Below are 288,358 nucleotides of genomic sequence, written 5' to 3'. Positions count from 1 at the left end.
TCATCTTAGCAAATTGATATGATGATAGCAAATCATCTTAGTTGATTGTTACATCTTGGCCAATCAAGTTTTTTGTCTCAAATAATAATCGATTTAAAGGCCTCATATTTTTTTTTTCTTTGATTCCAAGAGAAATGGAAACAGGTATTGGAGTTGTTGGCAATGTGTTACTGCATGTGTCTGAGCTGCTGGTTTTTCTCACTTATTTAAGTAATTCTCTAATTAAAATATTTCATGTAACTGTTCACTGGGTATGAAAATATTTGGTTTTGACTGAAAATATGCAGAAATCAAAGTGTAAGACCTTATTGAAGGAAAAGCCATAAATGGCTCACATGAGCCATAACTGGTTTTTTGAGAAGTGTGACAACAAAGTTTATGGAAGCAACTTCTTGCTTCCTTTAACTTTAAAACCAGAAGATGCTGATTAATACTGCTGGTTTTCATAATGATGACCACAATAAGAACCATGTTTTCATATGGCAGGGAGCATTTCAAAACAGGCAGCTTGTTGCAGTCATTTCCAATTCCTCTCTAATGCCACTGGTACTGCAGTAAACAAGGCACGGTGCAGATTTGCCGCTAATACCTTTAATGCCTCTAAAATAGTACACCTATTGTTCTCTCTGAAGCAAAGCTCCGGGCCACTAATACCAGCTAAACAGTTCCTGGCCACTTGAAAAGGCCAGTGTATGCCTCAGCAGGACGGCTGTGTCACCAATGCAGACAGAGATTTTGGGAGCCCTGCTGCTGTCATAGGAAGCAGCATTGCACAGCTGTGGAACATCCTACATTTCTATCAGATTCTGCATTCAAAGTCTTGGACATTTCTCTCTCCTTGGCCATAAATTTAATTTAATTCTGCTTAGAATTAAATGAACATCATTTAATGATTAACCAGGGAAAATCATCTCCCTGGTTAGATTTGCAGCCCATCCAGCTTTGACTTTGGATCTGAGCCAGACTTTGTTGGTTTTCTCTTTAAGCAATGTGCCAAACTTGCATTTACACAAATTGAACTGAAGAGTTTGTTCACAATTTATGTGTTTCTCTGAAGGAACTTTTGTTCTGACTTAAGAAATCAAGGACCCTATTAGTACTAGTTTTAGATCTTGCATGCATTTCACTGGTTATTCACCAATCCTGAAACTTTATGTTCCCACCTAAGCTTTGTGGTTTAGTTCCTTTTTGTGACCATCAGTCTTTTTCCTGGGCTAATCTTTGTTAGTCTCAGCCTTGGCACCTGTAAGATAACTGTGAAAAAATGAGCACTAAAATACTGTCTGGTTACTCTGCTGCTGCTTTTTCCCTTCAAGTGAAAGAGCAGAGATTTCTAAAACACAGTCCTGATTTTGGTTGGATCTGTGCCAGACATTTAACAGAGGCAGGGAGCCTGCTGAATGGACATGGCCTTGGAAAGTCAGAATGTTTCTCATTGAAAATGTACCTTGTTATCTGCAGAAGCTTTGGTTCTGTTGTGTGCACTTGTAACATTGCTGCGTGGGGCCATGTCTTCACTGTAACAGTTTTGGCTGAATAATGACTGTGGATGTTTTAGGTTTTGTGTGGATAATTCAGGTTTTGCCTAAAAATTAGTTATGAGTGTAACTGGAGCTGTTCTGAACATATGTTTATCAGTTGTTTGTGATCTAATCTTTATGATGTGGTGCATTAATGTGCTGTTCCAGTGTGCTCAGCTGTCAGGCAGGCAGATGCCACACAGGTATCTTAACCTGATCTTTGGCACCCTGTGAGTGTGTGGAGGTTCCAATCTCCTGGCCAGCGAGGTCACTCTGTACTCTGGGATTTCTGTGCACTGATGCTGCAGCTTTCTAAATAGCAACAAAAAGTATCAGGAACAAACAGAACATTTCAGCTGGCTGGGAACTGCTTTCTTGCAAAACTGGCTGAAGAAGACTGTCAGTGTTTATTTAATGAACTTCTTGTAGCATAAATTAAACCAAGAGAGCGTTGAGCTGGAGCTAAAGTGACAATCCCAGAATGTCAGCTTAGATCTTACAGTGATGTCTGCAGCAACTCACACTACCTGAGAAACAACTCTGCAAGTAATACCAGAATACACACCTCTTCATTGAAAACTTAAAGAGGGTTGCTAGTGTCTCATTTAATATGCAAAACAACAAATTTGAATGATTGCAGATATGGTTGTAAGAACCCCCAGGATATATTGGCATGTAGAATGGGTATTGCAGTCAATGCTGTGAGTATTTGTTCTTGCAAAAATACAAAGTGAATTTTACTGGAGTTTTTAGGTGCTTTTAAAAAGACAGCTGTTTTAGGAGCATGGATTCATGTATAAAATGCCTCTGTGAAGATCCTGCTTTCAGGGGGACTGAAGCAGCTGTAGACAAATACTTTTCAGCTGAGGTAATCACGAACTCTAAATTTTGCCCAAAGAAAGTAGCATGCCTTGACTAGAAGTGTTTTCCACTCAGACAAGCAATATGATGGCCAGAGTTAAATTTTCAAATAATATTTTTGATACAAGGAAGAATGGAAATTCACACATTTTATCCTTACAATGGCTTCCCTCTAAAAAACACTGGGTCCCAGAACTGAATTAAGTGCAAAGTGTATGGCAAATCATCAGGATTGGGAATTCCTCATCACAAACTGTTATGTGGTACTTTCTTAAACCAAAACTGCTGTACAGTGCATGGCAATGGGCAGTTTTCATGCAGAAAAAAAAAGCTGTAATGTGGGAAAGAATGTGATACCAAATGAGGGTACAGGAGACATCCACTTCTGTATCAAAAGCAAATAATTTGATGAGGTTTATCTAAAAGTTCCCACATCAGAAGATTAAAATTAGTCTGAAAAGACTATTGACTGAAAAAATGGATGAGGTTTGTAGTTACTGGGTCAGGAAACAAGATGTCAGATGAGCTCTGACTGTTTTAAGGAAGGAATACATTTTGCCTGGTAGAGGCTTAAGGACATACAAAGGAAAGCTCGTATTGCTTTGTATGCAAACTACCTGAATAATGAAAAGACAGAGTCTCTGAAGCACTCATGCATCTTTGAGAGTAATAGAAACTGGAATTTATGACAGCCAGGTAATTCCTGATTAACCTGCCTGCATGTATGTACATTAAAAGGGTGATGCACACACATTCTTCCTCATATGAAACATGGCTGCAGGAGCTGGGTTGTCTTCATCCTCAGTACAAGAGTGCTATTATCAGTCTAGGAGAGTGGAAACAAATTCTGTATCCAAATTATTAACATTTGCAATTATTACTTATTTCATTATATATTAAGGACTGTCAATTTTAAGGCAGGACAGATCCATGATTTACATGGCAGAGAATAGCCACTAAAATATAACCATGATTGAAAATGTAACAATGGTTACAATTCTAATGCATCCATTGTCAGGAATGAACAGATATATCCATTTGCTCAGACCTTTAACTGAGAATCACTTTGACTTCTTGGCCACCAGGATCAGTTGCATTTTGCACCTCTGTATGTGACAACACACATTGTTTGTAGCCTCCACAAGGATCATCAAGTCCAACTCAGAAAAATACCCCCAAACCCAAAAACCAACTAACCAACAAACAAACTTGGCCCATTAAGAGAGTACATGGGAAAAGTGATATCCAAGAGGGAAGAATGGTTTGCTTACAGGTAAAAGTGGAGGGAAGGTCCTGAAAGTCTTGGTCAGCTTTTGTGTAATCAAAGCTTGTGTTATGTTGAGATCAAGATTTCCTGCAAGGTAGCCTTTGGTGCCTTTTGGCCATTGGTACAGTTTCCCAAATCACCAGAATGATGACATTGATGGCTCTGTTCCAAAGAGTTCAGGCTGCTTGAGAGTCACAATTTTCTTTTGCCTTCAGAGGTGGAATCCTGCACAGCTGGAGTAGGTCTTGAGGCTGAGAAACTTCTAGCAACATTATTGAGGTCATACAGATGAGTGTGTAATTACTTAGATAAACAGAGTTTCAATTAACATGATTGCAATCTAGTAGCACTTAAATAGTGCTCCTTAAGAAAAGGATTTCACCCTGTACACAGCCTATACATGAAGAATGAGACTCTGTGTGATTAAACCACAGCACATAGTTAAACATTACCAGAACCTATACATAGCCTTAGGTTCAACTTTTGACCCCACAAGAGTTATTGCCTGAATGAAAATCCCAGGAGACAAGGCAGGAATTTGCATCAGATTAATTGCCAATGACAATGTTTTTGTGGTTTTATGCAAAATGCAAGAAGATTAAAATAATGCACAGAGCCTTGCAACACGCCAGGTCAGCCTTCTTCTGGCACCTCAGCCAGCTGGAGCTGGGGCCTCTGGAGGCATTGTGGATAATTAGCTGAGCTGCTTCTCAGCTGAAGCAGCATCTTTCAGATTACACACAGAAAACTAAGGTGAAATAGTGATTCTCTCTTCAGACTCCTCTCTTGGCAAAATTGAAGGTGGACATTCAGGCAAGCCTTGCTCCAGCAATGAATGACTCCTCCTTCTCCTCCTTCTTCTAACACTGCTCTGTGTCAAACCCCTCTGCTGAGCCAATTTTCTACACTGGTGCTAAATAGGTAGGGGCTAATGAGCAATCTGTTACTCTTGGAAATCTCCCATGGTAGGCATGCCACAGATACACTTGGCAGGTTGAGGAAACTGTTTAATTCTGAGTGAAATGCTACCTGCTCATATATGTGACCTCTCTGTAAAACAGAGCAAGTGCTCTTCCTCTTCAGTGCAGTCTCACAAGCATCTTTGCTTCCTGGTATGAACAAATTCTCCTTTTAAAACAGTTTTGTGGTCATGGAGGGCCTCAGCCAAGCCTTGCTTGCAGAGCATGGCTCTCTCTGCTGGCTGAGATTTAGCATTTTCAATAGACAACTTTCTGATCAAATTTGGGTTGTGGCCAGTTTTCAGTACAACTTCAACAAGTCTCTTTGTAGCAGGTGAGCATCAAGCCCTCTGTATTCCCTGTGGCTTATTAAAGAGGTCAAGTATAATAATTTAAGAAGGAAATAAACAATAGTATAAAGAAACCAAAGTTTAAATAAAAATATTTTTTTGAAAAGCAGCAACAACAACAAAAAGAATTTGATGTACTTTCAGATGAATATTCAGAAATTAAGGAATTAAGATTGGGTTAGAAAAGGGTATTTCTGCAGTTCTGGGACAGGAAGAAATTCTTTCCCTTCACCGTGTGTCCTATAGTGAAGGCAAGCTGCTGCAGTATACAGAAGGATTGAATTCTTGTCTGCTTCTCAAATTCTAGCTTATATTATGGATAAGCTTATATTATGGATAAGCTTATATTATGGATATATATATATATATTCCAATTTTTTTTTTGACATTTAAATGGCAAATACATGTCATTAAATGGTATTTGGGATATTCTTTATGTATTTTCATGAGAATTAAGTTCCATGAGTTGAAAGTCTTAGAGACCTCTATAGTAGGAATGGTATAAAATAATGGAAAGGCATTGAGATAATTTCAATCAAGTGTAAGGGTAATAATATCTTTGCAAAGTCAATCTTTTGTGAACAGGATCCCTCTGTTGTTTTCTTTATTCTAGATTTCAGTTAATCAAATGCCATAATGCCGTGGCAATAGAATCTTAGCAGACATCCCATGATAAAATATTCATTCTAGCTTCAGGAGACTCTTTTGAGACAGGTGGCTTTACATATTTGTCACCAATTACAACGGAGACAATTCTGTTTTCAGAGGGAGTGTCTGTTCAGGAGGTGCAGACCCTGCAGCCACCTCTGCTGCCCACACTGAGGGAGAGTGGGACAGTCAGGGATTGCTGGCCCAGCAAAAGCTGCTCCTGTGCCTGGGTGAGAGAACTGAGCCTGCATGGAGCCACTGCTGCCATGCCTGTGCTCCCACCCTGCTGCCACCCTGCTTTTGGCTTGTGTCTGCAACTGGAGCAAGTAAAATTAGTCTGAATTTTGAAATTAACTCTCCTGCATCACCATTTTATTTTATTTTATTTTTAAATTTTATTTAATTTTATTATTATATTTCATTCCATTTCATTTCATTTTGGAACAGCTGGCTGATTTATTTGAGAAGATATGTAAATGCTACCTTATTTCAATTTTGATTACCTTTGGAAGAATCAAGCTACTCGATCACTTTTCACTCATTTATAAAAAGAACTAGTTTTCTGATCCACAATAGAACATTTAATAATCCTGCAGGTAATGCTATGTGGCTCCTGAATGAACATGGAAATTAAAATTAAAACTTGTAAAATTCCCTTTATAAGTTTATAGCAAAGCTGGCCATTCTCGGCTGCTATAACAATATGCACACAATAATGTGTGTAAATATGTAATTACATAATGTATACACTCTTACATTGCTGTAATCAACCACTGCATCCAAACTTAGTTAAAAGTACAAATCCTGTCTGTCCATAGGAAAGCCAGAGCAGGGGCCTTGCAGTCTCACCCTGGCAGCTGTTGATGATGAGCAGCCATGGCCTTGCTGCACTCCACAGGCTGGGATTTTGTTTCTGGTTTACTGCCAGTAAACAGAGCTGATAACACCGTGTTAGAGGAATCAACCAGATGCCCGAAAATTTTGTGCCTCTCCCTCTTCTTCTTCGATTGTCCTCTCTGAGAGACAACTGCTCACTTTGAAAATTTAAAGAGGTTTATTAAACCTTAACAAAAATACATCAAAGGACTACATAAGGAAAAGGCTGCAGTGCTGGGAACTGCCCCTCATGCCCACCACATGGCCAGTGCCCTTCAACATGGATGCTCAGTGTTTTATGCCCCCGGGGTTGCATCAGCCAGCCCTGGCCCCTCCCAGAGTCTGTCACTCAGCTCTTCTTTGCCATTTATCAGTGCAAACTGCTTTCTTGTAACTGCATTGGAGCTCAGGTGTTGCCATGCCCACCCCCTGAGCACCCCCAAGCTTTTCCATTCCCACCTGCCCCATGCCAGGGACACCTGTGCAGCTTCTTTGTACCTGTCCTGGACAGCCCAGACTGTCTGATGGCAACAATACAGGGGGAAAGGGAACTGTGGGGAGAACAGAGGACATCTAAACTGCAATAACATAACTGTACATCACTAAAGCTTTTCTTAATATTCACACAATAGTTATCTTGTAATTGTGAGAGCCAATCATCTCATTATCCACCTATAACACCCTCCAAATGCAACAGCTAATGGAGAAGAGCCCCATGCAGAAATCAGATGATTTGCTTCTTCAGCTCTTTTTTATCTCACTGGGGAGAGCTCAGTGCTGCTGGCTGCATTCTGCCAGCTCGGCAGGTTCAGCTGGAGCCGGCGGGCTCGGGGCTGTGCCTGTGCTTTGTTCAGCTCCATCCCACTGATGCCAGGGGGTGTCTCTGTGCTGGGACATCAGCCTCTGCATCTTCCTTCTCCTGGCTCTGAGGAGCAAACTCCTGGAACATGTGCTGTACACAGCTCTGGAAGGAGGAAAAGAAGCCAGTCAGCTTGTGCTCCTAGAAGCCTTACTTGATGTGAAGAAATCATTTAAGGCTGTTGCTAAAATCCAGGGCCTGCCCTGCACCTGGCCTCTCCCTGGTAATGCATCACGCAGCAGGCGGTAAGAGCAGGGGCCCTCACCCCTGTGTTTGGAATGCTCTTTCCTTCCTGCCCTTGCTGGGTTGATACTTTCAGCTGCCCATCATTCAGGCACCATAAGGTAATATAGCAGGTCTCTGCTAGAAAGGCTGAAAGAACTGTAATAGTTGTTGTTTGCAGTGTCTTAAACTTTTTCTAATTAATTTCTATTTTTTGTCCGTTTGTTCTTGAACCCCTGTGGCATTTGTTTCTCAGCAGGACTTCTGAAATAGGCCAAATTTTACCTTGCTTACTGTTTATTTATCCAAATCATGATGAAGGCTTTTGTGAAAGCAATTTGTATCTGATCTTGGTGTATCATTCATAGCTTTCCTAAGGCTGAGTTTCCATGACAACTAATTAATAAAGATTAGCTTTTCTTATGGAGCGTAAGACTCAAGTACATCTTGTTTTGTGATGTAGATAATCTCTCTATCTTGTTTTGGAGACTGAGTCTTGTCACAGAGATGCCACGGGCAATCTGTTCTGATTTACAGCCAGACTTGGATGACCATTAGGGGTGAAATCTTTCAGACCGTTTTTATTTTCCCAGTTCTTGCATTTGTCCACTTGCTCATTTGTTTACCTGTCCTGGGTATGTGAGAGTTCCACAGCCTCTTTTGGTTTGAAGGACAGAGAAGGAAAACACACTTTTAAACTTTTGCTAATTTTAAATTAGCTGAAGAACATTCTAGATCTACAGGCAAATTATGTTATAACAAAGGTATTTAGTTGAAATACATGCAGCTATATTGCTAATAATATAAAAAGGTGTCATAATGCAGTGTAACATAATCCATATATTTCCTTAAAATAATTCTTAATCTATGACATACTTGCTATATCATCAAAATGTATTATTGGAACTTCAAAAACAGGCAGGATTCTGAATTGCTTTCAGTACTAAGAAGCAAATTTCATACTTAAACTTTTCTCAACTGTGAAGTTGCTGACAAGGCTGTTATTTTAGTTTCATGGGAAAAGGGAAGACAGGGATCAAAGCTTCCTTATTCTTAAGGACTTTTATGATCAACTGTGCTTGGGCAACATCTGCTGTGTGTTTCAAACACTCTTGAGTGACATTTTCCTGAATGGGAACCCATTTGTTTTTTTGTAAGGGTGAGCCAGGGACAATCTGATGCTTTACAATTGATTTTACTCAGATATTTGACCAAACTAAAACTCATTTTGTTTGCTAAACAAAGAGTTTTAGCAGAGGAAGGCTTTAGATGAAACCAAAGATGGTGTGCTTCTATCACACAAGAATATAACCTTTTTGTCCACACATTTCTTGTCTTTCTGGATCAAAACTCAACCAAACAAATAAGAATATCTTAAGCTTTGGGTTTGACCTCCCTTTCCCTTTCTGTCTGTGCCTTACCTTTTTGAATCAGTGAAGTACTTCTTGGCAGCTCTTGAGGTTATGTCAATCCCATGTTAAGCCATGAGAAAATTCTCCCAGTGAAAACAGTGCAGGGCTATGTAGGAGTGGAGCAGCTCTCCAGTGACTACTCAAGAATTACCTTCAGCAAAAGGCTTTGCTTCATCTTGACTTGTGTACCTCCTTATTGGGCAAAGCATTTTCACAAGTGAAATCCTTTTAACTGCTGACACTGAGTTCTAGACCTGTTGGTTTGGCTGCACCTTTCAGCAAGCCAGCAGGTACCTGGTGATGTGCTCACAATAGACTGAGTTGCATTTTATCTATCATAAACCCTTTGGCAAAAAGCCAGTCTTAAGAAGATCTGAAAAAAATCTCTCCTGAATAGATTTATTTTATCCTTCCTTTGAAAGAGCAAGCTTTCTCACTAGGCTTGCAAGCAATAAGCAAGGTCTGACTGATAAAACACTTTTCCACATGGCCTCCCTGCAGCCATTCAGTGCTGCATCCTATTTGCATGAACAGTGCCAAGTACTTTGGTGCCCTACAAATGAGGAGCAGGCCCTTCAAAGCTGAGACATGAGCCAAGACCACCCACATTTAGGAGGAAACCTGCATTTGCAAGCTGGAAATGAGCTGATGCAGCATATGTCATCATGGGGCAGTGCATTGGGCAGAATGGTGACGATGTGGAAGCTGGCCTGAAAGGCAGTAGGGAATGGGACTGTGAGAAATCCATGGAGAATCATGTCATGAACTTTAGCAAACTTGCCAAATTCTCTGCATCTGTTTGCTAATACATTAAATTCAGTCTCTTCTTCTTTGTATCAGTATTTAGGCACTACCAATAAGCAACTGAGTAGTAGCCAGGGTTGCCTTTATGCAGATGAGCACAGCTGGATTGTGTCCTGCAGGGGCAGGTGAAGCTCCACTCCAGAGCCTGTTCTAGCCCTGGGTTTTGGGAGGGGAGTGATGCCAGGGGATGCCATGGTGGCTGCAGGGAGGATGCCATGGAAAACAGCTGCAATACTAGAGAGAGAGCAGGGCTAATCAGCACCCAGACCTGGACCCAGCCCAGGGCAGGGCAGCAACAAATCTGCTTTTACTTCCAGCTGCACCCTGGATGGACTGTGCTCCAGCCTGTCTCATTCCCTGCTGTGCTCCCATTGCCTAAGCAATACCTCTAAAATCCCTCACTGGCCTGCTGAATATTTGCATGTCTTGCCAGGAGAATTAGATGTCACTGTAGAACCCAATTATCCTACAGGGAATTTAACCCCTCATTTATCTTAAACCTCACTTGTGGAACTGCAATGCAAATAGTGGCATATGGTCTGTCAGTCAGTTGTGTTTGGTCTGGGTTTGTGACACTGGGTCTGTGACACTGGGTCTGGGCTGATGCTCTGTGAGCTGTCACTTGAAAATACATGAATTCTACCTTTGCTTCACAGTGTCAGTCATCCCCCTGTTCCCCTCCCTCATACTTTCTGTTTCTCTTTTGATACATCTCTGCTGTTTTAAGGGCAAATTTCCACAAGTTTTTGACTCAAGGAATTTGCTGTTTCAAAGGAATTGATTCCAGTGCTTTGTGCAAAGAACTACTAGATCTGAGATTGCTGTGCAAGGCCAGAGATTGCTTTCTGAGTAAGAAATATGCAGGAAATGTTTGTTGTTGACAAGATGATATTCACTACTGTTCTGGAGAGCTCATTCCCAATATTTTGCACTGGAAATTTTACAGAGTTAGAAGTTCTGCATCAGATTGGTTAGAAGAGAGGCTTTTCCTCATTTTGTAGATGAGTGTACTTATTCTGCCTTTTCTTATGATGAGAGATACATAACTCCTCCAGCTTTAATCATTTTAGACTTTTGGAATGTGTCCTGCTTCTTTATACAGGGACCTTTTTTCAATCTGACCAGTTTCTTGAACAAAAGTAAATACACAGTTTTGGGCATGAGGAACTAATGCTAAGTTGAAGTAAAGAAAACATCTGTAGGCACAAGTATCTTGCTGGTATGAAATTTGACCCAAAGTTTGTTAAGAAAGAACAATTTCTCCTGCTGAACTATTTAGACAATTTACATATGATTTTCAAAAGAGACTATTTTCAGCAGTGGGGGACTAACAGGCCTCATTTCTATGCTTCGTTCATTCTCAGTGTGAATTTATGAACAGCCTAAATTATTTAAACATAAAAAGCTTTGACATTAATCACAACAAACAGCAAATATAAAAATTGCCAAGTGTTCAGTATCAACACCAATAATTGTTTCCTGCAGGTCTGCCACCTCACGTATTATCTCACCCTTCAGAATACCCTGTGCTTGCAACCAGGTCCTCAGATACCCTGAATCCTCAGGACATCCTCCTCCCCTGAGGACAGGGAGGAGCTGGATGAGGCCCTTGGCAGTGGGTGCTGCTCCTGGGTACTGGGACCACATGAATAGGTGAACACAGAATATGGGCATGTGGAGCAGGGGCCATTGGGCAAAAGGTCTTTGAAGGAAAACATCTTTTTCTTATGCATTCTTGTACAGCACTACTAAATCTAAGCGATGTTATTATCAACATTTAAAAATGTATTTATCATCTTTAAAATTGCAGCATATTTGCAGGTTTTCACAGGTAATATTTATGGAAAAGTTTGACATTGACAACGGAATTTCTCTATCCCACTGTTTTTTTCTGAAGGAGACTTTTAATCATGGAAGTAGAATAACCTTTGCTCTCTGAGAACAGTATTCATCCTATTCCAGTCGTTCTCATAAATGAAGCTTTCAAGAAAGAAGAAATAAGACTTTTAATTCTGAATCAATAGGGACCTTTTTTGCCCCAAAAGTAAGGGGAACAAAACACAAGGCTGTATTCTTGCAAGTGGGATACTATTAAACCCCACTGAAGCAAGAATTCAGCCTTGGAAACAACTGAACCTTTTCAGATCTTGCTCTTGGTCACTTTCAGTCTTTGATACAGAGGTATAACATTATTTTTAAATTATTTGTAAATATTTAGGGCTTGTTGTACAACATACACATTATACAATATGTACATTGTATATTTAAGCTGATTTCAGGAGAGTTATTTTTACCATGCTCTTGGAGGACAAGTCCCCAGACTCTGTAAAAGAAAACTTCAAAACTGTAATAATCTAAAGGAAGAAAGGGAAGAATTTGAAAACTACATTTAACTGCTTAAAATTACCAGAACTGTGTGTTTCCCTGTGCTGGCTTGTGTGTATGTTGTACTGGTGTGTTACCAGTTTCTTGGTGTCTATCCCTAGGGCAGAAGTTGCTCTGATGAAGTGTGATGTTGGTGCTCTGCCCCTTTGGGAGTTCCAATTTATGCTTGCCAACATGAACTCAATGAGTTCACCCTCCTTGAAAAGCTTTGTCTCCTTGGCAGCACCAAATGGGGAAAAGGTGTTGGGAATGCCTTTACAAGCAGAGAGCTGCTCTGCTTCTGCACATTCTGCTGCAGCCAAAGTTTGGGGTGACTGTGCCCTCTCTGTTCTTGCTGAATCATGGCACAGGCCTGGATACTCCAGCCAGCCTTTTCCTGCATGCACAGAAACCACTGGGCCAGCTCTGACTCTGGTGATCACTGAGATGATTACAAATAGGGTAAATGTAAAATAGGCTCTCATGTTTTGAGCAGCAGAGGACACCAAATCTACTTGTTGCTTTTGAATAATATGAAGGAGACTCTGACTAGATATTTCATGGGTGTTTCAATAGCAGATCATGCTCTTCAGGTACCTGGCTTTTAGGCCATCTCTCTCTTCTTGCTGTATAGACAAACAGCTTTATCAAAGATGACTTTTGCATGCTGCTTGTTATCAAGCATATCCCTGCAGGAGATGCCTGTAAAGGTTTTCACCTATATGAAGTCCTGTGGCTTAAAACATAACAGGGTTGGTAAAAGGGTTCTACTTGAAAAGCAATGGCTGCATTTGTTTTATGTCTACATCATTGCTCAAAGTGAGAAGTTCCAATATGCTCAGTGCCTTTTATTCTGTTGCAAAAAAAGTTCTGTGTTCCTCCTCTGACTTTAAGATCCTCAATTACTTTTGCCAAGAACAGTGTATTAAACTGCTCCTAATCCAGATAGCTTAAAGACAGGTCCTTAGAGGACACAGTGCACATGTGCTGGAGTTTGATGTACCAATTTGTGTCTCTTGGTCATGTTTTCAGTCCCACAGACAACCTGGCCTCAGTTTTGCAGCTCTGTGAGCTGGAAGTGTGTGACATATTTCTGTCAGAGAATCTCCAGAGAGGTGCTGCCATAAAGCTGAATCTGAACTGGTGTGTCCTGACTGGAACCCAGACAAGTGATGCACAGCTATTGGCACAGACAACACATGGAGATGAACGTGAAGTTCATCCTATGAAGTTTGGACAGAAATGTAAGGTTACTAATAGAAAGCACTGACAGGACTTGTATCTGAAATCCTTCTTCCCTCCACTTTGAAACTGAAGAAACAGTGGAATAATGTGATGTTTGGATTTTCATTTTTAGATTACTCCTTGAACTGTTTGGATTTTACAGTCAAAACCAAGGCAGTGGCAGCCCAGCTGCCAGAGGGAAACCTTCAGTGGGAGGTGGTATCCTCTTTAGGAATGTATCAGCTGCCTGTGTCCTTTGGGTACAATTCTTAATTTTATCCTTTTGCAGTCAAATTCCTTGCTCTGTTCCTGTTGTCAGGGGTGTTGTGGAGGTCTTTTAGGACAGCAAGGTGTTCTTAGTGTGGCCCCTTCAGTTACAGACAGCTCCCTGTGTCTGCTCTGGGTGGTTTGTGAAGTGGGATGGTGAGAGGATGGATAAGTGGACTCATTCTGAGTATAATGAAGTTTTAGCTGTTGGGGAATTGATGGGTTACAAATGTTAGTGATTTCAGTATGAAATAGTAGTAAATATTGGATAGGAGGTGATTCTTGGTGTTGCTCTGAGGAGCTGCTGTGGTGACCCTGATTGATAGAAGCTGCAGGGGCATATTGGTACATTAAACTAGCAGAGGCTACTTGGAGTAATCTACAAAATGCAACAGCTGAGACTTAATGGCTTCTGCTTGGAACAGGAGAAACTTCCACTGGAACAGCATCATTGATGGATCACTGCAGGAAAACAGAACTGTTTATGGGGTTGTGGAAGTGTCAGACTTTTTGAGGAAGGATAGACTAGAGACCAAATATAACCCTATGGCTGTTTTTGTTTAGCCTAATCTTTTAAAAACCCAATAGAGAAAACAGGCAGATGCTTCCTTTCTGGTTTGGTAAATATGGTAAAACCAGGTGATGTGTTGGCATAGCTGCACTTCTGGAACTCATTTCTGCATAGCAAAGCCACCCTACCTGCAGAAAAACTAGAGGGACAGCCCATTTCTGCCAGTCAAGGCAATAGATAGGAATCTGGTCTTAAATCCTGATGGAAGAGCGTCCCACATGGCAGCTGTCCAGACACAGTTAATCAAATAGCTAATTAGCACCATCATGGTGATCAAGCAGCTGATTTGACACAGAGCAATAGGCTGAAACTTTGAGTTTTGTTTTGGAGCTTAGAGAAGCTGTGAAAAAGCAAAAAAAAAAAAAAAAAATAGAATAGTTTGGAGGAGATCCAGGGGAACAGTGAGAGACAGGAAGTATCAGCTTTAGCTGCTCTGGGTTGAAGCCAGAGGAAGAGGTACTGTTCCAGTGCCTCCCTTGTGACAGAGAGCAGGGGTTTGGATGTGTGTGTCAGCCCATTCCTGAGAAAAGCACTGCAGAGCTGTGTGGGAACTGCTCAGTACCTGTGCAAGAGCAGTGATGACTGACAAAAATGTTGCAGTGGTAAAAATGGTGCTGAGTTGGCTTTGGCTGCAGAGCTGTCCCTCGGGTTGTGATGGAGCCCTGCAATCCCAGCCACTGGGCATGTGGTTTGCCTTGGGGCTCCTAACTCCCTCAGGATGCCTGAGGAAAAGCTTCTGTTACTTTCTGACTTCCTGCTGCCAGTCACAGCTGGTACAACGGGCACAGTGCAAGAAAAGAACAAGGCTGGGTCTGCCCATGAGAATGTTTTCTGTTTGGATTTTTGTCTAGTAATAGAAAAGAATATTCCTGCTGCTGATAAATTACTGGAAACCAAAGACTACATAGACTCTTACTTGGAAGACCCACAAAAGAAGTGAATCTGTCAGAGAAGTTGAGGAAGTGTTTTCTGGAGTACTGTTGCATAATCTTGCATGTTTTTACATGCTGTATTTTGACATACACTGTGCTTTAGATGATTATTACCGTGTTGAATTTCAACTTTATGCCCAATACAATTGACCTGGAGTTGAATGTTTGAGCACATGAAATTCTGCCAAATCACTTGTGACTTGCAGAGATCCAGTCCAAAGCTGTTTCCCTTCTGCCAAGCCCCATCCTTCAGTATGTCAGAAAACTTCATGTTTTTTACTCTTTTGGAGGGAAAGTTATTATCTCAGTAAAAAACAGCTGGGGGATTTGGGGAGAAAAACAGATACCCAGTCCCTTTGTCAGCTGTGACTGGGGAAGTCTGGCTGCACCTTCCTTTGCCTTACATCTATTCCCCAAGTAGCAATAATACCCATCAGGATTTGAGGGCAGTGGGATTCTGAGGATGAGCTCTGCCCTGAAAGCAAAGCTGTGCAGCAGCTGTTTCTGGCCCAGCTGGCTTTGGAAGCTGTGTGTGCTCACCTCTGCTGGGAGGCAGCTCCAGTGTGGTGCAGCCTGGAGCTAATGAACTTCTTGGGGACTGAGTGAGCATTGGGCTGTGTGGGAGCAGTCCCTGCTCAGCTTTCTAACCTGATGTCCCCATATGGGTCACAGTTCCCTGTGAAAACCCAACGAGGGCTCTTTGTTGACTTTTCCTTTCTAGGACCAGGGATATTACAGTCCTGTTTCATAAAGTCTGGAAATTTGTCTGTGAAGTTTTATGAGATGACTGACTTCCTTCTCAGCTGTGAGGGTGGTGAGGCCCCAGCACAGGGTGCCAGAGAAGCTGTGCATGTCCTCTTCCAAAAAGTGTTCAAGGCCAGGTTGGATGGGGCCAGGAGCAATCTGGTCCAGTGGGTGACATCCCTGCCCATGGCAGGGGAACTGGAACTAGATGATCTTTAAGGTCTGACCCAAACCTTTCAATGATTCTGTAGTTCCTCTATCTACTTTCCTTGGCCTCCTGAAGGGAGAAAATTTGTGAATTTGGGACAACAGCTCCCTTTCCCTAATGGGCTGGTCTCATTCCACACATAAAGTGTGAGCCTTTATGTGTGTGCAGGAAGGTTCTGCCTGCCTCTGTAGTGGGGGAACCATGCTGCTGTCTTTGCCCTCTGGAATCTACTCTGGGGTTCTCAAAAACAACTTGCTATGGCCAGGGCTTGCATTAATTTGTTCCTGTTTGTGTATGGATATGTGTTGTACTACTGATTGGTACTATTCTAATAGTGACAAAACCTGAGTCTAACCAGAAAAAGCCAAATATAGAACAAAGTACCAAATATAGAACAAAGTACCTAAGTTCTGGCAGGCCAAGAGCCCTAATGTCTCTGTAAGAGCCTCCCAGGACTTCCAGGGGTGATGAAAAGCTGCCACTTCTCCTCAGCATGAAGAAGGCTGGGAGAACACTAGCCTGGCAGCTGAACAGGGACTGAAGAGTTGCCTGATTCACTGCAGGAGGGGAGCAAAGAAGCCTGAGGTGGCCTGCTATGAGACAGACTAGGGATAAAGAAAATAGAGACATAGAGGGAAGAACAGGTGAGGTGAGATCCAGAGAGCCTAGAGCAGCTCCTCCCTAGCTGGGAGGGGAAGGAGGATAACGAAAGGATTGAGTGCCTGGTGTGACAGAAGGTGCCTTTTTCCTTCTGTGTGTCTTCTCATACCCTGGAGAGCAGCTCTGTCTCTGTGGGGGGATGGCTGGTTGTAGAAAGCTTGTGCTTTCCCCTGGGAAGGGCAAAAAGAGCAGGTTGAACTGTGCTTAATAGCTTCAATAAACAGGTTTTCCACTCTGGAGATTCCATCTGGAGCAAGCCAAGATAGGCTAAGATAGGATTGACTCTTGGCTTTTCCATGCATCATCAGGTTGTCATGTGGGAGAACCATCCAGTCCTGGAGGGACCCCAGCATGGGAACACAGCTGAGCACAAATGTGAGAGGGACAAGGGCTTTTCACAGTCAGTGCTGGCTTCCTTTTACTCTTTGGTCTAGAGCTCAGGTAGGGAAGTCTTTCAGGAGTGTTGTAGATGGATAATGAGATGATTGGCTCTCACAATTACAAGATAACTATTGTGTGAATATTAAGAAAAGCTTTAGTGATGTACAGTTATGTTATTGTAGTTTAGATGTCCTCTGTTCTCCCCACAGTTCCCTTTCCCCTGTATTGTTGCCATCAGACAGCCTGGGCTGTCCAGGACAGGTACAAAGAAGCTGCACAGGTGTCCCTGGCATGGGGCAGGTGGGAATGGAAAAGCTTGGGGGTGCTCAGGGGGTGGGCATGGCAACACCTGAGCTCCAATGCAGGTACAAGAAAGCAGTTTGCAGTGATAAATGGCAAAGAAGAGCTGAGTGACAGCCTTTGGGAGGGGCCAGGGCTGGCTGATGCAACCCCGGGGGTATAAAACACTGAGCATCCATGTTGAAGATGAACTGGCCACGTGGTGTGCATGAGGGGCAGCTCCCAGCACTGCAGCTTTTTCCTTATGTAGTCCTTTGTTGTATTTTTGTTAAGGTTTAATAAACCTTTTTAAATTTTCAAAGTGAGCAGTTGTCTCTCACAGGAGGGAAATACAGCATGCATGATATTAGGTCTGAAATGTTCTCCAGAGGTTCTGGTCCTATAAATTTCAAATGTGTATGCAGGTAAATTCTTATCTAAGTATCCTGAATCTCTTTTATGTCTGAATTGTTGGCTGTAGTCCTTGCATAGCTGTTGAACTTGGGAGTGAGATTTCTGGCATGTCTGAGGCTGGCTACAGGATTTTTCCTTCTCGGTACCACACAGTTCTAGGACAAGTTGTGAAAAACTCCAATCACTTGTTTTTAAAATTTTAAAAGTTTAATAGTAATAAAATTGTTATAAAAATATAATACAATTAGAGTAATAATAATTTGGACAATTTGAATTAGGACAATATGAGACAATAGACACAAAGAGTTAGAGATGTCTGGGTACCTTTTTCTGGGCAACATAAGCCTGAAAAGGACCCACGTTAACAGAGGATTAACCCTTAAAAGCAACAGCCTGTTTCATATTCATACACCTCATACATGATGCATAAATTCCATTCAAACACAGGATTCTGTCTGAGCAGTGTCAGCTTCTTCCTCTGAATCCTGACAGCGTCTTCAGGACTGAGCAAGGCAGGAAGAAGTTCATTTCTTCTGATAAGAGAGCAATAAATTCTCTTTCTCTGAAAGATTGAGATGTCCTGTGGCTGCTATCTTGCTGTGAATCCTTTCTTTAGGAAAAAAAAAAGTATCCTACATAGCATAGTTTCTATTTTAACCTTATGCTATAACCTAAATCTATATTTAAGACACTACTTAGGAGAATTAATACAGCATTACTTTCTAACACAACACATATAATATTCATCTTAATATTTGAGAAAAGCCAATCATAAAATACTCATTTTTCACAAAGTGAACACAGTTTTACTGTGTCAGAATAATCCAGTTCTCCACTTCTGCCTGTCAGAATCTGTAAGAGGGAGTGTAGAGGGAAGAGCATCATTTCCCTGATCATTTCCCCGGCGGGAGCTGCGGCCGGGCTCCACCTGCTGCTGGCCGGGGCTCCCTGCGCGGCGCCGCTCCCGCGCCCGCTCTCCGGGTAAAAACCACGCTCACCGAGTAAAAACCACGGCAGAAGGGAAAACTGAGCCCTTCCTGCCCTCAACTGGCTTTAGGGTTCTCCCTTGCGTGGGTGATGCGAATGTGTCGTGGTTTCTGCACATCAGTTGTCACCTGTATGTGTTAGGAAGATTTGTACCAGGTCAAGTGCCTGCTCCTGAAAACTGAGCTTTGGTTGTGAGCAGTCAGTCATCAGAGTTAAATTTTTGGGGTTTCTGCTACTGGGTGTGGAAAGATAAAGCTGAGTTCAGTATATTTTGAAGCATCAGTCAGTGGTTTTAATTAGTGTTGTTAAATAATATTGGTCTTAATACTGCTGTAGTTCACTGCAAGTATTCTTCAGAAGTGCTCATAAAACACTTGGTGCTGAGCAAAGGACACTCTAAAGAGTAAAACAGGTAAAATGAATCATTCTTTTGCTAGCATGATTTTGCCAAGAAGGAAAAATGTCCTTAAATGTTAACTATTAGTCCTTAGGGAACTCAATGAAGCTTGCATTACAGTTCAGGCTTTGTGCCCACTCACATGAGATGGGCTTTCCATTTTGATTTCTTATCAACTCTTTCTGCTGTCTCTGCATGGAGTATCAGGACTCTGGATTATGAGAGTCTGGAAGCTGTGTAAACTAGATTGATGCATTGAGCAATAAATGCCATTTCAGACCACAAAGTGGCAGCATAAGCAATTTTATTCTCTCCCTCCCTTGTTCAGGTTTGTTTTTTTTTTTTTTATTATGCTACATTGTGCTTTTAATCATAAGCAGAATACTTAATGGTAGCAGACTGGGCTGTATACACCACATCAGGTGCTGGCTGGACTGCTCACACATAGCTCAGGACTGAAATATTTTCAAAGCACTCACACTTGTTCTTCCAGTTCTGGGACTTGTTGGGGCAGAAATTTCTGCTTCAGTGCAGTTCTGGGTTCCTTTTGTGAGGGCTATGAGTGAACAGGATAAAATACTCACATTTAGTTTTCTTTGAGATGGACTTGGGCTTTGAATCCAGCTTTTAAGAAAGGAAAATCTGGTGCATTAAACTCTGAAGTACACAACATCCTCCAATATTGTTTTTGAAGAGGAACATCCCCTCTCTTCAACCCCACTCCCAAAACAGAGTATATGTGGAGTGGGAAAGGCTGAATATGCCTATCAATGGAGTTGACTTATGTTCCTTAAGAAAAGTTCCCTTTGCCTCATGCATTTTGTACCAACCAAATAACACATTCCAAAGCTGAGAATTAGGATATGACAGGTAGAATAGCAAACCATAAACATTCTTATTTTCTTACTGCTGTCTGCTCCCAGTCCCTTTCTTATTTTTCTGCTTTCTGAAGTATGAGCCACTTGTCCCTGGTTAAAGGACTTTTCCTCTGTCCCCTGTGCTGTCACAGTGCATTCCAGTCTCTGCTGTGACCAAGTGCTCCAGCTGTCCCTGGAGCTGAGGAGAGCCTGGGAGGAATGAGTGCTTCTGGTTGTGAACTGCATCACTCCCACCCCTAAGCTTTAGTCCTTATTTTGGAATTTATTTGAGAATTTTACTTTCTCTCTTTTATCTCTTGGTGCTTCAGCATATCCCCTTTAGACCTTCTCATTATCTCCTGAAATTGCAGAATTCAGACAGATAATCTTATCCCTTGTCCACGTCTCCAAGAGGAAAGGGGGCTCTGGGGCAGCCTGAACACTGTGGCACCCTCTTGGGAATGGTGGAGCAGCTGATCAAACACTACCACAGAAGGAATTTGGTTTTCTTTCCTGCTGCACTCATCTTACATTTCCATTTCTCAGCTGAACCTCTACCATTTATTTTATACTCTCCAGTCTAAACAAATATTTCAATTCAAGTGGTTTTAAAATTTGGTTTTGTTCCCTGAATAAATGAATATGGACAATTAATTATTATCATTTTAAAATAAACCACAGTTGAGGCTAGGATTGCTTTTTGTCCTTGACCAGCAAAGCTGAGTTTCTATTAATTTTGAGCCCTTGCCAGTGTAATTCTGTCACCTAAGAAAACCTAACTTTCAGAAACCTGGCTTTGCATAAAGAAGTTATGCAAAGAGCACCTTTGCAAAAACCCAAATTGGGAGTTTATTAACCACAGGAATTATGAGTTATTGTTGCATTTTCATGTAATCTCAAACTTGTGAGGTTTCCAAGGAACTGGGCAAGTGTCTTTGGGTACATACCTTTAGCTCAGCTCAAAAGTAAAATCACAGCTGCAGTTGTGGAGGATGAGAGCTGAAGGATGGCTTCCAGAGACCAGGCAGCTGCACTTTGCTTTTGTTCAGTTCCCAGTTAGGAACACACAGGTGGCCAAGAGCAAAGAGCAACAAAGAGAGCAGTCCATAAAGGTGGAGAGGACAGTGTCCTTCTCACCAGCCTTGAGAAGTTGCAAAAGCCCCATTTGGAGACAAACTTTCCATGGAAACTGCTGCTGGGAATGGAGCAGATGACTCTTCTGTTTCTTGAGGATGTGTATCTGTACTAAGCAGGGGTAAATCAAACTGCAGGGGTGCTGGCCTTACTTGTTCAGTTGGATTAATGTAGATCTGGTCTGTGGGTATGGTTCCCCAGAGCCAAAAATAGTTCCTGGCAGGCCTCATTCCAGAGGGATGGGAGCAGGAAGATGCCATGAGCCTCCTCCAGGGGTGCCAGCTCACTGACAGCCCAGTGGGGCAAAGCAGGCCTGAGTTCAGAGCATGTCACCTCTTGTACCATGCCAAGTGATGAGTCTGTGTCTAAGCAGTTTCCTCTGACTCATCACTGCTTTTTGTTGTAGGCTAAAGATAGTCCTTCATATAGAAGCTCAATTTGAAGATAAAAAGTTGTTTGCCTTTCTCTCTGGTTGCTTTTTAGCTTCTGCTGTTCATCTCCTAGCAGTTGTCACCAGCTGCTAGTTTCTCTCCTCTCCCATCCTTATCACTTTCCTCCTTGCCTTCTGAAGGGTTCACCTGGGAGGAACTCCCTCCATTTCCCAGTGCTGATTACACAGTGCTACTCACTGCCAAACACACCACATGAAACCTACTTGAAAATTACCATGGAGCACCCCCTCTGCATGTAAACATGAGGTACAAATGTGGGATTTTCTCTTTTAGCATTAAATCTTCCATTAATCATAGGTCTTCCTATGAAGAATCCCTGGTTCAGAGGCTCTGTTGTTTGACTGGAAATTGCATGATGAAACTCCTGAAGGGCAGTTCCTGTGATTCAGGGCTCTGTGCAGGAGTGATTGAGAGGCAGAGGCTTTGGGGACAGCATTTTTGGGCTCCATGCATTTGTGTGGTGTTTGTAAGGAATGGGTGGCTGTGCATATGGAATGTGGATAAAGCTGCTTAAAGGCCATGGACAGGACACAGCTTTAGATGTTCAGGTTTCAGAGAAGCCACAGAAATCTGTAGTAGCAAAAAATATGGTTTAGTGTGCCTTTATTTAAAGCAGTGGCAGCAAGAATGTAGAGGCACTTTAAAAAGTAATGTTTGCCAGAAAGCTGCACTCCAAACCTTCCACATTTGTGTTCAGGATTGAATTATATATCTGAGGTTTCTTAAAACTATTTCTGTCTGACAACAACCATTGTGTCTGAAGATCCTTTAAAAAATCTGTCTTATGCAGTAAGGGTAAGTCACTATTCTGGTAGAAGAGAAACTAAGTTGTAATAAATGCACTCAAACTCATTTTTCAATGATGCTATCAAAATTAGAAGCTGCATTTTGCATTGCAGACTTCAACCTTAAAAGTCTAAAATACAAGGACTTTACACAAAAAAAAACCAACTAAGGAGAGCTAACAAAGACTCATCAAGAATCTTTTGAAGAGGAGAAGTTATTTCCATTTCTTTTTTTTTTGACAGGGATTCAAATGTTAGCATCCACATTGGGATAAAATGCTTTTGAAGAGATTGAGAAGTAGCTGTAGTGCCAAAAAATTAATATTTCTGTAAAAAATGCTTAAGTAAATATATACTTAATATTGATTTAAGTATATACTGATTTAAGTAAATTTCTGTAAGTGAATATGTCTAAAAGTATGCTGTGGCATGATTTATAAAGTTCATGCTGTGTTTGGTTAGCATTGTGGATTCATTGTGGTAATTCACCTTGGATTACTATACAAGGGCTATAAATAAGATGTGCTTCCCTCAATGAGCTGTCCTGATTAATTATTAGTAGGGCAGTAATTGATTTGGCAATGTTTCCTGTTATTGCTGACTACTATCCAGTTTTCCTTGTGTTTGCATTGTTGAGGCTTAAAATTTGTATGACACAACTAGATGCCAAGTCAGCACATGCTTTCAGTCTGCCTTTATAAAGTTGTGCCAGGCTTCCCTTGCTTTTATAGGAAAGAAAAGAAATAATAGTTACATGGTTACTCACTGGGCTGGGAAGGTTCTCACACTCCTGTTTCTCAAGGGCTTTTTTCCCAAGGAGACACAACTTAAAGCACAGTCCTGTCTTGCAATACTGAATTTGGTGGAGTTTTTAAGGCTGCTTGAGAAAGGTAATTTTGTTCAGCTCTCAGTCTGTGAGGGTCCAATTGTCTCCTCTTCCTGTGCCATGCCCTCCCCAGCAGCAGGAAACATTTCAGCACTTACCAATGGATCCACTAAGTTTTCTGCAAAACACAATCCTGACTTTTATCTTCTCAATACTCTGGAAGCAGAGATGTTCTTGAAGCCTTTCTAACCTTTGCCCCAGCCAGAGAAGTCAACCAGGTCCTCAAGAGTGGTGATTGAAGGAGTGAGCCTTAATCCCTGGGCTTCTCTTGCACAATGGCATTGTTAGCCATGAAGAGGGAAAAGAAAGGTATCGGTCTCTGATCACTTAGGAGACACAAATCCCATGTACACATCAGTCATTGGCCTTTTCCTGAAAACTGCCCCTGGCCTCTGACTTCTCCTGGTTTGGGAATAAAAGGAATGTACTTGGATCTGGTGCTCTACAGGAAATGTGTTTCATCTCTCCAACTGTTGGCTTGGGGCACAGCTAAGATTTTTTTTTCCCTCAAATGAAAATAATGACCCCATACATTTCAGATATGTGAAACTTCTGATACCAGAATTTTGAGAAGAAATGTTGCAGGGTACATGTCATATCTTCTTATCTTCTGTGAGTTCTAGCAAGAACTTTACAGCCAAGGACTCGTTCAAAAATCCAACATCTGTGGAAATGAACTCTTTCAAGTTTCAGTTTTATCTTAATTCCTCATGCTTGTTTTACACCATATTAGATAAAGCTGACAGCACAAATTCTGCAGTTATATCTTAGATAAGGTGAGAGTCCAATGTACACTTGACCACACTGTTCTCAGAATCAGCCCTGCACTAGGGACCAGCTGGGTTCAAGTGGCTGCTGATCTTGCCATCAATCTGGTTAATTTTTATATTAATTTCTATATTAATATAATTCTATTTTTGGGTTTAACTTTTGTCTTGCACACTACAACCTAGAGAATATCTCCTAGCTATATACCTTACCCTCTTCCTCTTTTTTAATTTTTCTCATTCTCTTTTTCTTTCTCTCTCTTTTGACAATGCGAGATTTTTTTTTCCTGGGGAAACATTTAATAAAATTTTTGGCCTGTAGAGAGTGAAAGCAATACATTTTTTTCTGTTTTCTATAATGGGACACCCAATAAGGCTGAAGAGTGAAGCTCTTTTGTCTTTACCTAATGAAAAAAACCAAACAGGAAGATCTTCAGGTTTGCCCTCAAACCATTACCATTCATCAAAATACCAGTACAAGCACATCTAAAATATTCCCCTTCTATGAGCAGCTTTTGGCACTTGAATGTTAAAATCTTATCCCTTAATATTCCAATATTGCAGCCTTACTACAGCTGCTATGAGGACAGCTACCATTCCTTCATGGTTTTTTCCAGCTTCTTGACACCTAAAGTAATATAGGAGAAATATGTACAATGGAGGAAAGAGACAAGGATATTCAGGAGATCCTCAGAGCACACCCAGTAATGGTTATGTCTTTAAAAAAGTAATTCTACTTCTGTTATCCTCTTATTTCAAAGGGCAGTGAATACCAATGGATTTGCACTTGCCCTGTGTTTGTGTTACAGATAGAGGCATTATGGCATAACATGTAGCAAGCCAAGGTAATGCTGGAAATCTGGCCAAGTCCAGCTGAATTTGTGTTCTTTAAATTGCCTTGGGTCCCAGAGGAGAGGTTAAATCAGAACATTGTTTATCTCAGCTTGGTACAGAGAGTGGAGCAGTGAAGCAGACAGAGCATTCTGCTTTGGAAATAAGCCATATATTCCAGTGACTAATGAAAACCAAAGAGGGCAGGGGTAAAAGTAGCAATTAGGACATGAGAAAATGTGTGGTTTGTTTCAGAGTGTGAGGCTTCACTTGCACCTAGTTCAGTGCTGCAAGCTTGGTGCAAATGTCACTGTATAGTAACAAACCTGAACATTTGCTTTACCTGAATTTGTGATCATATTTCTAGCACCATACACATTTCAATTGAACACCTCCTTAAAATTGTGCAAGGATGCTTGGTAAAAGCAGGCCTCAAGCAATTTCCTCACAGTTCTTTTTTGGTTTTGTACAAGTAAAAGAAGGGTCTTCTCCTAGCCCAGGAGGTGTTTCAGCAGTGCCCAGCACTGCAGACTCACACTTTTAAGGTGTGCTCACTTCAGAAACTGAGGAGCTCCTGATGAGTAATGAGCAGGATTTTCTGAAAGCTTCTAGGCAGGACTGTTGGAGCCACAATCTGCCTGCCTCATCAAAGAGCCTTTCTAGTGAGCAGCATGCTCCTGGTGATAGCTCAGTGAAACCCAGCTGGTGGCTGAGGAGTGCTTCTCTGGGGCACTCATTTGCATCCAGTTTGCCATGCTGTCTGTCTCTCTGAGGTGTCTAACGAGCACTTAGCACACTGGGCCCAGCAGCCACTGAAGAACTGGGACAATAATCTTCTTTATCAAGGAGGTAGGTAGAAATAGAATTAATAAACTCCTCCTCAGCAGTAATTAGTGTTATCAGCTCTCATGCTGCCTGGGCCTGATCCATGATTTGCTTGCTGTCAGCAAGGGGCAGGAGGAAGGTGCATTGCATGGGAAGGGTGGCTCCTGTCCCCTTTGTCTGATGCAGTGCCACCAGACTGAATTACTGCATTAGGTTAACAAGTCATTTAACAGATACAGATCTTCATGGGAATGTAACATTCCTGGGAGCCAGCTCCATGTATTTACAGCCTTAAAACTGAAGGAATTCTTGCATTTACAAAATAGGTGAGGCAGGTTTCCAGTGCAGACTGTTGAATTGCTATAGTGCTGTAGCAGCTCCTGCATTTATAGCAAGGTAGGCATTTCTGAACTGTAACCAACAGAACTGATCTCCTCTTGTGCTGTGCTTGGTTGCCAGCTGGGGTGAAACCATGACAGCTGTGAATGTGGGAATTGTTCTTTCCAGGAGGTTTAGATCATAAATATTAAATGCTTTGATATCTTACAAGAAAATCTTTATGGGACTGCAATAACAGTCATGTTCTTAGCGTTACTGCTCCTCTAGTGAATATCACAATCACTTTGTGATGAAAATAATTTTGTGATAAAAAATTAATATTGCAAAAAAAATTAACAAGAGCACATTTGGAGAAGGCTGCCATTGTACCTGGATCTAAATAAACACTGGGATGTGGAATAAACAAACACCTGTCAGGCTCACAGAGACCAACTCTATAGTTTGCATTTTGCCAATTCCTTGTATTGGTGACTTCAGCTCACTAGGGACAAAGTTCAGCTCCTCCTGAAAACAGTGGGTTTAAAAAGGGAGGTCCTGACAAGATCTAGAGTGATATATGAGTACTTATAGAGAGTTCTATGTATATTTCTAATTTAAAAACATAAATTGTGCATCTCAGCAAAGCAGGACTTGTTCTTCAAGAATGCTGTGCATTGGAAACAATCTACAATTGCTTTGAGTTTGTCTGTTTTTTGGGCTGATTTGGCTAATCTGAGCTTTCTTGGCTTTAAGTCATTGGGTTTTCTGGTTTATATTCCAATACCACTGAGGTTTCACAGTTTTCACCTGATTGAGGGCATGTCTGAAGGAAACCTGCTGGTAGATGTGTGTCATGGCTAGCTCAGGTAACCCAACTCCTCTGTACCTGATTAAACCTGAAAGGACTGGATAAATGTTGCATTCTCAAAGTCTGGCAAGTACTTCACTCCTTGACTGTTGAATTCAGAAAGGCAATAAATGGGAAAAGCAGACAGTGAAAAATTAGTCTGTGCCATGAGCAGAGGAGTTACATACCTCAGAGATATTTCTTTATACTATTTAAAATGAAGAAAACCTTGATATTAGTCTGTAGATACTGTGTCATCCTGTCACCATAGAGACTGCAGTGATTCTCAGAGAATGAAGTACTTTGGAAGGAGAGGTCTGCTTACTGAGAACCTTGGAATGAGCATCTCTGAAAATCAACAGCTCTATTTCTGAAGGCTTAAATCTGTCACAGGGGAATATTTGTAATAATTTTGGTATGGAATCCAAGAGAAGCCTTATGCATTTTTCCACATCCCACAAATACAAGGGAGCTTTTGTCAAGCTGTGAAAGCAGCCAATACAGAAGCAAACTTTGGGCTGGGCAGAGCTTTTTTTGGTGCTCTCAAAGTACTTGGCCTTGAAGTTGCACTGATAGAAAAAGTTTATCTAATTGTAGATCCTGGTATAAGTTGATACAACAGGCTGCCCAGCTCTCTGCCATCTGGAATGTTACTGGGAGCCACAATAAACTGCAGGGTAGTAATTCTTTCAGCTAATGTCCAATGAAGAGGGGATTTGGCCTCATGGCAAATCAGACTCTTAATTTTAGTCTGAGACTTCTTGACTGAGAAAGCTCTGTTGCTATTACAAGTCACATGGAATCCTAACACTATTTACAGCAATGATCTTTTTCATTCCTGAGCAGGAATACATAATATCAACAGGGTTGGTTGGGAATGGACCATAAGGGCAATGATCTTGCAAATACTACTCATGTGCTGTGTCTTGGGACAAAAACCCGGGAGAGCAGCATCCCTTTCTCCATTGCTCTGAAATGTGCATGTACTGGCTGGATGTGATGGCATTTGGTACCAAATCTGTCTTCCCTGAGGCTACCCAACACTGGGAGCAGAGGCACAGAGACATTTCTTAAAATAATAGGCTTAGCTGATGTGAAACCCATATTCTGGCTTCTCTAATTATTGACTAGCTAATGCAGCAAGCTAAGATGGGAAATGGCTCAGAGCCTGTCCTGCAGAAGACAAAAAGCCAGGGGAATGTGGTCAGGATGGTTTCAGTGGTGCATTGCTAAGCCATTGAGATCCAAATGTCCTTTGGTTGTTGGCAAAGGGAAGAGCATTCTCCAGAGCCAAACTGCTTGAAGGACAGGCATCTGCAGTGCATGAAATACCTGGGGTTACTTGGCCAAAACTGGAGAAATGCTGCTAATACTACTACCAGCCTGTGGAAATGTGCAATTTATAACCAAGGGGACTGCACATACATCCTGTGACAACTCCAAATGAAATGGCATTTCAATCCACCTCCCAAAAGTAATTGGGTGAAATGGGGAAAGCAGATGAAATAAAGAGGATGATGAAAGAGGATAAAATGAAATCAATTAAAAAATAAGTGCAGATTTTTTAGTGAAATGTGCTGTGATAAAAAAATCCATGTGGAAATTTTCATGCCCAGCAGGTCCTGTGATGTACAAGCTAGTGCAGGATTTTCAGCCATTGTGACAGCCAGTCTGTATGACTTGCCCTTGCCTGATCATGTTATAGTCATGAGCCTTGTTTAGTATGGTCAGACCCCATAGAGCTGGAAATCTTTAAAAGGAAAAGTGTTGTTCTTCAATTTTCTTTCACAAACCTATAAAATCCTAGCACCTTATTTCCAGGGAGGGCAAAAAAAGAGCTGTGTCCTTGGTTGTAATCAGTGTCAGCAGATCTGAGTGTTTCTGGTTCCTCTAGTCCAAGAGTGATGTCTCCTGGTGGGTGAGCAAGTGTGGAGTCACTCTTGGAAAAGGAACAGAACTGGGTCAGCAATGACAGAGAAAATACCTCTTTATGCAGGGCAGCTGTAATTAGTGTTGAAAACTTCATGTTCAGTCACACCAGTGCAGGGCAAAGTAATGGTTACAGAAAGAAACTTGATAAAATACCATGTTTGTCATTCAAGATAGGCTTTTTCCTTCTTTGTAATGTGTTTGTTTATATTGCCACGTCAACAGAGGTCAGGGTATGATGGAAAGCAGGAACATCTCATCTGCTTGCTTGGGTTTGTCATGTGGCATCCTGGTTTGTAGATGAGAAGTATGAGAGAGGCAGCAGTGCAGTGTTTCTAACCTTACCCAAAGCTTTTTGCATGTGTCTGTCCCATCAGGATTGTTACCCTGCAGAGGCATGAGGTGGTTTAGCCATGTTTTAACAGTGAGGTCAGAGTAACTGAGGCTGAGGATGAACCCAGCCCTTTGTACTTGGTCAGTGCTGGACTGTCCATGAGCCCCAGTGTCCCAATGTCAGTGCCATCCCTCCTGGCTCCCAGAGCTGCTCCTGACCCTGGGAGTATTGGCAGTGACAGCCTCTGGGAACTGGGGGCACTGCTAGCCCTTCTTTCACTGGGTGATCACATCACCAGGATGTCCTGGGATTTGGAGTCAGACCCAGGTCAGATGGCACATGACCCACTACAGTGCAGAGGGGGAGAGCTCTTGGTTTGAGGAGCTCATGTAGTTCACACAAGGTCACTCTGCAATGTCTTTATTTCCTCTTAACCCCTGTTACTTTACTTGACTTTCCATAGTTCACAGTAAAAAGTTTTGCATATTCATTTTTATAGGCAAGTTTTCCAAAAGAGGCACCAAGATTCAGGTCTCCATGATTAAAAATCTGTCCTTAAATTTTATAAAGAAAGTTGCTTTTTGACATCATCCTATTTGAACTTGTTTTCTCCTTTGTGAAGTTAGAAAAAAGCAGCTGCAGTGGACAGGTGGATCTGTAGTGTGTTCCAGTTAGTTCAATATCCTGTCCAGGAACAGGTATAAAATTATGGCAAACATATTGTGAAGCTTCTCCTGAGCATTCTGTCTGCTCCTCTTCAGTCAGAGAGGCCTTTTAAGGAGGGTTGTTATTAAATGCAGGGCTGGCTGTCAGGAGCTGGCAATAGCTTTGGATTGCTTTGGACTGGAATGTTTGTTTTCAGAAGCAGAGCTGGGGGAAGGCAGTTGGGTTGGTGAGCTGCTGAAGAAAGAGGCAGGGGATGCTGAATCCCTAATTTCCTATCCTGGCTTTGTCAAAAGCAGATTCCATGGTGTCTCTGAGCTCCTTTGCTCTGTGTGAAAAGGGGAGTACTGATCTAGGGTGGAAAGAAGCATGGTGTGAAGATGCTTGATATGTTAAAGATTGTCTTGTTCAGTTCAGAAATAGATCTGTAACAGTAGGATTCAGAGTCCATCCCCTCTGCCTCCCCTCTACAGGATTATTCTTCTAGGTAATCTCATTTTTTAGGAAAGGAACCTTGTCTTCATATTCCTCCAATGGGCATGAACAGCAGTTTCCACTGAAAGAAAATCCTTAAAATGTTGTTGAAACTTCACAATACTATTATTAATAGTATATTATTACTATTAATGTACTATTAATAATATATCTAATACTGATATTAATATACCATTAATATTATTGTTATTATTATATAATATTAGTATTATCTAATCATATCAGTGTATTTCACTGATAGTTTTCTCCAGCTCTAATAAAGAGCTGTTATTAGGAGTTCTACTTCACAGCATTTCAGACAAAAGTCTTGTGAATACAACACAACTGTACACTGGAGTGCTCTGAGCAAAGCCATTAAGGCACTCTGGTATTTTCCATTTTTAGCTTTTTGGGATGTTTACCTTCATCTCCTTTTTTCATTTAGCTTCCTACTTTCAAGTCAGCTGGCCCCATAAAAACAGAGGACACTGAAAATTCTGAGTGGCAGAAAGTTATGCCCATGGGGTAATGTTTGGAGTTCTCTTATGAAAATAACCAAAATCTGTGTAACTACAGAATCACAAAACAAGCTGTGTTTAAAGGGACCCTCAAGGGTCATTGGGTCCAACTTGTGGCCCTGCATAGCACCATCCCCCAGCCACAATTAATCTCTGTACAGTAAATCTTATTGCTAAAAACGGGTCTGAGACTCTCCAGATTAATTTGAACTTAAATCCTCCTTTAATAAATTGCTGGGACTATACTTTTTAAACCTCTTAAAGTTCAAGTCTTTGAAAAATGCAAAAGGTTTTAAGTATTTCAGCATTCCACCTCCACCTAAGCTTGTTGTGTGACCTAGAGTTTACTGGAAAAGCTAGTATGTTCCTGCTAAGGGGCATGGTGAGGCAGTGGGCAGGTGTAAGTATATTTGTGAGCTTCTCCAGTGTTGCTCAGGAATAATTTTTTGGCCAAATAATTTCTTTTATGTTGCCATTATTACAAAATTGATCACTGCTCCTGACTCAACTAATGGAGTTGGCTGGTTCATTGAGAAAGGATATCTTAAAAATGTGATCAGCTTGGTCTGTGTAGGGATTTGCTGCAGAAAACCATTTATTCTCCCTGATTGCAGGATGGGGTGCACAGACCCCTCAGGTCTCTGGCTGGGATACACCAGACACCCACAAAAATATGAAAAAAGCCTAAAGGAATTTCTTAGTACCACACATATTCACAAACATGCAGAGCATCAAAGCCATCTTCTTTCTCATCATCTTTTCTGTAACACATACTTACAAGCTGCAGTGTTTCCTGTTGTACCTCCTGTGTGATTTCTGAAAAAAGCTGCAAAATTTCGGCAGCTGCAGACTCCATCCTGAGAAAGAATTGGTCATACAAAGGTGCTCCTAGGGTTGTGCTGCTCTTCCACACTGTGGGTCTGCTGTCTGTCATTGCTGCTCTGGTCCTGCACACTCCCCACACATGTCCTGGTGACATGAGGGATTGTTTTGCTGTGGACACTGTGCTGTTAATTATTGCAAGTAATGTGTGTAAAACCATTATATATAAACCATTTATATATTATATAAACCAATACTGGGGTATGTGTTTGATTTCCAGTAAATATTTGACGAGCTTTAGTTTTAGGGCATTCAGCAAACATTCCTAGCAGGGGAGACAGACTTTCCATATCATCCTCTTATTTCCTTCCCATTTAATTTTCTCTTTTACTCACCTGCCCCTACCCTTGTTGCCTGCATGGGAGGAGCACTGTATTTCCTGCCCTGCCAGACAGCCTGGGCTGGAAGGCAGGAGCCTTTTGGGTGGCAAGTTCAGAGGCAGTGGGAACACCATTGGAACTTACACAGCTGTGGCATTGAAGACTGGGGACTCCCATTGCATCTTGCTGGCAGTTTTCAGTCCTGGAGCTGTGAGATCTCTCAGGTTCCCCATGCCAGTGGCTGATGGTGAGATTTGGCTGATGCAGATGACTGAATCCTGAAGGTTCTCCAAGAACTGTTCTTTCACTTTGGATGTGAAAGCTCAGAGGATTTTTTACACCTTGATTTCAGCTACCTCCTTTGAAAAAAAAATGAAGAAGATTTCAGGGCACTTTAAGCCCACACAGAGTGTGGTTTCACAGAGGTTCCAGTTCAGGCAGAGGGAACAAATGCCAGGTGAAACTCTCACAACCTTTGCTTCAGCACTGCAAGAATTGGCATCAGCCTGTGCTTTTGGCTGCTGGCAGGAAGAGCAGATCCTGCATCAGCTGATTGACAAAGCAGCAGACCAGAGAATTCAGGAGCAGCTCTTGATGGAACTTGATACCTTGACTCTGGCCCAGGCAGTGGAGATGGGATCACAGATGGAGAGAGTGTTGCAGAAAAATTGCCCTGGGTTTATTGCAGTTCTGACAAAGCAGTGGGAGAACTTCAGCAGTACTAGTAAAATTTGGAAGATAAGAAACTTTAATTGCTGTAATCAGTGGTACTGCTGGAGACAGAGAAAACCTCTTGCCCTTACAACAAAATATGATCAAGAGAAGCAAAATCACTTCATCCCATTTTGTCACAGCCCAATGCCATCTGCAGCAGTTGTGAGGAGACAGCACCTGGGCTGGCAAGTGAGATGTCCTGCCACTACAAAAACAGCCCCCAGGAGAGTCAGGAACATGCAGGTAGGCTGCTGGTTGCAAAGGGCTGGGACAGAGGGACAGAAAACTCTACAGGGGCACCTGGGAGCTGGCCATTCAAACTGTGGGTCTGCTGTTTGTGCAGATCCCAACTCTCAGCTAAGTTGCAGTCCTCCAGGTGGTACTGCAGTACTTGAACACTTTTACATGCTTGACTTCTGCTTTTTCTCTTTTGCAAGACTTACATCTTGCATGAAGGCTTTTGGTGATGTGTTGACAATTGGAAGAGCAGTGTCTGCACTGGCTTTGGTGTATTGATGTGATAGCTGGAGGCTTCTGCTAAAGGACCTGGCAGAGAAGTGATGTTATAAATGAAGTTTTTAGATTGGTACTAAAGGAGGCTCTCCACTGCCTGAAGAAAATCTTCTTAACTCTTTATAACACGTAGGAATAGAGCTCACTTCTGTAAGAGCTTAGATTTGTAGAAATCTCCATGCTCCATAGTCACTGTGCTTTGAACTGGTTGTGTAATGGAGCATCAGATTTATACAGATATCTTTAAGTAAAGACCATAAAGACTGATATATAAGAAGGGGACGGGCCAGTGGGCATCATAGAGTTGTATCTGTATCTGAGGTACCTGTCAAATAAGATTGAGTCCAAAGAAGTTCTGCTGTAACATCTCTCTCTCTATGGTATTCTGCTCTATTCTAGCCTAAACTTCCTACTTCTATATAGTGGCAGAAGAAAGCAAGATCAGTTCCTATTTCTCTTTTTTCCTTTTAAAAGTTATTTTATTTTTTTATGTGTGTGTGCTTGGCTTGGTTGGTTGGTTTTCTTTCTTTTTCATTAAAGAAATGATTTCATCATCTTTGGTTCTGATAATCACCCTCTATTTGATCTCTCTTTGGTAGATCAGTGGAACTAACCATTTGTGTAAGATAATGTAACAGGGTTAGGAAGAAAGGAAACAATGATAAGGAAACTTGATAGAGCCAGATCCAATAAAAGGACAAAGGTGAGCAGAAATGATAGTAAAATAAGAGAATAAAAAGCACATTTGATGTAGAATTAGGCTCTTTTCAAACGAGGTGATCATCTCTGGGCTGCACAGGAGCAAGCTGAAGTAGCTCCTCTCTAAAAGACTAAGAGGAAATATTTGTGAATGGTTTGAAGACATTTCTCCCAGTGCTTCTTATTTTGTCCTTGCTGAAATCTTCCAGGAGCTGAACAGACAAACTGCATCCCCTCACAGCTGCCCTGCCTTCCCTAAGGCAATTATTTGTGATTAGCTACCATAATGTAATTAAATGTTTAGATTGTCCTAAACAATTGAATATTGTACCTATAATGCCTGTTATTAGTGCTATTCCTGACAGGTAATGAAAACATTATTGAGGCTAAAAATGTCTGATACTCTTTGTGTATTCAGCATTGAAGCAGTGAAAAGGCTGACTGAAGGGAAATGAGCTGTAGTGAGAAGTACTCCGACCTGAGGCAGTGCCAGCAGGATCTTCAAAGACTTGAAAATGTATGATTTGCATCTTTTTGTTTCCTTTTAAATGTCACTTGATCTGTGTGGTTAAGAGCAAAACTGAGCTCTGTTTTGTTAACCAAAGTTTGCAGCTTTTTGGATGTTCATGCAGGTCTGTGTGCCATTTTTCTTGAACTGACCTTAAGAGAGTATGAAATGAGACACAACTCCTGCAAGATTTTTTTTCTGATCTTGTGATGGGTGTTAAGCCAGTGCTGTGCCAAGCAAAATCATTAGGTAGGAGGCTATAGTTACTGTAGTCCTGATTCTATGGTGCTGAAAGCTGGGTTTTGGCTTAGAGGCATATTTCTCTGATCTGATAAGCTTTCAGATCTTTCTGTGCATTCAAGTTGGCCCTGGCTAGGGGAAGAATTGTGGTGTGGATTAAGTGACTGGATCTTTCTCCCATCTCACTCTGCATTCCTTGCCATGTGAAGTAATTTGCTGATTCCTGGGGAGATACACAGGGCAGTCTGGGGGCCTGGGAACAGCCAAGGAATGAACAACTTGATATAACCATACCCACTCTGCTCATTCTTGCTGCCCTGGATTTTCTTCTGCAAGAGCTTTTTCTCCTTTCTAAATGTTACCAAGTTGGAGTAATTCTGTGTCACAATTTATTAGAGCTTCTCTCACATCCTCCAGCTGTCTCTCTAACCTTACAATGTGGGAGGCCAGGTCCTCCCCACTGAACCAAGGAATGACATGCTCCTGTAGTTAACCTTTCCAGGGCAGCAGTTTCTGCTCCTTGCATTTCAAAAAATAAATTACTGCTTCATTGGTAAAGTCTAGGGAAGCCAAAATGAACACTTGCTGCAATCCTAGAATCTCCCTTGGTGGTAAATAGGCCAAGGAGCAGTTCCTCCCTCCTGAGGAACTAAATGGACATAATTTGTGTTTCTGAGGGATATGAAATGCTTTCTGCCAGTGGAAGAATCTCCACCACAATATACATTTTCTGTGACCCAGAGGCACAATTCACAGTGTAGGGCAGATGTGCCTAGGTGCACTGTGCCAAAGGATTTAGGAGGTGGACAATTTCTGTGCCTTTGGAGACCTTTTTTTATCATACTGCAGTTTCAAGCCTTGAATAAACAGCTTCAGTTATGAGGACTGGGTGGGATGTGCCATGTTGCACTGTGAGGTTTTCTCTTGGCTTAGCAACAGGGGTTCAGTTTTTTCTCATGTCACCTTTTCTAGACCTCTCCTCTCTGTGGACATTCTTGGGCCCTTTCTGAGCTCAGCACCTGATACATGGGTTGCCTGTAAATCTGGATTGCTGCAGGAGTTCCTTGCTCAGGCCTGTTGTTCCATGTCTTGTCTGTTACAACAGTGCATCCCTCCCTGGCCTGTGTATCATGGTAAAATAGATTAATAAGCACATACAAGACACTAATTACTGGATTAGAAGGAGCCAAAAAAGATCTTCTCACCTGTCCTACCACTGGAGATCAGCTCTCCCTGAGTCACTCCTGTCAGGTGTGTCTAATCTGTGCTTAAACACTGAAAGTGATGGTTCCATGCTATCCTCTAGGCAACCTGTCCCAGTTTTTCATTATCCATATTGTTGGTGGTTTATTGATTTTGTTTAACTTCAGTCTTGTCTGCTTCAATTTAAATCCATTAAATCTTGTTTTATTTGTCATACACTCAGAGAGAAGATTGCTTCCTTGTATCAGCAGTTAAAGACTGTTTTCATAGTGTACTCTCTCTCTCTGGGATGCACACTGTACTTTCAGTCTTTCCCCATGATTCATCCTACATAATCCTTGCTCTTATTTTGACTATTGCCACTTGCTCCACCTCTCCTGATGTAGGATACACATTAAGCTGTCTTGAAGGTTCCAGCTGAGACCTCACCTGTGTCAAGGTGAGGTTCCCTGTGGCCTGTAAGTGCTGTAGCTATTGCTTTAGCCACCTGCTAGAAAACCCCTGGAAACTGTTTACATGAGTGAGACAGGAGCCTTGTGGCAAAAGCACAGCTGGTAGATACACTGGAGTCACTATATCCAATCTAAATTAAACCAGGGGACATCACATGAAGTCAGCACTGGGGTAAAAGGTTCTTGAGAAAAGGCAGGAGCTTGGAGAGAGAAGGGGGCATTTTGGTCACAGATTCATCCAACTCCTGTGGATTTTGAGAAATAAGGTTGAGCTTATGTGACCTCAGTTCATCTCATGAGTCAGGAGATTTCATTCCCCTGTGCCTTGTCACTTAATCTGGCATTACAGTGCAGCTCAGGGTCTGCAGGTGTTGCCACTGTTACACAGAGAAGGAACAGAGGTGAAATCAGGTACCCAAGATCAAAGGAGAAGCAAGGCATCAGGCTGGATACTGAGCAGCTGCACCAGAACAAGGCACAGGAGCCACTCCCTGAGCCCCAGCATCTGAAGGGCTTGGGGTGCACAGGGTGCAGCACCCTGCAGCCTCAGTGTGTCAGGGCTGCCACCCGGGCACCAAAGGCTTGCTCTGCCCACTTGGGCATTGAAAGGACTTAACCCTGCACAGGACCAGGGCACCCTGACCCCTCAAACATCAGCTGCAGATCAGGCCTGGCGCTGATGCAGTTCTTGTGCCTCATTAAAATCCCTGTAAACAGCGCTTTTACTTCCTGTCGTGAGAGAAGTGGAAACAGTGGGCAGAAAATGTCTTTGCAAATGGCACAGCTTCAGGCAGCTGAATCTATGCTGTGCAACAGTGTTGCTAGCTAAGTTTTCCTTGAAAGTTGTTATTTTATATAAGCTGGCATGTTATTTGATCTCCTCTGCTTTGAAAAGCTCATTGAGCAGATTTTTCTACCACTCTGGAGACAGGAGGAAGGGAGTGAGCAGACTGTTGGCTCTGGAATATCCCGTGTCACCCAGCTAGGCTAAACTCAAATAAGGTGGGAGAATGCAAAGTTGTGCTGGATTCAATTCACTTCCTGAGCTCATGAGCAGGACCTAACCTGTCCTTGTCCCATGTGTGAAAGTCACCCTTCTTCCCACGTTCCTCATTTTTCTGCTGGCTCCAGATCTCATGTTGTCAGGTTTTAGGAGCTGCCTTTGGCTGCTCAGCCTGTCCTCTGAGTTTCTGTTTGTGTAACACTTGCAGGAGTCCAGAGCCAAATGCAGGGCAAATGTGTAAGAAACAACCACTGAAGGTCAGGAGGGGCAGCTGAGGAGGGGAAGCCTCGTGTTTTATGCACAGACCAGGAATCAACCTGAAGATGAAGCACATGACACAATAAGGAGGAAAAAACCTTATCTGACTATCAAAACCTAGGCTGACTTTGTTAGCAAAGCTTTTACTTAGAGCTATCAAGACCATGCAGTAATGGCATATGTCTTAGACTGACATATGAAAAAATAATGCTCCTGTTACTGCTGGCTCATGGTATGAGTGCATGTTTCACTGAGTGTCAGTGCTGAGGGCTAACTTAGAGCCCTGCTAAAATCACCTCAACAATGCAAAATATGGTACTATACTTTTCTTCCCTATTTGTTCTTTCTTTCTACTTAATTTTTCCCATTCTCTGCTGCCTCCACTTTGACATCATGCCTCCCTAAAATGCCATAGGAAAGAGTCTACAGTTGTGTTAGGGGCATTTCTGTGCTGGCAACCCAGAGAAGCTCCAGCTGATGTGTATATGCACAGCTTTTAGCCACATCTCTTTCCTTACTGTCCTGAGGTTTTCTCCCCTGTTTACACAGTATTCTGGGTGGGGAGCTCTCAAACCTTCATAGAGTGATTAGACCCAACAGAGAAATTAAAAGATACAATTAATGAGCAGGGACTGAGGTGGTTGAATGTCTGGCTCTGCTGCAGGTGCTCTGGTATGACTAGAGCAAATAATTTCCCCTGAACCAGTTAATGAACATAGCACTTCCTCCCTCTCCCCATTTCCCTCCCTCTGTCTTACATAATTAAACACCATGGGGCAGACACTCTCACCATGTTTATCCAGCACTATTGCTCATGGGCCTTGCAGCATCTAGGAACTCAGCAGGATGTGCCAGAGGAAGGGTGTTTGGAGTAATCATATCAGCAGGGCTGATAAAAAGGACAAGCATGACCACAGAAACATTAGTTCAAAAGCAAACAACATAATGAAGAGGGAGCTGCAGTGGCTGAGTGTATTGGGCAATTTGTGGTGATGTGTCCAGTGATGGCAGGAAGAAGTCAAGAAAGTCAGGATTTTGTATCAATCACTGCCTTGCATTTCCTGGGCTTCATGTAGGCCCTTTCCTTCAGAGTCCTCTTTAATTAACACTCTGATTTATAATTCTGCTGATTGAAATCTTGACTAAACAAAAAACAACTGGTTCTAAAAGTGGACTGAGTAGTTGGAGTGGTTATAAGATAAACAAGCCATATATCTCATGACCTTCAGCTTCCAATTTCACTGCAGTTCCAGTACTGAACACTGAATTGATGACAACTGAGGGAATATCAGTGGATGTCTTGTGGCTACATCTATATGCACAAATACACTTGGGATTTCTTGAACCATTGTCTTCGGTGGGGTCTTTTTTCTTTAGAGGAGTTTGCCCTGTCTATAAAATATTTCCTGCCTTTATACTCCTGTAAGTCAGTAATCCTTCTATAATTTCTCAACAGCACTCTGAAAAAAAACCAAACTAATTGAGTTTGAAAAAGGTAAATATGTCTGTTCTAAAGTGTAGTGACAAAAATGTAGTTGCAGCAGAGTTGCCATGGAAGGACACACCATCACAGCACTTGCTGCCTGGTCTTCTGGAGCAGAAGTCTCCATTTCTTTCACCAGGAGTCCTTAGGATTCCCACTCAGCTAAGGGGTCAAGCCTTTAAACACTGTGAGGGGAAGCTAACTGTGGATGTTGAGTTCATTCAGTGCAGAGTAGCAGGTCAGAATGACCTTTTAAAGAGTATACAAACTTCCACTGCTTGATGGATGTCAGTACTTGAGGCTCCTGAGCTGCAGAGCACCAAGTTCAGCACGGTGAAGACAGTCCTCCTGTCTTTGGAGGACTCACACAGTTTCTAGGTAGGACTTTTGGGCTGTGCACAGCTGAGTGGGGCCTCTGCCAGACAGCTTCAACCTCCTGTAAGAGCAGAAAGGTTCATGGTAAAATTCACACAGAGACAGATGGACTTTTGCTTCATGATTCTGAGGCAGGACCTTCCCTTTGGCCAAATGTGTTAGATTTCCTTTTGGTACAAAAAGTGAGGCTTAGTCTCCCATTTCATGAGAGCAGCCATACTCATATCTTTACACTCTATCTTCTACATAAACTTGTGATTATCTTTTGCTGGGACAGAACTGAGTTTTTCCCTATTAAAATAAAAATAGAGAAAGGGTGTGAGTGAGGAGGAATGTTACCCTGGTTTTATAAGGCAAGCAAAACATATCCCAATTGTCATGAAAAGATAACCAGCCATCTAACAATATAAGCTTTCCATGTGTTGAAGGCAGAAGCACAATGAGGCAACAAGCAATATCTTCCCTTGAGATTTGCCAGCAGAGGGAGTGTTGCAGTGCAATGGTCACAGATTGTATCCTAGAGCAGGGAAAATGCTGGAATCTGAATTTTAGCTGTGTTCCAAATTTTATTTTTTATATTATATTGCCATATTGACCAAAAAAGGATCTTTTTATATTTCAGAACAGTAAAATATTAATTATTATACAGTCGATACTTTACATTTCAAGAGTGAAATGCCACTACATAGCTAGTACTGTGGCTAAAATGTAAGATTTCATTTGGTACAGATCAGCTGTCATTTTGTGAGAATAAATCTACAAATATTTTCATAATAGTTACGTCTCATATTGCTGCACTGATGAAAAAAATGTATTTCTGATGCAAACTGCAGCTTGTAAAACTGAATGGAAGAAATAAACCAGAAACATGAGACACAGAAGCCATGAACTTTTCAGTGTTGTGCAATAATTTTGTACAAATAACCTATCTTGCACACTTATCTTCTGCTTAACACAGGAAACCTTTATGCCTCCTCACTGCCTCACCTTTTATCTGCTGGGCAGTCCTACGTGTCTGGAGCTAGAGCTGAGGGGTTTGGTGATGAGGCACTGGAATGCAGCCTGTGTTTATCAGGGCACTGAGTATCTCTGTGCAAAGCGCTCTGCCCAGGCGCCTCTGCTCCTCTAGATGGCTCCCAGATCCCACACTCTGCAATCCCCCACACCTTGGCCAACATTTCTGCTGAGCTCTGTGTGGCAGCAGGAGTGGCAGTGTCAAAGGGGAGATGCTGCTTTTGGCTTTGGGTTATAAAAGTGGTTTTTTTTATAAAAACACTACAAAAATGGTTTTATAGTTTTCTCAACTTTGTTATCAATGGATAATGAGATGATTGGCTCTCACAATTAAAAGATAACTATTGTGTGAATATTAAGAAAAGCTTTAGTGATGTACAGTTATGTTATTGCAGTTTAGATGTCCTCTGTTCTCCCCACAGTTCCCTTTCCCCTGTATTGTTGCCATCAGACAGCCTGGGCTGTCTGGGACAGGTACAAAGAAGCTGCACAGGTGTCCCTGGCATGGGGCAGGTGGGAATGGAAAAGCTTGGGGGTGCTCAGGGGGTGGGCATGGCAACACCTGAGCTCCAATGCAGTTACAAGAAAGCAGTTTGCACTGATAAATGGCAAAGAAGAGCTGAGTGACAGCCTTTGGGAGGGGCCAGGGCTGGCTGATGCCACCCCCAGGGGTATAAAACACTGAGCATCCATGTTGAAGGGCACTGGCCATGTGGTGTGCATGAGGGGCAGCTTCCAGCACTGCAGCCTTTTCCTTATCTAGTCCTTTGCTGTATTTTTGTTAAGGTTTAATAAACCTCTTTAAATTTTCAAAGTGAGCAGTTGTTTCTCACAACTTTAGGTTGGGATTGGTTTGTTGATAGAACTGGAGAAGCTGTGGGGTGCAGCAGACCCACTGCTGGGGTGTTTGCCTGCTCTTGCAGTCCTGCACTGAACAAGTGTGATATGACAGCACCGTGGTGGAGGCCCAGGTCCCCTCTGGGGCCAGGTTAATCAGGGCTCTGAGCAGAAACAGAGCACTCCAGCTGGTGGTGGGTGGGAAGAACACACTCAAGTTTGGGATTCGTGGTGCTGTTATGATGTTCAGATATTTCACTGATTCTGTGCCTTGTTTTGCCATTGGATCCAAACCCTCCCTCCTGCCCTCTCCTGGCACCACCACCCCGAGGGATGGCAGCTGCCAGAGCCTTGCTCACCTAGTCCTGCTGATTTTGGACTTGTTTAACCATTTGGAGGCTTCCCAGAGAAGGCACTAAAAACAACAAGAGCAGGACATGCAGTGGATGTCCACGTGTTGTTTCCTCGTGCCAGGAGTCATTAGCATCATGCAACTTCTCACAAATCTACACAACTGGCTTTGAGAGATTTTTTAACTGCACCTCTTGGGAACAATGAAAAATCCATCTTTTGTTCAAAAGGGGGATATATTGTTTAATTGATTTCATATATAAATGGTTCTGTATATAAAATTTTGCCACTTTAGATTGAGAGCCCTGCAAACAGTGCTATTGCTGTGCAAAGATGATTAAAAAAACATCTGTGTCACCCAACTGCTTAGTGCCAAAATTACTTTTGGATGCCTATACATATCTGCACTGGAGCAAGAACCTCCTGGGAAGTTGCTTTTCTCATCCATCTGTGAATTTTGTTTCCTCTTGTGCAGTTAAGATGCAAATGTTCGTGTCCTGCATCAAAAACTGAATATGTTTTGCAAGGAAAATGCCATCATTCAGTGGTTATAGAGCACTTTCCCCAGTACCTGCAGAGGCTTTCATTCCTAGTGCCTTTCAGAGTGCCTGTCAAATTGCCTTTTATGCACAGAGCAGAATCAGTGTGAAGGTTCAGAACCTCTGCTGACAACAGCATCCCTGCTCAGCAGTCCTCATCAAGGCACAGTGCTGCATCTGCTCTTCTTCATGCTGCTTTACTCTTTATAAACATCTGTAGCACCTGTAATATCCACCAAAACGACAGGCAATTCAAAAAAGGGGTTTTCTGCTGACTAAGAAACAAAAGTTCTGTTTGAAGTTAATGTCTTTCAATCTACTTCTTTCACATTAAGTGAAACAAGGTTTGTTTTCACAAGGCAGCAGTAAATAAAGGCAATTTAACAAAAGAGCTTGCGTATCTGGATTTGATCAGGAAGATAATTTGAAGCCTTGGGGACCTTCTGTGGCTATTTGACATGATGTTTTCTATGTGGTTTCTAATTTGAATCTCTGCTAGGTAATTTTTTCAGCCACAGTTGATCAGTGCAGAGGGATTTGGGTGGGTTGCAGCTACTGCACTGTACCCTGCACTGTCATCTTGTGTCTGAAGTCCTTTCCCAGAGGCAGCTTTTTGAGGGGTGGTTGTGTCATCATTAATTTAAGAGCCTTTCTCAAGTTCTGTGCTTCTGTGTTACGTGAACCCTGAAAATCACAACTCTGGGCATGAGGGAGGGCTCTCCCAAAGAATTTTATTTACTCTTCACAGAATAAATCTTTACATGCCAATTCATTTGCCACACAGAGTTCCCCTGAGGTGGGCCTGTGTCTCTTTACACCATGAATAACCCAACCCCTGACTGGCATCCAGTTTGCTTTAAGGATTTCTGGACAGGCTTTGCATTAACTTAACTCTGAAAAAGTGCAGGTAAGTTGAGGCCATTAATTCTCAGTCTGTATGTCCTCCCCAGATATGTGTGAAGGGCTTTTTTGTTATAGCTCTGTGGTGACTGAGGTAGTGTGGCTGGTTCCTTGGGATGGCAGTTCCATCACTGCCAGGAACCACTTCTGACCTCTGTAACAACACTTGGTGTGAAGGGAACACTTTTTGTGCCATGTTTGCTTTAAATCCAAGAACATCATTTAGTTCATGAAAAGCCATTTCTGTGGCTGTTCTTCTGGAAAGGCTTGGTGGTCTTAGATCTTTTGAGGCATTTCCAACCCGGTGAACATCCAGGTTGGAAATGGAACATCCAAGGAACATCCTAGAAGTAACATTATCTTGGGCAACCTTTTCCAGCCCAGCTGGAGATACCCTGAGGCCAGGCTCCTCCCTCTCTCTCCAAGACTGTCCCTTTCAGAACAGAGGCGTATCAAAGTCACAAAAAGGAGAAACTGGGTATTTCAAATGCTGTTTGTGTCCTGGTACTGAACACACCTTTGTTTTTTTCCTCTTTGCCCTCAGCTCAGAATATCCATAATGACAATAGCAGTTCCATGACCAGCACTTTTCAAACCCCAAGGCCACCTAAGTCCCTACATGGCTGTAGAAAAATCTCAGCTTTTTACAGCTCTCATTACACAGAGGCTGGATGAGTTTCATGCCAATGTATTAGAATATTAATTGTTTAGAATATTAACTGTTTAGCTATCATGGAAAGTTAAGAATTTAACTGAGTCAGGATCCCTGGGAACAAGGAGGAGTTCCAGAGACTCAGTCACTTCAGTAATTCCGTTATTTTTCAAACATACCTGACACAAGTCAAACTAATACAAGTGACCCTAGACAACATTACAGCTGAAACCTGAGGCAGCTGTATCACCAATCTTACAGCACTGAAGGGAACGCTTTCATTCACTAGTTTTGTCTATCTTTCTTTCCTTTCCCGCTTTTTAAGTGGCAGAGTTCAGAGCACACAGCACTCTGCAGGATGAGACCTCCTGTAAATGATTCCCTCCTCCCTGCCCTGGGAATTGCACATTTCCTTTCCCTGATGTGCAAGCACTGAGCACAGAGCACTGGCTTGCTCTCATCTGTTAATGGGAACTGCATTTTAGTCTTATCCCATTGCAAATCAAAGACATTGGGCTGTGCCTTTCAGTCAAACAAGGTGTAAATGGAGATTTATGAAATGTATATTGATAGCAACTCGAGAGTTGTTACCATCACCTGTGGAGAAAACAATTGTCTGGATCCTGTGAAATACCAACTGAAATGCTTTCATGTTGTCTTGGCTTCAGGGAAAAACTGTTCTGATGTTCCTTGAGCTGGAAATGAGGTGATAACTAGGGTCAGGTCCAAGTTAGTGGGAAAGCAAGTCAGCCTTGCTTAGGGAACTTGCATCCAAAGTAAAAGACATCTAAATGGTCAGATTCCTTTTGTGGTTGTGAAAATTAAGGATAAAATCCTTCATTGAAAGACTAGTTGAAGTAAAACAATTTTCTGTTTAACCTCTCCTGCCAAGTGTTAGGCAGAGAAAATTAGGGAGACACAATATCAGAGAAACTCACTATTGTTGCGATATCATATTATGTGAAAAAATTATTCAAATATCAAATATGGAGAAAAAATTATACCTGACTTTCCCACCAAATGAAAAATGTTCAGAAGACAAGAGTGACTTGGCCCATGGGAGCAAATGTCACATGTGAGGACAACCTGGATGGGAGGTATCTTCTTTTATGGAGATAAAGGTCTTCACCTCACACATCAAAGTCACAAGGTTTCCTTTTTCTGGTGACTTTAGTTTGACATGATTATATATGGCTGCATGTAATAACAGCAAGACAGATCTGTAACTTCAATTTCATCCTATTTTCTTGGCACATTTCAGAGATGGTAAGAGACATGCAAGAGAAAAGCAGCCAGGGGAGCTTTGCTGTGTTTTGTGTATTGTTTGTGAAGTGTGAAAGCCTTATTTCAGTGCTCATTTTTCACATTTATTCCAGGCCCTTGTCTTCCAAATATTTATCTGCTCTGAGATTGAAGAGATGTATAAACAAGCAACCCTGTCCATGGGTGCTGAGGGTTTTCTCAAGCTTTCTTCCCAAGAAAGCCCATAATTTGTCTTTTGAAATTCTCAGTGTAATCTCATGGAAATTAAAGGCACAAGGGCTGTTGTCTAATGGGCAGCCTGGCTCAGAATCACTGCTGCACAAATACTCAGTTCCCAAGCCTGTGATTGTGTTGGGAGCACAGGGCTAAGTCAGAGCCCATTGTAAACCTCTCCTTCTGCTCTGACTGAGTCCTTTAAACTCAATTTCTGCAGAAAAATCCCAGTAAAACACCATGAGAAGTAGTCCCAGAAACCCTAACAAAATCCACACAGTACAGGTTGGGAGGAAATGAAACCACGTGTGACAGAGCACCTGGTCAGAGCACAGTCTGGGCTCCCACAGACACAGGGAGACCTGCAGAGGGCACAAAATGCAGGTTGCTGGCCCTGTAGGCATTTCTTCCTGGGCATTAGGGAAGTTCAGCGAGCTCACAAATGTCAGATTTACCAAAGGTGAGCTCTAGGCCTCTCCTTTGGCAGAGGACTTGGCTAGACTTGGTGGAAACTGAACCTTCCACATCCTCTCACTCCTCAGGGCAGCTCCATCCCAGGCTCCATCTGGCAGCCTTGGCCCTGCCAGGCTCATCCTGGCACTGGCTCTCATCCTCAGCAGCACTGGGGCTTGTGTTCAGTCCTGGGCTCACTGCAAGGCTGCTGGTTGGCATTACTTGGGGCCCTTCATACCTAGATGTTTGTTCCTTATTTCCCACAACTTCCCCCAGTTGTGGAGGCAATTGTGGGGCCTCTGTTTCTGCTTTAAATGCATAATTTTGTATTATACCCATTAAAAATAATGAATTTGGGAGGGGTCACAGCATGGATATCCTGACATAGCTATGTTTAGAATTATAGATGGAGCATAAGAGATTTCTGCCCTAATTTTTTTTGCAATTTAATTCATAATTATCCTTTAGCACAGTTGGGCATCTTCATGACTTTGCTTCTACTTGCCTGAATAGTTTTTATCTGAGTTTCTTGCCATCTGTAAGTTTGTGTTCAGAGCAGTGTTGAGGAGGCAGAGCTGGTGCTGCTGAGCAGCTGCTGCTGCACTCTCTGCTGTGAGAGCCAACTGCTCACACAGTGAAATGCTGCTCTGAGCTGCTGCTGCTGCTCACTCCTGTCCTGGGGACACTGGCATTTGCCATTACTGCAGGACCTCAATTACATTTGTCACTGATTGCACACAGGAAAGGACACATTGCTCTGCTGGTTATGGGACTTGTGTTGCCACTGCAGTGCAATTTGATCAGGTTCAGAAGTGATTTTTGGACTTGAAGTACTGAATTCTCCTCCTTGCCTCCTCCATTCAATTTCTATTCTCCTTCTTCTGCCAAGAGAAAATTCTTCTTATTGACAAATTCTCATTTGGAAATAACTTTTGTGTCTTTCTTTTTCCAATTCACATGCTATGTTTTGGAGTCTAAAATCAGAAACTCTATGACACTCAAATCACAACTCTTTGATGTGATTTGCAATTTGTCCTCCCATATGAGGATTCACATTCCTCTGTGACCCTGGTGAATGTGATGTGCAACTCAGGCTAAAGGACCTTGTGTTCTAGTTTGGTGGATGCCATTCACTTGTGGTGTTTTTTGGGTTTTTGTTTGGTTTGCTTTGCTTTGTGTTGTGTTATTTTTTTTTACTTTTAGGGAAGTCTTTCATTGTTCAGTATCTCAGTTTTCAGATTTTAAAATATGCCAATCATTGTTGTGAGGACTGTCCCCAAAACCTGGGTAAAGAGGCACCCAGCATTAGGGTTAAAGGCTGCCATTTATATTTATGGGGCATCTCATTCTAGATGTGAAGGGACTGAAGCTGAAATCAGCCAAGTATCTCAGCTGGGTGCATTTGTAGAACTTCTGACAATAGCTCAACCTGAAGCTGACAGACAGCAAGTACTATTTTTACCTCAGGAAACTTTGAAGACACTTTGCTGTGACTTCATTTTCCGCTTCAAAGTTGAGAAATGTCCAGACTTCTGTTGAAGAAGACTGAGGCTCTGCCAGGGTCAGCTGTCAGTGACAAAAATATTTCCCAATACTGACAGTGTGGTTCTAATCCCTCTGCTCAGAGATAATGATTTGGGTGTACTCTGATAACTGATCCTGGTATAAGCCTTCTGGAGAATGAGATTTAAGACCTTTTTCACCTTTGGTTCAAGTTTTGGTATGGGTAATACCTGATTACTCAAGTGCAGTTATTCTGTATATATTTATGCCTCTTATTTATATATATGTATGAAGTTATTCTGTATATATTTCTGTAATGCAGACACTAATATTTACTTCCCAGGTTTTTCATATAAATCTCCTCCCCAGGTTTGAAAATGTGTTCATTGGAGTTTCTACATCTACTGGCAAGGGATGATTTCCATTTGATGTAATTGAATGTGAAAAGTGTTTTGGTAATGGGCTATGAAAGATATGTCCAAAAGTAAAATTTTGGCCTCTGCAAAATTACATGTGAAAATGAAAAAGGGGTTAATTAAGAAACACTAAGAAAAAAAAAAGAAGCAAGAAACAGAAAGACCTCAGGACCATCAAGAAGTAAGACACAGAGTATAACTTGCAAAGACATCAGTATGTATTGAATTAATTGTGTTCTGAAGTCCCTTTTCTAATAATAGTTCATGTCACCCTGCTGCTGTGGGACATCATTGCTAAATCATTCTTTTTTCTTTATTCACAGACCCCACAGCCAGTTGAAAACTACATCAGTGAAGGAGAGTTTGAAGACGATCTGAGTTCTTCTACCCCGAGCACAACGGAGCTGGAGGTCCGTGGATCCAGCCAAGAAACAGATGAAGATTATTTTGAAACTGTGTCACATCAGAGTGGATCTTTGTCAGATGTAAAAACTGAGCCTTATGAGAGTGCATCAGACACAGAATCCCTTTCCAGTGACATAACTGGGAATGCTTGCTCGGATTCAAACTGCCTGTTTACTGAAAAACCCCTCCTGTGCTGTAATCTTCCCAAAGAAAAGGCAGAAACCTTCCAGGAACAGAAGAGCTCCAGGCAACCAGAGTTCGCCCAGCCTGTACAGTTAGAATTGTCCTCCAAAAGAAAAGAAGCACCCAGCAAAACTGAATTTTGCATCCAGTTTGCAGAGTTAGAAGGTGAAGAATTAGGTGATGAAGAGCTAACATTATCCAGTGATATTTCCACCACAGAGAGCCAAGTCTATGAAGAGAGCATTTTATCACAGGCAAAGAGAGAGTCTGTAACAGCACTGCAGAGTAAGGCAGAGTTAGAAAGCAGGGAAGTGCAGTCCTCTACCAACTCAGTACTTACAAAAAATGACATTGCAAGACTGAAGGAACACCCTGCAGTATTTAGCATTGCTTGTTTCAAAGCAAACTCAGAAAGTTGTTTGATTTTTCCTGAGGTACAGCAGTTTTCCTTCCGGTCAGATGCAGTACCAAGCTGCAGTTTGCCTAATCTTCATTTTGAAACAAATGGGCCTAACTGTAAAAGTGACACTGAGACACCTGACTGTAAGTGTGAATTAGAGTCTATGTCCAGTATAAAATGCAGCAGGAGGAATTCAGCTGACAGTGAGGACACTACAGGTAAAAGGATAAAATATGGAAGTACAGAAACCATGTTGACATCAGATTCACTCTCCTACCAGAGTTGCTTCAACCCAAAATCCTGGCTACCACAAAAAAGTTCAGAGATTACAGAAAGTAAAACATGGCACAGTGTACCTGAAAATATCAGTGCTCAAAGGGAGACAGAATGTGTGGTGAGCTGTATTCACCCAACAGACAAATTTAGATGGTCGTGTTCCAGAATACATCTTCAAGAGCTGGATTTTGAATACACTTGGAAAAACTTAGGAAGGGTAACTGTAAGCCCTGAAAAGGCTATAGAAATAGAGGGCCAATTTGGGATGAAAAGATCTCTTCTTGATACTGACACAGACTCAAAGGTGTGTCAGGTTTCTCAACCAGCAGCCTCTCCCCAGTGCATCGATTATTATTTGCACTCTAAATCAGAGACGTGTGGCCTTAGCCCAGAGCCAGCTGGTACTTGTGCTGACAGCTTAACATGGAGTGATGCTTGTGAGGACAATCCAAACCAAGAGGAGACATCCTCTTCCCTGGATTGTGATCCAGGGATCATAGATACTGAGGAACTTACACAAAACAATGAGTACACAGCTGAACAAGATCTGGAAGAGAGCAGATTGCCATGTGATATTGATACTGAACTTACACAAAACAATGAGTGCACAGCTGAACGAGATCTGGAAGAGAGCAGATTGCCATGTGATATTGATACTGAACTTACACAAAACAATGAGTGCACAGCTGAAAGAGATCTGGAAGAGAGCAGATTGCCATGTGATATTGATACTGAACTTACACAAAACAATGAGTGCACAGCTGAACAAGATCTGGAAGAGAGCAGATTCCCATGTGATATTGATATTGAACTTACACAAAACAATGAGTGCACAGCTGAAAGAGATCTGGAAGAGAGCAGATTCCCATGTGATATTGATATTGAACTTACACAAAACAATGAGTGCACAGCTGAAAGAGATCTGGAAGAGAGCAGATTGCCATGTGATATTGATACTGAACTTACACAAAACAATGAGTGCACAGCTGAAAGAGATCTGGAAGAGAGCAGATTGCCATGTGATATTGATACTGAACTTACACAAAACAATGAGTGCACAGCTGAACAAGATCTGGAAGAGAGCAGATTCCCATGTGATATTGATATTGAACTTACACAAAACAATGAGTGCACAGCTGAAAGAGATCTGGAAGAGAGCAGATTCCCATGTGATATTGATACTGAACTTACACAAAACAATGAGTGCACAGCTGAACAAGATCTGGAAGAGAGCAGATTCCCATGTGATATTGATGTTGAATCAGTCACTGGTGACACTGAGTGCCCTGCAGCTTCTCCTGCAGGTGTTTCTGCTGGGGTGGAAAGCAGAGACTGGGACTGTTCTGTAAACTGTGTTTCCAGTAGTGAAATACAGCACACACATTTGAAGGAGAATGGCCTTGAATCTGAGCTGTCAGATACAGAGATTGTGGCAGGAGAAAGATGGGCAGATGATTCTGATTCTTCTGATCTTGGCTTTGATTGGAAAGTCCTGGAAGCTGCAACACGACCAGATGGCAGTGACAGAGGGGCAGAGCATGGAGAGTCAGTGCAGCAAAATACAAGTTGCAAAACTGGTGCCTTGAGGAGCCACTCAGAGCTAGGAACACATGAACATCCTACTCATAAAGGAAAGGATGAAGAGAGTGTCTTGGCTGTTGAAAGGACTCTCAGATCAGATGATATAAGGCAGGGAAGGGATTTAATGACTACTCCAGAATTAAAGCCTGCCCTAATTATAGTCTCTGTGGAAGAGAAAGGATTACAGTCCCAAACACTGAATGATAACCTTCCTACTGAAGTGGGAGCTGAAACATTGGGAAATGTAGTGAGCAAGGATTTGATGTCCCCTTATACTGTCAGTAAAGCTCATGGTGAGCCAGCGAGAGTTCTGAGTGAATGCTGTAACTGTGAAGAACTAATTCTGGCCACCCACCCCATTCCTGGCAGTGCAGAGGTACTTTCTGGTAGGGATACAACTGAAGTAAAACCAGAAATTTCAGAAGAGAAAAGAGAGAAAACAGAAGTAGTTTCATCCTTAGGGCTCACCTGTAGTAATTCTGCAGTAGCAAGTGCAGAATTGGAATTCAGGGATGATGCTGTAGCACTAGGCAGTGATACACTTCCTGAAGAAATTCAGACAGATCCATTTGAAAAAACACTTGTAAAATCCCCCAGTGGAAGCAGTGTGGAGCTCTCTGAGGATGAGCACTGCAGAGCAAGGCCACTGGTGACTGGAGCAGTGCCACTGGAAACCAGCAGCAGTGTAAGCAGTGTGTGCCAGGAAGGTGGTGCTGGTGTCAGCCCTGAAGGGCCCAGCACTGTAAAATCACAGGGTAGAGGTGGTGTGATGGCCTTTGAGGAAGAGCCCTGCAGAACAGAGAAGGGTTCTGAATTTGGGAGAGAACAGTTAGGAAGGTCAGGCTTTAGAAACCTTGGAAGAAGCAATGACCAGGTGTCTAAGGAAGAGGAATTCAAAGCACATGGAAGCACAGAGGAAGGTTTGACTATTACCAGGGCAGTGACAGTGGAAACGAGCAGCAGTGTAAGCAGTTTGTGGCAGGGAGATGGTGCTGGTGTCAGCCTTCATTGGCCCAGCATGGTCTCTGAACAAGCAGTAGGCAGGAGAGCAAAGGAAAGCTCAAAGGGCTTTTTTTTTAAGGGCTCAAAGGAAGAAACAGGTGTTTGTGAAGAACCCTCTCCTAGAGAAGGAAAGGAGACCTCTCCTGCAGAAGACATCTCTAGCCCCAGCAAAGACAGTGCACTCAGTCTGGATGTGTCTGATGTCTTTGATGAGTCTCTGAACAGGGAGACCCACAGCACTTTCATGCTGGGCCTGGACAATGTGAGCACCTGCAGCACTAACAGCGAGGAACTGGATGAGAACTCATCCCACATCCTGGGGAGTAACAGCAGTCTTCATAAAGCTGTACAAAAGCCAACAAAGAATGAGTATAGTGGGAAATCTTCCAGGTTTTTAGTATTCCCAAAAATGACATCTTTCAGGAAAACTAAGCCTGTCTCATGGGAAAATCAGGGAAGCAGCAGTATCTTTGGCAGCAAGGTAAAGATGGAAGAACTGGATGTTGGGAAAGATGATGACGACACTGCAAGTTTACTGTCTTTCAAAAGTTGTTCATCTGGTTTAGTCTTCCACAGGAAGGAAAGCTACACCTCTGAGTACTCTGATGATGATGATTTATTTTATGAGAGACCTGCAGGATTTTTCAGGTTGAGCCTGAGGAAGGCCTCTGGCTCTGGTCGGATACTGATGGAAGATGCAGATCGACAAGTTTCAGGTTCATCTGAAAACAATGACAGTGAACCTGTGGAGCATTCAGGGATTAGAAAATTATTCCCTGAAAATGAACACAAAAGAAACAAAACCCCTGAGGGTAAGAAGTTCAGGACAAGGTTGGCCTTGGCCCACAAATCCCTCTCAAGCTTATTTGAGTCCAAATGTCCAGAAAAGGAAAACACTGAGCAAAGCTCAAAAGCGTCAGTGAAAAATGAAAAGGAGAAAGTCAAACTTCGCCAGAGTGCCTGGAAAGCTTTTCTAAAGAGCAAGGAGGCAGATGGACTAAAAAGGCCTGTCCTAGTAAGTTTGTCATCCACACAGGAGGGTCTCAATGCAACCAGTGGCCATGTGTTAACACCACTAGAGCAACAGTATAGTTCCAACAGACACACTTTTTTAAAAACAGAAACAGATAATGGCTCTTCAACAGACTCCAACTACTTTGACAGCTCTGTGGAGCCTCTTGATGTCTCTTTACCTGCACGTATGTGGAGAAGACGAATCCAGTCCCATGACTTGGGTATCAGATACTCACAGAGTTCAGACTGTGATGAACAGCAGGAGGTTCTGAGCAACAGTTTAAATACTTCTCTAGAGGAATACTGGATTAAAACTCCATTTAGCCCCCCTGACTTCCAGCTGGCATTTAGTCAGTCAAGTCCATCATGTCCCCAGCTCTCCAATTCTGATGGTAAAGACATGCCTTGTAGGCCCATGAGTCCCAAACCTCAGAGCTCACGATCCACTTCTCAGCACAAGAACCTTCGCTACCCCGGGCGCGTTTGCGCCGCTTCTATGATCTCTCTTGGGAACAGCTCTGAAGTGGAAAGCAGTCTGGAGGCTCCTGAGAGGCCAAAGACACTGAAACCCAGAGGGAGTCTCTTACACTCGCTGGACGACTTCCAGAGGGATGACAGTGGCATAAGCAGTCAATCCCAGATCAGCTTAAATACAGCTTCTTCCATTACTGACATGCTCCGAGACGAGGTGAGCTGTTGTCAGGGAATGACCAGGGAGTGGTTGGGTTTGCTCTACTATGGTTTAGGAATTCAGTGAAACTCTTCAATGGCTCAATGGCTCATTGGTTAGATGAGTGCAAAAATATTCCTCTTGGTTTAAGACAGGTAGCACTCATTCTTTCTGTTTCTGTTCAAGACTGTATGAATTGATGTGCTCTTAAAGGGAGGATTTGCTACAAAAACCCAAAGGAATGGAGCAATCACAACACCATTAAAGATTGTACAGACATCACCCTGTGTTATCTCAGTTTTAAGCTGGGTTTTACCCCTCTTAAGGCAGAATTCAGCCTTGTAACTGGTGTATAGTAAGTAAGTTTCTCATTGTGAAAGGCAACAAAGATATCAAGTCCTATGGCTAGCAGTCACTTTTTAAGAAGTAAAATCACTTTAGACAATGAGTAGCTGTCTTTAGAAGTACCATATGTCTTCTGCAGTCACCATAAGTACCTTTTGGTTGCTACTAGAAGTCCTCTTTTGCCTTTTCTACAACAAACAGAAAAAACCTCCCAAACTGCAGGCTCACGGTCTCCTTTTCATGTTGTATTTTGTTCTAACCCAGGTAACACATTAAGTCCTTTGCACAGGCTGAATCTCAGGGAACAGATTGGATCTTCATGAGGAATTTTGTGATTGGCTAAGATTTGTATAAGCAGAGACTTCCTCTGTCAGTAGGCTTTTAATCCCAGAGAGGATTTCCCAAGTTGTAAGTGGCTGGGAGCTTAGGAATCTCTTTCAGTGGCTAAGCACAACCCCCAGAGTGACTGAGACTGAGCTGTAACTGAGATCCCAGAACATGCCTTGACCATGCTACTTTTTCACTATTATTGCTGATGAGTTTTGACATTAAAAAATGGGAGAATAATTTTTTTGAGCAGATTGTCAGAGGTGGTACTTGAGAGAGTGCATTAACTTTTGCATACCCCAAGCAGACAATTTTCAGAGGGTTCATTCATCTGAAGCAGCCTGATCAATTCATAACAGCTGAGTGCTGCTTGTGTTCAACTCAAATGAGCCTCACACAGCTTTTGCTGCTGTTGCCTTTTGCCTCTCATACCTCAGCTTACATTAAGCCTTTAACATACCATCCAAGATGATCTTATCCTGCCTTTTCTCCATACTTTTTTACAGAAAGTCCCTATTTTTTGTATAGAAACAAAGATAGGCAGAACCATCTCTTTATCTAGCCAATTTTTGAAAACCTCCATTGCTGAAGGATTCACTGCCTCTCTGGGAAACACATTCCTTGAGATTTTTTTTTTCCTAATGCCCAACAAGAACTTTCCAAGCTGCAGTTTTTGGCCACTGTCTTGTGGCCCTGTCTGGCACTACTGAGAAGAGCTGGGTCCCATCATCCATGTAAATACAAAATTGTTGGTGACTGCTCTTACACTGCCTTTAGTGCTCTCTTATCAGCTTGAATAAACCCAGCTCTCTCAACCTCTCCTCGTATTCCCAAATGAAAGTGTTTTGCTTGATTGGCTTGGGGTTTTTCTCTAAAGCTGTCTGGAATCCAAAGAAGTGTTTGGGTGGCAGTATGAGAGGTAAGAGCTGTAGTATCAGAATTGCAGGGGGGAAAAGGGGAAGAGAATTAGCTTTATTCCCTTCTGTGCTCAGCTTTATTTTAAAATATTTTGTTTCATGGGCACCAGGTTAACCTACAAACTTAATACTGCACACTGCATTCCAAACAAGAGACTGCAGCCTAGGAAAAAGCAAGAGACTTGGACTATACACACTGTCAACAGATGAAGCCTCTCAGAGGATGAATAAAATCATTGACCTGTAAATTACAGCTCAAACGAACATCTAGAAAAGAGTGTAGAGATGAGGCATGTGTAAAGCCTTAAAAAGGCAAGACTAGATGCTATAATGTAAGCATTAGGAGCAAATAAATAATTACTTAAATTGATTGCTAGATTAAATTATTCAAAGAAAACCATAAAAAATTTAAATGGTATCTAAGACATATAAAAACAGTTTCATTTTCCTGATTCTTCTGGAGGCTGCAGAATATGATATCTGAAATTGGACAATGCAGCTGGAACCTAGAAATTAATGCAAATGTCCCAGATTTCAAAACACAACATCTAATCTATTAAAATAGATAGGGCTTTATTTACTTCCCTTTTCATGACATTGTGAAATGAAGTAGAATTGCACCCTGGATTTTTTAAGCAAAGCTGTATTTTCAGGAATCTCTGAAATTACAACAGACACTGGGCAAAGTGTACTTGCAGTGTTAAATCTTTCCAAAATAATTATCATCTATATGCTAAGGATGGCCTTCCTTATGTATGCTGCTTCCTAAGGAGACCATAAAATTCAGTTTATTGGTGAATTTGAAGAAAAGTCCTTTTCTGTTCCACATGAGTAAAGACATTAGTGCAAAACATATCTGTAATAGTGAAGCTCTTGAGCTCACTTCCCACTGTGCCCTCCAGGGTGGGGATTTGTATTTACTCCCCAGCCCCAGCCAGGTATTTTTATAGCTGTGTCAGCATTATCTGTGTTAGTGCTGTGCCAAACTGCACTGGATCAGCTCACCCTGGACACCTCTGGCTACCACTCAGGTAAGTCACTCCCCTGAGCCTGGTGGAGCACACACCAGCCCCTCTCTCATTTCCTGCTATTTGTTAACATTGCCCAGGTTTCATGTAGGACAAAGATTTTATGCTGCAAACAGCAAGACAGAACCATTACCAGTTTGCCCATCTGCCAGGCCCTTCCCTACATGTTTAATTAATCTGTTCATGGCATGATTTTTTTTTTTGCATAAATTGTGTTACTCATCAGGCAAGAGCAAACTGTCCTAAAATGTCCCATGTTTGGAATTCACATGTTCTTCTCCTTGCTCCTGTCCAGTGAGGTGGGGCTAGGCACAAAACACCTTTTTCACAGAATCTATTCTTTCTAGACTGGCATGTCTTATGAGGGGAGAAGAAGAATTGACCTGGAATTGTTGGTTAGTTGAAAATAGAAAGGAAGTGGCTGCAGTGGTTTTAGGGTTGTTTTATTTGGGTTCTTCAAGTGATCTGTGAGAAACTGGACAGATAGTATTGTCAGGATTTTTTTTTTGTCATGAGACTCCTGAGTTCACTCATTCCCCAGGGTTGTTATTGCCTACCTTAAATATTATTGATTCTCACACTGATGCTACCTGGAGTAGTAGCTGGTTGCCTAAGGGCACACTTGATTTCAAGTTGTTTGAGTATAAAAACTGTAATTTTGTGCAACCACTCAAAGGGGAGTGAAGGGCAAAGCTCTGCAATTCCTTGCTCTTGGCTCAGCATCAAGCAAATAAAATGGATAGTGTAAAGAGCACATTAGGAACCACAGGGCTTAATATATCAGACCTGCAGGCATCTACAAAGCCTTTTCACATCATATAATGAAGTGCAGTTGGAAAACCAGAAACAGACAAGAGGTCCTTTTTCTGTTTTCAGAGACATAGTCTGTCTTTGTAAACAATATTATAGAGACAGAGGGACCTAAATCCTGATGGAATGTCAGTGGGATATGCCATCTGAAATGAGGGTGAACAGGGCACTGTCCTGGGCACAGGGAGTGTATATTGTACCCTCAAAGGACAGCAGAGCTGCTGCTTCTGGGTGGAGTGCTCCTAAGTGTTTTCTTCTGAGTAGTTCTGTGGCTGAGTAACAGAACTTTGCCATCTTCTGTTCAAACTGACTTGAAGCGAACAAAATTTCCATCCAACAAACCCTGTGTTTTCACCTGCAGTTTGTAAAACAGGAGTCTAAACAGCCATGTCAAACAGCAGCTGGAAAGAGGCCAAATAAGAAATGGGTTCCCCATCGCAAAAGGAGGCCCCCCCGGGTCCCAGCGTGCCCCATGGCCACCCTGGAGAGCAGAGCCCGCACGCCCTCCTTCCCTGCTCCCGAGGAAAAAGCCAAGGAGATGCCAGAGAGGAGGAGGAAGAGACCCAAACCCCTCTATAAGTGCTTCAGCTTCGATGATGTTTGGATGGAGAGGAGTCAAAAAAGGAAGCTAGAGAAGGAGACACAGCCAGAGGGAGGGGTTCAGTTGCAACATCTCCCACAGGACCCCTCAAAAGTAAGAAGCTGCACGCCGACCTCCTCGTTCTCTGGCATTGTCTTCCTCTCTGCTCAGGCTCTTTCTCTCTGCTGTCATCATGTTCCTGTCCTTACACTTTGTCTGGTACCACTTCTGTCAGCATTTCTGTGGGCCTGGTACTCTGTGGAGACTGCAGAAACACCAAACTGGCCCTTAAGTGATAACATCTGAAGGTGGTGGGTTCCTTAGCTTCTGAAATCGAACAGATCATGCCCTGTGAGATGGTGGGAATAGAATGCAAGAGAATCAGGTTGCTTTGTGAGCTGAGTGATGGGGAGGGCAAGGAGCAAATCAAAGTTTCCTTAAATCAATATAAATTAAACTGATGAAATCTCATTCTGTGCCCTGTGGTGTTGCTGTATAACTTTAATAACAGACTTTAAATTAGACTTCCCTTGTATCTGATGCCAACTCCACAATTCCTACTGAAACAAATTCCTGCTGTGAAACACTCAAGAGAACATTGCCATTGGATTTTTAGCTATTAATATTCTCCTCTCCACTGAGGGAGACTTTTAGTTCAGCATTATGATTGCTTGTGAAAAACTTTGTGGCTGTTGTGACTCACACTGATGGCATCTGTTACTTTTGGATCCAGAGCTAAGGTCTGTTCCCTTCAGGGAGAGTCACAAATCTCTATCCAAGAGCCAAAATTAGCCTTAACACATACAAAAGGACTTCTGGGGAAAAAAGACATGAGATCAAGGGATGCTCTATGAAGCCTCTCACGATGATATTGAGAAAGTTTCTGATCAAGCTTGAAATCACATAGCAGATACTCAAACAAAAGCTTTCCTCAGGGGTTTTCCTTTTTGGTCTGTTCTCTGTGTTTGTTTCCCTTTCTCTCTGTTGTCCTGGTTGACTGACTCTTGTTGTTATTACATTAAAATGACAATTTTGGAGAGGAGATGAGGCCTCAGTAGTCCTATCACCACTTCAGAATGTGCTTGAGCTTATGTGCACAGATAGTTCTGTGAATGGTGAAGGTGAAACATTGGCTTGCCCAGAGAAAACCTGATCACTGGGAGAGCTCCCATCAACCTGACAGACACCTGGGACAGCAACCCCAGAAACAGGGGCTCTGAAAAACTGCTCCCTGTTCTCCCCTTCTCAAGGAAAGAGACTAAAAATCTGGGCTATTTTATATGTGTTGGGCTCTTCAACACAAAGTGTGGCCAGTTGCTGCCTGGATGAGTGCTGGATATGATTCTCTGATGTGTTTCCCACTCTCAGTTCAGTGAGGATGCTTCCCTGGCTCAGCTCCATACTACCTATGTGATGGAGACAATGAGTATTGCTCTTGAGGTTTGTGTATGTTAGGATAAAATAATTTAGAAATAAATGACTCGGGTCACTTCTCTTCCTTGGCTGAAGTTCTGAGTGCTTAGTGCTGTGCAGGGATGAGGCAGGCTAGTGAAAGTGACTGCCTGGCTTACACAGGGTCAGGGATTAGCAGAAATCAGTGAAATGTACTAAAAATATTTCTCACAATTCCTGGACAAGCATGGGTAGTGATGGAAATCCAGCCCGTGCTGCAGGGCATGTGGGCCAGCACTGAGCCCATTAAGGCTGCTAAGAGCAGTGACCAGCTCCCTCAATAGCTTCCCCTGGAGCCATCAGATCACACAGCTTGAATGCTGTCTGCTTTGCTGATTGACTGCACATTTGGAGGCTGCCAGAAAACAGCTTCTCCTTTAAGCATTTCCACCCTTATTTTCTGGTGCAAACTCACCTCTAAATTGCAATCAGCTGCACCATGATTTGCAGCTGCCCCTGTGCCCACGAGGCCTCTCTGAACATCACCTGCCTGGGGGCTCTTGGACCTCAGTCAGTTTTTTGGTTCATTCTTCTCTGGCAGCAGGGTGTAGGTAGGTTTGGGGTTTACTGTTTCTGTCCATTTGTGTTTTGTAAGTTATTGACACTTTAATCTTTGTAGGCAGACCAAGAAAGCAAAATGCTGATTTAATGAGAGGACTGTGGGGATTCAAAGTCTCCTTTTTTATGCCCATATAACTGAATTTCTTGGCCTGTGCTTTTTATTTATAATAGTAATCACACAGTTTATTTTTCATATTATTTTATTCTGTCTTTGCAACGCTCTAGTCCTGTAATAGTGCTGGTTTATTCATACTCCTAAGTGTCTTGGGAGTGCTGTCACAAGCTGCACTGTTTGAGGGCAGTTTTAGAATGATGCTGAATCCCTTTTAATAAGAAGGAACAAATTATCCCAAAAGAAGCTCTCTAAGATGTTCATTGTCTGTTGTGGTTCTGTGACTGCAACAAGGGGACTGTATGGAGCTTTGGAGAGCTGAAATTACAAGTCTGATGTTTTCTGACACAGCTGCCTTGGGATGTGTGGCTTCTGTTGTGACAAGTCACATTGTGTTAAGTCAAGATCAGGTCAGCCCTCAAGGAGATGTAATGCTGCAATATTGGGGAAACAACTCAATGGGGCAGAGCAGAGAGGAATCCTTGCTTATTCAAGTGCTGATTTCTGATACCACTCTATCATTCAGATGAATGTACAGAGAAGAGCATAATGGAAATATAAGGCTACTCTGAGGGCTGGCAATTGGGACAGGGAAAATGGACAAACAATCAAGAAACTATCTATAAGCTAAAAAAAACCAAAAAAACAAAACAAACCCAAAACCCAAAAACACTTAAAATGCCAGTTCCAAACAATTCTATATATTGTGGATATTTTTTTGCTTAGGCCCAGTAAACTTCTCCACTTCCTTAAATGGGTACAGCTTGTGTAAATTCCCAGTCAAACTCAAAGCCTGACCCAGCTGTCCCTTATAATGAGATGCTGCCAGTAACAGCCTGAGCAGCTTCTGATCTCAGGCCTTAAAGTCTTAATACAGTGCCCACCCCAAGGGGAAGAAGACAAACATAGCTGTGGATGAATCTGTGTTCTTTTGCTTGTCCATAGGCTGTGCCCTTCAGATGATGGTGGGCTTCAGGCTGTAGCCTGGGGTCCTCTTGCTTCTTTTTAATGCAGGAGAAGTTCCCTCACTGGAGCAGAGACAATGCCCCAAACCACTGCCATATGGAGTGCTGTAATGGCAATGGGCTCTGGTTTGGGAATTATTCTTGCTCTGAACTGCCTGTCTATTACCTTCCAATGCTTTCCTGTTTTGACAAAAATTTAAACCCTGGTTCTTAAACTTGATGCCTCTTGAGTGCACAGCAATAGAAGCACAGACATGGCTTCTACTTGCATTTGTTTGAGGACAGTTTGTGCACTGCCAAATTAGAGAGATTCCTAAAAGGCCCATCAGGGGTTTATACCCAGACAGGGTATTGTGCAAAAAAAGCTCTTTTATTTTGAAAGAGAAATGAGAAGCAGTGAAAAACAGATCTTTAGCTCATTGCTCTGAATATGACTTCTGCAAATCTGATTTTACCCCATCCAAAATAAGAGAAAATGAAGTTTTGTTGTGTAGTACCATGGTTTGAGCACTGTGGATAACTCAGATAGATTTTAAGATGGAAATGAATACACTTTGAGGAGGGAATTTCATGAAAATGTCTCCCCCTGATGTGCACCTGACAAGGCATGGATACACAACAGAGCCCCTGCCAGGGACTGAACTGCTGTGCACAAAAGCATAGAAATAACCTCTGGAACCTCTGGCAGAAAATACAGGAGAGAGGACCTTTACTATGGTCTGCTCCCTCATTCCTCATCCTCTCCCTTGTAGGTTGTACAATCCCTGCCCCATGTAGCTAACACTGCTGAAAATGCTTCTTCTCATGAGTTAGGGTTGTACAGGCCTGCCTTCCATGCCATAGGAATCAAATGATGCCTGTACCAAAACTTGCTCTGATGTCCCAGGAATTAATAATAATAAAGCTTGCAGTTGTAACAGCCCTAGGCCAGGGTTCTGCTTTCTAGTCTTAAACAGAACAATAAGGTAGGGCTTTCTACCACCTTTCATGTAAATAACTTAGACTTTACCCTTGACATTTTCAGAGCTGTGGCCCAGTAAGCTTGATTTTCACTGTCACCAGAAGAGTGTGTGCTCCCACTGGATCTTTGCTGTGACTTTTCTAGAGAAACAGGCACTGCTGAGTTTAATTTGAACAGGATTCATGCTATCCCTCAAGAGATAGTGATTTGTGTTCTCTTTGTTTTAGGAAAGTTAAGTCCAGGAATAGAAAACCAAACCAGGCATGGAGCAGCAGCACTCTCAGCTGTGTGAGCACTGTGTGCTGGTTAGTTTGGGAAGGAAGGTTTGGCTAATGGCCTTTACCAGGAGAGGTTTCAGCATCAAGGCTGGTCAGCAGACTTTCTGCTGATAGGACATGCTGTGTGCTGGTAGAGAGAGGGAAAGACCCTAGCGATCTCCTTATTTCAAGTTCCTGGCTCAGTGAAGGATGGATATATTGTAACTCAATGTCAGTGGCAAAAGGAAGGGGCAATCGTGATAGAGGTGAAAAACTGGCCCATGGGAGCAGTGCTTACTGACCAGCTGATCTCCCAGGCACTGATGTTTTCTGCATGTGGCAGCCACGGGAGAGAAAAGAGAGAAAAGGAAAAAAGGATAAAAGCATACCTGCAGCATGCATTAATTAACATTCTGTATTAGAGGCCATGAGCTATGTGTATGTATCTCTATGTCTTCTCCTTTAAACCAGCAAAGTTAGTAACTCAATGAGATCTGGCATTGGTATAGAGCTTTCAAAGTTCTTTTAAGTTCTATAAGTTTTATAAAATCAATCAGCCAGGTAGAGGAGAGTGTGAGAATTCTTACTTGTACCTTTAGCTGACGAGAAAAATATTGTTATCCACACTCTGTATGGCTGGTACCAATAAATCTCTGAAGGGAAAAGCTTTAATTTCATGTTAAATACCAGAAGAGGACCTATTAGTCACAAAGCTTCAGGAACAGTTCTGCAGCTGAGGGGATGACTCTTTGTAGTAAAATGAAACCCCACAGAAACACTACATAGAGAGGAGTGAAACTCTCTGTGAATGGAGGTGTGTGTGGCTGTATGTGAAGTATGAATCTGTTCTCATCACCTTGCAGTTTTCCTTGCCTTCTCACTGTTTTCTAACATTTCTAGCCACAGTCATCCATGTGTGTCCACTAACATGCTGCTTACTTACACGGGCAGGTATCAGAGGTGGGAAGAGGTGCTCTGGGATGAATGCTGGGCATTTAACCAAATGTTTGTTGCCTTTGTTTTCCCTGTCCTGTTGCAGACTGGAATAAGTCCATCCATCACATCTCCTGTTGCCTTTGACATCCTGCCCCTGAAGCTGCATTCCTTTTCCAAGAGCACCCCGACAGGCCTGGACTGTGTGGGCTGCAAACGGCGCATCTCCGCTCCCAGTGCGTACCCTGGGCTGGGCTGGGCTGGGTGGGGGGCAGGAGAGAGTGAGGCTCTGCTTTACTGAGAGTGATGAGCATTGTAACCTGATCACGATGATTGCTGCATCCACGTCTGAGCAGAAATCTGCTTCAGAGTGGAATCTTTCATATGCTTTCTCTGCTTTAGAGTGGGATCTTTCATGTGCTTTTCATATTCGGGTTTGTTTTCTCCCTGAGTGGATGAACAGGGTGCTGTTTAAAGGCATGGCCAGCTTTTTAGTGAAGAACAGATCACTCCTTGCAGTGATAGTGTGCTGTAAGGATCCGTGCCTGGCGGGCTGTTCGGCTGCTATCCAGCAGCTATGGACCCCAGCCCACACGATCTTGCATGGATGAAGGTGAAAGATGAGAAGCACTCTTCTCCACATGGGGACTAAGTCCTAAATCTATTTCCTTGATAGGAGACATCAGATCATCCAGCTGACCCCCAAGATGGAAAAGTGGGCGTCACCTTCTCCCAGGGGGATTTTGAGCTGAGGGGAAGGGGGACGGAGGAAGGGCGCAACAGCCGATGGGATCCAAGTGAGGAGGGGTGAGGGAAAGGGTAACGCAGGCAGAGAGCACCAGCACTGATGGGGGAAAAGGGGGAAGACCCTGTGGTGACAGGATACAAATCATGTGAACAGTGCAAACTACCAAACACCCAGTGCAAATAACTAAATAACTATTTAGTGCAATACAACAGTGTGCCTGATGTAGAAACAGTGTGTTGTCTCGTGAGAACTGTCCCACCTATGATGATGTCACCTCTATCACACTCTTGAATTAGATTTCTGCAGATGAAATAGACTCTGCCTTGTGTTTGCTGGAGAGCACTACAGTGGGTATGGTGAGATTCCTCTCAGGTTGCTAATTAGGTACTAAAGCAACTAAATGAGCCTCTAGAGACAGAAATTTCCTGTACTTTAAATCCCCCTAAAGAACAAGTATGCTGTGTTTTCATGAGGAATGCACATGAAGTATCATGTCTGCTTCATTTCCGATGACTGACACTTTCTCAGAATTAAAATGTAACTTGCACAGATTATTAAACTGTGAGATGTATCTTTGCCAGGTTTTTAAATTCTCCATCTGACAGCGCCTGCCCAAACACTGCTGATATCTCTATCACAGCACTTTGGGCTGGAATAAGGGAAACAGAATGCAGAGGAGTTGTTTGGTGGTTAGGAACCTAGCCAGGAAAAGCCAGCCACAGTTGGGTGCCAAACTGCCATTTCTGCCTCAGAAGGTCTCTGTACCATCGATTAAACCCTGCTGGAGTTACCTAATTAAGGGACAATAACATTGTACTAATTACATCAGAGTTGAATGGTCATAGTATTTTGTCAAGCAAAACTGGTTTGTTTGTGCAGCTCTTGCACAGAGTCATGAGGCTTGATCTGGAAATAAGAAAACTATTTATTATTGTGGTGTTGAGAGCCTTGCCTTTGCTCTCTCAGCACTGAGGGCTTTGATCACTTGCTGTCACAGGCATCTGGTGCTGCCCCAATGCTTAGGACCAGCTCCCTGGCTGAATTAAAAAAGCTGTAGCTTTACTCCTTGGAAATCCCACATGGAAACCCATCACTGTCAAGTTGTCTGTGTATCTCTGACATCAGCTGAAATCCCTGAGCACTGCTGTCATAGAAGTACATTCTGAGTCACAGCTGAGACAAATTTCATGGTAGTTCCCAACTGGGACATGAGGGAGTTAAAAAATATGTATGAATTTCTGAGGGTGAATAGGGGAAATAAATGTATGCAGACTGACCAGCTGGCAGTGCTTTAGGTGTTTATATGCTGTCTAGAAATGGGGCCTGCAACCTGAATCATCTGTGATTCACACAATATTCCTGAGATAGGTACAAGTGAGTTTCTTATTGTGACCTAAGAATTTCTGAGTAAATGTAGCAAAACAAGTGAAATCGAGCAGAATCATTTTCCCACCCCCAAAACCATGCTCCTGGGAAAGGAAACTGGTGGAGAGAGGAAGCAGGGGCTCTTCTCCCACAGCCATTTCTGTTAGCTGCTGCATGTGGGCTTCATTTGAAGCATTTTGGAAGAGATGAATGTGGGCACGTGTCCTGCCTGTGGTAGGATGTGGATGAGAAGAAAACTGCAAGTTACTGAAGTGATACTCTGAGGCTGATGGATCAGTTTTAAGATTGGCTATGTCCTTGAGGCAGCAGTAGTGCAGCAGAATGCCTTCTTTGGTTCTTGTACAGATTTGTCGTGATACCTGTTGTTTTTGACAGAGCTGTAGGGCATGTAAAATAAATATAAAATAGTCAATTAATTTAATCTAATTTTAAGATTTCTAACTCCAAAGCTGCAGCTGCTTGTATTAATGATCCCAGTCTATGTTGTAGTCATAAAAGACAGTGGATATAAAAGTATTCTGCAATATCCAGTGCTACTAGATACTTCCATGTTGAAAATACGAATAAATTTCCCACTCCCAAAGTCTGCACCTCTTCACCTTGTGCAGAGAATGCTGCAGAGACTGGGAGGGATGGAGGATGGAGACCTCTCTAGTTCTGCAGCGTGAAATGATGGCTGGGATGGTCTCAGCCCAAAAGGTGCCATGCACAGCTCTCACACCCTGTCATGCACCTACCCGGGGGCTGGGACAAGAGCTGGGGACAGCCTGGCTATCCTGGCTGGGCTGGGTGCATTTTGCTGGAACAGCATGACAGACAGCAGAGAAATTTCATTTTAGCGCTGGATGTGCTGTGCCCGTCCCGGCGCTCCCCGCAGTCGGATCCCCCGCTCTCACTGCCTTGGGCCCTGCTGGCAGGGACGGGCAGGCTGAGAGCAGGGACAGGCACTGCCCGCCGGGGCCTCAGCCCGGGCAGGCCCTGCGGAGCCGGGCGGCACCGGCAGGTGGCTCTGACCGCTGTGGAATCACGGAATTCACAGAATGACCAGGTTGGAAGAGACCTTCCAGATCCTCGAGTCCAGCCCAGCCCCAACAGCTCAACTAAACCCTGGCACCCAGTGCCACATCCAGGCTGTGTTAAACACACCCAGGGATGGGGACTCCACCACCTCCCTAGGGCAGCCATCCCAGAACTTTATCACTCTTTCAGTGAAAAACTTTTTCCTAATATCCAACCTAAATTTCCCTTGGCACAGCTTGAGGCTGTGTGCTCTGGTTCTGTCAGTGCTGCCTGGAGAAAGAGCCCAACCGCACCTGACTGTAACCACCCTTCAGGGAGCTGCAGAGAGTGATGAGGGCAGCCCTGAGTCTCCTTTTCTCCAGGCTGAGCACCCCCGCCTCCCCCAGTCGTTCCTCATAGGGCTGCCCTTCCCAGCCCCTAAATGTGGTGGGCCAGGCCAGGCTGTCCCCAGGCCGGGCCGGGCTGTGCTGGGCTGGGCTGTCCCCAGGCCGGGCCGGGCTGTGCTGGGCTGGGCTGTCCCCGGGCCTGGGCCGGGCTGTGCTGGGCTGGGCTGTCCCCAGGCCTGGGCTGGGCTGTGCCGGGCCGGGCTGTCCCTGAGCTGGGCTATCCCTGGGCCTGGGCCGGGCTGTGCCGGGCTGGGCTGTCTCTGAGCTGGGCTGTCCCCAGGCCGGGCCGGGCTGTGCCGGGCTGTGCTGGGCTGGGCTGTCCCCGGGCCTGGGCCGGGCTGTCCCTGGGCCAGGCTGTGCCGGGCCGGGCTGTCCCTGAGCTGGGCTGTCCCTGGGCTGGGCTGTGCCGGGCCGGGCTGTCCCTGGGCTGGGCTGTGCCGGGCCGGGCTGTCCCTGAGCTGGGCTGTCCCGAGGCCGGGCCGGGCTGTGCTGGGCTGGGCTGTCCCCGGGCCTGGGCCGGGTTGTCCCTGGGCCAGGCTGTGCCGGGCCGGGCTGTCCCCGGGCCGGGCTGTCCCCGGGCCGGGCTGTCCCTGGGCTGGGCTGTCCCTGGGCTGGGCTGTGCCGGGCCGGGCTGTCCCTGAGCTGGGCTATCCCCGGGCCGGGCCGGGCCAGGCCCAGCAGAGCCCCCGGCAGGAGGGTGCAGCTGAACCCCCTCCAGCACACACGGGCACCCCAGGGCAGTGAGCTTCACCGTCCTGCTCAAACATCAGAACACCCGAATGGTTGGGAACAGCTTTCTTGGCTGCACACACGCTTCAGTCGGGAGTGTTGGTGAATATCGAGTGTCTTTTCCCTTTAGTTCACAGAATTCTGGTTTTTAAGGGATCCAAAAGGATCATCAAGTCCAACTCCTGGCAGTCCCCACGAGCCACAGCATGTGCCTTGTCCAAATGCTTCTTGGACTCTGCCTGGCTTGGTGCTGGGACCACTGCCCCAGTACCCAGCCACCCTCTGAGTGAGAAAAACCTTTCCTAATATCCAACCTAAACGTCCCCTGACACAACTTCAGGCCACTCCCTCAGGTCCTGCCACCGACTGTTAGAGATGAGAGATTGTTGTCTGTCCCTCTGCTTCCCCTTGCAACAAAGTCTGACTGCAATGACCCCTCCGTCTCCTTTTCTGGTTGTCTGGTTGTTTTCTGGTTGTCTCCCATGTCTTCATTTGTACCGTTCAGTCTGTTCCTTACTGCCAGGTTAGGAAGCAAGCCACTTCCTAAGTAGGTATGAGAATACTTTTCTGCTTTTTAGCAGCCTCTGGAGACCTTTTGACACAGGTATTGCACCAGGAAAGGGGTGGGAGGAAGGGCCTAATATGTACTGGAGTGAGCAGTAGCAGGATAACGAAGCTTTGGGTTAAAGCAGTGGACCAGCATGTTTGTCTTTTAGGCTATGAGACCTATTTTCTCCTTCCCCATCTCTCCTGAGTCTGATACTTGTTTATTTATAGACTGAAGACTGCCTAAAATTGGGGATGTTGCTGGGAAGCTGTTTGGACAGTGGCTGCAGCTGTAAGAATGTAGCTGCAACAAGGCTGAAGCCAGGAGAGGGGCAGTTCTGGGTGTGAGAGCTACCAACCCATGGGACTAGAGCAGAAAGAACATTCAGGGCAGATGCTGCCATTTCTGAGCTTTTCCTTAGGGACTTTCCAGCAGGAGGCAATCCCAAGGTGACACAGTGACAGACAGACACAGAACTGGAGTTTCTTGACATCCCTGCTGTCACTGCTATCCATGCCTCTCAGGCAGAGACTTGCCTATTCTCGTGCCAGCTTGTCACCCTTTCCCAGATGTTTCCCTCAGTCTGCCTCTCAGACACTCTGAAACTTTTGAACTGGGACAGGGACACACACATGACCATAGACCTCCAGGGTTTGTCATATCCTCGTAGAGGGAGGAACCTGCAACCTGTGTATTACAAGATAGGTTTGTAGCTGTGCTAGAACAAATCTCATACCTGTAGTATTTTAAATCATTGTCTAAATGCAGATCAAATCTTTTTGGCAACTTTCCACATGTCTTGTCAGATTGGAACAGCCTCAGATCTTTGAATTTTCCATCAGATATCTACAAGAGATGCCCTGGAGTTAGACCACAGAGCTGTGGTTGGCTGTGCTGAGCAGAGAGGCATGAATTCCCTGTGCTGATGAGGAACATAATGGTGGCCTTGGAAATCCTGCAACAAGAATAGGCAAGCCAAGTTCTCAAGGGCTGAATCTTTTGTGGATAGTCTGGAAAACAGTGACCACTTAGTGATACTGAGTTATCCTCCAGCCTCCCTGGTGTAGTGGAAAGTATTTCTCAGAGGCAAAGGGACTGTTTGTTTACTCAACATCATGTGGACATCTTTCATCTTCTTTTCCCAGCTATAGATGTGCTGTTAAACTCACACTTGGCAACAGTTAATGTGAAGATGTTTGACAGCCACTGGAGAAATCTGTTCAAGAGGGAAAATATTAGCTCAATAACAGGACTTCATTATGTCTTATAAATATTTAGCAGTCCTGTAGTTCAGCAAAATAGCAAGCTGAGTTATTTATTCCATTTTTGTCATTTTAGCTCTTGAAGAAAGTGGTATGCAAGTTCCCAGAAGTGCATCATGGTAGCTGTAGCATGAAATGTCTGTTCCATCCCCATTAACTAGAAGAGTATAATTGAATTTAAGTGGCTAAAAAATAATCACATTGCCTACTGTATACTTTTCACTTTGTCTCTTAATCACAGAAAGATTAGACCCACTATGTCAGTCTTGGTTCTGTTTAACCACAGCCACAAACATTTGCCCTCTGTGAGGTCTTTGATAATGTGCTCACTCAAAAGGTTTCATCCAGTCTTAAAAGCAGAGCCTGGTAGTGGCTGAGTTCCTGAAATTTGTCTTAGCAAGTTGACTGGGATTGTCTGAGGTGAAAGATTTAGCATACCAATAAAAACCTTCTGTGTGGCAAACAGAGAAGAAGAAGGTCCTAGGAAATCCTGAATGATTCTGGTAATTACTGTTCAAAGCTACAAGATTACAGGAGAACCCAGCAGAGGCTAAAAAATCCAGCAAACATTTAGGATCAGGTTGTCAAAGGCTAGCTTGGCTATCTTTACCAGGCTGTGCAGTGAGATTCTTAATCTTTAGTTGGAGTCAGTTACTGCTACATCAACCTTAGATAACTTCTTTTCTAATGTCACAGAAGAAAGTCTCCATGTAGATTTTACAACAACAACAACAAAAATCTGTAGTTGGTGGAACCCCTATATGATGGGTTGCAGTCTTGAACGCTGACAAAATTTTTGCTTTCCACAATTTGGCTGTGTAGAATTTTTCTTCTTTCCACAGAAAGTGGAAAGAAAATTCTTCTCCAGTGCATTCCTACAACAGACACACATACATGAGGATAATTAGGACTGAATTGTAGCCTCTCTTTAGCACCTCTGCTGTCTGAAGAGCTGCACTGCCTTTCTTCTTCTCAATGCCTTGTTCTCCAAATCCACAGAACAGCTGCATTTGTCCTTGTTGTCAATGTTTAATTTACCTTCCTCTGATTATTGTGATCAAGAGGAGTTTCTCTCCAGTTGTACTTGAATGCAGGCAGTTCTGGAAGAATCAGATCAATGCAGGAGAGTGATTCTACTGCAGTCAAATCAAGAACACATTTCCATTTCTCTGTTAGGAAGTATTAGATATTTTGGTTCATTCAGAAGATAATTGAAGGAATTATTTTGTTACAGATCACTAAAAATGTAATTTTTTTTTTTTTTTTTTTTACTGCTGCAGAGACCATTATTTTAAAGAATAGCTGAAATATTTAAGTTGGTTCAGCATTATTCGGTGCTTTGTGATATTCTCCAGTGATGGAGTGTGGCATTTTTTTCCTTTTAGGAAATACTCAGTAAATCAGAAGTCTTACTGCACTGAAATAACTCTGCTACTGCATGGATAGTGAGGCAAATTCAAAGGGGTCTCTATTGCAACAAGCTGTGATGGCCTTATTTACTTTGCAAAGAGCCACCTTACATACAAATTGTAAAATAAGCATTTTCAGTTCTTGTGTGAAATTGGGCTCCTGGGTTTGGATTTGGGTGTCTGGAGCCACGTTCACTCTCCATGTGACAGGAGCAGTGTGGGGTTTTCCTTTGTGGCTGTCCCTCTCCCACATGTGCTGAGGGAGCTGATCTCCTCCTTTGCTCCAACCCTACTTGCAGTCTCACCTGGCTAAACTCACCTGGCCTGGGCAATCCCACACTGAATCAAGCTACTTCTGGTCTTACACTCTTTTCTTCTGCACAGGGTACAAACCATGTGGCTGCTCTTCAATTATTTTGGTAGTTTGACAGATCTGCTGTGTGCAAGGTCTTTGAGCAGAGTGGCAGCCCAGGAATGTCCTTTATTAAAAAATCTCTGTGGTGCCTCAAAGCTCTTGTTAGAGTGTACAGGTATTTCTGCATTCCCAGGAAAGTGGGATTCTTTCAAGATCCTTCTTACAGGGATACAGGGATTCTCCTCTTAGGTAATGAGAATATAAAACTTCCTAGTAAATGGTAGTTGGGGATGCTGTTTCAGTTGGGACTGAGGTCTCTTGCAAAGATCACACATGGAAATCGGGATCATACCAGGTCTGCAGTCTGGGAGTGGATGCTAAATGATTTTTCAAAACTCCCAGCTGCAATCTTCCCAAATCTCAATCTGTGTTTTTCTGGCTTTAATTTCATTTTGAATTCTTTTTCCGAGTACTTACAAAAATAGTTTTTTAATAGCAGCAGCCACATCCAGTTCTAAACACGATTAGTTTATATGTTAAATCCTTTCTGAGTTCTCAGGGGAAGCAGATAACACAAGGTCTCTCTCACTCGGGCATTTTTAAAACGCATGAAATTCTACTATTTCCACGTCTTTATTTTTAATCTGACAGTCCTGCTAAATTAGGAGGAGAGATCTCTGTCTCACCCTTTGCTTCCTTAATGCCTTGAAATCGGCTTTAATAAAAATCAGCCTCTGGAAGCTGCGGCCGAGCGCAGCGGAGCCGCCTCGGAGGGAGCCTCCTTAGCGGACCCCTATGATGTCAGGATGCACCGAGGCGAGCGGAGCGGAGCCTCGGGATCCAGCGCAGAGCTCCGCCGGCGCTGCCCGCTCCCGCTGCCCTGTGAGGGCTCCACCGGAGCCTCGGGATCCAGCGCAGAGCTCCGCCGGCGCTGCCCGCTGCCGCTGCCCTGCCCGGGCTCTGCAGAGCGCTGCCCGCTGCCCTGTGAGGGCTCCGCAGAGCGCTGCCCGCTCCCCGCAGAGCGCTGCCCGCTGCCCTGCCCGCTGCCCTGCGAGCGCTGCCCGCTCCCCGCCGCAGCCCCCTGGAGCCCCCGGCTCCCCCTGGCATTCGCCCGCATGAGGACCCAGCAGTGCCCCAGCGAGTCCAGCGGGGCTCACAGTGCCGAGAACTGCAGCAGCAGCGGCAGCTCCGGGCTCTCGCCGGGCTCGGATTCAGACAGCAGCGGGGTGGTGTGTGGTGGTGGTGGCATGAGAGGCGTCCTGTCCAGGTACTGGAGCTTGGAGAGTCTGCACTCTGCCACAGGTAAGGGGCTCTTCTCTTCCTTTTCTTTTTTTCCTTTTTTTTTTTTCTATGATATTGCACTGACCTTGAGAAACCAAACCTTCTGAAAAAAGTATATAATTTGGAAATGCAGTATCTTCATCTGGAGAGATAACCAAAGCATTCAGTGTTTGCTAGCTATACCCTCTGTAGACTTAAACCTAAACCAAAACAGCACAGACCCTTAACAGACTTCTTAAATCAGGAGGGAAGAAATAGGGTTTTAATGGCTTTGGAAACAGTGTGTAGGCTTCTACCTGATTACAGCTGTTCTTGCCTATTGGAACATTTCTCATTTCAGCTTAATCATACAGAGCTGAACATTAGAGTTGATATTTCTCTGTGTAAATTCCAGTGCAGAGAGTATCACTGCCTCTAGAAAATGCCCAGGCAAGTGCTGTGCAGCAGATGAGAGCTAGGTAGGGTTGCACTGCTGTGCACTGAAGGAGGGAAAGGCAGTTCCCTGAGCCAGCTGCTCAAGTTCACTTTTTGCTTTCCCATCCATTATTTAAAGTCTTTCTGAAGCAGAGATCTTGGAGGCATGTTCATGTAGCCTGGACCTGTTCTGGCTTAGCCTGTCTGGATTCTGGTTTTTAGTTACTGATGTGCCTGTTTAGGGTTTGAATGCTTGAACTGCAAGCATAGTAAAGAAGCTTTCTCATTCCCATCTGATCCTAGCAAAGGATCCTGGCAATGATGTTACTGGCCAATGACTGCTGAGCTGTTCAGCTGTTGCTGTTTAGAGAGATTTTTAATAGAGCTGCAGTAAATTAGTTCTTCTCTTAGATAAATTCAGACAAGTGCCTTCAAGGCCACCAGTGACTGCCATTTCCTTAGTAAGAATACCCAGTGCTACCAGCTAGAATCAAGGCTTGGGAAGAATTTAGGGTGCAGTTCTGTGTAATCTGCTTTAGTTGTGTGTACTTTTAATTATTGGAAGGTTTTATCGTTCCATCTGCTACTGTAGATTCAGAGCTGTTTACTAAAATCTCCATTGCAGCTCTGGAGTCTCTGCTGAAGCATGAGTAACTGCACAACCATAATCAGGAAAGGGCTACAGCAGGGTGGCCAGTCTCCCTGACCTTCCACCCTGCACACCCACCTTCCAGGTGGCCAAAAGCACAGTACATCCTGAGAGTCCAGGGACAGGACAAAAGCTGAGGTGAGATCAAGCCATTGGTGCTCTGTTTTCAGGGAAGACCTGGGCTGCAGGTATTAGATGAGGTGCTTTTGCATTCTCAGTTACATCTGCTGGCTGTTTTCTCCTGTGACAGGGAGTGCAAATTAACCCCAGCATGCTCTGACATTGGCATGAAGTGTAAGTGTGGCACAGGGTCTTTGTGCAAACTCTGCTCAGAGTTCTGGGGGGTTGCAGCAGTGGCTCCATCCCATCTATGTCCCAGGGTTTGCAGTCAGCTGCCCTCCCTGGAAGCATTCTTGGGCTTAATCAGGTCACTTGAAACAAATGATGTACAGGATACAGAAGAAGTGAGGTTGATGGCAGAAGCAGGCTCTGAAATTGTCTGTTTTTCTAAATGCGCTTTCATTTCCACAAGTCTTGTTCCCAAGGCTATGAGGCATTGGTGTCATTTTGTGGATGCTACATGCATTTAGCAGGAAATACAGAGATGAGAAGAAATAGAACAGAAAATGGGATGGAGACAGACTGAGGACAGGGAGAAACCAAATTAAGTTTCATAATTACTGTATTGATATAAAAATACAATAATAAAAGCAGATCACTGCATTTCAGACTCCTTGCTGCCTGTGTGGTTGGTGTCTTCTCATGGTAAAAGATTTCTGAGCAGTTTGTCTCTAACTACTAACACAATTCAGGTCAGAATTAGTATTAAACTTTGAGAAAAATGGATCACTAGGAGGAATTTATTTTGTTTTGATTCTTCTCTGTCAGAATTCTTCTTTGGCTTAAACTTAGGAAGTTGTGGTAGAACTGCTCCTCTCCACCATCAATTGCCTGTCTGAGGAGTGAGGCAGGATTTCTTAAAAGCTTGTGCTAAATAACATTTTTGAATGTAAAATTTAATACACTGTTTAAACCAACCAAAAAAACCCAAACAGAAAACCCAAGGAAAAAGAAAAAAACCAGCAGGAGCAGTAGCAGCTGGCAATGCATGAGAGAAGCAGTCAGTAAAATGTGTGGCAGTGTCCTCTCCTCATAGGAGCAGGGAGTCTCCAGCTCCTTTCCATGTGATACATCAAGGAATTAGGGGGGAAAAAGAGTACAGACTGTATGGAAACACTAGGAAGTTGTATTAAAAAAGGTCTAAGGCATGAGTCAGTCCCTCTCCCTGTCTGAAGGGATTCTGCATGTCCTTAAGGCTGCACAGGTGCACTTGGCAGAGAGGGTTTTGCTTTTTGCCCTGTGTGTACATCACCTTTTCTTTAGGGGTCTTTATCCTGAGTCTGTTGCTGTCTAAGACTTCAGGGAAGATTAGAAATGAACCAGATTTAAATGACTGAAATGTGGAGGTGAAAAGAAGGTGGGAGGTACGATTGGAATGCATCCATTGGAGTTTTTCTTTTAGATAATTTAGATTCCAAGGAAGTGAAGAGACAGAGATGTATGTGTGCTTATGTATGCATACATTTGACAGTGTGTGATTTCAGAAATACAAACTGACATCCCCTGTGTAGAAAAAACAGAGTTTTCTGGGGTTCACAGGAACAAAAACTGTCTTTGGTTTGTGGTTTGTTATCTTCCTCTGCAGTCAGTAATGAAATATACAATTCCTTTTGGTTTGGGGTTGACCTTGTTGTAATATATTGATAAAGAGGGAAAGCTAAATGTGACAGTTGAAAGAGAGAAGACCTGTTGCTACAGCATAAACTTCTGTGCAAATGCTGCTTGAAATACAACTATGCAAAAAAACCCCATGGTTCAGGCTTATAGGAAGTGAAAAAAATCGACTGTTTTTTAGTATCAGTGGCATTTATGGTCTAAATGTCAATAAACACTACCTTACACGAGAAGGCCCTTCTCCCTGAAGCTAAAAATAAACATGAAAATAAGGAATGAAATAAATAAAATGAAAATAAGGAATGCTTTATTCTTCTCCATTTGAGGATGCCAGAGGACTTTGCAAGCATCAGTAACCCTCACAGAGGACCCAAAAGACTTTCAAAGCATGATTTAGTATAGATAAAAAGGTACTTAGATACTTAGACAGTATCCTTGCTATTTTTAAATACTTATGAGCAGTGTCCAAGTCCGGTGCAGGTCCCTGAGAGAAAAGGACTGGGAGCTGGGGTGGCTCAGCAATTCTGAAAATGGGGCTGTGAGTATCTCAGCTGGCCAAAACCCCGTAAGGCATCCAGATTAAAAGTCACTTTTAGTGCCAGTGCTCCAGCCAGTGATTCAGAGGCACTCTGGGTGCTCTAGCCCTGGTTTCCTAGGCAGGACTTTGTACCCCAGGGCTGCCTGTATCCCATTCATCACTGTTGTACAACTCCACTGAAAAGTTTTTCCTTTAGGATGTTTCCAGATTCAAGCCTGTGAACAGCTCTCTTTGCCTTTCCAGCTCCTTTGTTGCAGGTCCAATCCTGAGCTCATTAGCACTTCTGTTTATTCTTTTTCTTGTCCAAGTTGGGAAGGTCTGGAAGAGCAAAGAAAGGTAGGGACAAAGGGGGAATCACAACCTGGAGGACTAGTGGTTGCCATAGTTTCCCTGGGATCCTCTGTGTATTTGTGCACATGTAGCAATTTAATTGTACAGGCTCCACTTCAGTGAGCCTCTGCACAGATTTGTGGCTCCTAATATGCAGATATGCTCATCTACTGCCCTTGGGAATATGGCCTTTAAACAAACAAGAAAACATGAAGCATGGGTGTGGAGGGGTTTTTTTCTTCATTCAGAGCTTAAAAAGAAAATTGTGGGTTTTTTAGGAAGGTTTTTTCCAAGTCATTCATTTCATTGTTGTGGCTGATGAGAGAGCCAGTAATAGAGCTGTGGCAAATGCTTTGAGTCTTTCTTGTTTGGCAAGAGATTTTCTTTTGAGCATTTTCTTTTTCCTTTTTCTTCCTCTAGCCCTGTCTTTTTGGTACTGATATCTTCAGCTGTGTTCATGGACTCCAGTGCATAATTCCACTGATCCTTCTTTCTCTAGGGTCACTCAATCAGCAAGAGTTAGAGGTCACACAAGGGGAGATTGATTTAAGGTTCAAATTGCTTCAGAATGCATCCAAAGGAGAGCAGGAAGGGAAAAAAGTGAGTGCCTCAGAGCATCCAGTGCAGCATCTCCAGGTTGTGTTGCACCATTACCTTGGCAAATCCTGAGCTAGGATATTTCAGCTGGATTCATGGCTTGCACTCCAACATGTGCCATGTGTTCCCTCATATATCTCCTGTCACCTTCAGAATAACTCCCACTCATCTTCTGAACAATAATCAATGGATTTAAGAACAAACAAACAATAATCCATGCTAAATTCACTTGGGTTTCTTTCCTCTGTGTACATTAATTTGTCGTGGTGACTGTATGGTAAGGTTAAACCTAAGGGCAATCCTGAACTTTTGAGGAAGAATTACAAGATGCACATCTCTTGGACGTGCTTTTTTAGTGCCCTAAAGCTCAAGTTAATATTTCTTAGTTGAAAATACATCTTCCAAGTAGTGTTGAGTGTTGCTGAACTGTGACTTGGCATCACATTTAAATAGTGAGGGCATCTATATTAGTAAGTGGTTGAGTTCATTCCAGTGAAGGGAATTTCAGTCAATGCTAACTGTGTGTAAACTTGGCCACCTGACACATTTTGTACACTTACAGAAATGTTTTTTTCAGTGAAAAGTATCCTCTAGCATAATGTTTTCCATTAAAGGGAATAAAAATAGTGTTAATATAGGTAGGAAGTCTAATCAGGTTTCCGTACCTCTGTTTGCAGCAGAACCAGATTTTGTAAATTCAGCTACTTTGGAGTTCTAATTACATGTTAATGTATTGGGGGTGGTTCTAGTTGATTTTCCCTTGAGATTTACTTGTGTTGTTTCAAAAGGAGTAAATGCTTATTCTCATGTCCCTGTGAGGCACAGATTAGCACCTGTGACTATCAAAAATAAACATTCCCATTTTTGCTGATGCTATGTTTGCAGCAGGGAAAGATAAATCTTTGGAACACTGCCTGTGATACTTCCCCAGGTGTCACAGGTACACCATCCTCATCCTTTGCCTTCTCTGCCTTCAAAACAACTCCCATGAAGAACATTTAGGTTGTGATCACTGTTCCCTTTGCTGAGGAATATGACAACTTCTAAGGCTGTATTTTCTCAAAGATTCACTTATATTTAGAGTAGTCTTTCAGACCAGCACTTTCCTGGGATTTATCCCAGCTTCAATTGCTGTATTTTCCTGTATGGAGTGAAACAGCTTTAAGCCACCTGATTTCAGTGCTGCCAGCATCAGAGCTCTTGCAGCAGGAAACTAGCATGGCCCAAGAGAGTGAAGGGAAGGGGAATGAGGAGGTGCCATGACGCTTACCTGACCCTTCCTTTCTTCTCTGCCTTTAGGCAGACACCCAAAGGTTGGCAGAAACTTGACCATTCCTTTTCATTTGTGTTATCTGGGTCTAGTTCATGTAGGTAAAAAACCCAGCAAAAATAGATGAGAGCATGGGCTGGCAAACTGTCTGTGCCCAGTGCTCACAGAGAATGTGTGTACTTGCTGCCTACACAAGATGCAGCTTTGCCACGCCTGCTTAGCAATGAGTTCAGTTAAACAATGTAGGGAACAATCCTGCCTGTCCTTTGCCATTGGGATGTGGCCTTTAAATTACTAAGCTTGTCTGTAACTGAGCTTATTCCCTACTAAGGTCCTGTTCTCCAATTCTTCTGGACCATGAGAAGTGTCTTTGAAGGATTAGAGAAATATAGCCCTCTTCTGAGTGTCAGTAATTATATGTGGAGGCTTCTAATTTAATTAGAATCCTGTCTCATCTCACAATCCTTTTGTGGCCTGGTGTTTGTTAAACCAAGTAACTTGTTCAGTGATTTGTTTAAAAGTGCCAGGGACAAGCTGGATGTGCTGGACTGCAGAGGACATTGGTCTGAGCAGGCCCAAAGTCTCAAGATGAGCTGTCTAATGAGTGCCTTCAGTGGCTGTGCCATTCTCAAAAAGCTGCTCCTACAAGTGTGTGTCTGCACATGAAAGTGAGACAGTAGCCTGGTGTAAGCTGAGAGGAACATGGTTTGCACCTGGTTAATGGCTTGGATTACATTGTGTGAACATCCAAGTGTTGGCAGCTCTTACTACAAATATCCCTGGGGGTGTATTTGCCTAAACAGGTAGAGAGAGAGCTTTGCTGCTGTTATTCTCAGTCCCTGCTAGTCAAGGAGCAAGAGATTCTCTGGACTATGATGTTGGCTCATAAGAGCTCAAATAAACCTTTTCTTTTTCCTTTTTGCCATGGAGTACAGAGTAATTGCTTTGCTGGAGTAATTGAGCCATTTCCAAGTTGTGCTGTATCCCAGGGAGTGCTTATGGATGCTCTAATGCATCACCCCACGTGCAGCTGATTCCTGCACTCCGTGGCCTCCAGCAGGCTGAAGGCTGGCAAGTGGTCATAGAAGAGGAGGGAAATCAAGTGCTAAAGGCAGCTGAGTTTTGAATATCCTCCTTGTTCTTACTCTGTTGAATTATATTTTATCCCATGTTTAAGTGAAAGTGTGTATATATATATATATATATATATATATATATATATACACACATACATACACACACAGATATAAATATATACATACACACAAGGTTATTAATTAGTTATGTTTGGAACATTACTCAGTGAGGTTGCTCAAAAACAAGCATTTCTAGGTGTGGACTCTACTTTTTTTTTTTTTTTTCTACCAATGGATAAGGTTTCTTTCAGAGCCCATCTTAAAGGATCTGATAAATGCCTAAATAATAATTTGAAACCCATTTCAAATTATTATTTCAGGTGTACTGTTAAGGTACATGGTACCATCCTCTTGCTTTGGAAGATAAATTACATGTGAGTATTTATAAAAGAACTTGTAAAAGAAGTTTTTGTGTCAGGAAGATGAGGTAAATGAAGAACTTTCATTTTTTTAAAATTTTCTTTAAAATACAAAAAAATTATCATAATGGAATTGGAATGCTTTGTGTTGAGAATAAAGGAAGATAAGACTAATGATGTTTTCAAAACAGCTGGCAGAGATTTATTTCTATGGGGGAGTGAAATTGCAAGAGTTTCCCTTTTGGCTAATGGAAATAGTTCCCATTAGGTAGTTTTGAATTAGGTACTTTTCTTTTTTTTTTTTTTTTTTTTAATTGAAGTGTCCCTAAAAATGCAGGGAAAAGGCAGTGAGCTAGGAAATTCAGTGTTAACACAAAATGATCTGTTGGAATAGGTAGGATGGAGCTGCTCTGCTCTCCCTTGGCCAATGGAACCTTTCCAGGCCAGGTGTGAGGAGCCCTCAGCTCTTTGTGAGCCACAATCACACCCAGCTGGGGTGTACATGCAAAAAGACAAACTTGGCATTGGGAAACTGCAGTTCATGGGGTGTTCCAACAGGCAAAGGAAGCCACAAGCAGGGCCTGTGCATGTACTGGCTGCAGCTCCCTGTTCTGGGAGCTGCCATTAACACTATTCTGCTCCCTCTAAGGTCATTCTGTTCCCTATTGCAGGGATCTTTACAAATGCCAAGGCACATCCGAGTTCAAAGGAGGAGAAGCTGTCTACATAATTACTGAATCTAAAGAAACCCATGCTGAGCTGTTTGGGAGCTCAGGGCTCAGCTGTGGCAGGAAGGTGCAGCAGGCAGTGAGAATCAGCCTCACCTGCTCAACCCAAGGGCTGCTGGAGCTGCTCCTCTGCTGAGACTTCCCCTGCTGGCCCTCAGGGTGATACCTTGGGGTTTAAGTTTTTCTGTTCTGTTTTGGTGTGCAGCTCTTAGCTTTATATCAAGTGTCACTGGGATCTTTGCACAGGATAGTGGAGGCAAAACAATCCTATTCTAGCTGGAGACTCAAGGACAATCTCCTCAAACTGCAGGCCCAAAGCATGAACAGCATGAAAAGAGGAGGGTGGGCAGGCAAGCAAGGAGGGTGAAACTTCATCATTTGAAGCTCTTAACTGGGCAGTTAACTCCTATATGCAAATGGACTAAAACCTATAAAAATGTGAGATCTCATGACCAATACCTCCTTGCTCCCACCTTGGAGCCCCCCAGGGCAGAGCCAGGACTGTGGCTCTGGTACTGCCAGGGTGTGGCCTCTGAAGGCACCCCAATAAATATGAATAGATCTCCACTTTATTGCTCTGAACTCCTTCCAGCCTCTGCTCCAGCTCCTTGAAGCATCAAGGGAAGTGACCACTCTGTGTGACACTGTCCCTGCTCTGGGACACCGTGACCACCTGTGTGCCACTGTCCCTGGTCTGGGACACAGTGACCACTCTGTGTGACACTGTCCCTGCTCTGGGACACAGTGACCACCCTGTGTGATACTGTCCCTGGTCTGGGACACCGTGACCACTCTGTGTGACACTGTCCCTGGTCTGGGACACCGTGACCACCCTGTGTGACACTGTCCCTGGTCTGGGACACAGTGACCACCCTGTGTGACACTGTCCCTGCTCTGGGACACCGTGACCACCCTGTGTGCCACTGTCCCTGGTCTGGGACACAGTGACCACGCTCTGTGACACTGTCCCTGCTCTGGGACACAGTGACCACGCTCTGTGACACTGTCCCTGCTCTGGGACACAGTGACCACCCTGTGTGACACTGTCCCTGGTCTGGGACACAGTGACCACGCTCTGTGACACTGTCCCTGGTCTGGGACACAGTGACCACCCTGTGTGACACTGTCCCTGGTCTGGGACACAGTGACCACTCTGTGTGACACTGTCCCTGGTCTGGGACACAGTGACCACTCTGTGTGACACTGTCCCTGGTCTGGGACACAGTGACCACGCTCTGTGACACTGTCCCTGGTCTGGGACGCAGTGCAGCTCTGGAGAATCACAGCAGCCCTCTGTGCTCAAGTGGCCAGGTCAGAGTTTGTCCAAAAATACACTCCTCAGTGTTCAGAGGTGAGCTGGGTGCCAGCTGGGAGGTGTCACCAGCTGGGAGGTGACAGCAGGGGGCTGCAGGCAGGTGAACAATCCCAGAGTGAGGCACTGGGCTGTTCCCAGCCCTACAGCTGGCAAGCTGCTCGTGGGGCTCCTGTGCAGATCCTGCTGTGTGGCTGTGTTGAAACTGTCACAGTTTCTGCCAATACAGAGTGACCTGGATATGAGAATATCAGCCTGGATGCTGGAGCTGTTGTTTGAAGCCCTGGCTTGGCTCAGCTCCTGCTGACTCTCTCAGGGCCCTGTCCCTGAGCAGAGCTGTGTGTCAGCTCGAGGTCACTGATGGTACATCCTGCTCAGGGCAAAAACCTACTCTGCATGCCTGAAAGAAGCTTTGACAATAAACCTTTTAAGAGAGTTTATTATGAAAACACAGCGTTACTAATACCCCCCCAAACAGTGGATTTGGATCAATTTGAAATGTGGCATTCTTATCAACCTTAAAAGCCTGAATAAATTAAAAATATGCAGAACCCATCTCTACTGAAACTTGTTGATTGGATATGTCATTTCTCTTTGGAGAGCACAAAATAATTTAATTTGGGCTATTTTTGGTCCCAATTCTGAGCTTCACCACAATCTCTATGCTGTCACAAATCTAGGGCCTGGCAGTCCTATTTCATGCTGTCTTACTGTCAGTTCTCTGCCCAGGCTGAATTCTGGGGGTTGGTCCAGTTTTCTTCTGTGAATCCATAGTCACAGTTGGTATATACAATGCTCACCTGTGTTCATGCTGCTTTTTCTGGCTCACTTGAGAGCACACACTGCATGGCTGGGACTTCTGTTTGGCCCCCAAATGCCACTTGGCCATCATTTTTGAGCCACTGGAGGAAATCTCCAAAGTCATTGTATGTAGGACAGCCTATGCATCTTTTAGGCAGCCACTTGTGATTGTCTGATCCAGATAACTCCTCTGATCTGGAGAACTTGGCTTTCAGAAGGAAAAAAGTACTTCCAAGGCTAAGACAAAGAAATGTCACAGTGTTTCAAGCCTGTGACTTGACACTTGAACAGAATTATTTAAAAATACACTGAATTAATTATGTCCAGGTCATTAGTCTTGATTCATCTGAATCATTCTTGATGTCTCCGAAATCACAAATGTAGATGAGTGTGAGCACTACTGCATCAAAGTCCTGAAAGGCTGCTTGGCCAAATACATGGGTTTTTTCTGAATAACAGTGGGACCTGCAACCTGGGATTCTGTCTTCCTCTCAGGTGCTATCTTTCTTTCAGTTTTCATTTTTGAAAAAGGCACCTTGACTGCAAAGACTTTTCCAGTTGTAATAAGAAAAAACCAGAGGATGATTTATGATTTTTTGGGAATATAGGGAAGAGTAGAACCATTCTGTGCACTTGTCAGAGGACCAGGCACCCATTCTTCTGCTTTACACTTCTTTTGAGGTGTTCACTGACTTGCAGTGGCACCAGTGCTTCAACTTTCCAGCTGACTGTGACCCAATTCCTTTATCATACCAAGCAAAGAAGGGGCAGCTCAGCAATTCCTGAGTGCTCAGAGGAAGATGAGTCTTGGCTAGGTGCAAACTGGAAGCAGGTGAGAGCAGGAGTAACTTCTTTCTGTTACTTCCCAAACTTGTGACAAATATTTTTAATGGGAGCTTGGCTTGTGTGGTTTGCTGTGCTGGCTGGAGCATTGATCCTTTTCCCTCTCTGATCCTTTTCCTGCTCTGATCAGGCAGCAGGGAGGATGGAGTTTCCCCCTGCCTGACTCTAGTTTGCAAGGAAGCTGAATTGCATGATTGACACTGATTTTCTTTAATCATATTTGAATTTCCAGAGTCCTGGAGAGCTGAAGCATCCTCTGCCCTGGGCTACTCCTGAAAACTTTACCTGCTGTAGAAGTTTCTAGTTTTGCTTGAGGGCTTCTAAACAGCCTGAATCTCAGAATGCTTTAGGCACCCCTGTAGGCTGTCTAGTCCTACTCCAATGCTCTAACCAGAGTAACCTGCATGAGCAGTCAAGTTTGAATATATCCAGGAATAGACTCTGCAACCTCTTTCAGGCTGTGGCTACCCTTAGTGTAAAAAAAAGTTTATATTGGAATAGAATTTACTGTACTTTGGTTTATATCTATTTCTTCTTGTCCTTTTATTGGCCACCAGATCAGAGTCCAACTTTGTCTTCTACACCTCCCTCATGAGGTACATAGACACATTGTTCAGGTCTCCCTGAGCCTTCTCTTCCCCAGGCTGAAGAGCCCAAGCTCTCTCAGCCTCTCTGTGTATGTGCCTTAAACACACCTGACCTTTAGCTGGACCACTCCAGGAACATCCATATGTTCCTTGCAGTGTCATTTGCACTGGAGTCCTGGCTGAGTTGAATGTGGTGTGTTTTTCTGGACTCCTATCACCTTAATGGTCAGCTGGTATCACATCTGTAGCTTTATCTGTCAAGTGCTTTCTTTGGCAAGGCAGGTAGGGAAATAAAAGTTTCTGAAAACACAAAGCAGAAGCAAATTTTTCCTGCCTTAATCCTGAGGGTTTGCTGACAGCTGGATCATTGCAGGATTCACAAGTTGCTTCCTATTGATCAGCTGAGCACAAAGCTGGAGAGGAAGCTTTGAGGAGCCAAGACAGGTCAGAGTGGCTTGGTTGCAACAGATATTGCAGCTGATGGTTCATTAGTGCCTGTACAGTGTTTGCTGCCTAAATCTCTGAAACAGCATTTAATTCTTCTAGGGTATGAATTGATGGTATTTTGTATGTTTGAGGTGGGGTTTTGTGGCCTCTTGCTGCATGTTTCTGCACTTGCAGAGCTTGCCAGTGGGACATGGGGTGTGAGCATCTGACCAGTGCTGCTTTTGTTTTCCTGAGAGTAATGTCAGATAGCAGCTGGACCATGGCCTCAGGCATATGTCAGACCAGCCTTTGGTGCACATGTGGGAGGGATCTGGTTGTACAAATAGTTTATGCAAAGGTGGAGCCTTGTCTGGAGGATCCTTAGAAAGCACTGAGGCTGTGTGCTCTTCTGTCAAGCCTTGTATGTGGTTTCTGCACTGTGTACAGACTCATTCAGTCCCTCTATTTATAGCACTCCAGAAGTAACAAGTCATAGCACAGAAGGGATCTGCCATATTGGGCACAACAGCCTACAGTTTTGTGCTGCAATACTCTAATTATCAATCCCAGGAATCTGTGTGAGAGGCCATTGTGCTTGTTAGAATGAGCCCTTGTGAGTAAATTCCCTGGATAACCTCATTTAAACACAACATCCCTTGGTTGTGAATATCTTTTCTCATTGCTCAGCCTGTTGTGCTCAAAGGGTTTTGATCTAACAATTTCCTTGGACAATTTAAAGCATTGCCATTAAAACAGGGCTTTCTCCTGGAAACACTGATCTCAACTGCTTTCCTCTTGACAAAGCACCTGAGGCAGCAAGACTTTGGCAGTTCCTTGACACAGACTCTGGAAGTAGATAGGAATGCTGGGAGGAAAGGGGTTTTGGCAGTCACTCGCTCTGTGTGCTCTCTGTGGCAGGCAGGCACATTACCTACATTCCTGCTCTGTTCTGCTCTCCTATAAAACCTAAATACAGGGGGGTTGTGTGGGTTGCTAAGTGCTGTCTGTAAGATAATCAAAAGGCAAACAGAGCTGGGCCATAGACCAAAACATTGCTCCACGTACCTTACAAGGGCCACAGCAAGAGTTTGAACTCTGCTGCAGGTTGGAATTTCCTGCTCCCTGCATAGCTCTGATTCAGGATCCAGAGCCCTGTGCTGGAAGTGTTTTAGTGGGCCTTAGTGGGCCTTTCACTAATTCACTATGTTAAATGTCTTGATGTTAAAATGCTGGGCAGTTCACACTGTGGTTCTAGATCATCATTGTGCTGGAATGATGTTACAGTGCAGCAAGAAGAGCAAGGTTTTGTCTTATAAACTGGACTGTGTCCCAGGCCAGGCTGGATGGGGTCCTGGGCAACCTGACCTAACTGGTGGCATCCCTGCCTATGGCAGGAGGCTGAAACTAGGGGAGCTTTGAGGTCCTTTCCATCCCAACCCATTCTGTGGTGATTCTGTGGTAAAGCAGCAGCTGACACAAGGACCTCAGGTCATGTTCTGCAGTGGGAGAAGCTGCTTGCAGTGCTCTACAGGAGTCCTCCCTGCTGTGTGAACCTCACTTGGCTAGGGGAAGAAAAATACTGCTGAAACCTTCTGAAGTGACTTAAGTTGTCTTTGTTTATGGGAGTCTTCTGTCTTTAAAGCAGGGCTGGTGAAATAAAATGAGCATATGAACCTCAGCTTTTTAAAAACGAGGGTGGGAAACAGATTTTAAACCTTTCTTCATCAGCAGTTAGTGATGAAGAACAGCTCAGCTGTTGGGCTCTGTGTTGGAGAGCTTAGGGTGAAGGCAGGCAGCTGGTTCCCTGCCTTCTGCAGCTGGAGAGGCACCGGGGGCAGAAATGAGACTGAGAGAGCACTGCTATCCCAAAGGGCCCTGTTAATTCTTCTCTGAGTGTTTACCCACAGCCATCAGGAAGGAATTGGGTTTAAATGCAGTGAGCAGAACACCCTCTAGTCATGTGTCTCTTCCTTCTCTGTTTGTTGAAGTCCAATGTCTATATTTGGCACATCCTAGGCTGTTGTCATGGAAATGGTTGTATTGACACATCCACGGCAGAGCAGCTTTGTTCTGTACTGAAGGATCAGGACGATGGGTGAGAAAGGAAGAGGCCTCTTCTCAGCACTCAGGCATACATAATATTTGTTCTTCAGCTTCTTCACTCCAGTTGGAAGGCACAGAGCTGTTGAATGAGTTGGTTTGAGCTAATATTGAAAGGATTGTGTGGGACAATACCCATTACTTGGACACAGAGCATTACTGAACATCACAAAAGATAGGATCCCACATAGCTGGGATCCCCAGCTGGATCCCCAGCTCCAATAGCTGTGTGCTACTGATTAGCACCAGTGCGGAGCACAAGCATCTCTGCCCAGTTGTTTTACCCTGCATTTCTAGTTTGTGGGAAATCTTGTGTGTACCTGCTATTTTGAAAATGGTACAAGAGAAGACATCCATTTGAACATTGTAGCTGGAAATGTCAGGGACTGAAGCCAGATATTTCCCACTTATCAAAGGGAAAAGAGGAATATTTGAAGAGTTAATGAACTTAGAGAGAAGAAGTGAGTAACATTGGCATAGTTCATTCCTAGTGTCCTTTCTGCTGCTGCCAGGCCACCCTGCATTTTCTCCAAGATGGATCCTCTGCTGTGAGAAGGGGAAAGAATAGAAGAAAGAATGTTGGATCTGTTTGCCTCAGATCAGAGTGTTTTCACAGCCTGTTGCTACAGGGAGCTTCTCAGCTTCGTGCCAAGAAGAGTCAGAAGATAAGGAACTTCAGAGCAGCGAGGGAAGCCACATCCTGCATCTCGGAACTGAGCTCTGCAGGGTTCTTTCCTCCAGTGCCTGGATCTGTGGGAGGAGTTCCTCCCCCTCCTGTGCATCTTGAACGTGCTGGGAGATTATTTCAGAGCATTTCATCAGACACTTGGTGGGTTTTAGTTCTCTGTTAAACGTGCACGTGGAGGCTGGTATGTGCTTAGTGAAAGCCATGCTGTTTGTGATGCAGTCTGTGTCCAAAAATCCCCCCAGTCTGACTGCAGAGAAGGAGGGTCTTTTCTGGTTGCCTGGACAAAAAGCTGCACTGCTCACAATGGCCTGGACAGATGAAACAGAATGCAAGCAAAGGCAGCTCCTGTCCTGCACTGTAGCACCATGGGGTTTAGCTGGTGGTTGCTGCTACCTGTATCTTATTCCCCAATAAGAATCTCCTGTGGAAAGGCTGCTTGGGGAGGCATTCAGGCAAAGCAGTCAAGTGCACAACACCCCACATTCACCAGGACTAGCTCAGCCAAGAGAGGCAGGAGGGCCTGTGATATGGTCAGTTCCAGTGAGGTTTATCCCAGCAGGATGAAGGGAAGCCAGGGAGAAAAGATGACACCATGTGCTGTGCACAAGGTTAAATATGGGAGGGCACAGGGGTGGCACAAAGGGCATTGCCCTGGCCACCAGGGCTACCACAGCCAATGAGGGAACAGGGAAAGCAGAAACCATGAGAATTTGGGACATATGGGGAAGGGAACTGGAGTGGTTCATGGTGTTGTGCAAGACTCCATGGGGAAGTCCTTTCTGTCTGCCTAGGTGGGGAAAACTCAAAGGTAAATCCTTCCAAGGCAAGGCCCTGGGGATTTCCTGAAGGGGAAGGATTCCTCAGCAGAGAAGGAGGCTCTTTTCTGGTTGCATTGACAAAAAGCTGCACTTCTCACAATGGCCTGGGCAGATGAGACAGAGTGCAAGTAAAGGGAGCTCCTGTGCCTGCACCACAACTGAACTCTGGGTTCAGCTGCACTCAATGCACTCCAGGTCCCCCTGTAGGAAGGCAGAGCAGGACTTGCCCAGAATCCACTCCTTTTAGAAGCTTTGATGAATTTAATCTTTTGAGATTTCAGGAATGTTTTTTTGTTGATCAACTTCCCAGATACTGTTGAATATGAGCAATACATGTAAGGGTCATAAATGTATTTGTAATTAGTGCTTCCCAAACTCCAAGCTTTCTAATTGCCATTGCATATTTGAATTTTAAAAATATAGGTAAGCAGAACAAAAAAGGTTGATTTTCTTTTTGTAAGGTTTGATGCAAATGTCTGTTTCCTGGTGCTTTTATTTTGTATATATAAGAAGGGAACCAGATGGGAAGGATTTTCATTTTGTGTAGAAATTTGCAATGTTAAGAACATCATCTTAATATTTTATCTGCTTATATCTGTGCCAGCTGTTCTGCCTGAGAAAGCTGCTGCTCCCTTCAGGGTTCTGTGGCCCTAGCACAAACTGGTCACCCTGTAAATACTGGCAGATTAGAATTACAGAACCTGTGCTATTGCATTGACAAATGCAGAAGCATCAGCAGCAGCAGCTGGTAACTTACTGTTTATCTCTGATAAAGCCAAATACTGAAAAATATTCTGTAAATTTGACCTTTAATTGTGGCAAGTGAAAAGAAAGATGGTCAAGATTTATTATTAGATGCCATTATCTAATTACTATTAGGTGATATGATTTATTATTAGATACCACTAGTTAGATAAAGTGCATCCTAATTTCCACTCCTTCCCAGGAAGGGAGTTCTCTTGAAGAGTGATAGCATATCTGTATTGCTGCTCTGGGCACAGTGGGTGAAAGCCTTGGATGGCTTTTGTCTGCAGGATATGGTTCTGCTTGAATAATGGAATAAACAAAATATGGGGTATAATTAAAACAAGTTCCCAGATAGTTTTTCATGTTAGAAGTTTGGGAAGACCTCAAGAAGAAATATTTTCCCTTAAAAGCCATTTTTACATACATTTTCTTGGAGCAAAGTGACTTTTGCAGATAACCCTAACCAGAGGTAATCTTTCCAGATCAAGGAACTTCAACCAGGGAAGAAGTGTTGGTTGCTTTCAGATCATCTCTCTGGTGAACTTTTTGTATGTCAGAGTGCAATATAGAGAAAACAAAAGTGTTCCTTTTTGATTGGGACCACCTCTGAGGCAAATACCAAGTGACAGCACAGCAGAAAAGGTGAAGGATTCACTGGAAACTTTGATATATATTCTGTTGAGCTCTACATTGCCTTTGGTAAAAAGAATGAAGGCAGTTGGCAAGCTAACCTTTTTATAAAGATAACAAAGGTATAGAACTGGTGTCCTTATCTGGCTTCTTCCAGGGGAAGTAGAGAGAAATCTCTCCTGACACCATGGTGGAAAATTTGATGTGGTGCAGAAGCAGAAAATGCCAAATGCAAAAATGTCATCATCCCTATTGCAGGATGCCAACTTGGCTAATACAGGAAGTCCAACTCTGTTATTTAGCAGCATGAGGTGTTTGACACACAAACTACTCTGTGCAGGCAAACCCAGCTCAGTTCCACTCTGCAGCTCCCCAGTCCCTACAGTGTGTTCCCCTGGCACCAGGTGTACCCAGCTGGCAGGTGGTGGATGGCTGCAGCCATCCTGAGTTGTGCAGGACCATTTCCATCAGCCAGAATTTCAGGGCTGGGCAGCCTGTTCATGAGGAGCAACAGAAAGCTTTGTAATCAGATTCACATAAGCAATTAGTTCTGGCTAAAACAGGTAAATGTTTTACTGTCTTGTTTTGGTGTGACCTCCCTGTCCCCAGGGAATAAACTGACATATTCTGCAGTGCCCACAGCTTGTGACATGAGTGAGAGAATGGGATTTGGTGTCTGCTTGGTATTTCTGATTGAGAAGTTAAATGTGCAGATGATGGTAGCAAATGCTGAAGGTGTTGGTGTTTTAAGGTGGGTGCTCTGGGTGTGGAAGAGTAACATGTCCTGGATCTTTGTCAGTGTCATGTTCTCCCCTGCACTGTCCAAAGTCTGCTCCTTCACTGGTGCTCCCACCTTTTCTGCTTGCATGGCCACTCTCCAGTGAGTGAATTTCCCAGCTTCTTGAACACAATGATTTCTTCATCCTGCCACCCATCCATCACCAGCCTCAAACAGCTCTGTTCCCTCCAAAACTTTCTCCATTATTGCTTTCCTATTTCTAAGCATCATTTCACATGCTCCTGATCCAACCTGTCATTTTGGTTTGAGTTTTTTAAGGTACGTGGGGAGAAATCCCTCAATTTTACTGGACTCCTGAAAGCTTTAGATGTAGAGGTGAATTGTCCCTGTTCTCCAGAAACCTCCACCTCTGTTGGAGAACCTTAAACTCTGTGTAGGTCATCCTATAACAAACCTATGGCTTGGCTGCAGGACTTGGCTCACCTTTCAGCACTCTGCCTCTGCTCCATGAACAGCCCAAGGCTGTACCCTCTGTGTCTGTGTAGCTGCTGCAGATTCAGGTTTAGCTAAACTGTCAATAAGGTAGAACTGAGCTTTGCTGGGTGGAGATCAGACCCTTGTCTCAAAGTGGATCCAATCCTTGTGTTTTACAGCTTTCAGGGTAACCTGCTCCCAGCTGACTTCAATTAGCTTCTGCTTTTCCAAATGGAAACCTTAGAAGTGTGCTTGGAATTAAAATGTAGGTATTCCAGTGGGTCTTACTCTGCTTGTATTGCCATGAACTGAAATCACCTCCTGCAGGAAAGAACAGTGTGCAGGTGAGAAGATGTTATCTCAAGGAAAAACAAAGTTTCCAAACCAGTTGCATAATATAAAGTGACATTGAAAATTAAAAGCTAATTTGCCTGCAAAGTTAGCTCTGACTCACTAGAACTTGCTCTGCTCAACTCTAAAACTGTCTAAAATAGTGATTTTCACATCAGGTGTCTCAGCTGCATTCCAAGATCCTCATGCTCTAGAAGGGGGTTGTGTAATTAGCTCTTCTTATGACTGATTAAATCAGTTTTCCTCCTTCAGCTGCTGAATACAGTTGTTGATAAGTGGCAGTTGTGATACACAACATAAGCTGGGAGTGTCTCTTACCTGCACTCTCTTCCATATGCACTGTAACTTTCCATAAAGCTCTTCATGCCATCTTTGATATTCCACTTGGAATCCAATTTTAATGCCTTTGCCTTATAACCACAGGAAGTAGACCCAATTTAGCTGTTTGATGTATGGATCTCCTATGGATCTCCTGGCTTTCAAGGAAAAGCATTTGAAATTGGTGACTTGCTCTGTGAACAAGTAATTAGTGTGAGCTATCAGGAAGATAAATTAGCTGCATTTCAGTGCACAGAAATGAAGACTTTCTGTGGCATCAACAGGAAATACCAGTGGTTTACAGTGGGCAGCTTCTCAGTGTTATTTTAATGCAAATAGGCATGAGCTAATTGGTCAGGGATAGAGGGAGCTCCTAATTGGAATGTATAAAGAAGAGGCAAACATGCAGAAGAAAATTTCCAGTAGAGCACTTTTCCACTAGGGAGGAAACTGCAATGTTAGGCTATACCTGCTGCACAGCTTGGCCTGCTTCCAGTGGAGAATTTTGTAATACACAGATTTGATAGACAATCGGCATTTCTGCAGTTAATGCCAATTTATGACTTAAAATAATCTTACCTCTGCTGTGTGACAGCTGTTGCTTGTGAGACTGGGTCAAGTGAGGACAAACCAAGGCAGCAGGAGGTTTGTGTGACCCAGCAAGGGTTCTGGGACTGGGATGGGAATGTCTCTCCATCCCTGGAGGTGTCTCTCATCCTGTGCCCCAGGTTGAGTGGACATGCTCGCTGCCAGGCTGGCAGAGCTGCCTCTATCCCTCCCACAGTCCTGCAGGCAGAGGCATTTCACTTCTGGCAGTGCTCATGCAGAAAGGAATTCAGGGAGTGGTGGGTATCCATTTCACACTTGACCAGGCAATAAATACAGGAGGCAGCACACAAAGCTGTAAGTTCCTGAGGGGGCCTGTGCTTCATTTATATTGATGCTATTTTCTGATGGCAGACAGAAACTGTATCTCATGTCTAAAATGAAGCATCCACTTGTAGGTTGAATAATTGGTGGTTTATTAGTGATAACAGGGGATTGATGCACTGGGAATTCAGTTCTGCCCATTTGTGTCATATTCCTTTGCTGGACTTCTGCATTTTGTGCATTCTCTCAGCAGCAGAGACTGTGAGATAGTGAAAAATGTGGGGTTTGGTTTTGGGAAATTTTTTTGTCTGAAAAGATAAGACTTTTCATGTTGTGTTTAATGTAATTGCTTCAAAATTGTCAATTAGCCCTTACAAATGATGGAATTAGCTGGTCATTAGCTTTTTATGTTTCCAGAGGAAGAACATAGTTCAGCCCCTGGGGTTATGAGCCAGTGGATGGATGTCTTAGGTGCACTTCAGCTAGACCACAAAGACTACCACTGCCATGGAAAATCCTCTGGTATTTCCTGGCAGCTGGCCACTAGTGAAGGCCTTGAGCTAGATAGCTTAGGAGCTTTAAGTAAAATGAAGTTGGATGAATCTGGTCCCTAATCCCTGTTTACCTCAATGTTTTCATCTGTGGTTTGGCAGCTTCAGTTGCTGTGCGTGCTAAGGCTGAGGTCTTGCTCATTAATACTGAAAGACATTGAGGACTCTTATTTTCCATGCATGGTTTTCCACAGGTTCCAGCAATCTGGAGACTAAAAGGATTTTGGTGCTCTTGCTGGGGTGGTGGATCTCTGTGTTAGGGTCTGTCTGTGCTGGGGGGAGGATCTGTCACTCTTACTGGTTGTGCTGTATGACCTTGGTTGGTGGGAGATGTAAACCCACCTGCAGAGGTGTAACCTTTCCGTGAGGTTTGCCAGGAGCAGGAGTGGGGCTGGAGCTGCTGAGGGGAGCCCACGTTTGGAGTGAAATCTGTTCCATCTGTGACTGGGAGCATATGGAGTGCCTTCCCTTCTGTGTGTGCTCAACACATCAGACATCAGCACTTGGCTGTGTTCATGCTCTGCTTTGTTTGAGACCATGGGCAGCCTGGGCTCAGCCCTGGGAGAGTTCGTGTTCAGACTCAAGTGTTTATTATTCCTTATCAGTAAAACAGCCTCACTACTCTGAGTTCTGCAGCTTTTCATTAGAAGGCACAAAATGGCCAACAATCTCTTGGTACAAGGTCTTTTAAGACTAAACTGTCCAATGAAGAGCTGACACTTGGATTATTTTCCCTTTGAACCCAAGAACTGTTCCCACAGAGCCCCCAGTGCAGACTTTTCTGCCCAATTCCAAAATGCCACCCAAACCCATGGAGAAGAAGGAAGAAGAAGCATGAAGAAGAAACCCAGGACAACACCCTGTGCCTCCATCCTGCTGCCATCCACAGCACACTAAAAACCCCAAACCCTCAATTTCTCACCCAGTGATGCACCTGCACTGCTCTCTATAATCTATTTCACACTTTTGTGGGTTCCAGTCTATCTTGAAGTCTGGAAACTTTCTCCATGGATGAGGGTCAGAGTCAGTGCTGGCCTGGGGGTCAGGGCAGCCCAGAGCAGACACAGGAATATTCCCTGTGGTGCCCTGGGTTTCCACATGGGAGGAGAGACAGACAGACAGGAGGACTGCAAAGGGCACTTGGCCAATCAAAATGGGCATCAGAACTTTTGTTGCAAATGGGATCTTTTGTCTAAGCAAGAACAACAATCTTTGGTGCCTCTTTTTATAGATGCCAGCTGAACTCTTGAATAATTCTGTGCAGTTCTGCTTTCAGGGGAGTAGGAATGTTTAATGATAATGACTCTTACCTGAGGAACTGAATTGAGAGCATCTCTAAAATGTTAGCTTGATGCCTAATATGGAATGCAGAAAAGGGCTGTAATTCCTGAGCCCAGAGTAGAGATAAAAGAAGCTGGAAGCATTACTCTCCTAAGCCTGTGTGACAGCTTTTTTCTATTTTATTAATGTTTACTTTAGAAACAAAGATGCACTTGCTCAGTTTGCTCATTTTCTGCGACTAATTTATGTTCTGAGTTCAGCCATACTATTTTCCTTACTGCTATGGAATTTGGTTGTATTAACAATGAAAGAAAATTCCAGAGGATTGATCTAGAGAGAGACATAATTTATGGAAGGAGGAAGCCCTGTGAGACATCTTACCATGCCAGTTTTCAATAATAGAAGTGAACTCCTCAGCTCTTTTGTCCAGATGTCATGGTAGACAGACCTCCAGAACTCTGGCTGCAGCAGTTGCAGAAAACAGAGTTAATCACTTTGGCACTTGGCAAGCTAATTTACTACTTGACTCTGAAAAATAGGGAGCATGGGAATCTTGATGCAAAGTATAATGAGGAAGAAATAACTATGATGAAGTAAAAATTAATCAGCTAACTCAAACCTGCATTAAGTTAATATTTTTGAGCAAATACTACAGACCAACTGCATTGTTCAAACATTTCAGGAAGTGTGATATAAATAAAAGGCTCTTACTTTGAGGAAATTTCATTACTGTATAAAAAAATCCATTTAGCTAAAGGTGACAAATACCACTTGTGTTTTCCCCACTTTTTTGAAGAAACTGTTCACTATGAAAACACTTCATTTTTCATTGCATGTTGTTGTACAGTGACCTAAGAAGAGTTAAGGGCGCAAGAACATGAGAAGTTCTGGACCCAATTTGTACATCACAGAGGGAGTTACTTTAAATTTAGAAACTGGACAAGCTGTGTAAACTACTTGTGCATTTCTGGTTTTGGTTATTTGGTAGGTTTGCTTGGATTGCACAAAAATTGTTCCAAGTTCTGTCCTGCTCCCATCTGTTCTTGGCTCTGGTCAGCTTCACTGGGAGCAGAGAAATGTGCAGTTAGATTCTGTTTGTGCAGAACACATCACCACAGAAAGTTTTGGGTTGGTTCTTATGCCTTCAAATAAAAAGACAAGATTCTCATGTTTATATTTTACCCATGAGCCTGAAACACCTCTCAGTGCCATGTTTCAGGATAAAGGACAGTTTTTATCTGCCCTGGGTCAGCGATCACCAAGTTTTTATTCCTGACAAGGTTGGCTAATTGGAAGAAGAAAGCACTGCACTCAATTTTAGGGTAAAATACTATTCATATAGTGTTTTATAGTCAATTATTATTGTCAATAATTAATTATATAGTCAATAATTCATATAATAATTGATATAATTGATTATATAGCCAATTATTATTGTCTATAATTGATATATCCAAGCATTGTAACATTACCACTGATGAAAATTAACAATCTGGCCTGTTTAAATAAAGATTGGGAGAATTCAGTGCTTCTAAGTGTGATTTTACAACAGGGCTTTAAAACATGATTAAACAAAGATAACTTCCAGTGTCTGAGGTGGCAGTGAAGGTTTGGAATGTGATCATCTGCTGAAAACATGAGTAGATTTCTTCATGTGTAATATGAATTAATCTGCAACATATCACTGTCCCATGAGGGAGTTAGGTCTGTAAAATGAACCAGGAGAATATCATCTGCTAACTACAAAGCTCAGACCTTTCTCACTGAAGGCTACACGGATGCAGCTCTTGGGGCAGAGCAGGATCAGGTGGTTTTGTCCTGTGCCTGCTGCAGGTCACAGCTGGCTCTGGTACCATTTATGGAGCAGCCACTGGGGTCAGTTGTGCAGGTGGATAAGGAAGCTTTATTTAGCCATTGGTGTGGAGCCTGCTCACTGTCAGCCCTGCCCTCAGGACCAAGTGCCCACATCAAGATAGACACAAAGGGGGGGTTCTTCTTGTCAGACTCCAGAGGACATTTTTCAATTCTTCCCAAGAGGTTCCTTCCTAAATAGGACTGAAGAGCTTCAGGCTCTTGTAGACAGCTCAGATGGTTTCTGCTTTTGCTCCACCTGCTCTCAAAATAGATGGTGAGCACTTTAAGGGATTTGGCAGCCTATCAATGTTTCTCAAGTGCTCACTTCCCATTGGAGCTGAAGGTGCTGTGTGAGGACATGCTCTTACTAACCTTGAATTGAAGTGATCACAGCAGGAACATGAACTAACTCACTTTAATTCTTTGTGTTCTGTGTGCATTCCCTGTGCCTATGGCTAGGCAGCAGCTTGTTGGCTCTGTTTCCTGTCTTGTCTTTAATCTTTTCATCCAGATTCACTCTCTTTCATTCTTTAGTATTTTGATTTCTCAAAGAGAAAGAAAGGCCTCTCTGATGAAAGAGTTGGGCATGACCATCCTTTTAAGAGAGGAGAAAAAGAAAAAGTGAAGTATTGTGTAGCATGAGTGAGCATTTGCTGAACAACATATGATTCAGTGGCACCAAGTACTCATGGTTTTATTGTGAAGCAGAATGAAATTCCCAGTGGTCACAGTTCAGAGCAGCAGAAGCCCTGATAGGAATGTGGTTTTTTTTTCCTGAGAATTTTTCTATGTGAATAAATTCAGTTTGCATAATGGAGTGAGGAATACCTCTTTTTTTAACTGACCTCTTTTTGGCTTCTCAGCTTCTTTCACTGTCTGCTAGCCAGAGACAAGTCCTATCAGAAATTCCCACAGTTCTTTGCCCCTTTCATTCTCCAGACACCTAGAAATCACTTGCTATTTATGGATTAGTGCTGGGAAGAAGTTATCTGGGGAACTTGAGAGTAAGAGGGTGCATTTCAAACTTACCTCTGGATCATGCTGCATACATGTGTATTGTCCAAAACTCCCAAAATCTGTTCTTATATCCTGGGTAATGTGCAGAGAGCAAGAAACAAGAATTGGCAAATACAGTATAAACATAATATAATCAGATTTATGGCAATTCTATTGGAATCCTGGAGTGAAATCAGAATTTCTACTTTAACATCTGTAGCTATACTAGAATGTGTGTTTGAGGAAGAAAGCAACCAGCCATTTTAAACTGGATTCTGATTCCTGCACTAATTCCTCAAGCTGTCAAGAACCATACCTGCTCTCTCTAAATAATGAGGGAGAAGATTATAGAACTATGCTGTGATCACTCTTCTACTCTTGGTGTTGTGCTCCCCCCATCCTGTCTGTGTTTCCCCTAGCCCTGATCTTTTGGTGAGGTACAGAAACAGAAAAGCAGCATATGGTGCTTGAGACCATATTTTATTTTCTGAACATTTGATAAACATTTAGTTTTCTTGGTTTTTTTTCTTTTTTCTTCACCAGAAAAACATTAGTTGATCATGTTTGAATCCGTTTGCCAAGACCAGTTCCTTGGCACATTTCAGATGTGCCAAAGAAAAACACATTGTCTCATCAGTCTTTGCTTGGTACCAATCTTTAATCTACTGAGCAACCCTTTACTGCACAGCATTTTCCATGAGATGGTGATTTACTTCTTGAGTCACTTATTACTACTTTTTTTCCCTCTTGGAATGTATGCTTTGGCTCTTACCTTTGACAGTTTCAATCTGCAGTGTTGTTCTGTAGCCAGAATGTTTTCATCCTCTGCTGGGTGACGGGTGGTTCTTGCTGGGTTTCTGGAGAGAAGTGCTTTAGAAACCAAGCTCACCTCTGTGTGCCCAAACTCAGGCACTCTCTGTGCCTCCTGAGCTGGGCAAGTCCAGTCCAAACTCATGGTGCTGCTTAGCATGTTCTCCTTGGAACTTGGAATTGTGCGTAAGGCACACAATCACATTTATAGTGAGGATTTGAGGTATTTTTGTTACTCTGGAAATTACACATGGAATGTAGGTCATGATTTCACAAAGAAAAAAATGGGTTCAAAGTCTTGCTGAAGCAGAGGGGGTCCCCTGGTGCTGTAGGTGTGCAGAATGATCTATCCTGTACATGCCTGTAGTGGGATTGCAGCTCTCATGCACACAGTGTGAGGAGATTGGGGTTTATGATCGGAAGCCCTGACCCTGTGCTGTCCATACCCAACACTCAATGGCCTTAGGGGAAGTCTGTGATGCACAAGCAATGTGGGTTTGCTGCCAAGTGCTGTAAAATGCAGAGATGACAGCTCTGTTCCACAGAACACAGTCCAGGAAGATGCAGAGACATCTTTCACATGATGCTGGTGTTCTCCTTTTGGGCAAAAAGACAACACAGACTAAGAAATCCAGTGCTAAAGGGGGCTGAAGGGTTTTATTGTCTTAAATATAAACTTGTATCTTCCCTTAAAAAAACAAAACAACAAGCATGGAGTGTTTGTATAGTTTTCTGGTGGTTTGTTTCTGCCTTGGTGACTGAGGCTTTCTGCTAAATGGGATTGTTGACTGTAACTTATCAAAAATCAATTAACATGATGTGTGAGTTCCATAACTTCCATCCCTTAGTTACGAGCACTCTTACTTTTTAAATTTTTTCTGTTTGTCAGTAACATGGGCTTCTCACCACAGATTGAGTTAAATTGATTAGGTTGTTAATCACTGAAATGATTTTGAGTTGGAATAATTTGAATCAGTTTCCCACACAGACTGCTTCATCACCAAGTTTTGAACAAAAATCCATTAATAGCACAGGCTGTGGTAAAGCAAGGACAATGTCCTTCCTTGCCACTTCTCTCTTAGTAGGAAAAAAGAGATTTTGATGCATAGAATGGTTGTCAGTGGCAAACAGAATAGGGGGGGGGGGGGTCTCACAAAACCCTGAGATTTTGTGGCTGTTACAGGCTGGTCAAACCAGTGCTGACTTTCAGCTGAAACAGAGCTCTTGGAAACACTGAGGCTAAAATCACTGTTTTTTCTTGGAGGAGAAGTTACTGGGGAATAACTTTCAAGTCTGTCCAGATATTTGTGAGCTTTGGGTTCTGGATTTTGTAGCGACTATGGAAGCAGCACATAGAATTTTCCAGAGGGCTTATTCTGCAAAACCAAGCTTGGGTCTGGGATCTATCTTTCAACAAGGTCCTTCTAGTGGTGGAAGCACTTCTGCTCACAGTTGTCATGAGTGGAATGAGTGATTCTGTTGGAGGCTGGATGCTGAGCAGGCAGATTTAGGGCTGCTTTTGGGGCAGTGTGGCTGTGTGTGCTTGGGTATCCTTCTCTCCACCCCAGCACAATTGGCCTGGGCTGGTACCTCGAATGTTTTTCCTGCACACATCACTAAAAACACAGTTCCAGAGGCTGACTGCACATCCCTTGTTTGCCTGTCAGATGCTAAAGGGAATTTGTGGAATATGAGCTTCCTCTGGGACAGACCTTCAGGCTGAGCATGCTAATTAGTACTGCAGAAAAGGGAAGTCTGAGGGGAGCTGCTCAGAAGGAGACTTTTGAACTAGGCTGGCTTTGTGTTTTGATTCTCTGGAAAAGAGCAGCTTTTCCATTTTATAATACTGTTAGTAGGGAGAAGTCATGCTTGTGCAAATGGCTGCTGTGACTCTGTTGGCAATGATGTCTCTGCTCTGCTTCAGACAAATCCACCTTTCTGGAAGTGGTGTCTGACCCACTGCAGCATGTTAATAAGACTGATGGTGGGAATGGAAAATGTTCTGTTGTCTATACAGGCTAAAAGATAGAGTCAGTTTGGCTTCAGACTCTTCTTTTCTTTGCACTAAACAATACCTCAACTTCACTGGCTGATTTCCACACATTGGCCATGAATCTGTCATTTTCTGTGCTGACATAAAAGCAAAAAAATTGGTTTGGACTGTCTTAGAGGTTAAAAATTAATTTAAACAATCTCTAGTGGGTATTTTTGTGGCTGCTTTCCCACACTGTTGCCCATCACAGCAACAGACTGCTTCAGTAATTGGAGAAATTCTTTGCTTTATGGGGCTGAAATGCTCTTGCAGGTTGCTCTCTTTTGCCAGGTGGTGGGTGTGTGCCAGTGTGAGTAACTGGCAATTAGAATTTCTGCATCAGTGTCTGTGCTGCCTTCGTGGCACATCTCAGTGGCACTCCAGCAGTACAGAATCCAGAGTCTTTGCAAGGCTGTACACAGCTCATGGGGTGGGGATAGAAGTACCCCTCTTCTCTTTCAGAATACCTCTGTGCTGATTGGTTTGGTTTAGGGAACCAACAAGTCTCCTGACATAAATCTGAAAACGTGTTAACAGCTCAACTTGAGCACCTGTTATCTTAAATTAGACAGAAGAAAAAAAAGAAAGAATGCATTAAAACAAGGAAGTGTCAAACTCGGTAAGAAAATGTAAAGTTTTGCCTAATGAAAACAGCTATAAAGGTTTGGACAGTGTAAACTTTTTTAAAAAATAAATTGAGAGAGAGCTTGCTTTGAGGTATTAGTAGTTAGTAAAGAGCCAACTCATAATGTGAAGACAAGCCCCCTGCCAGACAGCTAAATTCAGGCTTTGTCCTTTTAATATGCCACAGCTACCTCACCCTGGAATTCATCATCTGAAAAGGGAACATGGATATGCTCTGGCCCTGGGCCAGCTCGCATTTCTTCCTCAACTAATCAGGGCTCTTTATGCTACATGGTCAAGTTTGGCCTTGGGTTAGTGTCTTGGTACCTTGATTCATACCTTTGTTTCCTGAATTATGGATCCATCAAAAACCTGTTGGTTTCAGCAAGAGCAGGGTAGTGTCCCACAGAGCATATCAGGCCACTAGCTGGTGGGGAAATACTGCTACTACAGTGAAACATTTGTGAATCAAACTTATTGCCTCTTTCACTAGGTGGTGGTATCCAAGATGTCCACAGGGAACAATTTAGTAGTTCATCTGTAACTGACATGAACATTTTGTGCAAATAGATGCCTAATCTGATAGCAGGCTGGCAAACAAACTTGAAGGGTAGCTTGGTCAGCAGGCAGAAATGAATACCAAATATTTTCCTTGCTGCCTCCCATATTTTTTGAAACTTCAGAAGCCAGAAATGTTCATTGGAAATGTACATTAAAATGATCCCCAAAGTGGATTACTCAGCTATTTCTGGAAGAACACTGCAAATTCGTTTCTGTTGTGCTGTTGGCCTCCTTGAATCACTATTAATTAGGAAATTTAGCTCTTTAGCAGGCTGCTTATTAAATTGAGCTGCAGTGATACAGACAAGTAAAGGACCTCTTTCTATCCTCTGCCAAGATAGTCATACATCCTGGGGTTGTCATGAGGAAAATCCAGCCAAGCTGCCAGTTTCCCTTCCTCTAGGGATGACGTGTCACATTTCATTTGACTACCTGTCTGTTACAGTGGATCTCTCCCTCCTTTCCTTTTAATTTTAGAATTGTTTATCTCATCCTTTTTCAAGGCGAGAGTTCAGCCCAGCAGTGCCTTTTGACTTGGTCTGTGGGCTCTTAATCAGTCAAGTATGTAATTCAGTTCTGTCCTGAAGGCACTGCTGGCCATAGTGTGGAAACTGAAGGCAAGGGCAAGAAGTTCCTAGCAGTAGCATCTCTGTAATCATAAACACTGTCCCAGTTCTACAGATCTCCTGAACTTTGATGTTTTTCTCTTGTGAAACTTATTTAAGCTAAAGGTGCCTTACAAAGTGCTTCACTCTCTCCAGACACAGCCTCATTTCTCTGACCCCATTGAGGAGAGGTGATGGTTTTTACTGCACTGTATTGATGCCTCAGGTTTCAGCTTTTATATTTCTCAGATTCTGGGCTGCTTTAGTGTGTGGGTCTGAGCTTCATATTAGGGGATGGTGAGCTCTGTGCACAGAGCAGGGAGACAAAACAATTCCTGCTCCAGCTGGGCACCAGGGACAACCACACAAATTTCAGGTCTAAGAGCATAAATAACAGTGGACTGAAGAGAGAAAAACAAGCAGGGTGGGACTGCATGGGCTAAAGGTGGAATTGGACAATGAACTGCAAGATGCAAATGGAGCAGAACTGATCAAAGGGAGAGACCCCGTGCCAGTCGTGCATTTTGTGCCCATTTTGGTTCATCTTGGGTGCAGCCCTGGCTGGGCTCTTGTGCTGCCCAAGGTGGATCCATGGAAGCCTTTTAATAAATCCCTGCTTTATTTTTTAGCTCCATGTAGACACTGTTCTAGATCAGCCTTCACAAGACAGCAGGATGACCCAGTTTGCTGTTTGCTTTACCTGAAGTTACATGATGATGGAGAAGGAGTTTTGTTGTTACTTGACTCTGTCCTGTTTGATGATAAAAGATGCTAAAGGAAAAGAAAGTTCCAGAAGAGCAGTTTAGAGTCATCTTGGTGAAAATAGCTACTGGTTGTTGGCTGAGGTGCTGTGGGAGAGGATTTGCACCCTGTTGTGGGGTTCTTTGTAGCTTTAAGTTGGGAAGTCCCTTCCGTATTCCTTGCTGGCCTATTGCTAGGAAACTCTAGCGCAATATTTCTATGCCACTATCTCCCCAGCTTATTCTCTCTGTGAAAGAGAACATTAAAGATAAACTGATGTTTCTGTGCTTCAGAGAGTGTAAGGCTTGTGTGATGGTTGGCTGCTCCACGTCCTCCTGAGCACCAGGGGAAGGCTGTCTTGGAGAAGTGAGGAGACAAACACAGGGCTGCAGTGAGCAAGGAGTTAAGTTTCATTTCCCACCTTCCAAGTGTTGAATTCCAAAGCCCTTTTGAACAGAAACTGCAACATGCTTGCATTTTTGCTTGCTAAGCTGTTCTGATATTGATCAAATTCTGTTCTTGCATTCACCATCTTACCTAGAGAGCTGCTGTGCTATCTCTGAGATGGTAATCTTTTCTACCAAGAAAAATCCCCACAAAACCATTTAACTTTCCATGTTCTCTTGTTCTGAGCTAGAGCTATTTTTCCTGGAAATTTAAAGCTCATCTAGCAAGTTATGTAGGTAGGATTTTCCAGCTGAAGAATATTAAAGGTGTGGTGTGCTTGTGACCTTCCGATCCAAATCACAATTTAAAGCACATCAGGGGGATTTGAAATTTGGTTTGTACAAAAGGATTCTCACAGATTTGTGGCCTACTTTGTTTTCACCCTTACATTTGCATCATATTTACCATCAGTATATGAGAAGCATATTAATTATTATTGGTTTTCATTGAAAATTAAAATTAAATCTAACATAATCTTTTTTCTCCCAAATTCATTATTTGAGTTTTCTTGTAATTTTTAGCTTGGGATAACTTTGGGATTTTCTGTCAGATTTTCTTGTTTGACTTTCAGTCTTTGAGAGATATTTGTATCTTTCCTTGCCAGACTGAAATACACATCTGAGATTGTTACAAACAGCTAATCAGGCACTGGAATTCTTCATACTATAGGAAGCTGCAGTCCCAACATTAAATTGTGCTTTCCTTTTGCAAGACTTACCAAGATTTGAAAATGCCTACAAAAAAAAAAAAGGGATATTGAAACTAAACATAATGTGGATTAAAAAATCCCATGAATTAAAATCCTCTGTTTAAACAACAAAAAGCCTTAAAATCCTTAGCATGAGGAGACTGCATAATTGTCTTTAGAGAAATGCAGCCCTTCAGTGAGTTTATTATACTGAGATCACAAGGTTAGCCAGTGCTGAGCATATATGAATAAAAAACAAGCTGACCAAAGAAAAAGGATAGGGTTTGCAATAAATTCCAAATTGCCAGCCTAAAAAAACTAAAACTGTGACTTTTTCTGTAAATTTGGGGCAAAAATGTCCCTCTGAACAAGGACACTGATTAATCAAGGCTATATAAGATACCTAAGGAAGTAATGTGTAGTCATATTTTTTTCTGCTATATAACATACCTGAAAATGTAATGTATAGCAATATTTTTTCCAAGCAAGTTTCAAATGTTTTCAGGCAGAATGTTGTTTAGTCTTCCATTAACTCCATTAATTCAGTAGATGCTTGCCCTATTCAAAAGGGAAATCTCAGCTCCTTGAAAAACAGATTAGTGTGTCCAGTCCAGCCTCTACCACGAAGGTATCACAACTGCTTTGTTTCACAGAAAGGACTCAAAGACCTCTGCACATTTCATATGCATGAAAAGTTTCCACAGAGTATCTTCTCACCAGCATTGTTCCAGGTGAGCACAAGAGGAGGATCCTGGCAGACAGGTGATGGTTCTCCTGAGACAGAAAGGGAGGCAGGAAGCTGTGTCACAGGGCTGATCTTTAAGAGAGCAGAGGAATTTCTCTCCTGGTTCCAGAGCTGGGCTGTTTATCATGTGTATGGATGGGGCAGAAAGATCTCTTCAGCTGGTTCCTAACAATACCTGTGTAACACTGTGAGTTCAGTTTCAACAGTGGAACTTCTGAATTCATTCTGCCCTCCCTCCCCAGTTCTGCCTATTGCTTTCACACTAGTAAGGGGAGAAAACTAACATCAGACTACAGACATGAAATCTTTAGTAGTCACTTTTTGTGTGTCTGGCACTCCTGCTTCCTCCTGTTCATTGCTGAAATCCCAGAGTGGTGTTTGTTGCCTGCTGGCTGCAGTTGGCTGGCCCAAAGTTTTGGGGATTTGTGCACCTCCAAAACTCAGCATTGCATGGATTTGTTGTTCAGGGTAGCACAAAAGATGATGCTGTGCTCTTGACCAAATGATGTACAGCAAAACTCTTCAGTGACCCAAAGCTAATCTTTGGCTTTCCTTTATATTCATACTGTCAGTTCTTATCTGCTGTTTCTTCATATTTCCACTGTAATCAATCACCTGCTGTGCTCATCTGAATTTGTTCCTTGATACAAGAAGCTCCAGTCTTTAGCTCTCTGCTGTGTTTCTGCTGTATGTTTTTGGGACCATATTTGGACACTGGCCAGGCTGCCTGCAGTAGGTGGGAGTGTTTGGTTACAGCCTTAGTAGCTCGGTGACAGGCTGCAGCCTCTGTTCATCACTCTGCTATCCAGATGCTTATCAGCTGCTCTCAAGCTCCAGCCCTTGTTTGGCTGCACTAATTAAGGCTCCATTGTTCCCAGGGCATTGCTGCAGCCCACAAGTGGGAGGGAGGCCCACAGCAGCCCCAGTGTGCTTCTGTTTGCCCCCCACGCAGGCTTTGGAGACAAGCAACTCTTGCCTCTTGTAGAGTTCAGGAAAAGTCTCCTCACTTTCTGCTCTGCTCTCTGGGGTAGCTGTGATCCTCAGCCAGGAGCCTCACAGCTAAAGGCCACCTACCCCAAAGGAGCTTCAGGTAGGCTGGGAAAGCCTTGCACGAGGGACAGGCAATGGGAGGACAGAAAGACAAATTGTCCCACTCTGTGCTGTTGTAGCCTCACCTCAAGTGCTGGGTGCTGTTGTGGGTGCCACAATAGAAGGAGGATCTGGAGCTATTAGAGAATGTCCAAAGGAGCTATGAAGATGCTGAAGGGCCTTGAGCAGAAGCCATTCAAGGAGCAGCTGAGGTCACTTGGCTTGTTCAGCCTGGAGAGGAGTGAGGGGGGACCTCATTGCAAACTACAACTTCCTCCTGAGGACAAAAGGAGGGGCAGACACTGGTTTCTTCTCTCTGGTGACCAGCAACAGGAGCTGGTTTCTTCTCTCTGGTGACCAGCAGAGAGGTGTCAGGGGAGATTGGAGCATGGAGGTGTCAGGGGAGATTTAGACAGGATATTAGAAAAAGCCAGAGACTGGCTGGGCACTGCAACGGGCTCCCAGGGCAGTGCTCCCAGCACCAAGCCTGACACAGCCAAGGAGTGTTTGGACATCACTCATGGCCACATGGAGAGTGACTCTTGGGGTGTCCTGTGTGAGGCCAGGAGGTGGATTTCTTGTGGGTCCCTTCCAACTCAGGTTATTCTATGATTCTATGACAATAGATGATTGGGACTTTTCCCTCTCCTATCCTTTACAAGGTAGAGCTCATCCAGTTTCTTTGAAGGAAGCAAGACAGAACTTCTGGGTTTGAATCAAACAATGGAATGGTTGTAGCAAAACCATTTTGAACATAAATGTTGTCATGCAGGAAATGCTTCACGAACTTGGATGAAAAGCTGAGAAAGATTCCAGTCTTGCATCCCTTAGTCAGCCAGAAATATTATATCCTGGGGTGTGTTAAAGGACAGAGCTTTGCAGGCAGGAGTTACAGCCCCTCCTGTAACTTCCTCCTGCAGAAAGGAAATTTGATCAATTCAATTCAGACTAGAGAAACAAAATGGCAAGAAGTTCTTACTTCTTTCATCTTTATTAAATTCTGGAGTATATTTCCTTACAAGACTTAAGTGATCGTAACATTTATTGCATTGTATGCAAAGTTGTTTAAAATACTACTTTTAAAGAATCTGGAGCCCTACTCTGGCATTTGGGAATATCCAGATTCCCCTACAGTTTAATGAAGCTTTGCTGCACACTGTCCAGTAACCCTTGACTGATAAGGGAGTTTATGTGTCTGTTATTTGGGGGTGCCAGGACAGATATTTGAATGTCTCACAGTCAGAAAGGCAGCCCAGGCACAGCTGAGCACAGAGCACTCTTGGAAGCCCCTGCCTGTTCACTTGGCTCCTCAACATTTCTTCTGTGCATGTGGAGTTGATGCCTCAGGTTTCAGCTTTTATATTTTTCAGATTCTGGCTGCTTTAGTGTGTGGGTCTGAGCTTCATGTTAGGGGATGGTGAGCTCTGTGCACAGAGCAGGGAGACAAAACAATTCCTGCTCCAGCTGGGCACCAAGGACAAATGATCCAAATCTCAGCCCAAGAGCACAAACACCATGGGCTGGAGAGAGAAAAACAAGCAGGGTGGGACTGCAGGGGCTAAAGCTGGAATGGGACAATGAACTGCAAGATTCAAATGGAGCAGAACTGATCAAAGGGAGAGACCCCGTGCCAGTCGTGCATTTTGTGATCATTTTGGTTCATCTTGGGTGCAGCCCTGGCTGGGCTCTTGTGCTGCCCAAGGTGGATCTGCTGAGGCCTCCTAATAAATCCCTGGTTTAATCTTTAGCTCTGTCTGATCTCTGTTCTAGAGAAGAGCCTTCACAAGGTATCAGAGTTAACATCCTGACAGCTCTGTGCAAGGGTTTGGAACGTGCAGCAGAGCAGAACCCATCTCCTCACAGTGTTCAGCACAGGTGTAAGACTTGAGTTCTTTGGTCATGAAGGGTTTTTCTTGTTTAGTTTGTTTCAGTGCTGACAGATCCTTCATTTGTCATCTTTAGTTAATTTTAAAATAAAATACAGGACTATCAGGGACTTGCTGTGTCTTAGAGTCTCCAATAAGAACAGTCCTTTTTCTCTTATAGCTGGGTCTATTCTATATTCTATATTCTATAACTTATTTTCCAGCAGTGTCTCTAGATTAACTAGATTGTCCTGCTTTTATCACTCCTGTTTAGGAGGCTGTTCCAGGAGCTTACAGCTCTGAGAGTTACAAGCTCCTGCAATGAAAATGTCTCTCCAGTCTTAAATTCCCTTCCAGCAAGTTTGTACATGTTTGTCCTTGTGCCAGAGCTGTCCTTCCACTTGAAAAGCTTCTCCCTCTCCATGCCCCAGTTGTGTAGGTGTTTCTCTTCAATACACCCCTCTTATTCTGCTTATCACAGGGGGCCCTCCATGTGCCAGCAGAGCTGGTCTTTGTCCTTAAAGGTTATTCCCTCAAAGAAGGATACTTGTACTTTGTGAATTTTATGCCTGCAGTTGAAAAGAACCTCAGCTCCCTCTGACCCATGGGAGTTCTCCTCACAGCATTTGTCCTTCTAAACTAAAACTCCTCCATGTGGGACTTCTCAGACCCCTGTTGAGGTTTGTGTAGCAAAGAGAATCCTCAGGTAACACACAAGCCAGATGTTCAGATGTTTCTAAGTGAAAAAAGGCTTGAGTGGTAGAGGGATGGGAATGTCACCGTCAAGCAATAATTAGAACTGCCAGCATTTAGTGATCCTTTTGCCCTGAAAATACTCCTACCATTGCATTTATATCATAAGCACAAATGTCTTCCAGAAACACTGCGCACAAATGAGATATTTTGTTAAAATATCTGGCATCCTCTATCTTGCCTGCTTTTCAGACAGTTAATGTCAAATTGAAGATTTGAAGCTTCTGGGTCCTGTATTAATGGCCCTGCTAATTCTTTAGATTCCTTTAAATTTGTTTATGTCTGTGGAGGCTAAACAGAGTTGATGATTAAAGAGACTATATTGCAGCTTCAGCTGTATAAGGAATAAAACTGAATTCCACCCATTCTAAGCAGGTCTTTGGTTAATTGTGCTGAGATCAGCATGGGACTAACCTAGGAAGTCAATTTAGAACAAGTAATTCTCACTCAGTGATCAAGATTTTGCTTATTATTGTTTCAGCCATCATGTTTAGGTGATTTATTTGAACACTTGAGTATAAATTTTGCTTTGATTTTTTAAAAATAATATTATTAATATGTGTAGCATGATTGAAGCAGGAAATCCCCCTTAGCAAGAATGGGATGTTGAACTAATTGTTGGCTAATATGTTTGCATTCCTGTCAGATAACAGCTAGATTTTCAGGGTCCTTGGTTTTATGGACAGATCCCTCTCTTGAGACAAACTGACTTGCATTTTGCTAAAAAACTTGAGGTTCAGCTGAAATGTAAAGCAAATCTTCTGTGTCTTCCAAGGTAACATGACATGAATGTTATAGGCTCTATAAAATAACAGGGTTTGGCTCTTTTGTTTTGAATTTCCTTAGTGTGTGTATGCTATTGAAGGAAATCTCTCTCTTTGTTCTCACTCCCATGTTCCTCCTAAGAGGAATGTTTTTATAGCTGGGATCCTGAAGATCTGAAGCAATGTCAGAAAAACAGAAAGCACAGGCTAAAAATCATCCTAACCTCAGTGATGGCCTCAGCCTGGAGCTCTCTGCCACTGCTGCTCTCAGGTGTTTGCTCTGCTTCTGATTTTCAGGCTCTTTCCCCACGCTTGGTTTGCAGGAGAGGCACTGCTCCTTTCAGCAGCAAACACAGGTGGTGTCTCCTCCTCATGTGTGCAATAAAGTTATCTATCCACAACACGTATAAGGTTTGTGTTTTACATACACCAAGGATTGCCACAGGAAGAACAGTCTGTTAAATTACCTTGGAGGCTTCTCTTGTGAGCCCAAATCTTTGCACATCTAGAGTGAGGCAGCTTTTAGACCAGACTTTCTAAGATAAATTTTGAGTTTCTGTCATTGCCTCCCCTTCCCAAAAACCCATAGGTGAGACTTAAAATTTAATTTAACAAAAATCCATAGGTGAGACTTAAAATATAATTTAAAATACAATTTAAATAATTTTAAAGATAATATAATTTAATTAAATAAGTTATAATTTATTTGTTCCAGATGAGGATAATAAAGTCATTTAAAGTAAAATTTCCATGCTTTTCTGTTACTCTGAACTTGAATGTTTCTACAGTCTCTTGATGCATTCACTAAGTCTAGAAAAGGGTTCTCCAGAATTTTTTTTCTCTTTTATGTTTTGTTTTCTGGTTCATCCAAAGTTGCTTAAATAGCTGGAAATGTGGACAGCCCAAGCTCAGAGATGCTGAAAGCATTTGGAGTTCCCCCCAGTCAATCCATAGCTGAGCATGGGATGCCAGAGTTGGTCTGGTGCTTGTTCCACATCTGTGAGGCCTCCAGGATGGAAGGATTTGCAAACTGGGAAGTATGAGATTCCAGCTTGGAGAGCTTTCTGTGGCTTTGGGTGGAGAGAGGACTTCTTGCCAGCATGAGTGCATGAGAACAATAACATCCTGGCCTGCTGGAGGAGCACATGCCTGGTGTGCATCAGGAAGCTGCTGCTGCTGCACGTCCTGAGCCTGGCTGCTGGCAAGGCCCTTGTGCTCCCAGCAAAACCAGAGCAGCCTCCTGCCATGGCTATGGGTTGAAGGGACAATGTGCAGGCTGAATTACAGAGAGTTGATCCCATGGGTATTTTGAAGCACAAATGTATGTTCTTCTGTCATCCCACCACTTGATTTTGGGTATTGTCTTCCTCCCCTGCTATTTTCTTTCTCTGTTGTAATTACTGCTGAGAATGTGACCCAGCTTGCTGGCTTTGGTGCCATGCCCACTTCCTGTGCAGGCAGCCATTCTGGGTGGCTGATGGTGATTATTAACAAAAAAGCAAAGCTGAGCTGTGCCCAGCAATGGAAGGACCACCAAATGCTGCAAGCACAGATTTTGCTTCCTTTTTGCAAAGCATAAATTCAGGGGTTTGCTGCACCCTTTCATTTGGTCATACCATGTATATGGATGGTCCCCCACGTGGGCTTCCTTCTGCAGCTTGAAAAAGTGCGGCCAAAATAGCAAATTTTAGTCCATTGCAATGGTTGTGTTGCAGTAGCAGTGGATCCCTGCCAATCCACAGCTCCATTCCAGCCTATGCAGTGCAGGCAGCAGAGGAAACTCTGCCCTGACAAATCTTTGAATAGTTGGGCTGTATAGCAGGAATGTGAGTCCTGCTGCTGACCTGCTGCTGACCTGATCAGACAATAACCAGATCAATAATAATGTAATCCTCCTGGCCAGACTTCTTGCACAGTTGCCTTTTCATTTAATCTATAGCAATAAAGCCAAGTCTTTGCCTAGGTATTTTTATTAATAGTTTTACAAGCAGAAGAAGAGTAGCCTTAGGCAAGTCTTTGCTATCTGCATGTCTCAGGACATTATAATCTGAAAGGATGCTGTCATGGCTGATAGCAGTTGTGTAAGATGATTACAAAACCAAGGGAGCTTTCAGGCCTGTTTACAAAAGCTATGTATGCTATTGTGGCTTCCTCCCAGTGGTGAGAGCTCCAGGAGTCATTTTACTGTGGAGCACAGCAGGGGAATTGGCTGAAATGAATATTTATTAATTTATTATTTTTATTATTTTGTTTAATTTATTATTTTGTTTAATTTATTATTTATTTATTTATTAATATTTATTCCTATTTGGGTGTGATTGCAGGTAGTGACACGGGTAAGTTAGTGGAGCACCAAAACCTACAAAAGTAAGAATGAGGAGATCTTCCTTCAGTTTCAGGGAGATTACCAGCAAATGGCTTTGCCTGGCTCTGCTTTCCACTGTCAGCTTGTTCCCTTGTGTACTCCCACCTAGCAGAGGGTCTGTGTCCCTAAACTGCCTGGTGTTTAGAGTGGTGGTGAGATCAGTCCCTTTGCATTCTAGTAACACAAGGAGCTATTCAAAGCTTTTCTTTTTGAAAAAACCCATAAAATTCCTGTAACAGTTTTGGTACATGCTCATGCTGTGCACCTTGTGCAGCAAAAAGTAATTGTATTCTTGGAGTAAGCAGACAGTAAAATTGTTTCCAAGGGCAGATTATGGACAATGACTAAGATGTGACTTGTGTGGAGCTTTGTTTTAATGACAACATATTGCTGCATATAAAACACATACCTGGAGGTGAATTCATAGCCTCTGGCAGCAGCCTCTGAGAGGTTATTGCATGCTCAGGGTAACCAGACAGGAACAAAAATTTTTATCTTGAGTTGGCCTCTAAGCAGCTTTGGGATTATATTGAAAAAGCTCTGTGATGCCTGGATTTTATGCATTTACATTAAACCCCAACAATTCCAGGAAGCATCTGAGTTCTTGTGCTGCTGATCACTTGTCTTACTCCTCATTAAAGACTTCATGGAAGAGAGAAAAGCTGCAGTAATGGCATAAATCATATGAAAAAGTAGAAGAATATCTTCCTCAATTATTTTTAAAATTAGTCTGCAGCTTTTCTGGCATGTAACTCCCATTCTTTCAAAACACAGCTTGCTTAAGCAGGAGCAAAACACTGTAAACTACCACATTTTCCAAGCTCACAGTCCCCACTTGCTGTGCTTGGTTACACAGCCATAGTGAAAATGGGAGTAAATTCCAGGGCAAATAGGAAAATAGGGCAGCTAAGGTTGTGTTTCCAGGGCCTGGGGCTGGCAGGCAGGCTGGATTTTGTCCTGGACTCTGCTGTGGCACAGTAGGAACTGGGATCCACTTACTTGGGCTGCTGAGCTCATACTCTCTTGTGACAAGTCACTGGTTTACAACACACAACTGCAGAGTTTTATAGACTAAGGTGAGCAAAGGATTCATGGTTTAGTCTTTGATGTTGAATTTCAGTTTGTTCAGGGCCTTGATTTACAAGAACTTTAGATGGAGTTGGGCATTTCTTTTTTTCCTGGAAAAATCTGTGGATGGAAAGCTCCAAAGTTAGTTTCTACCTGTCAAAACTGAGCACTGTGAAGGACTTCCAGGGTATTTACACATGAGCAGAGATGCCTGGGTGGGTTAGATCTTCACAGCCAGGTTGTAACAGGGTCCTGTCACAGCCTGGCTAATCCACCTGGCTGAAACACTCAATTGATGTATCCTTGCTCCTTCTGGAGCTAGGTCACTGTGGGCTAATTTGGATATTGATCCTTCCAGCCTTGAATTAAAATTTTAAAATCACCTTGTACTTCCTGATGCATATTCTGTGACTGTAAGGTGAGCCTCTCCCCTGAATTAATAGCTTTGTTCCTGGCCCTGGCATCTTCAGTTCTGCTGGCAATAAGATATTTGGTGTGATACAAGCCCAAAAGGCATTTTGTTCGCTGCCTGTGTGCTCTGCCCATCCTGGAATTGAGGAGAACATTAAAATGTGTGCATGCCCAACTGAGCTCTTAACTGGTCCCAATTATCTGCCTCAGCTGAGTGGCTTGTATAGAAGTGGCTTCAGGCACTTGAATTCTCTGGTCTCTACTGACATGGTGCTGTCAGAGTAAAACCAGCAGGAAGGTTTATTGAGAGATGAAAATAAAAATTGGAAATTTTTAAGAGCAATTTCCTAATGGTGCTTGAGGTGAGGTTGGAAGTCATGCTCTGACTGCAAAGGGCAGCTCTCAGGACAATTGGCTGGTGAGCAGCCACATGCTAATTGGAGCAAGACAGAATTTCCCAGTGCAGCTGTTCTGTCCTTGTTTGCACAGATGAAAACCACCCAGAGCAAACCTTGCTGGCCAAAGTCTTTCAAAATCCAGTGAGAGCAGCAGGCTTGGGAGTGTGGTGAGCTGCTCCCTGCTCCCTTGGCTGGAGGCAGGCTGAGTGGGAGTATCTGCTCAGCATGAACCCCTGCCCTGAGCATTCCTCCTTCCCTGCTGAGCCCCAGTGATGCTGTGCTGCATCAGATTGTCCTAATCCCCTTCTTCCCATGTCCTCTTCCCTCTGGGGGCTGGGCAGCTCCCTGGCAGCCTCTGCTGCAGCTTAACCCAGAGCATTAGTGCTCCTGTGATGGTATTTGACAGGCCTCATGTTTTATCTAGAGGGGGAACTTTCACCAACACAAATAATAACATCTCAATTTTTGTTGCTGGTGACTGAGGGCAATTAAAAGCTAAATGTCACACAGCAGTGTAGGCTGCACTTTCCTAGTGAAAATATGACATGGTGATTTGGTGGCAGCAGTTAATTAGTTTGGGCAAATGATCTCTTGCTGTGGATGTTTATCAGTGCAATCACATTTATAGTCAGGCTAAGGGGGTAGAAAGCAGGGAAGGGAATACTCTGCCCTTTTGCATTAGGGAGAGCAGATCATTGGGCACTGTGATCTTGCAGGGACCTGGCTCTGCGCTTTTCTCCTCAGTTCTCTGCTGAACAAAATGCTCAGCAGCAGGACTGTCTCCTGAAGGTCACTGAGCTGCACACAACAAGAACTGACAGGTCTCTCTCCAGGATCTGGCTGAGCTGCAGTAAGTAAAAGGAAATGAGAGACATCCAGGTTGAGCAGAGCTCTCGGGAGGGATGCTCAAAGTTCAGACCAAAATGGGTACCAGAAATTGCTTTCTGTGCTCAGTGCACATGGAGAGGCACAGTGAGTCAGAGGACTCCCAAACCAGAGCGTGGCTGTGTCAGGACACGTTGTGCTGGGTTTGCAGAGCAGGGAAATGTCTGGCACTTTCCTCCTGGAACAGCACTGAACTTGGGTGAAGGCAGCAACTGCTCCTGGGGCCCAGAAACACACTGCCCTCAATTTAACTGGATTTCAATGAGCTCACAGCAGATGCATCCTTGTTGCCCATTCTAGTCTAAGATGCACTACATCAATCCACTCTATAATTTAAAATAAAGCTGTTCTGAACTCCTAACAACGTCAGTTGAATGTGCTTAGCTTGAAGCATGAAGCAGTGTGTAGGCTGACTTGTTAAGTGCATGTGTAGTGGTTTAAAGGAGATACAGAGCATATTTTTGGGCACCACAATGAGAGTGCTGTGGGATGAGTTGGAGAGGATCCAGAAGAAAGTAATGAGAGTAATTCAGGGCATGTGATCTACAGAAGAAGTTTGGATGATTTTAGGTGTGTGCAGTAGAGGAGAATGGAGGAAGACATGAATCTTGAAATGCCTGTAGAGGCTGTCCTGAAGGTGACTATTTGATACTTATTTATATGTTGGGGATAGTGAGGGGGGAGAAATCTGTGGCAAAGATGTTTCTGATTGGATGCTAGGAGAAGCCCTGGAAAAAGATTACCTGGAGAGACTGTGAAGGCTCAGTCAGGAAAGGTCTTGAGGAGGAGATTGGGAAACCTTTCTCAGAAACTACTACTGCTGTTGATTCAGGTTCAGAGCAGATGAACTGGCAAGGAGATTTAGTGGGGGTCCCTTCCAGTCTTGCCCTGTGTAGACAAGGTCAGGATGAACACTGGGCTACCACCTATGCTTTGACCTGCAATTCAAGTAATTGGCTTCACTGATTTTTTTATTTCATTACTGCACAGTAAATCACTTTGGTTCCATTCCAATATTCCTTTTCTCTAGTAAAAGCTGGATTAAATCCTTTCTGCACAGTTAGGAGCACACTTATGTTTCCAAGATATTTATTCCCTACTAATTTATGTATTCAAAAGCCTCCTGTGTATTTGTATAGAATGAAGATGACTTCACAGGCTCCCTCTTTCCACTTTCAGTGCCATGTTGTGTGGATGTTTGAGTTGTGACAATTGTAGACTCAGTAGGGTACCTGGAAGGTCTCATAGGTAATTAAAACTATGTGAGTCATGTAGGAAGAATTGGATCAAGTTTGGTATTCTAGGCAGCTCAGTACCCCCATCTTGGAGAACTTATTTGTGGTGACTCTCCATTCTGTTCCAAAAATGAACAAAAAATATCATCCAAGCATAATTTAGATATGATAGTGTTGAACTGTTTTACTGGCATGGTCAGTTCCTGGTTTGTGAGGCCCAGAATGCAGATGCCAGACCTTATCAGGGAGTGCTTTCAGCAGCAATGTGCAGAATTCAGGCTCAGTGCTCAATGGTACATGTAGGTTTTGGGGTTGTCTCACACTCTGTCTTCTGCTTCTGTGCTACATCTGTGTTTTCTTGCCTTTCTGACCCCATTCTTTTTGCTGACACAGGTCAGCAAGTACTGAAAATGGTATTGTGTACCCACAGGGAATGGGAATTCCAGATTCTGCTTGATGCCTCTGGGGCCATTTCCATGTCCCTGTTAGCTCTAAGAGCTGCCTTTGCTTCACCCTTGGTCCTCTTAGAGCAGAGATAACTGGGCAGGGATTGAAGGAGATGTAAATCAAATGCTGGACCAAAAGAAAATTGAAGCAGTCCTTCAACATCTTTCTCATCAGAACCCAGCACAGGATGTTTGTGGGCCATGGAAATACAATTTACAAGTTGTTCTCTCAAGCCCAAATTTGCCTGTCATTCCTTGCTGGATAAATGCAAGACATTAGTTAGAGGCTGAAGAGGCTTTTCCACTGGTCTAATTGTTTCAACCTGCTTCTGAAATATATTTATGTGCTTTCAGATGTTGTTTTTAAAGTCCAAATCCTCTCTTATTGCTGCAATGGAGATGAATATCCATCAGGTTGAGGCAGCAAGAGGGAATCTGCCCCTTCTGTACAATCCTGGTGGTGGCTCTGGGGCTGGGGACGTGTTCCCTTCCTGGAATGAGGGCAGGGAAACAAGCAGAGTGTCTTGCTGGCATCACCTTGGACAGGGTGTCTGCATTGCTTGTCCTCCTATCCATCTTGGTCCTTCTCAGCTTTTTCCACATCACCAGAAAAGTGGGATTATTTGAGTGTATGGGCAATAACAGCTCCACTCACTGATGTCAGAAGTATAAATTAATAACTGGGGGGAAAAATGTTTTACATCATGGGTCTTTTTTGGGAAAGATAGATCTGTTATGAGATGAAGCAGCCTGGAACCTCCCTCCCTTTGCTAATGTTACATAAAGCTCTTGCTGCTCATGTTCTGCTGGAAGACAAGGTCCTCAGCTGAGCCCACTGAGCAGACTTTCCTCTCTTGCTGCTGACTCCTGTGTGATCTCACCTTTATGGTACCCTAGGGATAGTGTCTGCTCTGGACTCTTTGCACACTGTATAATTTTGGGATTAAAAAATTAACACTGTATAATTAACACTGTGTAATTTTGGGATTTTTTGTCTTTTTGACTATTTGTGGAAATACCTGGAATTTCAATGTAAGAATTTTTGCCTAAGACTCCTATTTCCACATGACCATTTCTGTGAGCATGATGAAGATACTGACTTTGTGCCTAGCAAAATACTGTCAGGAGACTGAATTAGGTGCAAATTTCTCTTTTTCCTGCAGTTTTTTCCCAAAGGGAGATCTAACCTGAGATTATTCTTAGGAACAAAGTGGATGCTTAGTTGAGGAAGTAGCATCAATTGTGGTGAGATTGAGTTCACACTATTTGCATTCCCCAAGGGAGAGGAAAATATTTGTCAAGTCCAGGAGCTGTCTTCACACAGACCAAACTCAGCTCTCCCTAGGGTTTGACAGATTTCAGTGGTTCTGGCAATAGCCAAGGCCACAGGAATCCAATGTGTTCTGTACACAGGGATGCTGCAGTGCTGTCACCAGGAGAGCAGAAACCTTCTCCTCATGATTTCCAGATCAGTTCTCCAGCTGTCATCATTTTGGAACTGAGAAAACCTACTGACTTCTTCACCAGCCCCAGCCTCTTTTTTGAGTCCCAGACCCCATTGCTTGGAAATGTAACATCTTCACAATGTGCTTCTCTCCTCCCCAAAGGCTGGATGAGACTGGAGCTGGCTGAAATGTGAAGCTGTAGATTTAGTGGTGGAGTCATTGGAACTGTGGTGATCCATGACTGTGGTAGCTGAGTGTCAGCCATTCCAGCTGCCAGTGCCCAAGCCCTCTCCAAAGTCACAACTGAAACCTGTGGTGATCCCAACCACTGCAGAACATGAGGAGAAATGATGGTTTCAGGTGAAAACTGCTCTGTTGTGCCTGCAGTATGGAGGAGACCAACATGAAAGGATGCTATTTTGTTGCTTTAGACTGGGAGCACTAATTAGAATTGAGGTATTAATCATACCTTTTATCATCTCTCTACAACTACCTTGTTTAGTTGTGAATTCCTCTGTTCTTTTTGTCCCTCCCCTCTAGGATCAATCTGTTCCCCATTAAAAGGGATCTGTGCATTTTTCTCTCCCCTCTGAGGGAGCTCTCCAGCCTTTATCAGACTGGAAATGCTGCTCTGCACTGAAACCAGGCAAGCACCGTTGGGCCTGCTCTGATTGCTTTGCTGTTGACATTCTTGAGATTATGCAAAGAAGGATCTGTGCAGTGTGGTGAAAAGAATGAACCCAAACCTTTAAGGTTGCTCTGAGGTTAGTAATGAAAACTCATACAGCTCAGAAAATGTGCCTTGGTATCAACTGGAGGCAGTGCTGTGTACAGAGCAATTATTCCCAGGAATGACAATTTCCAGTTCAAACAAGCTCAGACTGTATTTACAGCAGAGGGATGCTGGAGTCAAGGGGATTGTTTAACTTCTGATACACTTTGATGACATTTGCTCCGTTTCCAGCAGCAAAGATAAGCAGACGCCAGGAACAGGGTCTAGAAATGGCAATTTCCTGCCCTCAGTGGAACTGCACCTGCTGAGTTCACACACGGCCTTGAGGGGAAGAATGTCCCACTTCTGGAGCCTGGCCTTTGCATTTGTGTTTGAAAGGAAAGAAGGCAGACAGAAGAGTAATTAATCAAGGTTTGAGGAAACAGGATTGTGAAGAGATTTATATCCCTCATCTCTGTGTATAATGGCTCTGTCAGCTGCACGATGGGCTCCTTGGAGGGGCTGCTCTCTAATGGGGTGGGCTTTAGAGCTCTGCTGAGGGTGGGGAGGTTGCTACAGGTCCCTATTACCCATCTTTTGGTTTTATTCAGGAGAAGAGGTGGTCAGCCCAGTTTGTTGATACAAGCAAAGAGCTAATTTGTAAAGATTCCTGAGTTTGCTTTGGGCCAGTGTGTGAGTAGAAGGGTCAGAGCTGAATGGTTGAAGAGTGAGTGTCCTCTGCACTGTGTGCCCTGGTGCTGTGCAGGCTGCAGCTGGTGGCAGTGCTGGCTCTGTCCAGGCAGGGTGGGGGACAGGGACAGGTCTGTTCATCACTGTGTGCTGCAGGGCAGCATGGCCCCCAGGGCAGGTGACAGGAGAGCTGCAGCCCAGAATGCAGCATGCCACACCCCACAGGCATCCTGAGGGCTATCTGGCATTGCTGCACCCAAATGGCCTTGTGCACTTGATGCCTCAGGTTTTAGCTTTTGTATTTTTCTGTTTCTGTGCTGCTTTAGTGTGTGGGGCTGGGCTTCATGTTAGGGGATGGTGAGCTCTGTGCACAGAGCAGGGAGACAAAACAATTCCTGCTCTGCCTGGGGACCAAGGACAAATGATCCAAATCTCAGCCCAAGAGCACAAACAACGTGGGCTGGAGAGAGAAAAACAAGAGAGATGGGCTGCATGGGCTAAAACTGGAATGGGACAATGAACTGCAAGGTGCAAATGGAGCAGAACTGATCCCAGGGACAGACCCTGTGCCTGGCCGTGCATTTTTGGAACCATTTTGGTTCATCTTGGGTGCAGCCGTGGCTGGGCTCTTGTGCTGCCCAAGGTGGATCTGCTGAGGCCTCCTAATAAATCCCTGCTTTATTCTTTAGCTCTGTTTGGTCTCTGTTCTAGGTCAGCCTTCACAAGGCATCAGACTAACAAAGCATTCTCAATTTTTTATGAATTTTACAGCATGCTCAGCTTCCATGGTCCCCACTGTGTGCTACATGCCTCACTCACTGATTTTAATCACTAGAATAAGCCTCTTTTAAAGCTCCTTTAGAATAAATCAACACCACTCACTGTTCCCACCTGTCCCTGAAGATCTGATTTTACAAAAAATGAGGAGCAGCAGAGCAGTATCTCCTCTAGCTGCTCTTGGGAAAATATCTGTGGCTGTTGAGGGGAGGCACAGCAGCCCTGTGCAGGGTGAGCCTTGCCCTGCTGCTGTTTCCCTCCTCTTGGGCTCTCCAGCTCACTCTCCACACCCCTTACTTGTCAAGTGAAACAAATGTTTTTGGTGCTGAGAGCACTGGTCACTGTCACAGCAAAGATGGATGGCTTTCCAGGATGGATGGACATCATCTGGGAATTTGTTTTAGAGGTTGGGGTAGGGTTTTATTCATATCAGAGGAAGAAATTTATATCTTTTGACAGTAGTCTCTTGAGGGCCTCTTTCCTTTATTGATACTTCAGTGTTGTCCTTTGATGTAATAATCCTGCATTACATAGGCTGTCACTCAGAAATGATGAAGTTGGGCTTTTGGTGCAGGGGAATACCACCAAAGCTGAACACAAAAATAATTATTTGAATTTATGAGACAGAGACAGCTATACCTTAACTTAAAGGAAGATGTTTCTGCACAGAACAAGTCATGATGAATATGAAAATTAGCCAGGAGCTTGGTCTTACAGAAATATGATCTAAACTGACAGATTTTGTGTTTACACTTCATCCAGGCCATGCGTCCAGCCAGTTTAAAATACACAGATAGCATTCAATAGCAGTGGCACTGTGGAATTCAATGTTTTAAAATTTGGCTAAACACAGGGAAGATCACATTTGACACACCTGCCCTTGAGTGAAAGGATTATTGTGCTTGTTTCATAAATCCAAACAATTGATAAGGAATTGCAGGTTTGTTAACCAGGGCAGTGCATTAGAACACACAGAGGCTTGCTCTGAAGGGATGTTCCTGTTTTAGCCTGGGTGTATTTTGCAAACAAGCTCCCCACTGGTGTCAGATTTGCAAGGATGGCTTTGCTGCAGCCAGGTCTCCAGGAGAATGTCCCTTTTCTGACCAGTGCTTACATACAGCTGCCTTTGGCTGTGCTTCATTCTTCATCTCCAGCTGGGCACGGGCTCCACTTCTAAATTAGATTCTAAAGCTCCAAAATATTCTGTGTTGCATGCAGTGATCTGGAAGTGGTAATGTGTCATTTGGAATTCACAGTTCAAAATGCATGCTTAGCATCTCAGGCTCACAATTTGCTGAAATGCTGATCTGCCCAACTCTGCTGTACTGATTTCCTTCTCCAGGCCCACAGTAAACATCCTAAGTGATGGATTTAACTATGAAAGGCACCCTGGCCAATGTCACCTTTCCTTTTAAAGGGGCTATTAATAATGGTTTTGAATGGAATACTTAATGGATTTCAAGAGGAATAATGTTTTCCTTGGAAGAGTTTTCTTGCTGTAGGCTGAGATTGCATCTGACACATCCAGCCACAGTTCAGACCTGGAGCTGAATGTTGTGGAAGAACTCTGAAATGAGGCACCTTCTCACACCAGTTTCCTAGGAAACTTCATTTTATTGAAAGCAAAGCCTCCTTTTGTTCCTATGATATTAGAAAGTTTATTGAGATGCATCAATCAGTAGGCTCAGTATCTTGAGGATAATTCTTTAAATCTGATTTGCAGTAATCTATCATATCTGCATCCCCAGACTCCCAGGGAACAAGTGCTTCACAGTGGGCAGCCCATAAGAACAAATCAACAGCATAAGGCTGTAAGGCCTGTCCTTGAGTTCTTCAATGCATTTAATAAGAATATCACTGTCCATGTACAGTGATATCATTGATATTATTTGATTTTATTATTTGATATTATTTCAGTGCAGATTCTCTCACTTTCACACGTTTCACTGGCAGGAAGGTGTGGAGCCCCTGGGGAGGAGAGGTGTTGGGGGCTGGCAGGTGTGGGCTGCAGCTGGATCTGCTGTGAAGGGCACCCCCAGCCAAGCCCTGAGGGCAGGAGACTCATCCAGGGCACCTCTGGGCTCCAGCCTTCTTGCCTTGGTTTGTGCACCTGCTCTTCAGCACAGCTATTGATGATTAAAACCAGCCAGTCCTGTCTGGCAGCAGTTTGTGCTAACAAAAGTGTAAATATGCCATGTCTGAGTGGGTTTGGATTTCCACCTTGTCTCTGTCCAGCAGGTCCCTGAGCTGATGTGGTGCCCTGCTGTTCTGCACCCACCTTCCACTGGCAATGCTCTTGTGGCTTTTTCTACTCAGCTATAAAAACTGGATTACATTTGGCCATGTTCAGCATCTGTCCTGTAGCTTGCTCAGAGCTGATCACCCAAATCTGCTCTAACTAACACCAAAGATTTCCCCTGACTAATTCAGAGCCTGGCTTTGACTCCTTTCTGTAACATTGTGTGATTCAAATGTATGCTGCAAAAAGCCTGATCCCTTAGCTATTGTGGCACTTGTAGTTAAATAATATTAATCCTTGATTTTCTGTTTTCCCCTCAGAAATATTTGGTAGCTTCATCTCAGGGATTTTCTTAGAACTCAGATTAAAATATAAACTGGGACAGAGGGATTTCCTATAGGTAAAGCAGTTTTAAAAGTATTTTTTAATGAAAATATTGTATCCCCAGCATGAAACCAGATGAAGACTGGTCATGCAAAATAATGTCAACAAAACAATCTTGCTGCCCCTCGAGACTTATACTTGATAATGCACAAGAGCAATTGAAAGTCTTCTCATGGCATTCATTTTTAATTACTTCTGTGGTCCAAGGTCATAGATATAAGCCACTTGTCAGCCTGGATAGCTTCACCAAGATAAAGACTAAATTTATGGCATTTATGCAGAATTCTGGGAAAAACCAAAGGTCACATTTTTCAAATTGAAGTGTTCCAAGTTAGCCTCTTAAACGTGTCCTCAGACACTTGGATAAACAGCCTGCCTTCCCCAAGTGCCAGCAGAGGCTCTTTGTGCTGCAAACAGCCCCTGCCCAGTGCCTGTGCCACTCACCAGCCCAGGCTGGGGCTTGCAGGCCTCCTCCAGGCTCTGCTGATAGTTTTACCTTAACCAAAGTGGCCACATTGCCAAGGCTTTAAATCATTATGAAAACAATTCTTGATTTTTAATGGTTCAAGTTATAGTGTGGATGATGCCATTATAAGAAAAACCTGTGTCTGTTTTTTTTTCCATGCAAAGTTGGCATGACCAAGTGGAACATTCTAGAGACTATTGTGATATGAATTGTTTGACATCCTAGTGACAATTCTTCATAAAAATTATCTTAGCCATCTTTAGTGTGTTTTTTCAGGCCAGTAAACTTTGTGTGTAGTGGAATTTTCTTGTTTCTAGACTGTGACTTAGAAGTGAAGAAATTTTTTTGCTTTTTGGCAACAAAATCTTTAGCAAAGACTTAGCTACCAAGCTCTTGGTCTCTTGAGGATGTGCTTGAATGTAGAGACAGAATAAAAATGCAGAATCTTTGGAAATATGGGTTTCATTTTTTATTTTTGATGGTTTGACAGCAACTTGTGTTCACTAATTCCTGGCACTTGGAATGTGTGAGGCAGGTCCATCCTTGAGAGGGGAGCAGAGCACAGATGTGAGGAACTGCATGACCTGTACTAGGTGACATTAGTCTCAACTGAACTCAGGACAGCAGTTAACGTTTGTTTTCTGAGACCTCCAGGAAATAAAAGTCAACCAGAATTTCCTGCAGCAGGTCTGTGTTCTTTGCTTTGTTTAATAAAGCACCAGGTATAAGAAAGGAGGCTCTGTGAGAGCCCAGGATAGCTGAATTCCTACCATGCTCCTGTGAGTGCTCTGAGGAAGTTGTTTTAGAGGTGAAGCAAATCATCACTAAATCAATAGAATTAAAAGAGACAAGGGCAGTGTGAGATTTGGGACATAACAGCACTTGCATGAAGAAATCACCAATTAAGTCTTTGGAAAGCAGCTGCAGAGGCAGGAGGGACAACAATTCCTGAGAGAATGGGGGAACATTTTCTGTTGGAGGTCTTTATTTGAGGGCTGGTGATGACTAATAATATTGTTCTCTCTGAATTGTTTAAGGTCTTTCATTTGCATTCTGGAAGAGAAAAAAAAGAATTAAAACAAAGATTTTTGGAATGCTTGAGTATGCACCAGGGCTTTGGTTCAGATGAGCACAGATTAGGTGAAGGCAGAGCAATAAGACTCAGCAGCAGCAGGATAAGTGTGGCTCCTGTGTTTGCACATTCCCACAGGCAAATTTCATATATTTGTGCAAACAAAAGCTGAGAGAAGCCCAAAGGTGATTCCAGGGGTGATGCCACAGTAACTATGCACTGAAAGAGTGGCAAGTTGAGATCATATAGGGGAGTCTGTGGGAATAATCTTTTAAATAAACAGCTTTTTGCCAGATTGCTGATCTTCCAACTTGTGGGATGTGCTATAAGGTTTTGAAAATCTGGAGCTGATGCTCTTCTAAAAACAAACAGATAAAAACAAATAAATTCCTGGAACCTTTTTGACAAAATCTCTTCCAGTCCATTTTTGTCAGGCTTGTCAGCTGTACTAACACTCTTTGATGCTGCTTTACCTTCCACGTTTGCTGAAGTAGGTGTTGCCCACTGTAAATAACTATTGTTCTGGTTTCCTGGCCCATTTGCTTGAATTTCCTCAGTTTTTGTTACATTTCTAGATAAGAATGGGTGGATATGGATGCAAGGATGGAGCATTTTCAGCTTTGCAGGTGAGCTGGTGGCTCACTGAGGACTCTGCTGAGCTGAGCTGCCTCTGGTCACGCTCCAGCAGGACTGTGCTGCTCCCCAGGCAGCATTTTGGGACGCAGTGCTCTGAAGAAGGGACAGCTTTAGTGCTGCTGGTGGTTTTCACATCAAGGGAGAGCAGTTTGGTCTGATTTTTCCTCAAATGTAGCAGGCACAGGGCTAAGCAGCAGAGTGGAATGGACAGGTGAGAATTCCACATGAGTTTGGAGTGTCAGTGCTTGTTACCTGTTAGAAAAGAGAAAAGCAATCATTTCAGTCTTCACAGAGGAAATGTTCCAAACATGATGGTAGATTGTCTCACCTAGACACACACACATCCAAACTGCTTTAAACTGCAGCCACTTCAATGAATAAAAGTCATTTTTGGGGCAGTAAATGACATGCCAGGTATTTATTCCAACCTGCACACCCTGCCAGGGATGTGCTAAAGAGTGTGCCTGGATAAGGATTTGTCTGCTGGCTTTGATTGCTGCCATTGCCTTCATGCTTAGATTGTCATAGGGCTTAAAGGACTGAACTGAAATTGGCCCCTGTTGTGTTCAGGGCTGTCCAGACATAAAGTAAACAGCATTTGCAGAGATGTTCATCTGCAAAACCAGAGCAAACAGTCACTCTGGATGAGTAATCTGACCTGAGCAAACAAACAACAAATATGTGGAGGAGGAGGACGTGCCTGCTTTTTTCCAAGTCAGTAGCTGTGATAGGAACAAGGCCAGTGAATTAATAGTTTGTGTGCAGTACAACAGAGGCACTTCTCAGCAAAGGATCAGGCTTTGGATGAAGAAAGTATATTTATGTGATTTCCTACCTGTTTTCCCCACTGTGCCCACTCTTCCTCAAAGCTGGTTAAATCTCTGCCCCTCTCCCAGCTGTGCCATCACTGGAGAAGCCAGGAGGGGCTGGGGGCAGCTCTGTGCCCCGTGTGTGCCCTGTGTGTGCCAGGGCAGAGTGGGCCAAGCTGCACGTGGTGATGTGGGAGTCAGAGCTGCAGAGCCATTCATAATCCACCTCTCTCTTCCCCATAATTATCTCTGCTACCCGAGAGAGCTGAGAACTCCCTTAAGCCTCCCTGCAAGTCATTTAGATTCTAATTGGGATTTAAAAACTCTTGAAACCTGAGTGGGTGGCTCAGTGCATTACTGCTGATGAATGGTACCCTGGGTGATGTGCCCAGCAGACCCACAGAGGATCTGTGCTTGGTTTCCCACTGAAGAGCTGTCCTTTTTTTTTTTTCAAGCATAGATTTGCTCTTTACCTCAGCTAATTAGGAACTGGCTTCATTCACAAAAGAAATTCTGTTTGTGGCACTATACCAAAATGTTAATTCAATTTTGTTATGTTGAATCCTTTCCCTTCTTAATGTTTCTTTGAAATGGAGGGGATGAAGCTTGCTTACTTAAATATTTTCTGTCTTTCCTTCCCAATCTGTGATTTCTCTTTCAAAGATTGGCTTAACATGGTTTTGTAACCTACTCAGAAATGTCATCCTAATGACCTCAGCTCTCTAGGCTTGGTTTTGAAGGACCAGGCTCCTGGTGATTTTCTGTTTTGTTTTGGTGTTTTGTTTTATTAAGTTTTTTCTCCTCATGAAGGTCACCCTAACTGGTCATTGTTCCCCTGTTGCTAATTCCCTGCCTGATTTCCCTCTCCCTGTTAAACTGGCCCACAAGCATGAGCAGAATACTGAGAGAGGGTCCATGAGCACAGTGAGAGCTGCAGAATTGCACTGCTGGGGCAGGGCTGGGATGACATCACTGATGGATTTCACTGTGGCAGCTGCAGAGGGACCTCTGGACCAACATCTGATAAATGAAGCACATAATTGAGAGCAGGACTGGTGGAGGCTGCAGCTCTATTTCCAAGGACAAAAGGCTTCAGCAGCCCCAAAAGGGTGAAGAGGAAGTAGAGAGGCTCTTCTCACCTGGGCCATGGAGTCTGGGTGTGGCTCCCAACCCCATGCTCCACTTGTTTATCATCTTAAATCTCTTGAAGTGCTTCCTGCACAGCTGCACTGAGCTTTCCTGTGGGCTGCACACAACCACAGCAATCTCTGCTCACTGAGGCAGAGGGGATGATGTTGTTAGCTCTGAATTAATTTGCTCTGTGAGTGTAAATCAGCCTCCTACTGTTGTTTTGGTGAATTATTTTAAATGTAAATGCTGCAGAGACAAATGAAATGGGTGGATGTGGAAAAAGCACACTTGAAAGAGAGAATTCAAATACAGGAAAAATTGTTCCCTTTGTCAATATAATGTGCTTTTAATAAACTATGGATGCTCTTGGCTTTCCAAGCTGTCTGTAATCATCATGGATTCCTATCCCAGCCTTGCCCCTAAAAGCTGTAGACTGTAAATCAAGTGAAAACAGATAACCAACATTTTGGGAAAGTGCCTGCAGCCCATTTTCCTTCAGTCCTGGGTCATTGTTCAGGCTTGTGACCCAGACACACGTCTGGAGCTCCTTGCCACTGGGGAGCTGCTGGGGTTTATTCCAGCTGAGACATAAACCTCTGTGAGTTTGAGAGAGCTCTGTTAAGAGACTGTGCTAAATTTGGGGCTGTAGTGTCCAACTCCTCCAAGGAAACTATTGTAGAAATTTATTCTGTGAGAATCATTTTCCACTGAGAAGATGGGATTATATTCCTTTAATTTTATTTTTTTATGGGGGTAGGTGTATGTAGTTTTTTGGGTGTGACTTTGATTTGGGGTTTTGTTTGAGCTTATTCTTTTTTGATTGTTTGACAGCAACTTGTGTTCACTAATTGCTGGCACATGGAATGTGTGAGGCAGGTCCATCCTTTGAGAGAGGAGCAGAGGACAGCTGTGTGGAACTGGTGACATTAGTCTCAGCTGAACTCTGGACTGCAGTTAACATTTGTTTTCTGAGACCTCCAGTAGAACATCTAATTCCAACTTCATCTTCCCACCAGTTTGATGAAGAACACAAAACCTTTTCTCTGTTTTCCCCTCCCTGCCATCCCTGTTGGTGGTGAAGATCAAGGCTGTCCCAGTGCAGCCCCACTGGTTTGCTCTGCAGTGTCACCTGGGGATTGTGCAACCCCCCCATGCAGGCAGCTGCCCTCCATTGACCCAATTTACCTCTGAGCAGGGTGGCAGTGAATTATTCAGCTGTGGCTTGTCTCTCCCTCTGGGCACTGAGTGCTCTTCCCTGTGAAGCACAGAGCTGGTAACAGCTCCAGAGGCTTCCTGGTGCCATGGAGAGCTCTGGAACTGTGTGCCTGAACCTCCTGGAGCTGCTTGGCATCACCTTGCAGCAAGGCAGGGGCACAAGCAGAGCCCAGGCAGGACCCTTCCCACTGCTGCCTGCTTACAGCTGCATTCCAGACCCTGTGGGGAGGTGGGAGCAGGGTCAGCCCTTCCCCTGGACCATCTGCCCAAGCCTCACTTGGTTTGCACAGAACCCTTCCCTTTGTCCCTGAATGCAGCCCAAGTGCTCTGCCAGGCACACAGAGCACCTGTGCCACTCCCTGCTTCCAGTGACATCTTTTGTATGAGTTTCAAAGCTTCACATCCTCAAGATAATTCTTCATGGAGTCAGGTTTTTGACACTTTTTCTGTGTGGATGCATTCAAAAAGAGTTTGTGTGGCATCCTTTTGTGAGCTGTTCTTGCTAGCATTATCCATCTGCTTTTGTACTGGAATGACATAAATCCAAGCTTGGGCTAGGACTAACAGCAGCAGGAAACAGTTTTAATTCTTGCACATATTGGCTGTAGTACTAAATGTTGGTTACTCCCCCTCCCTAAGTTCCTGTGTGTGGGACTTGTTGCCATATTTAGTGAAATTTATCAGGACAGAGGTATAAATATGAAGAAATCTGCTTGAGTTAATTGATGCTTGGCTTTACTTTTGTTGTTCCTGGGTGTGGCCTGACTGCCAGGCAGGGCCAGGCCAGGTCAGTGTCCCAGAGAGGCCAGGCATGACTGTGCCACTGAACTTCAGTGTCAGACAGAGATGAGCACTTGGGGGTGGCAGGAATGAAGCACCTGAGTTATGCCCTGTGCAGTTTCACGGTGTCCAGCCAGTGCTGTGCTCTGGGCAGGCTGATAGCAATCCAGCAATCTCTGCTAACTTGTCTTCTAAGATTTTTGTATAGTGCTTGCCTCTTTTCTACTTGACCTAGTTTATGCTTTGCACATTAAGTCAGTTCCTACACTAAAAGCCTTCACTCTCCTACTCCTTGATGGCTTTCTAGTGCATTGGGTCACCATTCCAGACTACTATTTTATTTATTTGTGGTCATGTCTTTCATCTAACCTGCTTCAGAGCAAACACTTTTTTTCATGAATTGAATTCTTCCCTGCAGCATTAGTTTGGGAAGATGTGCAATGGCTATCTTGGGCCATTCTTTCTCAAGGATAGAGAACTTTCTTATGCCTGTGAAGTATAATTTTGGTGCAATATGTCTTTTTTTGCCAGCAAAACTAATCCCAAATGCAGTAGCAGGTCTTGAGACAGCAGAGAATTGATGAGCTTGGTAAGATCAGAGAGGAAAAACAGATCTCTAGTAAAAGCAAGCACAGCTTTCAAGGCACTTAGCAGAGGTATAGAGCATTTTAAGTAACACAGATAAATACCTCCCTGGAGCTTTTGCTTTTTCATCTAAGCACAGATCAGAGAACAAATAGGAAAGTGTGGGGGCAAAAAACAAAAGCCTTAAAGATGCCAATAAACATTTTTCAAGCTGAAGGTTACTTTCAGCAGTGAAAATAGCAGAAGATGTGTAAGGGGAAAGCAATGAAGCCATGTGTAAAATAAGGGAAAAGAATGAGATCAGAGGGCTGAAGAAGAGTTTTGAATTAAGTGACTGCTGACTTGCTTCTTATAAATGATTTATTTTTATTTGTTCTTGAAAAACATTTTTAATTTGTTTCTGTGCTACACTAACACACTGGAAATTACTATCAAAGGTTTTTCAGACAGTGTGTGAGCAAAAAGTGATACCTTTAATGCCCTTGAATTTAGTTTTAAAAGTTCCAGTAACTCTGCATGATATGATAATATCAGTGGTATTCCAGCTGGTTTTGAGTTTTATATTAATGGACTAGGTCTTAACCCCAGAATTGCTTTATATGCAATCTATACTACTGGCACACATTCAGTGCAGAATTTCTGTATAATGAACATGTGAGGTGTCAGAGCAAAGCTAGGGGAATGCTTGATTTTTGTGTGAAATGTCACTTAAAGTTGAATGGTTGGGTAGTTCCATACTTGCTCAGAAAATTCTGCTTTAATCATAAGCTCATATGCACCTCTGTGTCCTGAACTGCCATCAGTACCAAGTGCAGTCCCAGCTTCAGACAGTCTTTGCTGTGTTGTGCCTATTTATTGAATTCAAAGCATAAACAAGCAAGTATTTAGTTTAAAAATAGCTCATACTCATCATTTTGATGTCAGGTCACTGCATTGAACTGATAGCTGCTACCCTGAATTTCCACCTCCCTGTAAATAGCAGAGATCAGGTGGTGCAGCCTTAACAAACCATCCCAAGTACTGAGAGTGTTGATGGGGACAAACTCTGCAGGTCTGGCTGGAACCTCTGTCAGCATTTTATTCAGTGCTAATGTGGTGCAGCTTTGGCTTCAGGTAATTAATAAGCTAATAAATCATGGGGTGCTTTTTTTGACCCAATGGCACAATTATGTGCATAAGATGCACTTGCATTATAAAGAGAAAGGAGGGCTCAAGACCAGCTTTGTGAGTCTCTCCCTATTAAAGCTCTACAAGGTCAAGCTCAAAAGATTTTTTTCACCTGTTCTGCAAAACTTTGGAGGGTGACATCATGGAACTGGCACAGCCAAGACTGTTGCCAGGTGTGCTGATAGCAATGTCTGTGTTTTCATTTAGTTTTACTCCTGTAGCCATGTCAAGTCCATTTACTGAAATTACAATTTCTATAATATTCTGTTGTTCTCTGCACTGTGTCTGTGTAGGTGCTTCATGCACAGGAATCTTTGTCAAGCCCACTGCTTTGTCATGGAAACTGTTGCCCTGGCAGTTGCTTATCCAGATGAATATGTCAGCATGTGGTTTCTGTAATCACTGTCATTTTCCACAGATTTGAGAACAGAAGGTTCAGTTCAGCAACCAGTACAGGGATGGGATGAATGTCACACATGGCACTGCAGGGTATTTGCTAATACCTCAAGGAGACTTTAGGAAAAAGGTCCTGCCCATGAAACAGATGAAGTGACACTTTCTTCTGTGCAAGGAGTATAAATGCCACTTTTTTATTTCTATCAGGCTTGAGATTTCAGTGTTTGCTGCAGCTGCAGACTGTGAACCCTCCATTATCTGTAGCTCACTTGGGGCTGTGCTGAGCAGAATGGCCTTCCTGTGGGAATAATGGATCATTCTGGAGCAAACACCCTTTTAGGCATCAAAAAGGTTTCTCAAATAAGTGTGTGGAAAGAAGGTGAAGGTTTTTCCCAAAGGTTGAGATTTCCTTTGGCCAGATAGGATTTGGTAAATCATAACCCTCAAGGTATGAAGTGGCAGACATGAGCTCTTGTTACCTAGTCCAGTTTCCAGCGAGGTCCTAATAAAATCACATTTGTGCCATCATTGCCCTGTGCCCTTTTTCAGACCTTGTTTTGCTATTCTTTCTTGGTCTTTCCTTTGCAACATGCAGCAGTTGTCGAATTTTTTTTAAATCATATTTTCCAGTCTAGAAAAAGACACAATCATTTATGGGGGTTAAACATGAGTGGAGAAAAATTCTCTGAAGAACAGGTATGCATGAGGGTGGAATTCTATCCCAAAATTTCCTACAGTTTCCTTGTGTTTTTCCCCTTTATGCTGCATTATGGTGCCCCTTGCCCCAGTGAGCTGCCATCCTGTTTCAGTGCTACTGAGGCAGCACTGATTTTTTTTTTTTAAGTTTTAAGGTTTAAAGTTAGTTATATATTTTGATTTATATTGATGGATAAATAATTTTTGTGTGTGTTTTACATGGGTAATTATTTTAATATTATGAGCTAACAATGCAAGTTTTTAAAAATTATATGGGTTATTTTTAATGTTTGATGGAATAATAGGTTACATTTTATTTTTGTAAATGAAAAAATATTTTTTGTGGCAATTGAAGAGAAATAGAATTAAATGTAGATGAAATTTTAGAAGTGTTAAATTAAAAAAAGGTTTTATATATAGAGTGATGTGGAGAAATATATGTTATTATTGATTTTTTTTTTTTTTTGAATGCTGTGCTGTATGCCAATATGTGCATTTTGCTGTTGCAGTGATCACTGATGGGGGCCTGGACAAGACAGCCCTGACGGACGATGTGGGCAGCGAGGAGGATCTGTACGAGGATTTCCGCAGCTCCGCCCACCGCTACGGCCACCCCGGGGGCGGCGGCGAGCAGCTGGCCATCAACGAGGTGGGTGGGTGTGCTCCTGTCCTGGGGCCAGGGCCTGCTGGCCTGGGAACGTGGCCAGGATGCTGGGTCTGACCCTGGGACCATGGCCAGGCTGATGGGTCTGACCCTGGAACCATGGCCAGGCTGATGGTGCTGGAACCATGGGCAGGCTGATGGTTCTGGAACCATGGCCAGGATGCTGGGTCTGACCCTGGAACCATGGCCAGGCTGATGGGTCTGACCCTGGAACCATGGCCAGGCTGATGGGTCTGACCCTGGAACCATGGCCAGGCTGATGGGTCTGACCCTGGAACCATGGCCAGGCTGATGATTCTGACCCTGGAACCATGGCCAGGCTGATGGGTCTGACCCTGGAACCATGGCCAGGATGCTGGGTCTGACCCTGGAACCATGGCCAGGCTGATGGGTCTGACCCTGGAACCATGGCCAGGCTGATGGTGCTGGAACCATGGCCAGGCTGATGGGTCTGAACCTGGAACCATGGCCAGGCTGATGGTGCTGGAACCATGGCCAGGCTGATGATGCTGGAACCATGGCCAGGCTGATGGTTCTGACTCTGGAACCATGGCCAGGCTGATGGTGCTGGAACCATGGCCAGGCTGATGGGTCTGACCCTGGAACCATGGCCAGGCTGATGGTGCTGGAACCGTGGCCAGGCTGATGGTGCTGGAACCATGGCCAGGATGCTGGGTCTGACCCTGGGACCATGGCCAGGCTGATGGTGCTGGAGCCATGGGCAGGCTGATGGTGCTGGAACCATGGCCAGGCTGATGGGTCTGACCCTGGAACCATGGCCAGGCTGATGGTGCTGGAACCGTGGCCAGGCTGATGGTGCTGGAACCATGACCAGGCTGATGGTGCTGGAACCGTGGCCAGGCTGTTGGTTCTGACCCTGGAACCATGGCCAGGCTGATGGTGCTGGAACCATGGCCAGGCTGATGGGTCTGACCCTGGAACCATGGCCAGGCTGATGGTGCTGGTGCTGGAACCATGGCCAGGCTGATGGGTCTGACCCTGGAACCATGGCCAGGCTGATGGTGCTGGAACCATGGCCAGGCTGATGGGTCTGACCCTGGAACCATGGCCAGGCTGATGATGCTGGTTCTAGGACCATGGCCAGGCTGAGGGGTCTGGTGCTGGAACCACAGCCAGGCTGCTGGTTCTGATTCTAGAACCACAGCCAAGTTGCTGTTTCTGGTTTTGCTAACCACAGCCAAGCTGTTGGGTCTGGGTCTGGAACCACAGCCAAGCTGCTGGGTCTGGTTTTGCTAACCACAGCCAAGCTGCTGGGTCTGGGTCTGGAGCCACAGCCAAGCTGCTGGGTCTGGTTCTGGAACCACAGCCAGGCTGCAGGTTGTGGAGCCACAGCCAAGCTGCTGATTCTGCTTGTGTAACCACAGCCAGGCTGCTGGATCTGGGTCTGGTTCTGATAACCACAGCCAAGCTGGTCATGGCACAGCAGATGGGGCTTTAAATGTCATTTACTGTGGGCACCATTTACAGCCTGGTGACAAAGGGGCTGCTGCCTTGTCCCCAAGGCAATGCAGAGCCACAGGGCCTCTCCTCTTGGGTGTTGTTGATTGAGAAGTTTAAAAACACTAATGAACTTGTTAAAAACGTTATTGAACAAGTTCAGATTTGGAGTGTGTTGTACTGAAAGCATAATGGAAATGTTGAAAAAGTCCCTGGTCTACCTGTTTCTTTTTCATAGATAAGGAGGGTGCTAAGTTTGATACAGGTTTGGTCTTTGCTGTTTCTTCCTGCTCCCCAGTATATTCACTCTGGGGATAGGCCTGTCTATTGAAATAAATCACACAGGACTCCATTTTCTTCATGGTGGAAAAAGCCCATTCTTTATTCACATATTCACTCCTTTTTATACAATTTTACAGACCTTGTGTGTCACTCCAATTGGTTACTACTTTTCTTGTTTATTACTTTATTGGTTAGTAAAAGGTATTTTACTTGTCCATCAAATCTCTCTACTCTTAAATACTTTACATGTTTTCTTCACTGGTTCTCACGGGATAGATTTAATGTTTATGTAGGTGCTAGTTGTTTTTCACCTAGGAATAGATTATGTTAAGGAACTGCTCACACCAGGATTGCTTTCACATGGGAATTTGTAAAGTGCTAGCTTTGCTTAGAAGAAATGACAGGCTAGATATCCATTTAACAGAACAGGCCTGATTTTGTGAGGCCTTTCTTTTATAGTTTTTCTACCTTACTGCAACACCTGTCTTTTAGCTATTTTCTTTTATAGTGCTGATCCTGATTAAGTTGACATCAGCAGTTTAAAAATGTACTACTTGGTCTAAGCAATGCCATGAGCACCACACACTAACAGATCTAAGATGGTTTTTCTGTAAAAGTACTATTTTTTATCTTGTACATTAGAGCTGGCGTCCTGCTACACACAGAATGCTTTTTCTGTGAGGTGAACATGAAAGTGTGGAGCACGTTCACCACATGAGTGATCTCTTGAACTCCTACACCTTTTTCTCTTTCCTCTACTCATGTGTATTCCTACACATGACCTTCCCAAGATGAGAAGGCAGGGATGAAAGAAGTATTATATTTTCTTGTGCAATACCTTCTCTAACTGAAACTGTGTGGCTCAGTGTGTGTGTTTGATGCACCCACTGATGGTGTTCCTGGGGTCTGAAAAAGCTCCAGAAAGCTGCACAGTGAGGGCAACAGCTTTTCTTCAAAAACAACAGCAGCAAATGCTCTTCCAGCAGTTCTCCTGCTCCCACTGCTCAGAGCCCCCACCTACAGCCCTGGGTGCCTGGGCTAAGGAAGGGAGTTGCTTTATTTTCTTTTCCTATTGCTTACATCCAGGGGTTATCAAACCATGGCCAGAGCCTTTTAATTTGAACTCAGCAGTCTTGGGCTGTTGTCACTGGCAAGAAAACACGAGCAGAACACCAGAGAATCTTGAGTTGTGTTCTTCCATGTTTACCTGGTGTGTTTATGAGAGTCCCAGGCACCACAGGGGTCAGACCCAAAGCATGCACTGAGTCTGTGGGAGGAAGATTCTGCTTCCCTTCCACTCAGGTGCTTGCATCAAATAGGATATGCTCTGTACCTTCCCTTCCCTTCCCTTCCCTTCCCTTCCCTTCCCTTCCCTTCCCTTCCCTTCCCTTCCCTTCCCTTCCCTTCCCTTCCCTTCCCTTCCCTTCCCTTCCCTTCCCTTCCCTTCCCTTCCCTTCCCTTCCCTTCCCTTCCCCTCATTTTTAAAATCAAGAAAAAAAAATTGCCAGCAGGTCTCACCATTGTGCATGTGGTGGGTGTTTCTTTCTATATTCATTACTATTGAGAACAATTGCTTTTCTTTCATTTCTTAAAAGTTCCTTTTATTAGAGTAAAATCCCCTCACTTGTAATCAGGAAAGCAAATGGCTGTGTCCAAAGCAGGTGTAATTTGTATAATCTATGAAGTCTATGTGGGGTTTTGTTGGCCAGTTGACTTGAAAGAGGAAAGATTATTTTTGGCTTGTTCCCTAGAATCTTGCCTGTTCAGGAGCCAACAAAACTGTAAGAACAAACAGTTCATTATTTACTTTGTCAACTGGTTCCTAGCAGTAATTAATCCATCACTTGGTTCCAGTGAGCCTCAGCAAAGCTTCCCAGAACAGGAGATTACAGAAAAGCACAAAATCTCTGCAGTGAAGCACTGAATCTGTGAGGTGGGAATTCCAAAGCAGCAGACATCCAAAGTCTTTGATATATTGATATATCTCAAATAGCTGGTAGCTGGACAGGCTTCTCCTCATCTTCCCTGCTGCACCAAAAGGTGGCTGTTGATTAGCCCTGAGTGTTTTCCATAGTGCTGGGAGTGATGTAGGGTGAAGATTTCAGTATTCACTCATTCAGTCACATTTTGTGAGTAGTCTCAGCTTTGTTTTATTGTATTCCAAGCTGCATTTTATTGGTTGTGGATAAGGAAACTATGGTAACCACATTATTCTTAGCCTTCTTGGAAGAAACAGCTTTCAAATAAACAGAGAAGGCTGAAATACATTTTCAAGGCTGTTGGCAGACCAAATGTTGCATTAAAGAACAAAACACCCAACCACTGAGTTTTAGTTCATTTTGGATCAAGAGAAAATGATTATGAAATAAAAAAGAAACCTTTCATAAAACTAGAATAATTTATTGGCAAGAACACTAGAGGGATGAAAGAAAGCTGGGAAGGTTGTATAGAGCCCACCTAAGAAGATCAGCATGAGAGTGTGTAAGAGCCAAAAAAAATCAATCAAAAAGTAATAATAAGGGTTTGGGATGAGAAAAGAGGCAGGGGAAGTAATTTTCTTGGGGCATCTGTTTGACATTCTTTCAAATGCTTCTGTGATGCTCAGGAAAAGAGATTTTTGTGTTTAGATTGTACTTGGTAGAGTTTCCTTTGTGTTTGCTCCAGATAAAGACCCCGTCCTTGTATTTTATTGCATCCAGAATATCACTGGCTAAAAATGCAGCAAGAGAAAAATCTGTACTGCAAATGCATTGTGATTCTGTCCTTCCAGTTCTCCAGAAATGTTATGTATAGCACAGATCCAGCTTCAAGCATCATGTGTTAGATGCAGTGTGAAGTGGAGAACAGGAGGGATTAGGCACACACAAACCTGGCTCTGGAGTGACCATGGATGATAAGCTCTCTAGTTTTCCCCACTAAGTATTTGGCCTGGGTGAGGAAGCTTGGACCTCTTTGCTTGGTAATATCTGAGGTGTTCTGAGGGTTTGTTGTGTCCTGCTGTGGGGAGGGTCTGTCACCATCATATTTTCTGAAAAATCCTCTTTGTCCAGGATTCTTCTCCTGGGAAGCTGAGAAGCCCCAAAGAAAAAGGAAAACAATATTATCTCATTTGCTTCTCCTGTGTTTTGCTGCCTTGGAATGTGGTTTGGAGATTGTTTATCCAACATGTGAATTGTTTTGACTTAATGACCAGTCAGTGTCAAACTGTGTCAGACTCTGAAGAGAGAGTCATGAGTCTTTCATTATTATCTTTTAGCCTTGTGTCTGTATCCTTTCTCTATTCTTTAGTAAAGTTTTAGTATAGCATTCTTTAATATAATAAAATGATAAATTAGCTTTCTAAGAACATGGAGTCAGATTCTCAGTTTCCTCCTCCATCTGGGGACCCTGAAAATACCACAGGGCCCATGCAGCTCCTGCTTTGCAAGAAATGCAGTTGCAGTTCAGCATGGCCCTTGCAGCCCTCCATGAACAGCACCATGCCCCTCTTGTGAAAGCAAAGCTCTGAGTGTTCAGAAAATAACAGCACACTCCCAATTTTTTCCTTATCTCTTATGGCTCTGTGCCTGATAAGTCTGGAATTTGGTATGTGAAAAGGCACAATTCATTGCTTCAGCAGGCCAGGATTTTATCTAAGACATGTAGCCACTGCTGCCCTGTGCTTTAAAGTGACAATATCATAGTGTCCTACAGATGTTTGAGCTACCCCATGGTTGTTGACAAGATGCAATTAAGCTGATTGGTTCCATCATATATGTTTCTGATTTAACAAAGTAATTAGTCCAGGAAAGTGTTCAAAGTGGCACAAACAAAGCAGCTGCCATGCACCCAGGGCAGCAGGCACTGTGGCAATACTCTCTCCATCTTACTGAGTGTCTCAATCATTGCTCTGGTGCTGAGCTCTTTGATCTGTGCTGGGTTCACCCAGTGCTTCTCTCAGATCAGCAAATTTTAAACAAGACAAACTTTTGAACTGTTGGGGTTTCTTAAAGGAAAAAAACAAAACAAAACAGCAAAACCAAATCAAACCCCTAAACTCATAAAATATTAATGCAGATGAAATCAGAACAACTGATTTTTATTTTGTTAAACATGAATAATATCCTTCATAGCCTTTTTCACTGCATTTATCTTCATTCTAATTAATAGAAATCTCTTGTGTACTATATGAAGGCAAATTTCATAAGACAGAAACCTTTTAAATTAGTGCCACAAAATATTGCCATTCCTTTTCTTTAAACGAGTGCAGAATAGATTGCAAAATCTGTGGTCCCCACAGATTTCCAGACTGAAAACAGAATGATTGATCATATGGAAGCAATATATAACATTCTTGTGTCATCTAGGAGAAGAGATTTATTATCACTTTTGTATCTTAATGTGAGTATATTGCTAAAGCAAAAGAAACCAGTTAACAAATACCTGCCAGCATCCATTGAGTTGTTTTTTGGGTTTTTTTCCCTTCTGGAGGACCCAATTCCTGCTTTTGTGTCCCACGTATTCCTGCAGCCAAGGTTGACAGCTGTGCTCCAGAAGCAGCAGATATGATTTATTTGCAGGATACAGTATAAAGCTCAGTGCTGTCAAGGACAAGAAATAATGTTCTCCTGAGGACATAAATCTTTACTGGATCCTGGTTTTTGGTCCCAGTGCTTGTGTAACTTTGTTAGGGCTTAAATGTGAGTGTTCAGAGTATGGAGCCAGAATTGTAACTTCTTTTGCTGCCTGGTGGATTTTGTTTTTAGAGTTTTCTGGTCTGAAGACTCTGAAGGTTGTTTCAGAGGGCTTTTTGCAATGGATTTAAAGGAAGTCAGTATATTCAAATGCTCTATGCAATTATGTCTCATCAAACACCAGGATCAGTAGCTAAGTGCTCCCAGGGGTTTCCAGAGCCATATTTCTGCCTTCTACCATGGGCAGCTGGGGCTGCTCTGAGCCTTTTCTCAGTCCTCCTCAGCACTGGGACTTGGGCATCCCCTGAGCAAGGGATCCTCCCTCAGAGGCTGAAGATGCAGAGAATGTGATGGAAGCCAGTGTAGCTCACTCAGCACTGAGGAAAGGCTGTCTTGAGAGTGAATGTCAGGGTTTTTGGAAAGGTGAGAGAAATGGGATGTGCTTTCACACCTGCAGTCAGGCAGTGAGCCCTTATCCATTCAAATGCTTGTTCTCAGCCATGGGAGGTGAGGGCAGGTAGCTCCCCTACCATGGGGCTGGGACAGAGACTCCACAGGAGTTCAATCCACACAGAAGCATTTCTAGAAAATATTTGGCTTTTTTGCTGGACCATGCTTTCTCTGAACACCCCAATTAATCCAACACACATTAGGAACAAATAAAAAACCTCCAGGCTTAGCATGGGTTTTGAGTAAGAATAATGGGGGGCTGTTAGAGTTTTAACTCCCAAACCAAAACTCTGTGGTGTGACAGTGCTGCAGGTGTGTGGTATTTTCAGGGTCCCCCGTCGTGGGGAGGAAAGAGTGAATCTGACTCCATGTTCTCAGAAGGCTAATTTATTATTTTATGATATTATATTATATAAAAGAATGCTAGACTAAAAATATACTAAAGAATACAGAAAGGATACTTACAGAAGGCTAAAAGATAATAATGAATCTCATGACTCTTTCCAGAGTCCTGACACAGCTGGACCATGATTGGTCATTAAGTTAAAACAATTCACATGAAAGCAATCAAACAACCACCTGTTGGATAAACAATCTCCAAACACATTCCAAAGCAGCAAAACACAGGAGAAGCAAATGAGATAATATTGTTTTCATTTTTTCTCTGAGGCTTCTCAGGAGAAGAAATCCTGGCAAGGGGATTTTTCAGAAAATGTGACAGTGCCACAGGTGCAGTAGGGAATGTACCTCTTTCTCCAGCAGCACTGACACAACCAGAGCACACAGCCTCAAGCTGTGCCAAGGGAAATACAGGTTGGATATTGGGTAAAAGTTTTTCACTGAAAGAGTGATAAAGTTCAGGAATGGCTGCCCAGGGAGGTGCTGGAGTCCCCATCCCTGGGGGTGTTTAACAAAGCCTGGATGTGGCACTGGGTGCCAGGGTTTAGTTGAGCTGTTGGGGCTGGGCTGGACTCGATGGTCTTGAAGGTCTCTTCTAAGTCAGTGATTCTGTGAATTCTGTGAGTGGGTATGGTCTCAGGGAATCTGACTCCTTCCAGGAGCCAAGCTGGAGCAGCAGAGCAGGAGAGGCAGCCTCTGGCTTTCACCTCTTTGTGGGAACGGGTGTGCCCCACATGCACACAGACGTGTTTGAAGAGTGGGAGGGGCTGCCCAAACTTTCATCCCCAGCTGTAAAACAGAGCTAAATACATCACTCAGAGGAGATAACTGGAGACAGTGTGGTGGCTTTGGAGCTCTTACATCAGCCCTGCCAGCTATTAGATTGTAAAGACTAACAGCTTCTGTTAACACTTGTTAATGATCTCTTGTGAGTATTAGGGGACTCCATAAAATGTCTGGGTTTTGTCTGCATTAAATGTGTTCCTAGTTACTGGGGTGGAAAGAGGGCCTTGGCTCCACAAATAGTATTCTCTTTGGAGAAAAAATGATCCAAGAATGTTTTAACTCCTGAAGTAACTTGTGCCAAATCACCCCAAAGACTGCCTGTATTTTATCCAGTGTGTCCATGGGTTCCCAGAGCTCTCTTTGATTCTCCCCACCACTTAAAGACAACATGTTGTGTTTACAAGAGGTCTCTTTACCCTGAAGATAAATGCTTTGGCATCCCATTAAAAGGGCTCCTTTAACCTGTGACACTGTGTCCTGTAGGGATAAGGGCTGTGTTGCAGAAGGTCTTGGCTTCCTGCCTGCCACTTTCAGCTCCTAAGGGCCATTTCCCACAGTGCCACTGAGATCTTCAGTCCTCCCATGGGGCAAGGCAGGCTCTAACCCCTCGAGGTCCTCATGGTTCTACCTGCTGAGGGCTCTCCCCTGCAGCTCAGGGTCTGTGCCATGAAGCCAAGGAAATGTGCAGCTGAAGGGGAGTGATTTCACCATCCATGTGTGAAGTGGAAACCTTTCAAACCTGCCCTCTCTCTGATACAAAGAAGGAATTTACCCTGTCCTCAAGAGCTCCTTGTTTGGCTTTCAGGGATCTTGGCTTGGTACCTAACTCTCCTTGATGGGAGGAAGGGCATTAAAAGCACTGTGATATTTGCAGCCCTAAAAAGATTTTAGTTCAGAAGTGTAATAAACTGCTTGAAACGGGAGCCTGACAGTGTGCAAAGACAAGTCTGTTTTGCAGCGTCTTGTTGTTATAACTTGCTCTGCCAATGTCTTTATTTTAAAAAATAGGTGTGGGGATGTCCATACCCCAGTTTAGCAGTTCAAGAAACACCTGGGATGGATAACAGTGCAATAACCAAGTGGATATTGGAGTACAAAGATTTCCTGAGAGCAGGGGATAAGGAAGGAATGTGAGAGAGTAGGAATGCTGGGTAGTGTAGAGTTTATTGCAGAGGTTATTCCAGGCTTAAGTGTTTGCATGGAGACAGGGAAGTGAATATCTCTCATTTTATACCATACTTATCTCAGGTTCCTCTCAGCATGGTTTTGATATCAGAACATTTCTTGGATTTGTTCTCTTCTCCAAACCCTGATTTGGAGCAGCTTTTCTCTGCAAAGAATTTTCCTATTTCTCCAAAGACAATTGATCCCAGTGGTGGAAAAATAAAATCCCTCCTGACTCTTTTGACCCTTCAAAGAGCACTGTTAATCCCTCAAGAGATCTTCCCCATCAAGTAGGGGACCAAGGCCCCCTGTCCTACACTTGGTAAGTTGGGGGCTGAGTTAGCAAAAATCTGGCCATGGTTTAACAGAGTGAAGGCACTGACATATTCCTTGCAGTTTTATTTTCCCACTCTGGTGAAAGCAGAAAGATCAACAGCAATAACCAACTGCTCAAGTGCCAGCCCTGCTCCTCCTGAGGCTTGGGGAAGGTCCCCTCCCTCTGGGGCACTGGGGGCAGCCCTCCTGGGTGCCCTGGAAGAGCCAGGTCACTGAGCCTCCCCCTGCAGCCAAAGGAGGAAATGTTCCTGCAGTGACCCCGGGAAGGCTCCAGGGCAGGGAACAGAGCAGCCTTTGTCCCCAGCCTTTGTCCCCAGCACTGGGGCTGTCCCACACCCCCTGTGCCACTGGTCAGGCTGTCCCCAGGCCTCAGGGGACATCGAGCTCAGCTTCTTCCTTCAAGTTTTGGGTTACATGGAACAGTGACCTAGAAAGGTGTTGTGGGGCTTGTTTTTGCAGTTCTCCTTCTGGCTGATGTTATCTGGGATCTCTAGAGAAGATCCTGTTTCTGGCTGTTCCACTGCCTGGCAAGTCTCTGTGGCAACAGGTTTTATGAAATGGAGGCAGGGTGTGGGAGCTCTCCAATCCAGGCCCTGTTTTTTCCACATTCCTCTGTCCCTAAAGCATGCTGTGCTGGTAAAGCAGAGGGGCACCTTGTTCATTTACTGCTGGGGCTTGATAACCCATACTCACCTTTCTGATTATCTCAACAGCCACTCACCAGGTTTGCATCTGAGCTGTGTCTTAGATTCTTACTCATTTTTGGGGCAGTTTTGGGAGAACTGCCCATCAAGGTTTGATCTTCAGGGTGTATTGTTCTGCTGCATTTTGTCAGCCTTCTGGCTAAAACACAGGTACCAGGGGAGATGTCACCTCAGAAGGCTGCTTGATCAATTAAAATTTCTGCCCTGCTTTTTTGTCATGTAGGACATAGGAATGCCTAGCCTGATTCTTATACACAGCTTATGTCTTTTATCCTCTTGTGGCCTTTCTCATTCTCATGGAACCTGTTCTCATCTATGGAGCTTATTCTTCTCCCCAGCCCTCCTGTGGCTCCTTTACTTACATCAGAAGGCAATGAAGGAGGGCTCCTAAATTAACAATTCTACAGACCAGCCTGGAAGAATTTTAGAGACCTGTCACTTGAAAGCAGTTTCCCTATTTTCTGCCACCTCAAGACTGGTGTATTCTGTGAGAGGTGAGTATGCTGAGCAGTAAGAGAAGGGTCAGAACACGGCTCTGCAACTAAATGCATTATTTTAAAGGTGGCAGGTAAAGGAGCACTGTACTTGTAATTTTATAATGTGTGGGCTCAACAGATATCTGAGACAGCCCAAAACTACATTGCTTTCTTGTAAACCTCTGTACAGCCAGAAAGAAGGGGAACTACTGGTCTAGAAACAACCAGAAAAATAAAGCCTGTTCCCCTCCCCTCTCCAGCCATCTCTTGTAGGAACTCTTACAGGAATTATCTGTTAATGTTTTTCCAGCTTTGTCCATAGGCATCTTCCTCTACTCCATGTTCCCATGCTCACCTTGTCACTCACCTTGTCCTCTGTTTCATCCCCTCCTCATGCACTTTATTTGTTTCCCTGGCTTCCTGCAGCTTCCTCTGACCTCACCTGCTTCAGGTCCCACAACTCTACCTGTGCCTCTTTCCTCTCTACTTTCCTTGACTTTTCTAGGGATAATTCTCTGACTGTTTTGCCCTTATTTCTCTCTTCCAGCCCACACAGTGCCCAAATCACCATTCCTTGTTATTCTATGTTATCCATGGCTGTCAAATTTTCAGCTCAAAAACAGGGTATCACAAAACCAAAAAGCATTCCAGTAATTTCAGGAGCCCAAACACCTCCTCTCTCAGTCACTAAGGATGTCATTGCCAGCATGTCTGTTCCTCTGCCCTGTAACAAGAGTGGTGTGCTCATTTTCTATTCTGACCTCTATTCTGACTTCCTATATATTGCATTCAGGCTCTTAATCTTGCTGGTCTCCAAGATGCAGCATTTCCTTTCTTTGCATCAGCCTTACTACAGACCCCATTCAGCCTGTGTTTATTTCAGAGCATCATTATTACAATATCCTCTGTTCTGTGTCCAGTTTGTACTGAAAATATCCACCTTCCTAGGCCACTGCATGGGCTGTGCCAGCCTGTATTTGCTTCTCCCTGCTTGTTCCTTGCTTTGCCACATCTATCCTGACATGCTTGGTTTTGTTTCCCAGGCCATTGCTGTCTGTATCCCGTATCCCGTATCCCTCTCCTGCTTTCCCAAAATCCCCAAAGCATGTCCAGCTCCAGCCCAGCACACCTCCTCAGCTGCCAGGGTGTGTGGGATGTGTTGTGTCAGCACCAACACCTTCCCTTGGCACTGGAGCTCCAGGTCATGCTGGTAATTCCCAGATGCTTCAAACATGTGAACAATTGCTGTTGCTACTCTTGAAAATAAAACTTGCTTTGGGAGAATTTGGAAGATTTTCTAGATTTAGTCATGTCTGAAAGCAAAAGACTGGTTGCTAAGCAGACTGTCTCTTTTTCTTCTATTTTTTTTTTTTAATTTTTAATTACTTGTAGTCATGGGTGGCCAGTCTGAATGGCTGCTTTTCTTGCAGTCTCCCATTGGGGTCATGTTTTAATTTATGCACTCCATAAGGAAATGGTCAGACCATTTTCTTTCCATTCAGAGTTATCTCGTGAGTCGTGGTACTCCAGCATAAGAACAGCTTGTAAAGTTTTGGCAGCACTGCCTGAGGAATCTGCCCAGGGAAGAACTGGCTGTAAAAGCTGAGTGGGCTTAAACCATGTAGAGCTAGAGAAAGATGCAGTGGGAGTAACTGTGCTCTAGTAACACAGTGTTACACACTGTAAAAATTCAAAGCAAACTCTGACAGACTGTTTTCCATTTTAGAAGTACATGTTCATATGCAGCTGAAAAAGCTATACTTATTCTGATGTTGTCTGGCCCTGGCTCAAAAGGAATGCTGTCCTTTTGGGGGGTGTTATCTGCAGTGTTACTGAGAGCTAACTCAAGCCATAGCAGGGTTGAGAGTTGCTTAGTTTGGATGTTGGGAAAAGTGTAATTGTGGGAGTTAAGGAAACTTGATTTCCTTGGGATGATTTGCAGGTACAACTGCTTGCCCCTCTCACAATTTCACTGTCAGCCTTTTCAGCTGCTGAGCTGTCATCCACTGAACATCCACTCAGCCTGGATTCTTTTTTAAAAGATGCATTTGAAATGGTTCATCACACCAGTGTTATAGATAGAAGCATTTTTATCACCCAATTGAAAAAATAAAAATCAACAGAAGCTTCTTCCCTAAGAAGTTCTTCATCAGTTCTCTGTAATGGAAAGGGCAGTAACAATTAGCTGATGTTTATGTCAAAGAGAAGTTGAAGGGGTAAAAATGTCCAGTCCTGTGGAGCCAGGTGAATGTGGCTGTTGCAACATTAAATGTTTCTGGATGTGCTGAACATGTTCTCTTCCTCTGCAGTTCTTTATGCCCAGCATTCCAACAGCCAGGGATGGCACCCAGAGGGACAGGGGAATTCACATTTGTGTCTGTGCCTTCAGTGGTGCAACAAGAGAGAGGAAAGCTGCCTCAGAAGGTGTCCTCTTTAGGAATCCCTTAGGGAAACTTATAAAGGAGTTCACATTTGCTGTGATTTACACTCACAGTGCCAGCAAACCCTGGAGCTGCCTGCCTGGTGTCCATGAGCTCTGCCCTGAGCAGGGGCAGGAGCTGTCTGTGTGTCAGCTGGGCCCAATCCAGGCTCACTTCTAGCACTTGTGACTTTGTTAAGATTTAGATAATATCCTTTTCACCTTGTTGGAGGGGGAGTGTTGATAAATGACCCAGTAAGAGCTCTTTTTCTGTCTATGGACATTCAGAGCATGGTTTATTAGTGCCTACAATACTAATGTATCCTTGCCTTTTAGAGGAGTTGAATTGTGTTTTCTTGTACTTGTAGCAAGCACATTCCTATTTGTGACAAGCCAAGAATTGGAAGTCCTGGAAATGTGCTCCAGTATGGTGTGCAGTGTTCTACTTGGACCTTTGCTTTCCAAGCCTGCTCAGCAGGAGAGAGGGGAAAGGTGCTGAAGGAGGGGCTGGTCCCCCACAACACTGCTCTTGGTGGCCTTGCTGTGGGACAGGAGCTCTTTGCTTTCCCAGCATGATGGATCCAGCTCCACTGCTTGTCTGCTCAGTTATTTATCCCTGTTCTAGTGGTACACCTGTGCTGCTTATTGCAGGTCTTATTTCTTCACATCTGTGTGTGTGCCTTGCAGTTCCCACTACAGCTGTTATATTGTATTTTCTGGGATGTCCCAATGAAGGCAGGAATGATGGGTCTGACTCCATGTTCTCAGAAGGCTAATTTATTATTTTATGATACTATATTATATTAAAGAACACTATACTATACTAAAGAATACAGGAAGGACACTTACAGAATGCTAAAAAGATAATAATGAAAACTCCTGACTCTCTCCAGAGTCCCGATTGGCCAAAAAGTGGAAACAACTCCCAGCAGAATCCAATGGAACAATCACCTGTGGGTAACCAATCTCCAAACACATTCCACATGAGCACAACACAGGAGAAGCAAATGAGATCAGAATTGTTTTCCTTTTCTCTGAGGCTTCTCAGCTTCCCAGGAGAAAAATCCTGGGCGAAGGAATTTTTTCAGAGAATGTGAATGCCACAGTGTTACAATATTGAAACACCCTTTTCACTGATAGACACTGGGCTTCTCTGTGTACTCCTGGCCTCCTAAAAATCACACCTAAAGCAGGTGTGATTTTTAGGAGGCCAGGAGTACACAGACAAAAAGCTTAGGCCTTGTGTGCTGCGTGGTGATGAGTAAGGACTGGACTATATTTAGCATCGTTTTAGTGAAAAATGAAGGCATGTCTTTTGTTCTCTATTTTATCTAATATTAGACTGGGGGTCCTTGAATAGCTCATTCCCTGAAGCCTTGGTCACTGAGCAGCTTCTGGGACTGCAGCAGGGCTTTGTGTGTGTCCGGGCCTTTGAGGCTGGGATGTGCTCACTTCTTACTCTCTTTGAGTGGCAGCATTATTCCCAAGGTGCAGTCCTGGCTGAGGATGGCTCTTAGAAGAATGAGTAAAAGGAAATTATTACAATTGCAAATTAGATTCCAGTGGAGATTGTGCAACAATTATTTGAAATATGCTCCCTCAGTGATAGTTATACAAAGTGAGCCCTGCTGTATTACAAGCCATGAGGTAAAAGTTGCAGCTATTTCATCCTTGCTGGTGCCACCTACCACAGAAGCAGATATCTGATCAGTGAGGAATAAGAATGAGTCTTTATTTCCATGATGGAAAAATGCCACATGATGTTTAGCAGGGTGCAGCAGTAGCTGGTGAGCCCCCCAGTGCAAACACTTGGAGTTACCATGGAAGTGACTCCCCCATGCAGAGTCTCTGCCCCAGACCTTGGGAGGGGATTCCCTGTGGGGGGGTGGAAACAAAAGCCAGGTCACAGCTAGAGTCACTCTGCAGCTTTTGTCCTTGTCCAGTTTCTCTTCACTGAGGGGTCACAAGGGTGAACACCACTTAACATTAATTGTGCAATGCTCCAAGATGTACATGAGGCAAAAGTGTTATTTGTGCCCAGGCAATGCAGTGCAGGGGGGCACTTGTGTCTGCACATCAGAAGAGCAAAGGAACATAGCTGGGCCTTATGTGTTTCTTAGGTACCACAGAGTTGGATGAAAATGTACCTTCCACCACAATTTTGTACCTTTTATCCCCCCTGCAATTTCTTTCTGCCATGACTTCTTTTTCCAGGGGGGCTCATAACAGTGTCCAAGAAGTGAACTGCTTTACCCTTTCACATATCTTCAAACTTTCTGTGCTTTCACCCCCAAATGTTTTAGTATGTTAATAAGTGGCAAAGATTCCAGGAGACTAGAGGAGAATTCTATCATGGATTTTAGAAACTACCCCATACCCTGCAATACCAACAGTGTAGCTCTGCCAGCCCTGTTGAATCACTGGAGTTTATCCATTTCTTTTCAGTGTAACTGCACTTTTCAGTGCTTACAGAAGATAGTAGTTGCTGTGCAGGTTTCAGAGAAGTGGGTGTGATCATGCTCTCCATTCACCATAATTAGCTTCTCCTGAAGATCTACATCCCACCCAAATCCTGCTTGGTGGCTTATGTCCAAACTCAGTCAGGCATAAAAAGCCTTCAAAGCCAGACAAGATTTGCAGAATGCCCAGGAGTTGAACAATGCAATGATGCGAGTCAACTGTGGACTTGAAGAACGTTCAGGAAATTGAAGTCTGCAAGCTTTGAAGTGTTCTGCTGTGGTGCACATGGAAGGGAGAAAGAGTTTTTTAAAGCTTATCAACTTTAAAGCTGGTTATCAGTCACTGCAGGCCAAAAACCTCAAGCACAATGAACTTGGGCAGCCGGTGGATCCCAGCAGTTTGCTCTGTTTGTGGGGTTTTCCTGCAGGTCTTGAAGCTGCATTGAGAGCACAAGACCTCATCCTGTACGTCATTCTCCTTGTTCTACATTTAGGCTAAAGACAAGGAGATTTGCAGGATCTTTGTGTTCAGAAACAAGAAACTGAAATAATTTTTAATTTGATTTTATTATGACTAAGAAAGACAGAAGCACATGGAGACATTGGAAGTTTTGGCTGCCCTTTCTCTATAGCCCCTGATGAGGTTGGTGCAATTTGGGGAAAAAACCTCCAAAAGTAAAGGAAAGTACCACTAGCTATAACTCTTAAACTATTTCCCATTTAAATATCCTACCTGCTGTTTTCCAGGAGCTGTACTGATCCCCAAGAAACACCACGGGCTTTAATGTGCTAACACCTGAAAAAACCCAGTTTTTTGTTAGTTTGTTTCTTAATTGTGAGAGAAGCTGAGAGTGTTCCATTTGTACCCAGGTAGTGTGGCTGCTCCCACATGGCCCTTCCCAGAGATGGAGGCCACCAGAGGTATTCAGCAGTTGTTTAGGGGGGGACCTTGTGTTCTGTTCCTGCTCCTAGGAATGTGTGTGGCCATGTTGGAAATGCGTGTGTAAAGTGCAGAGTCATCCTCTTGGATAACTCCATCCTCCATCAGCTCCAGTCTCACCCAGCCCTAAATCCAAGGTCTGGATTGAGCCCATTTCAGTATCAGGATTGCTGGATTTGTATTTCTCAGTTTCACAAGGGGGAATGTGTGGTGTAAGTGAGAACTGGAAGATGTGAAGCTGCCTGCTGTCAATGAAGGATCTGAATTCTGAGTCCTCCTCCTCTCCTGGGAAGTGATTGCTGCTGGCTGTGGAGTAAGAGGTGGGCTCTGCATTGCTGGCTAGAAGAAACAAAAGGGCTGCAGTGGACTTAATTTCGATGAAAAATGAAGGCATGTCTTTTGTTTTCTATTTTATCTAATATTAGACTGGGGGTTTCTTGAATAGCTCATTCCCTGAAGCCTTGGTCACTGAGCAGCTTCTGGGACTGCAGCAGGGCTTTGTGTGTGTCCGGGCCTTTGAGACTGGGATGTGCTCACTTCTTACTCTCTTTGAGTGGCAGCATTATTCCCAAGGTGCAGTCCTGGGCCTGTGCTGGGTGCTCTCCATGATCTATCCCTGATCCTTCCAAGGAGGAGTGCCTTTTCCCTGTTCCTGGCCCAACAAGGGTGGGAGATATTAGCTGGGGCATCTGTGAGTGCACCTGAGGCAGGGCAGCTTGGTGATCGGTGAACTTTGCAGTCCAGCAGCAAAAGCTAAGTTCATAAAAGCACATTTAGGGCTCTGCAAAGCTGAATAGAGGTTTTGATTGCAGATATGTGGAGATTTGCAGTGACTCAGGCCCACGGAGACGTTGGCAGAGGGAGCCAAGTCCTTCAGACTTTCTGGCTCCGGGATGCTGCCGGGAAGCGAAAGGCAGAGTCCAGCAGAACCTGCTACTGCTGTGTTCCCGGGCAGAGGCAGGGCTGGATCTGCGGGGCTCCCGGGCAGAGGCAGGGCTGGATCTGCGGGGCTGCAGGGCTGGATCTGCTGGGCTCAAGGGCAGAGGCAGGGCTGGATGTGCTGGGCAGAGGCAGGGCCGGATCTGCTGGGCTCAAGGGCAGAGGCAGGGCTGGATCTGCGGGGCTCAAGGGCAGAGGCAGGGCTGGATCTGCTGGGCTCAAGGGCAGAGGCAGGGCTGGATCTGCTGGGCTCAAGGGCATAGGCAGGGCTGGATCTGTGGGCTGCCGGGCAGAGGCAGGGCTGGATCTGCTGGGTTCCCGGGCAGAGGCAGGGCTGGATCTGTGGGGCTGCCGGGCAGAGGCAGGGCTGGATCTGCTGGGTTCCCGGGCAGAGGCAGGGCTGGATCTGCTGGGTTCCCGGGCAGAGGCAGGGCTGGATCTGCTGGGTTCCCGGGCAGAGGCAGGGCTGGATCTGTGGGGCTGCCGGGCAGAGGCAGGGTTGGTTCTGCAACCCCCCTGCCCACACCCCGCACCTGTTGCTGTCTCAGGTGCGCGGGAAGCCGCCTGTGCCCTTACCCGAGCAGGGCCGGCCCCACCGAACCGGGCATTCCCTTCTGGCCGCACTCGGCTCTTGCTGGGCCGCCCTGAGGGCGGTGGGAGGATTTAGAGAAGCGTCGCTAATCCCGCGCTGACCCTCCTTAAGAGGCTCCTCACAGGCGGCTCGCCCCGCGTTGCCAGGGCCCGGTGTATCCTGGAGACGGAGCGCAGCGAATCGCGGCGCCGCTCTCTGGGAAGCCGACACCGCCGCCGGATTGCGGAGCTCCGCCACAAGGAACCCGCTGTCCTCCTGCTGCCGGAGATGGCGACGGCTCCGTGGGCACAGGGGCCGCGGAACGCCGGGGATCTGCTGACAAATCGGCCCTGAGCTGAGGGGGCGTTCGGCACACGTGCTGCGGCCGTGCCGAACCCTTTGGACTTCTGCTTCTGCCAGCTGCAAACAGCTTTTGTTCACAGCCCTCTGCCCCATCCTGCCCTGGCAGGCACTTAGGCTCTTTTATTCCTTTTTTAAAATATTTTTTGCTGAAGCCATGGCAAAGGTCCCCGACAGAAGCAGGCACAAATGGAGTGCGCTTCACACTTTCCTCCGCTGCAACATGAACCCGGAGACCCAGCGGGTAGTGGTCTTTGTCATCCTGCTCTTCCTCATCATCGTCAACGTGGTGCTGATGTTTCTTTTGGCATTTCACTGAAGGAGGACTGGTGCATGGGGTTTTCCAGGACTGGGCAACAAATCAGCAGGTCAGCTTGTCGTTGTCTGCCTCTGGTCTGCTTGTCTGCTGTCACGGTGACTGTGTGTCTCAGAGTATTCCTCCCGTGTTTTTAATCATCAGCTCCTTCCCCACCCTGCTCCCCTCACTCTCCTCCTGTCATCACTTGTGCCTTGCGCTTTGGATCCCAGGTAAACAAGAGAAAGGGAGAGAGATAACAGAGCCAACTTGCTTAATCATAACCTCTCCGTGGCACTAATCAGCCTTGATTCCTAGCCATGAGGATTCCGTGCCTGCACGTAGCACTTGTGAGCCCTGGAGGAGCCCGAAGTGGTGCTGCTTTGTTTGCAGAGGGACAGCCATCCTGTGAGGAGCCCTTGCACAAGGACCAGCTACATGTAAACACCTGCTGGAGAAGCTGAAGCCTGTAACGCCTCCGCTGCTCTGTCACTGTGAGCACTGCGCTGTGCTGTGCCATGAGTAATGCCCAATTAGCCAAAGAGATTGATTAATAGAGTCCATCAGCAATTCAGGCTGAATAATCGCTGCAGCAGTGTGGAAGAAGGGTTTTGTTGGCTTTAATCCCATTTCCTTGATGATACCTCAGTGCTTATCAGCTGTATGTATCAAAATGGCTGGCACAGCCATGCACAGGACACTGACTGCAGGCCACTGGCTCCCCACGGGCTGGGACAGCCGTGCCCAGCGGGGCAGCAGCTCCAGGAGAGCTCCTGTGGGAGGGTAGGAGGGAAGGGCAGCGAGGCAGCCTGCCCCATGCAGGCCTGCTCTGCCTGCCCCATGCAGGCCTGCCCACCTCTGTGATGTTCCCAGCACCCTGCCCATCACAGCACATCCACACTGGCATTGGCACCCAGTGGAGCAACCCTCGGCTTGATGGTGATGGAGGAGACCCATCCCTGGAGGAAGACAGACTGGAGAGGAAGGCACGGTGCACTGTTCTTAATGACACTGCTTGCTTTTGTGCAGAAGACTGCAAAAGATGCAAGCCCTTAAAATTCAGCAGGATCCTTCATTTTGTGTGTTAGGTAATCTGCAATTTAAGTACAGCTTTCACAAGGGCAGTGTGTTTGCTGGCACTAATGGTTGAGGCTACTGCAGTTCTTTCAGACCTGAATATTTATGGCTCCTGGAGTCTGATCTGGTGTTGAGAAAGGCTGGATGGTGGTGTTGTCTCTGTCATCATGAGTGATGTACTCTGTATCAGTTATTTATGTGATTGTGTAACACATTAGTGTCGTACAAAACCACGTCACTTTAGCACACAGAGAATGGGATTTGTACCTGTGGAGCTCCTTTCTGTCACACCTGAGGTGCAGAACATCTTTTCCCTGAGAGAGAACTCTCTCTTGCAGTTCTGGGTGTGGGGCAGCAGCAGGCCCCAGCCCCCTGCAATTCTCTGGGAATCTCTTACGCAGATGAACAGTTTTGAATTATTAAAAATCTCTAACTAGGCTATAAATTCTGTTATCTAGCCATTGTGATAACAGCCACCAAAACCATCCAGTCTATGTCATTTTCTGAAGTCACTATGAAAAAACCAAAAGCTAACTACAGCTCACAACTTGGCTTTCAAACAAATCTGTTTTTGCTCGCCTCTAAACTTTACTGAGGTCTTAGTTTCAGCTGGAATCAGAATGGAATGGCACAAGGTAGAGAAAGGATTGTTTCCTGGAGAGGCCAAGTGAGTGATGGGAATGTATGCCTCGGTCTTCAAGTGGCACATGAGGGACCAAAGTACAGCTTTGGGCTCAGAGGTGTTAGTGACAGAAAGCTTTTGGCAGCTGCCTATGGAGGCAAATCCTGTACAAGGTTTGAGCAGGTTCTGAAAGGGCTTGAAGTCCAGAAGCTCCCAGCCCTTGTCAGTGGGAGCAGTGAGAGGCCTCAGCATCGTGGCAGCCCCTGCTGAGAGCTTGGACTGCCAGTTATTGCTGTTGTGCCTGCTCTGTATCGTAAAATACTGCAAAAAAACCCTGATGTTAGATGAGAAGAGCAGTTATTCACATGAATGTGTAGCTCTGAAGAGGAGCTGGAGATGGGCTCCATTCATAATCCCAGGGCTGGGCTCAGTGGGGCAGCTGGGAAGCTGAGCACACGTGTCTGCCAGCCTGGGCTGAGCCTGGGTTCACAAGTGACTCATGCTCTTGTTCAGCTTGGTGCCACGGCCCTGAAATGTTCTTTGGGAGGCTTTTGTCACTGAACTGGAGGCTGTAGCTTCCTGTTCCACTCTGCCTAGGAAGGGACTTCTTTTTATTTATTGTCCTGTAAAATTGGTTAGCACGGAGCTGGTCTTGTGGTGATGGAGTCACTCACCCTCTGCTACTGCTGCATGCTCAGTTTGGGGATGCCTTATTCCTGCTGCTTGCTGGAGGGCTCTGCTAGGTTGGGGGTACCAAACCTGGGAAGGCCTAGGAATGCAAATGTGAGTTTGGGCACTTGGTGCCTCTGGGGTGCAGAGCTGCTTCCTGCAGGAAGCATTGCAGTTGCTGATGGAAAGTGCCCCAGCTTTCCCCAGCAGCAGGAGGCCTGCTCACTGCTAGAGAACGAAAGGGAAGAATTGTTTCTTTCAAGGACTCTGGGGAGTGCAGGGGAGTGAGGAGAAAAGTGTGTTATAGGAAAGGGTAATGTGCCCTCTGGTGAAATTGCCTTTCCCTTCCCTTCCCTGCTTGGGGCAATTTGCATTACTCCTGCTTAGGACAATTTTGTACCAGAACAGTTGGGAGCAAAAAAAGTAGAATTGTCTTGCATTTAAAAATTCTGGTAAGAAAAATATCAAGATTACAGAGAACCCTTTGGAAATACATGTTCCAGTGCTGCCTACCAAAGGTGTTAGCTTGGGTTGCTATGAGCCTGGGAACACTTTTCCACTTAATGTTTGGTGAATTTTAATTTCCTCTTTCCAATGCTTGGCTAGATTCTTGATACCTGACTAATGCTGAAGTGTCTGTGCCAAGTTTTGTTATGGGGACCTCAGTGTTTTCCTCCTTCCTCAGCTTCCCCTACAGCTGTATGCGTTCAGCTGGAAGCTGCAGTTGACCAGTAAATGTTCATCAGCCTGGTGTTAGCTGTGACTCATTCAGTCCTGCCTCACATCTTGGCTGAAGAAGCTGCAATGGCCAATAAAGCCCAGGAAAAACAGAGCTGGTGAAGGACCCCTGAATTGTGTGCAGGAGCTGTAGGTGGTGATAGAAGGACAGTGGAGAAGGAGAGCCCTGGGGACAGGGAAGAGGCTCTGACATTTCTGGCAGGTTTCTAGTTTGCTCTCAGTGCACTTATTTGCCAGGAGAGCTCTACAGAAGGGCTGGGATTGCCTTCCATGAGCTCCAGGCCCTGCCCTGGCACTGGGGCCACAGCCCCAGGAAGGAGCAGCTCTGCCAGGCACGGGGGCAAGGCAGCAGGGGAGCGCTGTGCCCCCTGCTCCCTGTGCCCCTGGTGCTCCCTGTGCCCCCTGCTCCCTGTGCCCCCTGCCCCCTGTGCCCCTGGTGCCCCCTGCCCCCTGTGCCCCCTGCCCCCTGTGCCCCCTGCTCCCTGTGCCCCCTGCCCCCTGTGCCCCTGGTGCCCCCTGGTGCCCCCTGCTCCCTGTGCCACCTGCCCCCTGGTGCCCCCTGCTCCCTGGTGCCCCATGTGCCCCCTGCCCCCTGTGCCCCCTGCTCTGTGGAGTAGGGCATGGCAGCCAGGCCCTTGTGTGGCCACTGGACATCTTCTCCTCCTTCTCCTCCTTCTCCTCCTCCTCCTCCTCCCTGGGTGCAGAGTGAGGCTGTGCCTGCACTCTTCCCATGCCCTGTGGTGCTCTGTGAGACAGGGACAGGGACAGGGATGTGCCCTGAGCCCTGCAGGGACAGAGTCAGGGATGTGCTGTGTCCCCTGCATGGGACAAGTCCATCATAACATTAAACAGGCAAGAGCTCTGCTTCTGCTCTGCTTTGAGCCTTGTGAGAGCAAAGAGCATCTGTGAACAGGAGAGACCAAGACATCATTTCCAGAGGGAGATCTGGGCTTTAGATTATATCTTTGCTTAATTTGTTCTCCCAGGCTAAACTCATTTCTGTGGTGATATGTGGTATCTGCTGTCTTTGTGATTTATTCTTGGAATCCAAGGCATGAGCTGGGCAGATAAGAAACACAGTAAGTACTTAGGATGATACCATCAACAATTACTTTTAATTACTCCTTCCAGTGTTTTGATTGAAAAGAAAATAAAAAATTAACACACAACAAAAGAAGCCACATTACACAAGTTAAAGAAAGATTTCTAGAGGGAGAGTACTTGTTATTGATGCTGTCACTGGCCTTGTTAACTCCAGAGTGTGCTGCAAACTGGAATAAAATTATGTCTTATATGAATCTTTGTATGTGTTCTTTGGCCAGGATTACTCCAGGCATGACTCTTGGTGTCACATACAGTGCACCCACTCTGTCTGTGTTTGGCAGTGGCAGAACTGGAACTCAAAGAGGTGGTGTGGACCTGTCTCACAGCACAGTGGCTTTCCCTGTCCTGTTGTGTGCATGCAAGCTTTCTGCATTTGTATTGATAAATGTGATAGCTCACCTGTGTTGGAGGTGCTGAAAGGAAAATGCCCCCCAAAGTACCAAGAGGGTGTTGGTCAACCTTTCAGCAGAGGAGTCAGCCAGGTGAAGGACCAGAGAGAGGGAAATTTGGGAGTTTGCTCTCCCTTGCAACTACCCAGGAGGCCTGGCCCCTCTGGAGCAAGGGGCTGGGACTGGGCTCTGGTCCTACCCATCCTGCTGCAGGTCCTGTCCTGTCTTCCCCTTGTCCCTCCCTGGAAAGAGACCCTGGCACAGCCCCTTCCAGCCCCTCCAGAGAGCACCAGTTTCACTCTGGACACCTGAATCTCTGCTGTCCCTTGGTGGCAGAGCAGGCACAAGGGGGGAACAAGGGCTGCCTTCAGCCCCCTCTGTCCTTCCTGCAGCCCCTCCTGCCCAGAGCTGGCCAAAGCCAAGGTGACACAGGGCCCACAGCTGGAACCTTGTGCAGTGCTGTGTCTGTTTGGGATATCAGCTCAGGAATGGGATCAGTTGCTGTCTCTTGCTGAGCTGGGCTGGTTTGTGGTTCTCAGTACCTGAGTGGTTTTGTGCTGCTACAGCTCCAAGCTGCACAGGCACAGCAGGGCTCCACTGCTTGTGCTTGTTGCCAACCATGATCTGGTCCCTTCCTGGCATGTTGGGTATCTGCAGTGCTGTGGAAAATGTTCTATGGAAATAAAAACACTGGATAAGGCATTGGGTGAATCCAAGCAGCTACAGGGGCATCTCTCAGCAGCAGCCCAACTCAGCTTTCCTCACCTCAGCAGATGAAATGGTTCCAGCAGGAGATTAGGGAAAGACAGGCTGCTAAGGAGTCATGGCTTGGTATTTTTAGCATCCCAGTTCACACCTGTAGTGCCCAGGAGCCAGCACTCGTTATAATAAGCATAATCTAATTACAGAGTGAGAAGATCTGCCCTGGATGCCAGGAGAGGAGTGCTGGCAATGGCAGGAGCCCATCACTGCCTGCCCTACCAGAACATGCTCAGCTGAAACTGAGCTGCCTCTGCAAAACCACTTTGTCCTGCTGGAAAACCAGCCAGGATCACTCCAGGCATGACTCTTGGTGTCAGGGCTGTGCAGGGAGTGACAGGAATGGGCACTGTGCACACCACGAGGTGTGGGATTTCCTACCTGGACTGAAGGCTGTGGTGGTGTTTGAGGGTCCCCAGGACGAGGGAAGAGATGAGAATCTTTACTCCATGTTTCAGAAGGCTGATTTATTATTTTATGATATTATTATATTAAAAGAAAATTATATACTAAAACTACCCTTAAGAAAGAGAACGGAGACATCAGAAAGCTAGAAAGGAAAAAGGAATGAATAATAAAATCCTGGGACTGACCAGAGAGTCTGACACAGCTGGCTGTGATTGGCCATTAATTAAAAACAATTCCCATGCTGGGTAAACATTTCTCCAAATCACATTCCAGAGGAGCAAAACATGGAGAAGCTGAAGCTTCCCAGCTTCCCAGGAGAAGAAATCCTGGCAAAGGGATTTTTCAGAAAATATGTTGGTGACAAAAGGCCACTGTGGCAGGGCTGTGCAGGGAGTCAGGGTGACAGGAATGGGCACTGTGCCCACCACGAGGTGTGGGGTTTCCTACCTGGACCAAAGGTGTGCCCTGCAGGAGGAGCAGCAGCTGCTTTGGTCTCCTGAAGCTAGAGGACTTGTTTGCCATGTGCTCTTGGAAACAGGAGTGTGGTTCTATTTCAATGTTTAGGCCATTAAATCTCCTCATCCAGGTGGTGTGGCTGTGAGACAAATGAAGAAAATGGATATATTCAAAAGCAGAATAGTACAGGGCCTCAGAAGATCCCAGGAAGCTGCTGCTTCCTGAACGTCTCCTTCACCTAGCACAGGACACTTCCAATAGGAAAAGGTGTTATTTGGGTTGTTTTCTAGGGTGTACAGAACTTGAAGAACCTTCTCAGGGGCTACAAAAGAAATGACTCATTTTTATATTTACAGATACTAACCAAAAACAAAGGCTTAGGCAGCCTCCTTTGCCTGACAGTGAGACATTATCAAGGTCTTTTTTGTTTTTCTCCTCTGTCATTCAGATTTTCCTCTGCCCCATTTTCAGACAATAGGACAAGCAGCAGTTCTTAGTTCTGTGAAGAAAGGATCTACCCAGTGTGTGTACATGGCAAAGACATCACCAGGCAGGGTATGGGTGGTGGTGGCAGGGGTGGAAGTTACAAGTTTTATGTCACCAAAGCACTGCAGGGTTTCTTTCTCAGGAAAAGGTGAAGAAGGAAAATGGGTACTGAAGTGTGCATGGTTCTTTGAGGCAGGGAGAACATCTTAGAGCCACATCATGGAAACTGATAAACAATCTGTGCTGGCCCAGCACTCCTGCCAGCACCTGCCAGTGCTGTACAGACTTTGGCACAGTTTAATGCAAGGGAGATGTTTTCACAGGAGACAGGAGCAATAAAAATGATTTCAGCATGTTTTTGCAGTGGGTTCCATTGCAGTTAACTCATGCACACACATGAAAAGGAAAGCCATGAACTGTGTTTGGGGTTTGAGGCTGATGCTTGGATGATTCAGAAGGGTTTGTTATAGCAATGCAATTTGTATCTGCTCTTAAATGTTTTCTTTAACCTTATTTGTAAAACAAATATAGATTAATTTGCCTTCAAGCTACAAGTGATTCCATAACTTGCTGTATCTTTTGGGGGAAGAGTCAGCAGCAGGCAGAGAGCCTGTGGCCTGCATGGCTCCTTTTCCTTTCCTTCTTCAAGGAGCCAGGGTGCAGCATTTATCCTCAATAAATCTGTGTGGCAGAATAGCTACAGCTGAACTGGTTTGGATACATTATCCTGAGGGATCTGTGGAGTATATTCCTCATTTGTGCAAAGAAATAATGATGAAAGAGAAAGCAGAAGAGGAGGTAGATAGGAAAAATCCAGAATTAAGTAATAAGAGAAATGGTGGAAGCAGGAGCTGTACTGCAGAGAGGGAAAAGGAGAGGAAATATCCCAGGGGAATGTGCTGGTGGGAGTGCACAGAGGAAGGGTGGTCCTGCAGCAAGGGGAGAATGGGGAAAGCATAAATGACAGAGAAATATGTTAAATATGTAGCATTAAATACAATTTTCTGATGAAAATAATTTCTACTTGGGTGTCTGAGAAATGGCAGTGTAAAAAAGCTGCAACAGCAATCACTCTTAAATGTGTGAACAACCAAACAGAAACATTCTGGGCCATTTCCATTCCCAGGATGTGCAGTTAAAATCAGGGCATCAGAAAATGTAACAAATTGTGGTAACCAGCTTTGCTTCATCCTCTACAGTGAGTGCAGACTTCAAAACTCTTGGTGAGGTCAAGTGGGGAGTCAGGCAGTCTGACACAATGTTCATCTACAGCCAAACTGCAACCAGAAACTACAAACTTTGTAGCTGTGTGAGCCCTAGGTCAGAGTCTTGTTCCAACCTGAGAGTTCAACCCCAGGCCTTGCACCTCTCCAGTCTTTGAAACCAAGGACAGCAGGGGAAGGGCACATGGACAATTTCCAGGTGCTTTTCTGGCAGCATCTGGGCTGCCTGGGGTAACTGGGTGGGGAACTGGTGCCTGGGGTGAGGAGTGAGGGGTGGGAGGGGAGTGCCTGAGCCAAAAGTTAGAGATCTTAAACCACTTTTAAGCCTTAGAGTATTTCAAGCTCCTTAAGCCACTTTAAGGCTTTAGATGGGTTTAAAATGCTTAAAACACTGTAGGGCCTTAGATGAGTTTAAGCTGATTTAGAGCTTTGGAATGACTTAAGTTTTGTGTCTTTAAGGAGGTTTTGAGGTCCTTTGAGCTCTTAATTGCAAAGAGCTTTTTGGACATTTTGAGTGAGGATGTGGCAGGTGCCTGCTCCTGTGACCTGTGCTCAGGGACTCCTTCTATCCCTGCTCAGCCAGGTTTCCCTGGCTACACCTCCATCCTCCTTTCTGGAGGGAAGAACAGCATGGCAGCAGTCAGACATCCATGTGTAGGGGTGGATGGTGCTCCAGATGGGTGTCCCTGGTGAGGGCTGCTGCTGTAGGATGGAGTGTGTGGGATCTGCTCTATTGAATGTGTGAAATGCTGAGGAGGCCCAGCCAGGAGAGGAGCAGCCCTGCCCCAGGGGACATCCCAATGTCCCTGTAATTACTGTGCTGGCAGCTGCTGATTTTCCACCTGAGTGCCAGTGTTGCTGCTCCTCGTGGGATGTAGCTGTGCCTGCCAGGTTAGCAGTGCCAGGGCTCTCTGGTTTAAGAACAGTTTGTATCTGTGGGTAGTACAGATAATCAGCATTTCCTTGCTTCTGTGCTTTTCCCTCATGCTCTAATGCTCTGTGAGATAAATGTGGCCACCCTAATGCCCAGGTCTGTGGGCCCAGTGACACTTTTACCTGTGACTTGGGCATGGCCTGGCTCTTTGCCTTGTGTGCCTTCCCAGGTGTGTTTAAGGCCCTTGGTGGGCTGTATCCAGACAGGATGTGTTTAAATGTCCTTGAAGGACTTACATTTACTTAATCTTTTGTAAAATCACCTTTTGAAATCACAGCCTTGGGCTGTGGGGCTTCCTGTAGCACAGCTCAATTATGCACCACAGGGAAAAGGTCCTGCTTTTGTCCCCAGCTTCTTGCCTGGTGGTTTCACTGGGTGCCCAGCAGCCTGAATCAGAAATGACCTTTTTGTGAGCCTTCAGCTCATGGCCACCCTCCATCCACCTGTCTCTGTTGCAGCTTCAAGGTCTCATTAGCTTGTGCTGGCCTAGAAACTTTTCCCACGTTTGATTCCTGCTGCTCTTTGTGCCTTGCCTGCTTCTCCTCCCTCTTTCTGAGTCATTCCTGATATTTGGGCTTCTGACCCTGGTGGAAAGGGCTGATGTTTTCCTAAATGGGTCTGCAAAGACCTTCTTGAGGAGCAGCTCATTTAGTCAGCCACTTGTGATAGATATTGTTTGTGTTACATTTAAATTTCTGTTGCCATTTTGTCACCCTGTCACTCAGTGTTGTACCTACTTGTTTAGAAAGAGTGAAAATACATTTCACTTATACCAGAAAATAAATGTGTTATACACAGAATTTTCAACAAACCTCCTCTGGAAAATTGCTTGACAGGTTAAAATGGAAGCTGCTTTTCAGCTTTACTGACTGTACATGTTACCAGCTACTGCAGTGTGCAGCTATAAAATGTGACACACACAGAACCTGCTGCAGAGGTACCTAAAGCTTTGAGAAGGGCTTTGCTCCTGGTTTTTCCTTATGCCAAAACTTAGGGATCTTAGTTCCCCAAATTAGCAGGCTCCTGGACAGACAGGCCATGGGAGAGTGATGGATGGAATCCTGAGGGCACTCCCAGGGTCAAGGTGATTTAGGTGTGTCACATTCACATTCTCTGAAAAATCCCTTTGCCCAGGATTTTTGTCCTGGGAAGCTGAGAAGCCTCAGAGAAAAGGAAGACAATTCTGATCTCATTTGCTTCTCCTGTGTTGTGCTCATGTGGAATGTGTTTGGAGATTGTTTACCCACAGGTGATTGTTCCATTGCATTCTGCTGGGAGTTGTTTTCACTCTTTGGCCAATCAGGGCCAAGCTGTGTTGGGGCTCTGGAAAGAGTCAGGAGTTTTCATTATTATCTTTTTAGCATTCTGTAAGTATCCTTTCTGTATTCTTTAGTATAGTATAGTGTTCTTTAATATAATATAGGATCATAAAGTGATAAATGAGCCTTCTGAGAACATGGAGTCAGATGCATCATTCCCTGCAAATACAATATAGGTGTCCTCCTCAGCTGCAGGTGACTGTCCCCTCTCCTTCATAAGGACTCTCCTGAGTTATTTCAGCCAAAAGCAAAATGGTGGAAAGCAATTTTCAAGTTGTTTTCTTTTGCATTGTAATAATCAGCTCCCCCATTTTAGGTGAGGAACTGGGAGGTTCTTGCATCGCTCTGGGGTTTGAGGGATCCCCTTTAATGGCACCCAAGGATGTGCACCCCTGGCAGGCCTTCTCAGGCCAAACTCTTCACTCTCAGGTTCACTCAGCACCAAGCACAGCTCTGCCCCCTGCACTCCCCTCAAGGCTTCCCTGCCCCTGCAGCTCTGCAGATTTCACAGCCTCTCCCTGCCTGCTGCAGGGGGGACCCTCCTCCTCCTCCTCCCATCTGCTTAAATCACTTCTGAGGGGGAATCAGGACTCAGATGATATCAATAAAAGGGAATAATGTAATTAATGCCAGTCATAATGGTTTTGTGGAAAATAGTTCTTACCAAATAAATGTGATGACAAATGTTGAATGTTTGGTAAATGGAGGCAGCTGTACTAGATGTCACATGAGGAGTTTAACTACAGGCGCTGATTAAAAAAGCAGCACTGTGGAATATCAGTGTAGCACACTTAGCTGGATTAAGATCTTTGTTGACTGACATTTTAGATTTGTTAAGGAGAATCACTGTCAAATTAAAATATTTTGAATGGAGATCTGCAGTGCTTGGTAAATGCCTGAGAGTCCTCCACTAGCCTTAATCAGTCTCAAAAATCTCTGCTGAAAAATATGCAGCTTCCAATGCAGGCAAAGGGCAGCAAATGCAAAGGGCATGGCTTGGCAGGGGCACAGAGCGTGGGCTGTGAATGAGGCAGTGACACAAGCCCTGCCCACGAGGGGACGCGGGCACAGAGGGCTCCTGGTGCCCTGGCACGTGGGCAGAGGAGCAGCAGGGAGCACTGAGGTGTTCGCTGTGCCTGCAGAGCTGGCTTGGTGGTTCTGGCACCCTGCAGGCAGGCAGCAGCAAGTCCAGCCCAGCAGGGGCAGCCCCAATTCCTGCCTGGCAGTGAGGGAGGCAGGGAGCCCCGGGGCTGGGTTAGCTCATCATGCTCAGAGAGGTGAGCCCTTCCCTGGGGTGCCTGTCTGCCCACCAGGGGGATGCTCTGAGAGCCAATCCAGATAACTCCTGCAGACTCAGTGCCTGCTGCTCAGATGGCAGGGGCTCTGTGAGATAAATTCCATCTCTGGTGCTCGTCATTAGACAGTGAAGCGAAAAGTTTTGAGAGGCAGCAAGAGCAAGCTGTCAGGACAGCAGTGTGCCCTGGTGGCTAAGAAGGTCAATGGCAGCCTGGCCTGATCAGGAATGGTGTGCCCAGCAGGAGCAGGGAGGTCATTGTGCCCTGCACTGGGCACTGCTGAGGGCAAACCCTGAGTGCTGTGCCCACCTCTGGCCCCTCAGGTGGGGAAGGACCTTGGGACACTGAGCACATCCAGAGGGAGCAGCGAGGCTGGAGAGGGGCTGGGAACACAAACCCTGAGAGGAACCCCTGAGGGAGCTGGGGGTGCTCAGTCTGGAGAAAAGGAGACTCAGGGCTGCCCTCATCACTGCACAGCTCCTGAAAGGTGCCTGTGCTCAGCTGGGGCTGGGCTCTTTCTCCAGCAGCACTGACACAACCAGAGCACACAGCCTCAAGCTGTGCTAAGGGAAATACAGGTTGGATAGCAGGGAAAATTTTCACAGAAAGAGTGATAAAGTTCTGGGATGGCTGCCCAGGGAGGTGGTGGAGTCCCCATCCCTGGGTGTGTTTAACAAAGCCTGGATGTGGCACTGGGTGCCAGGGTTGAGTTGAGCTGTTGGGGCATGGGTTGGACTCGATGATCTTGGAGGTCTCTTCCAACCTGGTCATTCTGTGATTCTGTGACAATTTCAAAACTATCCCATGGGTTCAGTTCAAGGAAGAGGCCAGCTTTGGGTTCTGCTCATATTCAGAGAAAATAGGTATTTGTGTGAATGTAGCACAAATGTGGGGCATGTGTGTAAGTAATTTTTTTTTCACTCCTCTGCTGTGAGAGAGGCAGGGGAGAAGCTCTGGAAGCAAAGTGACTACTGAAGGATCTGGAGCTGTGGGAGGGCTTTGCCTCTGGGGTCAGGACTGCTGCAGGGCTGAGGTGTTTGGTGTGCTGCAGCAGTTCAGCTTCAGCCTGTTCCACACAAGTTCAGGGAGGACAGGCAATGAGCACAGGCTTCATGGCAACCATTTTAGCTCACCAGGAAGGGCTGGGTTCAGGTGCTCCTTGTGGAACATGTCTCTTTTAGGGTCACAGAGCTGAAAAAGAAATTCCATTCTATTGGTACCTTCTCCCTGATCTTCCCTTTTCCCAGTTCTTTTGATGCTCCTGGGTTTATTTTTTGGCTCTGCATGATCCAATGTATTTGGCATTGTCAAGAGAAAGTTATTCAAATTTTATTCAAATGGAAACAAGTAGCTCAAAGATAAATATTTCCTGAAGGCATCTTCATCCCTCCTTCTGTAAATTGCTGAGATCTTTCATCTCTGTTAACATTGCCTTGAGGTCCTGTCCAAACAAGACCAGGACATACAAGGTAATTATGTCAAGGTGTCCAGCCTGAGACAGACAGGGACAAGGGGCTGCAGTGCCAACAGCCCCTGGCATGGGCCTTGGCATGCCAGGTCTGTCTGCCACACAGAATGGGCTTAATCTGGGGCAGCTCTGTGCACCAGCCCTGGCTGTGTCTCCTCCTTGGCAGCCTCTGTGTAGACACTGCTTGGAGGAGCCATCCATCAATCCTCCCCTCCATCTGTGCCATGGGAGGAGCTGCCCTGATGCCTTAGGATTTCAGCTTTTATATGTTTCAGATCCTGTAGTGCATCAGTGCATCACTCCAAACTCCACACAGAGTGTGAGTTACTGTCTTCACATTCTGGCAGACAAAACAATCCCTCTGGGTCTGGACCCAAGGACAACCCACAGCCTCAGGACCCAAAAAGTACAAAAAAGTGAATGGGTGGGCAAACTGGGGGTAAATGACTTCTTTAGCTGAGGCTGTAATTGGAGAATTAACCCTGATATGTGAATGGACCAAACTTATAATTGTCTAAAAAAACTGGTGCCCATTGTCCAGCTTGGGTGTAGCCTCTGGGAGGCTGTGACTGCCCAAGGTGAACCTGTTTGAGGCCTTTAATAAATACCCACTTTATTCTCTGAACCTTGTCCAGCCTCTGTTCTAGGGAGCCCCTCCAAGGCCTCAGCTCCAGTGCCTTCCCCTTGCAGCAGGGAGGGCTGGAACAAGATCTGGGACACACAAAGGCCAGGGCAGTAACAGAGCTGCCCTCGATTTTCAGATCCAGGCATCTGGGCTAGTGCTGCCTTTGGGTAGCAAAAGCTGCTGTCTACAAAGTTAGATGTTTCTATAAACAAAGAGAAAAGTTGATTTCTGATTGTTTTCCCCACTGCCAGCTGCAGGAGCAGCTGTGGGATGGCTGGTTTGCATTCTCTGACTTTTCCCTGCTCTACACTTGTTTGGGCCTCTTCAAGAGCATGTACTGAGTTGTCCTTGACATACAAAGCCAGCACATAAATGTTGTTTCACATGGAAATTATTAGTTGTTTTCCAAATCTTGCTTTAATTGCAAAGATCAAAGGTTGGTGAGCTGAGCCCTTTGAGCTGAGGAGGTGCTTGGCAGGGTGAGCATCCCCTTCCCTCCTGCCCCTCTGGGAGCCAGCAGCTCCCTCTGCAGAGCTGCGCGGTGCTGCCACCTCAAACTCATTTTGCCAAAACCCTGTGACCTGCTGGTGTGTTTTATCCTTCCTGGGGTAGGAGAGTCCTATGGGAATAAATCACACAGGACTCCATTTTCTTCATGGTGGGAAAAGCCATTCTTTATTCACAGAACTCCTTTTATACAGTGTTACAGACCTCGTGTGGGGCTCCAATTGCTCAGGAGATTTCTTGACAATTACTTTATTGGTTAGTAACAAGTTGTTATCCTCTATTGATTGGTCACTCAAACTGTGTATACCTGCAGGGAAATTGTTTGTAAAAGATAGTTTTCATTTTTCTATCTGATGATGCAAAAATAGTTTATACAGGTACAAGTTGGGTTTTTTTTTACCTAGGAATAGATTGTTATGTTAATGAACTGCTCACACCAGGCTTGCTTTCACATGGGAACTTGCAAAGGGCCAGCTTTGACAAGGCCAGGCAGTGATTCCAGGAGAGCAGGTCTGGTATTATGAAGCCTCTCTCTATGATTTCTCTCCCTTACTGCAGCAGTGCTGCCCCTGTCTCCCTGTGGCAGCTTGCCCTGGGGAGGATGGGGCAGTGCTGTGCCCCCAGCTGGGCCAGCTCTCCTTGCTGCAGTGCCTGTGGCACCCTGGCTGCTCCTGTGCCATGGAGGTGCCAGTCCTGGCTCTGAGCTGCCCACCTGTACCTGCTCTGGGAGAGGAGGGGCTCTTGGCCTGGGTGTGGTGGGTGTTTCTGCCCAGGAGCTGGACTGGACACAGTGGGAAATATCAGTAAAAGGCACAGCCTGAGCTGGGGAGAGAGGAGCAGAGCCCTGATCCCTGATCCCTGCTCAGCACCCAGGTGTGCCCTGCCCACCCTGGGGTGCCAGCACAGGAGGAGCTGGGCAGGGAGGGTGCCATGGCAGCCTGAGCATATGAAGGGGTGTGCAGTGCTGCTGTATTACAGTAATTGAGATAATCCCATGAACAGATGAAATATTTTTTTGCTCTTTATTTCATGCTTTATAGATCATTCCTCCTCAGAAACATGGTGTTTGTTGTCAGTTATACAAATCCTGGCCTGTTGTTCAGGTGTATTTTATTTACTCCTTTCCTGAGAACTGGCAGTGCCAGGCTGGTGATCCCACAGTTGTGACTTCCTGTGTTTTCTAAGTCATATCCACAGTATGGCTGTTGTTGACTAGAGAAAATGTAAGATATTAATATTAATGGATGGATTAAAATACCAGCTGAGGATTCCCTCCCCAGCCCTGTGGATTTCAGTGACTCTGAGTAGAACCATGTGGCTCTGTGAGCTGAGTGTGTCAGCCCTCTGTGCTGTGAATGCTGGCTCAGGCTTGGTCTCTTTTCTTCCCATCACATTACCAAGCTGTGACAGTGTGGTACTGTGTGGCATTAATGCCTTCACATCATCAGTGCTCTGTTGTGTGATCATCTCAGTGCTAGAGGGAGCCCCTTAGTCTCTCTCTGGACATGGCCACAGTGTGTGACAGCCTGCACATCACACTCAGAGCACTGATCCAGGCTGCCATGTTTGAACCCACAGAGAAGGAATTTTGTCTGAGAAAGAGCCATGTTCCCTATGTGCTGGTCACAGTTTGGATGCCACTCTTCTGAAGGTTCAGCAGGTTCTGCCATTTCCTGAGCAGCAGCCATCCCTTCCCACAGGGATGTGTAGCTCAGCAGGGCGTGGCAGCAGCTGCTGTCACTGCTGTGTGCCCAGCTCTGGCAGTGAGAGCTGAGTGTTCAATCAGCTCCCCTCCCTGGGGCTGCCCAGGAGCTGGGCTCCAGCCACCCCCTCACCCTGTACTGCTCTCCCTCCCTGGGGTGCTGTTCACAGGGGTCCCAGGATGAGAGAAAAGATGAGAATCTTGACTCCATGTTTCAGAAGGCTGATTTATTATTTTATGATACATATTATATTAAAAGTATATACTAAAGTTCTACTAAAAGAATAGAAGAAAGGATTTCATCAGAAGGTTAGCAAGGAATAGAAAGGAATGGAATGAGAATAAAATCTTGTGACTGACCAGAGAGTCTGAGCCAGCTGACTGTGATTGGCCATTAATTAGAAACAACCACATGAGACCAATCCCAGATGCACCTGTTGCATTCCACAGCAGCAGATATTTATTGTTTACATTTTGTTCCTGAGGCCTCTCAGCTTCTCAGGAGAAAAGATCCTAATGAGAGGATTTTTCATAAAAGATATCTGTGACATCTCCCTGCAGCAGGAGGAGCTGGGCTCAGCTTGTGCTGTGCACAGGCACCAGTCAGTCCCTGCAGTCCCAGAGCAAATGGATTGCCCAAAGCAGCAGTAGAGCCCTTTGTGAGAGTGGCTACACCATCCTCACCCAGGGCCCAGCTGCTCTTCTGGAGCTGAAATCTGAGAGCCAAGTCTGGAAAAATACACTTTTACATCCACTCTCTTCCCTACTCTAGTTGTCACTGCTTTATGTTAAAAAGCTACGACCTCTAAATTACTGAGGGTGCACTCAATCCCCTCATCCAGATCATGGATAAATATATTTAGAGAATCCTAGAGTATCCTGAGTTGGAAGGGACACACAAGGATCATCAAAGTCCAACTGCTGGCCCTGCACAGACACCCCAAGAATTCCACCCTGTGTCTGACAGCGCTGTCCAAACGTTCCTGGAGCTCTGGCAGCCTTGGGCTGTGACCCTGGGGATCCTGTTCAGTGCCCCACACCCTCTGGGGAAAGAACCTTTTCCTGATATCCAGCCTAAAGCTGTCCTGCCATAGCTCCAGGCTGGTCCTTGGGTCTGTCACTGGGCACCAGAGAGCAGAGGGGGAACACTCACCCCTGCCACCACCATCATCAAAACACTCCCTCACATCCAGGCTTCCCCCACTGCCTCTCCTTCCATGGCTGCTCCTTCTGAAGGGTTTATGGCCACCCCCTGCAGCACTCCAGTTGTGAGAATCATCCCACTGTGGTGGCAGCTGTATCCCAGTTTTCCTTCCACACCATAGCCCTGGGCTCCTCCTGTTTGTTTCCCATCCTGTGTGCATTAGTGGATGCACTCACTTGGGCTGATCCCACCACCTTTTGGGGGAGGAGAGGCTCTAATTTCTACATGACCATTCTGAGGCACTTCTGTTGTTTTTAATACATCAATAACCCTTTTGGCTTTGCTGCCACATGGATCCATCCCCTATTTTCACAGATACACACAGCATCCCTGCACTGCATCCCACCTAGCTCTGGCTACACTGGCTGTGTAGATAAGTGGGAACCTCTCACCCTCTCCTTCCCCATCATGCTGTTATTTCTGTCAGAATGGAAACACTGCATTAAGCTGTTTCTGGTTCAGTGCAGGGCCATTTGCTATCCAAAGGCAGACTGCATTTCAATTTGCTTTCAAATGCCTCGTTAACCCTCTTCTGATTTACTCAGCTGATGATTGTGCTGAGTTCTTTTCCAATGTGCATATCTCCTTTGTGAGAGGCAGCAGCAGTGACCCAGAGCAGGGGAGAGCTCTGGGTGACTGAGCAGCCAAGGGCCAAGGGTGGCCATGCCCTGTGTGCTGTGGTGTCACTGCTGGGACACCTACCAGGGACATTGGCTTTCCTACAGCTTCTCTCTTTCTCCTGTGTGCCTCCCATACTGTCCTCCTGTTGTCTTCCCATAATTCATCTTTGCACCATTTCCCTGGAGAAAAACAGGCCTTCACTGCCACTCCAAGTGGCCAAGTGCTTTTTGGCAGAACTCCAGTATGCACTCCATCTTCTTGGGAAAACCTTTGGTGTTCAGGCAGTCCCAGGCACACTCAGGCCCTGAGAAGCCTGTGAGTGTGCTCTGGAGTTGTGGAAATCCAAGGGACACTGTCCTGATAAACCAATGGCATCAGGCACTGCTGCTGTGGTGGCCAGCAGGCCCAGCCCACAGACACCCCTGCAGCAGCACCCAGGTGTCACCTGGGCACCCCACAGCTGAGGTGGGGATGGTCAGCAGTGCTACCAGGCATCACTGAGCTCAGAGCTCCCTTGCAGCTTCCAGACACGTGGCTTTGGTTTTGGTTTTGTTTTTTTTTAATTGTTGGGGGTCCTGTTTTTCCTAGAGCACGTAGTAAATAACTGTTGTTCCTCAGTATAATTGCTTAAAACTCTCCAGGAGTCTTATTTTAAGCATCTTAAGTGCAACGTTTAACCACCTTACAGGCTTCAGCTGCCACCCATTCCAGAGTAGCTCTGAGGCCTCTGAATGCTTTTTCACAGAATCACAGAATCACAGAATGACCAGGTTGGAAGAGACCTTCCAGATCATCGAGTCCAACCCAGCCCCAACAGCTCAACTAAACCCTGGCACCCAGTGCCACATCCAGGCTTTGTTAAACACACCCAGGGATGGGGACCCCATCACCTCCCTGGGCAGCCATTCCAGAACTTTTTGCTGTCTCTAAATATTGATGCTCAAGGTTTTAGTTGAAGGCTTTCCAAAGCAGAGCTGCAATGGCAGCACCAGAGCATCCTCCACAAACAAGGTACCACTGAGCCTTGTCATGGTTTGATGCTGGTGCAATGCCAGTGCCCCCATATATAAAATATATTCTCCCCAGTGGCTGCTGTGAGATGTGACCAGAAATAGAGCAAAGCAGGCTCCAGCTTGGGAATAAAGGAAAGAACTTTATTAACTTACAATATGAAAAAAAGGAAGACAGAGAAATCAGAATGAAAACCTTCCAAAACCATTCCTCCTCCTCCCCCCTATTTCCACCACCACACAAAATAGAACTTTAGATTCTCAATCCAGTTACCACCCCTCAGATAATCAACTCTCATTCATCACCACCCTTCAGATAATCAACTCTCAGTTCATCAAGGAGAGAGGAGTCCCTCTTGTACCATAGGCTTCCCCAGGAAACACAGTTGAAACCTCTTTCACTGACAGGAAACAGCCTTGTTTGCTGGCTGAGGCAAAGCCAGCAGGATGAAATACCAGAATTTATGTTTTTATGGTGGTAAACATAGTGTGTGCCAGTGATTCTGAATAAATGCTGTTGATAATATCAGTTCAGTCCTTAAAATAGTATTGATTTGATACAGAAAATGAGTTTGGGCTAAAACTAGGGATTTTTTTTTCCTGCCAGACCTTCTAATTATTAAAGCATCTTATAAAATTTCCTTGACACTTAATTTTTTTTAATAATTCTTCTGTACTTAGGTGACTCTGATAAGTGGATCATCTTGATTCTCTATTACTGCAAGGATCAGTAGCAGCTGAAGATAACAGACTTTGGGGCACAAGATGCAATGGGCCATTATCAGTTCTTTATAAAGAACTGATTTTTCTTTATTTTTAAACGAAAATGAAACTTCTGTGTATGCAGGTTCATACTCTGACACAAAGCTCCAGCCAATAATTCTGAAGGGAAAAAAAATGCAAGTGAAGGCAAAGCAACTGCCAGCCTTGTAGCCACTCCTCATTGCTCATGGGGCACAGAGGTACCAGGACATGTGCCAGGGCTGCAGCCAGGCTGGCACTGGGTGCTGCTGCCCTCAGGGACTGACACTGTGCCTCTGTGCCCACAGCTGATCAGCGATGGCAGCGTGGTGTACGCGGAGGCGCTCTGGGACCACGTCACCATGGATGACCAGGAGCTGGGATTCAAGGCCGGAGATGTCATCGAAGTGATGGATGCCACCAACAAGGAGTGGTGGTGGGGCAGGATTCTGGACAGTGAAGGCTGGTTTCCAGCCAGCTTTGTTCGGGTAAGATCTTCATCTTTCCTTGTGCCCTCTCCATGAGCAGCAGGTGTTTGTCCTTCCCCAGGTTTAATGTTCTCTGGTGACTCCAGAGGACTTTCACTGCTAGAGATGGTTCAGCATGTCTTGTTTGTATTCCTCTACAAGGGCTACAGTACAGGGTGCCCTCCTGGGCTGATCCCACCACCTTTTGGGGGAGGAGAGGCTCTAATTTCTACATGACCATTCTGAGGCACTTCTGTTGTTTTAATACATCAATAACCCTTTTGGTTTTGCTGCCACATGGATCCATCCCCTGCTTTCACAGAGATACACACAGCATTACTGCACTGCATCCCACCAGTGTGGAGAAGTCCCTCTACAGGAGTAAATCAGGGCAAAAGGTTCAGCTCCAGACCAGAGCAGAGCTGAGCTGAGCTGAGCTGTGCCAGCTGGGGAGAGCAGAGCAGAGCTGAGCTGAGCTGTGCCAGCTGGGGAGCTGCCCTGTTTGCTGGTTTGCAGCCTGGCTCCTGCTTTCCCATCTGTACATTGGCTGATTTGTGCCCAAGCACATGGCATCCACTTCCAGGAGCAAGCAGCGCTCTCCTGGAGGAATCCCTGATACAGATCCCTGGATTCTTCACTCCAGTGTCCACTTAGACAATAGAGATGAGTGTGGCACCAAAGGCACCTCTCTGCAGCTGTGCTGGGGCCAGTGCAGTGCCACAGCCAAAGGATGCACCCACCTGACTCACACATGCACCTCCTCAGCCCCACCAGGCTGCTGGCACTGCGAGCCAGGCACTAAAAAATGGAGGAGAAAACCCCAAGAAATGTCTGGGCAGTGATCTGGGGCAATGTGAGACACTCAGTTCTCGTGGGCCAAGGCTGTCCCCTGGTGCCAGCTTCAAAGCCCACACAGAAGAGCTGTGCAGAGCAGCCCAGCGCCCTGCAGAGGCTCCATTTCCAGCAGAGCTTTCTGAAACACATCAGGGCAAGCAGGGGGAAAGCAGGAGAGTGGGAGGTGGTAACTGCTGTGCTCGCTGTCCCGCTGGGACGAGAAAGGCTTTTTTCCTTTCTCCTGCCTGGGACTGTCGCTGTGGGTGCCTGACAGCTTTCCCCAGCTCGGGGCAGGCTCCTCAGCGCTGCAAAGGCAGTGAGGTGCCTAAGGGCAGAGATTCTCAGCCCTTTAGCTCTTTATCCAGGTCACTTCAGATCACAAGTGACCCAACACCAGGTGGAGCATGAAAGGAGGTGACACGAGGTCATCCGGTGTCTGTAGCAAAAGTCCTTGCAGAAGTGGGGCGGTTTTGAAACGCTTTGTTATAGATTGCAGGGGATAGTCTCAGCTGCATAATTAATACAAACAGTGGAATGTTTTGCAAATAAGATTACCAAGACCTCGGCACTGCTTTTTCTTGCAATGAAAATACAGAATTTTTTTCTTTCATGTTACTGATAAATTGAATTGTCCTGGCTGGCAAAAACATGTCATCTTAGAGTAAAGCAGACAGTACTAGGCACTGGGGATACAGAGTAAGAAATTCTTTTAACAGAGGAATCCCAACACTTAGTCAAGCATCCAGCTGAAGATTTCCTGCTAATTACCACTGGCTCAAGCTCACTGCAGGGAGGGCTGGTATGTCTGGAGGCTCGGCTCAGACTGCAGGACTCTGTCACTCCACATTTGAGTTTCAGGCCGAGCTCTGAGTTTAAGAGCTGCCGATGTCCTGCTCACAGTGAAGGAGAACCAGGGTTGTACATCTTGAGGGCTTCAGCAGTGAGTGAATTAACTTCAGCAGTGAGTAAATGTAATCTGTGCCTGTGCTGGCAAGGGAGGGTATGCACTGTGTTTTATATGTAGGTGTATTTATATCAAGTGGTAAATTATAGAGCCTAGAAGAAACTACATTAAAAGTTTAAAGCAGTTCTGTGTCACTGTACTAAAAATTCCTGTAATTATGTGTGGTTTATCTTCCTAACTTTAACTCCTTCTCTGTGCTGGGATGGATCCTTTGGGTTGTGTACAGAGTATCCCCAGGGCACTCAGCAGTGCCAGAAAAGGAAGCCCAGAGTGGAATGCTGCAGTCCATGCCTGAGCTGTGTGGCAGTGTCCCTTTAGCTCAGATCTGTGGCAGTGTCCCTTTGGCTCAGAGCTGTGTGGCAGTGTCCCTTTAGCTCAGGGCTGTGGCAGTGTCCCTTTAGCTCAGGGCTGTGGCAGTGTCCCTTTAGCTCGGATCAGTGGCAGTGTCCCTTTAGCTCAGGGCTGTGTGGCAGTGTCCCTTTGGCTCGGGTCTGTGGCAGTGTCCCTTTAGCTCGGATCTGTGGCAGTGTCCCTTTAGCTCAGATCTGTGGCAGTGTCCCTTTATCTCAGAGCTGTGGCAGTGTCCCTTTAGCTCAGGGCTATGTGGCAGTGTCCCTTTGGCTCGGGTCTGTGGCAGTGTTACCCTTTGGCTCGGGGCTGTGGCAGTGTCCCTTTGGCTCGGGTCTGTGGCAGTGTCCCTTTAGCTCTGGGCTGTGGCAGTGTCCCTTTAGCTCAGGGCTGTGGCAGTGTCCCTTTAGCTCGGGGCTGTGGCAGTGTGTTATCCTTTAGCTCGGGGCTGTGTGGCAGTGTCCCTTTGGCTCGGGTCTGTGGCAGTGTTACCCTTTAGCTCTGGGCTGTGGCAGTGTCCCTTTAGCTCAGGGCTGTGGCAGTGTCCCTTTAGCTCGGGGCTGTGGCAGTGTCCCTTTAGCTCGGGGCTGTGGCAGTGTGTTATCCTTTAGCTCGGGGCTGTGTGGCAGTGTCCCTTTGGCTCGGGTCTGTGTGGCAGTGTCCCTTTAGCTCAGAGCTGTGTGGCAGTATCGCTTTGGCTCGGGTCTGTGGCAGTGTTACCCTTTGGCTCAGGGCTGTGGCAGTGTTACCCTTTGGCTCGGGGCTGTGTGCAGTGTCCCTTTAGCTCAGGGCTGTGGCAGTGTCCCTTTGGCTCTGGGCTGTGTGCAGTGTCCCTTTAGCTCAGGGCTGTGTGGCAGTGTCCCTTTGGCTCGGGTCTGTGTGGCAGTGTCCCTTTAGCTCAGGGCTGTGTGGCAGTGTCCCTTTAGCTCGGATCTGTGGCAGTGTCCCTTTGCTCGGATCTGTGGCAGTGTCCCTTTGCTCGGGTCTGTGGCAGTCTCCCTTTAGCTCGGATCTGTGGCAGTGTCCCTTTGGCTCGGGTCTGTGGCAGTCTCCCTTTAGCTCGGATCTGTGGCAGTGTCCCTTTGGCTCGGGTCTGTGGCAGTGTCCCTTTGGCTCGGGTCTGTGGCAGTGTCCCTTTAGCTCGGATCTGTGTGGCAGTGTCCCTTTAGCTCGGATCTGTGGCAGTGTCCCTTTAGCTCAGGGCTGTGGCAGTGTCCCTTTAGCTCGGGGCTGTGGCAGTGTCCCTTTAGCTCGGATCTGTGGCAGTGTCCCTTTAGCTCGGGGCTGTGGCAGTGTCCCTTTGGCTCGGGGCTGTGGCAGTGTCCCTTTAGCTCAGGGCTGTGTGGCAGTGTTACCCTTTGGCTCAGGGCTGTGTGGCAGTGTCCCTTTAGCTCGGATCTGTGGCAGTGTCCCTTTAGCTCGGGGCTGTGGCAGTGTCCCTTTAGCTCAGAGCTGTGGCAGTGTCCCTTTAGCTCAGGGCTGTGTGGCAGTGTCCCTTTAGCTCGGGGCTGTGGCAGTGTCCCTTTAGCTCGGATCTGTGGCAGTGTCCCTTTAGCTCAGGGCTGTGTGGCAGTGTCCCTTTGGCTCGGATCTGTGGCGAGCAGAGCAGCGGTGCCCTCCAGCCGCTGCTTCCCTGTGCCCGTGCTGTGCTGCCCTCTGATGGGGGACACCGAGAGTCCCACACCGCCCTGCCGGGCTCTGCCCTTCTTCCCCAGCTCGGTGCTCACGGGCAGCTGATCTGCTTCTACTGTAGCAATGAAGTCTCTTTAAATAATCCTGGGGAAGCAGACACCGAGGGGCCATCTGTTACTGACAGTGTGAGAACAATGTAGTAGTTAAAAAACCAACCATTTACTGGTCCTCCCCCTCCCCCCCCAAAGTGTTCCTTCAAGTATTTAAGAAAATTTCAATTGATAAACCATTTCTGTCCTGATTTTATATGTATTATTCCTAAAGGACTCCATATTATTCCTGTAACTCCTGTGCACTAGAAATGCCTGCCTAAACCCACCCATGTCAGGGTGGGAGCAGCTGCCTTGTGCCCTCCCCACAGTGACTGTCTGGCCTCAGCCTCCCCGGGGGGAAAATGTTTCCAGGCAATACACACAGCCTGCTCTCACCTTGCCCAGCCCAGTGTGTGTCTGCCATGCAGCCCTTCCCTGGCAGAGGTGTTTGGCAGTGGGAGCAGTGAGCATCTTGTGCCTGCAGCTGCGGGTGAACCAGGATGAGCCCATGGAGGATTATCCCCTGAAGGTGGAGGGGGGCAGAGAGGAGGATTCCCGGCGCTTTGGGATGGGCCAGACCACCAAAGACCAGATGAGGACCAATGTCATCAATGAGATCATAAGCACCGAGAGAGACTACATCAAGCACCTGAAGGACATTTGTGAGGTAAGGACTAAAGGGGGAAGGGACTGTAAGAGCTCCTCTGAAGGATAATGGACTGTGTCCCATGCTTGCCCAGAGAGGCACCCTAAGCAGGTAACTTTTCTGAAAATGAGACTGGATTTTCATCAGTTCTGCTGAATGCCAGTATATGGTCAGAAAACAGAAAACAATTCATTACAGCAAAATCCCAAATGCCTCTGCATTTGAAGCACTCACTTGTGCTCTGATTAAATGGAATTAATTGAATTTCCCAAGCCAGAGAAAAATAAATGTCTAGCACTGCTGTCCTCTCTAATATATGTTCTGGGGTAATATAATCAGCATCTCCAGCCTTCAGGCAAGCCATGCTCAGACCAAAACAACTGGGGATGCTCAGCCAATTGGATCCTTTACTGTCAAATATGCTGAATATTGTGCCACCTCTTCTAAAAGAGATCCATCCTGTACACTGGGGGAGTGAAGGCAGTTGGAATTTTTGCAGGAACAGAATTCTCCACTGCAATGGTACAAAAGTGGCTCCCAGCAGAGGCAGCTGGGGCAAAGAGCACACATTTGTAAATACAAACAAGCCTCTCCTGCTGCAGAGTCCCCCTGCCCCTCGGAGCTCTCCTCTGCTGGAGTCATTCGGGCAGCTCCTCTCACAGACACCAAACCAGGTCCTCACCTGGACTTAACTGGTCTGAATCTACCAGTGCTGGGGCCAGAGCACCTCACTGCAGACACAGAGAGGCTTTTTCAGCAAGAGAGAAAGGAGCTCTGTGACTCCTTCAGCAGCATCACCCAGGGCTGCCATGAATCTGTGGCAGCTTCTATTTGTACCATGTTTAGGGTAACATGAGAGGAAGTAATAGTTACAGATGGGTCCAGATCTGCAGGAAGGGAATGCAGGAACCTGGTGTACACTGAGTGCAGTCCTTGAGGCTTTCTGTGCCACAGAGCAGATGCCCAGGAGGTTTCCAATCTGGTTTTCTCCAGGGTTACATTAAGCAGTGCCGCAAGAGAGCCGACATGTTTACAGAGGAACAGCTGAAGACAATCTTTGGGAATATTGAGGACATCTACAGGTGCCAGAAGAAATTTGTTAAAGCACTAGAGAAGAAATTTAACAAAGACCACCCACATTTGAGTGAGGTTGGCTCATGCTTCTTGGAATATGTAAGTAAATTTGACTTCATGGGAAAGGGGTAGCTGAGCATGGATTGAGCCAGAGGATTTGGAAATTGATCTGACAGAACTGAAGCTTTCTTAAAAAAGACCCATCCAACCAAACTAAATTCCACCACCCTCTATCCCAGCCCTGCTCAACCACTTCCCAAAGAAATATCCTGTAGCTTTTGTGGCTGTGGAAAGAGCATTTTCAAAGCACCTTATATTCTGAACACTATAATCCCTGCCAGCCCTTGGTACCTCAGGGAAAATGTAGGAAGACTCCAAAATCTCGAGCAGGACTGAGTTTACAGTAATGGTATTTTGAGGTCAGTGAAGGATCAGCTGTGACTGGTGTGGGCACTAAAAGCCCACATTCAGCTGAGCCCAGAGCAGGATGTGTGGGTATGTCTGGGTCTCTCAGATGAAGCTGTGACACACTTTGCCAGCCCCCAGCTTTAAGTCTCTGGGTTTGAGAGCCTGGGGAGGACACAAATGACCAAACAGCTCCAGTTAGAGGATACAAATCACCAGGAATCTGTGGCAGGGCATGGCCTGAGGGACAGGGCATTAACTCCCTCCCTGTGCCCTGCAGCAAACAGAGTTTCAGATCTACTCCGAGTACTGCAACAACCACCCCAACGCGTGCCTGGAGCTGTCGCGCCTGGCCAAGGTGAACAAGTACGTTTACTTCTTCGAGGCCTGCCGCCTGCTGCAGAAGATGATTGACATCTCCCTGGATGGCTTCCTGCTCACCCCCGTGCAGAAAATCTGCAAATACCCCCTGCAGCTGGCAGAGCTGCTCAAGTACACCAACCCCCAGCACAGGTAGGACAGTGAGGGGCGGGGAAGGAGCCAGGATGCTCCCATGGAAATGGGCTCGTGCATGGAGGGCACTGGCTAACTGCAGCCAGCTCAATTCTTACAGGTTACCTCATAGAAACCTGGAAAAAAGTATATTTATGTAATTTTATAAAGTATATTTACATAATATATAATATAATGTACAATATGCTTATATAATTATATAACACAATATTATAATGATATTGTACTTATATACATTTATATTATATTAATATAATATAATACAATAACATAATATTATAATAATATTAACTTATAACTTATTATAAGTATATGATAAAAGTATATTTACATAATTTTCCACTACAGCAGCACTCAGCTTTCCTGTCACAGATCGAGAGTTACAAGGTCCACTTTATATAATGGCCTTTTTCTATTTTATTTGGCTCATGTATCTGTAATACCAGCACATACGTACTTTGGAGCTTGTATTTGTCCTGGTTTCTGTCCATGTTTCTGGTGGTGGTGTTGAGAACTTTGCCTCCAAAAGCATTGGTTGAATATATCCCAAGGTGCCCATACAGCTGCACTTCCCCAGTGGGAAGTTGTGCCCTGCAGCAGCCAGGCCATGCACACTTGGTGCCCTGTCAGTGCCAGCTCCAAAGTCTCCAAATCCACCGCCCACTTTCAGGGTCAGGGCACTGCCTTTGGCTCAAATAACTGCCACTTAATTAAGTGCCTGAAAACATGAAAAATCTCTATGAAAGTGTTGGTATCGGTCCACTGTGGTTTGACTTAATTTCACCTTCCTAATTGCAGCCCTGGTGTTTCCAAGAATGGTTTTAAGCATGTCTTGTTGCTTAAGGAAGTGCAGAGATGTTTGAGAGTTGCCTTAGAGCCAAGTTGTGCAGCTCAGCTCCTTCCCAGCAGCTCTGAACTCAGCAGAAGTGGCTGGTGGCCACAGATGGTGTGTGGGGGAGGGCAGCTCAGCCTCTGTCCTACCCTGCCAGATAAACCATCAGCTCATGTTTGAAACAAGCCAGGCACTGTTGGACTGCTTCACCTCTGCACCACAGACCAGTCCCTGCATGGCACAGCAGCATTGTGAATGAGTTGTATTATGCTGCAGAAAGAAAAGGAGAACCTGCAGGTTCTTCCAGCAATTCCTATTTACACCTCTGTAGCTAAATTTGATTACTTAGCCCTTCCCCAGAGGTGGCCTAGATTTGTTACCAGACTCAATAAACCCACACTGTCTCCCTGCCCAAGGATGACAGGCTAAATTCGTAGCTCCCTGCTTATGTGCCTCCTTTATACATAAAGGGATGGGATGTCTGGGATGGAGCAGCTTTCCTGAGCAGACTCCCTGGAAAAAGAGATTTTCAAAAATGTAACACACTATTGTTCTAATCAACATCTAATCTGTGCCTCAGAACCAAGGAGTGTCTGAGAAGCTGCCAGAGGAGCAGGGACAGAGCAGCTGGGACAGACTGCAGGTGGAATCCTGCTTCCATCCCCAGCTCTGTGCCACTGCTCTCCTCTGCAGTGCAGGTACAACACCCCAGTGCCATTCTGCCAAGCCTGAGGCTGTGGTGTTGTGAGGGCTTTAGGGCGAGGTGGGAGATGAGAATTTGACTCCAAGTTCTCAGAAGGCTGACATATGATATGATATGATATTATTCTACTAAAACTATACTAAAGAAAGAGAAAGGATACAGACAGAAGGCTTGCAAAAAAAGGGATCATGAAGGTTCATGACTGACTCCTCAGAGCCTCGACACAGCTGGCTGTGATTGGTCATTAAATTAAAACAATTCACATGCTGAGTAAACAATTCACCAAATCACATTCTAAAACAGCAAAACAAGGAGAAGCTGAAGCTCCCCAGGAGAAAAAGTCCTGGAGAAGGGATTTTTCAAAAAATATCATAGTACCATGAGGCCTGTGTCCGTCCCCAGGGATTTCAAGGACGTGGAGGCTGCCCTGAATGCCATGAAGAACGTGGCCCGGCTCATCAACGAGCGCAAGCGGCGGCTGGAGAACATCGACAAGATCGCCCAGTGGCAGAGCTCCATAGAGGACTGGGAGGTAGGGGACCCCCTGCCCAAGGAATTCCACATTGCTCCTCTTCTGCCCTTCCTACAGCTTCTCTCCACAGTGATATCTCGCTGTCTGCCCCCACCTCAGCTCTCTGATTTTTATTTAAACAGTTATGGTCTTTTAGTACAGCTGAGCAGGTCTGGCATATAACCCAGCTAGAACAGCTGCCTTTGCATATTCCCTGGGATTCTTGTTTCCCTGTTTTTCCTTGCAGAATGAAATCAGCATGTAGGTTAATGAAATTCTATTATTTTTCTCTTGCCCCCCATTTTATCTTGAGTGAGTTCAAACTTTCAAGAAGAGCAGAACTGCTCCTTAATTCTTAGCATGCCAGGTTATTGTTGCAGAAAGGCAACTTCTGGCATAGTCACAGTGGAAACCAAGGTTCCCTGTAGGTTCATTAAAAAAAAATTGCTAAATAAAAGAAACAAAATACTGATTTTCTAAATCCTGGACTCAATAAACCCACACTGTCTCTCTGCCCAAGGATGTCAGGCTAAATTCTTAGCTCCCTGCTTATATGCCTCCTTTATGTCTGGGATGGAGCAGCTTTCCTGAGCAGACTCCATGGAACAGGAGACTTAAAAAAATGTAACACACGATTGTTCTAATCAAATTCAGGTCCCACCCCCTGGGTGCCAGGGGCACAGTGTCTCCCTGATGTGCCAAGGACTGTCCTCCAGCACAGAGTTCTCTCATTCCCACACAAGTTCTGGCAGCAGGAATTCAGGCTCCCACTTTGAGATGAGGCTGAGACCAACCTGTTCTTTGTGCTGTTCTCAGGGAGAAGATGTCCTAGTCAGAAGCTCAGAACTCATCTATTCTGGGGAATTAGCCAAAATCTCCCACCCTCAAGCCAAGAGCCAACAGAGGATGTTCTTCCTCTTCGATCACCAGCTTGTCTGCTGCAAGAAGGTAACCATGAAACCTGGCTGCTGCTGTGCTGCTGGATTTAAGTGAGCTCTCTCTCCACCCCTTTGTATCCTTAATTCTTGCTGGCCTCACGTGCTCCTGGCACTCTGTACATTCTTTCCTCTGACGTCCTGGGGTGTTCTGTGCACCTGAGCACAGCAATCAGCTACTGGCCTAATCTCACAGCAAAAGAGGAAAGCCCTGCACAGCTTCTGGGGTTATTCTGTACAACTCTGTTATGAGTATTGTCACACAAGTTCTTTTAAATACTTTGTTCTTCATCTGAACTTCCACCTTAGTGTTGTATTCAGAGAAAACTGCAGGTTTGATGAACAGCTGTGGGCCTTGGCAGTCAGTAAGGCCATGCTAACAGCACATGTAAGTCTGTAAGTACAGCTTTTTTTCAATAAGCTGAGTAATAACAGAAATCTTCCCTCTTGGAGCCAATGAACAGTACCTTCCACTGGAATTTCAGAACTGAATGTGCCAACTATTTTTTGCATATTCCACAGCATGCAGGTAGCCCCAGGTAAATTAGGTATGAAAATCACTGTCCTCAAAGTTACTTTTCATTGTCAACAAAAACCCAAGAGGTAAGTAGTATTATTTTTGCTTTTAACTGGAACTGAAAGATTCAAATAGTGTTTTCTGTCAGAGGCCTAATGAGGATTTGGGATCATGTGTAACACCCAAGCTTCAGGGCAGCACATAGGCCCCAACACAGCCAGCAGCCAGAACAAGCACTGTGGTTCCCTGCAGTGCCCACAGCAGCTCAGCACTCTGCAGTTCCACAGACTCAAATCCAGTATGAGTTCTTTGACAGGTCTCTGATGATAGCAGGAAGGGTAAATTCCCCATCACACCCAAGAAGAGCCCCATGTGTTGTGGTCTCTCTTACAGGACCTCCTGCGCAGGGACATCTTGTACTACAAGAGTCGGATCAGCATGGATGACATGGAAATACTGGATGTGGAAGATGGCAAAGACAAGGACTTCAATATCAGTGTGAAAAATGCATTTAAGCTGCACTGCAGAGACACTGAGGAAGTCCACTTATTCTGTGCAAAAAAGCCTGAGCAGAAACAGCGCTGGCTGAAGGCGTTTGAGAATGAAAGGAGGCAGGTGCAGCTTGACCAGGAGACAGGTATGGAAAGAGCAAGGCTGGGAGACTTTTGTTTTTTAATAATTATTATTATTATTATTGGTTTTTCATCCTTTTTTACCCATTGGCTAATGCCTGAGGAGTGAAAGAGTGGGGAAGGCAGCCCATGCTCGAGGGCAGCTCTGGGCTGCTGTATTACATTGTGAATGAATCTGTGCAATTAAAAAACTGCAAACCACCATAAGCCATCACTGCAGTTTGTCCTCAGGGAGGCTGATGTGTCTTAAGGAGTTCAAGCAGGGCTGACAAAGTAGTAAATACATTACATACAGGGTCCAGAGCAGTATGGAACAACTTCAGTCAAGGGTTCTCACTGTCCAAGAGTGTTTGTGTTGTTTTGTCCAAATCCTTCTCAATTCAGCCTAGTGTGATCTGAAAGATTTCAGCCACCAGTGGCCTGGAGTGGTTTCTTCCCCCCAGTGCAGCATGGGCTGAGGGCAGGCAGCAAAGCCTGCAGGGGGGTTTGTGCAGCCCAGCACAGGCTGGGGGAGCAGGTTGTGCCCCCCAGCCTTGGCAGCAATTGTGGCCTCTCACCTCAGGCATCTGCCCACCCCTGTCTTCTCCTGAGGTACCAAATGATGACCTGCTGCTGACAGAAATCTGCTTCATCTTCCAGGCTTTTCCATCACGGAGGTGCAGAAAAAGCAGGCAATGCTGAATGCCAGCAAGCAGCACCATGCTGGGAAGCCCAAGGGTGAGTCACACCTGAGCACAGGAACACTGGGGGAATGGGGGGTGGCTCTGTATTTACTACACGGGAAAGGCTTCAATGAAGTGACGTTAACAAACTCTTGGGAAGGCCAGATGGTGACAATCTGCACTACAGTTCCTGGTAGATTCAGATGGCTGGAGTCAGTCATTCCTACTCCAGGAGAGCCACTTTGCACATAATCAGCACTCTGCCAGAACCCAGCAGCTTCTGCTCCACGGCCAGTGCACAGCATCTCCCTAGGAGCCAGGCTTTCCCAGCAGTGTGGCATTCCCTTTGGCAAAAGGCAAGGTTTGTAGCAATCCCCATGGTGCACAGAGGGCCACAGAGGTCTCTGCAGCAGGGACTGTTCCTGCCCGTGGAGGATGCTCTGAACCTTGGCCAGGGTGCCAGGGTAGGTACCATGCTTGGGCAGAGCTCTTGGTTCAAGCTGCCAGAGACAAGGACAATTAGCAGCAGCCAGGGGAGAGTGAAGTCAAGCAAAATAAAAGTTCCTGTGCCCACAGCACGGTGGCTGAAGACAGCCCTGTTGCTGCCACCTTCCCCTTCTCTCTGCTCAGAGGAAGAGGTGTCACCTGGTTCCTCTGAACCCACAGAGGCAACCACTTCCTCTCGGTGGTAGCAGCCAGCACTTAAAGCTCAGCCACATCTCCTGAGAGCAAGCTTGGCAAAATGTCAAAAAGGGCCAGAAATAAGATTTGGCTGCAAACAGGGGGAAGTTTGGAAGGAGGCCAGACCATGCCAACAGAGCAAAGCCCTTGGGGCACAGCATTAGAGGAGACAGCACAGAGCAGCCTTGTCCTCCACACAGGCACTGACCATTCCTAGTCAGAGATCCAGCCCAGGAGGCTGTAACAGGCACCAGCAGCACTTGCACAGCAGCTGCTTCTCCCAGCACAGCCAAAAGCACCAGCTAAGTTTGTCACCAGTCATGAGCTGCAGCTCTCTAGCCCTGCTGTCGTGCTGGCAGAACACCTGACAGCTGTACAGCACATTTCTGGGCCTTCCACATGAGCTCTAATCCTAAAAGGCACTGCTGAAAGTAAGGATAAATTGAAGGAAAGGTTACACTAAGACAAACCCAATTCACAGCCCTGCAGCTTTAACGGGGAGTGGGGATGGCAGTAGAGTGGGGGAAAGGAGCTGTGTTTGACTAATGAGACAGAGTAGAAATCCATTTTGATTTAGGTGAAATGTACATCTTTAAGTCTGTAGTTTGAAAACATAGCTGTTTAGTCTGACTGCCTGTTCCTGTAGAAAGCCTAAGCTCAGAGAGAGGCTGTGCTTCAGCCAAAGGACAGAGCAAAGGGGGCAGACAGAGAGACTGCTGTGAGAGCAGGTCAGCCTGACCTAGGAATTCTTTTGGCAAATGTCACACAAAATTTGTAAAAATGAATATGTATGAACCTATTGTGAAATTTCATACATATGGATTTGAGAGAGAGATAAAAAAAAATCTAGAGTTCCCAGAGGCATGCATGTCTTTTGGAGAGGAATCTCCACCTGTGTCCAGCGCTGTAATAAACTTCAAACATACCAGCTTTACAACTTTCACAAAGGTGTGGAGTTTTGTTTGTCTCCACAAAACACTAACACGCTTCCCATCTCCTCCTCCTCCTCCCAGCTGTCACCAGGCCCTACTACGAGTTCCTGCTGCGGCAGAAGCACCCCACGCTGCCCAGCACGCTCCCTCAGCAGCAGGTCTTCATGCTGGCAGAGCCCAAGCGCAAGCCCTCGAACTTCTGGCAGAACATCAGCAGGCTGACGCCGTTCCGGAAATAGGGGCAGCAGCCCCTGTTTGTGCCTGAAGCCCTTCTGAGAAAGCACTTTATCCCTCTGCTGGCAGGTGGAGCCCAGGTTCAGCCAGCCCTGTGCTCACAGAGGATGGCACAGGTGCTCCTGCCTTCCCTATTTATTTTGCAGCCCGGCTGACCCGCTGGCTCCCAGGTGAGGCTGAGTGCAGCGGTGCCACGGAGCCAGCCCTGCCCTGCCCAGCAGGCACAGCTCCAGGAGCACACAGCAGGGAGCTGGACAGGCTGCAGCCCAGAGATTTACCTTGTCAGCTGTACTTGGACTCACTCCTTCCCGCTGTGCCCGCCACTGCTGGCTGGCAGCTGCCACAGGCCAGGGCAGCCCATGGACCCGCTGGCCCCGTGGCCGCTGCCGCGCTCAGAACAGCTCAGAGTCCATGGTGAGGAGGGATGAACCTCCTGCTCTGCCCACCCCATGCCCTGCATTTCTCAGAGCTGTGATCCTCCTCCACGTGTCCAGCTAAGTCAGCAGCCTCTGCAGGCCCTCAGAGCACAGTGAGCACTGCACTGTGACCTCCTCCCTTCCTTTAGTCCAGCAGCACCGGTGAACGGTGCCCCACATTAAACTGTGCCAACCTGCAGCATGAGTCAAGTCGAAGAATCTCTCTAGTGGGTTTGAGTTACATAAGTTAGAGAAAAATGTGCCTAATTAATACCATACTCAATTCTTTAGATTCTCGTCTCTCCATCATTCTGCCATATTTCCTGGCCAATGAAAATGCTCATTGTTTGTAATGTGTTTATTTATGGTAAAAATCAGAACTGTGTATTTTGTAAGTCTGTAATTGTTCTTGTCAGATGTTGTTAACTTGATGCCTGTTTTGTCTGTTTAATTTTTCTTTTCTTTTTTTTTTTTTTTAAAGAAAGGTCAATATTTGCAAACCTAGCTCCCAGAAGTCAGAGTCTGCTGTTCAACTCTGCAACGTCATTGTTATGCAAACTCCCACAGACCCTCAAATTCAAGGAGTGTTACTGACACTTTTAAAAGTGGAAAAACCACTTGATAAAGGCCTAAATTTGGCATAAAGAGCCTCACTTTAAGTACCCTAGTTTCAAATGGTGGCCAAAAAGAATGAATCTAAACCTTGGTTAGCAAAAAGAAAGATTTGCCTTACCATAGTGAGAGTTAGAAGCCATACTGACTGAATTCCCTAGATTAGGAGACATCCTGTGACAGTGGAAGGAAGACACTGGCTCATTCCAGCTCAAGTGTGAGTGAGCACTAACTGTCTGCAGAGCTCAGAAATCCAGTGTTTGTTGATGCTGTAGCTGACCAAAGTCTGGTCATCCAGGGATATCTGAATTCAGTAGCATGTACAAAGTCCTTCTTGCACTATATCTTCCCCCCAGACCAGGGGCAACATTTAATTTCATAAAGAAACTTGTAAAAGTGACTCTCAGCCTGTGTTTGTCTCCAGCCCGTCTATCTGTGTGAAGCTGTTTCTTTCCAAAGCCACTGTGGGGATTGTGCTCTTGCAGCTCCACCAGGGGCTGCTCAGCCACAGGGGCCCTGCCAGAAGGTGACCTCAGAGCAGCCATCCCAGCTGTGGGGACACAGGGACCCAACCAGAGGGGTCACTCTCTGCTCTGGGGAGACACTGGGTCAATGCTGGGGGGGAGGGGGGGCAAAAGGAGAAAAATTTAAAATACTCTCTAAGAAGCCACTGAGATGAGGCAGTTACAGCAGTATTAGCAGAACATACACAGACACCAAGAGACAAAGACATGGGGACACTGAAGGACACCCAGACACACTGAGGCACTGCCAGGTGTGTGCAGACACCCATGGGGGGAGATGGTGACCAAGAGACCCTGACACACACACACACACACACAGAGCTATGTCAGCCAGCTGCAGCCAGCACCACTCATTAACAGAAGGCAATTGTCATTTCTGTGTTTACCCTAAGTGTCTGCACCCTCCTTTCCTTATCCATGGCATGTTTGTTTTGATTGGCCAGGAAGAAAAGCTGTTGGCACTGATATTATCAATTTTCTGAGCTTATCATCAGCTTTGTAGTAAGTGGAGGGGGGTAGAGGGGTAGAGGACAATCCTCTCCCCAACACAAATACAGGATCACACCCCACACTGAGCGTGGCCAGCTGTGACAGGTTGCTCATAGCTTTGTCCAGTTGCTATCTGGATTCTCTTAAGGATGGAGATTCTCCTCAAAGCTCTTTACATCCCTCTCAAAACCACTCTGTCCCCAGTGTGAAGGAAGTGCTGAAATCTATTCAAAGCTCCCCTTGCTGCAATGTCTGACCTGGTCTTAGGCAGAATGTTGCTTAATATACTCAGCTTTACATCTACAATGAAGGCACTCTGGTAGAAATCCTCACCTCTTCTCCCAAGGGAAATGGGGTGACTGTGACACAGGACCCTGGAGTGCAGCAGCTGTGAAGTGCAACAACCCTGCCCTTCCTCCCCATTGAAACACACACAAGAATTGGCTATTATTATTACTTGCCTGTGTAGCAATACTCTGAGCAGTAAATATGCATCCAGTGGTTAAAATAATCACATCATTTATCAGCTCTTCCAGAACTGGCTGCACCTCTGACCAGTGCACACAAAGGATTTACAGAGACACTTTTTTTACAGACATTTCTGAAGTGCCAAACCAGACTTCTCTGGCCAGACAGCATCCCAGTCAATGGGCAGTTAATGACTTCTGGAAGAATTCTACTCTCCACTGGACTATCAGTACTCTCTCTAAAAAGTGTCCTCAGTTTGGATTCTAGTCTTGCATGCCACATTTGGAGCTAGGATCCAATCCCCTATGCAAGACTGAGATCAGGTAAAAAAGCTGCTCACACAAAGTGATGGAGTTACAGCAGCAGCACAGAAAACAGGTAAGGCTCAAACCCATAAACTCATTTTGCTCAACATGCCCACCCCACAGACTGCTCTGGAAAGGATTTCATCACAAAATACCATCCCTACTTTAACAGCCAGCACCACCTCCCAACTCTCACCATAACCCTCAGTGCTTCCTGAACAAACTGTCACAGAACAGGTGGGACCTCCTTAGGTTTAGTGATCAGACACTCAGAGTCATCTCATCCCCCAAGTTATTCATTAAATGGCAAAGTGTACTCGTGTGTGAGATGGTAGCAGATTAGCCCAGCCCAGATTTCCCTGCTGCACCTCCATTTGGGCTGGAGTGGCTCCCATTGTTCTGCCAATGGGCAGAACTGGGGTGAACCCGTGTGTAGGCTGGACTGGGCTGTGCACAGAGAGCAGATCCCAGGGCATCAGCTAAACCTGGGAGAATGGGGCTCCTGGCTGGCCAAGAACAGCTCTGGCAAGATCTCTGAGCTAAATGGACAAGAAGTGCCAGTTCCACAAGAAGTGTCCATTTGAACCATGAAGAATCAGAGCTGTGAGATATCAGGAACTTTTCTCTGGAGCTGAACTTTCAACAGGGGCCAGGAATGCAGATTTGTGTACAAAACAAACTGAAGCTCCTGATGTGAGTCTGAACAACACCAACCCTTCTGGATTTTAGGGTAGAACCAGTTGAACTCCACGGAAAATCAGTTCTGCATTGAGGCACATGAAAAGGACAAAGAGATTGTGTCAGGGGTGATTTGGGTTTTTTTTTAGGGGTGTTGGTTCTATCTGTTGCTCTCCTACTGTAGATATCCATTTAGGAAGCTTCTTGTGAAAACAGCCATGATTCTTGATTACCTAAATCTGCCCAGATTTCATTTGGTCAAATAAAACACAGAATTATGTAAAGGATGTCAATCAAATGAAAGATGATTTCCTGAAGCTACCAGTTAAGTGAACCAGTGGCTACTAAATAACATAGTCTGTGCTCTGACCAAATAAAAAAAAAGGAAAAAAATTATTTTAAACTATTAGTTTAGAATATCTGATTCAGGCACTGTGGGTGTATACACTGTTCAAGTCAGCACAAACTGTCTTTGTGCTATCTCAAAGTAAGAACTAGGTCAGTTCCCATGGAGAGAAGAGTTCCCCCAAAGCAGCCTTTACTGTCTCTCCTGTTTTGCCCATTCCCTGAAGGACAGGGGGTGTGAGCTCAGAGGAGCCCCCTCCGTGTCCAGCAGAGTCCTTGGATCACCAAGTGTACTGCAGGAGATTCCCACTGTGCAGGACACTGCTCTGCAGAGCAGCACAGCTCTGTCATCCAGGAGCCAACCATGTGCCAGCCATCTGCACCTGGGCGTCCCAACAGCTTCCCAAAAGCACCTGACAACCAGGTCACCAACAGGGATAACTCAGAATCCAAGCACCTGCCAGTAACAAAAGAATCTCAGCTTCACACTGAGAGCACTTCATTTCTTGGGATGCCAGAATGACAGAAATTAGTGTTTTTTCAATGGAAAGGCCTTTTCACCTGATGAGTCAAAGTATCAGGCTGTGCTCCTCCAGATTCACTGCAGTGGAAGCACACCTTCATGTAACAGCATCATTCAGAAAGTCTGTGGCAAGACTGGTATGCAACCATCAGAGTTTTGAACAAGTACTGCACCACTGCCCTCCCAGACTCTGAGCTGCAGCACCTGGCAGGTGGGGCAGCACCCAGCAAGTGCTGATTCCTTCTTCACTGTTATTACTTCAGTTGTTTTAATTCTCCTGTCGAGTTCCACATGTACCTGCTCATGAGGGTTATGGGCATTGCAAAGCCCATCTGACAGTGAGTATGGTACAACAGCAACTGCTCAAGCTTTAAGGAGGGAATTACTCACACCTCACTCAACTGCTGGAGCCTCAGCCTGTGCCTGCTGCTGCTGATGTTCTCTACCACAGGGGGAGGACTCACCACTGCAGCACCACACTGGTACAACCCAAAATATCAGCCAGGATGTCCTGTACCAGCCACCAGCAGGAACTCCTGTCCCAGAGCTCCCAGCCCAAGCAAAGCTGAGGCTCAGGCCTTCAGGTAAGTAATGGGTTAAAGAACTTTGATAGTGGATAAAAATGAACTGAAAAAACCACAAGTGTTTTCAGCTGATTTTAAGCCCCTGAAGATACAGTGGTGCTCTTTCAGCTGGGCAGTGTGGGGAGGGAATCAATCTTCAGGCTGCAGTGACCCACCAGTGCAGCTCCTGTCAGAGTGAAGCAGTGCAAGGTGCAGCCAGCAGTGTGACCTGGCACAAGCCAGAAATGCCTCCAGGACCACAGCTCCAGGCAGCAGCATGGAGTCTGCTCCTCTCCACTGCCAGGCACACAGCTGCAGGCTCTGCAGAAGCCAAGGTGCTCCTTCCCAGCCTCACAGCAATCCCAGCTGCCCTGCCTTGCCATGAACACCTCACACCTTATTTCTCCCATGTGTCTCACACATGTCCTCAGCCAGCTCCATGACTCAAATCCCATGGCTTTGGCAGTGCTGGCACTTCTAGGAAAAATGCAGGCTGCTTGTTCCTTTTGCTCAACACTCCTGTCATCTTTCCCCCTGCAACTACACCCCTCCTCTCCCCACGTCCTGAGCTTCTCTTTTGCACAAGTTTGCCACCAAAGCAGCTCCCTGTTCACAGCCTGTGCAAATGAAATACCTGTGGTACTGACCCCAGAGCTGTGTACCTTTGTTGTGACTGCCTACATTTACACTTGTGAGATGGGAAATAAACAAGCTATCAACTCTAAGTCTTGCATCATTCTGTAATCCTCCCAAAAAGCATTAACTACTGATTATAGAGCAGCTATGGAACAGCATTCTGCTTACAAGTTCCTTCTATCCTTCCACACCTACTTCTTTCCCTTTTCTCCTAAACAGCACCCACCCATTACCCAAGCTGGATAATAATTTATGGCTTTTTTCTTTAACCTCCAGTAACCTGAAATAATATACTTGCTATCTATATCACACCATCAAGAAAAACCTTATCCACAAATACAGCCACGTGTTCACTGAAGCTGAGGGAGCTGCATTTGAGCTCAGCTGGGCACTTCACATGATTACAATTCCTACAAGGCTGGCAAAAGCAAAACTTGGGGAAGGTGTGTTCCCCTTCCCCTGTCTGAAGCATCAATTTGCCCACATACTTTACCTTTCTTGCCCAGAAAAGAAAAAGCTATTGTGAAACACTACAAAGTAGATTACTATAGCCCAAAAATGAAGGCCCAACTGTGGTAATTTAAGCTGCCAGCTGAGCTGCTCATTGTCAAGTTCCTTCTGTCACATTTGGATTGGAAGGATCTCTTAGCCCACCAAGGACTACAACTGGGGTTCCTGTCCCAACAGTCTCCCCTCTGCATCTGCAATTCTCCCTGTGGCACAGCCCAGCTTCCCACAGCTGCCACAGACTTCTGGCTGCTGTTTAAAAAAAACATTACAAACCTAAAGTCATCACATGGCCTCCATTCTATTCTGGATGATTAAGACAGGATAGCTAATAGCCTGATGGATACTAAAATAAAATCCTGGAGTGCACTTAGCCTCCTACACACGAGTCAGACATTCTATCCATGCAATTCAGCAATGCTGACATTTCCTACACAAAAAAATCCCAAAATCCCATCTAAGTAAGTACATCATTCCTGATTCCAAAGGAGATCACCAATGAAACTTTCTGTTACCTGACTTTGTTTACAGCAAGCCACAGGGTTTAGAATCCAAAACAAGATGTTAGAAACAGCAAGTTTTGGTTTTGCCCAGAATTAGTTACAGGAAAACTTGAAACTCAAAACTTCTTGCCTGATTTCTATGAATCACTAACTGAGCACTGGAGGGGGCTCTGGTTGTTCTCAGGTGTTCAGAGCTGCCCCTAAATGAGGGAGTTGTTATCTCCACAGCAAGTGGAGCCACCTGTCACTGAGGGGAGGGTAACACACATTACCTACACTGCCACTGCAAAATCCAGCTGGCAAGAGGGAGAAGTCAAAGCATTACTGAGCCACCATTCTGGCAGTTCTATGGGTACATTTAGAACCACCACGACAGAAACTCAACCTAGAGACTGAAGAACTCAGTACCACGTCCTTGCAGGTGCTGAATCCAGTACAAGGTGAGGTTTGACAGCAGCAGACTCCCAGAACAGCTACATCAGAATCCTTCTAGCCTGGGAGGGATCAGCACCATTCTGAAGAACAGCTTTTCCCTTTATAGCATCCCAGATTTCAGCAACCCACTGGTTGAGGAGTATGAATTTTCATCAGCTGCAGTGCTCTGCAAAAAACACTCCCAAACCTATCTACCTGTAACATGAAAGCAATCCCAGGATAACTGACCAACAACTAGCTTGAGGAAAAACACACTGAAAAAAAAAAATCTGTCCATGGCATCCCTTGTGCTCAGCTACTATTTTAGAAGCTCAACTACTTAAAACTACCTGTAGCAATAATCCTGACAACGAAACACTATTCCTGCAGATTGATGCAGTCACGTTGCACCTTCCTCTTCCACATGTGTTGCTTTTTTCCAGAAGGTTATCAGGTAAGTTATTGTTATTTTTGGAGACCTACAATAAATGAAAATAGCCAGTTAGTTCAAGCAGCTTAGTTGTTCCCCCAGAGCTTTACAACCACCCACACACTAAAGAAATAGGATAATTACCCACACTTCACACCTACTCAGCTCCTTTCCTTCTGGGGAACACTCAAGACACTGATTTCTAACAGCTTTCTGCTCAGGGCTGTCACCTCTCCAATCAAACAGCACGGCTTTGGTATGAAGCAAATGCTCAAGTATTGTCAAATTTTACATCTGTTCCATTTCCTTTGTTTTAAGCTATAAAATAAAACCTCTCAAACCCCAGAAATGTCTCAAAAGGGAACAAGGCAGGGTTGAACATCTTTACCACACTCTCAGACAGGACAACTTAGGGCAGCTTAATTCCCCACTGGGGAGCCTTGGCCACTGTGTTCTGTTAGGCATCAGAAAACCTTACTGAGCAAAGGCACTCATCCCATTTCAACATTTTGCTTTGCTTCCATCAATCACCAGATTCCAGCAGCTTAAAGAGTTTAAATGCACCATACTGTTCTCCAGCACAGAATGTTTTCTGGAAGGATGTCACCAAAAACAGTAGGAAGGAAACCACAATAAGCAACACAAGTCAATCTTTATTGAAAACTGAAGTATTAATACATAACAATTCTTGTTACAATAAACGTGCTTTTAAGAATTTAAACTTGAGCTCATCTACTCATTGAATTGCATAAAAAATAAAAAAGTATGAATTTTCACAATTGAACTGGCTCAGAATGGAATCTCCACTCTTTGTGTTGATGCAATAGTTCAATGCAGGAGTGAGTGATGCCTTAAAACTTATTCTGGAAGACAACATTGACCTAAACTTAAAAAAAAGTACCAATACAACTGTTCCTAAGACAGTTTTAAAAAAAGTCATAAAAAGGAAACCTGTGTCTATTTCATAACAAACATGGAGAACTATTACTGGGGCCTCTTGTACTTCCATTGCATGCACTCACTTTTTTAGATCTTAGGACAGGAGGGCAGCCAATAATAGCATTACAATTAAAAAAACCCACTAACAAATCCCTTCTACTTAAAACAAGTCTGTACAGCAGCCAGCTAAAAAAGCTTTCCCAGTTTGCCTGCTAAGTGCCCAAAAGTCACAATCAGTTTAGAAAAGTCATGTTCATTTTCTTGATGTTGAAACTTCAGGGCCCATAAATTGTCCAGATGTAAAAGTCACAAATGGACCCCTACTAGGAGTGAAATTCAGATGTTTCAGTGTTATATGCAACCTGCACAAGAAAAGGTTTCTTGTCCCCACTGTTGCTCTTCCCTCCCTGGTGCCTACAGGACACCTTGCTGCCCTCAGCACCCTGGGCAGAGGCTGCAGAGTGCCCAGAGTCCTCCCAGCAGACGGGAACCAGCTCAGCCCTGGGCCAGCCCTGCACAAACTGCCCACCCTGCTCCTGCCAGGAGCTGTGGCATTCCACCTCCTCGTGTGAGGGGCTCTGCAGGAAGCCTCGAGCTGACACAACACAGGATTAGAAACTGACACTTCTGAATGAGAACAAGGTGAGCGAGCTGAAATGGCCGTGCCTTTCACAGCCTTCCCAAAGGCTGCCTCCCAGGGCTGAGGAGGCTGGACTGACACAAGCTGGGGCTGTGTCCTAAGGAGCACTGCACAAACACAGCCCAGGGCAGCCATGGAGCAGGCACGGCCACAGGCTCTGTGCCACGCCTCCAGCTCCAGCTGGAGCATCACTATTGCTCACCTTCCTAGGATGGGAGGTTTCACACACACAGGAGTGTGCTAACACGCAGTTCCCAGCCCTGGTTTGACCCTAGAGTTAGGTGGTGGTGTCAGACTGATGTGCTGACCTATTGGAGCAAACCCACGGGAGCAGTGTGGAGCACTGTGCTGAATGAAGCACTGGGGAGTGGTTCCAAGTCAATGCTCTTGCCTTGCTGGCCAAGGAGCAGTGAAGGCAGGACCCTGCAGGAGAGCAGCCCGTGCTGAGTACCCTGGAGCACAGCTCTGAACCATCAGCTCTCCTGACAACACCCAGACACCGTGGTACTGGTGGGTGCTGGTTTGCCTGTTGTTTGGTTAGCTTTATCAGTGGATGGAGCGATACAAGGAAGAACTTCAATGAAAATAAAGGACTTTTTCACCTACAGCTGCATCTAAGCATTTAACTTGCATAGTACACTCAAAATGAAGCTTTCTTGAGCAGCAGTCCTGCATGTCTCCTAGAAACTCCAAACAGGAGAGGGTTACAACAAGCATAAGCAACATCTAGCAGTAGGTTGTCTCTTTTCCTTCCTGGTGTTCAGTACCACCACCACACTGACTAGGGCTATGTGGTTTTGGTGCCAATTAGCCATTTTTCTTTCGCTGCTGCTACATTTAAAAGACATTTTCATCAGCTGTTACTGACATAGGGAATACCTTGGTTTTTAAAAAATACTTTATCTAGACGCAACACTTGAAATTTGAATTAAAAAAAAATTCTTGGACTTCTCTTTGTTATTGCTGCAACAGTTATTTTCAGTTCCAGGTTTATAGTAGTACTTTTGTTTTAATCCTATAAAGCTGCCATAAAAGTTTTCTTTTTTAAAGAGAAGCTTGATCTGAAATGTCTTTACTGCACTAGCTCTTTTAAGTTGCTGAGGAGCTTTAGTGCAAACACATACTGCATTTTCATTTATAAAGGAATTCTAAATAGGGAATGTTATATAAAAAGCAGGAGAGAATGTTTCATAAGACCCTCGCTGTGTAAACGCCTATTTAATGATGTACAGTTTCCCCCACTGCAGTTTTATATCCATGCTTTCTACTATTTGCAACAAAATACCATTGAGATAGTTATATATACACATATTCCCCCATCCCCCTGCACTGTGCTTTTGGTTACTTTTCAGAAGAACTCCTGGAGACGAGCTCCAGCCTCCCAGTAGGATCAGAATCGCTCAGGACTGGAAGGTGCAGTACCTTTGGAAAAGGTACACTTTCTCCCTCCTGGATGAATCCCATCATGCAACTTAGAAAAAAAAGTGCTCAAGTAAGTGAGACTGCCTAAGTGTTATGGAATACTACACAGAGCCCAATTCCAAGATGACATTGAGGAATCTGAAGTTAGAGCAAATATATAGGAAGTTATATTCATTCCTTGACTACTTCTCTATTGCAGCATTCATGGAAGTTCTCTCCTATGACTTTAGTTCATGAGGATGAGACAGGAGACAGCAAAACTTCCAGCCTGGCCCTCACAGCTCCTCCTCAACACAGCACTGCTCCAGCCCTCAGCTCCTGGTCAGGACCACGCTCAGGACGAGCGCCCCGCGCTGGTGCTCACTGTGCTCTGCCACACCTGACTGATCACAGCTGCAAATCTAACACACACATGGAATTGTTACACACACTGAACAAAGCAGTACACATTCAACTAACTTTGTCTTGGATCATTTTCTGCTCCATATAAAAACATATGGAAATCCCTAAGCTGCAGTAAGTGCTCATGAGTAAGGTTGAAAGTACTTATTCCAACAACATAGTTATGTTCAAGGCATTAGAAATAAGGGGGCCATCCACTGACAGTGATTCATGCAAAATAAACCTAAACTTTATTTAAAAAAAAAAAGGGTACAAAATACAGAGAGTGCTTACTGAAAAAAATAAAGTTACTGAAGGCTCTAACCACCAATGGGGTACGAAGGTACACAAGCCTCTCACCAGGGCAGAGTACTGGGATGGCAGCACTAAATCAGCACTGATGCTACCCCAAATCAGCTGCCAAACCTGTACAGGAGCAGAACACCCCAAACAAAGCATAACTAAGATACACAACTTCAAAAAATTTAATTCTGAATGGAAGTTAACCTACGAGAACAAGACAGCCTGATATACCTCTGTGTAAATGCTTAAAAGGGAACAACATTTTATATCCATTTACTGCATAATTTATTGCAGGCAGAATGTATAAAAAAAAAATTGCATCTTTCTGGAATTGTAAATCAAGCAGGTTTAAGAAGAACCTCGGTTTTAATGTGCAATATTCAAATTTAAAAATTTAAAATCTCTCCCATAACAATTTTGGTATACAAATGGGTTCCAAGGCTAGCCCTTTATCCCCACAGCATTTGCTTTGAGGTACTTTAAAAATTGAAGTTGCAAGAAAGAATATCACAAATGACTCATTGCAATGAAATGCTAATCTGCAGTCGAGTCTTATTTTACGTGCTTCCAAGTGCAATTTAGGAAGTTAAAAAAAAGAAAATACTAAGAAAACACATCAAAAGGCTGTAACCAACAAATGGCTCCTACTTCAATTACAAATATTTTCATGAAAAAAAACCAAAATGAAACTGCTATTTAAACCCTCTATATTCTGGCAGCCCTACTACAGAGTATCCATAGTCCATACTGCAAGTAGATAATAAGGAAATTGTGTTAAAATGATTTGTTCCCCTTTAACATACTCATCAGGCACACAAGCTTTCCTCAGAATAACATGCAGCTGAACTCTGTTGCAGAAAGCCCTTGCACCTCTTAAGTTTCTGGAAAGCAAGCTGGATCAACTGCACATATGTTTTCAACTGACTACAACATTCTTTAGGAAAAACAGCACGAATTTGCTCAACTGAGAACTAAAAGGAAGAGTTTTTCTATCAGTCTGTGTGGCAGTCTCACTTTGACACATCTTGCATTATCTGAAAGATAGTACTGGATAGAAATCTCCCCAGGACATGCTATTCATTCTGCAGGTGATGCCACCTCCTACTATTCCTAAGAGCCAGTTTTGCCTCAAGGAAGTTTGCCTTATTTACTGGCACACACAGCATTACCTCTGTCATTTAATTCTGATCCTTAAGAGCATCTGTATAACACTGATTCCATACAATGAAAATGAAAAGGTATGAAGTAAACTAATGGTGTGCGGGATGTCTACAGCTTGTCTGACTCATTTTCCAGTCACTCCAATTTATTAGCTGAATTTGAAAAGAACACATCACTTAAACAAAAATATGCCCCTTTGAAACTGGCAACTCCATCAACCTGAAACAGGCTGAAGCACTCATCTAATGTATGTTATGGCATTCTAGAAAGAAACTCACTTTCATGATTCTACCTTGTCAGACCCTGCATACATTACAACAGTGCATTAGTGATACAAGTTGTAAAATACTTCTCGGTTCCTTTGGATTTGCATATGATGGTTTTTGCATCAGTCACTGCAGGTAGATTGAGCAAGCTTTGTTTTTGTGTTTTAACATGCATTCAACTAGATATGGATCAGAATAAATTTATACTCCCTTTTTATCATTATAATTAGCTAAAAAATTGCAAGACAGTCCACAAAACAGGATTTGCTTTAAGACTAACTGCTGGAGTTCCAAGATGTAAGATATGCAGCACTGGAAAATCTTCAGTGATCAGGAATTAGTAGTGTTTAGCCAAGTGTTGAAAGCATTCAGAAGGAAAGTCCTGGTTGGAGGCATGAGGGCTTCAGCACCAACTTTTAAACCTCAATTGCTTGATTGCATATCTCCCATCTTTAAACCTACATTAAGAGGGGGAAAAGAGTGGGAAATACTCTCAATTAGGTGAAATACCATTTGAGTGTGGCAGAACACACTAACATTGCATGCACCACATACACCAATAAATGCCAAGTTTAAATAATGTTGCCCTAGCAGTTATCCTGCCTCATTTTGAGGTAAGAACACACTACATGGACTTGTAGTGTCCAGCTCTGCTCATGTCCAGTCCAGCTTTCTGTCAGCACCACCATTGTTTTTAAGGTAGAAGATGGAATACTAAGAAGGTATTTTGTGCTACATTTAATTACCAGCAGTCATGAGTTTATTAGCAGCATAAGTTTCACTTCTTGTATTTGTGTGGTGTGAGACTCTTGGCTGAAATACTTCATGAGAAGCATTTTAGATCTGCAGACAGCTGTGTACCATCACAGCAAAATGAGGAATGGCTGCTACATTACTAACTTAAAGGGAATGGTCACCTGCAATATCAGAACTCTGCACTTCTAACTGCTGAAACAGAAATCCAGAAAAAGTTAAAACAAAGTTCACTTTTGTCAAAAACTAAATGGACTAAAAGTGAAAATTTCAAGTTCAGTTGGTCTGACAAGTCACTAATTCAAATGAAGCTGTTTTCAACTTATGCTAAAAATAACCAAACGAACTAGAAATTAAGTGGGTATCACAAAAACATGAGTCCTTTTGTCAGTTTGACACAGATTACACCCCCCAGATCTATCCCACTTTATAGCAGATTTCAAAATGAAACTCCTTTTCTAGAAGCCCACAATCTAAATTTTGGTTCACACTAAAAATGCTTCTTCCATGCTGACTGCAAGAAGTATGAACTGATACCTACCTGAAACACATGAAACACAGTGAATATATGAAATTATCTCAAGGTTATCTCAAATCATCTCAAGATTTCAGCAGCTTGTGACAAATATTCACCCTCTGAGCAAGGCAAAACACCTTGCATACATATTTAGCCAATCACAGATAATTTGAGTACAGAGTCAAATACATTCAATTTAGGAATCACAGTACTGCTGAATTGAACAATTACCAATGATTCCAAATTACTGAATATATTTAATTTCAGATGTATTTCATTAAGGCCAACTTAAGGCTCATTCTTTCACATTTGACAATCACACATCATGAAAATGATTCATGACTTGTGAAGACACAGACCACTCAAGAAACCCCAGCAGGATTTTTGAGTATTCCTGCTCAATTAGAATACTGCAGAAGCACCCCCCCATTGCAAAATGTCCCCCAGAGAACCTGAAATGCTGTTGTTTGTAAGAAAGATTACCTGCTTTTAATGCAACTTACACTGACTGCCAGGATGATCACCACTGTGGGGGCACATAACTATAGGTTGGTGTTCCTGGAGCCCGATACGTGGGCATAGTGACTGGATGAGGGGCTACTGGAGTTGGGGAATGAGTTGTCAACAAAGTACCTGGAATGAAGAGAACAGTTTTTCAGTAAGCAAAAATTCTACAAGATAGGAAAAAAAAAAAAAAAGGAGAAAAAAAAAGAAGAGGGGAGAAAAATTGAAGTAATTTTAAAGACGATTACAACTTACTCATCTTCAAAATTACCAGAATTGTTTTGCATTCCAGTCCCAATCTTCTTCAAACCTTTATGTCAGGGCGCCATTGTAGCCCAGTGGATGTTTAGGCCCATGCATACAAAGATATTCAATACTCAAAAATAGCTCTAGCAGAAACCCTGCAACATAAGCAACTCTTCCCACAGCAGGCTTTATATGCCATTAAGAATATTTGATGGTAGAGATAACTTGACTATAAATCAGAATAGATTAGCTCTTGTTTGCATTATTACAGATAGGCTTCTTCCCCACTAATGAAGGACGCTCTGTTTGTTAGTGACACTTAACTCCTCTAGTTTTGAAGTTTCTCAAATTAAATTATAACTTTGACAGGATAGATACCAGAATCTCAAAACAAACTTATGGCTTCTGTTTATTAGATTTTTAAATTAGCATCCCTTGAGTGAATGTGGAGTTTTCTTTGTGAGTTACCCAGGGAGTAACAAAGCATGACATCCCCTCAGCAAACACTCAGAGATGACACTGAATCTTTGATTAAACACCATTCTCTCCAAAACACTACCACCAAATACTGTGGCAATAGGAAGGTGACATCCCCAACCATTTCCCATGACACAGAGGACCTGCAAGTAGTACAAACACACAGTGTTGTATCTCAAGACAAGGAAGGTCTGTGATATGAGGGGTGAGCCCAGAACAAGGCATTTTCCTGAGCTCTAAGAGGTGCCTCTTTCAAGTGGCACAGAGAAATGCAGTGGGAAGAGAAAGTCCCACTCTTGACACTGATATAAGGAGAAACAAAGGGTGCAAGAGTAAGTGATATTCCAGATAGACATGAAGAAAAACTGCTGTCCCATAATACTAACTCTGGAAAAAGGATGTGGTACCTCCATCCTTAGAGGTGATAGGAACTGCTGAACAAGAACAAGGCCTGACTTAGCTGGACTCACTCAGAAGTGCACTGCTGAGGGCACACCCTGAGTGCTGTGCCCAGCTCTGGCCCCTCAGCTTGGGAAGGACCTTGGGACACTGAGCACATCCAGAGGGGGCAGCGAGGCTGGAGAGGGGCTGGGAACACAAACCCTGTGAGGAACCCCTGAGGGAGCTGGGGGTGCTCAGCCTGGAGAAAAGGAGACTCAGGGCTGCCCCCATCACTCTCACAGCTCCTGAAAGGTGCCTGTGCTCAGCTGGGGCTGGGCTCTGTCTCCAGCAGCACTGACACAACCAGAGCACACAGCCTCAAGCTGTGCCAAGGGAAATACAGGCTGGATATCAGGAAAAATTTTCACAAAAAGAGTGATAAAGTTCTGGGATGGCTGCCCAGGGAGGTGGTGGAGTCCCCATCCCTGGGTGTGTTTAACAAAGCCTGGATGTGGCACTGGGTGCCAGGGTTGAGTTGAGCTGTTGGGGCTGGGTTGGACTCGATGATCTTGGAGGTCTCTTCCAACCTGGTCATTCTGTGATTCTGTGAAGACACACGACCTGCACAAGTCCTTCTGAACCGACATTTGCACCATTTTGTCAAGTGCACCTGTGGCATCACATTTTGCAATGTAGCTGTGCTCCTCCCAGGCTCAAAGGAGAGCTGCACTGAGAAGAAGGCCTGGTGTGAGTGCACCCACCTGCTGACATTGCCATGGTGGTCCCAGCCACCATGCCCATGGTGACCCCGTTCCCTCGGGGCGGCGGGATCGGAGCAGGGTACATGGTTGCTGGCATTCCATTGGGCTGCACGACTGTGGTGTGGTGGATTACGTGGGGTGGTGCTGCATACAAAGGCTGTGTGTAGTAAGTGCCTTGCTGTTGGAGAAAAAACAGTACAAGAAGTAATTACAGTGTATCTGTAGATAAATGATAGCTTCTTTCACAAATGTATCATAAAATAAAAGTATTACTCTAAATGCAACGAATTTACAGAGCAGAAGCTGAAACATTTATTGTAACTATTAAAATAGTTTCATTTGCAATTTAACATTTCATCCCTTTTTAAGGCATTTAGGATAACATGTGAAGTAGGGACCTTAGTAGCTCAACCATAAGGGCTCATTCATTCCCTTCCTTTTGATCCCTTTCATATATTAATCCATAACAGAACTTTTCATTAATTCACAACTTTTTATTCAGTTGCTTTTAGTAAAAGAATCCAATATTTTTGGCAAATCCAAGTACACAAACCAGACTGAGTAAAACTTGTTACATGCTTATTAATCCTCTTCAGCTAGTCTTTACATGCCAGGTGAGTTTCCACTACACAAAGAAGGCCAACTTTTCCCTAAAATATCATATTTACTGAAGTGTCTTAATTCTATCCTTTGTAATAGTTTTCAACAGCTTCCCTAGCATGAGACTTGGTAAATCTGTGAAATAACAACAGAAACTTTGTAAGAAAAATTATAATTTTTACAAACAAAAAAAACAGGACACTGGTAGTTATAGGATCCAGCAGGTTCTGATTAACTGCTGAATTTAGTGTCTCTTCAAAAAGTGAGCACATTACCAGTAAGTGCTGAGTAACTGTCAGGCAAGAGAGGATGTAAAACTGCACACACACTAAATCACTGTACTAAGAATTCTTACAGCAGGCAGCTAAACATTCTCCCAGTGCACAAAGAAATGAATGAGATGAAAAGTTCAGAGTTCCCAGAGAGATGCCAGGGACACAGAGGTGCCCCCAGAGGCACTGTGTGGCCCTGCCCACGTACCTGTGCATACGGGTTCTGCTGGGGGTAGGCACTTCGGACTGGGTACACAGCAGTCTGGTAGGGGTTGGGTGAGGACGAGTAGGGCGGCACTGCCCCACTGGTGGGTGAACAGGACACCTTGTACGGGGTGCCTGGCGTGTAACCTGCAACAGAGGAAACCTGCAGTCACACTCTGAGCATGCTGCTTCCCAGAAGCAGCTGCAACCATTTTCATACTCCCCAGCTCCATAAGCTTCATGGCTCTCAGAGTCTCTGCTGGCCACAGTGACTCTGAGATACGTACAAGCTTCTTTTCCCAGCCCGGCAGTCGAAGAAGGAGTCAGGATTCTTCTGTTCTGGTTCTCAAGGTTGTTTGCTGTTTCTCATCTAGAACATTCTTTCTCTGACCTGCTGAGATCTGTGTGGCAGGTCAGACAGAGGCACACTGCCCACCTCAGAGGTGGTGCTATCTTTTTATCCTAAAAACTACATTATTTACCGTAACTTCCTAATACCTATCACCTATGTTAGACAGTGAGCTTCTACTCTAAACAATCTAAAAATGCCACTGTCACAGCAGAAGATGGAGGCCAAGAAGAAGGAGAAAGACTGAACAGGCCCAGATTCCTCTATCTTGCCTCCTGAACCCCATTCTAAAAACCTCAAAAAATCTATTTTTCACCCTGTGATAAATACATTATCATTCTACTTAAACTTTCGTGGCTTAAATCCTCATATAAGGTTGGTAATTTTTTCCATGGGTCAAGATCAAAGGCAGAGGGGTCTTGGGCTTTGTGCCAAGGTCTCTGAGCCCCCTGACAGGTCTCAAGTCCTCCAGGGCAGTCAGAGGAATTTCTTGAAGAATTTCTTGAAGTACTCACATGGGAGTACTTCATTGTAGCTGTTGGTTTGAGGGATCCCTGGGGAGTCCCTGGGGGCCCCTAAGCTGGATGTTCACTGGTAGCAGCAGGCAGGCCAGGAGACCCCACATGGCTTTTGAGGGTGCTGATTAATGAGGGTTTATTGGGGGTCCCACCCCCAGGAGCAGCAGGGTTTCTGAGGGGGAGAGAGGGAGAGCCTAGGGGGAAAAGGGCCAAGAGAGAATCTGTGGTGTCCCCCCACAGCCTAACAGGGAGATTCAAAGTGGGTGCAGAATAAGCCTTGGGCCAATGGAATTACAGATCCATGGTACTGCAGGGGAGGATCACAGGCTTGGAATAAACTGTACATTTTCAGGGGGTGAGACACAGCATGCCATTTAACAAAAATGTAACACCACACTTCCATTTAGTCCCAATATCCAAGCACAAGGTCTATCATTTGCCTAATACTGGCAACAGACTGGAAACAGTATTTGGCTGTGTCAACTAAGCATGAAAAGGTAACTGTGTACTTGCACCACTTATTTTTCAAGTCTGTGGATACAGGGCAAAAAGCACATTTCCATAATAACACATTAAATACCAGGATGTGGCATATTAGGGAGCACCCCTGCATAGGGGGACTTGGCACATGTACCAGTCAATTCTCCACACACCCCTAAATCATACTGGCAATATACAGTAGCAGTCAACAAACCTTCTGTAGGGGATAATACAGCACAAGAGTAAGAATTTCAAAAGCCAAAATCATCTAAAAACCTCATGATGGATTTTCAGAGAACAGAGACAGAATTTGCAAGCTCTACTTCAACTTACCTTTATTTCTGTTTGTTTTCTGGTATTTTCTAACTGGCTAAAATAAACATGAAATGCTATACCTTTAAAACACAAACACTGCAAAGTTCAGTGCAGCTGCAAATTCAACCTGGAAGGCACTAAGATCCTTAAATCTTCTTTTTGAGTATTATAAATGTAGACATATCCTTAAACATCACTTAGGAATTGTTTTTATACTACAGTAAGACTTCAGATACCCTCAGAATGTGGTTGGCATTCCTATTACAAGGCCCCCAAAATCAGCCTGCCTTTGTAAATGTTTGGAACTGTGGAATTTTTAGAGGGATAACTGGCAATTGCTGGTTCATACTGCCCAAAGACAGCTTTTCCTTAATTCCTCCAGCCCTCACCAGACAAGGTCTCAGGGTCAGAAAAAGTGCTTGAAGAGGTATGGAGGAGACTGTGATATACTGATATATATCTATCTATACATAATGTTTATACATCTATTTTCTATAATATGTATAATGTTTCTGCATGCTACACTGCCAAGATTATTCCATGGCCAGTGGGAATATGAACACCTCAGCAGCAGCATCCAACAGCTTTAACATTCAGGGATGTTAACACAACAGGCATGATCTGGTCTGGAGAAAGCATCAAGGCCCTTCCTGTGCTGCTGTGAAAAGATCTTGGATTTCATGCAGGTCTCTACCACACTGGGAGACACAACATCCACAGGTACAATTTGTAATTAGTTGGAATTGAATAAATTAGTACCAGGGCAGTGCAAGAAAGAACAGACACTTGGTAATTATAGAAAAAAAAAGAGTATCAGAGTAGAGATCAGGTTGATTTTAAAAACTGCCTGGAATGGGCTGACTTCAATACAGAGAACAGATCTGAAGTTGTACAGCAGAGAGAATTTGTGGCATTTGTGCTGTCAAAAATCAGCCTGTGCAAACAGCATGGTGACACATGACCTTCATTCTTCTTCAAGAAGTCTGGGCTTCTTTGCAATTTCATGACACCCTTCAAACTAAAAGTTGCTTAGCTAACAAAGAAATAGGTTGACTGTTTCTTTGTAATAGAATTTCTACCTTTAAAAAAGCTCTACCACAGCACTTACTCTGAACTCCTGCTTTTAGAGATCCTAAGTATTTCACAGATCCAGCATGCTGAGGAAGTAACTTCTATTAGTATGGAGAGCTATTTGTGGTGAAAACCCCAGCTACAAAATGCTGAATGTGAAGAATCACTGCAACCATGTCCTCAGTGAAGCCCACTTTCATTCTAAAAACCCACTGATGCAGCTGCACAGGCAATTTCCCTTTCATTCTTGCAAAGGCGTAAATCTGCACAAGAGGTATTCTGCCATTGCATCCATTTTTTCTTCTCCATAATATGGAACAAAGACCTTAACAGTAAATGACAGGAGAAGTCAAAACCACAGTAATTTAAGACAGTTACCTGTAAAAAAGCACCCTTTTGTAACAGCAGTGGCACAGCACATTCAAATACTGCTGTGTAGTATGAATTTACAAAAGCTTTGATTCTACAAACAAGCTGTTACATCAGAAAGGTTAAAAAAAGATATAAAAACATCCCAGCTGTTAGGACAAAGTACTCTAAGTTGTTATCTGCCTGAATTAGAGGTCTGTACATTTTGAACTTTTGTTCACAGATTGAAGAGCAGCTAAAAATGAAAGCTATTCTTAGCTCTGAAATAAAAGTGTACTTCCTATTCAACAGCAATAAAGACTCACAGTACTAGTTTTTAAAAAATTAATGACATTCCATGGCAGAAAATGATTTTTATGCATCTTTATTTATTTCTTTTTCTTAGAAGTGCAAAGGTTCTTTCTTTGACTTTGGTATATAGCATGAGATATATTCCAAGATTAATCAATGCAAACTAATATTACAACATGACTAAGTCTAACAGGTCCAGAATCTTTGCCAGAATTCCCATGGTTTGTTCAATTGATTCCATGCAGCTTTTCCTCAGCTTCCTGCAGCAGGATTTACAAAGTGCAGCCTGTACTAGGACTGGAGCTACCTTCAGTTACCTGCTCCTAGCATCAAAGCCTGCAGCTCCTGCTCAGCACAGCTGCAGGACACACGCAGGGCAGCACAGAAGGCAGTGAAACTGAGAGGCCTGACAGAAATAATCAAAATAATCAAAGCCCACGTGGGGCTCTGCCACCTGAGCAAAGGGATCCCCCTGATGGGAACTGCTCTCCCTTGAACATGGCTCTCAGGGTGAGCTCTGGAGCAATCCAGTGCAGATGCAAGCTGGCATCACCAGGTACGATACTGGCACAGTGGCAATACCCAGCCATGGGACTGGATTTTTTTAGTTTCTGCTATCTCTAACATTAATCTGCCTCCTTACTTTAAATTCAAGGCCAAAGACAAGACAAAGTGCAAGCCTGCACTCATTCTGCCTCTAAGCAGCAAACTGAACAGTGACAGAGGTTGTACCAACAGAATCCCACACAGTTCCAAGGAAAGCTACACACTTTGAACAGGTTCTGCAGGCAAACATTTTACATGAGTCTTTTGTCTCAGTAATTGCTGCTACACCCTGAAGAGTCTCCTGGTAGTTAATGAAGTCCAACCATTACAAACTGAACTTCAATACCAAGCAAGCTCCCACAGCATAAGGTTCCCAATTTCAAGCAGTATCCTTTCCTACTGCCAGAAATTACACAAGGGCATTCAGGGACAGATTTGGTTTTGTGCCACATGTAGCTCTGGAAAACTGGCATGATACATGGAAGTGGAAGAGTTCTGAGGATGCCCAGCTCTACATTAACAAAGCAATGTAAGGAATTCCTTCCTATACAAAATAACCATAGGGAGAACACTGTTGTCTCAGCATGTTCCTGCTTTAAGTGGAAATTAAACACTACCAGTTTCTGTTTTGTTTCGAGGACTAGCACATTAAAATCATGTTTTACTAGTGAAAGCAGAACTACACAAAAAAAACTTTGGTGAGTGCCTTGTTCTTGTTTGTTTTCCCACTCCCCTTTTCCTAGGCTCATCCCATTCCCTTCCTTAAATGACACCCATGGAAGTGCAGTAACCTGAGTCCTTGCCCTGCATCCACAATGTGAATTTATCCAGCAACCATCAGCTTGTGCAAGACAATCCTAAGGGCAGAGAGAAGCCAGCAAGCTGAACTTGGAAAGATACAATTTAAGAAAGGGATAAAATAGAAAACTTCTGAGGATAACAGACAGAAGAAAAAACAGGAATCTGAAATGACCAGAAGGATGCAAAGCAAGCAGAGCCATGAAAGAAGCAGCGAAGAGAAATGCAATGCAAACCTCAAGAATCATCTGGAAATACAGAAAAAAACAGCTAAAACCTCAGGTGTTCCCTTCTTGAAAGGTGCATGCAGTATGACTTAAGATTATAATATTTTTAATTTATCAGATGATTCCTCATGAGTCATGTTCAAGGCAATATAAAACTTATCCCACAGTAGCAGTGTTGTTGTGAGCCCCTACAGCTTTTCCTCATTCTTGCCTCTAACCCCTGGCAAAGGCCAGTCCCTGCTGTGAGCCCCCAGTCCCACATACCTGTTTGGAAGGTAGGATTTGCTCCAGGATACATGTTGGGGGAGTAGGCAGGAGCAGCCGCTGCATAGCCCATTGGGAAGCCAGCTGGGAGAAAGAACACACCACAGTTACCTTCTAGGCTGACTTTACTCTCAAAGCTCCACTGCACATGCTTTAACTGAGGCAAGCAAACAGCCTTCAATCACATCTCCTCAAATAAAACATTGCAATCTTCCTCTGCCAAGCCCCCTGAAGATGAATGCTAAGTGAAGAGAGCAGCTATGGTTTCACAAGTCCATTCTCTCTTACAGCCCTCTTCCAGCCATCTCTGTTGGCCAAGTAACTCTTAAGTTAGTTGCAAAACCAGGTTTTGTGTAACTGTCCTGCACTCCTCCTCCTGGTGTGACATACAAACAATGCCTTAAGATTTTCACTTTTGTGTTTTTCATGTATTTGTAATCCTGCAATTCTTTACTTTCTAGCTCTAAGCTCCATATAGAGTATTAGCTACTGTCTTTACATTTTGGTCAGAAAAAACAATTCCTCTCCAGGCCTGGCAATCAAGGACACCTCACTGCCTCAGGCCCCAGAGATGGAAACAAAAGTGAGTTGGGGGCAGCAAACTTGAGGCAAAGATTTCATTACCTGAAGCTGGAATTGGAAGATGAACCTCCAATATGCAAATGGGCCAAACTTATAAAAGTGTGAAAACCTGTGAGCCATAGTCCATTTTGTCTGCCCTGAATACCCTGGGTACCTTAAGGCCCTTCAATAAATCTAACTTTTTATTCCCTTAACAGTCTGCCTTCTGTTTTTAGGTAGCCCCCAAAAAGGCATCACATAGAGTACTTATCTGAATGGACTTTTTCACAGAAATAAATCCCTAGAAGTTAGAGTGACTCTGGCTCTCCAGATCAGAGGTATCTCAAGTAGAAAGTACAAAGCAGTAGCAGCCCAAATTGCTTGCTGACTTTGACACATATTTGCTACTACACTGGGTATTAAAGCAGCTCCCCAGGTTCAGACACACACTGTGACAGCAGTAACGAGTGATTCACAGAGGCACTGGCAACATGACAGTGAAACACTTCTGCACCAGAGAACACTGTGATATACTCCAGTGTAAGGCACAACACAGCATTAGCAAAAGCTTGTTACCTGAAAGACACAAAGCTTGTTCAGATTAAGTGAAATTTCTGAATTAATCATAGCTATTAGTTTTCCCAAGAACCTATTTACATTATTCAAATCTGTAAAGCCAAGTAATGTCTGTATTCAGAAAGATGGAGTTCCTACCACATTCTGCTCTCTACTTAGAAAGATTTCAGCTCCTTCAGATAAAAGGCAATTAATATTTGCATACCCACTGTCAGACTCAGAGCTCAGTTTTAAACTGCTGTTCAAATGTGAAGGGTTTTTATTTCACTATGAACCCCAGAGTCCTCAGCAATTACTCCCAACAATAAGAATTACTTAGCTCAGGACTATATATGCTAACCCAGTTTTGTAAAGCACTCTGTAAACATATCAAGTGACATACACTTGGCACTACTGTGAGGTGGTCAGCATGGAGAAGACTAAGAAAAGCCTTAGGCTTAAAAATCAAAGTTAAAAATAACATCTCCAAGTCGTAACAATTTTCAGAGTGTAAATAGCTCTTCAGTTTTCAAACTCCCAAGGTGCTGGTGCAAAGCTTTAGTACAACTTAACCTTACTCAAACACACTACACATCTGCAACAGTGTGTGTGGGAAACATTTTCAGTCCTTTCTTTCTTTGTTCACAGCTTTAGGTGCACTGAGGAGCACTGAGCTACACAAGAAACAGGTCATTTGTGGAAAATGTAACTACAACAAGCAGCAGTTTTAGCTTCCACAAGGAACTTCCATCATATAGAACATTTGAATATTGATTTCTTGCTGCTGCAAAACTATCCAACAGCCTAAAATAGGTGTAGTATAATATAAACAGTTATTAAATATGCAACAGCTTTAGAAACACATTGCCTTTCAGTAATGCATTCCACCTACTGCTGTGTTCCTCACTTTCTATCACCATGCAACCCATGTAAATGCAATGATTTGGAGTGGAGAATCTGCAGCTTTTAATTTAGGAGAAGCAAAGAAGAGGGAGTTAGTCATGCAACATTTAAAAAAAAATCCTAAAATGCAATTCTACTTTTCATTTTAGAGAATGTGCTTTGTATTTATCCCACAATCTTAAAGCTTGGACCAGGCACTCAGCAAACTATCTAATGGAGTAACACATCATTGACTAAGCTGAATTTAGGGGTCAAAATTGCATGAACTGACACATCAACTGCTGCAAGGGAGAATTCTAAGTAACCACCTTGTAGCATGACATTTAAGGCACTTCTGCAACAATTCTATTTCAATTCCAGATATTTCAGTTATGCAGAATGGCAAGCAAAGTACTTACATAATTAAAAATATAGTCTAGTATATATAATAGTAGAATAAAAGACTGGAGATTGTAATGTTGTTTAAACTGCTATTTATGAATTTACAATAGTATTTTGTCCTAAATAAATTAAGATACAACTTAGTTTAGTATAGACAAAAGCCTCAATGCAATATGTAGATACTCATAAGTACAAATCCCAACCTGGCTAATATAAATCTGAGTTTAGAAAATGAACAGAGCTAAAGATATGAAGTTATAGTCAAATAATCCATAATAATCTTTATCTAAAACAAAGGAAAGGCTGGAAAAAGCAATCCATTATAAATACAGAAATTACTGTCCCATACATTATATTAATTAGTAAGCCTCTGCTGCTTGCCTTGTTATAAGATTACTACAGCCTTTATAACTCAGAGAGTAAAACCATCCTGCAGGACTTATGGTTACATAGTGCCAGCTTTATAATTTATTACTGCACCATTCCAGTCACTCAACACACCTAAAAACATATAAACACATTTTGTGTTTCCCTTATAAATACTGTAGAAATCAAGGGAGGTACACTAGTTTGAGGAATATGAAAAGCAAAAAAAAAAAAAAAATTAAAATGCTTTTGAGACAATCAACCAATAAGCAGAATTCATTCATGCACCACTGTTTAGAAGGAGGAACAGAGAAAAGTAGAACAGGAAAACGAATTTTAGTGCATTACCCAAGGTGAAAAACAGATTTAGGAATGGTAAATACCACTAGGAAAATATAGTACAGCTACCAAGAATATAAACAGTAGCAGCACAGAATAATTTTTGCCTCCCAACACAGACACCAACTAAATCATAAAACTGCCTCCCTGTAAAAGCTAAAGAAGTTTGACTTCTTATGAAATGCAAAGCTGAGCAGAAAAGACCCTGCAGCCTCTCCCAGGATGGAAACTCCCTTCTGTCAGATAACAGAAAAAAAAGACAGCATCAAGACATGCTGCTTGAAATGTCTCCCAGAGGCACCCAGGCTTCTCTTCAGCCTTCCTGGAAAGTTCTGTCCAAATCTAATTTTACCTCATCCAACTTTTAGACTATAGATACATCAGGAATGAAGCCTCCTTGCACATACATCAGGAGATGGGGGGGTGGGGGGGAACCTAATGAAAAACTGTACGTCAATGAGAAGCAGATAAAACAATAAATTAAATGTATTTCCGTTTCAAAAACATTTTCTTGGTGCCACCTTTGATGCCATGCTTTGGGCAGTGAGAGAACAGACAGCATGAACAAGAATTAGAGGATAAAAAGGTTAACAGTGCCAGTCAACTGGCAGCAGAAATAGATTGCCTCCTCTTCTTGCAGGGCGTAATTATTAGAACTCCTAAAATAAGCTGCATTGGAAGAGATACTGAAGTTAGAAATATAACAGAAGAAATAACATCACTCTTGAAATGTCACTTTTTAAATTTAAAAGCAACCTCATCCCAATCCCAAAACAGATTTACATGAAGGCATTCATAAGTGACTTTTTCTTCTTGACCATGAGCAAAGAGCAGTGTAACCAAAACTCGGCAGAAAACGGAGCTGCTTACCTGGATAACCAATTCCTTTGGCATTTGCATAGGGAACCCCAGAAGATCCCGGGCTATACACAGGATTCATGATTTCAGTAACTGAATCAGGAAATAAAGAAAAAGAAAAATAGGATTTACTTAAGTGTAGGCAAAGCTTGAAATTGCAACAATTAATATGAAACTGGAAACAAGGAAACGTATTGGAAGAAAATGTAACAAATGAAAAAGCAGCAATTCCACCACTTCTCAACATTAAAACTGTAGCTACAGGCAGGAAAGAATCACTGCAGGAAGAAGTTTCAAAGCATCCTAAGCCTCAGTCAGCCAGAGAATGTCTCAGGAATGAAACATTCCCTGTTGTGGAGCACGCTTTCAAAATATTTCCATAGGCCAGAGCTCCCCCGTGGTGCGCAGATCCAAACCCACTGCAGGGGTTCTCCTGTGCCGGACTCCTCTCCTCCTGCCATCTGTCAATCACTCAGCACCTCCCTGCCATTTACCAATCACTCAGCTCCTCTCCACCATTTATCAATCACTCAGCATCTCTCTGCCATCCACCACCCTTGCTTTCTTCCCAGCTCTTTCCTGAAGCCTCTAGCCAAGGGATGCAAATAAATCCTCATGGTCTGTTCTTACTGGCACTTGGAGCCTGGCATTCCAGTCCTTTGCCAGCACTAAATTATCAAACATCCAACTGCTACAGAAGCAAGTGGCAAAAGGCTCTGTGCATTTAGAGACCAGCCCACATCTCTTTGTTTACTTCCTGCCAAGTTCCTCAGAGCCTGTGACAAGCCAACAGTCCTGTCCAGTCATTTCTGAATGATGCATTCACACAAAACCCGGGCTCCTACAGCCAGCATCACCCACAGGAATAAAACCAAATCCCTTTTCAAAAAGAACTCTGTAGGCAAACACCAAGGAAACTAAAATTGCATTGAAGATGCTTCTAAGTGCCTCATACAAGAATACTGTTTGCAACCACTATTCCAGTATTTTAGAAAAAAATCCTTCATATTTAAAGCTCAGTATCTTCAACCATCTGACTTTCTGCATATATAGGCAGACATACACAGATCTCCCAGGAGAGGTTTTCATATACATAGATCTAGAGGTTTCTATACACAGATCTTCACAGGGGAGGTTTCCATTGGGTATTTGAAAAAGGTTCTGCCCCCACAGGGTGACTGGGCACTGAACAGGCTCTCCAGGGCAGTGCTCACAGCACCAGGCCTCACACAGCTCAAGGAATGTTTGGACAATGCTCTCAGGACATGGTGGAATTCCTGGGGTGCTGTGCAGGGCCAGGAGCTGGACTGATTGTCCCTGTGTGTCCCTTCCAACTCAGGACATTCAATAATTCTTCCTGCAAGCACCCAAGACAGACAGACACTCTATGAAACCAGACTTTCTTATTAACTGCTAATAGCTGACACCTGAACTTCCTCTTCTACACCTTGAGATGCTGTCTTACTTAAACCAACTGGGTGTTAAGCAGTTAAACACAGTTTAGGGAAACTTTGTAAATGAAATTTATGAAACAAGGAAGTTTAATTACACATGCACTACCTTAGTTACAGGATATGCTATGGCAGGAATCCAAGTGGAGTTTATCAGTATAGCTGCACTGATAAACCCAGGGTAAGTGACTCTATAAAGCATAAATAGTTTGCTTTTTAAAGGAGCACTAAAACCAGCTCTGTGCCAAGAGAATTAGCAGCACCTGGTAAACAACAGATATAAAATTGCCATTTGTGCAAAATTAGGAATCAGGAAGCGCTGTCAGAAAGTTCATAACCAGGTTTCACAGAACACTCCAAGTCAATATAAGATAATTAGAAGATTCATCATGGGCTTCCTCCTCTCACTTTCCAACAGTACTACTTACACAGAATTGCCTTTTTCATTCAGATTCATATGTGATTACACATCAAGAAAACAGAATCCACTGAGCTACAAACCAAACAAGCTGCCATTTACATCACTCAGGATGAATAAAGCTCCCCAGAGCAGCATGTTTTAATCACCTGACCCACACCTAGAGCCATTTGAAACAAATCTCTTTGAAAATGTTCTACAGCAAGCTATACTTCAAGAATTTAAAAAGTGCCTAAATATAGTGCTATATATAGTGCTTAAAGTGCTATATTCCACTGAAGCCCTGTGGAGTTTTAGCAGCATTAACTCTGTGCCATAATCAACAGGTGTATTTTGCTGGAGCAGCATTTTCTTTTAGCAAGGCTGCTCTTTTCTCCCTTACTTTCTTCAGTGTACTCTTCTCCCTCAAGTACAACTCTCACTTACTTGAAAACTTTCAGTCTGTTCCCTTTATATCTCCCTGCACTTTCTTCTCACGTGCATTTCTGCTCCTCTTTCAGTGTTGATTTTGTCTGTAAATTTACAAAATCCTTAGGGGCTCAAGCTTCACTTTGGTTTCAGCATTTCCCAGTTACGGGGTTAAAGCCTTAAGGAGATGGATAAACCTTTCCACTCAAATAACACAGTGCTCTCCCACAGCCTCATATCCCACAAATGTGCTGCTCCTCCTTGCAGTCCCTACAGCAATTAGGAGAAAAGACTCTGGAACCTTCTCACCATTCTGAATGGCACTGAACAAAAAACTGTCAGGTGGAAAACCAGCAAGGGCCTCCTGTGAATATTTAGGCTAAATACACAAAAACATCCCAACTATTAGAAATATCAGTAGACAAGGACTGCAGAGCAACACATGGACATACACTATGGGAGATGGCCTTAAGAGGAGCCACACAAAAATGAAGAGGAGGAGGAAATGGATAGAAAATGTCAGACAACACAGACCTGATCTCAAAGGAAGTACAGACTGACAGAGAGGAACTCCATCTAAGTAAGGGGGGGAAAAAACCCTATAACACTGGTAGCTTCAAGCTGTTCACTTCCACTGCAAATGAATCTGTGCTTCCAACTTCTCACACACAAATTAATTCAACTTTTGGTGGGACAGGGATGTACTTTCACCACTGACAGACAAGTCAGAGCCACCAGCCTACACAAAGTGCTCACAGTCTGTAATGCAGACAAAATGTCAGACCACTTCTAATTAAAAATAATTATTTTCAGGTCTGCTCTGAAGGACCCAACATGTGTAAGTATAATTATGTAGTATTACCCAGTGGTTGCAATCATCCCACTCTTACCATAATTTGACTTGGAAGGGCATCTGTTACACTGAGATGTGGAACCTTGCAGTCCACTTCCCTGGAATGCTCCAAGTCCACATCAAACACTAGGGAGGACTGGTATAAAGGGAACCCAAAGAATTCGTGTCTTTCAACTGCTTTGTTGGCATTCCCTCCAAAGCATTCTCATGTTAATGAATATGCAAATCAGTGTCTACAGTGCATCATCTGTATATAAATTGCACAGAGCTAACTGTATATGAATTCCTCTTTCAGCTGAAATGAAGGCAATCATACTTATTAAAGATGCTCTGATTAAAGAGTGCACAAGGATGCTGGGAAGTGCAAACCTTCACCTTTCACTCTTGCTAAAGCCAGGCAATCAAGCTGAGTTCTCATCAGGCCTGTGAGATCTCATCTTGGTGCAGATACCAGGACAACCATCCTCCTCTCAAACCCAGGTTTTGGGAAGCTGAGCACAAAGGCCAACTGCTGCTAATGCTGAACTCTAGCACTCCCAGTTGGATTTGTTCTGCACACAGCTTTTCCTGCTACACCCAGGACAAGCATGCTTCTAGGGAATCTGCTTTTAAACATCATCTCACAGAGATGAATCTAAGAATCCACAGATCAATGCAAACACTGTGAGACAGACTGCACATCCTTTGCAACACATGCATTTTGTTACTCCTGATTTTCACATACCAAAATAATAATCTACCAAATGCCATTTAATGCTCTTTTGATGACAATTCCACCACAAGAGTTGGGGAGGAATCACCAAACACCTTGACTAAAGCACACTACTGTGGCCCAGTAATGCTTTCCTTCTAGGATCTGAAGCAGACTCACACACACCAAGCCACTGCAGTGTTTAACATCGATCCTTTCTGGAACACTTTCAGAATGCCATTTGCCATGAAATTGTACAAATGACCCAATTTGCACTTGCTAAGTTACTTACCATCTTAATAACACTCTACATTTTACCCGTTTGACTTCCAGTCAAAGCATAATACAAGTAAAAGACATAAGAGCCTGGTAATGTGAAAGAAGTAATTTCCACTGCTAAGTAACAAAGAAAATAGTTCATGACACTTCAGCTCTTCAAATAACTGACAATTAAAGTCTCGGTTACACTATGTTCTGTTAAACCTTCAGCCACCAAACAGGCCATTGGATGCAAATCCAAGGCCGAAAAGCAGGTACTTTTCTCAGAATTAGTTAAAAAAGAGGGGCTCATGCTATAAAGACCAAGACAAGGCACCCCATGCTGTTCTGGTACAGGCAGGTAGCACTCAGGTCCTTCCATTCATCCAAAGACCTCAAAAGCAGTCCCTGAATTTCCCAGGAAGGAGGAGAAGCCTGTTCAGAGCAGAGCAGAGGTTTGTGGCAGCCCAGGAGAGCAGGCACTGGAATCAGTGCTCAGCAGGCACTGGAATCAGTGCTCACAGAGCTGGCAGGCAATCCCTGCACTGGGACCCCTCACCAGCTGAGCAATAAGCTGCCTGCCAGGATCCTGGGCTCTGATGGAGGAGGTTTGGATAAAGGATTGCTGGTTTCCATCTATCAGCTTGAGAAAACTGAGACACACCCCCAGATGGCCAAGACCAGCTCCAGTGCAAGGGAGGGAGCAGGACTGGACAGTGACAGCACAGACTGAGGATGCAGAGCCACAGCCAAGAAAGGACAGTTATCAACTTTGCTCAAAGCTCACACATAAAGTAAAATACAAAGCTGGAACTCTCATTCCCATGCAAGTCTTCCTCCCCTGCTTGAGTTACAAGATGCTGTCACAGAGAAAGAATAAGACACCTCCAAGCACTCCATGTTTTGTGTGCATGCCTTCTTTTTTCCTAAGCCTAAACCCAGGAACGGAGCAGTTCAGGCTTTGCAATCCTTTCTAGTGAATACAACTCTCACCTGCAAGCCTGATCTACCAAGGGTTTGTTAGGGTTTTTTTCCTATGTAGAATACACCTACATTAACACCAACACTGCTTGTGCTCGGTGTCAGTAAGGACGGAGACAACATGATCAGATGTGAAAGACTCAACAGTTTCATGTGTCATTCACACGAACAAAACCCACACAGAAAACATAACACAAAGATCCTGCTTGTGATCCAATTTCATTTGTACATTGTGGCATTGCTCTAGTCTTCAAATTATCACAGAACATTATCAAAACCTTCCTTTCTTCAAAAAAACCGCTCTAACTTATGGAAACGTTAAACAAACTGCACAATATTTCTCAAGGTCTATAATTTCTGTTGTTGCTATGGCACAAGGGGATAGAAGTTGCCAGCTCCAATCCCTGCATCTCCTGTATAACTTCGAATTTGCAGGTATTCTCATCTCAAACAGGTCCTCAAATCACCAAGTCCTTACTGTAAGAATCATAGAAGCATGTCTATCGCCAAATTTAGGGAGGTTCATCAACTACGAGAAACAGAAAAAAATCAAATTGGAAGAGTACAACTTCACTACATGAAGGAATTGTATTTAGAACTTGCATTTAGCCCCAGAGCTCTGCTTCTTCCTAAAACCCTAGAAAGCATTTTTTCATTGCATTAATTTTCAATTTATTCCCTATTATTTTCTGAAATAACATGAAACTGTCACAAACCACAACGGACACAGAATTTCCAAAAGCCTCCCGAGCCCTCCTCCGTTCCAACCTCAGAGTTAAAATGTGTAATTACCACCCCAAACGCCCAGGAAAGGCTGAATTCTACCAGCGTGGAACTTTTATGACACTGACAATTATACATCTTGCAGCAAAATCGCATCAGAGCAGACAGAAAGTCTGCTCGCAGGAGGGAACACGCACACGGAGATTCAAGAACAAATCAAGTTTCACAGACGTGAATGTAAAAACCCACAGATAATGCAAACACCGTGAGACAAATTGCGCATTCCTTTGCAACACATTTATTTTCTTCCTCCTGATTTTCACAGTCGTGCAGAAACACCACCAGAATAAGATCTGCCCTGAGAGCTGGCTGGCTGCCCTCATGGAACCCTGACTTTTTACCTCTCTCACAGCACTGATTTCACCATTTGCCCGCTGCTCCTACGGCTCCAGACGATGCAGAAAAGCACGGCAAGCCCCGTTAGTACCTCCTCCCTTTCCGCCTCCCCAGAGACCGCCGAGGGCCGAGAGGGATCGGTGCCTGCAGCTCCCGAAGCCGCGGGCACACACGGCCCCCGCACGGTTCCAGCACCGCTCCCGCACGCAGCCGCAGCCCCGGGGCGCAGCCGGCCGGAGCCCTCATGACGCCGCGCTCCGTTTGCACCGAGTTCGCACCCGGACGATGCCGCGCTGCCGCCAGCGCCCGGCCCCGCCGTGCCCCGAGCGGGCCGGGGAGGCCGCGGGCCCTGCGCAGGTACCTGTTACGGCCGGAGGCGGCTCCCCTCCGCCGGGCGGGCCGCGGCTGTCCCGGGATGGCGCAGCGGGGCGGGCCCGGCGTGGCCGCCCGCGTCCCCCCCGTTCCCGGGCCCGCACTCACCGTGAGCGGCGGCGCTGCGTGCGGGCGGCGCGGCGGGCGCTGGCTCGGCCGTGCGTGCGGGTGCCCGCGCCTGCGTGCCTGCGTACGTGCGTGGGAGCGTGCGCGGCCCCGCGGGCACGGGACGGGACGGGAGGGGGCGGCCGCTCCGCGCCGGCCGCACCGCACAACTGCGCACCGACCGCCCTGACGTCACTTCCCCCCGGCGGTCACGGGTGCGGAAGGCCGGGGCACGTGAGGGCGCGGCCCGGCGCCATGGCGGGCGGGGCCAGCGCGGCCCGGCCCCTCAGCGAGCGGGGGAGGGGGGGATCTGCAGCTCTGGGCCCGCTGTGGGACACAAAGGTACCGCCATGGAAAGTAAATAGGTCAGCGGAGTGGTCTCAGTGCACGTTTCAGTGTCGCTGCGAGCCTCAGTGGTTTGCTGCGTAGTTCTGTTAAAGCTCCTGGCAGTACAGCTCGCTGGCTCTTCCCTCAACCTTGGTTAGATGCATAAAACCAATGGCCTGGGGCACAGCAGCTTGAAGAAAGTGCTTGTGTGGCACGCAGTGAAGAAAATGAGGCTCTCTGGCACGGTTCTGGAAGTGCCATCTAGTTTTCAGGTCTGTTTTTTGAAAAAAATCCGCTTCCATGAAGGCCTCTCCAAGTCCTGTGGAAAACGCGGTTTGGGAGCTGTACAGAGCTTTGTGAGCTACTCCTTCCAGGGGGTTCAGTGTCCTAAGGATCAGGGACCTTCTGCTGAGGGAAGAGGCAGAGCCTGAAGGTCTGTGTGAACTGAAAATTAGGGAAAAGAGGGTTTAATCCTGAAAGCAGGATTGAACAGCGCCTCCAAGGGTGCAGCAGCCCAGTAAGGCACTCCTGCTGAGACATGGGGTCAGGGCCTTACTGGGCTACTGGGCACGCTTTATGACTTCTGCAAGCTGTGGAGCTTTTTTCCCTGAAAATCACTGCCATGATGGGGACGCCTCCTTAAAATCCATGCTTCCCCAAGTTTTGGTTTGCTCAGCAGGCAAACCCAGGAAAATTTTCTAGAGGTTTGAACTGCACCAAGCTATGTACAAAACTCAAACAGAAGTACATGGCAAATTAAAACAGGTATGATTTATAAGAGATTTATAATTTATATTTCTGACTTATTCTCCATTCTCCAGGTGATGGATGCAAGCCAGCCCTACAAGTGTTACACCTGCCTGGCTCTGTCAAGGTCATCCTCAGACAAAGCACTCAGAGCTCCCATCTCAAGAGATCTAAAATTGAGCTTTTGGGTGCCTGCTGAGGATGGGCCAAGGCAGCAGGGAGTGGCAGGTGAATTTAGCCCAGAGCCTGTGGGCATTGCTGCACATGGCAGCACAGGAGAGCCCAGGGACAGCTAGGCAGGATTGACATTGCTGCCCCTCAGAAACCTGAGTGTGTCCAGAGGCTGGAGAGGGGCTGGGAACACAAACCCTGAGAGGAACCCCTGAGGGAGCTGGGGGTGCTCAGCCTGGAGAAAAGGAGACTCAGGGCTGCCCTCATCACTCTCACAGCTCCTGAAAGGTGCCTGTGCTCAGCTGGGGCTGGGCTCTGTCTCCAGGAACTGACACAACCAGAGCACACAGCCTCAAGCTGTGCCAAGGGAAATACAGGTTGGATATTAGGAAAAAGTTTTTCACAGAAAGAGTGATAAAGTTCTGGAATGTTCTTCCCAGGGAGGTGGTGGAGTCCCCATCCCTGGGTGTGTTTAACAAAGCCTGGATGTGGCACTGGGTGCCAGGGGTGAGTTGAGCTGTTGGGGCTGGATTTGATGATCTTGAAGGTCTCTTCCAACCTGGTCATTCTGTGAATCCTGTGAAGACACAGACCTGGAGCTGCACACACCTGTGGAAAGGCCCAAGCAAGCCAACACTGCCAGTGCCCAACAGCTGGTAAAGAAACAGGACTTTATAATGTCTGAGCAGAGGGGATTTGTCCTGAAGTCAGTGCAAACAGCACCACTGGGTCTGGGGTGCTCCTGGCAAGCACCAGACTGACAGCACCACAGAGGGGCTGCTGCAGGACAGCAAATCCATCACTGCTGCTCCTGGGCTGCACAGGAGCACAGAAACAGGGAGGGCCACGCTGGCATAGGGCACCACAGCTGGGGACAGGGTAGAGCTGAGTGCCCGGGCCCTGCTGGTGTCCCTGGGCTGCCGAGCAAACCACAGATGGGGATAAAGCAACACCTCCAACCTCAAGGGGAGACAGTGAAAGATTCCAGGTCATGCTTTGCTTACAGAAGGTCTCAGTACAACCAGTGGAGGAGCCCTGGGCAGCCCACCCAGGTCAGCCTGGCACCCAGAGGGATGTGACACCCCTGGGGTTACAGGGGGCTCAGGAATCATTGGTGTTTCCTGTGGTGTTTGTGAGGGTCCCCAGGACGAGGTGAGAGGTGAGAATTTGACTCCAAGTTCTCAGAAGGCTGATTTATTATTTGATGATATTATATTATATTATATTATATTATATTATATTACTGTACTAAAACTATACTAAAGAAAGAGAAAGGATACATCAGAAGGCTTCACAGAATGAATAATGAAAACCTGTGACTCCTCAGAGCCTCGACACAACTGGACCATGATTGGTCATTAAATTAAAATAATTCACAGGCTGGGTAAACAATCTCCAAATCACATTCCAAAGCAGCAAAACAGGGACAAGCTGAAGCTTCCCAGGAGGAGAAGTCCTGGTGAAGGGATTTTCCAGAAAATTTCATGGTGACAGTTTCCCTCACTTAGGGGTGTGCAGCACCATTAACACCCCCACCAGTTACCCACTATGAAAACCACAGGGCTGCTGGTCTTTGTGCCAGACAGAATTCTGCAAACTGTTGTAAATTCAAGGGTAAGTTCCAGCTTGTCTCCTGGTGTAATTCCATCCATCACAACAGGAAATATTCCAGCCCAAACAAAAACCTGATCCCAAAGAGATGACAAAGCAGCGCTCTGAGCTCTTCCACCCTGGCAGCACATTCAGAAGGCAATCTCTGTCTGGTTTGTGCAATTATTAGTCCAATCTATTAACTATAGATCACTTGTATGGTGCACAACCCCTGTCAACCAGGCAAATACACACATATAAATGTGGTTGGAAAAAATTATAGTAAAATGGATATTATTGTTAAAAATGAATAAAACTGGAGACCTTCTGATATTTCCCTTGTGCAGTGTCATATTTTCAGTAGTACAATGTAGAAGTGATAATGTTCTCTATAGGAGAAATGCAAATTGATTCTCAGCTTGCTGACATTTATAACAGGTAGGGCAGCTTGCACTTTTCTAATTACCCTCAAATGTCTCCCTCTCATTGTAACACACTTCCCAGAAATGTGAGCTGACATTCATCCCTCGTGCTGCTCACCTGCAGAGGAATGTTGCAGTAAATGGCAGCTGCAGACAAGAAGGGTGGTGCTGTTCACAGGGGTCCCAGGATGAGGGAAGAGATGAGAATATGGATTCCATGTTTCAGAAGGCTGATTTATTATTTTATGATATATATTATATTAAGAGAAAATGCTATATTAAAGCTACAAGAAGAGAAGAAAGGATTTCATCAGGGGGCTATCAAAGAAAAGGAATGGAATGAGAATAAAATCTTGTGACTGACCAGAGTCTGAGACAGCTGGACTGTGATTGGTCATCAAGTAGAAACAATCCACATGGACCAATCAAAGATGCACCTGTTGCGTTCCACAGCAGCAGATAATTATTGCTTTTCTTTTCCTCTGAGGCTTCTCAGCTTCTCAGGAGGAAAAATCCTAGCAAAAGCATTTTTCAGAAAATATGTCCATGACAAAGAAGAATGGTGCCATTAATAGCTCAGCAGGAATGAGCAGGAAGGGGACTCAGAAACAGTGCCCAGCACTGCCATGCAACCATTCTGGGTGTGGATGGTCTGAGCAGGAGGAGAGGGACCTGTCTGGGGATGATGAGAGGCCACCACTGCTGCAGTGGCACCAAAACCTGCTTGCAGAGGTGTGGGTGTGGAACCTGCATCTGTCTGCTGGGGCTGGGAAAAACACCAATCACTTGTTTGTAAAATTTTAAAAGTTTAACAGTAATTAAATGATTATAAAAATAGTAATATAATTAGAGTAACAATAATTTGGACAATTTGGATTAGGACAATATGAGACAATAAGAACAAAGAGTTAGGGACAGTCTGGGTACCCTTTTCTGGGCAAAATAAGCCTGAAAAAGGAGGACCCACGTTAACAGAGGATTAACCCTTAAAAACAACAGCCTGTTGCATATTCATACACCTCATATATGATGCATAAATTCCATTCAAACACAGGATTGTGTCTGTGGGCAGTGTCAGCTTCCTCCTCTGAATCTTAATGGCATCTTCAGGACTGAGCAAGGCAGGAAGAAGTTCGTTTCTCCTGATAAGGGAGCAATAAATTCTTTCTCTGAAAGATTGAGGTGTCCTGTGGCTGCTCTCTCCGTGGGAGTACCTCGTTCTGCTCTTTAAAAAAAGTATCTTACATAGCATAGTTTCCATTTTAACATTATGTTATAACCTAAAACTGTATTTAACACACTACTTAAGAAAATGAATACAGCACACCTTTCTAACACAACACATATAATATTAGTTTCAATATTTGTGAAAAGCCAATCATAAAATACACATCTTTCACAGGGGGACTCAATTTGCAGTAATGAGGATATGAAAACAAAGGTACTGCAGGGAATTGTGCCATCTACACTGAGGTGATACTTGCTCCAAAATGATTCCCTGTGTTTTGTGGGATTTTCCAGAGTATTTGAAGCCCCCAACATCCCACTGTTCTGCACTGCTAAGAGTCTGGCTCCCTTGGAATTGCTTGGACTGCTCAGGAAAGCCGTGCATCTCCAGTCCCCTGGGGGCTGCCTGAAGAGGCAGATCCCTGCCTTGGAACCCCCACCCAGTGCCAATGAAACCTACTGCAACACTGACATTTTCATCCATGTAAAGTCTTGTATGAAACAAGTAGTTACTTAATTACTGTCTTTTTAGTGCTTCGTGTGGTGCGTTTTGGTGGTTTTTGTGAAAAACACCTTTACTTCCTTGTGAAAATTTTAAAAGTTTAATAAAGGACAGTAGGAGACAGAAATAAAGGGTTAAAAATGGCTGGGTGTTGGGTATTTAGTTAAGAGTACACTTGTTAATTTAGAAATACTTTTTGTATATTATTTTTATTACATCAGTTTGCATAAAATGTATTTATCAATATATTAATAAAACAAATTTATCAATAATTATGCATAGTAAACTTTTTTCCCAAATTAGTTTACATATTCTAAGAACTGTTTAGTGAGGCTCTTTTTTTGTTTTTATTTTCTTAGAATATTCTTTGATTGTGGTTTTAGTTTATTTTTATCACTTTTAGTTTTTGGGCCTTGGTCTACACTGTTTTTAGGCAGTGAATGTTGGTAGAATATCTGTAGTAGGTGTTTTCTTTATATGCTTATTGGATGTTATTTCATTTAAGTAGGTATTTTAATATAAGTAAACTTGTATCAGCTATTTTATTAAGTTTAATTAACAATAGAAAGAAAAAGTATATTTTTATAATAAAACATTATTTTCTAATGTAATACATATAGAATCTATTTTTATATTTGTGAAAAGCCAATATTATAATAAAATATATATAATATATAATATATTATATATTATATAACATATAACATATAATATATAATATATAACATATAATATATAACATATAATATATAACATATAACATATAATATATAATATATAATATATAATACATTATACATTATAATATGTATCTATAACAATTTTGAATGGTACTGTCTGTGTATTTTAAACCCATGATACAAGCTCTAAAGGAAGCAAAACTTGTAGTTAAGAATGTGGAATGGAGATGTGTGGAGGCTCATGTTAATTCAGGATACATTTGCATTGCTTGTTCATATTGTTCAGCACTCTCAAGCGGCCCTGTATTTAAAAAAATATCCCTAAGAACTGGCAAAAAGGTAATTGAAAAGTAGATTTTAGGCAGTTTTGATTGTCCTCAATAAGACTGGTGAATGCTATAAAAGTATTCAAAAGCATTTCTTATTTTTAGCTTCTTCCATTCCTACCCCTTTCTTCACCATCCAGGAGTTCCCATGCTTTTCCTTTTTATTTTTCTTTCCACAAGCTCAAAATGACACCTCCTTAGGCTTTATCACTCTTCTTCATTAAAAGTCTTCAAAAATGTCTATTTTGATCAAACCCTTTGGGTGGCAAACACATTTCAAAGGGTGGCACACAGAAAAGGAAATATGCAAACTCATTCTGATTTTTTGAGAACCTCACTGACCCATCAGCCACATAAAAATAGCTCAGGGTGTTACTATCCCTCAAACTTGCCCTTTCTCAGGAGTGGACACATTGCCTTTTTATACAAGTTGAATTTCTGTATGGGACACGTGCTTTCCTCTAATGTAAAATCCCTCACAGGTATCTTTGTGAGGTTCACAAAAGCCTCTGAAAATAGCAGTCCATGTGGCCACCAGCTGTGGCACAATTCTAACTCACATCACACATGATTTATTACTCACCAGAACCATTTCTTTTGATTCTGTTTTATGGGCATCAGAAGTATTTTCCCTCAGCACCCCTCCACACAGTGATACACAGGGGCTGATAACAGGCACTCAGCCTGGCTCTTAATTCCCAAACACATCATGATAAAAGTAACTCATACATGCAGTTAATTCACCAGACAAAATACCAGTTCCATCATACTGAGGATTGAAAATGTGGGACGGAAAATATGGTAAGAACTTCATCCTCATCCCTAACATCCAAAAGCCAGGGATTACAAAATTAAAGACAGAAAATGAAACAGATCTTGGAGGGTATGTAAATATCACTGTGTCATAAATAGCTCAACTCTACTCTGTGTATCTGTAGGATCTGTTACTACACAGATAAATGAATCTATGAGGCAAAATCCTTGATTTCCTGGTTAGATTTCTTTTGCACTAATTGGAGACAGATTTTAAGCCATTGTGTCCTACTGATAAATGTGTGAACAACTTTTGCAGACAAACTATATAGCTGCTTAAAGATTGAGAAAATAATAAGGAAACAGATATTTCTGTGTTTCTATTGTGAGAGGTTACAGCAAGGACCAGAGCCTTGGGGCATTTAGTGAGGCTTTACAAATGTTTGTTACTGTTGTGATTTATTTTAATGATGCAAACCTTCAGCTACATCTTTGCTGAGTATTGTTGGCAACGCTGTAATAATCTGCTTTAGTTTCAAAAGCAGAGACCCTTCCCAGACCTGCAGGCCATCAGCAGCTGTTCTGGCACAGAGAACACCTGCTCAGATTTTATAGAGCTCTGAGCCACCCCATGCCCCTACAAACAACACTGACAAATGATTTTGTTGGAATTTAACAATAAAAATCCAACATAGAACTCCTGTAACTAACAACTAGTCAGCTCCACCCCCAAATTCAAGATAAGTAAACTGCAACAGATAAATGTTTAACATCATTCAGTCTGGTATCAGCAGAATATTTGACAATTCCCAGAGAGTGTTATGGAATACTACATTCAATTTTCCCCTGTATTTGCCAGAATCAGGAGGAAGAACCCTAGCACTGAGAAAAGGATGCTAATTTGTATTCCCTGTCACTGATCTATTGCTGTTTATTTGATGCCAACACTTTGCAAAAGACAAGAGAAGCAAGGTTAATTCAGTGCTGTGAAGAAGAATAATGTTATCATTTTCACATATTAAAGAAAAAAATCTACAATTTATGCTTCCTTTTTCATTTGTTCACTACTAAAGTGGATGAGTATATTTAATCTAACTTATGTTTAAAGTAACCAAGCCTCTTTTCTGTGTATTTCTCCATACACCTCAACATAAATGACTTAAAGCAGGAGGAAGTTGGGAGCTTGCAGAATCTGCTGAGACAGATCCCAGATTCTGTCTGTGTTCAGCCCCCTGGGAAGCAGGTAACAGAACTCCTGCAGGAATCACCCAGAATTAATGTGCCTCACTTCAGGTGTCTATCTGCAAAAATTAGGATTATTTCCTAGAATGTGAAAGGGAAAAAAAGAAAATATTAATATTTTTCTAGTATTTCTAAGTTTTAAGCATGTTTCAAATAACAGGCATTTCTCATTAATTAATTTTTGCACAAGGGAACCGTTTAACTTTGGTTAAACAAACCTGCAAGGACTTTTCTGTTGCTATTTTTTCTTTAAAATGATGTCCTGTTGTGAGTGAGGGCTGTGTTCCAGAGTCCATGGGTACAACCAGTGACCTTTTAGGCAGGATAAATGTAGGAAAGACAGGTTTCTCTGTGGAATAGCTTTAGGATCGTGGCCAGAATGAACTTCTCTGGCCAAGTGCAAACTGGGAGGGACTAGATGCTGAGTAAAGCAACTCTTTGTTTAATTCCTCCTGTGCCCAAGGAAATGGACCTTTGTGTTTTCTTTGGAAAAGAAAAGGGTTACATCAAAGTAATCCCCCACTTCATTCTCCATTTCTCCTCGTGGAAAACAACTGACAAGATTCCAATACAGACCACTGAGTGAGATCAAACCCAAAAGCTGAATTCTTGGTGTTTAATTCCATAGGAAGAGGTGTTCTGGGGATGTAAGGTGGATGGGGTAGAAATGGGAAAGAGGCTTAAGTTTGCAAGGGATGAGATTTGAGATATTCAGGGAAATGGCTTTGTTAAAAATGCTCTGTGTCCTTACTCTGGAAAGCCTTTAAATACCTGTTTAATGTTAACCAGATGTTCAGGTCTCGCAGCAGAGTCCTGCTGCTGCTCTCTTACTCCCTGTTCTGTCCCCACTGCTTGTCCCCAGTCTGCCCTGGAGCCAGGCAGAGGCAGGAAGGCATCAGTGTCATTCCATGCTGGAGCAGCACATAGGAGTTCTTATGGACCAAACTGGGCTTAGAGCAGATAGAAACCCCAGCAAATTCCAGCTATGAATTGTAGGAAATCTAGATTGTGTATATGAGAGATAAAAGTTCTCAGAAGATTAAAAGTTGGCCCAATTTGGGATAATTCTTAGTAGGACAAGAAAAAGCTCTCTCTGTGACAGCAAGGTATCATCCATGGTATGATGATATCATCCATGGTATCATCCATGGTATCATCCACGGTATCATCCATGGTATCATCCAAGGTATCATCCATGGTATCATCCATGGTATCATCCATGGTATGATGATATCATCCATGGTATCATCCATGGTATCATCCAAGGTATCATCCATGGTATCATCCAAGGTATCATCCAAGGTATCATCCATGGTATCATGATATCATCCATGGTATCATCCATGGTATCATCCATGGTATCATCCATGGCACCATCCACGGTATCATCCATGGTATCATCCAAGGTATCATCCATGGTATCATCCATGGTATCATCCATGGCACCATCCACGGTATCATCCATGGTATCATCCAAGGTATCATCCATGGTATCATCCATGGTATCATCCATGGTATCATCCATGGTATCATGATATCATCCATGGTATCATCTATGGCATCATCCATGGTATCATCCATGGTATCATCCATGGTATCATCCATGGCATCATCCATGGTATCATCCATGGTATCATCCATGGTATCATCCACGGTATCATCCATGGTATCATCCATGGTATCATCCATGGTATCATGATATCATCCATGGTATCATCCATGGTATCATCCATGGTATCATCCATGGTATCATCCAAGGTATCATCCACGGTATCATCCACGGTATCATCCACGGTATCATCCATGGTATCATCCATGGTATCATCCATGGTATCATGATATCATCCATGGTATCATCCATGGTATCATGATATCATCCATGGTATCATCTATGGTATCATGGTATCATCCATGGTATCATCCAAGGTATCATGGTATCATCCATGGTATCATCCATGTTATCATCCACGGTATCATCCATGGTATCATCCACGGTATCATCCATGGTATCATCCATGGTATCATCATGTTATCATCCGAGGTATCATCCATGGTATCATCCATGGTATCATCCGAGGTATCATCCATGGTATCATCCATGGTATCATCCATGGTATCATCCATGGTATCATCATGTTATTATCCAAGGTATCATCCATGGTATCATCCATGGTATCATCCATGCCCAGTTCCCAGACTTGCTGAAAAAGCTGTAAGGATCCTGTCCATGAAGGCAAACTGTTCTTTTCTTCCATAGCCACATTTTTGGCTACAACTGAAAAAAGTTAGTTGAAACTCCAAAAGAAATCTCTGGAATGTGAATTGGGCCGAATGGGACTCAACCTGAGTGACCTGGACTTGGCAAGATTGTAAGAAGTTGAAAAATAAAGATCTATAATGGGATGTGCCATTGCCAGAAAATGTTCATTATGTGTTCGTGCATGTACAGACCCCCACACATCTGTATTATATACAGATGTGCTACTGCATCACTGAAGATTTCTTACACAGAAATATCCCCAAAAATTATCTATACTGACAGAAAGATTGTAAGAAGATAAGAGTTGGACATTTCAAGAATGTTAAAATTGTAGCAGAAAATGTTCAGAGTGGCTGTGAAGTTAAATGGGTAGTTGCTATTTACAAATATGATGATTACATACTGTTACCATGGAAACTTGAGATGGAAAATAAAAAGTGACTTTAGCTTCATCTTGAAACTGCCCTGATTGGGAGGAGAACAATAGCTGACATTCCTCCAGCAGGAGGCTAATCACCCCTCTTGAAGAATGTACAGCATGTTTTTCTGTATTTTTAGCTACCATGCAAAGTTTTGAACCTGCAGCCAACTGAAGCTAAGGCTTGGATAAGAGACACATCTGTTATTAGAATCACAGCACAGTATGATTTATTCTTTTTCCTACTCTATTTACTGAAACACTCACTGTTCAACATTTTCTCTTCTAAGACTGCTTCAAGTGATTTTGGGTCCTATCTAAGCCCATGGCCTGGTAATTCTCCCTAAGTACATTTTTTCATTATCTGTGTTTATGCTTTGACAAGATAATGAGTGAAGCATGCTCTAAGGATGTGACTCATTTCCATCAAAATGGGCTTCCTGAGAACTACCAAAGAGGCAGGGACATGACAACTGGCCCTGGACATTTTTAGGACAATTCTAAATGTGAATCAATTGCTGATTAATAAAAGGATATATATACCAATAACTGAACAGGTTATTCCTAAATAAAATTTGTACCCAGTGAGGTGACTGCAAGCACTGAGGCTGGAAGTCAGAAGACTGCACAGAAGGTACCACCTGTCTGTCTCTTGGGCATCATTAAGTGCTGAAAAAGCCCTTCTGAGGCAGCTGCTCAGAGCCAGGGAGGTGTTTGCTGACAGCCACTCCTGCTGCACCTGTGAGATGTGGGGCTGTGAGTGTACCTGCACTGGTACCTGCACACCAGTGGGGCTGGCACGTTCAGTGTGTCACACATGGAAATCAGAGGTGGGAAGTGCCATTAAAAATGGGATTCCAAGAAGGGCAGCAGACCAAGAGCTGCAGGCATGTGGATGGACACAGAAACTTTAGGATGAGTTTTTCAATTTCTCTGATATTACCTTTTCTTGTATTTGCAGGGTGCCCTGGTGAAGGCAGGAATGATGAATGTGACTCCATGTTCTCAGAAGGCTAATTTGTTATTTTATGATACTATATTGTATTAAAGAACACTATACTATACTAAAGAATACAGAAAGGACACTTACAGAAGTCTAAAGGGTTAACAATGAAAACTCCTGACTCTTTCCAGAGCCCCGACACAGCTTGGCCCTGATTGGCCAAAGAGTGAAAACAACTCCCAGCAGAATGCAATGGAACAATCACCTGTGGGTAACCAATCTCCAAACACATTCCACATGAGCACAACACAGGAGAAGCAAATGAGACCAGAATTGTTTTCCTTTTCTCTGAGGCTTCTCAGCTTCCCAGGAGAAAAATCCTGGGTGAAGGGATTTTATCAGAGAATGTGAATGTGAAAACCTTTTCTTGTTTATACACTAAGTTTGTTCCTTTTGTTATCTACACCAGCTTACAGGCCAGTAGTTCATTTTATATGGACACACAGAATCTAATTTACATCAGTTGCAATTTTTGCCTATTTAATTGTAAGTGTTGTTCTTGCTACATGGGAACAACATTTGTAGAGCTGCTGAACTTGTATTTTTCTTCTTTTGGGGGATGAATACCTTTCCAAAAGCTTTGCTGTTTGACAACTCCTTTGTACTCCTTTGGCTTTTTCACTTTTCACAGTGTTTTTAGAGTTCTTCCGAATTATTAAAATTAACACCAGTGAGACACTTTCAGATGGCAGTGATTGTACACTTCTGCTCTGATGCGTACCTGTCTCACTCCAATACACATTTGAAGCACTTTAATGCAGAAACATCCACTAAGATTAATAAACTGAGTTTCTAGTCCAAGTGCTTGCTGTAGAAAAGCAAATGACAATTATCTGCCAGACATTTCCATGACATTTTCAAGAGAAAGTGAACATTCAGTGTGTTCTTTGCACCTCCTCTGTGCAGTGATTTCCATTTGCTGATCAATACACTGCACTTGGAAAGTTCAGGCAATCCACTTAAGTGCTGACACTTCCATGACAGTAATAAGGCCCTACAGAGAACTGTTTTCTTCCAAAACTACTGCCAGAACTTTATTAGAATTAGGAGCACATGATTGCCACTAAAATGACTACACAGCTCTTCCTTGTGTTCCATCCCTGTCAACCTTGTCTCTAAAACCTTGCTTGGTGCCCAGTGCTGCCAGGCCTGGTGGCATGCAGGGCCAAGCCTGTGTTCCTGTAACACCATTCCCAGCAGCAGCAGGGATCAGGTCATGGCTGGGCATTGGCCCCAGGGCAGACATGGAGCAAGCACAGGGAAATTGAACTTAGCTATGCCTGCCTTGGACAATATTGAAAATATTTTCCTTCTCTGTGCAAAGCCTGAGCCACCACATTAGTGAGCTTCCTCTCATTAATTACCAATCTCAAGTTCCCCAATCTAAATGCAGCCTTTATCAGGTGAGCACATTTCCCACACCACACTCTGCAATGCTTTTTTCTTACTGTTGAGCAATATCCAGGGAGGTACTAGATACTGAAACTCCATTCAGTGGGGATATTTTTCATTATTTATTCAGGTCCAGAAAACATTTTTTATGATGAAGTTAGGCTACCCTTAATGAAATAGCTCATGTTTATAGCCCTCTACCCAGGAAAATGCAGTTCTCAGTTGATGTCTTTGTTACCAAGTGCTATTTTGCATTGTTTAGTGAATAAGCAAGGAGGGACATTTCACTGAGACTGATCCATAAGACATTAATTACATAAAAATACTGTGTTGTTTGTCTTGATATAAGCAATATTTTCAACTGCATTCTCTGATCTTTGATGTTAAACTACCACACAAAACTAAGAGTTTTTCCAGTCTTCATGGTGCCTTGGATTTTACACTGCAATTTCTGAACTTCCTAACTGACATGTTAAACATCTCAGGCAGAAACTCTTCCTACAGCTATGGAGCTAAGTAGTGCCTAGAGTACAATTCCTTGTACCAAGTAAAATATGTCACATTTCAAGATAAAAACAGAACATGCCTGCTTTTCCAGAGGTTTCATGTGAATAACTAATGTGTAAGGTCTGCAATTACAACAAGAAAGTTTCTGTATCAACCAAGGGGTTTTATGCCTTCTCAAACCTCTGGAGTACGTTTTGCTGATATCAGTCTCTTTTCTCCTTTCCTTTCCTTCCCCTTCCCCTTCTGCAGGAAGGTGTGGTCCTTCACACCTGTGTGAAATGCTGGCTGCTCTCATCAAGTTTAACACTGTCTGTTAGTAAGTGCTGCTTTCTGTGGGGGCCTTGACCTTCAATTCTTTGTGACTTTCTGATGCTCGTGTTTTTGTTCTGGGTTATCCAGACTTTGTAAATTGGTCTTGGCATGAAAGTAGTGCCTGACTTCCATAAACTGAATTCTGGGCTAGGTGACTCTTTGGTGGCTCTATCAGAATTACTTTGCTGATGGGTTAATGGTACATGTTCAACCCTGCCCGTCTCTAATAAAATTTTACTTTTCAGCATAGGTAGTTTACAGGATTTAACAGCTGCTCTCTTTCTACAAAGTCAGCTTTCTAAAACTGTAAGTTTGGGTGCTGAACTTTAGATGAACCTATTTCACTTGCTTTTCCTACTATCAGCCTAAGAAGTTATCTAGTCACAAAAAAATTATTACAAATATTAACTACATCATACCACAGTAAGACTTATACTTCTTTTAATATACAGAATAGTAATCAAATGAAGACAATTCTGTAGCACCACATATTGATGGAATGTGGCTTACAAGTATCATTAAAGTTCTGTAAACAGTTTACTAAGGAATTGAAGGCAACCCAATGCAAATGGATACAATAAGCTATTCACAGCTCTGTATTGCCTTGCCCTTCAGAGCTTTGCACTTGGGCACAGGGACAATGCTTGGAGTGGAATCTGCGTTACTTGATGTTTCTTAACGGCTAAATAAAGCTCTTCTAAACTGGATTATGTTTGGTATTCTTTCTAACATCCTTCTTCACTCTGTAACCCATACCTGAGAGGGGACATAGGACAAAGCTCTGAAACATCTCTGAGAAACTTCAATTTTGTTTGAAAAGGAAAAAAAAAACGCCAGAACAAATTCATAGCTCTGATTATCATGGGCTTCCTGCATTTCTGCAAGTATCCAGAAAATACCAGATACACCCTTTCTAAACAAGCTCTGGGTTTGTGACCTCGTGGTACAAGTCTGATCAGTTCCAAGGAATTTCCCCTGCACTTTCCTCCCAGTTCAGCTGGCTGACCTCAGCCCTCACAGGTTTTTCTCTCTGCCAGTGCAGAAGCTTTCTGCAGCAAAGATGAAGAACAAAACAAACCCTGCAAAAGGGAGATCCTCATGACAGACACAGTGGCTGCAGCCCCTTGGTTGGTGCTTCAATGCAGCCCCTGTTCTGCAGCTGCACCCCTGTGCCCACATCTGCAGCCCTGAGAGGCAGCTCCAGGCCATGGCAGGGCACAAACTGAGGCAGCCTTTGAGGGGGGCAGGGAGAAGAGAGAATGCAAATACCCTGATGCTACAGGCACCTTGCAGGACTTTAATGAACATGAGCCTCAGGCAGGTACAGGTTTTTAAGTGAATCAGAATACAAGGCTATATAGTCAATTATCCCCCTATACATTTAAATAACTTTGAAAGAAGTCCAAAGCAAATATGGACAAGCTACTGATAAGCACATATTGGTATGCTGCATATCCTCTGGGGGTTGTATTTCCACAAGTTTTCTATTAATATAGGCAGTCAGGCACTTTTGAACCCTTGCTGGCTCATAACAGCCACGTCTCAGCAGAGTTACAGCTCCAGAAGTGAGAGCCTTTCTCTGCACAAGCCAGTTGTGATGGGCTCTGTTAGACTGGATCTGTTCTTCCTGGGAAACTGAGTTTTTAAAGGAACCAGGAATGTCCCAGCTGCAGCAAGCAGCTTCCATATCCATGCTGTTTTCATAGCACGGCATGTGACGAGTGCTGCAGGATGTAAATCAAAAGAGAATTCTGCTCAGCTGTCCCCATCCCCTTGAAAGCTCTGTTTATCCCTGGTGAACTGAGTGCACTCAGTGTATCATGGACATGAGAATAATTAGGCTTCTGTCTGCATCCCTGCAGCGTGTACCTCGCTCCGTGCCAGTCCTGTCAGCTGAGGCTGCAGAGATGATTCCAGCAGTGATGTTGTTTCCTTCAGCTTGCTGGTATAAAGAGTGACACCAGGAACCAGATACTCCCTTCTTCCCTATCTGGCAGTCTTTTGATCCAGGAACAAATGGGAGTCCTATTACAACTTGGCATCGTTTTTGCCTCCATTTTGTGTGAAACCAAAGAGCTCCCAGGAGGTCAATGAAGGTTTCTGATGAGAGCAAGTGCATGGAGGCAAACAGAAAAAATCCACTTGCAATTAATGGGGATGTCTCTGCTGTATTTCTGTTACAGTTGCATTAGCTGTGGAGATGATGTATTTTATTCCCACACAAGCTTCATGAATGAAATATAAAAGAAAACTGACAAGTTCCTAAGTAAATTGTTGGGAATGCTTTCTATTTTCTCATTAGCAAAGGGCTTTGCTCTGGCTCCTCTAAGCAGCTCCTTCTGTCATCATTGGCTCTTGAATGCAGAGCACAAGGGCTGGGGGTGAAAGCATTAGTGCCACAGAGGTGAGAGCATTAATGCCATGCAGAGATGAGACTGGTACAAACAGAAGGAGGATGCAAAGCACTTGGCACTCAGCTGGGCTATGGCAGCAGCCAGCCCCCTCAGATGGAAGCTTCCAAGAATGATGATTACAGTGCACAAGTGCTACAGAATTCAACTCAGCAAAAGGAAAGCACGTGAGACTCAAAGATAATTATGAACATTTAAATTATAAACATTTAATACAAGTATTAAAACCTTCCAGCATTTTTAATGTACCTATACTTTTCCTGGGACAAGCATTATTTAGGTTATTGGGCAGAGCTCTGTGCTACTGCAAAGCAATACAATATTAATGAGTATTATACATAGTTCTCAACCCTTCCCTCTCCCCCAAGGAAAGAGCAGGCAGATCTTTACCCAAGCTTTGAGAAATGACCCAGTGGTGAGGGTTGGAGGCACAGTTCAGGCTGAAGCCAAAGCTATCTTTAGTCAGTGACTGCATGAACCCCATGCTCAGCAATCATCTTGAACCACATTTTCCAAACATTCCAAGATACTGTGACAAACTCTAGGTCCAGGATGTTTTTACTCAGTGGTAAACTCCTCACAAACCTACATCAGGAGAAGGATCACTTTAGGGTCTCTGTTTATTCAATGGCACCCCTGAAAAGTGAAGTTGAAAAGAAGACACTCCTAAAAATCTGAAGCTGAGATGGGTGGAGACAATCTCTGGAAAGGCCTTTCTGTCTTCTAGAGGGAATCTAACAAAAGTACTCTGTCCCAGTGCCTAAATGAAGTGTCTGAAGTTTGATGGGATGAATTAGTACCATGTAAGTGTTTGAAAGGTGCCTCAGAAAGTTAAAGAGCAGGATGATGTACCTCCTTGGATTATTTATAACATTCATTCCTAACTGCTTCTTTAGGTACTTAATAAACTGGCAAGTCTGCACTTCCAGCTACACAAATAGGGACAGCCTGAGGAAGCTTCCAGGAAATCCTATTACACATTATACGTTGGCTGGCTGGCTTCATTGAGGCTCTGTCAGCAGTGGAATTACCACATTACAGGGGCTCAGTGGCTGGCAAAGAAAAGGCCACCATGAAGGGACTCAGAAATGAAATGTTTCCAGATTAGTGATTTTCATGGATTTATTGAATCTGAAACCAAAGGCACACTCAGTGCCAGACTTACAGTAGGGCCTGGCTGAGCCCAAACCCCAGTGTGTAGAGGACCACACAAAACACAGCAGAAAAAATTCAAGTTCCACAGATCTTACATTTTTCTGAAGGTTTGTAACTTTTTTTAGAGTCAAGTGACACTTGAACAAAGAATATTTGAAATATGCTCTTTGTTCTTATGTCTTTGGCTGAAATAATTTCTTTGAAGACATGGGTGTTGGCTGAATGTTATGGTGGTTGGAAACCAGACAGTGCACCTTGAAATACAGACACAGCTGACAATAAAACCACAGTGCAACCACAGTCCCTGAAATCACTCTATCTGCTTTTCTTGCTTGCATGGTTTTGGAACACAGCTTTCTGCTTTGGAGCCAACTTATTAACCTGCTCCAAGTAAATAAACAGCACCTTATCTGGAGAGATGGTGTCAGAGATGGGTTGCATTAACCCTTTTTGTACAGCTCTGTTAAATAAGTGACTGGAGGAAGGGCTGCCTCTGTGTACACACACAGACACACCCGAGCTCTGTCCTTACTGTGACACAAACAACAGCAGAACTTTCCATTTCTGGCTGCTGTTAGAGCATGGGTCAAGTCATGCAAAGAGCTTTCAGTGTGTGCTCTCATTTCTATACAGATGAGGTTTTCAGCAATTGATCCACACACTGTTAAAATCAGCTGCATATTGGCTCTGTGCCTGGAGCTTAATTGTTCCCATCACTGTTATCTGGTGAATGCTTTCTGCAAGGTACAGAGGAATTGTCAAGTAATTGTCTCCAAAGCTTTTGTCTATGCAAAGAACATATGATATGGAGACTATTATCCTCCTGGATTTACAAACTTCTGCAGAAACAGGCATTCTATAGTGTATTTTTCACTACATTCTAATGCTGGTCTGACACATGAACATGGGGAAATACCTTCATGTGCTTCAAATGGAAATCTTCACCATTTTCATTTTGTTTGCATTTTACAATTACCTGCAAACACTTCCAGGCCTGACACAGTAAGGAAGTAAGAGAGAACATTTCTGCTCTGATTCAAATCCAATCTTAGCAAAGTTTAGACTTCCAGACACTGCTGTCATGTTTGTGGTGAGGAAGAGAAGGGATGTTTCTTAGCTCAGCCTAGGCATTTACTTCCATCCTTTGTGCCTTTCTAGAAAAGGCAAACCTAGGTGCAGGCTGGAAGGGAAGTACCATGCACTCAGATTTATGTATGGAACATTGCAGCTTGATATGCAATCTGTACTTGTGCTCACATGAGTAAATTCTCCTGATTGCTTCCTCAGGTGCCCATCTCCTCCTAACTCTACAAGTTGAATGCTGGTGCTAAATGTTGAATTCTCTGCTTTAACTCTTGCAGCCCACAGGTCTAGAAGGTCTTTGCTTCAGCATCTGTGTATGTGCAAAATATCCAGTCCCAGAAGTGAGAGTGGAGGTTCAAAAAGAACAATTGAGAATGACCATTCAGAAGACCTAAATACAAAGGGGTAGATGAAGAGAGACACTTGTGAGACACATTTCCATGCTGGCCCTTTCCTTGTCTGGCAGGAGAGAATTTGCTCCTGGCTTGTCTTAGCAGCAACAACTGGCACTATGCTGCAATGTGGTCAGAGGGCCTCAGTGGGAATACACAGCTGGGCAGAAATTATTCTTAGCAAAGAATTCTGAGTACCTGGGTTTGGGCATGTGGAATGCACTGGCCCTCTTACAGGGCCCTGGTTCTGAAAAATAACTGTGGGATTTCCTATGGTCACTTGGAAAAAAACAGAATACCTCAGCAGATCTCAGCTGTAAAATAGAATTCCAGCAGTCAAGCAGCTCTACTCCTAGCCAGAGCTCCTGCTGCTCAATCAAAAGGCATGCAGGGGCTTCTGGGAGAGGCAGGAATTGGAGCCTGTCCTAGGAAAAGCAGAAATCAAACACAAGCATGTCCCACACATGTCAGTGCAGCACAGCAAGCTAATTCCCAAGAGGCAATGGACATTCATCTTCCACCTTGTGTCAGTGTTTTAGTGTCTGACTGCTGGAAGAGAAGGGAAAAAATATGGGGCATAATGCAAAAGCCTCTGAAGACATGGTGATTTCTACTGATTCCAGTGTTTGGCAGGTTGGGTTTAAGAGTTAGGAATTCAATGTGCCTTTGAAGACAAATACAACCAGGTCTTCAGAGTAAGAGAATTGACTTTTAACTCACCAGTTCCAGCAAGCTTCAAGAATGAAATTAGGCATAACAGATGCCCCCTCACCAACAGTTCTTCCAAAGTCCAAATCACAAGCAGCATGTAACTGAAAATAAGGTTAAAAAAATAGTCCTAGACCAAAATATAGATTGGGAGCTTCTCTTCTGGTGGCCATTGGACTGTGGCAGTCTGATGAGGGAGCACAAATATTTGACAGTTTGGCAAGGAGAGGTATAAATCTGTTTCATCACAGTGGCACAGACTTTCCAGGTGACTGCATCTAATTCTTACTGCCCCTGTGCTTTAGTCCCTCAGTGAAAATGAAATATAATTATTCTTTTGATCTCTTCTTTCCTTGACATGTCTTTCTTTTGGCTGTGACTGTAGATCTTTGTGCATGTAGCACTCTTTACATACTAATGGAATAGTACAGGCAATGTAAAGTAAAGGTGAGAGTCAGAGCTTAGGTAATTCAGAGGAAATGCTCCCACTGATGCTGGCTGGCTGACAGGCCCAAACACAGTTATTAATGGGAACAGAAATGTTTTCCTTTTTCTAGGTTTTTCTTCTCTTCCTCTTCAGAATGGCTGCAAAGAGACAGGAACTTTTCTGCAATTTGCAAAGGATCTAACCCATCCCTGATAATCCCATGCCTTTCAAAACTGCCTACAAATAAAAGTGAGATCCAAAACTCTGTTCCTGCCAAACAGGCCACATCAGTGACAGTGAAATGGCTTTCCAGTGGTGTGACCTGCAGGGATGTCTGATAAGCATGTGGTCTTTCTCCTGCCAGTTTGTTTTTAATCAGATCTGAACAATGGAAGCTGACAATGAAATCCCAGAGTCTCACCCAGAAAGTTCCTCAGCTTTTGGCTGGTCTTTTTGTTTGTCTGCTGTTCTCAGTGTACTCTGCAATCTGCTTCCAGAGAGCTGCACTGGCCACCAGGAAGCTGCAGATGCCTCTTATTTGAACATACTGTGCTGTTTCCTCTGTAATAAGTGTCTGAAGAGATCACTTCATGGCAGAAATGAGGTGTCTGGAGTGCTGCACGAACTGCAGGCCAGGAGGAGGCAAAAGAGAGCAAGAATGGTTTCTGTTAGAGGTCAAGGAGCTCCTCTGCCTTTGCCACAGCCTTCTCATGCCCTCGGGCAAGTCTCTCACTCCTGCTGTCAGTATGCAAGAGCTAATCCTTCTCAAGCCTTAGCTCACAAATTTTTCTAAGAAAATACACTTTTCCTAAGGCATTTGAGTCCTTGAGTTGCTCTGAAACTGTTTCTCAGTTCTGTCAACATATCTGTTGCTCACATCACCTTTAGCAAAATCCAGTTCTTAAGTTAATGGCAGCTGGGAAGACGAGAGGCACAGCCATTCCTGTGTGTCTGCAGTCCTGTGTGCCCTGTGAGCCCTGCTCCAGCAAGGTCATCCCAGAGCACCTGTGGCACTGTCACATTTTCGGGAAAAATCCCTTTGCCAGGATTTCTTCTCCTGGGAAGCTGAGAAGCCTCAGAGAAAAAGGAAAACAATATTATCTCATTTGCTTCTCCTGTGTTTTGCTGCTTTGGAATGTGGTTGGATATTGTTTATCCAACAGGTGATTGTTTCATTGGTTTCATGTGAATTGTTTTAACTTAATGACCAATCATGGTCAGGCTGTGTTGGGACTCTGGAAGGGGTCACAGGTTTTTCATTAGTATCTTGTTAAGCCTTCTGTAAGTATCCTTTGTCTATTCTTTACTATAGTTCAGTATAGCATAATAATATAATATAATATAATATAATATAATATAATATAATATAATATAATATAATATAATATAATATAATATAATATAATATAATATAATATAATATAATATAATATAATATAATAATAAATTAGCCTTCTAAGAACATGGATTCAGATTCTCAATTCCTCCTTCGTCCTGGGGACCCCAAAAATACCACAAACTTCCTCAACCTTTCCATGTAAGAGATGCTCCAGCTGATGCCTTGTTGGGCTACCTAAAAACAGAGGCCAGACAGAATTAAGGCAATAAAAAGCAGTTCTATTTATTGAAGGGCCTTCAGGTACATTTAGAGCAGACAAAGCCCCCCAGGGGCTACACCCAAAATGGACCATGGCTCACAGGTTTTCACACTTTTATAACTTTGGTCCATTTGCATTTTGGGGGTAATCTTCCAATTCCAGCTCCAGGTAATGAAGCCATGTACCCCAAGTTTGCTCCCCCCAGCTCACTTTTATTTTACATTGCTTGGGGCCTGAGGCAGTGAGGTGTCTTTGATTGCCAGGCCTGGAGAGGAATTGTTGTGTCTGCCCAAAATGGGAAAGCAGCAGCTCACACTGTGTGAGCTTAGAGTTCACACTTAGAGTAAACACTGTGGAGTTTAGAGTTATACACTAAAGAACTGCAGGATTACAAATAGATGAAAAATATATTAAATATATTTAATAAAATAAATAATAATAAAAGTTATAAATACTACTAATAATTAACAATAAATAAAACAATAATAAAATATAAAATATATAGAATATATATAATAAAATATATTAAAAATAGAAAAGCTAAAATCCTAAACCCTCGCAGTGCCCAGATTATTAGCACATGCTACAGTCTGTGGTGCTGGGGTGTGAGCAGTGGCCAGGTTCAGCTGGAGCAGAGCATTTGTGCAGCCTGCAAGCTCACTGCCCATTCCACACACATTATACACTGCTTGGCAGTTCTGTCTTATGTTTTGCTGCATGGATACATTATATTTGGCAAATTTGAGCAGAACAAAACCCAAATCAATTTAAAAATCTGTGCCCTTCACTTCAGCTCCTGGTGTGTAAGACAATAGTCCTGCTAGGAGAGCTGGCTGTGCTCAGGAGGGAAAGCTGCGCTCTGCATCCTGTCCAGGACCTCCCCAGGAACCCCTTTCAGCTGGGGACCACCTCCCATGTGGCAGCACCACACAAACTGATCATTTCTGCAGGTAAAATCTGCCAAGGAATTTTGATCATGGGTGCAGATGAATTACCCATAGAAGAAAGCCAAGAGCTTTTCCATTGGAGACATGGAAGGGTGTTGAGGCAGTCTGCAGAAAAATGTTTCCAAATCTATGATTTACCTTTCTGCTCAGGACTATTATACACATGGCTAAGAAAATACAACCTTCTGGAAAAACAGAAATATGTTCTTTTCCATCTCTCTTTCATCAGGGAAGCTTTATAGGCTGGGTACAAACTATTGAAACCTGGCTTAGTTTCCCAAACAGTTAATCAAGCTTGCCTTATTTCCTGTCTTCTTCCCTGCTATTCTCACCTAATGCTTACTTTCAAGTTGCCCATAACCTTCATATTTAAGCTTTGAAACACTAATAAGTAATAACCATATAAACCTTTTGGAGTCCTACATCTTTGAATTCCTTATTCAGGTGTTCTCCAGCAGCAGCTCTCCTGACCTTTTTGTTGCGAGCAAGGATCTTTGATTGAATAATAGTTTTCTTGATTTTACTACTTTTCATTTCATTACCTTGTAAGCAATGCTGATTCTGAAAAAAAAAATAGCCTGATTGAACATGTGTTAGTTGTAGTAATATTAATAGCATTAATTATAATACTTAATAATGCTGGCATGTATTTTGTTTGAAATGCTTTTTCTTAATGCAAATGTATATTCTGCTTGGTTTAGAGTCTAATTATATTTTATGAATCAAAGTATGAAATTTGAAATTCAAATTTCAGCTTAAGACCCTCAAATAACTGTGAGAATTCAAATGCTTATGTTGGTGGCAATCAAAATTTAGCATGTATTGAAGAGATGTATTATGTCAGCTGCATTATGACAAAGAATTAGAAGTCACATATGGCTCCATTTTTTGAAATCTATTTGCCCAAATAGCAATTTCTAGGGTGTTTAGAAATTTAATTTGCCAATTCAGTTTTAACTGGCATGTTGTAACTACAATGGGGAAGTTGAACTTCAGCCTTGGTTGCTTTGATTCAGGACAAGAATGGGAGTAAAAACCTGAGGGTTTGGTAAGTCTTTAATGTTCCAAACATTTTTTCAAAATTATTAGTGAGGGATGAATCTCACATCATGCTTTGGAAGTTACCAGACTGACAGTGCAATTATGAACAGGCTGAACATTTGAACAAAAGCCTTCACTTTCACACTTCACTGGCAAATGGCTTGAAAAGAAATCCCCAGTTGCAATAGTTTTCATCTAAATATTCTCCTTCTTTTGCTCAGGGTATTAATACTCAGGCCTTCAGCTCTGCAGCACAGCTAATTAGAAACTCACTGATCAAAGTTTCCTCAGAAAATGAGGAACCCAACATGTTTAATTCAAAAGATCTCAGAATGATAAGCCTGAGAGATGTTTGCATGTGTTTGCAGCATGTGCATGGGGTGCTGGCAGACTGAAGATCTGATCTTTTCTGATCTGTGCCTCTGTCCTGCTGCCTCAGATGGGATTTGTGTGGCACTCACTCCCTGTGGCTGGGTTCACAGCCCTGCCCAACTTTCCAGGGAGGGTACAGGACAGGACATGGTCCCAGACAGCTCCAAAACAAAGTCTTGATGCTCTGCACCCATGGAAATAATTCAGCCAGGAAACACCTGGCAGGTGCCTGAGGAAGTTTAAAATGGTTTTAACCCTAATATGAAAACTAAAGTTTTATATGAACCCAGACAGCCAGTGCTTTGAACACGTGCCAAAAAGGCAGCTGTCCCCTTGTGACTGTTCACCCAGGGCAGAAGCTGCTGAATTCCCAAATCCTTGACAGGAATATTTTTCATTCCAGAAGAAAACTGCTCCCTCCCCCAGTGTAAAGGTTGTCTTGCCTTCTACCACCAATACCTCTGTTTCTGAAAATACCTCTCATACCTCAGTTTCTGAAAATACTTTTTCAGCAATGAAAGGTGACAGTTTTAGCCTCTGAGAAAGGACCCTACATAAATAGAATTTGACCTACACAAATCTCGTTTATTGGTGTTTTCTGAAACCTGTTCTGTTCACAGATAGATGATCTGTTTTTGTCCCCCCTGTTCTGCCTCCAGCACTTTTCTGGTCCTTCAGAGATACATGAAAGCAAAGGCCACACTACAGCCTTGAAGTACAGGGCCACAGGCTTTCTATGTAATTTCTAGTTAGAACTGCTCTTGTGCTCAAGAAGAGATAATAGATGGGTAGGAGGAATTTGACGAGCTTGTGACAGATTAAGTCAAATTGTAACTATGATGAATATTACTTCTGTATTATCTAGGCTTAAAGAGATTGAAGCAAATAAATTAATGATTTCTTTTCTTTTTACTTACAGTTGTTATAATAGTGGCATTCTGTAATATAGTGTTATATAGTATAGAAAAATATAGTATAATAAAGTAATTAATTAGTCTTCTGATAAGATGGAGTCCTCCTCATCATTCCTCCTGGATGTCAGGGGCAAAAATATCCACTATAGTATTCCCTCCTAGGCTGCTAGGATGAGCCTGGGAAAAGTTCTAATAGGAAATCCCATCAGTCAGGGGAAATATCACATCTCCATAAGAGGTTGGTCTCATTTTCCAGAGTAACCATCTCATACATTTTGTGTTACAAATGGAAACACAATTTGAACGATGGAGTTAATAAGCTGGTGTGAAAAACACCAATCACTTGTTTTTAAAATTTCAAAAGTTTAATGATAATAAAATGGTTATTAAAATAGCAATATAATTAGAGTAATAGTAATTTGGACAATTTGGATTAGGACAATATGAGACAATAAGAACAAAGAGTTAGGGATGTCTGGGTACCTTTTTCTGGGCAGCATAAGCCCGAAAAAGGACCCACGTTAACAGAGGATTAACACTTAAAAACAACAGCCTGTTGCATATTCATACACCTCATACAGGATGCATAAATTCCATTCAAACACAGGATTCTGTCTGGGCAGTGTCAGCTTCTTCCTCTGAACCCTGACAGCGTCTTCAGGGCTGAGGAGATGGGAAGAAGTTCGTTTCTTCTGATAAGAGGGCAATAAATTCTTTCTCTGAAAGATTTAGGTATCCTGTGGCTGCTATCTCGCTGCCAGTCCTTTCTTTAGGAAAAAAGTATTCTACATAGCATAGTTTCTATTTAAACCTTATGTTATAACCTAAAACTATATTTAACACACTACTTAAGAAAATGAATACAGCATAACTCTCTAACATAACACATGTAATATTCATTTTAATATTTGCGAAAAGTCATAAAATAGGCATTTTTCACCCAGAGTAACCATCTCATACATTTTGCGCTAGCAGTGGAAGCACAGTGTGAGCGATGCAGTTAACGAGCCGGGCTCACGGGGCATTGCCCGTGGGTGCGGGCAGCGCTGAGCCCGGCAGAGCCGCGGGGCGCGCTGGGCCCGGCGCGGCTGTGCTGCCTTATGTAACCGGTCCCAGGGCCCGCCGGCTCTCCCGGCCCCCGCTACTGCGGGCCTGCCTGAACAGGGCCCCTGCCGCTCTCTGTGACATCAGAAACTGTGGAGGAAAAGAAAAAGCCTGTGGAAAGAACCGCTTAGTGCCGTGAGGCCGCCCCTGTGCCAGCCGCCGGCCCGGGCACAGGCGATGGATTTAAAGCGCCGGCAAAGCGCGTGTAGCGCCGGCCGGGGAAAGGCATTAACGGGACGGGGTCAGTGTCCCGGCTCAGCCTTCCCCAGCGGACCGAGCCGTGCGGGCTCCGGGCGCGCTCCCCGCGGCTCCGTGCCGGGCCGGGCGCGCTCCCCGCGGCTCCGTGCGGGCTCCATGCGGGCCGGGCGCTGTGGCGCGGCTGACGTCAGGCGGGGCTGGCGCTGCCCGCGGGCGGAGCGGGGCCGGCGGCGGGCGCGGGGAGCGGCAGGTACGGCCGGCGGCCGGGCTGGGGCAGGGCCGGCGGGGAGGGGGCCAAGGGGGCCGGCTCCGGCGGGCGGCCTGACCACCGCCAGCCCCGCCAAGGTCAGCGGGGCGCGAGCCCGGCCGGGAGCGGCGCCGGGGCCCGGCTGTCGGCGGCGGGGAGGGCGAGACGCGGCTCTCGGGGCAGCCCAGGCCGGGCCAGTCCAGGCCGCTCCCCGGCGGGCAAAGGCGCGGAGGGCCGGGGCTGCCGTGGGGCTGTCCCGGGGGGAGCGAGCACCACCGGGCAGGGTTGGGACGGAGCCGCAGCGCCGGGAACTGGCTCGGAGAGCACAGACGGCTCCGGGGAAAGGGCCTGCGCAGCTGGGCCGGAGCCAGGCGGCTCCAGGAATAGAAAACTTGCGCTGTTGGGAGCGGGAGGGGCCGGGCAGGGTTACGTTTAAGCACCGTGCTTCCTGTGCTCTGCCCCAGTACGGAGGGTAAAGGAACCTGGGCAGTGTGCGGGCACTGCTGCTCACCGCCCGCTCAGCTCCGGGGCTGCCGCTGCTGTCCCAGCCCGCCCATGGACACGGAGTGCAGGGCCGGGCCCGCTGCTAGCTCAGCTGGGGACTACAAGCTGCAGGGAGAAGCACTTGATTTATTTTAAAGTGTGTTTTATCAGGAAAGGGACTGGAACAGACTGTTGGATATTCCACATTATATTCCGTGCAGAAAACTGCTGTTCCAGGGAGCAGAAAGGAATTGTCCCACTCCTTTGCTGCATCTACTCCTAACTCAAGTTCAGTTTAGAGTGCTACTATTCTTAGATTTCAGTCACCAAAACACTTTTATTCATGTTGGTTATTTTTATTTTTATTATTAATTTATTAATAAATTTATTAATTTTACTTTTATTATTAATTTATGTTTGGTTAAATCCCATTTTTCATATTGATGGCACTGGGCTGGTTTAACAAGCAAATACTATTCAGATGCAGCTGATCTTGCTAGGCTATCTTCTAGCTCTGCAAATACACTTTTAAACATCATGTAGGAGGACTGTGAATACTGTAGAGGACTTCAAATGAGCCCTTGTGCTTAAAAAGGACAAGGAAGAATATCTAATTGTTTTTGCACCTCCTACTTTAAGTGCTGACAGATTTTTCTGTGTGATTCCTTGCTCTCTTTCCAGAGCTGACGTTTTGGGCACTTAAACTCTGAATTGGGAGAGGGTATTTGCTGCTTTGGAGGTTACATGCAAGGTGCTGTACAGCTGCTGAAGCCCCGTTTGCTCTTGTAGCTTTAGACAGCTCTGAAACATTCTGAATGTGAGACTTTGTGAGCTGTTCTGTAATCACAGGCAAAACTCAATTTGTCAAGAGAGAGGTTTTCTTCTTTGGTTCTTCCCCTTTTTGTGTCTAAGTTAAATCTAATTACGCTATTGTGTAACAGAGTTGGTTTAAAGGTAGCAACAACATTCCGGGGCCTAGCCTAGCACTTGCAGCAGAACTGAAGTTCATGCAAATTCTTTTTTGGCTTGTAGACTGGGAAACAGCCTCCAGAAATAGTGATTTCACCTTATTGGGCAAACTGTAGGACATGGAAACACCGTTAGAGACACTCTTTTCTGTGAAAATGAAGAGCAAGTAGACTGTTTGCTTGTAAAGGAGAATCAAGAGGAGAGAAGTCTATGTTGGGGTGGTGGCAGAATGAGCCTTGGGTCCTTTGTACTGCTTTGTTACTTTGGAAGAATTAATTGGCTTCTATTTCTGGATAGGGGTGACAAGAGCATGCTCAGACCCCAGAGCAGGACCAAATGGCCACAATTAAAGCAGGACAGGAGTCTGGTGCTCCTTTTCAGAAGTGGGCTCTCAGCAGAATCTTTCTTTTCCCAGCAAGCTGGTACAAAAGTCAAGAATAAGGGGTTTATTCTGTAGTACAGACTTCACCTGCCGTGGTTCTCACCATCGTATCCAACCTGTGCAGGAAGTGGCATTCCTTAAATATGAAATCCTGATGGTTATATCTTGTGTGCTTCAGTATTTGCCCAGTAATCTGAAGAGGACACAGCTACCAGTAATATCCATTACTTGATCCTTAGTATGGATCCTTAGTAACTTCATATTTTGCTAGAAGATTACAAAACTCTTTTTTTTCTCTCTTCTCCTCAGCTTTAAACTCATTCTTCTGAGGTTTGTCTGGGAAAAGTTCCTCTGTTTACCAAATCTACTATGCCACCTTTTGCCCCCTCATGCCCCCCCTTTATGCTGCCACAAGTAGAATTACTTGTTCTTTGTTAGGTTTCAGTATCATTTCTGTCTCTCATATCTGTCTCTCTTACAGGCCCCACAAATAATTTCTCAAAAGTAGCCTTCTCAGGGGAGGCTTAAAATGCTTCTGTTCTTCCTTTTCTAGTTCAATTGCATCTGGACAGTTGAGTTTTTATAATCTCTTTTAAAACAATAATCAGAACACCATTAGGCTGTAAAATAAAACCTCATTTTCCAATATATCCCATGTTTGATGTCTTTTTTCAGCATGCTCATAAACCAGAATGCAGTGGCCGAGTACTTAATGCCACGTGTGATGACTTGAATTTAACACAGAGTCCTTGCCATGCTATTTCAAGCTTCATTTAAAAGCTGAGGAGAACTTAAAATCTTGCTTTATGGGCTCATCTTTTACTTACTTTAATTCTTAGAGTGAGCTAGTAATGATTTGAAAGAAATACAAGTCATAAAAACAGCTTTCTCCTTCCTTTTTAAGATTAAACTGTTTCAGCTGTTGTTTTGACTCGACTTTGAGCCAGTGAATGAAAAACACAGAAGAGGAAGTACAGAAAAAAAAAAAAGAGAGGCAGGTAGAAGTGCTTGGTAACTTGAGACTGCAGAATCCAGAATGTACACGTATGCAGAGAGGACTTTAAAGGAACTGCTGGTGAGTCAGGAAGCAGTCATTGCAGTCTGTCTCTTCCCCATTTTCTAAGAGCAGCCCCAGGAGGGTTTTGTTAGCCAGTTAAACATCAAGGTGGTCTCTGACAGTCACGCTGGATCACAGCAGTTGCACCTTTGTTACGTCCTACAGCACCAGTTGTGCTTACTGAGTATCTTCAGCTGGGATCTGCTGCGTCTCTGCAACGTGAGCTGGGTACCTGCAGCTCTGATAGATGGTACTGAGCTGCCTCTTTTTAATGTGTTATTGTGAAATACTGAAAACTGCTTTTCTCCCCCCTCCCCCTCCCTCTTCTGCCCACTAGATTAAGCAGCAATGGCATTTGTGAAGAGTGGATGGCTGCTCCGGCAAAGTAAGTCATGGGTCTTTCTCTTCCTTCTCTCCCTGTTCACTGGGATTTCTTCAGAAAACATCACAGCAGCTGATGTTGGAGTAATTCCCAGGTTTTCTTAAAAGAAGTAGTTCTGTGGGTTGTTTTTGTTGGGTTTTTTCCCTTTTTACTTTAAGGACATGTCACATAATGACGTGTCATGACGACATTCCCACATGACCTTTGGGTGCTCCAGTGGGAAACAGGATATAAATATAACTGAGGTGTCTGACTGGCATTCAGCCTCAGATGCTGCTCTGTAATTAGTACTGTGTGAGTGGGGACTTGGACACTTTACCTGACACCTCAGCTTAGTGTCTTTCAATTAATCATGCCCTCTGCTTGTTCCTGCAGCAAGTTAGAACACAAGCATCAGGTTATGCACTTAAAATAAAACCAGTTTTGCTTTGAATCCTAGATAAAATATGGCACCCAAGTCTCTAATGTTCCCAAGTGGGGATGTTGTAATACAGGATTTTGCTTGGCACTTTAGAATGTTGTTTTGGGCAACTGTGAAGGATTTCTTGGTTTATTTTTATTAACTTTAGGACAGAAATATTTCCCAATATGTGCCCTCAAAAGTGACTGTGTGATTTTTAAGGTACTATTTTACGGCGTTGGAAGAAGAACTGGTTTGATCTGTGGTCTGATGGCCGCTTAATATTCTATGATGATCAAAGTCGCCGTGATCTGGAAGATAAAATCCACATGAGAATCCACTGTATCAACCTCAGAGTGGGGAATGAATGTCGAGGTAATAATGAAACCTTCAGGATTTGTGTATCCAGAGATTCTTTACAGCTTCAGTGCCGCCCAGCACACCACACACAGCACTGCTGCAGATGTAAACGTGTCCAAAGTGTGTGCAACTTCACTGGTCTTGAATCCCCCACCTTCCAAAAAAACTCAACCCCACCAACTCCTAAATTGCTTTGGAGATATCCAGGGCATGGTATCACCATGTGATAGGTTAGGTTAGGGTTTAATAGTTCCTGTTAAAACTCAGGGAGGACAGTGTACCGTGCTGCAGGAGGATGGGATGTTCTCAGCACACTGTGTGTCTGATACAGAGCTTTCCTGGTGTAACCACAGTGCTGGGTGGACAGAGAGGCAGGGCTGGAAATGGGAAACCTCAGCAGGGCTGTGTGTCTGATACAGAGCTTTCCTGGTCTAACCACAGTGCTGGGTGGACAGAGAGGCAGGGCTGGAAATAGGAAACCTCAGCAGATGTTTTTCCTAAGTTCACTTCTGGCATTTGTTAGTGCTCCACTTGGTGCTGACACAAGGGAGGGACACAAGTGCTGGACAGTACCATTGCTAAGTATGGATGGGTTCTGCTGTGAGACACTTGCATTGTGTAGGGAAGGTGTTCAGAGCTGCTTACTTCCAGGACACTCTGAGGAGTAAGAACAGGTTATTTCCTTCTGGGGCTCTGATGCCACGGAAGGCAGCTACAAGTGGCCCTAGTTTATTTTGTCCAGACTTGCTTAAACTGACTCCTTTCTTGTCCATGTGCTCATGTAGTGCTGTTTATACTCATAACTCATGTCTGTTTTTCTCACTCAGATTTCCAGCCTCCAGAGGGGAAGCAGAGAGACTGTTTACTGCAGATTGTTTGCCGTGATGGGAAGACAGTCAACCTCTGTGCAGAGAGTGCAGATGACTGCCTGTAAGACAGTCAGAGAATAATGCTTTTGCTGCTTCTCCCTCTTTTATCCTTCTTTATCTCCCTCCCTAGTTATTTTCCTCCCTTCTAACTTCCAGAGAAATGTTTTAAGAAAGTTTTCAAGCAAATGAAAGCAGGTTTTCAGTGACAAAAACCCCAATATATCTCCTAGAAGTTGTCTAGCTCATGCAAACTAACTACAAGTTAAGTCACTGAAAACACTGAAGGGTGAGGAGGAGTAAAGGAATCTGATGAATATGATCAATGCAAGACTTGCTAAACAGATTTTTTTAAACTTTTGCCATTCTTCAAGAGCACATGATGTGGCATTAGCCCAAGGACATCCCAGTAGCAATAGGAGGAATATTCCACTATTGTGACCTCTCAGCTGAGCTGGGCTGTGTAGAATTAGATAACTCCTCTAATCACTGTTTGGCAAGAAGTGTGTTCCATGGAGCATGCTCCCAGGCTGTGGCAGGGCAGGAGCTGGGTGAGGTGTTCCTGCCTCCTGGCAACTGCAGCAGCAGCAAGGCCCCTGCTCTAATCAGCACAGATGAGCTGTTCTGCTGGGTGCATCCCATTACCTCATCCTGAGCATGACTGCATATTTCCTACCTGTTGTGCTTGCAGCAAGGACCTCCAAAACTGCATCCATTCCTCCTCTTGTTCCTCCTTGTTCTTTCTCAGCTCTGCAAAGAAAGTAATTATTTCTTAGTCTTGGTGTAACAGTTTGGTGCATTCATTTGAGTGTCTCATTAGGCTTTGACAACATGCAGTACCTAAAACTCTGCTCCTGCAGTACCTCTAGTTGCTTACCTTGTTTGTTGGATTGACCTGAAAGAAAAAGGTGGCATTGATTTTTATCAGTGTTCCACTAACCAATGGGTTTTTTTTGCAGGGCATGGAAAATTGCTCTCCAGGATGCCAGAACAAACACAGTGAGTGTCCTACCTAGACTTTATAGTGATAGAGAAGCAGCACATCAGTGTTATGTGTGGTCCAGCAGTTGAGTTCTGAAATCATGTTCCATCCTTCTCTGCTAGAGAAAAACAGGGTCATGAGCATGATAGTAAAGCTTGTTGGTGGGGAGAAGAATGATTCTCTGGATCACAGACACATCCTTGCAGCCAAGTCCAGGCAAATACATGCTGTGTGGAAAATAATTATTTTAGGGAATGATTTCTCTGGGTGGAAGTGAATGTTTGGAAAGTTGGTCTGTGGGCACTAAGGCTGTGGGCAACAAGCAAGTCTTCTGCAACCAGCAAAAATGAACTTTTCACTCCTAGTGATTGTTGCCTCCCAGGTGGGTGCAGTGCTAAAGGAAGCTTACTACACAGCAGCTGTTGGTTAATGTAGATCCATCCCACTGTGGGATGCTTCTTGGCAGAGCCATAGGGAAGAGTGAGATGCTTGGAGGGGAGTGCAGGCACGCTGAGGAGGAGTGTATTACCTCAGCATTTTCTGCAATTTGTTTTTCCTTTAGACTGCCTTCCAGAATACTCTGCAGCACTAGCTTTCCTTGGATGACTAGGCTGAACCAGCCCAGGGGAAATGCTGTGTTTTGTAGAAGCTTATCTCAGTTTCTGATGGGTCACATTAACATTGCCACTGTACTGGGGCATCTGTCAGATGATATAACTTAGATTTGTAGATACCCAAAGCAAACACTTGTCATGGCAAAACTACCCCAGACATGACTGCTCTGACTGCAGCCATGCTACACTGCCTGTGGCCTTAAATGAGAAGTCAGGGATTTGTCCTCATGCAAAGGGCACAACACTCATGGTCTGTCTGCTCTAGTTTTAGGGGATTTATCCCACCTGTGTGTGAGATGGTGGCTCCTGGTTTCAGGAGCTGCTGTTTTCATGCCTCTGACACTGCTGCTAGCCTTGATAGATGGCTCAGAACGTGGCAGTGCTGACCTTGGTCAGCCAAGGCAGACCCCAAGGCTACTCAAAGTGGAGCAGGGAGTCCTCTACACAAGTAGATACATAAATTAACATCTTCCAAAGCTATTAAAGGTGTCCAATGAAGACTTGGACTAACTGGGATGTGGGTTTGAGTCTGTAGGTGTGTGACACACTTTTCAAAATTTCCAAGCATCCAGCAGTGCCTCCTAATTTCCCTGGAATAGTGGGGTGATCACCTTAGCTTTGAGAACTGCATCATTTACAGGTGTTTGCAGGCTTGTGCATGGCTTGGACAAAGATCCCTGTGGCAGGGCAGAACACATTTACTGCTAAGATGTGAGCAGATTTCTCAGCTGATGGAAATACCACTTCATACAGTAACAGTGTTTCAAGCAGTGAAACTCATGTTTCACCATGAGTTTGACTTAGGATGTAACCATATCATGTCCTCAAATGCCATGATTTCATCAGTCCAAGAGATAATACAACACTTGCTGTTGATTTATTAAAATGTTCCCTTGTGAATTAAAGAATGGGAGCTGGCTTTTGCCTTGGAAAAGGGAATAAGAGCATCACTGTAGATTTTGGATATTAGGGACAAGAATACAAAGGTAGTGTAAGAAATCTCAATTGTCTTTGAGAACTTATTCTAAATGGACTCAAGTGTTACCACCTCTGCCTCAGGTACCACTTTTGGCTACTGCATTTGTTTCCTTTACCTGCTTCTGCAGAACTTGGTGATACAATAACTCTAGGGTGCCAGGAAGCAGCCAGCTTAGTTGTGAAGATTTCTTTATCTGAAGACAGAAAATGAACAGGAGGGTAATTTCTAAATCTGAGGCTCTGGACTGGTGGGAGGAGCCAGGGTGCTTGCATGTACACATATGCATGTCTGTGGCACACACACAGGGAAAAATTTGATGGCTCCTTTCTGTGGCTGATCAGGAATTTGTATTCTCCCAGGCCCAGTCTCCAGGTCCTTTCTTTCTGCAGCCTTTTCAAGGAACTCACTGCTTTCTTAACACACAGTGTGGCTAAAGGTTACTGTCTCTTTGTGGTCATTAAGTTTTAATCCTTAGACTGCTCTGTCTGTCTGTAGGAACAGGTGATAACTGCTCTCTCTCCTTGGTGTTTAGGGCTATGTGGGATCTGATGTGATGTATGATGAGACAGCCATTTCCTCAGCCCCTCCTCCCTACACAGCTTATGCCACACCATCACCTGAGGTAAGAGTTGCAGTCAGGAAGCATTAACATGAGTGAGGCAGCAGGAGCAGCCTCCTTCAAGCACTCACAAAGTGCTGCATTGTATTCTTACACCCAGCTTTAAAGCTTTTACAACAGCAGAGAGTAAGGCACTATCAGCCTATTGCTGCTCTTATTTGAGATGGATTTCCTTTGAAAAGGATGAGGCATGTTTCATTGGAAAGGGTATAAAGGGGTGGCTGCTCAGTGAACTTGAAAAATAAAGCTTCTGAGAGACAGGGCAGAATTTATCTGGCTGATCTTCAAGTATAGTGGTCATGCAGCTTCTAACAGAAGGAGGTGTAACTACACTTTGATGTTGTGCAAGAGCTGGAAAGGTGTAAGATCAGAAGTTTTAGAAATGGGCTGTAGTGACTGGAGCTGCCACTTTTAACACATAAGGATTTTGTTGTACCAAGATGTCACAGCAACACAATAACTCTAGTTCCTGGATACACAGTTCTTTTGCAGTGAAGGAGCAGCTTTGGGACCAAATCAGGATATGTTGGGGATTTCTGGATGTGTTTAGTGATGTGCAGTAATATGTGAGGGGATAGTTTGGAGCACTCTTGCTTGTTGCACTATCTGCCCCAGCCTCTCACTCTTGTTAAAAACGAGTTGTGGTACTGGGAGCTTCCTCTGTGCAGCCTCCTCTTTTGGAGAAAAAAAATTCTTCTAAAGCATTCAGCTCTAGAGCATTTGTCTTTAATCTGACATTTGCTTGCAGTGTACCCTCTTGGAGGGCTGGCTGGAGTTTTTTGGGATTGGCTGCTGCCTTCCTGGCACTTCTGAGCTCCCCAGAGAGCTGTTGTTGGCATGAAGGCAGAGAGGAGAAGCTGGCAGGGCTGCTGTGCCTCTGCCTAATGAACCAGGCCCTGCCTCTGCCGTTGCCTGTTGAGGAAAGGAAGAGAGCAGATGCTGCTTAGGAGTGCCCTCTTTTTCAAGCAGCTGTTCTGAATCCATTCCAGGGAGTAGATTGGCTGTAGCGGGACAGCCTGGATACTTTAGTGAAAGAAATGAAGGCAAATTGAACAGTGTTCTTGACTGGATCCATAGCAGAGTGTACCTGTGTAACAGCCCTTTTTCATTTCCCCAGGTTTATGGCTATGGCTATGATCAGTACAATGGCGCGTACCCCCCGGGCCCTCAGATCTTCTATGCCTCCAATGGACAAGCTTATGCTGTGCCCTATCAGTATCCATACCAAGGTAATCAGCACATCCTCACCTTCCCACAGAAGCTACTTGAGGCAATCTTTCTGGCTTTAGCTCTATTAATCACCATCCTTTACCAGCCACCACTCCTGTACATGGAGAAAGAAACCTGACCTGCAACTGGAACCCAGTCCACTCACCCTTTCACAACAGAGGCAGTGCAGTGAAACTGGAATTAAGGAATTTAACCTTCCCAATGTGATCTCAGCATAGTTACATTGCTTTATAAACTCCTTTTGAAGCATACAGAACTCTAACTACAGCATATTTTCTAAGGAAAGGTACAAGAGCCAGAAGAAGATGTGATTTTGTGATTCAATACTCCATATTGGGCATTGATGGAACTTGTCATTCATCTGCTGCTCTTAAACTTAGTTTAATTATTTAAATGCAAGTTTCAATGGTAAATCCACTCCCAGAACAAGGTTGTACCTGGTTCCATCCCTGTGTGCTGGAATTGCTGTAATTGCAGCATTTCAGCCACATGAAATCTCCTGGTGCTCTGTTCAGGTTTGTATATTCAGGTTTTCAATCCCAAAAACAGGAAGCAAAGAGTAAAACTGTAGGGTGTGCTTTTAATCAGTCACCTTAATTTAGGGTTAGTTTTGCACAGAGCCCCAGTCCTACAGAACTGGGGCTTTAGAGTTGTACAGTAATAAAAATGAGAAAACATGTTCATGATCTGACTCTGCAAACAAGAATCTCTACTGAGAACATTTTATTTCAGTTTTGAGGGAGATTTTGTTTTCCATTTGACATTTTTCAGGTTATTTCACTTTTTCCTTTTCCATTTTTTGTTATAAGGGAGGTGCATCAGCCTTAAAAGCTTTTAAAGTTTACTCCATATAAGTTACTGAAGTCTTAGATACAAATGGTACATATTCAAACACAGAAGAACATGTGTTCTGTTGTTTCTGAAAAGCAGTAGCTTTTTAAAAACACAAGAACTGTTTTTAAAAACTTCCAGCAGGCCAAACCCTTATGATAACAATGCAGCATCAAACTCCCCTCAGTAGTCTGCTAGTGTGTTAAGATACTGGTTACTGGTTGGGCACAGTAACCAAAGCTCAATGTTTTCCTTCACCAGGGTCACTGCAACTAAAACCTTAGGGCTCAGATTCACCACAGCACCTCACTGACCCCTGTACCTTTCAGCTCTGCTGCTCCTTCTCTGCAGTGCCATAGTCCTTCTTAAGGGATAGAGTCATGCATTGTTCAGAGTCAGTGGAAGCCTTTCTGAGTTGTATTTAGTTGGATTACTTAAGAATCTGTTACAAAACACCATTGTGAGATTTTCAAGAATATTTACTCTGCCTGAAATGTCTGGGAGGGAAACGAGTACTGTTATGTTTGCTTTGCAGCTAGGAGCTGAATCAGAAAACATGACAGGTGAAGCTGTTACAAGTCTGTTTCAGAGCAGGGCTCAGTCAGTGGCTTCTTGAGTCCAAGGTTAATTTCTTACTACTGGCCAACCTTCATCTGAACAGAAATGTAGCAGCTGTCACCACCTCACAGATCAATCCAGGATGTGAAGGCTGAATTGCAGTAGGCAGTAAATGTAAATAACTGATGCACAGTTTCAGACAAATGACTGCTTGAGACCTGCCAAAGATTTTTTCAGGGGGAGGGGGTAAGGGGGAAGAACTAAACTGTTTGCCTTAACTTCAAGGCTGAATCATTTTTAGACCCATTTCTTACATTAAATCCACAAAGTGAATACAAGTAATTCATAGGTTCTTTGCAGAACAATGTTCACTTTTACATTTGTGATGAGTTTTCCTTACAGATATTAAGTAAGCTGTTACAGGGCTAGAAGTGTTCCTAGGATTGCCCTTGGATTTAATTAATGTGGAGGCTGAATCCAAAGCAGAAATGTATTCTACCTGTGCAGCTGACAAAATATTAGTATTCATTTGAAGGAAGAAGGTGAAAGAGCAGCCTGTTTTGAAATTGCAGTGTATGGTATTAAGATACACATTTCTTTTGCTCTCCTCCCAACAACCTCTGATTTCCTAGGACCTTATGGGCAGCCCCCTGCAAACCACGTCATCATCCGAGAGCGTTACCGTGACAGCGATGGAGACCTTGCACTGGGCATGCTGGCTGGAGCAGCAACTGGAATGGCTCTGGGATCACTCTTTTGGGTCTTCTAGATTACCCTTTCCTTATCTCTGTAGTTCCAAACCCCTTTATTGTGTGCAATAATATATTGGCAATGTTGTTTACTGTTAAACTTTGAAAAATGCAATAGTTATTTTTCAGTAGTGACATCTTAATAACTGATTCTTAACTGTCTTAATGAGAGTTTAAAGGCACCATTTAGTTAAGTGGTTGGAAATGGCATGTGCTGCTTTTGAATTCTGGTCTGATGTTCAGAATTATAAGGATCAATGTGATGTGGTAGCAGTCACCTGCTTTATGAACAGACTGTTATTGTAAACACCATAGGAAAAAAGATTATTCTTTTTAGGGAGGGGTCTAAGATCTAATTCAAATAAGAGGTTAATGGGAGTCCTGCATTAGTGTACATATACTACTGGCTTTTAAACATTCCCTGGAAAAACATAGAGCTCGGCAGAGATTCCTTGGCATTACACAGTCTGCCATGCTTGAGGGTTTTTTTTTTGTTTTCAGACTTGCCTGCAGATGGTAGTGTGTTTTCTTAGGTGCAGCCCTGTACCTACCTCTCACACCATCCAGGTGAAGTTGTCTCTGAGAATGTATGAGCAAACCACTAGGAAGCAGCAGCACTCCTCAATTCTTTTATTCTCCCAGAAATGTGAATGACCAGTGGCAAGGAAGAGCAGTGTTTGTTGTTCTAGCTCCCTCTTTATCCTGGATGACTCTTATGTGGTCAGATGGAAGTACTGGATCTTTAGCTTTGCAGGTGTCTGCAGAGCAGCAGCCTCAGACACTGCAGCAGCTGCATTGTTAGGAGCCAGCCATTGTCTCTGCTCCTCACTGCCATGGCTCTGCAGAGGCTGCAGGAGGAGAAGGAATTGAGCAGCCCTTGCTCTGTTGGGCCTGCCAGCCCCTCTGCAGCAGGAACAGGAGGGGAGAGACAAGAACTCCAGCAGACCTTGCACACAGGCACTTTGATATCAGCTGCCTTGCCAGGGCTAGGATAAGATGCCTGCCTCAGCCACCAAGGTTTGCTGAACCAGGTTCCTCATTTGCAAGTAATATTGAGCACAGCTGAGCCTGGGTTTGTTGTATGTACATTTCCACCTCACATTCAGCAGGTCTCCTCTTCCCTCCATGACTTGTTGAGAAAAACACTCCGAGGAACCTGTCTGGCTTTGCTTGTATGTGTGGTTTCTCTAGAGTGTGCTGTCCCCTGGAGTGCAGCTGTTTTGTTTGTTACATGGACTGTTCTAATCTGTGCTGAGCTGTGCTTGGCAGAGAAAGAAAGCTCTGAAGAAATGCATGGGCTTTCTTGTTCAGGTAAATGAGGCAGGGTGCCTGAGTTGAGTTCTTATAGTAAGAGGACTTATTTTTATACTTCCACTCTTAGCTTCCTGTATTTGCATACTGTTTTAATGTTAAGTCTTACTTATGCTTCCATTTAGAAGAAGGTTAATTTCCTTATGGTTCACAGGGTTTCATGTCAGGAAAGATGAAAATAGATGAGAACTTGCACCTATATAAATTTAGCTGAAGTCCCAATCTTCTCTATTTCATCCTAAAATTCTCTTGGTTCTTTCCTACTTATTTAAGCAATAGAGGTGCTGGACAAGAGTTTGGGTAGCAGCCAGGGGAGGCACTAGGCTTTCATGAGCCTTAGGACTAACTCAAGCAAGTGGAATCACTGGAGTTAACAGACAGATGTCACTGTGGCTGCTTTACTAAGAGTGGCCTAATCCAGGGAAGGTAAACTGCCTTCAGGAGGCTGGCTCTGAGCTGTACAGCAGTGTGCAAGCATGTCCTTTCACAGGTTAACACAAGCTGCACGTGTTCAGCCAGTCAGATGTGCTGAAAGGACATTCTGGAAGTGCAAAAGAGGACTAAAGGGAGAGTGTCCTATTGCTAATCCAAACCAAAAGAAATTGCAGTACACTACTGAAGCTCTCTTAGAGACCTTGAGGTCAGAAAGGGATGGAATGTAAGTGGACAAACATGTCTGCCCTTTTGAAAAGCCCTTTAGGAGGTGAGTTTGATTACAGGTCTGTGCTGCTCTTTGGTTTGTGCTTTGCAATAGCGAGTTCTGCAGAATGCCTGCATCTGCTCCTCTTCCTCTGTGATTCTTAACTTGTAAGGAGTAGGGGAGAGTAAAACCACTGAGCATCATATGATTTATTTGAATTTCCTGATGATTGGGAAAGGATAACAAAAAGTGAATCAGCTGGTTTTTTTGTTTTGGTTTGGGCTTTTTTTTTCAGAAGGACTGTTAGTCACAGCAGGGGAACATGTCTGTGTGTTTTCAGGAGATAACTCTGTCTAGGTTCCTAGTTTCTTCAAGTGAAGTATATAAAATAAAGATCATTGATTGTAAAACATTCCTGGGTTGAAATTCAAAAGAAATTATCTTTTTAAAAGTTCAATTTGAAGTAATTCTTCATTAAGAAAATAACCTTACACTTCTCAATGGAAAAACACACTTGAAATTGAAGCCAAAGATTGTAGTTTCAGCTTGGAAATAATGGGCTGCTTTTGTACAAAAATCATGAAGTATTTTCTATCTCAGGAGCACAGGCATTTAGAACCCAGAAAGCAAGTGTACAAACTTGTGCTAGAGCCTGAAATCAAGAGCACAGTTATCTCCCTGCAGGTGCTTGTAGCCTTTCTGATCTCACTGCAGAGAGGTGGCAACATCCTGGTGCACAAAGCAGCAGCAGGGGGATTGTCACCTGAAGTTCCCTGGTTGTTGAAGCTCAGACTTGCTTCCTGAATTCGTGCCTGTGTCTCCTGTTGCTCAGAACAGGGCAGAGCTTTGGTCAGATGCACAGGAATGTCTGGCTGGATGCACAGTCGTGACTCAATAGCCTTTCTCTGCACTTCAAATATCTGCAGTTGGTGTGGGTGCTGCTCTGAGCTGGAGATGGGATCTGGGGCTTGGAGGGACAGCCGTGCCAGGTTTTGCAGACCACTGATACCCCAGTGATGGGAAGAGGCAGCAGGGGTGGCAAGATAATTTTCCAAGCAGATTGAAATGATTGTTTCTGAATGGTGCTATTCATGACTATAATTCCAGTTATATTTGCATAGTACTCAAGCACACATTCCTGCTTTGGGCCCAACACTTAATCCCTCTAAAGCTATGGGAGGTTCAATGTACCACAGTGGCACTGTTCTTGTGCAGTGTACACTGTCAGGGAGGGATAAATCTGTTGTACAGCAGTGCCAGTCTATTTAGAATAGAGGAGGTCACAAGTCCAGATGTTCATCTGGGAGTTGTTACTATTGGGCTCACAGTTATGGATGGATAGAGCCAGGCTTCCTGAGAGCGGGGTGGGAATGCTCAGCTCTCTGATAAGTCTGACCACATTAAAGAGGTGAACCAGGGTATTCTTGGTTCCATGTGAGAACATAGCTGTTGGCTCCTTTTGTTTGAATTTGAGGGAGAGTTAGTCTCTTCCAGTGAGTGGTAAAGGTTTATGGACTAGGGAGGGAGGAGGGAGGGGGTGGGCAGAGTTTCTGTGCAGAACAACTGCACTGACTGCCAGCAAAGACACAACCCCCCAGTGCTGAAGCACGTTCTGAGCAGTGTCCAGATGGAGCTACCCTGCATGTCATCCAACCCTGGCTTACTTTGTTCTTCAGTGAAGATTCAGTAGGTGATGGACCCAGCTGTGCAAGTGGAGTGGAGGAGAAAATTCACACCCATGTTCCTCAGATGTGTTTGTGCTTTTCCTCCTCAGCATAGCATAGGACTGTGTAAGTCATGGAGGGTAGCATGCAACAAGTTTCCCCTCCAGAACCTTTATGTTCTTGTGCACTCCCTGTCTTTACTGCAGCTTTTACTGTATGTCCTCATTCTCATTATTAATTTATAGCAAAATAACCATAGCAATAAAAGTCATATTTAGTGTAATTATTTTGTCTTACATGTTTACTAGCCTTTATTCAACTCTTCTCAATTAGTTGGAGTGCAGACAGCTCAGGCTGATGTACCTTGGGCATCTCAGTTACCATTTAATAAGCATGATGTAAGGTCTGGGAAATCAGCAAAGCAACTCCACACTAACACCACTATACCAAGATTAGAATTAATACCTATTTCTTTCTAATGGAGTTGAAGGCTTTGACTCAGAAATATTTCATCTTGGATATATGCAACACTGATCCAGATTTACCATTTGACATTGTGTTATCAACAGATTTGTACTGTTTAGTGTTAGACTAAGCTGCTTGGAGCACAGATGTTGCTCTGGGCAAAATGCTACTGGTTGCTGTATTGGTATTTCCTGTTTATGAATTGCTTCACAGCAGTTGGGTACAATCAATAAGTTTGCTTTGACAAAGACACTAAATGACCACAGCTAGCTCTACCTCCTAAAGGCAGACAAGCTTGCATGTTTGCAGGGAATTAAACTTCTAGTCCAAAGGAGCACAGTACATTTTGTAAAACAGTATCCCTGCTTTGTGCACATTTTGTTTTTACTGCTGAGGGGTGGTGGGTTTTTAGCCTCCAAACTGGGGAAGGAATGAAAACAAAACTGCTATTTCAACCCATCAGCTAATGTCAGAGTATGCAGTGCTTTTTTCCACAGCATGATATGTTGACAGTGCCTGTTGTGTCAGTCAGCAGTTCCATATGATGGATTTACTAGCACATCATGTATACCTAACCCTACCCATCCAAGCCCACTTGTACTGAAATTCTCTGCACCAGAACAAGTTAGGGAATTAACTGTGAAAGGCTTAGCAGCTCCACACCTTCCTGAGCTTCCAACAGCTTAGAGAATGGGCTTTGCCTCTGCTCCTGCATTCCCTCTCCTCTTTGTGGTTACAAAAAGCAACTTCCATAATTAACTTGGGTTGTATTCTTAAAAGTACCTGTATTTGTCCCTCTCTCCTGTTGCAGTTCTATTGCACTGCACTGCAGTGAGCTCAGTGTTCCCTGAATTTCGGTGGAGCTGAGAATGTCCCCCAACCCTGTATGCTGTGAGCAGTCACTAACCACAAACCAGAGCTGGTCCCAGCTGGTTTGGAGCCTCCCAGGTGCCACAGAGCATCTCACTGGGTTTCAGAGTTTTTGAGGCATCTCTAAAAGGCTCCAGGACTCACAGAGCACATAAAAACTCCAGTGTATCTGCATTAATAATTTCAAGTTTAAGAGCCATGAGATGATTTTTAAGGTGCAGGTTGGAAAAGTTTCAGACCAACAATGCTGGGCTTAACCTGACTGCCTATGGTGGATGTAATACTGATTCTACCCAATCCTCCAGGTACTTTATGTACCAAGATTAGCCACGCATTTTGCAAAGTATGACAGGTAAAGTCAAAAATAGTGACCCCTGATAAGTCCCGTACCTCACCTTTCCTGAGCTCATGGATGGCACCCAGCTGGTTGGGACTATCGATCTGCTGGAGGGCAGGAAGGCTCTGCAGAGGGATCTGGACAGGTTAGATCTATGGACCGAGGCCAGCTGTATGAGGTTCAGTAAGGTGAAGTGCCAAGTTCTGCTCTTTCCCCCTGTAGCACTACAGGCTGGGGACAGAGAGGCTGGAGAGTGGCCCAGAGGAAAAGGCCCTGGGGTGCTGGTCAATAGTGGCTGAATATGAGCCCAGGCATGCTCAGGTGGCCAAGAAGGCCAGTGGCACCTGGCCTGTGTCAGCAATGGTGTGGGCACGATTGTCCCCCTGTACTCAGCAGTGGTGAGGCCACATCTCATGTGCTGTGTCCCATTCCGGGCCCCTGAATTCAGGAAGGACATTGAGGTGCTGGAACCAGTCCAGAGAGAGGAATAGAGCTGGGGAAGGGGCTGGAGCACAAGTCCCATGAGAAGCAGCTGAAGGAGCTGGGGGTGTTTATCCTGGAGAAAAGGGGGCTCAGGGGGGACCTTGTGGCTCTGCACAGCTCCCTGACCACAGGGTTGTAGCCAGGTGGGGGCCAGCCCTGCTCTCAGGGAACAAGGGGCAGGATGAGAGGACATCGCCTTAAGCTGTGCTGGAGGTTCAGACTGGACATTAGGAGGAATATTTTTCCAGAAATGGTGATTAGCCATTGGAACGGGTTTCGCAGGGAGGCGGCGGAGAGCCGGTCCCGGGGCTGTGTGAGGGCCGCCTCACAGCCGGCTCCGGCGGCCGCGCTCCCCTCACGCGGCTCCGCCCGTAGATGGCGCCGCGGCCCCGGCGATGGCGGCGCTGGGCCCGGCGAGGCTCCGCCACGGGGACGGGCACGGGCAGCACAACCCGTGGGGCTGCGCAGCCTTTGCAAGCCGCCTGCTGATCAAAAGCAGTTTTTCATGGGAATGCTGAGGCACACGAGTGTAATGAAAGGCATTTCCATGCTCAAATCCCTAGCTGCTTCGGCTGAAGAGCTGTTGATGATAAAGTGACGGCGTTTTTCTCGTGCTGGAGGTGAAGGGGCATTTGGGCCGTCCTGCCTGTTCTGTCAGGCCAGCAGATGACAGGTCCGAGCTTTGGGCAGCCCCCAGGCTCGGAGCCCCTCAGAGCAGCCCCCAAAAACAGGAGAACCCCCCCAAAACCCAGGAGCAGCCCCCCCCAGAAAATAGGAGCAGCCCCTAAACAAACAGGAGCAGCCCCCCAAAAAACAGGAGCAGCCTCCAAACAGAAGCAGCCCGGCACAGGAGCAGCCCCCAAACAAAAATGAACAGCCCCCCAAAAAACAGGAAGAGCCCCCAAACAAACGGGAGCAGCCCCCCAAACAGGAGCAGCCCCCAAACAGGAGCAACCCTCAAAGAAACAGGAGCAGCCCCCCCCCCCCCCCCAAAATCAGGAGCAGCCCCCAAAAAACAGGAGAACCCCCCCAAAAACCAGAAGCAGCCCCCCAAAAACAGGAGCAGCCCCCAAACAGGAACAGCCCCCATAAAGGAGCAGCCCCCAACAAACAGGAGCAGCCCCAAACACACATCAGCAGCCCCGCGGTGCTGGGTAGGTGCCAGCAGGCCTTGAGCAGCCTGGCAGGGACTGCTGGCAGAGCACAGGAGGTGAAGGAAAGCTGGTGATTGATAATCGGGGATCTGGCTTTTCCCTACCTGTATTTAACACGGGAAGATGGGCTAGGAGCCCTGGCCTGGGATTAGGATGCTCTGGGTCAGTTTTCCCAGCTCTGTCACAGGCTGTTTGTGTGATGTTGGGAAGAGCCACTTAATGTTGTCACATCTCACTTCTCACTTCCTCAAAAGAGAGACAGTGATGCAAAAGGAACAGACAAGTTCATGAAAAGCTGTAAAGCTGTTCCACTCTGTGCATGCACTGAGGACACAGCAATATCAACCTGGGCTGACATTTTCAGAGGCCTTTGATATGATCGTAAAGAACAGCAATTAACAATGTTTAAATTAGAAACAGCCTAGAATACCGAGGGCAAGGGCTGGCAATTCAATAACAGCACTGTGGTGGTGTTCACAGGGGTCCCAGGATGTGGGAAGAGACGAGAATGTTGACTCCATGTTTCAGAAGGCATACTTATTATTTTATTATATATATTATATTAAAAGTAAATGATATATTAAAACTATACTCAAAGAATAGAAGAAAGAATTTCAGCAGAAGGCTAGCAAGCAAGAAGTGGAATGGAATGATAACAAAATCTTGTGACTGACCACACAGTCCGAGACAGTTGGACTGTGATTGGCCATTAATTAGAAACAACCACATGAGACCAATCCCAGGTGCACCTGTTGCATTCCACAGCAGCAGATAATCATTGTTTACATTTTGTTACTGAGGCCTCTCGGCTTTTCAGGAGAAAAAATCCTAAGGAAAGGATTTTTCATGAAACATGTCTGTGACCCAGCACCATGTTTCTTTACACACAGAATATATGACATGAAAGCTGGAAGAGATTTTAACCCTTCCTGATCTAAAGCAGACTCAGTTCCATCACTCTGCAGCACATGCAGGAAACTCAGCAGCCCAAGCCCCAGTATGGTCTGTGGTGCACAATCTCCCCCTGATGCAGGCAGACGGGGCCAGCAAGACTGAGCATTATTCCAAAGTGGGGAAGGAAAAGTAAAGAAACATAATTGTCCTTAGATGGATATTTTTAAAAGGAAATGCTAAATTTCAATCCATGTTTCAAGCTCACTTTGTCTATCTAGATGGGAAAGATCAATTTAGAAAGTGCCTCCCTTCAATTCACAACAGCATAAGCAACATCAGCATTTCATTTATGTTGTCATCCTTCAAACTGCTGCCGAGCACAGCAGATGGAGATGCAACTGTGTCGTTCACATCAGACCATGCATGACTCTGAGTACATTAACTGATTGTCTGGAACTTGAGCCTTTACAGTACTTTATGTGCTTTTGCAATGACTGGCTGACAAGGAAGGAGAAAAGGGAGACACAGTTGTTCTTTAACTACCCTGAAAAATACTGAGGTTGCCATTTCACTACCAGAAATTTCTCCTGATGTGCAAGGTCACTATAATGCCATGGGATGGCATGTGGCTTGTACTGAACCTGCATGTGCAGGCTGATAATGTGGGGCCTAAAGAAAACACATCTGGGAAAAAATCCCTCCCACCAGCATAGGACTGTTTGTCTGGACCTAGAACAAATCCTAGTCGTGATTTCTCAATCAGCTGCTCAGCATCACGAACCACTTACAATTTCTTTGTGCCTAAATGTGACTTAACCATCTCCCAGTCCCAATAAAGTTCCTGTTCCCAGGAGCATGATGTGTGTATGGTCTTTCCAGACTGGTTCTGGCCCTTTTTACATCTTCCTCATTAAATCTAGGCAATCAATCTCAGATTTGGATGGCTGAGAAATAATCAGGAAAAGAGCCCTGGCTTCCTATACTCCTCCATAACTTTTCTGAAATATATTCTATCAACCCAGCATCACTTTTTTCCCCCAAAACTTTCTTGAAAGATTATTCCCAAAGTTCACACCATAGCATCCAGCTGAGTTAAAGCAAAATTGTACATATACAGACCAGAAGAATCCTCTTGAGTCAATCAATAGCTATATTTCTGACTGTTTTAAAACCAATTGTTTCAGATGTCACTATTCCAAACCAGGTTTTGTCCTGATCAATACCTCTGACAGCTGTTCAGATAACCTACCAGTGGAACTAATTGCTGATAAAGCTATGCACCTATGCTCAGGCAGGCTAAGATGTGTTTTCCTTATGTAATTGCAATAGAAAACCTCAGATTCAACCCATGCATGCAAAACACAGCTACTTTCTGGGATAGGCATATTTGAGTTTAGCAGAAAAATCCTACTTTGGTGCTTTCTTTGTCCTCACCACAAAAACAAAACCCAGAAATATTTCCATTATTTCAGCTCTGTCAGTGTGCTAAATTGTAGGCATGGAAATAACTGTATTGACTTGAGTGGCGTGTACTGTGCATCCTGAAATTTTTGTGTTGTTGGACAGGACAACAGTTTTCTAAAAACACAAAGCTCCCAAGAATACATTAGTAATTTGTGGGGGAAGTAGGGGGAACCTTTCAAAATGCTGGGTTCATCAATAGGTGGTGCAAAAGAGGCCAAAATCTGCACCAGTATAAATAAGCTGAGCACTAATGAACCCACATACCAGCCCACTCCCTGGTTTTACAGCTAATGAAGGCTCCCAAAGAACCATTTTAAGTTAAGGAAATGCCTGTGCCATTAACAAACCAGTCTGCTTCTCCCTTCATCAGAATTATTACCAAATGCTTCAGAAGTGACCCAATCTTGTGTTTTGCAGAGGCATCCATATACTCCTGCATGCACAGAGTCCCCCACAGATGTTGCAGCACACTGCATCATATTTTAATGGCACAGGGGGAAAGGAAGAAGTTCAGAGCTGTGCTAGATTGTTACAGACACTGTGGGCAGGAAGGAGAGAACTTGGTTATGATCATATTCCTGATGCCATAGGATTTTAGCTTTCATATTTTTCAAGTGTATAAGTCTAAAACTGTCTAAAACTGTTAACTGTTTTCACATTTTGGTCAGACAAAACAATCCCTCTAGGCCTGAAGCTCAAGGACACCCTATAGCCTCAGGCATCAAAAGCACAAACAAAAGTGAATTGGGAGGGAGCAAACTGGGGGTAAATGACTTCATTAGCTGAAGCTGTAATTGGAGAACTAACCCTTGATATGTAAATGGACCAAACTTACAATTGTCTGAAAAACTGGTGCCCATTGTCCAGCTTGGGTGTAGCCTCTGAGGCTTCTGACTGCCCAAGATGAACCTGTTTGAGGCCTTTAATAAATACCCACTTTATTCTTTGAATCTTGTCTGGCCCCTGTTCTAGGCAGCCACTCCAAGGCATCATCCCAGTAACTCTGAGCAAATGAGACATGGTGGAGTGATTCCAGGGAAGGGAAGTGTCCTGTCCCAGCACTGAAGCAACTGTGAGTTCCAAATATCGCTGGTATAAGCACTTGGAAGAGCATTTTAACTGAGATCTCACTGCAGATGAAAGCCTAAAACTGACCACATTAATATTCAGACCAGAGCAGATGAGTTTTTCTGTGGATAGTTCTCAAAGGACAGCTCTCATGAGGACCTTGCCTGCATTTCCAAGCAGGAGCTTTCACTCTTCTTCTGAGAATTTACCATGAATACAGCAATTTCTTTCCTCTCCTCACACCCCAGAAATGGAAACACCACTTTTCAGTACAAAGTAGACAAAGATGAGACTTGAATGCACCTATGTGAAACAGCAGAGCACTTCAAGCTGCCAGGGACTACAGCCAGCACCTCAGAAGAGGGAGCATTTTAATCTTGCAGAGTCAGTATTAACGAGATTGCTATTTGTATAAAATAGCTCATTTCCCACCCTGAATGAAACAGAGGCAGGAGCAGCCCCAAAGCTTGGTGGAGCTCATGTCTGAGTCAGGTATGACACAGGTGATCATGTTCAGGGAAACCAGATACTGTCCACAAGCTCTAAACTGGACCTCAAGTGCTGGCTCAAGCCTCTGACACACGCACTTTGCAGCCATGGTTTTACAAAATGTATTAATTAGTTTGAAACCTTTCTGCATTCCACTCTCTGCAGAGGTTCTCTTTATAGTGGAATTTTCTACCTATCCTATATGAAAATGCAGTTAATACTGCAGCAATTGCTGTGTCTGAAAGAAAACCAGTAATTCGTGTAGATAATAATAATAGTAATAGTAATAGTAATAATAATAATATATTCAACTAGCTGTCTATATCCAAAATCTGGTTCTACTTCTGTGACATCTGAGTCTTACACTGACATATCATGAGCAGCCCACCAAGTGCTTTACTTTGCACAGAAGTGACTGCATTGGTATGCTACCAAGGTCTGCAAAACTGCAATTACATCAGCCTTTAAACTGAGAACAACGCTTTACATTAAGTGGTACCAATTACAGAGTAAGTACCTGATGCTAAGAAAAGTGACTGTTATATTTATGTGCTTATATAACTAACAGATTGAGTGAGCTCTTGCCCTTTGCTTATCTGTTGGGCTCTTATCATTTCAGGAAATGAGAATCTACCTCCACGGGTGATCTCATAAGGCAGGAAATGCAGATTTTAAAGTTAGATTGCTGATAGGCCTCTTGGAATAGGAGCAGAGTGGAGTTCTGTTGTTGTGCTAAAGAGAGTTCTCAAACTACTGTGCCCTGCACTGAACTCCTTTTCAAGGAATCTGAAGGGGTTCTGAAGGGAATCATGAAGGGCTGAGATTGGAAGGCATCTCTGGAGATGATCTGGTCCAATGCCCTGCTCAAAGCAGGGTCAATTAAAGCAGGTTCCTCTGGGCTGTGGCCAGTCAGGTTTTGAATATTTGAAGCTGGAGGCCCTACAACCTCTCTAAGCAATCCTACTTCAGATTTAATCATCCTCACAGTAAGAAAACTGTGTCTGTGTTTAAAGAGCTCCTAAAATTAGCAACACAAGCACCTGTGCTGTGGCTCTACCCTGGAGAAGCTACCTGAGCTACTGTGTTATGTCAGTGACAGTGGCACTTGTCAGCGAGGGTGGCCTTTACGAGTGCAGCAGAATTACAGCCCCAGCACAGACTGAGCTGTTTGTAACCCTGGGCCTGTTTTACTTTGTGCACTGAATGAAAACAAATGCCTTCCAGCTATAAAGGCCTCCAGACTATACAGAGTTCTCAGATTTTAAGTACTGGTGGTCCACTCAAACCACCAGAGCTTCAACACATCCCTCTTTCCAAAAGATACTGCAGGGGCTGGATTAGTCTCTTGCAGAAGGGATTGAAGCAGTACAGAAGCAACTAATGTTGTAAAAGCTATTTAAGTATAGCTGGGGGGTAGGGACCTTAAAATGCCACTCTGATTAACCCCTACCAGCTCAGGGCCACTTTCCCAGGCCCTGTTCCATCACAGGAGTATGACAAGCAACAGCACCCACTCCCTCCCCTCAGCTCTGCTACAAGACAAATCTTGTTTGTTCTGCAGTTCTTTATGACCACTGGGTATATGACTTTGATACTGAGGTTTTAAATCCTTTTTTTTCTGAAGATTATTTGAAGCAGAAAGATGGTTCAAAGAAGGAGGAAACAGAAGCTTATGTGCCGTGTTGGTTGCATGCCAAGAGTTGGGATATTCCTCTGCAGAGGCCAGCCAGCATTTGTGTTATTGTCAGCAAGTTTTCTGCAAATTGCTGTGCAACTACTCCAAGTCACAAGGCACTGAAGCACCAGGACCAGCTCGGTGGTCAGGTCTGTGGCCATGGTTATGTCAGTTCTTTGGAGATGATGGGCAGGCTTTCAAAGCAGAGCAGGAGTCCTGCTCTGCAAGTCCCTGCCTCTGTGTCTTAGGTTACAATGGAAGATGTAACCAAAAGTATGTATTCTGTCACCATCTCCCTAAGCTGTTACAGCCAGGTGGGGCAGTGTTCATTGTGTCTTCCATGACTCATTCCTGATACCTCCCTCCAGGGGATACCTTCTGTTCATGGGCCATCAAGTTTCACTGATAAAATTCCATCATCCCACTGTGAGATTCTCTGCTCAGGGGAAGGAACCAGGCATTCCTACCTGGTTATAATCTGAGGTTTGGAACACCAAAGCCAGCCTTCACCTACTGCATTGCCAGGGAACAAGAGCTACACAACCACAGCTGGACTTCAGAGGAACACCAGACCTTTCTACAGGATCAACAGGACAACATCTATCCCTCCAACAGGGCTGCAGCCACCATTTAATGGGACTGCTACCACCACCCTGACCAACAGGGTGCCAGGTTGTATCCTGACTCTGTCAGTTTAAGCCAGTATTTTCTGCCTTTATTTTAATTTTCCTATTAAACTGTACTGACTTGGAATCTCCCACTGGTTTGTTTTCAAACTAGTACACTCAGCTACAGCAGGGGCTGAGAGGATCCAAAAACCACCAGGAGAGTTCTGAATATCAGTGTGACACCCACAGATCACCCCCAGTACCGGGGCATCCTGCAGGAGTGACCTACCCCTGTTCTGGGAGGGCTGTGCTGGATGCAGGAGGCATGATGATACTGGCAGGAGATTAGGTACAAAAGCTGCAGGTGTGCCACTGACACAGGAGGAGCCTCTGGAGCTGCAGAGGTAGGCCAGGCACATGCAGGCAATTTGTGCTGTCCTGGGGGGCTCCTGAGGAAGGGACACTCTTCTCATTGTAGCTGTGACTTCACTGGGCACAGCTTTTCCTCACAAACATAAGAGTTGTGTCAGGTTGTACAGTGATTTGTGTTGGGGTTTCAGTTTCCTGGACTATGACATGCATCAAAGCCACAACCAGGCATCCTGGGGCCATCAGTCAGAGCTCTGAACCACACATAGTTTAAGATGAGAAATAAGGAGACGGGAAATATCCCTGATGGCCTGTAAAACCAAAATCAAAACAGAATAATAATGAGCCCAGAACACAGAAGAGCAAGAGCAAAAGGAGACTAGAAAACAGAAATAATCAGTGCTCTCAGAAACAAAAGCACCAGGGACAAAGGCAACCAGCCTGGTGTTGGTCTGTTTGGACAGTGGTCAAGGAAATGAGTCAGCCTCACAGCTCTGCATTTCACATGGCTGGGAAAAACTTTCTTGGGCCCTTGGTAATCACACTCAGCTTCTTCATGCAGGAAACAATCTAACCATCTCCCTCTGCTACGATTTTGATTCTTTTTCTTTGACTTTCCACACATGAAACTCATTAAAAATAAGAAAATATGAGGTTTGACTGTGGTGGGTGAAGGGAACAGCTGGAGTGCATGTGAAATAGCAGGTCTCTTCTGATTCAGAATGCTGCACCACAGGAGAGCAACATAATGGGAGCTACTAATACAGTACTTTAATGATGAGAACCCCCGTGCAACATCTGACTGTGTGCATATCCATACTTTATATGCTTTGGCAATTCTTGCTTAAAATCCCACTTACAGCTGACACTGTGCTGATCCTTTGGTTATAGACTGGAAAAACACAAACCTCATTTGAAATGAAGGGAAGAAAATAATGACCTTGCATAACAAAATCATTCTACACTGAAGGGGAAATCTGCTTTACTACTGGGTCCCAAAAGACAGAAAAATTACTAGACCAGATAGCACTGTGTAGGTGATTAATGGTAGAGGTGCTGCTGTCCTGCAGTCACCTGATGCCCAAACTGCTGAGGATCTCAAAGAAGTCAGGATGCTCTGTCCCTAGAAGCCATGTCATTAATGCCAGTTTCAGAAAAAAAAAAACCTACAATCAAGAGATTCTCCAAAGACCAAATTATTTATCCTGTCAAGCAGAGGAACATGACTGTATCACAGGATAACTAATATAACTAACATAACTAGTACAACCAATATACTTTTAATTTCAGTCTACAAGTCTAGAGGTCCATTTGCAACTACTAATTCAACAGTCCATTATAAACAAGCTCAGTGTGTTCAGGGCAACAGCAATGAGGCAGCAGTGTCCAAAGTTGGGGCAGACAGACCAAAACCAACTTCAATGCCAGTTCAAACAGTAAAGACAGAGTAGTGGGAAGTGCCCTTTCCCCCCAGTGCTAGCCCATTCCTCATCCTAACAGGATATCAGGAGCAGCAGTGCTCACCCTCTACTAACTCCATCCAATGTGATATGTGTTACAACACCAAGATTAAAATACAGCTTACAATAGAAGGCAGTGTTTAGTTGTTTCCTTGTGCAAGAAACTCACTTATCCATTCCTGAGGCTGGCTGGTGGACTTGGCTGTTGTTAGCCTGAAGACTTCAATGCTGATGCTCAGGAGGGCAGATCCTGCACAGGTTAGCTGCAAACAAGTTTCTATCAGGGCTACTGTAGGAAATGCAAAACAGCTTTGCAACCAGAATCCAGTGTGGGGAAGACTGGATCCCCCTCAGTCTGTGCAGTGGAAAGCCCTGATTGAGTGCTTGACTAAACCATTGCCTTTCATGAGCAGCAGACACTGCCATATGTTTTCCTGAAATACTGGCCCAGAAAGCTGTGCTTCCTGGTGCCTCACTCAAAACACAGATTGGTGGATGCTGACATCCCTGCTGAGACCCAGTGGCTGCCTCTGTAGGAGTGATGATAGAGCAAAGCTATTTGGCTTATTTCCCTTGGAAGGGATTTTCTTGAACCTATTACCAGCAGGAATTTCAGTAATGACCCCTGTAAAGTGTATACACATGCATATGACTCATTTTAGCACAAGCTATAGGATGAACCAGATTATCTTATTTTTATGGTTCGGTTGATAAGCAAGATGAAGATTTACATCCTCCATTACATTTGCCACATGAAGTTTAAATCACCATGCAGGACTGCATGCAGACAAACAATAAGTGAAAATTCAAGCATGTCCAAAAACCAGCCCTGTATATTTAGCCTATGTTCTGACACCGCTCCCCTATGAAATAAGTGAAGTAGAAGATCATTCACAGGATCAGTTCTGCAGAACTGCACAGCAAACATTCTCAGCTTGCAGCAGCTCTCACTGTGAGGCCAAGGCCAGCCTCACATTCCCTCAGAGGAAGGGAAGTTTGAGTGGGTCCAGCCTGGGTTTGGCAGGCTGCAGACCTTTCCCACAGTTCATACTGTGCTATTCACAGTCCCACAGTCACTCCCAGGGAAGGCAAGTTAATAAAAGAAAACTTTCTTTGTGATCATGGTTTTACTTTTAAAGGTTTTCAGGAAAGCTCTCAATGTCCATTATTTACCTGCTTTAGAGGCTGTACTGCTGTTGCACAGCTGTCAGCAGCAGAATATACTCCAAAACTGCTTTTTCCAGTGTCAGCAGCAGCCCAAGGAAGAGTCAGCTCCTGGTTCCTGGCCACAATTTGCAATACTCTGGCTTTTATCAGTGAGCCCTTTGGTGGTCTTACAGCCCCACACCTGTGCCATCACCTCCACAGCAGAGTCTGAACTGCCTCCATACCATATGTACAAGTTTGCTTTCTTCTTGCTGCCAGGAATTGTGGGGAGAAGAGAAGTCATGTCACAAAAGAAGTTTTTTCATATATATGTATATAGAGTAAATCAATACAAGCAATTTCTTCCATGATAATTCAATTCCTGAAAGCTCTTTATTAATCATGTTTCCAGAACATGTGATATTGCAATAAAGGTTTTTGCTATGAATACTTTCCAAGTGAAAGGAAAAAAAAAAAAAAAAGGCAACTGTAAAATAAAACAAGTAATACTGCAAAACACCTTATCCAGGTGTGAGTGTTGGGCCTGAGCACATTCAGACATTGATTCCTCCCCCTGCCCCTGCTTCCTCCTTTGAGCTGGGAGGTAAGAACTTGGGAAAGGCTTTACAACCATGGAGGAAGTATCTTTTAGGGGAAAGAAAGAGGAAAAAAAACATGGTAGAAGTTTTATTTTAAAAAAGAAAACCTCAAAAACCCAAAAGACCTGTAAAGAGGAGTCAATTTGTCCAAAAGAACTGTAGCCCTAAGAGCTAAGCAAGTATCTTGGAAATGATCTTTAGTTAACATCTGCCTTTTCTCCTTTGGTTTTTCTGCATTTTAGAAAAGATTAAAAGAAAATGACTATGTTAACACAAAGAGACAGCTACTCTGATATTTCCAGCACAAATGGAATAAAAAAAGCCCATGAAAGACACCTGATTTCACAGAGCAGCACTGAGCTAAGGACTGCAGCACATGGGCCTGTGTGCTCTGCTGCCATTACTGGTTAAGAGCAAACCAGCAGAGCAGCCTGTTCAGCCAGGGGAAAACATTTCTTTATTTATACTTCTGAGGCCCTAGCAATTAAAGCTTGAATACAATGCAATTCCCACCTTGTGCTGCAGCACCTTCAGAGGGCCTGGTGAGCACAGTCACCCCATCTGCACCTGCAAGCTTTGGGACAGGCCAGCTCTGCCCATTCCACAGGTTCTGTGCTGCAATGCTCTGGGAGATGTGCACAGAACACTGATTTATTTAGATGTAACCCCAATGTTACATCCAAATAAATCAGTATTTAATAAATACTGATTTATATTTGATAAATACTGATTTATATTTAATAAATAAATCAGCCTCCTGACTTGAGGCTCTTCCCAGCACCAGCTTGCTTTATACACCTGCCTGCACCATGGAATGTGTTCTTACTTGGTTTGAGTACAAAGGGAATTGGCCAGTAGGAAGGTGTAGCTACTCTGACACCCAATAAACAGGTACCTACAGCAATACTGTCTCTGAAGTTTAAGGAAGGGTAAAGAAGTGTTAAGAACAAGATTAGGAAAATACCACTTTAGTCAATACATTGTGTTCAGTAAAGTTCATAGCTCATTAGCAATCCAATACCTACCATAAGCCATTTCCCAGCTTCAAAGTCTCAGCTGAGTTTTCCCGACTTTCATTTAAAAAATAAAATCTTATTTTATGTGGAACAATCCCATGATTTGCAGCTCTCCTTCTCCCTCATCTTGAGAGATTTCCAGTCAGTCACAGGCCCTGTTCCAGACACCCTTTCCTGTGTCAGATCAGCTCTATTGTAGTCAAGGGCATATATTTCTCTGAGCATTTCAAAGTTCAGCTGAATGGTGTAACCACACTGAAAGCACAGTCTAGCTCACCAAGTGCTCCCTCCCTATCTGAGCTTTTTTACTCTTCCTGTAATTCTGCAGAGACTACTTATTTGCTCAGGTTTACAGTGGGTCAGTGGGCTGAGGTTCAGGTGTGGTCAGTGCTTCCTTAATAATGCTTCAAATGACTGTCTCAAAAGACATTTTCCATGCCCTAGCCTGGCATTGCAGTTATTTGGCATACAAAGAAGTTCTGGAGAGGCAGTTTTGACACTTTGCTAATATCTACCTACAGAAAATAATAAAATCCCCTTTTTACCTTGGCTCCTTGTTGTGAAGGCCAGATTTCTGAACAATAATTTGCAACATTCATTTGCCTTCCTTCTAAATACAAAGCAACACAGCCATTGACTGCTACTGATGCCACACAGAGCCAAAAGTTCATCCTACTGCAGAGCAGTAGCTTCCCAGGGAGCACTGACCACACAGGGCACTTCCTTCACCTCCACTCAGAGCAAATCTCCTGCACGTTTTCACAGCAGAAAAGCATTTCTCACATGAAAGAGGCTCGAATCTCTGTGTTAAAACACTTGGAAACCCAAAAAGAGAAAGAAAAAGTATTTTAGGAACCCATCCAGCAACCAAGGAATACAGTTTAAAAGTAATTCTTAAAACATGTTATTTTCATCACTGATGAATTTCTAACTGAATCATACAAAAAGTCTCAAGAAACGTAAGAGAAAGGGCACAAACAAATCAGTAGACTTCAGGAGACATAGATGAAGGAGGTTTTAGCTTGGAGGAACTACTTTTATCAGAACAACTGGCAGAATAGGAACACACACAGCCTTTCCTACTTTGAGTTGTGTGTGTGAGACAGCTTGGCCCTGCTGCTTCCTCTGTCCTTGGGTGGAATTTCCTGGTGTTCATATGCAAACCCCAGCAGTGCAGCATTAAATGGGAGGGGGGAGGCCAGGGCAGGCACCTAAAACAATACAGGAGCAGGGCCCCAGGGCTGTTAGCCCTGCTGGTTTGTTCCAGTCTGAGTGCTCACTCCAGGCTGATGTCCCATCTTCCTCTAGGAATAATCTCTACCTCAAAGATCTGAGTGCAATTACCAAAATCAGCACTTCCCACAGCTTCCTTCTGGGACAAGACAACAGCACTGGGAGATAATATGTAACACAGTGTCAAGAATTCCTCTGAATAAAAACATTCCATCTGACAATGGAGGAGGCATAAAGAAACCAATGCTATAATAAATACAGTCATCAGCATGACTTCCTATATGCTGCAAGAATTTTCCAGCACCCTGTCCAGACAGTGGGATCACACATGCAGCACCAAAGCAAGCTGACAGCCCTTAGCCTTTCCAGGCTGGAAATGTACCCCTGGTAGCAATTGATGCCTTAGAATTTTAGCTTTTATATTTTCCATACATTTGTAATCCTGCAGTTCTGTAGTGTATAACTCTAAACTCCACACACAGTGTGAGCTGCTGCTTTCCCATTTTGGGCAGACACAACAATTCCTCTCCAGGCCTGGCAATCAAGGACACCTCACTGCCTCAGGCCCTGAGAGATGGAAACAAAAGTGAGTTGGGGGCAGCAAACTTGGGGTACATGGCTTCATTACCTGAAGCTGGAATTGGAAGATGAACCCCCAATATGCAAATGGCCCAAACTTATAAACTGTGAAAACCTGTGAGCCATGGTCCATTTTTGGGTATAGCCCCTGGCTTGGTCTGCCCTAAATGTACCTGAAGGGCCTTCAATAGATAGAACTGCTTTTTATTCCCTATTTATTTTATTCCCTATAAAATTCCCTATTTATTCCCTATTTTATTTCTCTATTCTCTATTTATTCCCTATTTTATTCCCTATAACATTTATTCAGATTTTGTCTGGCCTCTGTTTTTAGGTAACCCAAAAAGGCATCACAATGACACCCCAGTGAAGACAGTCAGAAAACCAAAGTCTAATGAATCCCTTGCTCCCACCTGCTGGAGCCTCCTGCTCAGTTCATTATCTGCCCCTGCCTCAGGTGTGCAGCCCACAGCACACAGGGCACAGAATGCTGCACCACAGGAGAGCAACATAATGGGAGCTACTAATACAGTACTTTAATGATGAGAACCCCTGTGCAACATCTGACTGTGTGCATATCCATACTTTATATGCTTTGGCAATTCTTGCTTAAAATCCCACTTACAGCTGACACTGTGCTGATCCTTTGGTTATAGACTGGAAAAACACAAACCTCATTTGAAATGAAGGGAAGAAAATAATGACCTTGCATAACAAAATCATTCTACACTGAAGGGGAAATCTGCTTTACTACTGGGTCCCAAAAGAGAGAAAAATTACTAGACCAGATAGCACTGTGTAGGTGATTAATGGTAGAGGTGCTGCTGTCCTGCAGTCACCTGCTGCCCAAACTGCTGAGGATCTCAAAGAAGTCAGGATGCTCTGTCCCTAGAAGCCATGTCATTAATGCCAGTTTCAGAAAAAAAACTACAATCAAGAGATTCTCCAAAGACCAAATTATTTATCCTGTCAAGCAGAGGAACTTGACTGTATCACAGGATAACTAATATAACTAACATAACGAGTACGACCAATATACTTTTAATTTCAGTCTACAAGTCTAGAGGTCCATTTGCAACTACTAATTCAACAGTCCATTATAAACATCTGCTTGTTGCTTTTCCCTGTGGTGGTGTTCTCAGGGGTCCCAGGATGAGGGAGGAGATGAGAATCTTGACCCCATGCTACAGAAGATTGAGTTATTATTTTATGATATATATTATATTAAAAGAAAATTATATACTAAAACTCTACTAAAAGAATAGAAGAAAGGATTTCATCAGAAGGCTAGCAAGGAATAGAAAGGAATGATAACAAAAGCTCCTGACTCTCAGAGTCTGAGACAGCTGGACTGTGATTGGCCATTAATTAGAAACAACCAACATGGACCAATCACAGATGCACCTGTTGCATTCCACAGCAGCAGATAATCATTGTTTTTCTTTTCCTCTGAGGCTTCTCAGCTTTTCAGGAGAAAAATCCTGGCAAAGGGATTTTTCAGAAAATATCATTTTTTCCAGAAAATATCAAAGCAGTTTTCCCAGCTTTTATAGAGACAGGGTAGTTGAGAGGTGTTTCAAAAGATTTTATTTCATTATCAGTCTTGATGAAGAGTGAGACATAAGAGATGTAAAACTCAACATCATTTTATCAGAAGCCAACCTATTTCCAGGTTACAATCCCTTATAAATGTTTTTCAGCTTACTAGCTTTTGCCACACAATGCTACTATTACTTACAACATTAATTACTTATATTTTTACCTCATGTAATTTTACTACATCTTTCACAATTTTTATTTTCTAAAAAATGTAGTCTTACAAAGCCATATTTCAAACCTTGTTAAAACTTATTTCTAATTCAATCTCTCTCTCAACAATATCATCTCTATTCCATAACTTTCCTAAATCAACATACCTTATCTCAGTATTTACACACAAATATACAAAACTATGTAAACTTTATATTGAATTTAAAGAATTCTTTACAAATCCATTTCTCACATTTGCTGTCCTGTGCCTTGGCACCAAGGCAATGTCCAAGGGGTGACAGGGTCTGGTGTGCTGCCCTGTTGTGCACCTGGGAGACAACTGCTTGCTAAGTGTGGGTGAGGATGGGCAGAGAAAGCCCCAGTTTAAACACTGGTGTAATAAATTAACAACCCTTAGGTCAGGATTTAAGAGAAAGAGAGAATTGCATCTCTGATTATGTCTGATTGGTTTGAAAGTTTCTCTCTGCACATGCTCTTCAAAATAAAGCATTTCTGAATAGGCCTTGTGTATTCTGGGGGTGAGGGATGGAAGAGAGGAGGGAAACCAGGTGGAAGAGAAAAATGCCTCAGCTGACAATGACTGAGAGGGAGAGAATTGCACAGTAACATGCCATCCATCTACTGGGCAAGATTCATTATTCACAGCTCAGTCATCTGCTTCTAAATTTTAAATGTCATCTAAAGCACTTTTTGAATTCATCAGTTTAAAAGATATTTACTAAGAAGCAAAATGTTGTGTTATTGCTCAGAGGCACTGGGGGCTGTGGGACGACAGGCAGCGTGTTGGGTGGTGGAGAGAGGATCCAGCTAAGCTGGAAATCTCATCTGCCATCTGAGGTGGCAGGCACAGTGCTGGCTGGCCCTTCAGCTGCCCATGGCTCCATCCCACAAGGTGCTCCTGGTCCTTTCTGGAAGGTATCTCACAGATTTTGTATAGGCAGGAGTGAAGAAGGACCATACACCTCGTTTGCTGCCTCTGCACCATCACTGCCAGAACCACCAGGACACCCCCCACACACCCCCTGCCTCACAGGGCTATGCACTGATGTGTGGTATTCACAGGCCCTCTGAACAGAGAGAAGCTGTGAGACAAGCAAAGAAGGAAAACACAATTCTTATCTCGCTTGCTGTGCCTGTGTTGTGCTAAAGTAGAATGCAATATGGAGATTGTTCACCCAAAGTGAGGATGTTTTGTTCCCTTGGCCTATCAGGGCCAGGTGTGTGTGTGTGTGTGTGTGTGTCAGACTGTCACAGGACAGTCACCAGAGAATCAGAGACAAGTGCAGGGTGAGCAGTTGTGAGCAAGAGTGAGTGCATGGCAGATTCAGTTTAGATACAATGTACATAGTACAGTATAATAAGGTAATTCATTGGCCTTCTATGATGGAGTCAGATGCATCATTCTCTCTCCCCTTTGTCAGAGTTGCCTTTGATTTACAATACTGATGAGCAGATGTTTACATCTGCAGGGCTTTCTTAGGCAATAATGAAATCTCAGCCACAGAATGTGGTTAGGTTAGCAATTAGAAATCAGGCCTGAAAGAAGACACAGCACTGTTACCTACCCCCAAATGGTGAGGTCCCCCTTGCTGCCCCTCACACAAGCCTGGCACAGTGCCCTTAGCTGGTTCACTCCCACTCTAAAGTCTTCTACTCTCACAGTCCTTTCTTCACTAGCAAACCCGTGCATATCCTCAGGATATTCAAGTTATGCATTGTGTGGTAATAGCTTTGTAATGGTGTTCATCTGTCACCCATTTTAAATATCCTTGCTCTGCCCACTGACCCATCTCCAGTGGCTGCACCACTCTACAACCAAACACTGCTGAGAAATTTCAGAGAGGCACACTTGGGAAGAAAAAGGAGTGCAGGGAAAGAAGCAAAATGAAAACTTCCTGGCCAGACCTTCACAGCCCATGCTCAGGGCCACAAGGCTCAGGTGAAATTTGATCTGACTCACAGCTGAGATGCAATGCCTAGCTCAGAGAATAGCATCAGTACTTTTGTGGGAATTACATTATTCCCTTCCCATGTCCATGGAGATTGTTAAATAAAAAAAATAGCAAGAAGCTTAAAAAAATCTAGGCATTATGAACACCGTGTTGGAGATTGGAATTAGCATCCTAAGGATTCCTCCTCCATTTTGTCTGGCTTTCCTCTCTCTACTGAACCCATCTAAAGCACATTGGCATAAATAAAGATCCCCACAGACTCTGGATAACTCAAAACACCCAAAATATTCTGTGGTTGAGTTTAATTTCTTCCACTATATACAGATACAAAATTTTGGTTCTGCTTTGGCTCTGGGTCAGCATAAAAGATCCTTCCAATTTTATTTGAATCACTTCACCCATAGAATAATAGAATTATAAGGATTATAAAGTAATAATCCTCAGCACTCCATGAGATCAAAGCAGTATTGAAATATTAAGCAACACTCACAGAAGACAGGTCAGGTATTATTATCCTAATTTTCCAGAGGAAAGATGGGAAGACATGATGTTAAAGCACAGGACTTCTTCCCAGGAGGATTATGTGGGGAATCACGTGCCCCAGGCCAGCTGGAGGAGTCCCTCCCTCCTGAATGCTGAGCCCAGAGCCTCAGCCCTGCCTGCTCCCTCCTCACCTCCAGGCCACTGCTCCTTAGAGCTCTTCCTTCCCTGCCGGCTGCAGCATTCACCAGAGCTCCTGCCTGTGGCAGATGAGTGATGCCATGGCTGACTCTACAATTAGAAGGCAAATATCCTGTATATATGCTCAGAGAAGTTTTATAGACTTACAGTTATGTTTTACCCCCTTGTGTCGTTATCAGGGGTGCCCTGGGTTTGGGATATTTGGGAGGGTGGGATTGTTATTATGGCAACACCTGACCTCCAATCAAGATTTAAGGAAGTCATCTCCAGCACTGGACAGTGAAGAAGGAGTCAATGGACAGGGCTTTGGGGGAGCTAAAGGGTTAAAAGGTGAAACCTCCATTGTGTGGATGAGCACGAGGTGGGGAAGATCCTCTGCTCCTGGCACTGGTAATATTTTTTCTATTTAGTCTTCTGTAGTATTTTTGATAAGGTTTTAATAAAGCTTTTGCATTTTTGGAAGTGAGTAGCATTTCTCCCAAGCCTTTTTCAATAACAACTGAAATATGAAGTCTCAGCATCCCAAAGCCTGCAGTCCCTCTCCCACCCACTCCCCCAGCACGAAGCTGTCCCAACCCTGCCAAGCCCAGCTGAGCTCCGTGTGCCCCTGCCAGGAGCAGATGTGACCACACACCTGCAGCTGCCAGTGCCACCAGGCAAAGGGGTCCCCAGGCCACACAGGGACCACAAACCATGCCCCGGGGGGGAACTCAGCTGTCCTGCTGTCCCCAGGCCCCACGTTTCTCACCAGAGCAAACCCTTTGTGTTGGGAAGGATGAAAGTTTGACAGGAAAGTCTCACAGATATGTGTGCTTGGCAGGAAGATTTTTGAATGTAGAATCTGAAGAAGGAATAGAAATGAAAGCAAGTTTTGATATAGAAGAAAAGAATTGCTGAGCCAGTCTCACTGGATAACCAAGGAGGCAAAGGGTGTGTTGGTTAGAAGGGGTTTTATGGCTTAGAGACAAGGATAAACCCACTCCAAACAAGATGTTTCTACCAAGCAGAAAGACAGCATAGGCAAACAAGCCTGCCAATGTGGCAAGTAGAAAAAAGGTCTCACAATTTTCCACTGCAAGAAAACTAAAAAAAATCTTCTAGCTTAAACTCTAATGTACTAACTTTTAGTGATTGGAGAACAGTAACATGAATATGGTAATTATAGCAGTTATGATAGGCTATAGATAAAAGTTCAGGTATAGATTGGTTCTACTGTATTAAGATGCTCAGCAAAGAGAATTATATAATGCAATGTAACCACAAGAAAAGTCTATAATGCATTGTAACCAAAAGAAAAGTCTCTAATGCATTGTGACCAAAACCAAAGGGTCTCCAGGCCTGCCTGCAGCTGGGGCTGACAGCTGTGGGCACAGCTCTGTCACCCACAGCCCTGGACTGCTGTAACAGCTTGGATACAATAAACTGCATTTGGAGAGCTGCCTGGAGTCCTGCATCCCTCATTCAGGCTCTTACACTTTTGTCACTGGTTTAATGAGTTCTGTGTGCCCAGGGCACCTGCACAGGAGCCCCACGCTGCTGCTCAGGGGCTTCAGGTGATGCTGCTGAAGTAAACAAGTGATGATCACAAGGAGAAGGGAGAAAATAGAAGCTGGCCACGGTGCTGCACTGTGTTTACCTAAATAGCACTCTTGAATAAACAAGTTCCAGGAACCAGAGAGCAAGGACTATCCAATTTTCTGCACTGAAGTGCACAAGATCATATGCATTAAGGAAGATAAAGAAATATAGCTGAAAGCCAAATACAGGTTACAGTGGCTGGAGATCATCTTCAAGAGATGAAATACTCCTTAAATGATGAAGACAATAATTCACAAGAATGAGACTCTCCAGTGAATTATGGGAGTCCTCTTCCAGTAAGTTAGAAGAAATGTAATTCTAAGATTTAAACACACTCATCCATCACTGATTGTGCTTAAATAGATTTATGGAGATATACATATTTTACCATTTTTTATATTTTTTTATGTGTAACATTTTAGTTCACCTGTAGGCGATACTGGGATGTGAAATGCACCAAAAACTTCCCTCCACTCCTCATGTATTATAGACATGGAGAACATTTTAAAGCTCAAGGACCACTAGAGCTGACAAAACCATAAAACAAGCTACAAAGGAAGTTTGAAATTATTGTGCTGCTTTGGGGATAGGAGAAAAGAAGGATACTGGCAGATTAACCGTGGAGCCCTCCAAAAACTTTCTGTGACCAAATCCAAGCAGCAGTCATTTGGAGAAGTTGACACAATGGACTCCAATTGAGCAAGGTACCTGAAATCAAGTCCCTTTTTAAAAAAGCATTATCATATTTCAGTGGTGAAAATTCATGTGCACAAAGTTACGAGGTCTTACTAAAGCACTTTACAGACTAATGCACTTCTTCTTACACTGGATAAATCTCTGGCCTGAACAGTTTGCTGAGATATAAATACACATCAGATGTCTAAATATTCAGTCTTTTGACCCAAATTAAGAGCACCTTTCTGTTTTTTTCTAATATTTTCTCTGATTTGCTTTTTTATCTTATCCAGTGATTATATGTAATATTTAGTTTGCAAGGAAAAGGAAGGAAGGCAGCAAACCAAGCCTGGAATGGCAGCCTGGTTCCCAGTGCACAGCCATCTGTGTTGGTGCACAGGGAACCCACTGTGCACCAGTGGCCAGAGATGGTGTTTCACAGGTGAGTAAGAATCTCAGAGCATGGATGTTTCTGGAATTTGAGGCTAGGGAATTGCTGGGGTAGAGAGCCCATGTCACTGCACAGAAGGCTGCCACGTGACTTTGTGCTCCATTTCACACCAGAGCTGTATTCCCTGTTTATGCTACAGCTCTGGATTTCACTGCAGCCAGTCTAGCTGGCTGAGAAAAGAGGGGCTGCTCTCCCTTCTCTCTGCTTTGGCAGCCTCCCTCACCCCAGGGTGTGAAGTGTGTGGTGCATGATCCATCTCACTGAGCTGACAGAAAGCTCACCAAAATTAAAATGGCATTTTCTCCCTGGACAGGGCAGATGCAGAGCATGGAGTGGGAGGCTCAGACCCCTCTTCCCCCTCGCCTGCTGCAGCCTTCTTCACATCTGATCCACCCAACAAATGCCAAATGCCCCAAAGCAGGGAGACCTTTGTCCAGAAGTCACACTCCTGACACACAAATGTCAACCAGTTACAGAGCTCTGAGCACATTTTTTAATATCTGGGTGCTTAAGTTCATAACCTTTGTAAAATCCTTGGGGTTTCCTTTCCAGTGCAGGTGGTTTACACATGGACTCAAATATGATCTCAGCCAGCTGTGGGACTGTGGGCATGGGCTCATAAGCACTTTTACACCCCCACACACCCCTTAGAAAAAGCTGGCACATCTTCCAGTACCTCCCTCCCCTCTTTCTCACCAGAGTTACCCCTAACCCATGCAAACAAACATGCAACTGCCCAAATGTGCCATCAGACACATCAAAACCCTGTGTCCATCACTGCTTTCCACTGACAACCTTTATTGCTAGATGCATTCTCAGCTAGAGCTCACAATCACAAGGAGATTTGTTTAGCTGTATCTGTATTGATATTTATGGAGTTTGAGGCACATTCTAAACCAGACCAAATGTATTATTTTATTCTTTATTGAATAGTTACTGGTAATGCAAGTTGTCAGGAGAATACATTGCCAAAAAAAAAAAAAAAGCTCTCTTAATGTTAAATCAATGATTCATTTACTCACTTCATGATTAATTGCAAAGTATTTGGAACTCTAATGACTTTTGTGGATGCAGTATCATTTAATCTAAAGGAAAAAAGATCCAATCTGCATGGCCATACTGATTTTTCTCCTATGTCAGTAAAACAAGGAACTATTTACTTCCACCACTCCCGATGCTAGGGAAAGCTGTCAGAATCAATATGGAAGCCTGGATAGCTCAGTATGGGAAATTCAAAGCTGTTTTTCTTTTGGAAAGGTGGATCTGTGCCTTTGATGCTGTACAGGTTAACCCATGACCAAAACAATGGACTGACTCACCAATGTGCTAGACAGAGCTGGAATCACAGATATTTAGCCAGGTAAAAACCAGACCACAATCCAGCATGTGCCCCCAAGAGTTTGCAGACTGACATTGAGTTTAGGCACCTCTTAAGCTTAGGCTGAAGCCTAAGCTACAGCTGCTATTGTCCTGCTGTGGATCCTCATTTCCAAGGGCTGGATCAGCCCCAAGCAAAGCACCAGCATGGCCAGATGTGAGCCCTTCCAGATGCAGAGAGATTTCAGAAGAAAGCACCAGGCCATGCTTTAGCTATCCCCAGGAGCACACTGACCCCCAGCACTGCTCACCCCTCTCACTCTCTGTCCAGCACTGCTTTGCTTTGCTTCAGTGTGTGCTCTGTGTGTGCCAGCTGTGGGATCACACAGCACTCCCCCTCCTGCCCATACACAGAGACCTACACACAGCATTGTTGAGGAATACACCTGGTTCCCACCTGGCATCGTGTTATTAGCACTGCTATCAATGAAGGGCTAAAAATGGGCTAAAAATGATTTATTGCTCAGATAAACATCAGTCTCAGAGGCTGTGAGGTTTATGAGATCAAGCATTCACAGCTCAAAGTGGCCACTTTGTAAGTTCTTTGTAACAAGGCAATATAAAACTTTCTAATCCAATGGATGCCACAAAGTTTATTTTGTTTCTCTAACCTATCACCATTACTTAATTTTACTGCACTGTGGATACTTTTGTCCAATGGGTTTTTGTCATACATACACACAGATGCTTCTGTTATAACTCCTAAACTCTTAGTTTACTGTCACCGTTGTATTTTCTGAAAAATCCCTTTGCCCAGGATTTTCTCCTGGGAAGCTGAGAAGCCTCAGAGAAAAGGAAAACAATTCTGATCTCATTTGCTTCTCCTGTGTTGTGCTCATGTGGAATGTGTTTGGAGATTGTTTACCCACAGGTGATTGTTCCATTGGATTCTGCTGGGAGTTGTTTTCACTCTTTGGCCAATCAGGGCCAAGCTGTGTTGGGACTCTGGAAAGAGTCAGGAGTTTTCATTATTATCTTTTTAGCATTCTGTAAGTATCCTTTCTGTATTCTATAGTATAGTTTAGTATAGCATTCTTTAATATAATATAGTATAATAAAGTAATAAATTAGCCTTCTGAGAACATGGAGTCAGAGTCATCATTCCTTCCTCTGTCTGGGAACCTCACAAATACAAGAGTTTATCAAATTACATTGCTATACTATGAACCCTTCACCTTCTTACCCAATTTAGTTTCTCACTTAAGGCATATCCTTACTTACAACTATAGAAACATAAGTTTATTATTTTTTTGCTTAATACCTGTTTACTTTATATTTACATCAATCCAAGCTTCCTCCAAGGCTGCAGATCAAACCCTTCAGTGTTTTATCGATTCCCACAGCATCGGAATGGCCACCAGGGAAGTTCCTTTACAGCACCCTCACTGCTCTGCTGAGATGATGAGGATTGCAGAGGTGAGACAGGGCAGTGTGCCCGTGGCCCAGCATGGCTGCTGTGGGCAGTGTGGCAGTGCCAGGCCCTGGCAGCCCCACACTCTGTCCCTCCTGCTTGCCCTGAGCTGCTGGCAGGGCTGGCAGCTCCTCCCAGGCAAAGCCCTGGCCATGCTTCAAGGAGAAGAGGAGAAAGCAGGGACTTTAAGGGATGCATAAAGGACATTTAGACCAGCTTTTCATGTCAATTTAACCCTTAACATGTAATTGAGAAGCTAATCTATTACAGAATCACAGAATGACCAGGTTGGAAGAGCCCTTCAAGACCATCGAGTCCAACCCAGCCCCAACAGCTCAACTCAACCCTGGCACCCAGTGCCACATCCAGGCTTTGTTAAACACACCCAGGGATGGGGACTCCACCACCTCCCTGGGCAGCCATCCCAGAACTTTATCACTCTTTCTGTGAAAAGCTTTTTCCTAATATCCAACCTAAATTTCCCTTGGCACAGCTTGAGGCTGTGTGCTCTGGTTGTGTCAGTGCTGCTGGAGAAAGAGCCCAGCCCCAGCTGAGCACAGGCACCTTTCAGGAGCTGCAGAGAGTGATGAGGGCAGCCCTGAGTCTCCTTTTCTCCAGGCTGAGCACCCCCAGCTCCCTCAGGGGTTCCTCACAGGGTTTGTGTTCCCAGCCCCTCTCCAGCCTCGCTGCCCCCTCTGGACACATTCATTCATGTGCTGTCTGTCCTTCTGCACTCTGATCACACCACTGTGGATGGAGGGGACACACAGAAAGCACCCATGGTGCTGCTCATGTTAACAATGGTTTTATCTCCTGACAGAACCTGGGGTGGTCACAGCTGGGGTGGTCACAGCTGCTCCCCAGGGGTGAGCTCCATGGTGCTCACCAGCAGCATTTCTGCAGGGAGGGCAGAGCTGGGGGGCAGCTTGGAGATTGAGTCCCCTGTCCTGCTCTGGCAGCTGCAAAGTTTCTGCCCATCCACCATTTATGTGGCACCATGTGTCCAAGAGGAGACCTTTGCTAATGTAACAGAGCATGGAATAAAAATGCTGGTAAAAAAAAAGTAATACAGGACAAGAAAAGCTGCTTTCAGCAGCAAGGGGCTTGCCTGCCTCAGTCCAGAGCCAACAAGAGTAGAGAGAGGACACAAAAACACCTGGCAAACTGCAAAGCTTGAGACTGGGTCAAGAGCTCCAGCCTTGGGTAACACTCGCTTCACATTAAGTATTTGGCTTTCTTCCTTCTGGGATTTCCCTCCTGTGTTTCCAAAATGTAAAGCCCTGGTGTGGTGCTGCCCAGGGAGCCAAGCAGGTAGGAGGCAGCAGGCCCAGAGTGCAGGGAGGGAGCTGGAAGAGGGGATGGGGGTGGCTGGGGGCTCTCAGCTGGCCAGGGTGGCTACAGCCCACAGCTTTCCTCAGAACTAAAGACCAGCTAGACCAGGAGAGAAACAGAGATTAGTTCCATCTCTTGCACACAGATCATCCTGCACACCCATGCCTGTACATATTCTACACCACTTTACTTCAGGCAGGGCTTACTGGGACTTTTCACTGCCTGCCCAGCTCCACTGATGCCTCAGGTTTCAGCTTTTATATTTTTCAGATTCTGGGCTGCTTCCTGTGTGGGTCTGCGTTCATATGAGGGGGTGGTGAGCTCTGTGCACAGAGCAGGGAGACAAAACAATTCCTGCTCCAGCTGGGCACCAAGGACAAATGATCCAAATCTCAGTCCAAGAGCACAACACCGTGGGCTGGAGAGAGAAAAACAAGCAGGATGGGACTGGATGGGCTAAAGCTGGAATGGGACAATGAACTGCAAGATGCAAATGGAGCAGAACTGATCAAAGTGAGAGACTCTGTGCCTGGTCATGCATTTTGTGCCCATTTTGGTTCATCTTGGGTGCAGCTCTGGCTGGGCTCTTGTGGTGCCCAAGGTGGATCCATTGAGGCCTTTTAATAAATCCCTGCTTTATTCTTTAGTTCTGTCTGATCTCTGTTCCAGGTCAGCCTGCACAAGGCACCACAGGGTGGATCCTGTCCTGTGAGCTGCACACCTGGGGGAGCCTGGGGGAGGCTGGCAGAGCCCCCACTGAGGGGTCAGACATTCTGCCCAGGGTACCTGAGCACAGGAGACCAGATTCCTCCCCAGCCTTGCAGCCTCCTGAAGCTCTGGGGCTCTCCAGGACACAGCTCAGAACTCTGCCTGCTGTGTTTAAACAGAATAGTCCCAACACACATTGCAGATTGCTTCCAGGAAGGCATGAAATGAGCAATGTTCTGTTTATAAATAGCTCTGTCCCATGTTTGCCCACTGCCAGCCCATGCTGGCAGGTGAGAGGAGCAGCGAGTGAGGACTTCATCTGCTGCTGGAGCCCTGAGCTTGGCACTGCACCCTCTGGCAGTGTGGTGCCACTTGCAAAAAGCAACTGAAAAAATGCCAGACATCTGTGCCCTCACTGTGTGAACTAAAATGGAAAAGAACCAAAGACTTTTCTTCACACTGTGATTTATAAAAAGCCCCTGTGTGATCTAAACTGACACACAAAATGACTGTCTCCTATTGACTATTTTTAACCTAATTTAGCTGACACTAATTGTACTGGACCTCTATAATTGTGCACAGCACTTGGCTAGAATTATCATCAGCTTCATGGGGCTGATGTTATGCCAATATCATATTTGACCCATGTTTCCAAGACAGAGGATCAGAACATAGGCATTTCCTTTTCTAGGGAGCTTATTTTTTCCTTTCCCTTCACATTTCCTTCCACTTTAGATACACCACACACAACTGTAAGTATCACAGGTTCTCCCTGCCCACCTGGCAGCTCTTCCCCAGAGCAGAGATCCCATCAGCTCTGGTCAGCTGTCCCCCACACTCAGGTTCTGCTCCAGGCAGCCTTGACCAAGCTCACCCCATCCCTTCTCCAGACATATAATAACAGAAGAGAGTTTTCCTATGCCAGAAGGGTTAAAACACTGAACTTTTGGTTTGAGAGGGGGCAGAATCTCTTACTGCTCATAGGAGGTTGACCACAAAGGTCACAGTAACTTCTAGAATGTGGCACTGTGTGGCATTCACATCCTCTGAACATCATCCCTTGGCCCAGGATTTTCTCCTGGAAAGCTGAGAAGCCTCAGAGAAAAGGAAAAGAATTCTGATCTCATTTGCTTCTCCTGTGTTGTGCTCATGTGGAATGTCTTTGGAGATTGTTTACCCACAGGTGATTGTTCCATTGGATTCTGCTGGGAGTTGTTTTCATTCTTTGGCCAATCAGGGCCAAGCTGTGTTTGGACTCTGGAAAGAGTCAGGAATTTTCATTATTATCTTTTTAGCATTCTATAAGTATCCTTTCTGTGTTCTATAGTATAGTTTACTATAATATTCTTTAATATAATATAGTATAATAAAGTAATAAATTAGCCTTCTGATAAGATGGAGTCCTCCTCATCATTCTCTCCCCTTGTTGGGGTTGTCTGAATGTACAATAGCACTGAGGTCTCACGTGCCTCAGGATGGTACCACAAGGCAGGATAGTCAAACATAGCCCAGACATTTAGGGCTTAATGAAGCAGAGTTAAACTCCATCTGGCAAGCACCAGCAGGAGAGCAGAGACCAGTGAGGCCAAGTGGAAAAGCAGCACTAAATAAACGATGGATGCACTGTGCTGGAGCTGAGGGGTACAGGTGGTGGTCCCAGGTTGGACTCCTCATTAGGAGCCATGCATTGCTCTGAAAGCATCAATGCACAGAAACAGTGCTGCCCCTCTGCATTTTGGTACATTTCTAATTAGAAAGGATTATCTTAGCTGTACCTGCTGTTTCCACAAATATTTTAGAGCTTAACTGTGGTGTTATGAGGTCCCCAGCTTGAGGTGAGAGAGGAGAATTTGACTCCAAGTTCTCAGAAGGCTGATTTATTATTATATTATCTTATATTATAATTTATACTAAAACTATACTAAAGAAAGAGAAAGAATACAGACAGAAGGCTAGAAAAGAAATGAATAATAAAAACCCGGGACTGACCAGAGTCCTGACACAGCCGGACTGGGATTGGTCATTAAATTAAAACAATTCACATGCTGGGTGAGCAATTCTCCAAATCACATTCCAGAGGAGCAAAACATGGAGAAGCTGAGGCTTCTTATCTTGCTAGGAGAAGAAATCCTGGTGAAGGGATTTTTCAGAAACCATCACCTAACATGTGACACCTAACAAATGACACCTTACCTGTCTCTGCACTATGAACTGGAATAATAAACACTAAGTGCTTGCTCTTACCCACAGAGCTGTGTAACCTCCACCACCTCTCCCAGCTGATTCTCCCAGTTCACCCAGCACTTCCTCCTCTCCAGGTCTACTTCAAAGAGCTCAATCTTCTCCTTCCCCCACCAGCCCAGACTTTTCTGTTACAGCTGTGCTCAACAAGCGGGACTGCAATGTATCTTAAGGCCCTTAACTCAATTTCTTAAACGATGAAGTTAGCAAAATGGGGGGACTGTGAGGAAACCCAGGAGGGGAAAAGTCTCTATTTCAGTGATTCTTTCAGCCCTGTGTGCTGGGTACTGTTTCAGTCCAGTGTTTTAAATACATCTATCTGTTGCAGTCACCTCTGAATTGCCATTTACAGGCAATGCAGTGAGGGAAACCAGTGACTGCTGCTCAGAGTGAGCATAGGGAAGCTTTATTTGGGCAGCTTGACCACTTCTCAGTGCCTGGCCTGCCATAGGAGAGCTCTTTTATTTAATATAACTCTGCGCCACCAGAGTATTTCTCTAGGATTCTTGCAAATATGATCAGTCATATTTTTAGGAAAAAAAAACAAAACAGAAAAAGAAAAAAAAAAACCAAAAACCCCAAAACCGAAACCACCAAAAAATAAAATAAAATAAAAAATAAAATAAAATAAAATACAATCACACAGAGAAAAAAAAAATCAACCAAAAAACAACCAACAAAAAAAACCCCCCAAGCTTTTAAATTGACTGAATCTCAAAAATGTGAAGAAGTGAATCTTGTGCTGTGCCAGAACTTGGTGTGGGGCTCTTGGGTAAGGGCTTTACTGCCTGTGGGCATCACTACACAAGGAACTGACTGAGGCTCTGCAGGAGCACTGGAATTCAAAGTCATCACCAGGAGTGGCAGAATGTCCAGAAGGGCAGAGCCAGGAAGAGAGAGATGCCCTTTTCCCCATTTACTATTAATTATTTATTTTCATTAGAGACTGCTTTTTAGGACAGCATGTTATGCTTCACAACACCGATTTTAATCCAATTTTTTTTTGCCATCAGAGCAGGAGATCACCTTGCCAGGGGCTGCAAAGCCTGCAGGGTGAGCTGGGGAGGGGGCACTCATACCCTGGGCTCCCACAAATACCTTGTTAATGAACTTGTTAGTTAATTGCTTGCTGCATTTAATAAACAGAAGATTCTGGATTAGAAGAGCAGTACTTATGCAAAAAGTATTATTAGCCCTCAGAAATCTGAAGTTAACAAAACATCCATGCACATACCCATCCAGCTGACCACTTCTGGACTACCTTAGCACAGTTTGGTAGGAGTTGTGTGTCTCCTCTTCAGGAGATTATGGCCATAAAGGATCATTACAAGAAAAAAATGAACCACAGCACATCACATCACATCACAAAATGCATGTTCTCAAAATGCTGCATGAAACCTTGTCAGCCCCTCTGCAGTCTTGTATCAGAGGGGAAGAAGAAAAGCCCTAACAATGAGAGCCTGTCCAGTTCTCCTTTCTGGAAATAAAAATTGCACTCATATTTTCTTTTTGTTTTTATTTGATATTAAAGGATAGATTATGATATAATTTCCATCCTCTGCAAAGTTGTGAGGAGCCATTTCACTGACTATGGAAACCAGCCTGTGAATATAGAATTATTTAATGAAAATGTGACAATCCTTTTGTAAGGACAACCTCAGCTGATGCTCCTGCATTCTGGTTGGTGGAAGCAATGCCTGCATTTGACTGCAAGAGTGATATAAAGGAATTTTAAAGGGAGCAAATAAATTAAGTGATATTTATGTTAGTATTTACTTAAGTCCTGAAGATGACTTACTCAGAATGTATTCACATAAATTTTTTGAGAAGGTAGCAAAGATTAATTGAAATATTAAATCAATTTTATGGCTATAGGGGAGAATGCAGTTCATCCCC

At 44.3% G+C, this 288,358-nt stretch overlaps 3 protein-coding genes across 8 annotated transcripts; 2 read left to right on the top strand and 1 right to left on the bottom strand.

Moving 5' to 3' along the window:
- The first annotated feature begins 47,957 nt into the window (after nt 1-47,957).
- Nucleotides 47,958-187,386, top strand: ARHGEF4 (Rho guanine nucleotide exchange factor 4). Of its 4 annotated transcripts, XM_054639051.2 has the most exons (13): nt 47,958-53,166; nt 56,937-57,269; nt 62,503-62,632; nt 129,902-130,041; nt 168,433-168,612; nt 172,946-173,128; nt 174,101-174,280; nt 174,867-175,099; nt 177,037-177,166; nt 177,962-178,093; nt 178,991-179,234; nt 179,869-179,946; nt 181,586-187,386. In XM_054639051.2, exons 1-13 carry the CDS (start codon nt 48,769-48,771, stop codon nt 181,741-181,743), a joined length of 6,519 nt encoding a protein of 2,172 aa, XP_054495026.2. In that variant the 5' UTR covers nt 47,958-48,768; the 3' UTR covers nt 181,744-187,386. The 4 variants fall into 4 exon arrangements, with proteins under 4 accessions (XP_054495026.2, XP_054495027.1, XP_077039735.1 ...); XM_054639052.2 differs by lacking the exons at nt 47,958-53,166; nt 56,937-57,269; nt 62,503-62,632 and adding an exon at nt 71,098-71,540; XM_077183620.1 differs by lacking the exons at nt 47,958-53,166; nt 56,937-57,269; nt 62,503-62,632; nt 129,902-130,041 and adding an exon at nt 148,277-148,840.
- A 2,398-nt stretch (nt 187,387-189,784) lies between these two features.
- Nucleotides 189,785-214,991, bottom strand: FAM168B (family with sequence similarity 168 member B). Of its 3 annotated transcripts, none has more exons than XM_054639059.2 (7): nt 214,829-214,991; nt 208,182-208,262; nt 204,207-204,290; nt 198,983-199,125; nt 197,903-198,080; nt 196,017-196,166; nt 189,785-194,721 (listed from the first exon to the last, which is right to left on the bottom strand). In XM_054639059.2, the coding sequence occupies exons 2-6, from the start codon at nt 208,249-208,251 to the stop codon at nt 196,054-196,056; spliced, it is 588 nt and encodes a 195-aa protein (XP_054495034.1). In that variant the 5' UTR covers nt 208,252-208,262; nt 214,829-214,991; the 3' UTR covers nt 189,785-194,721; nt 196,017-196,053. The 3 variants fall into 3 exon arrangements, with proteins under 3 accessions (XP_054495034.1, XP_054495030.1, XP_054495029.1); XM_054639055.2 differs by having other exon boundaries at nt 196,037-196,166; nt 214,710-214,990; XM_054639054.2 differs by having other exon boundaries at nt 196,037-196,166; nt 214,829-214,989.
- A 26,186-nt stretch (nt 214,992-241,177) lies between these two features.
- Nucleotides 241,178-256,660, top strand: PLEKHB2 (pleckstrin homology domain containing B2). The gene is made up of 8 exons (XM_054638999.2): nt 241,178-241,304; nt 244,530-244,577; nt 245,197-245,349; nt 246,162-246,264; nt 247,160-247,199; nt 249,308-249,397; nt 250,512-250,623; nt 252,646-256,660. The coding sequence occupies exons 2-8, from the start codon at nt 244,541-244,543 to the stop codon at nt 252,780-252,782; spliced, it is 672 nt and encodes a 223-aa protein (XP_054494974.1). The 5' UTR covers nt 241,178-241,304; nt 244,530-244,540; the 3' UTR covers nt 252,783-256,660.
- Nucleotides 256,661-288,358: the final 31,698 nt, after the last annotated feature.

Source organism: Agelaius phoeniceus, chromosome 10 (genome assembly GCF_051311805.1).
Source record: "Agelaius phoeniceus isolate bAgePho1 chromosome 10, bAgePho1.hap1, whole genome shotgun sequence".
Classification (NCBI taxonomy): domain Eukaryota; kingdom Metazoa; phylum Chordata; class Aves; order Passeriformes; family Icteridae; genus Agelaius; species Agelaius phoeniceus.
The sequence above is the reverse complement of the archived record's forward strand: the minus strand, read 5'-3'. Positions and strand labels throughout refer to the sequence as shown.

What these genes read in the sequence shown, in the direction of transcription:
- ARHGEF4 (XM_054639051.2), top strand. Translation starts at nt 48,769, where the DNA reads ATGTCCAGTATAAAATGCAGCAGGAGGAATTCAGCTGACAGTGAGGAC. An exon ending in CTGACATGCTCCGAGACGAG is followed by an intron (nt 53,167 to 56,936) that starts GTGAGCTGTTGT and finishes TTTCACCTGCAG; the next exon opens with TTTGTAAAACAGGAGTCTAA. An exon ending in GCAGCTTGACCAGGAGACAG is followed by an intron (nt 179,235 to 179,868) that starts GTATGGAAAGAG and finishes TTCATCTTCCAG; the next exon opens with GCTTTTCCATCACGGAGGTG.
- FAM168B (XM_054639059.2), bottom strand. Translation starts at nt 208,251, where the DNA reads ATGAATCCTGTGTATAGCCCGGGATCTTCTGGGGTTCCCTATGCAAAT. An exon ending in CAAAGGAATTGGTTATCCAG is followed by an intron (nt 204,291 to 208,181) that starts GTAAGCAGCTCC and finishes TCTTTCTCCCAG; the next exon opens with CTGGCTTCCCAATGGGCTAT. An exon ending in AAATCCTACCTTCCAAACAG is followed by an intron (nt 199,126 to 204,206) that starts GTATGTGGGACT and finishes CCTCTGTTGCAG; the next exon opens with GTTACACGCCAGGCACCCCG.
- PLEKHB2 (XM_054638999.2), top strand. Translation starts at nt 244,541, where the DNA reads ATGGCATTTGTGAAGAGTGGATGGCTGCTCCGGCAAA. An exon ending in TGGATGGCTGCTCCGGCAAA is followed by an intron (nt 244,578 to 245,196) that starts GTAAGTCATGGG and finishes GTGATTTTTAAG; the next exon opens with GTACTATTTTACGGCGTTGG. An exon ending in ATGCCACACCATCACCTGAG is followed by an intron (nt 249,398 to 250,511) that starts GTAAGAGTTGCA and finishes TCATTTCCCCAG; the next exon opens with GTTTATGGCTATGGCTATGA.